The sequence below is a fragment of the Apis laboriosa genome, unplaced genomic scaffold, assembly GCF_014066325.1.
Source record: "Apis laboriosa isolate Shangri-la unplaced genomic scaffold, ASM1406632v1 scaffold26_cov146, whole genome shotgun sequence".
Lineage (NCBI taxonomy): Eukaryota > Metazoa > Arthropoda > Insecta > Hymenoptera > Apidae > Apis > Apis laboriosa.
In genome coordinates, this window is record NW_025222592.1 from 3778321 (window position 1) to 4066678 (window position 288358).

A 288358-nucleotide genomic window follows, 5' to 3' on the forward strand; every position below is an offset into this window, starting at 1 on the left:
TATTAGTATTATTATTACTATTTACTATTATTACTATTACTATTATTATTATTATTATTATTTTTAATTTTATTATTATTATTATAATTTTTTTAATCCTACAAATTGTACATATAATATACTCGCATAAACGCGCTCCTGTTAAGATAATTCATACACATATGTGTACATACAGCCAATCTAATTTTGTAGGTAATTTTTTTTTCTCTTGGGGAACTTACCAAATGTAGCGCATATATTTTTTCTTTTCTTTTCTTTTTCTTGTAACAAACAGATCAATGGTGTGTCACTATGTCGATTAAATGGATAAGAAGAAAGAAAAGATCCCAACCTTCTAAGCTATACAGGCTTTACATGTCTTATGTAGATCGGATGATCTTTTGTCACATAAGTTTTTCAATAGTTATTAACTGCTCTAGTTAGAGAAGAAAAAAATTATTAAATAATTTTGTTAGATAATTATTGATAAATATTTTATAAATGATTGGCAAAATATTTAATGTCCATTTTAAGGAAGAAAAAAAAATTTGTTTTCTGTAGTGGCAATATGAATCAATTATTTCTTTTTTTCGCCATTCAGAAAACAAAAAATAAGTTTTTTGATCTTATTGATTTAATCTTATTGATTCATACATTATCGTAGAACGTAGAATTAACAGAGAAAAAAAGATTAATGGATCAAATGTTTCGAATCACGAAGGAGATTAAAGAAAAAGAAGAAATAAGAAAGTCAGGTTCTTCAGCAATAGTTTTCATGCAAAAAAAAAAAAAGAGGAAAAAAAAAAAAGAAAGCTACATAAAAAAAAAAGATACAAAACTGAATAAAAGAAGAAAGATAAGAATACTGCTTCTGTTTCCTGCGTATCTACCTCTAAATAGATGAAATGAAACGATTCATATTTTTTTATATACACATCTCATAAACAATAAACATACGCTAAGAAAACCAAAAAAAGAGAAAGAAAGAGAGAAACCGATGAAGGAGAAAAAGAAAAAACGAGGTAATCGCGATTTTTCGAATTTTCACAATATTAAAAGTAACAATTAAATTAAAGATTAAGATTTATCTGATAAAAAGAAATAAGATAACATGTATTTAGAAGTCCCTAACAGAAAGAAAGAAAGAGAATCGGAATACTACTCGATTAAGCATGTGTTTTAAGAAAAAAAAGATTTGATACGTTGTTAAAAGAAATGTACGTTCCCGAGGTTTTCCGTAAAGGCCTTTCATATTAATCACAATTGAGCAACGCCACGTGGAAGAAAAGTGCGTTTATAATCGAAAAATTCGCGTAATTTTTGTTATTATTTGCAATACTTGCACAATTATTATCAATTAGTAAATTTTTATTATGCTAGTTAAATTATATTGTTTGAAAGTTTCATACATAATTATTCTAATAATAAAATTAAATTAATTAAAAGTTAACTTTTTTTTATATTATTGTTAGAATTCATTTCTTTTTGAAAGATAATCGATAAACAATTAAATTAATAAAAATTCTATTTGTTCTTTATATTAATTAGATGTTAACATAATGGGAAAAAGTTACGTAGTGTTTCGTATAATGAAAGATAATGACCAAATATTATCAAACATAATCGAAATGGGCAAAAAAAGCGTATGACAGCGCGATCATGTATCTCTTTGACCTTATCCTTCCATTTCTTATCGCGTGCCTTTACTGTACCAACCGTATATCGGGAAAAAAATAATAAGAGTTCTCATGCAAAAAAAGTCGGAAAGAAGAAATATGTTATAAAGGAAAATCGAATTGACACGAATCATATTTGTAATTTCAGAAAAAAAAAAAAAAAGAAAGAGAAGAAAAACATAATGAAGAACTATCAAACGTTTCAGGTATTTCGAAAAAGTTTCTTACTTATCATCGCGTGCATAATCATGAAGAAATATGTGTTTTTAAGCACAAAAGCAGGATCACATGTAACATATGACTAGTAAATTGAAATTTTTCATCATTGTCCATCCGCATGTAAATTATTCATACGATAAGAGACAAAATTAATAGAATTTCATTTTTGAAACAGAAAATTTTGTTATCATGTGTTCTTTTACTTGAAATATTATTTTTGTTGAATGTTTAAATGTTACAATTAGAATATAATACTTTGATAGGATATATAGAATATATATAAAATATATAATATATATGTATATTATATATTATATATATGTAATATATATGTAATATATAGAATATTATCAATATTCTTATTTATTCAATCAATATTTAAATACTTAAAATTTCATTGACTTATAGTTCGTTTTCAACAGATAGACACGATGAACGAATCAATTTACTCTTAAACAAAACTCGTCCGTGCAACCGCATATACGTAAAACATGTACTTTTTAATAGCTTTGTACAGGTTTAAGGCTGCGTTCACAAGTGTTACCGGATGAAAGTGACGTCGGAAACGAGTTAATAGCTTATTCGAAATCAATTAGCCGCTCAAGGTCGTCTCAAGATCTTATTTCCCCATTATTGATTTTATTGTTTTATATTTGCTGAACTTCTTATTTATTTTAAAACCAGAGAACAAAAATTAATAATTAACGAAGAAAGATAATAATCTATAGAAAAAATAAATAAAATGTTTTATATATTAAATCGTATATATTTATGAAAAAAAAGGGAAAAAATGGCTTTGAGCGGAAATAGATATCGAACAAAGATAAAATACAAATCACAATACAAATCAAAAGATTTTTCTTATTAGTTGAAAATCATTTAAACTGTGTTTCGTTTTCGTGAACCGCAAATTTTTTTCCATTCATGTTATTTGTATCGATGTATAAATCCGTCGTTTAAATCCGGCTCATTATAAAACACAATATCAAACAAAAAACTCGTGTGTGAGTGTACATTCGTATGCCTGTGTATGTATACAAAAGAAAAAAGAAAGAAGGGAGAAAAGTATGGAAGAGAGAGCGTTGATTTTTTTCCTAGATGCGTTATAAGAGAACACATATCACTTTTCTCCATCAGTTATATCAACGCGTCTTATACACTCCTCCCTCTTCGTTGCATTTTAAGTCCGGACAGAAGAGGAAAAGAAAAAGGCTCATTTTTTTACTAGCTTAAGTCTGTGAGAGTGAAAATAGAGTGTTTATCAAAAGAGACAAGTATTTGATCGGTAAGCATTGATGCCGAAAAAATATTTTTATTTCAAAGAATTATAAAATTTTTTCTATCATACTTCTTTCGAATTCTTATCAATTCGACATTTAAATTATTTTTGTTTGTTAAGTTTATAAATCTTCTCTCTTCTATTTTAATATCTCTTTCGGAGAATCGCACAAGAAAGAATTATAAAAATACTTTTAGAATGTAACTTTAACTTAAAAGTAACTTTCAAATAGAAATTTTTTTTTTTTCTTTCATCAATAATATTGATTTTTGGCTTTAATAATCTTAGCCTATCCAATGCTTCGTCTCTTGATACGTGTAAAGTAAGATAGCAAAGGAATCCATAACGCGTACCTTGAGCACACTCTGAGATCTAGTGTATCAATTGCAGTAGAAACATTTATGATCGGTTCTTGCAACATTCTACATTATCTTGAAACTGAATAATTTAATTAATTATTGAAAATATGTTTTAAAAAATTTTATTTCTTTATTAATTACCAAGAAATAATTCTAAATATAAAAAGAAAAAAAAACATGAATTTTTTATTATTTTGGACATGTTCAAGAACCAGTCACAAAACAGTACCAAAAATAATTGTTCCGACGTATGAGTTCATGTGAATTGCTTTTAAATATGAAACGATATAAACCCATATATATATAATTTGTACATAAAGAGAAAACATGTATTCGTTTATGGACACTGTACACTGAACATCTATCTATTCGAATTTGTTTAAATTGAAGAAAAAGAATATGTACCTAGATATTGCTTCAGTTCTCGATTAATTGCTTCGAGAATGAGGAAACTGTTTGATTTTAAAACGCCTAATATTGGACTTGCGCACTTTAACTTGGCGATGGCGTTGGTGTTGTTGAGGCCAGCTGCGCGTTAATAACTGATTTATGTACATCGGAGATCGATTATTAAATTCATTTTTTAAATATTTAAATATTGTACGCAACGGGGTAAAAAGTTTTGTCAAACAAAGATCGATTTCTTCCCTTTCGATTTTTGCATTGAAATCAAATTGTCATTCGTTTTATGTTTGTCTCGTATATCTTTTAAAAATCAATGAATTCAAAATTTTATAAATTTAGTAATATAAATCTGATTGATTGAATTTCGAAGCAAATAAAAAATTTAGACTCAGATCAGATTACAATTACAGTAATGACTCAATGATAGACGCATTTTTGCATCTGTAGTAGAGAATTATCCGCACCATGTAATTTTTGACATCAGCAAACATTTAAATGTTTTCTATTCATTCATTATTTATTCTATCTCATTCAAATTTATTTCTCGTTTTTATTAAAGAGTGAGGTCTCAGAATATCTACCTCCACTTTTAGTAGATGCAACGCAGTCACGACGTGTGTTTATTATCAGGGCATTACTGTATTTAATATTTTTCGCATGGTTGGCCTAACAGCATGTGTTTCACAAATCAAAATATCATTAAAAAAAACGTCGTGATTTAAACCGTAAACCATATCCAGTGACCTGACACCTTGTTTCGAGTTGATGAATTTGAAGAAACAGCAATAAATCAAACATCCGATAGAAAGAACAAAATATATTGATCTTTCGCGTGTATTTAAAATACATCGATACAATACGATCGAAATTTATTTGTTTTCAGTTAATCATTTATTTATTTCATTAATTAGTTTTTTCATAACAACATAGAGAAGCACATTAAGCGAATTACTTCATAACACATAGTACAAGCATTCATTTATAATTTATAATTTCTTCTTAAAAAGAAAAAATATTTTTTCAAGGAATGGTTGAAACTTTCTTATCGAACTTTCTTTTCTCAAATCTGACAAAAATATTTGTCACAAAATTCCAGTTCAAAGATTATTGCAGATTGATAAATTGCCATATCGGAAAAGATTTAGGAACGTGTTTAAATTGAGAAATATAAAAAAACTGATTAAATATTTACTAATATATAATTATATAATTATATTTTTTTAATTTATCATGATTTACATATTTTTTCCTTTGTATTATCGTATATAATAACTTGAAAAATCATACGAATAAAAATGTTCCATATATATTCCTTTTAACGACACGTGAAAATTATAAAATAATAAATCTCCTTTAAAATTAATAAAAATTTTTTTGCATTCTTATGCACAGTGTGCCAAAAATATATATCACACTTTAAAATTTGTAAATTTCTTTCCTTTATCTTCGTATTTCTTCTTTGTTTCTTTTTCATTGGCATAGCCAAATAAATTTTTTTTTTATTAGTAAAATAATTAGCTTATATTTGATCGAGACGCTATTTTTGAATTTATATAATAATTCTTTTTGTATATTTCATTAATATAATTAATTGTCATCGTTCTTATTGCACTATTTTTTTTTTCGTTAATAACAGAAGTGCATTATAGATATTTATATACGAATTTGATTTAATCTTTTTTTTTAGTTAGATATTTAATTTGTTCATTAGTTTTATTATTATTAATTATTACTATTATTATTATTATTATCATTGTTATTATTAATTTATTAAATATTAAGTTCAATAACTAGATTGTAATATTATTAATATCAGAAAACATATTGTTAAATAAGCAAAATGCGTCACAAATTGAAGATAACAATACCAAACATTATATGTTAATATGAACACTAATAATATTATTATTATTATTACTATTGTTATTATTTATTATTATTCTTATTTTTCTTGTTTTTTTTTTTTATTATCATTATTAATTGCAATTATTAATTATTATTACTAATTATTGATGATTATTATTATTATATATCATTATTATTATTATTTTCAAATTACATAAATTTTTCATATTATGCTCTGAATGAATTTTCATTTTTTGTTTATATATATTTATGCATTTATTCATTGTTTAATATATCTTTGTTTGTTATATATAATCTTCATGAATTAACTATGATCATAATTAATTCGCTTTAACATTGTATTTTGAACGCATTGATAAGATTTTTAAACAGTTTTTTTTTTTTTTTTTTTTGTAAATTGTACTTCAGTCAATATCTGAAACATATCCATATATCTGTTACAATCATATATATTTATTTGTTTTTTTTTTATATATTATAGAAAAAATCGACATATTATATATATATAATATATAAGTTTTTTCAAATTCATTTATATTTCGGTAAGAAAGTATCGGGACCAAGTGTATTCGTATTGCGAAACTAAATTCATAAACATTCATTTTCAGTCGCATAATGTTTCATCAACTTCGATCGTACCTGTGATAATATATTATCAATTGCGATATTATTAATCGATCCGTAACGCTGCCGTGATTACCAGACCCTTCTTGATCATGTCGCATAATACAGCTTAAATATAGCCTCTAATTTACAACGCTGTCATTTCAATCAACAGAATCCCTGGAGCGTTTTCAACACCCTCAATGTTCGTGCGATTCGTGAATAGTAGGGACGTATCGCAAGAGCAACGAGAGAAAAGTGCAACAAAAAGAAAAAGAGGCGAAGAGAAATCGCATGCAAAAGATGGGGGTAATCCACGGTCTGCTCGAAATTCGATAAAAATCGAGCTGCTTTAAAGCCAGATACGTTCATATCTCGTGATCCTACATAGGTTAGGTTGGAATCTTCTACTTTAAATTGTTCGACAAAAATATTCCCGCAATGGTAGTTTCTCTTTAATAGAAAAGTTTCTGATTGAATTTATAGAAAATGGATTGTAGACTTTAAAACGTAAACCTTCTTTCTCTATATGTATGTTTTCTATTTATGCATTATTTTTCTTTGTTTTCATTCTCCTTGTTTCTATCTTTCTATCTCATTTTTTTATCGTATTTTTATTTTTTCCTTTCTCTACTTATTTATTTTTTCTCTACTTATTTTCTCTGTTTATATTTTGTTTTATTTTTTATTTTTTTTTATATTCTTTATTTCTTTTATTTTTTCTATCTTTTTGTCTATTATATTCATTAATTTACTTACTTTTTTTCTCTAAATTCTCTGAATCTCATCTAAATTTTTATTTCTAGATTTCCTTAATTTTTTTCTATGATTTCATCATTTCATTTTCAATTGTATTCTATCCTCACAAAATATCGTTCTTTTTATTTCTTTTTCATGTACAATGAAAAAAAACAACATGTACATTTTCCCTTTTTTTCATTTGCTCTGTCCCTACTACCCAACCTCTTTAAGCCGACATATTTCCTTTAAGCCACGTATCCTTTCTATTCCCTCTCTCCTCTAGTTCTTGTTCCTCTCACTAGTTCCGGGACTTCCTCTTGATCGCAACTTCGATATAACTGAACAGAATTAATACAGGAATAGGCAACGAAAGCGAACAGTTGTAGTAAGATCGAAATCATTTCACGCGTTTGAGAATTATGCTTTTAGAGTAATAAATTCATAGAAGAATCTCAAAATTACACGTTGCAGCATTTAAAAGCATTCTTTACTCTTTTTAAAGGTTATGAAAGATATGCATATACAATTAGTGTGGTATTGAAAAACAACGATGATAAAGATTTTACAACAGGAATTTAAATTCTATTTAATAAATTGAAAAATAACGCGTCCAGATATGTGAATATATAATTTAATGTATGAATTTATTTCTGATGACTTAGCGAAGTATATATAATGTGTTCTCAAGCATTCTCAAGCATAAATTCTATTGGTAAATATTTCATTGAAAATATGCATAATATGTATGACATTATTTTAAATAACGATGTAATGCCTTGATATTTTTTTATTTTCTTTAATATTATTGCAAAAAATACAAAAAATACAAAATATTTATTTGTGATGTAATATTTCAAAATGGTATACTTAATTCGTGATACATTATAGAATGTTATATCCACTTAATATTCGGTCTTGCTAAACGCATATATATTTATATTTTTTTAAATAAACTTTATCTCTTTTAATCTTCGTAAACATAATATTAGTATATTTAATCGTTATACGATTTATATCAATTATGAATTGTAATTGATTTATATATAAATTAATTGGATGTATATTGAATTCTTAAAATAATTTTTTCTATGAATTATCAAATTTTTGATGTTTATTTTTAATTACACTATTTTATGAATTTAAAAAAAAAATCAAGAAAGTATGGTCAGTTATAAATCTATTAAAAAACATAGAACGTGATAAAGATGTACATAAAATATCGAATTTTTATTCGATTAAAAAAAAGAAGAGAATTAATCTAAACTATACAATACTTGTTAAAAAATGTAGTTATTTTCAGATTATATTGCAAAAATGAAAAAAATAAATATTATTTTTCATTTTAATAATTAAAATCAAATTATTAATATATTGATATATATGATATATTATAATATTAATACAATATAATATTAATATATCGATCAATATAAAATTATAATATTGTTTGATATTTTGTGAAATATATTAATAGTAAACGACAAAAGCAATCATTGCTAAATTATATTTGTTTTTTTAAATCATTGTTCTCCAAGTTAAAATATATACACATAAATTCATGTACTACGATACAATGTACAAAAAGCAATATCCATTACATATATACATATATAATTGTTATATATTACAGTCACAAAATACACGTACAAACACATAAGCATTTATTGTATACATGAGATATATATGATAAAAATTAACATATACTTACTTTTGATTAAATCGAAAATTTAATGGTAATATATATATTCGATTGTAAATTTTGAGGTAGTGTTTGCTTTGTAAAATTATAAGTATTGTGCATAATGTATATACAGGATAAAGAAATGATGAAAAAGAGAGAAAATGAATGTGAGAGAATAAACAAATTTAAAAACAAAATATTTGTCCGAAGAAATAATGTGTCTTATATATATATGGCAAATAGTAAAAAATCGATACTTCTCGAAAAAAGAACTCTAAAATAATAGATGTGTTCCTCTTATTAGATAGATTAAAAGTAATGTAATAGTTTCATAATTACCTGACGACAAAAAAAGAAATACAAAGAAAATATTACAGAATTATGAGGTCTGCTTTGTCTTTTTATCTAATCAAATACTTTATATTATGTAGTACAGGTTGTCATTAAACGTGTGAATCTACTTCATATAGTCTTTTTTTATTATTATTACTATAAAATTATTATGTAATATAATTTGAATTTTTTATTTTATATTATATATAATAATATAAAATAAAAAATATATTTTGATAGTTTATTGCAAATAAATTAATTATATACATATACATAATATATACATAGTATTATATAGTATATATATAAATAATATAAGTTATGTTGAATATTTTATTTTATTTTATATTATTCAATTAATATTTTCATTTATTTGTTTATCATGAATAAAAGATTCATATAAGGTAAGTGAATGAAGTTGAAGTTTTTTTTATATTAGATAATAATTTACAAGAAATTTAAGATTTATTCAGAATAAATTGAAATATTTTGACAATATTTTATATAATATTATATAATTTTTTATCTTTATACAGGTTTACAATTTTTATATTATATATAATATATAATATACATAATCCTTAATTAATATTTTAGTACATATTTTTTTACATAAATTAAATATATATGTGTGAAAAAATTAATATAATATCAACAAATTTTTCAAAATATTTTTATTATTATGTATTAAAAATTTGAAATAGGATGTGGAATGTTTTTTTTAAAATCATATTTCATTTATATTTCATTATATAATATCAACAAGTTTTTCAAAATATTTTTATTATTATTATTATTATTATGTTATATTTATTATTATATTTATTATTATTATGTATTAAAAATTTGAAATAGGATGTGGAATGTTTTTTTTAAAATTATATTTCATTTATATTTCGTTATCTTGTTTAAAGAATAATTAAATAAATAAAATGACAAATTATTTATACAATATTATAACATGATTTTAATATTTATAAAAAATATTTTATAATCTACATATAATTGATATGATTTAATGAAATAAAAAATGTAATATATCATTGTTTTAAGTAATGTTTGTGACTAGAAATGTAGTATTGAAATTATTTTTTTGAAATTAAAATATAATATTACAGACCTTTTTTTACAATACACGCAAACACGCACGCACGCATGCACGCGCGCACACATACATATATATAAATTAAAGACATCGTAGTATAGAAAAATAATTGCAAATAGATTACAATACATTACAATAACTATATTGTTATATCTATTTTTAAATTAAAAGAATGTATTTTTTAAATTACTTTGAAAGAATAAGTTTACTCGAAGTAATAATTATATATTAGTATATATGTACTACAAGTTTCTTAATTGATAATTTTTTCACGTTTTTTGATATATACTTGTTATCTTGTTATGTTTACAATACAAGTACAGATAATATATTATGCTAACTGCTGATAATATGTTATGCTATACTTTTATTTTGTATTTTGTCTTTGTTGGTTTTGCATCGTTAACCTTGCTATTTCTTCACCAAGAGTATCAATATTATCCTATAAATATAAAATTGATTAAGGAATATATGAATAATATTATTTATAAATAATAATTAAATTATTTAATAATGTTAATGTAATAATAAGTTTATTTATTTTTTCATTTAATATATTTTTTTTCTACCTTCAGTGTAATGTTTTTGAATAATGCATCTTCAAGTACTGCTTGAAGTTTTTGATTTATTTCTAATGATAATTCAAGTGTCATATTGTCATCTGAAACTCGTTGATTATAGACAGAAGCCATTATTCCTCCGTGTCTTGCTAATTCAGCCTATAATTAAAATCAAATGAATAAAAATATATGCATATATTTATATTTACATCTTTAAGTTATTACAAATGTTATAATGATAATTTAAATTTTTGTTGTTAAACTTACTGCATTCCTTTTACTTTTGATATGCTTTTATAAAAATTAAAATACATTTCATTAATGATATGAAATATGTTTAAAATTTCAAAATCTAAAATTTTTATTTTTTTTATAAAATTGTATATATATAATTTAATATTAGTAATTTAAAAAATTTACCTTGTATTTATCTCTCTCATTGTTACCCATGGCACCAATATTTTCATGCAAAATATAATTTTGTATGATTCTCTTTTTTTTTTGCAACTCTTCTACCAAGATTCGAGTATGTTCTTCAAAGAAATCTAGTTTCTCAGCTTTCCTTGCATTACTTTCTTGTAATTTTATAATACGATCTATTAACAATTGTCTACTAGGTTCTGTAAGTTGAATATTTTGATCACCATTCACATTATCGGATAAGGCACCATTTAAAGTATCTGCTAAAATAATACATTGATAAAATAGCACAAAAACGTATATAATTAAAACAATAATAGAAAATTCTATATGTAAAAACCTGTATTCAATGAAACATTAGATCCAGTTCTGGATACAATATCCAATGAATTATAAGGTAATGTTTCAAATGCTTCTAATTTCTTTCGACACTGTTGTAACTCGCGTGTCATTTCCTTCATACTTAATTGTTGTTTTCTCTTTAATACTGCATTTTCTCCTTGACTATCTTCTAATTGCTCAGCAAGATTTTGTGCTGTTTGTGTTTGTTCAGCAAGATGCCTTGTTAAAATTTCACATTCTTCAATTCTTGTTTTTCGTTCTTGAGCGCAACTTTCTTCTAATGTTTTTACTTTATTATTTAATTGATTTATATGTTCACGTAATGGTCCATGCTCTTGTTCTAATTGTTTTATTTTGGCTTCAATAACTGTAAATTCTGATTGCAGTCTTACATTTTTATCAGTCAATTTTTGTGTAAAATCCAACATTTCTGCTTCTTTCTGACGACATGCAAACATATCAGATTGTAATTCTTCGTTAGCCAAACGTAAATGTTGAATTTCCATCTCAGTCGATGCTAAGTACTGATTTTTACTATGTTGAAAAAAAAAAGAAAATACTATAAAGAAAAAAACAAAAATCACGATTTTACAATTGAGATACTTACTGTTGAAGTTGAGTTTTCAACATTTCTAATTCAGATACTTTATTATGCAATTCCATAATTTCTTTCTGACGTTGATCTACTATAATTTTTAAATTATTCAAATTACTTTCGTAAGTTAAACGATCTTTTTCAGCATCTTGTATCTTTAAAGTGAGTGTATTGTTTTCTTCAATTAAAATTTGTTGTCTATGCTTTAATGTATCTACTTCTTTTTGTAATTGAATTCTCAACATCTCTTTATCTTCTGTGACATGTCTTTCTAAAATTAAACGAGCCTGTTGCTCTTTTAATTGTTGGTCTAATGTAACTGCTTTGTTTTCTTCTGATTGCTGAAATTTTCTCATTGTTTCTTGCGTTTCTTTACGCACTTGTTCACATTCTTCTTTCATTTCATTAATCCTGATCTAGAAAAATAAATTGATATAAAATTATTTGCCAAAATTATAAATAAAATAATAATAAAATATATAATATTATTACCATGGCTTTATCTAATTTTTGTTGCGTTTCTTTTTGCAAATCCATTTCCGTTTTTAGTTTATTCTGAGTCCATTGTAACTTTATATCTCTCATTTTTACATCTTCCTTTAATCTTTCAACTTCTTTCTGAAGATCGGTCATTTCGCGATGTTTATTGCTTAAAATATTACATATTCTAGTTCGTTCTCCTTGCATTTCTCTCAATTTATTCTGAAGTGTTTCTTGTTGTGTTGTCATTTCTTTTACTTTACGTTCTGCATATTCCTTTGCTCTAAAAATGATAAAATAGAAAGAATAATAAAATAATTACAAAATATTACCAATATTAACCAATAATAAAATAATTACAAAATATTATATTGATTAAAAATTAACCAAGTTTATTTTATTTAAATTTAATTTACCTTTGCGTATCAATAAGTTGTTTTTCACTAACAGCATATTTCATTACCATACTTTCCCTTTCTTTATTCGCAGTATTATAATCTTTTTTATATATTTCTTGTGCTTCTAAAGATGTATGTAATTCAAATGTAAGTCTATTTATTGTCTTTTCTAATGTTTCTATCTGCATAGAAAAGATTTCTCCTTTGTTTTCTTTTTCCAAAATTCGTTTTTTTTCTTCTAAATTTTCTGTTTTTTCTTGTAACTTTAAATATTTAGATTTTAAATCTGCATAGTCTTTTAATAAAGTAAGATAAACTGGATGTTGCAATAAATTTTGTTTTGACTTTTCAAAATCGACAATTTCTTTTTCTTTTTGATTCAAATTATTAATAATAATATTTTCCTGAAAATTATTCTCTTCAGAATTTAATACTATAGAATTAATATTATAATTTCCATTTGTTTCTGTACTGAATGATACATTATCATTTGTTTGATCAATATCATTATTAATAATATAAGATTTAGATTGCTCTAATTTTTTTAACTCCAAATCCTTTGAAAAATCATTATTATGGTCATTTGTTGATAAATATTTATTATTTTTTTCAATATTTTCACATATAATTTCATTTGAATTTGTTATTACAATTTTATTTTCATTATTTTCATTTTTTACACATTCATTATCTGCACTTTGTATATCTATTTCATATTTTTCTGCATAAGAAATATTTTTTTCTTTTACAAATGAATCTGATATATTGTTAAATACTGGTTCTGTTAAAGAAGATTCCATATTAGAAGATTCTTCTATATATTTCTTTTCACTATAAATATTATCTACAGATTTCATTACTGAATTATATTTTAATGTTAAATGCTGTGGTAATAATGCTTTTTCCATGATATTTGTTGACTTTTCTGTAATGAAGTTTAAAAAGTTACGGCTTTTGTTTAGAAACTGAGCATTTGATTGCATTATGTTAATTGGATTTGTTGGCAGTGAAATTTTCACCAATCTATTATCATCAACCAAAGTTGGTCTAGATATTATATTATTTTGTAATTTACTATTCTTAATAGTTTCATTTAGTTTTTGTTCTTTATTAAAATCTTTTTCACAATTCATTAAGTTAGTTAATGTTTGAGTTTGGTCATTATTTGTTATTAATTTTTCATCAACATTAGAATGACATACTAGGTCATCTATTGCTTTAATATTATTTTTAATTTCACATTTTTCATGTATATTATCAGTTTCTTTTAAATATTTTGTTTCATGAGAATCCATATGTAATTTAGTACTAAAAATTGTTTCTTCTTCATCATTGCACATAATATTTAATTTTTTACATTTATTTGGTCTTATTGTTTTCACATTATAATTAGAAATTATATCTGAAGATGTGCATAATAACGCATCAAATAATGTTGATGAAGATGATCTAATGTCATTACAAGAAGATGATTTTTGGAGACATTTTTTTTGAGGAAGAATTATATCAATAGATTCTTGATTTTTTAAATATTCATGTGAGAAATTATTTAAAGAAATAGTACTTCTTATAGTTGTATCAATATTGTTTTCCTCCATTAATTGATGATATTTTTTTTCATTACTATTCTTTATTGATATTGAATTTTCTTTAATTTGAGAAATACTATTTTGTTCAAACTTCTCCTGAGATTGTATTGTTTTTTTATGTATCTTTATTTCTTCTTGAATCAAAGATTTATTAATGACTAAAAATATTAAGTAAAAAAAACAAAATTAAAAATTTTATCATATATCTAGCCATTAGATGCTATTTAATTCGTTAAACAGCTGTTTAAAATATATTTATTAAATAATTCAAAAATAATTTATAATAGATTTTTTAATCGAAACTCGTACCTTCTGCAAATTGAACGTTTGATTTTATATTGGAATCAGTTTGATCGAAATTGTCCGGAAAAATATTTTCTTTAAAAGATTCCAATTTTTTTTCGTCCATTTCAGCAATTGCAAATTCCATTTCTTTTGGATCAACTGACCCTATTTCACAGTGTTACATTTTCCGATAAAAATTATAAATATTATTAAACTTTAACAATCCGAAATAAATTTGCAATTACAATGTTAAATGATATATGTGAAAAGGAATTCAAATCAAAATAAATAACCTAAAATCCATAAGAATCTATCTGTCATACTTTGTACTGTTTCTAACCATACTACATGATTAGTCTAGTAATCCACTGTGTATCATTGGACCTAAAAGCATTGACCAATATTTTATTTTGCATAATACAAAATATTTATACGTGATTTAGAATTGTATACGTGTTTATATATTCCAAATATAATTATTTCAACATGTCAAATATGCCGATTTCTAAAATAAATAAATTATCGCAATTATTTCAACCGGTTACTGCCACGATTGCTACTGCTAAACAAACAGAAATACGTTCAAAAAGTTACGAAGTATGCTAATATAATTTTTTTTATTTTTATTATCATTTAATTGTTTAATTGTATACATTTAATTGTAGAATTTACTTAAATATGGTTTGATTAAACAAGTTACAACTGGTATGTATGCAATTTTACCTTTAGGTTTACGTATCTTTAATAAACTAACAGCACTTGTTGATAATGAAATGCAAAAAATTGGAGCTCAAAAATTATTACTACCAGCTTTAATACCTACACATTTATGGAAGAAAACAGATAGATTTAATAATGTAACTGAATTATTTAAAATACAAGATCGAGCTCATAGACAATATATATTAAGTCCAGTAAGTTTTTAAAAGTTATTAAAAAAAAAAAAACTAAAAAAAATTAGATTTATAAGTTACTTAATAAAAAGAATACTAAAAAAATATCTTTGTAGACGCATGAAGAATCAATTTGTTCTGTACTATCAACTATAGGAATATTATCACCAAAAATGTTACCATTAAAATTATATCAAATTTCAAATAAATGGAGAGATGAAATAAAACCAAGACTTGGATTTTTAAGAAGTAGAGAATTTATGATGAAAGATTTATATACATTTGATATAAATTTAAATAACGCACAAGAAACATATGCTTTGGTGTGCAATGCTTATGAAAACATATTTAAGAAGATAGGAATAACATACATAAAAGGTAATAAAATGAATAATATTAGTTCAATATTGCTTATTTATTGATATTATTTATTTACATTGATATTATTTATAGCTATTGGTGATCCAGGATTAATTGGAGGTTCAATATCTCATGAATATCATTATATAAGTGATATTGGTGAAGATATTATTTGTATATGTCCATCTTGTCAGTATAGTATTAATAAAACAATATGCAAGGAATTATATTGTCCTAAATGTGAGAATGCATTTAATGAAAAAACTACTGCAGAGGTAATAGAAAAAATTAATATTTCAATTAATTTTAGTTTTTGTTATTATAAATAAAAATCAAGAAATAATTATTAGTTATAATTTTTAATATAATAAATGATAATTTTCATTCAAGGTGGGTCATACATTTTTATTAAATACAAAATACACAATACCTTTAGAAGTAAAAATAAAAATAAATGATAAATCAGTACCCTTAGTAATGGGTTGTTTTGGACTTGGTTTAAGTCGCATTTTTACAATTATGACTGAATTATTATCTACCAAAGAAGAATTAAGATGGCCAAAAAATTTAGCACCATATACTGTATGCCTTATACCACCAAAGGTAATATATATTATACAATATTTTTTATAGATGTTAAAAATCATTATAATTTATAGGCAGGAAGCAAAGAAGAAAATAAAAGTAATCAATATGTAAAAACAGTAATGGAAATTTTAAATCAATTAAATATTGATACTGTACTTGATGATAGAACAAATTTAACTATTGGAAAACGTTTTATGCATGCTCGCATAACTGGATTTCCATATGTTATTATAATTGGTAAATCCATAATGGACTTTTCACCTTTAATTGAAATTCACAATATAAATAATTCAACAAATTGTAAAATACCTTTAAATGATATATCTAATTATTTTAATAATGAAGATATCAAAATTTAAAATAATATATATGTAGTATAGTGTTATAAAAAAATGTTTTTTAGCAAAAAAAATTATTTAAATAATATTTATTTTTTACTATGTAAAAGAATATTGAAATTAATGAATATTGAATTAATGTTCTAATTTAACTTTAATTTTGTGATATGCATTACAAAGAAAACCTCGTAAATTCCAAATATTTTTGATATTTTCTGGTTGGACATTGTATGATGCATCTACAGCTTTTGTCCATATCTCCATTTCTTTTAATTCTTTTTTGACAGGAAGATCTATACTCCACAATGTCCAGCTCCAATATCGACCTACTTTAGCATTATTATCCTCAGCATCTAAATTAGCCGTATGCCAAGTTTCACCTTGATCATTTGTTACATCAACTCGAATAATTTTTCGACCTCCTCCTGACCATGCATATCCTATAAAAATAGTTTGATTGATTATTATCTTATTATAAAGATTTTACTATCATAGAAAAATGAAATCTTAAAAATTATTTTACCTTTCACATTTATTTTTCCATTTATTACTTTAATTATTTCAGATTGTTCTGGTTTGCAAATTGCAGAAATTACAGGCATTTCTTGTATAGCAGGTGCTTTAGAAAAATCTACATTATCCCAATCAGTACTGGGAGAAAAAACTTTATAGTCATTTTGTTGCCATTGTGACTGACTTTCTTTTTTTGAAACTATTATTTTAGCTATAGAAATTAAAACAAAATTTAATCAAATAATTAATTATTGCACACTTTAATTATAATATTTGATACCAAATACCAAGCCATTTTACATTCCTGGCTCCCACAACACCTGGGACAATTACTCTAATGGGAAATCCATGATCTCTTGGTATAGGTTGTTCATTCATTTCATAAGCTAAAATTATATCTGCTCTGGAATCCATTGCTTTGCTAATAGGTATACTTGCACCATATGGTGTACCAGAAGGATCTAAGTCATATCCTTCAAACTTGTTCCATGAAATTATTATATATCTATTTTTAACATTTAAAAAAAAAATTATTTTTTGCTGTTTATTATTTTTTAATTAATACCTGTATATGATTGTAATCATCTTCTTTAATTTTTAAATCTTTTAATATATCACATAATCTTGTACCAGTCCATGTAGCATTACCAACAGCACCTATACCCCAATTAAGTCCTTTTAATTGCTTTTCCTAGAATAGATAAAAAAATGAGATAATTAATAATAAAAAGGAATAATTTTATATTTTTATGGAATAATATGTTATAGAACAGAAAAAAATATGTTAATTTACTTTTATCATTTCTGATCTTCTATTTCCTGCACACATTATAGTACTTGTTATTGTATATTTAGGATATTTTTTTATGTCTTCAAATTTCAAAATCTTTTTTGTTACTTCTTCTATAACTAGTTCTAAAGTATAAGTTTTCAAATCTATTTCAGGAACAGGAAGATGATTTCTTACATAGAACAATTCCCTAAAATTAATCAATATCTTATTAATCAATCAATATCAAATCAATCAAAATTTTTAATTAATCAATATCAAATTTAAAAAATAAAAGTTTAAAAAAAAATTTCAAATTTACATTGGTGTAATAAAACTTTCAATCAATAAAGATGGTGGTGGTTCAGCACAAAAAGGTTTTTCACCATTTATCTTCAAAACTTTATGCCTTATGGGTTCTTTTGAATATGGATCATTATCATTAATTGTATTGAATATTGCATCTTCTTTAGAAATGTTTCCAATTCTCATTGATTCAAGAAGCTCATATATTTCTTGTGTGTTATGATTAGCAAAAATTGCCCAAAATGGTTCAATTGAACTTCCAGCTGCCATTAATATTTTTGAAGAACCACCTGGATGTTTTTCAATAAAATCTGTTATATCATATACTCCTTGCTTAAATGTTACCCATATGCGATTTTCTTTATTATCATGTTTGCTTATTTCTTCTAAATTATACGTTTTTAAGTCTACTCTGAACTCTCCACATGGAATAAATTTTTTATTTAAAGCATAAATATTTTTATAAGATATATAATAATATAATCCTAATATGGATGTAGCAACAGTAATATATGCTGTATATTTTACATAAGAATTATTTTTGAATGTGTTTTGTTTTATATACAGTTCTCTATGATAATTTTTAAATGTTCTAATATGATATTGATTTGACATTAATGACAAATATCTAAAATAATTAATATCTTATTAGAAATAAATTTTATATTTACATCGTAATAATATAATAACGAAATTTAAACTAATAGAAACCTATTTTTTCGTTGATTTATAATCTTCGAGTATAAAATCATAGTATAAAAGTTTTGTATTTGATAATCAAAACAATAGAATACGAATAATGAGAAAATTTTTCCTTATAAATTATTATTAAATAAAATAGATATAATAATTATATTTACACCAAATAAAAAATCATATATTAATGATTTATGTGAGCATATTATTTTTGTTTTAGTCTTTTTTTAAAAAGTTTTTAGAATGTAAATATCGCGATAAGTACTTCTTTAAGTACTATGCTCAATGTTATCAATTCAGCTTAAAACAAGAATATAATATTAATAATGAAATTGAAATATAAATAAATATGAATATAAAATTACAAATAAAACAAGATAATAGATAATAGAATAAATATTCAATTACAAAATATTTTGTAGATGTATGTTATGTATATTATGTATATTTTGTAGAAGTATATTTTTTATTTATATTTTACATAATTAAATTTATATAAGTGTGAAAACAGGTATTGTTTTTCAACATATATATTTAATATATATTGGAATATATTATATTTTGCGAAATTATTATCTTAAAGATATTTTTTAAAGAAAATGTATATCTATTTTTTTTATATCTATATGTATATCTATATTTTTTTATCTATATTAAAAATTAAGATATATTATTATATTATAGTTTTATTATATAGTTTTGAAAAAAAATAATGAAAGTGTGTTCAATTAATATTCGTAGTCATAATCACACATTAAAAACAAGTAAAACAAATAATGAGAAAAAAAATAGAATAAAAATTCGGAAATCGGTATTATCTCTAGAATAAGATGCAAGAATAGCAAATAACAGAAGGATAAAAATAGAATAAGAATTTACTATCAATGCCATCTTTTAAATTAAACACATCATTTTAAAGATAGGAGCAAAAATTGACAATCAACGCCATCTTTCATATCCTTTTGAAAAGATTTTGTTTTTGGCGCTGATTTCTGAATTTTTATTCTATATTTAATTTTCTCCCATTATTTATTCTGTTTGTCTTTATTTGCTCATCTATCCCATTTTTATTGTGCTATTTTAAATTGATAATATCGCATGTGATGCCGCAACATGATAATATGGATTAGTAATTTATAATATGTAATAATAATTCTCATAATTCGTGTTCGCATTGATGTATATATAGTTCTGTGATGTTATCTTTTTTCTACTGTAAGGAAATCATTTGGTAACACTGCTTATCACTATTGAGAATGATGGCTCCCTGTCATTCTTGTATACGGATATTTTCGTAATTCTTTGTATCATTATTTCTTTTTCAGCACTTAGATACTTTTCAATGAAATCTTTATAAAATTAGATAATCAAGAATAATAGTATTCAAAAAAACTTTCAAATTCGATTTTTAAATATAAAAAAATCACTTATTTATGTGACATCTCAAGTTATCTGCTTTATTAGTAAGTAAATATCTAATGTGTCCACTGTTTAAAATTTATTACATATCTTTATAATTTATAAACATGAGATTATAGAAATGTTTTTGCCATAAAAATATTATATATATCAAAATATTATTTATTCATTTGAAATCATTGAAAATTTAATATAGAGGTTATATCGAAAAAAATTAATAATTATACGAATTTAAAATAAAAATAATATGTAATATATTTATGTAAACATTATTTATATTTATATAAATAATTAAAAATTATAATATAATAATTGTTATTTAAATCAGTACATTTTTAGGTAAAAGAAATGATAAAAATTGAATAATTAATTATGGCAATGACTATGAGAAAACGAAGTGGTTCAGGTTCCAAACGTCAACATAAAGGAAAGCTTGTACCAATTTATGAAAGCTTTTTTAAAGGAGAAGATTTAACATTAGCTCATCCAAATTTTTGGAATGAATTATTCTTAATTAAACCTATGGTCAGTATTTTTTTTATTTACTTCTAAATACATTAGACTTTATTTAATATCATATAAATACAAATAAAGTAAAAATTTCTAAAACTTCCAGACAATATAATAAAGATTCCAAATTAAAAATTCTTCTAATTTGTTACATATATTATTGAACACGTTTCATCTATAATAAAAATTTTTCATTGAAAAGAAATGTCATTAGTAATAAAGATTAAAATTATATTATACTTTTCTCTCTTTCTTTGTTGCATATTCTTCATGTATATATTTTTCATTTTCTTGATATTTTTTATTATCTTTTATTATCTTTTTATCATCTTTTTCTTGTTTCTTTGTATGTGGCATTAATTCATTAATAACATAAGTATTTTTTAAATCATTAAGTGAAGTTGTACTTTCATGATTCTTGCATTTATTTTGTGATTTTGTTTCAGATGATTCATTTTGTGTTTTTTGTTGTTGTGATCCATTTTTAGCTAAAAATTTATTTATGGTTATTATATATAAATTATAATCATTTTATATAAAACAAATATATGTTTCTAATACAATTATTTAATACCTTTAGTTTTAATAGGTTCTTCACATTCTAATTCATTATTCAAACTACCAGGCATAAATTTGCACTTAAAATTAAACCATGCTTCGCTTGTTTGAATTTTATATTTTAGACATTTTAATTGATATATGCACACTCTTCCATAATATTTTGTCACTTCCCATGTTGGTATTGTCTATAAAATTATATTACATATAAATAATAATAGAAATAACTTTGTAAATTATAAATATATTTTTATAAGATGTTTGTACACTTACTTGTATTAACTTTGTAACAAATTTACCAATCATTATTGATGTACTAAAGTACATTTATATAAACAAATACAAATTTTTAAATATTAGAATCATAAAATTGCAACATCATTTTTTCAATTTAAAAAAATTTTTTAATTAACCAAATAAAATGAAAAAATTTAGTACTTCTTATTGATAACAAATTTTTTTTATGATTTTTTCCTGTCAAAGAGAAAACAAATGAATTCTTATATTATATACCTTGTGATTAAATTCACATTTAGTATTTAATTGTTTTACAATTATATTTTATATTTTTTATATTTATATTTTATATTTTATATTTGTTTTACATTATATTTTACAATTTTTTTTATATTTTTAGGTTCCACATATTGAAAATGAAATTTTACATATGACTACAGAACAATTAAATGCAAGTAGAGAAAACTTAAATGCTTTAGTTTGCCATTGTGTAGACACATTAGTTGATGAACATCCTTTCAGAGTTGTATATGCTTTACAAACTTTAGCAGCTGTCATTCAATCTATGTATAAAAAAGCTAGTCAAGGTGATTGCGGATTTAATTTAATAGACATCTTAGTAGGATTTGATTCTGCAGAGCAGAGAATGACAACATTAATGCAACATTGTAATAATTTTTTAACAGGTATAATTAATATTTGATATATTTCTTAATATTTAATCATTTAATATTAGCTTATTAGAAATCAAAGATTCAAATATACATTTGATATTTAATCTTTCAAAAAAACCAATTATTAAAATTTTTCATGATTCTAGGTGAATATCCTGATAGTTTAAAAGCTTTATGCTTAAAATTATTGTTAATTATTGTTACTGGCATGGACAATGTTAGTCAAAACACTTTATTGGAATATGTTATGCTTAATAGTGTTTTTGAATCTCTGGTTCAAGTAGGTGTTATTTTAATACAAGTATTATAATTGTTAAAAGTATTATTCTAATTAAGTATTGATATTTTTGATATATTTTCTTTATATAGTTGCTAAGAGATACAACAGCTAGAAATCGTCACGGGCATGATGCAGTGTTGCTTTTAACACTTCTAGTCAATTATAGAAAGCACGAAAGAGCAAATCCTTATATTGTTAAGTTATCAATTTTAGATGATGAATTAGCTCTTAATGGATATGGGCAAGTTATATCAAGTTCATTGATGGAATTTTGTAGGCAATTTGCTCAACAAAGAGCAGGTATATAATTTTTATATTCTTAAGTTGTTTAAGTTATTATATATATAATAATAAAAATTGTTATATAATTTTATGTACAGAAATACAAGCATCTTGGTTATCTTCCTTAACTAGTATAGTTGGAAGCATGTTTGTTGGAGAAGAAGAAGCAAAAACGCAACAAGTTCGTGCAAATAATGCATTATTATTAGCACTTTATGAAGCAACGCATTTAAATCGTAATTTTGTAACTACTTTGGCATACACACAAAGTGATACGAGTGCTCCACCTTCTCCAAATAATACATTAGGACCAAATGCAGTAGCTCCTGGAGCACAATTACCTGATATAATGGCTCAGCCATTTAATTTATTGGCTACGTTTTTACAATATTGGTGAGAAACAAAATATTCTATGTTATAAAAATACACATCTTTTTTAGTATTTATAGTATTTATATATTCTTTAGTATTTATAGTACTTTTTATTTTAAAGAATTTTAATTATTTCAGTTCAATAGTGATGCAAGTAATCAGAACAGAGGCAATAATGAATAATGTTAAGTTGTGCTTCCTCATATTAAGTTGTATTGCAGAGGATCAATATGCAAATAGTTTGATGCATGATGCAAACTTAGCATTTAGAGTACAACTTCATCGAGTACCAATGCATCATAGAAAGATACAAGATAAAACTGCACCAGCTCAACCATTAGCAGCTACTTTACTTGGTATAATCGTTATATTATATTCTGTTAAATTTGAGTTGTTTAAATAATTATTAAATTATTACAGATTTACTTGTTGAATTTGTTACATCACATATGATGAAAAAATTTCCATTGGAACTTTATCATCAATGTATTGGAGTTTTACAGAGGTTGCTTTGTTATCAAAAAAGATGTAGAATTAGACTTGGATATCAATGGAGAGATCTTTGGACTGCTTTGATTAATTTACTTAAATTTTTAACGACACATGAAAGTCATCTTATTAAAAAAATGAATATTTTTCCATTAGCTATTCAGGTAAATTAATATTTTATTTAATTTTATTATAAATTGCAAATTAAAAAAATGAATCTAATTTTTTTTAGGTTGTGAATATTTTAAATCTATTTATTACATATGGAGACACATTTCTATCTTCTCCTAGTAGTTACGATGAATTATTTTACGAAATAATACGAATGAGGCTGATTTTCACAAATTTAAATGCTATGGGTATATTTTAAATATATAATTTTATTATATATTTTTATTTTTTATTTAAATTTTATAACATTTAATAATAAAAGCACATTATTTTACATTATTTAAAAATACATTATAATATTATTTTTTTAAGCACTCCGATATTCAACAAGTGAATCTTATGAATATAAAGAACATGCATTAAAATTGACGAATTGCTTAGTAAATATGAGAGATATAGTAAATCATTTTCCACCAAAAATAGCAGCATGGCTTGCAAGTGAAAGTTTGTCTACTCCAACAGAACAACAAATTTTAGCTATCATAATACAAAATTATGATAGCCTAACTTTAAAATTACAAGACAATTTAGATCAATATGAAAGATATTCTGAAAAATCTAATCATGTTGCTTTCTTTGAAGATATGGTAATAATAAAATGTATAAGATTATGATTCTAAATAATATATTATTTTTTATGATTTCTTTTTTTAATATTTATATTATTTTTTAGGTAACTGGAGTTGTAATTGATACTCGGGGATCGATAGATTTGAGTACATTAGACACACAGGCTATATTACAAGAATTATCAAATATTTCGTAACACAGATTCTATACAATGCGAATAATATTTTGTTTGTCATTCTGTTGTCATGTTGTATTATAATATATTTTTTTTAATAAAGTCGGCTTTATATGTATATTCTTAATATCGCAGAAAACATATAACTACTTGAGAAAATAATACATCATAATGAGTTTGATTATACATAATATTACATATATAATATTCTTATGGATTGTATATGCAAGTTTTTAAAAAATAATTAAAATTTAATAAGTATAAAATAGAATCTTTACATTATAATCTAAGTTGTTCTTCATAAATTCATATTTTCTTGCTATATCATTTGTGTTTTTTCTTGCTATATCATTTGTGTTTTAATCTGTTTATAAAAATATAATTATAAATCCTTTTTTAAATATCTTTTTGCAAGAATTGCAATACCTGTTTTAGATTGATTTTTTCTTTGAAGCTGAGTACTAATAAATTCTCCTATTTTTACTATTTCATTGAGATTGACTCCAGTTTTCAAACCTTGCTCGTGTAATAAATAAAGTAAATCTTCTGTAGCAACATTTCCAGAAGCTCCAAGTGCATATGGACAACCTCCTAGACCAGCAACAGATGAATCAAAAGTTCTTATACCACATTCAAGGCTAGCATAAATATTAACTAAAGCTTGCCCATATGTATCATGACAATGAATTGCAAATTTATTCATATCATTTGATACATGTTTCAATTCATATAATAAACTTTTTATTTTATTAGGTGAACCTACTCCAATAGTATCTCCCAAAGAAATTTCACAGCATCCACATTCTAACATGAATGCAGTTAAATTGGCTACAATTATTGGTTTAATTTTACCTTCATAAGGACAATCAACAATACATGATATATAACCTCTGACTTTAATATCATGTTTTAATGCATCTTCAATAATTATTTTAGCATTTTTCATATTATCATTAATGGAGCAGTTGGTATTTTTCCTTGAAAAAGTTTCAGATGCAGCTCCAAAGATAGCTATTTCTTTTACACCTACTTTTAAAGCATTTTTTAAGCCTTTTATATTTGGTATTAATACTGGATAAGAAATATCCATTTTTTTATTAATTTTTTGGAATACTTGTGCATTATCTGCCATTTGTGGAATCCATTTTGGAGACACAAAACTAGTAACTTCTATATTTTTTAATCCACTTTCTGATAGTTTATTAATAAATTCAACTTTAATTTCAGTTGGAACAATATTTTTTTCATTTTGTAATCCATCTCGAGGTCCGACTTCTACTATTTTTATAAAATTACTAAATAATCTTATCTTTTTCATAGAAAAATAATATATTTTATTTATACTGATAATTTTAAACATGATTAATTTAAAAATATTTTCTTTATTTATATTATTTATAAATATATTATATTTATATTTTATTTTTTCAATAAGATTTAATATTATACTTGAAAGAATATGATTAATATAATGAAAAATAATTTCACTGTATTATTTTTAAATAATTAATATTGAATGATAACTTGATAATGTATTAAATAAATATACTATATTTACAAAAATATTCAAAATTCATTTATGTTATTTCATCATTTATTATATATTGTTTTATTGAATAATGAAATATAAATATAAAACAAGTTAAAATTGAAGTAAAACAGTATAGAAAAAAAGATAATAATATATTTTCAAATTTTTATAAATTATTATTTGTAAATTTGAGTTAAATTAAAATTCAAGTTTTTCATCATTCGATTTGCTATAGTAGCGCTACTTTATACGACGCCATTTTTAAAAGTAGTTCATATATTGTATAGATCGTATAATATAAAAAACAATTTGGAATATTATCATATCGAAGAAAAATAGAATTTGCAGCAAATGTGAAATATTTGTATATTTGTTTTTAGTGAAGTACTATTTGTTTGATATATATAGTTTACCTATTGTTTTAAAACGCATTATTGATTAAATATATATTTTAATTAATATTTCAACGTTACGTCTTGAATTTAAAATAAAAGCAGTTTTATAAGAAGAAAACATGTTTCCGGCTTATTCATATTTATCAGCTTATGATAGACATAAAAAACTTATTAATGATTATTTTACGTTGTATGGAGGTTCAGTATCATCTTTAGAACGAGACACGTATGTTAAATTTTTTAATTTGATTTCATATATTTTTATATCATTATTTAAATTATAACCATAGTGTATAATTTGCATATAAATTAATAGTTTTTTATCTTTATATTGATTCAAAATATAAAAATTTAATAAAAAATATATTCAAATATTAAAAAAATACATATAATATAAAAATAAACGATAAAGAAATGACAGCTTTGTAAACTCTAAAACAAGCAGCTCTTGACGTTTCGGCCTGTGTTTCGAGGTCCCGAGACAAGACAGACTATGATGTTATTAAAGAAAACCATAGATTTTTATGGGATCAGGATAAAGATGAACCAAATACATGGGGTGCTCGTTTGGCAAAGAAATATTATGATAAATTGTTTAAAGAATATTGTATAGCAGATTTAACATATTATAAGCAAAACAAGGTAAATTATGTAGATTTAATATAATATAATAAAATGTTTTTAAATTCAGTTCTAAAGATTAATATTAAACAGGTTGCTTTAAGATGGAGAACAGAAAAAGAAGTTATCATTGGTAAAGGACAATTTGAATGTGGAAATAAAACATGTAAAAATAAGGAACAACTTAAATCTTGGGAAGTAAATTTTGGTTATATAGAACATGGTCAAAAAAAGAACGCTCTTATCAAATTAAGTAAGTTATTCCAATTTATTCAAAATTCCTGTATCTAAAATGTAAAAATATAGATGAAATATAGATTCATTATTAATATAAATTTTAAGGATTGTGTCCTGAATGTTCCATAAAGTTGAATTATAGATCCCAAAAAAGAGAAGCAAAAAAACATAAAATATTAAAAAGATTAGGAACAAATATAGAAACATCTAATAATACACCTAGTACTTCTACAGTTCAGGTTAAAATTGAAGAGAATAAAGCTATAAATAATATTGAAAAATCAATTGAAGAGAAGGATGAATCTAAAATTTGGAAAGAAAAACCAATTGAAGATTTGGAAAAAACAAGAGAGGAAGAATTTGAAGAATATTTAGCAGATCTATTAATCTAAAAAATAATTTATTTTAATAATTAAAATATTAACAATATCTATAAAATTAATTTTTGTTATAGATATTGTTTAAAAAATATAAGAATTTCTATATATATGAAAAAAAAAATTAAATTCATTTTCAAATAAATATAACAATTACAGTTATCATATTTTTATTTCAATTGATACATATAATTCATGTTTTACCAGCATGATAACAAGGCTTATACATATTTTTTAATTTTTACACACAAAATAGCTATTGTTTATTTTTACTTACATTAAAAGTATGAAAAAATTTAGCACCAAATAATGTGTATATTTATACATATACATATATATTGTATAATAAATAAATACAATTATTTATTTGTATTGCAGTCAAAAATTCTTAACAATCTTCATGATATATACATTATTGATAATGAAATAAATTGTACAATTTTAATACAATTTTTATTTCTTTTATTATTGTTGATATATTTATTCCATTAACAGATAATATAAATTGAAATTTTATTTATAATTAAAATCATAAAATAAAATATCTATCTAATATTTATAACTTATAAAAATTATTTTGTTTTTTTAATTTGTATATATAAGGAATATTGCTTTATTTTTTCAAAATAATCTAATATCTTTAACAAATTAAAAGATATTAAATATATATAATTTTACATTCAACTATACAAGAAAAAATTAATAATAATTCATTATTTTGAATTTTTCTATATCAATCTTATTATAAGTAATAAAATGAATAAAATTTGATATAAAAAGTTTATCCTAATATTTGAATTTACATTATTTTCAATTATATATAATAATACTTATTATTTACAATACATAACAAGATAAATTCAACTCTTCAAGATTAATAAATTCAATTTTTTTAGTTTTTTTTTTTTTCTATATTGTAAATATTTTTCATATGAATACCAATTTCTGTAAGAATTCTATATTTGAATATAATTAAAAAAAATTATTTATGTTAATACTTAATGTGTCAATTTATTATTACCTTTATTCTTTATCAAAAATTTGTTATTGATATAAAAGAATGAATAACTATGTTCTATTTGATTAATTTCTAAATTCTAATATTATATTAATTTATAACTTGTATATGAATACCTAAATTATTTTCATATATATTTTATATTACTTTATTAATTTATATTGCATTTTGTAAATTTTTGTATGATAGTAATTTTACTTTTCATGTATTAATATTATATCCTCATGTAAAATATTATACTCATTCTGAAATATATATATATATATATAAATATTATTACATTATTAAAAAAAAAAAGATGGATAAATTCATTAATATTTCATGCAATATAATGGAAGTTATCTGGTAATTTTTGTTATAAAGGAATGAAATATAATAGAAAGTTATTATTATATGATTTGAATTTTAAACATAAATATTTATGTATTAGGATTGTATTCAATTCTTTTGTAATATTGTTAAAAGAGAGCGAAGGAACAAATATAATCAAAACAAACGATAGTAAAAATAATTCATTTACAATTAGAATTCCTTGTACATGATCTTACATGATTTGCTTTTTGTGAATCACTATCCTCATCACTACAGTCTTCATCATGTGTATGCGTCACATTACGTGGTGTTTCAGGCCTTGCATGAGGTATTTGATTACTGGGACAATCCACATATAAAGTTTTCTAATAATTAATAACATTGACATTTATAATTGCATTCCATATATATATATATATATACATATATATATGTATATCAAAAAAGAAACTCGTGGAGTTTACATACGGTAGGATTATTTTGTTCTTCTTCTTCATCATTAAGCTTAGATGTTCGAGATCGACTAATCATTGGTGTTTCCATAACAAATCTCTGTTCATGAGCTACTGTACTCTCATGAGGCATCTTAATATTAGAATTAATTACAAATATTCAATCAAAAAAAAAAAAAAAAATATGAAAATTAATAAATTATAAAAGAAAACATTTTTAATTAACTTACCAACATAGCAGGAGCTCGAAACATATACGAGAATGGATAATATATAAGATTTAAGAAAGTTGCTGCATAAAGATCAGCATACCTTACAACTTGACTACTGAAAAAGGTTTGTCTACTCCCGCTACGAAATAATGAACCCATCATTCCGTAAGCTAAATCCATTTTGTGAGTAACATCTCTTATAGATGTTCGTAACTTGGAAATATCTGGTTTTTCTTTTGTACTACTATCTAAATTTCTATAGAAGAAAAATATTATTCATAAAAGTTATTATTAATCTTTAATAATAATTTTTTTCTTACTTGTACATTTCGCCTAACATAACATCTAAATTTTGTAACTCGGCAAATAATTGACATTTATCGGTCCAAACGTGAAGCTCTTGTACAAGTTCAGGTACTACTAAAAATGTTCTCCATCCTCTAATCTTTTTACTTTTTAAGATATCACCGAAAATATGATCACCAATATATAATACGTCTTTGCCTTTTGCACCTATTAATTCGGTGAATACATCACATGAGCCTCCTGAATAAACTTCTCCTATAAAAGAAATAAAGATAAAATCCATATTTTATTACGATCTTATGTTAAAACATAATATTAATTTTATTACAATATATAAACAATATATTAAAACTTTAAATTTACCTGTATGGAGTGGACCTTTGTGCGTGCCAAGTTTTAGGGCTCCAGTTTTAGTATCTACTTGTCGCAAAATTGTACCTTCACCAAAAAATAGTGGTTTCCTAGCATCTACTACTATAGTATCAAAATATGTTTTCCAATTTCTATGAGGTTCATCAGGCTTAAAAACGAAAGATACATCTCATTCATTTCTATCTCTATTATCTATTAAAAAATAGATTTTTTATATTTTATATTAAAATGTATACCTTTGCACCATGTGGAAAATCGAAGAGATAAGTCATAATTTTATTAGTAAAAACGTACTCGCTATTTGTTAAGAGAAATATTTTTGCTCCGCTTTCTCTAATCCTATTAAGAAACATTGGTAGTCTCCTGTCTTTCTTCACATATAGATCTAAATTTTCCATTGTTTTTGTTTTTAAATTACCGTGAAGATGTATCCAATCTACAGCATTTCGAACATCTTGGAATATGCTTTTGAAAGTCATCGTAAGTTCTCCTTCTTTTACCCCTGTTTTATCTGGTATATATTGCCGTGAATTCGTAAAAAAGTCTATCAAACATGCTAATAAATATGATTCGGGAAGATTGAATAACGTATTGAGCACATATACTCTAGATTCATCTAATTGTAAAAATTTATTCGGATAAAGCTCATATACTTGTGAACTGGAACATAGAAAAAAACATTTTAAATATTCTTAAAATTTAGAAATAAGATAATTGATATATATTCAAAATGTTATTCTTACTGTTTCAAAAATTCGAAACCGTGAACGCAAACTAAGATATTTCCATAAGCATCTACTTTAAGAAGATTTCCATAAAGACTATCAAACCATAGTCCTCGTACCGGAAAACTAGGATCATACTCAAATGCTTTAATTTCTTCTGGATATCCCAGAGATACTAGACGATCTTTCAACAATGTGAAACCCAATTGTTCGTATTCAGGTGATTTATATTCTAAAATACATTATGCAATTTTTTTTATTAAATTATATAAAAATATTAATATGCTATTTACATACTTCACATTATCATAATTAAATATTATTTACCTGCCAAAGTATAATCCATGTCGAAGCCATAAAACTTGATATTTTCTAAATGAAGGCTACGATTCACAAAAATTCTGTAACAGAAGTAAATGATAATAAATTTTAATTATTTGCTTCTCTATTTTTACACAATTATATTTACAACAAAATATAAACAATCAATTAAAAGTATTTATTTTTAAAAATATAAAAAATATATTTTTAATTAATTTTTTATAATCCAATTATAAAAATTATTTATCAATTAATAGAAAAATGAAAGTTTTTTCATGTAAAATATATAAGAAACTAATTTTTTTATTAAAAAATTGAATTTTTTAAAACTGCGTTTGTTAGTATATCTATGATTACCTGTTTATCGCAATTTCTCGAGCTTTAAGCAATATTTCTGGAATCTCTCCTTCAAAAAATAGTATCTTTATTATATCGCGTGGTATTTTTATTATATCGGAATCGCTAATTTTTACTATATCTTTTAAATTCATATCCATATCATTCATATCTTTTTCTTCAAATAAAAATTTTTATATATTATAATAAAATATTTTGTATTTTTAGACAAAATTATATTTAAAGTTTAAATAAGAATATATATTTAAAGGTTAAGAATATTTTATTTCAATTGTTATTGTTATTGCAAATATTTTTTATTTAAAATAAAAAAAGTTCTTCATTGATTATTTTATTATTTAGTATTTCGCATATCTTATTAAATCTTTCTATTTTTTTTATACTTTGATGTATTTGGTTTATTTTTATTGTAAATATTATAAATATTGTAATTACTTTAAATATTTTTTTTATATAAAATGTAAATTTTTTATTATATATAAAAAATAAGATAAAACTATAATGTTGCCTATATATAATTATAATCTTTTTAAAAAAAAATATGTTTATGTTAGAATATATGTTTATGTCAGTATATAAAGTATATATATAAAATTTAGAATTCAAAATTTTAGAATTCAAAAAATTCAAAATTTATATATTATATTTTAAGAAAATAATATTTGTATATAAAATTTATAAAAATATAAAAATATAAAATATAAAAATAGATAAAAATAGATAACATACATTATGTTGAATAAATAAGACAGGAAAAGATTTATTATACCCATCAGTTTCATTTATGAAAAGAATGATAGATGTTATCCGGTCAATAATCGCATCAATTTATATCAGATTCATAATTTCAACAACTTTGCATATTTAATCAAAATGAATGATAAGTTATTAATACAACAAAAAAAATTGAAATATTAGTTCCAGTATTTTTTATATTATGAAAAATATGTATTGATAAATCAATTTTTTAAAATTTAATTACATAGAATATTTTTAATAGTAGAGAGATGCGTAACAATATTATCCATGGATCTAAAATTGATTAGATCGAATGTTGCTATTGATTCTTATAGATATCGATATTAATTCCTGAATATTAAATATTAATTGATTTCTAATTATTGAATTTTCGGGTGATTTATTTTAAGAATAAATAACAGATATTGACATAATAATATTCCACGTTTACTTTTCATATATTAATTTTATGTAATTTCGCATATGACAGAAATTTAAGCGATAATTTATCAGCTGATCTGAATTATAATCAATTTTTTCTAACACAAGAGAAAAAACGAGGAACTTACTCGTTTTGGACGCAGCTTCGCGAGTTCACGAAAATCGCAGCCGGTAAGACGTCGTCATTCACATCCTTCAGCCACATTTTGTGCTATTTTCAAATAATCATCAGCACCTCGTGATCGATATGCGTACCTGTTAGTCGGTAATAACAGCTTCGATAGAATGGGAATCGATAAAATGAATATACGGAAAGCTTAATGAATTTAAAACGAAAACAAGATGTTTAATTTTGATTTTATCAATTTTCACGATATTTATTTTCTTTCTTAATCGTAGCATGACTAATTTGTTATTCTTGCTATTGTTTTATTATCTACGATTTTTGTCAAACGTATGTCAAAATATTTATAAATATAAATTGACATAATCATAATCGTTGATTTTGTAAAAATATATTGAATGAATTGCTTATTTTCATTATTAAATTGAAGAATCAAAGATCTGTTGCAATTTTATTTTTAAAGATACGCATTTTCTTTAAGAATTATTAGTTATTTTAATCAAAATAATTTATTACTCCAGTGATTAGTTTCATAATGTAAAATAATGAAATATGTAATAAACAGTAAAAAAAAAGTATTAAAAAGTATATTAAAAAAAAATTGAAACATTAAAAAGAACGTTAATATAAATTTTATCGTAAAAAAATATTTTTGAATAAATTAGCGAATTTCTTTTTTAATAATTCAGTACAAGTTCAAGTTTAAATGATATCGAAATCGATATATCTATTATAAATATACATATATCATTATTGATAATATTATAATGAAAAATAATTTAATATTATCATTAATTGGTAAAAAAAACATATTAATCATTTGTAGATTATATAATGATATGTAATTTATATTGAATGTCAATGGTGAATTGAATGTATTATTCCAACAAGCGATATCTACAAAGCAACTAATTTCACTAATGCTATTTATCCATATTATCTTGATTAAACGTGTCTTTTGAAGATCAAAAGTTCTATTCCATTCAAATTTAAGAATGTATATGTATATACTTAATGACGTGATGTATTTAATATTTCTTAGAGAATACATTATGATCAATTTAAAAATTAAATATTCTATTAAATCTATTGAAACAAATTTTAATAATTTATTCAGATCATAATTTCTTTTTCTTCTAATTTTATTTTTAGAAATTTTACTTTACATAATTTTGATAAATGAAATAAGAAATAAAAAGAATAATTATATATTATAATATGCAGATAATATCAAGTCTAAAAAAAAAATTACTTTATTTAATAAAATGAGCATTTAATAATGAATTAATATAATTTTTGTTAGTTTGATTTAACAATCAGTCAAAATAAACATATGGATTTATTTTAAGTCTATTATAAATTTTATACTTAATTAATTTTATTTTAATATAAATAGTACAATTATATTATCGACATGCACATTTTATATAGTATCTGTTTACCGTGTTGCTAGTGTTTGTATTTCAAAGGTAATTAAATTTAATTATAATTATCTAATAATTTTATTAGTCCTAATCTTTTTTATTCACTGATTTTTTTTAGAAAGATTATATATTATATTATATAATATACTTTAAACACAATTGTATATATATTTGAATTATTGTATTGTTATTTATAAAACACCAAAAAAATAATCACTTTTATTAACATAAAAATGAAAACATATAATGCACATGAAAGTCACATGACAGAAAACTACGATCTGATCCGTTCGATGATCGAACGTCAACTGATTCTTGACTTACCAAGTAACGTAATAACGAGTAATATAGTAATATGCGTAGATAAAAATTAATTCATCAGAACAGAAATTCAGGCCATTTCATTACTATAGTACTATAATACTATAGTTACTACTTATAATATATGAATATTTTTCTAATGATGAAAACGAGTATAAAAAAACACGCTTAAAATAGGATTAAATGTCGTTGTAATTAAAATTTCATGGTCATACTTATTTACGTTGCCTCATATTTGAGAATAAAATGAAGCATGATTCGTGCCAGAAATGAACTATGAACTGTTCTTTATCATTATTATATAATAATAATTTGCATCTTAATAATATTATTTTTAAAATATTTTTAATATATACATTATAACGTATAATATATAATATTACAATATAATATTATAGCATAATTAAATTTAAAATAAATAAATATAGGATAAAAACTTGTTTAAAAAATAGTTAAAAATAATATGCGTATGTTTCAATTTTTCAAAATTTTTATATATTTATCAATTGTAAAATTCCTCTATAATTATCAATTTATAGGTTACAGTAAATGTATGATTTTTCTTAAAAATTTCTATTTTATTTCGTAAAATCGCTTGCAATTTTGAATAATTAAATATATTCATTTCATTTATTTAAAAATCATCAAAAATTTAAAAAAATTAATTATAAATATAATTTATATGCAAAATGTCTATAAAATATTCGGATTAACATGTCATTTGATATCATTTAACAAACGTGAAACTTTCTTAACAATTAATTCTTTAAAAAATTTTTATTTTTCGAGTCAATTTAAGGCATCATATGATACATATGATCGACGATGAATAATAGTGAACGAAAATGCAAATTAAAACAGAATAATTTTTTTTAAAATTAAATCAATATTGAATTTTTTTTTAGAAATTAAAATTAATTTTTTTTATTACATAATGTATAAAAATTAATTTTAAAAAATTATAATTAGTTATAATTACAATTAATCAAAATCACGAAAAAAGTAACAATAAAAAATTGAAATATATATTTTATTATATTAGTTATATATAAAATTTCATCAAGATTGGTTAATATAACATTGAAAAATCTTTTATCTATATATCTATATATCTATGTAATCTATATAATCTAAATCTTTTAAAAAAAATTTATTACGAAAGTCTTGCTATTTTCATTATTAATTATTTGTAATTGATAGCTAATAACGCTAATTAATTTCGAAAATTTCAATATATAACATACAAGACATGTATCTCAATCAGTTCAAATTTATCTTTTTAATTTTTATTTTAGATAAGAAAGTAATAAAATGCAACATTTAGTATTTTCTTCATAATTCCGATCAATTGCAACTTTTTTAAAATTTTTTTATATATCATATATAAATAAATTAATTCTTTTAATTTCTCGAGAAAATTTAAGTAATTTGAAAGTCCAAAGAAAGTTATTTTATTTTCAAGAGTAGACTTATACTTCTATTTAGTATTATAAATGTTTTCAAAATTTTGTTAATTAATTATATCATTTTTTGTTAATTATATAATTTCTAAGTCTTCAAGTGTCATATCATAAAACTTTTATTTATTAAGCTAAATATTTATAATTAGAAATAATAATAAAATTTAAGAAGTGGAATAATATATAAAAAAATAATATCAAAATAATGAAATAATAAAATAATGAATATTTACAAAAAAAATTGAAAAAATTACATATATTTATTATGAATATTTTAATTACGAATATATATAAATTTTTTATATTTACGATTTAAAATCAGATAATAATTTATGAGTATTATTTCGCCTATATATTATCAATAATTTTTGCAGATTATATAAATAAATAAATAATTTTTACATATTTATAATCCAGTCATGATAGATATTAGTCATGTACTTTATTCTATTGAAATCAAATTTTATTAATAATTTTATTTTATTAAACAAATAAAATATATAGTATAAATGTTGTACATTTGTTACCACACTTATGCGATATATTGTGAGCCATTTTAACTTGTATTTCGTTTATAGATACAATTTAATTTTTATTAAAATTTCTATCCATATATGTAGAATATAGATAATCATATTTAATTTTCTCTATATTTTCAAGAAAAGTTCCAGTTTTTTATTTATCAGCATATGATAAAGTATATTCACAATTATTAATATTAAAGGACATGAATTTTTTACATAAAACAAAATGAGAAAATTCAATATATTCTATCAAAATAATAGAAAAATGAATCCTCGCATATATATTCGAATTTGAAAGAAATTAAACAAGATTTGTGACCACTATAAAAACTAAAAATTTAATGCAATTTAGTGCAATTTTTAATTGTTCTAACGTGAACTTCTTTTACTACTTATTTCATGCTATCGACTTTAGGTTAAGTCGGTCAAGCATTGCACGAAGATTTATGTGTATATATATATATATATATATATATATATATATANTATATATATATATATATATATATAAGTTTCCATTAAGCTGTATATCATTCATACTTTCACTCTATTTATTCATTGTCTATATCGTATACAAGTTATTCAATAAAAAAGAGGTCATCTAAGCAATTTGCGTAAAAAACTTGTCATGAAAATAAATTATTTCTTAGTAAAAATAAAAGAAATATTTTTTAATAGATTCAAATAACTTATATTAATGTTGCATATTTTTAGAGAGAACTTGAACATCTTTATCTTAAATTTTATTACATTATTTGCAATTAAACAATATTATATAATAAAAGGAATATAATGAAAATGATATTTCATTTCGGATACAAATAAGAATAGATAATAATTAAACAAAAAAATTACGTCTTATTGGAAAATAAAACTTATTGAATAAATAGATTAAAAAGAAGAATAAAAAGAAGAAAAATTTCTATAATATAATTCTATAATTTCTATATATATTCTAAAACTTAATGAAATATAACAAAATAAAAATAAAAAATAATAATAATAAGCTTCTTTCATTGAACACATAATATTTTAATGATAAATAAGAAAATCAAGAAAATTAACGATTATGATAGTGAATTGCCGCAATATCATATCATAAAATTTTTTTTTTAGTATTGTTATCAATAAAATTGTTTCATACGATTCGAAATCAAGATCACTATTTAAATCGTAACTTTGATACGTGCGCACACGTTCGTCTACTTAGAGCTAGCTAAAATTAAATTCTAAACATAACTAAAAGCGCATTTACCCATTACCTTTTGCTTTGTTCGAGTAACGATTTGCTCTCAATGATATCAATAATCGTATATCAATAAACATCATATGTAATTTAAACATCATATTTAATTTAAATCACTCTTTTCCAATATTTTCCATGAATTTTTTTTAAATAAATTGCACTTGAATTTCGATAATTTATATTTAGATTTGTAATATTTATTATTATATTTAGATAATATAAATATTTATGATATAAAAAATTTTATTTTTTCACCAAAATATCCTTTCAATTTAAAGATCAATTTTAAATTTTAATGTTTTTCTTACAATTTTAGTGTTTTTTTATTTATAAAATTTTTTTTTTAATATTTTAATTTGTTAATCTTTCTTTTTATTTTTATTGCTTATCTTTTTTTTTATAAAATTCTTCTATAATTTCAATTTCATAAAAATATACAAAAAAAAATATTACTGAAAAAAAATCCATTGAAAGTTAAATTATTTCCGATTCCCAAAAAATATTTATTCATAATATTAATTAAAAAATGAAATTCTTAAAAACTTTCAAAAATGTTCTTAGCAATTATATAATTATTAAAAAATGATTTTTGGAAACTCGAACATTAGAGATTATAATATTTGAATTCAACTTATACTGGTTGGACTGATATTTATGACAAATAATTAAAAGACATTAAACCAATTTCTGATATTTTTAATGATAATAATTCTAATATTTTTAAAATTATTTTATAAAATCTATAGTTTAATTTCAAATTTTAAAAAAAATTATAAGATAGTAATTGTTAATGATTATTTAAACATTGATATACATTATATCTATTTTTTAAAACATAATAAAATAAGTAGTAATAATAAATCAATCAAATCTTGAAATTTATTTATTATTTCAATATCTAAATAGACAAATTAAATTTGAAAGAAGTTTAAGATGATATAATATATTTAATTTCTTTCTATTGAAAAAAATTAAAATACTGTATATGATTTGTATATGCCATTATATCAAATGTCGCTATTAATTCTTTAATTCAAGATCTTATCATGTAATGAAAGCTATTATTTAAACAAATAATAATGATATGATAGATTTTTTAGGATTTTCTAAAATACATAAATTATCTATATAAAAAATATAATTATAAATTTATAATATATAATAATAAATAAAACATTGCTAAAATTTCTTTTCTTAATGTTTTATATTATTACACAATTAATAATTATTAATATATTAATAATTTATATTTTTAATAATTTATAGTTATAGTTAATTTATAATTTAAATTATAAATTTTTAACTGTTTAATTAAATATTTAATAATGGAATATGGAATTCGAATAAATTTCATAAATTTCATTGCGAATTATTTAATATATAGGTTCACTAGTAATATTTTTTTTTTGTTTGAAACTTTTATTTTTGTTGACTATCATGAATCATTTATAATTTACAGCAGACGCATGACAACGCATAAGTAAAACTTTTGAATAACTCAAGAAATATAATTTCAAAAAATCCAAATGATTAATAAATAAGTCATACAAACTAAACAAACAAATTTATTTAAATTCTTTATACAAAATCATTGTAATATGGATTTGTCAAAATGTTTTCATATTCAATGAAAAATAATAAAACTGCTGTATTATAATACTAATCACAAAAATTTGATTCAACTACATATTCCACATTGTAGGATCGGATTGATAGTAAAGATTAAAACAAACACAAAAGTTAATATATAAAAAATAAATATTTATTAAATTACAATTAATTGAAGTTTACGTTAGAAGCGAAATGAAGATAGAATGAAGTAGTTTTATCTTTATTACATTTCATTTTTATCTAATATAGATTTATCTAATACAAATTTTTATATTAAGAATGCAATTGTTTTTATATTAAGAAATAAGATTGAAATTTTTATATCCTTAATTTTGTGTTTGTTTTGTCCTTTAGAATAATTCTTCAAAGATATACGAATTAACTGTGTACGAATTAACGTTTATCCCTTGCGATCTGTAGCTGTGTTATTTTTAAACCAGTTAACTTAATGATAATATCAATGAATTAATAATATTAATTAAATAACACAAAAATTAAAATATTTAAGTTCGAATCTATCAGTGGATCATTTTTGATTCAGACATCATATTTTGAGAATTAACTTAACAGTTTACAAAAAATATATGAAAATTTCTTTCTTCTATATGTATATGTTTACATTTGTAATATATTCGAAGAACTAATATAAGTCACGATACAAAAAGAAAATTTTAACATAGTCGAAGAACTAATATATAAAACATTATACGAAAAGGACTGTTTTTTCTTTGTTTCAATGAATATTATTTAAACTTCAAATCTCCTTTTCAAATTTTTATCATATTTCTACCAAATATTATCTGAAACTTAATTAAAATTAACATTTTATTTTTATAATCGAGATTAAAGATATTATATTATCAATTATTTCCTTTATATTTTTAAATCTCTTTTCTCATTTAATTTTTAATCAATCAATTTCCATTTTTATATCTTCAATAAATATTTCGTGTGATAGTTTTTTAAATATTTATATCAATCTTTTTAAATCTTATATGATACATTACCAATTGTTTTAAATATAAAATATATAAAAAATACATGAGTAATAGCATTTGAAATATATTGGCAAAATTGCAATTAAATATTATTAAATAAAATTTAATAAATATTTCATCATATTATTTAATTTTTGATTGATTGATTGATTTGCAAAACTCAACTTTTTCTATTTCAAATTTGTGAATTATTAAAAATTAAAATGAAGGATCATGTGCAATAAAATAATTGATTCGAACCGAATGATATCATTATTGAAGACCAAATGAACATATTGGATATAATAAGGAACATAAGGAACAAAGGAAATTTTTAGATAAAATATGGAATTCGAATAAATTTCATAAATTTCATTGCGAACAATAAGAAAGATAGATAATAATAATAAATAATCTGTTTATATATATATATATGTGTGTGTATATATCAAATACTTTGAGATTGATAAAAAAATAACTTAAGACAAGGAATTTTTATGTATCATATTGATATATAAAATTAATTAATATTATATTTTAATAATTCTTATTATATATTTCAGAAATTTTTTCAACTGATGATGGAAAAATTTTAATTATTATGATTTTAATGTATTATGATTGAAATTATTATGATTTGAAAATAATGATATCTTGTTTAAAAATTTATAGAGATACTATAGACTATTTTATAATTTAGAGTTAATATCTGCATTGCAGTAAGAAGAAACTATATATGTAAAATATAGATTATAAATGAAAAATATCTCTTCTATCTATATATATATAAATAAAAATTAATAAATGAAAACATGTTAAGATTTTTATATTCTAAAAATTATTAACATTTGTTTAAACATCTTATAGGTGATTGCGACTACAAATAATTGCAGATACGCATGCGCGCATTATTATCACACTTATGGGAGGGAGAAAAAGAAGAATGAAGGAGGAGGAAAAGAAAGAGAGAGAGAGAGAGAGAGAGAGAGAGAGAGACAGAGAGACAGACAGACAGAGAGACAGACAGAGAGAGACAGACAGACAGAGACAGACAGACAGAGAGAGACAGACAGACAGAGAGAGACAGACAGACAGACAGACAGACACAGAGAGATTTGTTCTCTCATAAATATTTAACAATTTTACCAAGAAAATCTTTAAAATCTTTAAACAATTGTGATAATCATTGTGTAATAGTCATTAGTATCATTAATAAAAATTTTGTTTTGATAAAATTCAAATAATAATATAATCTTAAATAAATCATTATATATTTCAAATAATGAATCATCAAAATAAAAAAAATTTACCTGTGACCTAATTCACGCTTATCTATTTGTATGCCGTGGCCACCCTCATTGTAACTATCCAAATCTTGTTCGTTATGATTGTTGGTTATTGTTATACTGTGATTTAAAGAAAAGCAAACCATCGATCGATGAAAAGGTTCTTCATAAAAGATGTTTGATTCATCCGGGAACCGGACTTTATACCCTGCTCGAGAACATTCGAAACCGCTGGTTACTGATTAAACAAACTATCGTAGAACAAAAGTGTAAAATTATAAAAATACTATAAAAAAAATCTGATTTACATTAATGACAATTCTTCCTCTATTTAAAATTCTATTCATATAAAAAAAAATTAATAATGTAAAAAATGAAAAAATATAAATCGCTGAAGATTGAAATTTTATGAAATCTAAATTTAACAAATTATTAATACAAACATACGTTTTTTTAATTAAAATATTAATAATATATTATATTTTATCATTCAATAGAAAGTGCAGTATGTTACACTGTACATGTAAGTTCAATAAGAGAAACGAATATTAATGAATAAAAACAGAAAAGAATTACCAGTTTTGTTCGATACATCAACCACATTTTCACGGCTCATAACGCGTCGATTGAATTGTTGGAAATCGATCACAAGACAATTCGAAAAAAAAAAAAACAGAGAAAGAGAACAAAGTTATTTACATTAACTGATTAGTGTGAATGACAACGATGTAATGAGCACAATGAAAATTTTCAGCTACGTTACATGCAAGCAAATAACAAAATATGGCGAGAATAATAACAAAGATAAGAAGGCTGTTAGGGTCATTCGTATAACGATGATAGGAAGCTAAAAGGAAAAGTATACACAGAAACTTATAATAATCGAATGAAAATAAAATAATCTTCTTTTATTATTTAAATAGTAGAAGAAAAAAGGAAATAAAAAATTTGAAAAATTGATTTTTTCAAATTTGATTCTCAATCAATAGATTAATAAATTATATAAGACTCTTTAAAATTTTAATAATTTATCGTTTAAATTATTTTATCACTTTTTATTATAAAATAAAAAACATTAAATATAATTAATTATATTATTAATATAATTATAATTAAATATATTTTTTTTTATATAATTTAATTTAATATAATTTTGTTTAAGATACATTTTGTTATAATTTTATATAAGATATTATATAAATTGTAATATAAGTTGCACATTATTCATTCAAAATTAAAATAATGCTTCATAAAAATTTTCTATAAAACACTATATGCATTTTAAAAAGATATTGACATTAATCAATATTCGAAAATAAATAGAAGAAATACTTAACGTTATTACTTAAATAAAATAAAAAAAAATAGAAAAGAAATTTTTCAATTTTTAAATGTTAGCCTTTTGTTAAGTAATTCAATAATTTTTATAATAAAAAACTTTTATAATAAAATAGAAAACTTATTATTATCAATAAGATGTTCTAATAGATGCTTATTTAAATTTCGATAACATAAATTAAACAAGTATAAAAAAAATATTGTATATAATATTTTCAAACAATTCTAATCAATTTTTATGTCGAAACGAGAATATTATAGAGAAATACATTAATACATATCAAATTTGCTTATAAAAATTTATAGCATTCACGATCGCAATAGAAACATATGTATAAAATTGAACCAGTTATTTTCGAATAATATAATCGAACTATTTCTAAGTGTGCAGACTATTCATACAGCCTTGACGATTTTGTAAATATCGTAAAATTTTGTGATTTAGACAACTCGTATGATATTAGAATAAAAGTACTTGAATTATATAATAATATTAATAATTATAGAATTCAGTATTATACTTATATTTTTTACCACATTTATTGCTCAATGATTAAACAATATTTAAATAATTAAATTTCTTTTAATTATTAAACTTAGATAATTAATGATGACAAATGAAAGTAAATAAATATCTATATATATATTATTATATATAGATATAATTATATGTATAGATTAATTATTATATTATAATTATATGAAGTAAAAATAATTTTTTTTATCATAATTTATAAGTAAAATTTAGATATAAAATTGATTATTTATATATTTTAAGTAAATTATTCTATCTTGATTCTTTTTTAAAAATTTTTTATTTAAGTTGTATTAACAAATTTTTATCATTTATTAAATACACAAATAATTGATAAAAAATTATTTGATTAATTTCACTAACCTTTGACTAGCTTGTCGATACCATTTTTTATTTCCACTATCATTTTCATGTTGAAGTGTAGTAGAAACATGATCTCCATGAGAATTACAATTTTCCAATTCCATGATTAACTGAAAAAAAATGAAAAAGGACTTATTAATTTTTCAAAACAATTTTTTTAAATTTTTATCATCATTAATCTCAATAAATTTTTATCTATTGTTTGTTATTTAAGAAATTTTGATTTAATTTTAATAGTATTATTATAATAGAATATTATAATTAAAAATCTTTGAATAAATTTGAATCATCATAACTGAAATTATTACTTTTCAACTGCAATAAACATTTATGTCATAAAAGACACTATATAAAAAATTATAATAAATACATTAAAAAATACATTAAAAAAGTTATAATAAATATATTAAAAATAACAAAAAATGCATTTAATTATAATAGAAATAATGAAAATAAATTATAAATTAATATATATAATATTGAATAGTATCATAATTATCAATCATATTGTTTTTTACAAAAATTTATAAAAATACATAATATATATATAATAGCTGAAAATATCAATTTTCAGTTATTAAATTATTTATTAATGCAGAAATATAAAAATAAAAGTCATCACAAAAAATATTTATGCAAGTTATAAAAAATACCAAAAAAAATTATTCAACCATAGATATCATATTTGTTAATCCAATTCCGTTATCGGAAATATAAAAAAACTTATTTAGTAATTAAATTTTTAATAATATATTCAATTTTTTATACAAATATAGATAGATAAATTAAAAATATTTTTCTTACTTAAGTTTAATATCGATACGATGTGATAACCTGTCATTCGAGTACTAATCCAACACTATTGGCATAATGCAAACTATACCGCGCACGAAGTTCTATTCATTGAATAGTGTAACTTGCACACAGGTATGCCAATGCAGAAACCTGAAATATTCCTATACTAATTCTGATTTATTGAATATTTATGACATATGATTAACTTTATTCGAACTGATAAATTGTAAATATCATAGCACAGAAATATAAATTAAATATGTATTTTACTTTAATATAATAAAATAATTTTTTCTTTATACAATAAATAATTTAACAATACAATAGAATATATAAATAATTAAATAATTATTATGATACATGTAATTAATAAAAATATTTTTGCAAAATAGCATACAGGATACAACTAAAATAAAAATAAATAAATTTTTACTATTTCAAACTATCTATTAATAATAAAAATTTATATTAAATTAATTGATATTCATGAAAACTATTTATAATTAAAAAAATGTAATGGCGCCAAATCAAAATATTTAAATGTTTTTATAAAAACTAAACTTTAATTACATAAAATTTAGAAAGAATTAAATATAAAACATTACAAAACTATTACAAAATATATACAAAATATTACAAAATCAATACAAATATTAAAAAAAATGTTTAATTTAAATAACAATAATTAATAAATAAAATAACTTAATAATTAAATAATTTACACAAAAAAATATTTTATTACTATTTTTATCTTTATGATATTGCTATAAACTATTTTCATATTATAAATTATATATACTTAAACTATAAAATATTAAAATTATTAACTTAAAATATTAAAATAATCAAATAAAAAAAGTAATAAATATTTTACAAAAATATAAAGAAAAATATTAAAAAATATATATATATATAATGTTATATAATATATTAATAATTTTAAATTATTGCAAAAATTTATAGAATATACACAACATACTTAAAAATCGTTCTGCGCTACGTTTCCATTTTTCATATCAGTATATGATGATCGATGATTTCAATGGGAACAAGGAAGAAGATACATGATTATTAATAAATGATGCACCTGCTGGATAGTTGAATTGTAAGTTGCACACGAATCGTTTTGACCTGCAAAGACAACGGACGAATTCGTTCGTAGCGCCGTGTGTAACCCGTCCGTCCGTTGTCGTCTGAATGCCATAATTCGAGGTAAAATCTCGTAATTCGTAGTTTTTGCAATTCTCCACGCGTCCGCAGTACACATCGTATAACTAACGATAATTGAAACGCAGTGCTGAGATCCTTCTGATCAAACAATTACATTGCATCCTCTCTATTGCGTAAAATTAATCCGATTTAAGTGACCTCGATACGACATAACCTAACAATCTGCTTGCTGACAATTCCGAATGTCCACAATACAAGTCGTGTGTATATTTATTCGATTTCGTTGAATGCACGTATAAAATTATGGCTCGGAGTCTTTGGAATGCGTCAGGTAGAGCATGGTCACATTAATGCATCGTCACAAATTACATCGTAGCCCAACCCATTTTTTTTATTCTATTGTTTTTTAAGCAATTTCATAAAATTGTATCAATATTCAAAACAATTGGTTTATTTATTTACTATTTTATATAATTATTGATGTTATAATTGTTTATATTTCTTTTTTACTTTCATAAAAATTATTCCAAATATTAATAAAAATATATAACCTATATATCAGTTTTATGTTAAATTTATGTTAAATTTTTATAAGCAAACAAAAAATATATTTATGTGTTGTTAACTATTTTAAATATATTTTCAAATCATATTTTCAAACAGTTAATTTTTAATGATATTTTATAAAATTATATAATATTATATTGTAAGTATTTTATTGATATATAAATGTAATCAATATTTTTTTAAGTTAAATACTTATATTATTGTTTTGTTTGTAATTAATTTTTATGTTATGTGATGAATAATTTTTTGTATTTATATATTTAATATTCTAATAAATTTCATTTTTATGTAAAAAATTTGTGTTTTATTTTCTTCAATATTTTTGTTTATGAAAATTAATCATTAAATGATATATTTAATTAAAATATAATATAATTAAGAAATCAATATTATATATTATTATAAATATATATTAAATATTTATGTTAGCATTGTATATTAAAGAGCAACACTTTCATAAAAATATATATCATTTTTTTATATTATTTAGTGAACATTTCATTCCTATTATTTGTAACTCAATAAATATTCTAACAATTTAATATTAATTATTAAAAGCAATGCTGTGCTAAGACATCAAACTTCCTAATATTTGTGGCCTAAATATTTGAAAAAGTTAAAAAAAAATCAAGAAAATGAATAATCAAGCATTCAGTTTGGCTGAAAGACTTATTCCTTCAACATATGTACAACAAGGTCTAAATGCAAAAAAAGCACGTGAAAATCTTATAAGACATTTTATTGAACATGTAAGATTTTATTTAAAATTTATATAAAATTATTAATTCTATTTTATCTACTATATTGTATCTCTATTTTATTTTATTTTATATTTTATATTAATAATTAATAATTATATATATTAATAATTATAATATAATATACTATATAATTATATAATAATATATAAATAATAAATATTAATAAACATTTTCTTAAAACAGCAAAAATGGCCAGAAGAGGGTTGGGATGACGCAACAATAGAAGCTTTTCTCTCAGATTTATCACAAATGGATAGCAACAATTTTCCTTCTAATTGTAGTGTTGGAGAACGTGAAGCAAGAATTATATCAAACATTGTTGCAAGGCGACATTTTCGAATGGGTCATGGTATAGGTAGATCAAGTGATTTAGAAGAAGTACAACCAAAAGCCGCAGGAAGTAGTTTGATGTATAAATTAACAAATGCTTTAGTACTTGAAGTTATTCGATATATGGGTAAGATTAATATATTTAAACTCTTTAATAATTTTATCTGATTATAGAATTTTATCTAATATTGAATATTATTTTTTATTATAGGTGTAAAAAGTATAGCAGGTTGTTTTTTATCACCAATGGCTACTGGTATGAGCTTGGTGTTATGTATGTTAACATTTAAACAGGATAGACCACGAGCTAAATATGTTTTATGGCCTAGAATTGATCAAAAATCAAGTTTTAAATCAATAATCACAGCTGGATTAGAACCAATCGTTATTGAAACTAAAATAATTGGAGATGAATTGAAGACAGATATGCAAAGACTTGAATCTCAAATGGCAGCTTTAGGTGAAAGTGTTGCTTGTGTGCTCACAACAACTAGTTGCTTTGCACCTAGAGCATGTGATTCTGTTGATTCTATTGCAGCACTTTGTACACAATATAACATTCCTCATTTAATAAATAATGCATATGGGTATGTTCATATAAATAATTTTTTTAAATATTTTATATAGAAAAAAATATTCTTTTATTAATAATAAAAACTGAAAAAGTATTCTTTTACAGTTTACAGAGTACAAGATGTATGCATCTAATACAAGAAGCATCGCGTAAGGGTCGTGTTGATGCTTTTGTTCAAAGCACAGATAAAAACTTTCTAGTGCCAGTTGGTGGTGCAATTATTGGTTCATTTGACAAAAATCTTTTAGATCGCATATCAAAAATGTATCCAGGTCGTGCAAGCGCTAGCTCTATTATGGATGTAATGATAACATTATTAAGCTTAGGAATGACAGGTTATAAACAATTAATAACACAACGTAAAGAAATGTATTCATATTTAAAAGAAGAACTTGGAAAATTAGCAGCAAGACATGATGAAAGGTTGCTAGATACTAAAGGAAATCCTATATCAATAGGGATGACTCTTCAATGTTTAAGTCATCAGCATGATAATAAGCAAGTTACAATGTTAGGTTTGATGTTATTTCTTCGCAATGTTAGTGGTACAAGAGTAATAACAACAACAGAATCTAAACATATTGTTTCACATAAATTTGAAGGTATGTGACCAAAAATATGTGACTAGTATATTTGAATAGCAGTTTGAAATTCATTATATTTCTTATTCATTTCATTTAAATCAGGTTGGGGAGCACATAATAGTAATTATCCAGTACCATATTTAACTGCTGCTGCAGCTTTAGGTATGAAGAAATCAGATGTGGATATGTTTATACAACGATTAGATAAAGCTTTGACTAAAGTAAGAAGACGCTCAGCTCCAGTTACACCAACAGCATCTCTTGCTGGATCCAGTATTAATGGAGATGCAGGAGGTACTGGTGGTCCTGGAGAATCTAGTACAGCTTCAACTAGCCGAGCAAGTAGTAAGGATAGTTTGAGAAAATGAACTGTAATCAACGCAACTGGTCAGTCGAATCAGTACATTAATTTGTAAGTAAATTATTACTTACACTTAATACATGTTGCATATTTCTAAAGAAAATGTGGTATTTTTATTTTTTATTTAAATAAATATTTATGTTATTTAATATTTATTTATTTATTTGAAATTTATATCTAAAATATAATTTATTAATAATTTAATTTTTCTTTAGATGAAATTAACTATTAAGAATTTATGTAAATATTTTTAAATTGTTTGCAAATTAAAAATTTAAGTGAAAATATATATGAAAATATATTTTAAAGAGATATGCAACAGTAAAATGTGTTGATTCGCCTGTCCTCTTGCGTTGTAATATTGTCAATTGTCATAAAATAAAATAAAAAAATTCCATATAAACAATATTAACATCAGAATATTTAAAATATTAATTTTCAAAGAAAAAATGTTAGTATATTCTATATGTTCATTTAAAGATATTAAATGGTAAACGTTGGTCAAGATTCTATATTACTTTTTTGTATACATAATCACTTTTTAAACAGTATCAAATATTTGCTTAAAATAAATATTGAGCAATATTTATTAATTTTTATTTTCATTTTATGTAATATTGGATGAGATTTAAATAAAATTAGATTTTATTAATTTATATTTAAAAATATTTTTCTATAAATATATTTTTTTTAAACATATTTTATAAATATTATTTTGAATATTTTTAATATTATTTCAGATAATTTTAGTTATATGAATAATTAACATCATTAAAATTATTTTAATAGTTTTATCCAATATCATATATATATTTTAGTAATTATTACTTTATATTTTAAACAATATATCACAGGTTTTCATTTTTTAAAATAATTTATTTATATTAGGAAATTAAAATAATATAATAAGTTTATTTTCATTTAAAAATAATATAATTCTATCAATGGTCATATAGATATGTTATTACTTGTAAAGAGAGATTTATAATAGATAGAGTACTTGCTTAATCACACTATTATAGGAAGTGTGTACAAAAATTAGAAGCACTATATATAAAAAAGAAATACTCTAAAATCTAAAATCTGTAAATTAAATACAGATATAAACATATTGTTTATGATTTTCAATTTTTTGTTATTATACAAATATTAATTTGTAAACAACATTTTATATATCTATATATATATATACGTTATTATTAATTACAATTTCTTATACAAAAATAAGCAGTATTAACTTTATATTTTTAAAAAAATAATGAACCCATAAAACAAATCAGCAAATTTAAACATATTATATTGCTAAACACAATCATTTTTTTATGTGCATTTTTATGTGCATTTATATTGCATATATAATAATTTATATATGCATATTAAGAAAAGCATGTACTTTGAAAATTCACTTTTGGATAAATTACTCTGTGTCACAATTATTTCTTAATATTTTTAATATATATATTACATCAAATATAATAAGATAAGTCAATTAACATTCAGTACAATATTCAACAAATATAATAAAAGTTAACAAAAATTAAAGAACAAAATTTAAAAACATTTAAATATTTGTGATAATTATTTAAATTAAAACTATTATTGTTATTAATGTAAAAATGTTATTTATGTTTAAAAATTATTATTTATAATTATTTTTTTTTAAATGCTTATAAAATATATATTTTAATTGTTATAAAATCATATTGATTAGATCCTATTATGTAAATATTAACAATATAGTATGTTTGTTAACAATATATTAATATTAGCTCAGAGAAAAGCAATGTAATGTACAAAAATAATTAATAAATTATTTAGATTGTTAAATTTGCAGGAAAATAATCAAAAAAAAAAATTTGCATTGTTATTATTCTTGGTTAGAAATAAAGAAATAATATTTATTAATTTACAAATAAATTTTAAATAATTTTCAGAGAAAAGAAAAAAATAATTTTTGAATTAGAAAATTATAACAGAATTGTTGTTGTTGTTCAGGGTGAATTATATACACTAATGTAGAATGTATTATTATTGTTATAAAATTATTAATAAAAAAAGTAACATAATAAGAATTATAAAAAATATTATAGAATAGTTCATTGTACTTTAATATTGTACTTTATGCTAATGAAATTCCTATGTACATATAAATGTTTTTGATTTTTATATTATGGTTTTTTTAAATATTAATTCTAATGAATATTTTAATTTATTTTATTACTTTTCTATATTATAATTTTATAACAAAATTTTATAATAAAAGATCAAGTTACATACTTTTATATAACGATTTTTATAACAATATACTTTATCAACATTTTTTAATTATTTTGTTATTTATATCTTTTTAATTTTAGATAATATTATTATAGAAAATAAATATAATAAATATATTATTTGGTAAAAATGTTTCACCATTAAAACAGAGTATTATAAACACAATGATATATAATAATTAAATAAGCTCTATTTATTATTCTTTTAAGTTGCAGTTAATGTATACTATTGGCTGTGAAATATTTTATCGAATATATGTTGTAAACTAAGAGAAAATAATTATTCAAAGTTTTACTTGAATTATCTTTAAAAAAATATTTTATTGTTTACTCTTAGTATTTAAAGAAAATCTCTACATTGCTAATATTGTATATATAATATTGTTTTAACAACATTTTTAAGAACAAATATACATATATATAAAATGTTTAACATACTAAAAGTAAACAAATTACATGCGTCTTAACTTATATACAAAGTATTCGCTAATCCCAATATTAAATTCTTCCGATCATAATGCATTCTATTATCTAACCATTTTACACATATACTATATTTATTTAAAATTTAGATAGAAATTAGAAAATGGAAAGTAATGTTATTTAAAAAAAAATTGCTATTAAATTAAACTTATGAAATTAATATTAAATATTTCCATTTGAAAATTTAAACAACATTCCAATATAGTAGTATTATATATTACTAACGAAAAGTATATATATATATATATATATATATACACACACGACTATAAACAGTATAATTATAAGCTCCTCTCCAGTATAATTATCATCTGATAGTTTATGTTTTATTTGTAATATATTTAACTATTGGATAAATAAAAATAAAATAGTTTTATTTAATTCATAATATTATAATACAATATGCATATTATATTAATTATAATATTATATTTATTTAATATAATATTTTATAATTTGATGAATTTATTAATATTTAATTGTATTAATAGAAATAAAATTAATATATTAAAATACACAATATTATATTAAAATACACAATTTAATTTATAAATAATTTGTAATATTATTTTTAAATTTGTATTGAAATCATTTTATCATTCGTTGATAAAATTAATGAAATTATGTAATAGCTTTATCTGTTTGCATAGCTTCTTTAACATGTTTTTCATTTTCCAATCTTTATTTAATATATGATAAAATTCGTGGTCAAATATAACCTGTATGAATACAAATGTATCGAATGTAACGATGAATTAAGAATTAATTTATTATTTATTATATTAATGGAAATTTTGCTGTTATAATAAGAAATATTTTTTATTAATTGAGGTATTTATTATTTTCAATAATTTATTATTATTTTTTTTAATGATTTATATTTTAAAACCTATAAATTATAAACATAGTATTTAAAATAAACTATTGTAAAATAATATTTATGATTTAATAATTTTAGAATATATAGAATGGCAAAAAATAAAATACAAGATAAATTTACAAAATTAAAAAATAGAACTATTAATTCAAAAAAAGAAAATAAATTTAAGATGTCTATATTGAATATTTCAATTACAGTGTTATGTATTGCTATTGCTACTTGGTTTAGTTATAAAGGATATTTAGAAACAAGAGTAAATACTCCATATGATATAAAAAAGGTATATTCTCTTTTATTCCATTAGTTTTCAACTAATAGATAATAAATATTTTATTTTGACTAAAAATTTATTTTTTTTTATTTTTATTAAATTATTTATTATTTTACTAATATTTATTATTTTATTTTTATTAAAAATTTTATTTTAGTTATAAAACTATTAGCTTATTTAAAACTATTATATTATATATACTTATATATAACTAATATATAATTACATATGTTAATAATAGTTAGTTACAATCTCAGGATTGGATATCCCAGATAGATATTGGGGTACTTATCGATCAGGAGTTTATTTTGGATTAAGAACTCGAGATCCACATTCTTTAATAACAGGATTGATGTGGTATTTTCCACATTTGTTAAGGCAAGATGGTAGTGGCCTTAGACACTGGTGTGAACAAAATGATAAACTAGATAAGTAAATAAAATTTATATATTTATTTAATACATTTTGACAATTTTTTATAAAATAATTATATTTTAACATTTATTTAGATATGCATGGATGGAGCATGATGGAAAAACATTTGGTATTCAAGAAATAGTGGATAATTCAGCTATTTTAACTACTACATTTATTAAAACATCTGGTGGTAAACATGGAGGAGATTGGACAACAAGAATTGCTGTAACTTCTAAGAATCAGATACGAGATGGTGAAGAAATATCATTACTTTTCTATACTGCCATGGAAGAAAATGTTAAAGGATGGATTAAAGTTAATTTAAATGATGAAAAACAATTAACAAGTATTGAGGGAAATACTCAAAATTTGGGTTCATTTAGTATAAATCTTAATATGATACAGGGAACTGTAGAAGAACACTCTTTTTTAGTAACAGTTGTTTCTGGTTTAAATGTTTTGAAAGAAACTGTTCTTCAAAATCTTAGAATAGCATCTCACAAAGGATTATCAAAGAAATACATAGTTTTAGCAGGTGAACAAATACCATTATCAGCAGATGGAAAAAAAAGAGATGCAAACTTTATTGCAACACAAGTAACAGGAAGAATTCCTTTTGAAATTGAAATTAGTTATGAATCAGGTAGTTTTATTAATAGAGTTGACAAATTAACTGGTCAAAATTATGATCGTGCTCTAGAAATGCATCGGCAATTATTCGACGAAAAATTTGAGAAAGTCTTTAAATTAAGATCAAAAGGTTTTACAGAAGAAGAAATTAAGTTTGCTAAAATGGCATTATCAAATATGATGGGTTCCATAGGCTATTTCTATGGTAGTTCACAAGTACAAAGTCAATATACTAAAGGACCAGTGCCTTACTGGAAAGCACCTTTGTATACTTCAGTACCTAGTAGAAGCTTTTTTCCACGAGGATTTCTATGGGATGAAGGTTTTCATGGTTTACTTATTTCAATTTGGGATTTAGAAATTGAACTAGATATTATAAATCATTGGTTCGATTTAATGAACATAGAAGGTTGGATTCCAAGAGAAATGATTTTGGGTCAAGAAGCTTTAGCTAAAGTTCCAGAAGAATTTGTAACTCAAATAAATACAAATGCGAATCCACCTACGTTTTTTTTAACATTGCATTTTATACTTAAGCATAAACAAGAAGAAGTATTGAAAAAACATTTTCAATTCTTATATAATTTATATCCTCGTCTTCAAGCATGGTTTAATTGGTTTAATACTACACAAGCTGGAGATATATCAAGTACATATAGATGGCGAGGTAGAGATGGAACAACCAATAAAGAATTAAATCCTAAAACACTTACATCTGGATTTGATGATTATCCAAGAGCTTCTCATCCAAATATCGACGAACGACATGTTGATTTACGTTGTTGGATTGCATTTGCTGCTGATATTATGTATCAGATTAGTGAAATATTAAATCATCCAAATAATAAATACCTAGAAACTTATCACTATTTATCTGATAATGATTTATTAAATAAATTACATTTATCGCCACATACACAAACTTATGCTGATTTCGGATTGCATACAGATAAAGTATTTTTACGAAAATCATCTTCGCCTTCAAGATCACATATACAGCCATCGGAAACAATACGAATTGTTATGGAAGATCCGACTTTAAGATATGTTGATTCATCATTTGGATATGTTTCATTATTTCCATTTATTTTACAAATTATTAATCCTAGATCTCCGCAATTGGGTAAAATATTACAAGATTTAATAAATCCTGATCTATTGTGGACCAAATATGGTTTACGATCACTTGCAAAGATATCACCATTTTATATGAAATATAATACTGAACATGATGCTCCTTATTGGAGAGGAGCTATATGGATAAATTTAAATTATTTAACAGTAAGAGCAGCATATTATTATTCCAATATTGAAGGACCATATAAAAGTGAAGCAAAAAAAATTTATCAAAATTTGAGAAAAAATTTAATACAAAATGTTATAAAACAATATAAAAAATCTGGATATATATGGGAAAATTATGGTGATATTCATGGAGAAGGTAAAAATAGTCATCCATTCACTGGTTGGACATCTCTAGTTGTACTACTTATGGCAGAAATTTATTAATTGTAAAATTGTATTATAAATAATTTCATTTATATGTATATTATTTTATTAATAGTAAAATTAAAAAATATTGCTGGGGATATTTTATATAAAGGATATATAAAATAAATCAGGATTTATATAAAATAAATATTACTAATGTGAATATTGACTATATTATTGTTATGCATACAAATGTGATAATATCTGTAAATTATTATAATCACTTATGAATATTTTTTTGTAATAAATAGAAAAATATTTTGTAACACAAAATATTTATTCATATACATATATAATAATCATATAAAATTAATTATCTATGAAATTTAATAGTAATTTTAATAGTGATCTCAAATAATATCATCAAATTGTATATTTTTACATTTTATATTTTTATATTTTATATTTTTATATTTTTATATTTTTATATTTTATAATAATTTTCTAATTATATATGATATATGATAATTATAAATTATTTAAATAAGTATTAAAATAAATTCTTAGTTTATGTTTAAATTATGTATAAGTTTTATATTTTTAAATTATAATAATTTTATTAAATATAATTATTGTATTTTCTAAAATTTAAGCAATAAGAAAAAACAATTTTAAAAATAATGTAATCAAATAAATTTCTGAAATCTTGGCTATAAAAAAATAATACTATAATATTGTAATAAATTACTTTAAAAATAAAAATTTTGAAATTAAAATTTAAAGTAAATGTGATTTTTTAATAAGTATTTTATTAATATTTATAATTAATACTTTTATTATGTATAATAGTTTAATAAATATTTAATAAATTTATACATATATAATAATAATAAATGTATATATATATATACATTTTAAGAAATTAAAAAAAATATATAATAAAAGAAAAAATTAATAAAAGATAAAACTTTATTATTTATTTCTGAATTTGCTAACAAACTTGAATAAGCTATTGGCAAACCTGCTAGTAACTAGTAACTACTTTTATTTCTCTTAGCTGTAAATAACTGTCTTTAGACCTCACCAAAGAATAGGTGTGCGATTGTGGGGTTACAGTTGTGAATTTGTATAGTTTTTATATAAAATAGTGAAATTTTTAGATAATTATGGAGCCATATGATGTAATAATTAATCAACCCGTAGTTATCGATAACGTAAGTAATACATAAAAATTTGTAATCTTTAAACATTTTTTTTTTCCTTTATATCGATGTGTCAAATTGAATTCTACCATAATGTCGGCTTTTCTAACGCTAATAATTTCATATTTTTTCTTTAAAATTATGATTATTATTTCTATATATAATCATTTAATATTTTAATAATTTATATAATCTTTTTATATTTATTTTATATCATTTTTATTATATTAATATTTTAATATTCAAATATGTTATGTATATTAAAATTGATCTATTAAAAATAATTACTATAGTTTAAAATCAATAATGATTCAATGATGATACTATATAATTCATTTTCTTAGGGTTCTGGTGTAATTAAAGCAGGATTTGCAGGTGATCAAATACCAAAATGCAGATTTCCAAATTAGTAAGTATATATATATATATATTTTAATACTATTGTACTATCATAGAATTAATTGACAAATAGTAAAATAAAATCAAATATAAGTTCTTAATATTTTTATTTTTAATTAATAATATTGCTTAATTTTTAGTCTATGATATTATTCTAATTAAATTGATAATTTTTTCTAGTATTGGTAGACCCAAACATATACGTGTTATGGCTGGTGCTTTAGAAGGAGATCTTTTTGTGGGTCCAATAGCAGAGGAACATCGTGGTCTCTTATCTCTTCGTTATCCAATGGAACATGGAGTTGTTACAGATTGGAATGATATGGAAAGAATTTGGTCTTATGTTTATAGTAAAGATCAATTAGCAACATTTAGCGAAGAACATCCAGTTTTATTAACAGAAGCACCTCTTAATCCAAGAAAAAATAGAGAAAAAGCTGCAGAAATATTCTTTGATACATTTAATGTTCCAGCATTATTTGTTTCAATGCAAGCTGTACTTAGTCTGTAGGTATTCAGTTATAATGGATTTACAATTTTATTTATGTTATGATGTTTTATATGTTTTAATACTGTTAAAATTAAATGTTGAATAATATTTTTATTATGTGAATTTAATTTAAAGATATGCCACAGGAAGAACTACAGGAGTAGTTTTAGACGCTGGAGATGGTGTAACACATGCAGTACCTATTTATGAAGGTTTTGCTATGCCTCATAGTATTATGAGAGTTGATATAGCAGGACGTGATGTCACAAGACATCTTCGACTACTTTTACGTAAAGAGGGTATTAATTTCAGAACTACAGCGGAATTTGAAATTGTTAGAACAATTAAGGAAAGAGCATGTTATCTTGCTAGCAATCCTCAAAAAGAAGAAACTATTGAAACAGAGAAATTCCAATATGTATTACCTGATGGAAGTTACTTAGAAGTAATAATTTATGTTATTTTTTAAAAGTACTTGTTATTTATTCTATTTATTTGAATGATTTGATTGACAATATCTTTTAAATTTATATGAAAATTTTTTATGTAAGTTATATGAAAATATATAATATATTTAGAATATATTTTTTTATAATAGATTGGTCCAGCACGATTTAGAGCTCCTGAAGTGCTTTTTAGACCAGATCTAATTGGAGAAGAATGTGAAGGACTTCATGAAGTACTAACATATTCCATTCAAAAGTCTGATTTAGACTTAAGGAAAGTATTATTTCAAAATATTGTTCTATCAGGAGGATCAACACTATTCCGTGTAAGTATAAAATTAATGAAATTTTTTATAGTATTTTTTTTATTATAATAGTTATATAAGTATTAATATATAAAGAATTAAATTTTAGAATCATTATAAATATTTTTATTTTGTGTTAGGGATTTGGTGATAGATTATTATCAGAAATTCGTAAAATGGCACCAAAAGATATAAAAATTAGGGTATGTAATATTATATAATAAATATTATCTTATATTTAATTTCTTTTATTAAAAATGTTTAAATTCAAACATATAGATATCAGCTCCTCAAGAACGATTATATAGTACATGGATTGGAGGTTCTATTTTGGCTTCTTTAGATACTTTTAAAAAAATGTGGGTTAGTAAAAGAGAATATGAAGAAGACGGTATAAGAGCAATTCATCGCAAGACATTTTGAATTTAATTCAAAATGATTTATATCATGTCAAATAATTTAAGTACAACATATAAATAATGGCACAGTCGGTATCAGATTCGACATGTACCGTATTAACTATGCTCTTTGGATGCTTTTAATATTGCAATTTTTTTTTAAATATTGCTTCAACTTCTTTTACACGAAAATATATTCCAAGGAATCATAAAATGTTCATATTCCATAAATTAGAATAGGAAAACATAATACAAAAAACAATATAATAAAATTTACTTACTTATACTCAATAATTTAATTTTCTCAATAATTTAAAATTTTTTATATGCAAATATTTATTTAGTTATAATTTTTAAAATAAAATTTTTATTATATTTTTAAGCAATTTCATTAAGATTCCTTGGAAATGTACATAAAAGTTTTCAAAGTTAGATACATTTTAACTTTCGAAGTTAAATGTACTTCGAAATAAAACTAAGTAATATGTTTAATAATAATGAAATTATTTCTTTCAAAATATCATCTTTCTAAGTTATAAATTTGTTTTTTTATACTATTTATAATTTTATATTTAATATAACAAAAATAGGATTTTATTAAAACAAATATAAAATGCTTTGATTAACAAAGTTATCGTTATAAAGAATATAATGTAATTTCTATTTATAGTAACAATTTTGCAAACTATTTGTAAATATGTATGCTTTGGTAAAATAAATCTATAAACTCTTTACATATGTACTGATTATATCAGTTTTGATGATGAAATAATAATTGCAAATTTATATTCTATATATAATTTCGTATATAACAAATATATAATAGAATATGTAATTACATAATAGAATTAAAAAATTTGAAATTATTTGATAGTAATTTATTGTAAAAATATTAAAAATATATCAAAAAATACTTGAGTTTTTTTTAACAATCATAAAATCATCGAAATGTTATTATTTACGATTATATTTTCTTTAAATATATTTTTATATTTATAAAAAAGATTTATAATTTTGTGTAATAATTTTTTTATAATTTTGTTATTGTTATATTTATATTTTACACATTTAATTTATTAATTAGGCTATATATTTTATTTATATTTTATATCTTATTTTGTTTACTATCACATTATTATTATAAATAATGAATTATAAATAATCAGTATTGTAAATGTAACAAATATAACAATATTTATATTGTTTATTTTTATAATAAAATAATAAATTATTATTGGTACAAATTATATCAATTAAATGTGGAAAATATATTTTTAAATAAACAGTATAATCCTATATTTTCAATTAAGAGTTTAAAATGTTTAATTTTATATAAAATTTATATATGTATATATATCTATATACCTATATAATAAATAAGTAATCGAATATGGCGATGCCTATGGTGACGCATCGTTTAGTAACATCTTATTTGTACAAATATTTTCAAATAATTTTAATAGACAATCTAAAATAAATATTGTTATATTGTTTTCTTATTTCTTAATAATTAGAATCTGCAAATCTGGATGAAACTAAGGAAAAGATGATCGCCGCCTCAGAACCGGTGGTAAATTAAATATTTTTTAGGTTATGATATAATTAATAAACATATGTAATTATAACTTTAAAAAGTACTGTTATTTTTTAATATTGAAAATACTTATTAATTTAAATAAATAACTTACTTATTCATTTTCAACTTTATATATTTTTATAAGGAATATATTCCTGGTGGAAGACAAATAATTTTACGACATCCTGAATCAGCGACTAATCAACAATTATCAAACAATCAAACAGTTGAAGGAGAAAGTATTTTATTACAAAAATTTAGTCAAGTAAACATTTCAGAAACTTTACCAGTAAGTATAATCATTTTATATATTAGTATTTCAAATATTTAAAGTTTATAATATATATAATTTTTATTTATTTACTATAAATGTAGAAGGAATTTTGGATTGTACGTGAAAATGATACATGTGGTGAAGAAGAATTATATTGTTCTGGCAAAATTGCAATTCATTCAAAGGGTAATCAAACTACAAGAATATTGCAAACAACTTATACTTGTGAAACAGATATTAAACATGCATTATGGTGTAAATTTCATACTAATATACCTGATCATTTAGTAAAAAGAAAAGAAATAGATGAGGAAAGTTATGATAAAACAATAGAATGCATTTGTTTAATTGATTCATATACTCTTAAAGTATTTACCAATATTGGAGAAGATTATGTATCTAGTTTACAATTTCAGGTAATATTTTGACTAAATTTATTTATTTAGTGAAATTTATAATTAAGTTGTATAATTTAGGTATCTGCTGTATGGGCAACAAAATATGGTATTTTATTAGAAAAAACACAAGTCCCTATATCAGAAATAAGGTTTGTTTTTTATTTTTTAAGAAATTTATATATTGAAATTGGAATATTAATAATATAATATGAATTTTAATCAATTTTAGATATACATCATTGGAAGGAAATAGATTACAATTAAAAAATGATATAAATTTACCAGTAGTATTTTCTCTTACACATCCTTTAGATGAAATTTGTCCTGTACTTATTAAACATGGTATCATATAAATTTTATTATAATCCTTCAATTCTATGAAGAATGTATTTAATATATAATTTTATTTATAGGAAACATATCATATATGTATGATTCAAATCAACAAATTATATTTACTAGTTCTGAACCATCTTTGGCTGTGATATATGATACAAAGACTGGATTACATTCTGTATATAAAATACGTAAAGCTTCAGTAGAAGAATGTCAAGTAGTTTGTGGAAATAATGATACTACTACTAGTATATTTAATCAATCAGCAAGTGCATCACCATTAAATATTGGAAATAATCTTTCCTATAAAAGTACAAATAAAGGACATTTAAGTATATTTGGTAAAAATGATATTTTTTATTTAATTCGAAAAAAATTAAAATATTTATTTAACAAATATATTTATATTTTAGGAGTTCCAAATCCACAATTTAATCTGGGATTAGGAATATCAAATAGTCCATTTGGTTCTCGAACATCTTATACTACTACTTGCTCTGGAGGTCCTTCACCTTCACAGCAACAACAGCAACATTCAAGATCTCAAAGTCCAATGGCAACTATTTCGCGTTGTCAATCTCCTACTCATTCTGCTTTTTCACCTTTACTTAGTGCACCTGCAAGTTCGATTATTCATCATACAAGGTTGCAACAAATGACTTCTGTATTAAATCATACACAAAATAGTCTTCTAGGTAGCTGCAGTAATATACAGTTACAGGATGTTATATCATCAAGTAAACCTTTGTATCCTGAAATATGTCTTGATCATGTATGGACTGAAAATGTTGGAATTCCAAAGTATATCATATTTTTATATAATCGTTGCAAATTTTCTTCATATTTTCTATTGTTTTAAAAAAATATAGCATTATTATTTTTTAAGGGATATTACATCTAGTCGAGCATCAAAAGTATTTTTGTCATCAGATTTTGTGGGACAAAACTACTTATGTTATTTAGTTCCACATAGATCACAACTTTTTCTAGTAAGACTTGAAAAGACAAATAAACAACAACAAATTATTTTTGGCATGGTAACGAACATTGTAGCAAAGGGTGCTGTTAATATACCAGTCAGTATTATTATTTCATACTAAATTAAAATTACTAATAAATTACTAATATAAAATGTTTTTTATTTTAGAATTTACATATAATAGCAATAATGGATTTGTCAAATGGAGTGGTATTATATTCGGGTATAACTTGTATCGGAAAATTACATGTAACAGGAATACTTCCAAATTTAACTGGATGTAACTATTTTTTATCTAATATCAATCATAAATTAGGTTCTCCTTTTCCACGACGAAGTTCCTTAATTTCTCAAAATTGTACTATTTCTCATGATATTAAATTTGAAGAAGAATTACATTTATTAAGTCCTGTAGGTGGTAATTGTGCAAGACCACCTATTTTGTTGGAAAATCCTTTAGTAGAAACTAATTTTCTCATTTTAAAAGAAGCAGTCGGAAATAAAATTACTTTAGAATATGGAAATAAAAATTATTTTCGAATAACATTACCGACATCCAGTACCTCTCCTTTAGGTAAATAAATAATAATAATAATTAAAAGTTATATAATTATTATTATTTTATTATTATTATTGTTATTATTATTATTATTATTATTATTATTATTATTATTATTATTATTATTATTATTATAATATTCATTTTAATAATAAATTATTCTGTATTCTTTATAGTAACCAAATGTTTACAAACATTAAGAGGTGTTTTACAAAAAGATTTAGCAATGCAATTATTGGTAAAATGGTATGGGGCACGAAATGCTCCTGGACCCCAAGATTTTTCACCAGAACAGGAATGGTATCTTTTTCTTGTAGTTTTATTTACATTATTAGGATATGAAGTAGAAAAATTACAGTTAATTCAAACAAATGAAAAAGATCAACTTGGTGAACGCAATAGTCCTATAGTGGTATCAAAAAAGCAAAAAACAAACAATTCTGGATCTAATGATGACTGGAAATATATGACAAATTTTATAAAAAATGGAAGTTCACAAATCTTTATTTCAAATATTCTTGGTCTTCAAAAAACATCTAATATATTTCAAACGTCAGTATCATATATTACAGAATCAAGTAATACAGGCAAAATAAATACACAATCTATTTTATTTCCATATTTTCCGCTCATTCTATTTTCTTTACATCTTTTATATGAAGAATTAAAGTTAAATATTGTAATGTCAGAAAGTTTACCTTTACTCGCACAATTACTATATCAATTAAGTTTGGATTTAAGATTTGATATATATTCTCATCATTATTTTCTTGATTATCCATCTATCTATTATTTGAAAAATACTACATCTCAAATGAAGGATACAGACTTGCAGAAAATTATTATACCAAATTATGTACCATTAAAACCACCAAATGTGTTTGAAACATTAAATAATTTACTAAATGGAATAGAAATAACACCATTTCCTTATTTAAGTCAAGTAAATCCGAAGACAAAAAATATAATTTATTTAATGGCACTTATAGCAAACGAAAATCAAGTTATTATATATGAAATTGATAAATTTATAAAGCATATAATACCAGCTGGAAGTCGTATAGATTTTCAAGAAAGTGGAAATAAATTTGAAAAAGAAATATATAAAAATATTGAATGTTCTGCAATAGATAGAATAGTTTTATTATATCATGAATTAGGTAGGTTTTTCATCATTAGCTTTAATCATCATTAATTTTGAATATAAATTAAAAATTATATATTTAATGTTTTTATTATTTATAGGTATGAATAAAAAGGATCTTGAAACATTACCTCCTGGTATATCATTATTATTAAAAGATATAATGTATAGATGTAGAGAACGACCGCCATCAAATTGGCCAATGCAAGCTTATGAATTAGTAGATCGACAAGATTTATCTGAATTAGATAAATCACCTCTATCAAATCATTTAGAAAATGAAGGAAAAAACTATTCAATCAAAGATCCTGAACAAGATGATGGCATGGAATTTGATGATGCCGTACGTTTAATTGTGTATATATATATATAAGTATCGAAAATATTTATGTAATATTATTTGTTAAAATTAATTATTATAATTGATGAATTATAATGTTATATAGATATTGAAATTGAGATTTAACAAAGATCATAGGGTAGCAGAAGTTCGAAAACTCCTAAACTCGTCAAAACCGGTAAGAATAGCAATAGTTCAGAGGCCAGATGTAAGTGATCATGAATTTATAGAAGAACAGGAGAAACATTTACATGCACTATGCACAAGAACAATGGCACTTCCAGTAGCTAGAGGCATGTTTACACTCAGAACTTCAACTCCTATTATTACAGAACAATTACCAATTCCACGACTTTGTTTAACTGGTATGAAAAAATAATAATATTCACATTACTAAATTTTTTTTAAAATCATAAAATGTTATTATATGTGTAGGAAAAGCACCTCCTCGTGGAACAACTGTAGAGCTAGCTCATATAGATGTTCCACCAAATATGAATTTATGGCCATTATTTCATAATGGTGTAGCTGCAGGTCTTCGTATTCATCCAGATGCATCTAATATTGATTCAACATGGATAGTATATAATAAGCAACAACAAGGCGAATTTGGTATTGAACATTCAGGATTCTTAATGGCTCTTGGTTTAAATGGTCACCTAAAAAATTTAGCGCCTTTTAGTATGTATGAATATCTAGTCGAATGTCATGAGGCTACCAGTGTTGGACTTCTGTTAGGATTATCAGCAACCCATCGTGGTACAATGAATGTTTCTATGACTAAATTATTATCTCTTCATGTAGAAACTCTATTACCTCCAACAAGTATCGAATTAAACGTTCAACAGAATGTTCAAGTTGCAGCATTAATGGGAGTCGGTTTAGTATATCAAGGAACTGCTCATAGACATATTTCATATGCTTTATTGTCAGAGATTGGTAACTATTTAATATAGAATTATAATTTTTATTTATATGTGATTTTATTAAATTAATTAAATTATTTAAAGGCAGACCTCCAGGACCGGAAATGAAAAACTGTATAGATCGAGAATCTTATTCTTTAGCAGCAGGTCTTGCATTAGGTTTAGTAGTATTAGGATGTGGAAGTGGATCAGATTTAGCTAATATACCAGATACTTTACATTATTATATGGTCGGAGGATATGTTAGACCTTTTACTGGAGCACAAAAAGATAAATATAAATCGCCTAGGTGTGTGTGTGTGCGCGCGCGCGTGCGTGTATGTGTGTATTCATGTTATAATAGAAATTATATATTTAAATTCTTTTTATATTTTTTCCTTTTTTTATTATTTTAGTTACCAAATAAGAGAAGGTGACTCTATAAATATTGATGTAACAAGTCCTGGAGCAACTATAGCTTTAGGTCTTATGTATTTTAATACAGGCAATAAAGCAGTAGCAGAATGGATGCAAGCTCCTGATACTCAATATTTATTAGATTTTGTACGACCTGATTTCTTATTATTGAGAATATTAGCAAAATCACTTATTCTCTGGAATGAAATTGAACCAACAAAATCCTGGGTTTCTAGTCACGTTCCTAATATCGTTTATAAATATAGATTACAAAAACCAACTTCAGAAATAGGACAGAATGTTGATTTGGAAACTATGAAGTAAGTATTTGAAATATGTATGCAAATAATAAAATATATATAAATATGTATGAATATTGTTATAACATTTTTTTATACTAATTGTACTAATTATTATTAATTAAAATACAGTCAAGCTTATTGCAATATAATTGCGGGTGCCTGTATGGCTTTGGGTTTAAAATTTGCTGGATCTGCCAATAGAAATGCTTTTAAAACTTTATATAATTATACCCAAATGTTTACAACATTATCACATAAAACTATTGCCGAATTAGCAGGAAAATCAACTATTGAAACTTGTTTAAATGTTACTTTACTTTCTGCTGCAATTGTAATGGCGGGAACTGGAAACTTAGAAGTAAATTTAATACATAATTATTTAATATTTTTATGTATATTATTTACTAATTTATTTATATTAAATTTTAGATCATGAGGATATGTCGACACATACGAACACGAGTAGGACCTGCAAGTAATGTTGTTACATATGGGTCTCATTTAGCAACACATATGGCTCTTGGTTTTCTCTTTCTTGGAGGAGGCAAATATACTCTTTCTAACAGTCCTAGTGCAATAGCTGCGCTTATAATTTCTCTTTTTCCAAAATTTCCAACACATAGTAATGATAATAGGTTAATATCAGTATAATATATTTATTAAAATTGATTTATTATCTTAATAAATATTTTTATTATCAGATATCATTTACAAGCATTGCGACATTTATACGTACTTGCTGCTGAACCACGTGTAATTTTACCTAAAGATATTGATAGTAGTCAATATTGTTATGCAACAGTACAATTAACATTTGAATCAGAAAAAGATGCTGAAGGACAAGATTTAATACTTCAGGCACCATGTTTATTGCCACAATTATGTAATATTAAGAAAATTGAACTAAAAGATGATAGATATTGGGAAATTATTTTTGAAAAAGATAATAATTGGCAACAGCTTGAAAATATGCTTAAAAAATGTGAAATGTTAGGTGTTAAGCAAAGAGCTGGTTGTTTACCATATATAGAAGATCCACATGTAATTATAATTTAGTTTTTTTATATAAAATTAAAATGCATTGAAATTTAATATTTTTTAACAATATATTTATAAATTTATAAATATATTTTATAAATATTTCAGGGTTTTAGAAGTTTAATCGCTCAAACATTAACAACAGAAAATGTTATTGCATGGGCTGCTCGTCCTGAATGTGTAACTTCATTTACAAATGATAAAACTATTTTAAATATAGTAAAATGTTTCTTACAATTGCCTAAAAAAAATAAAATTAAAAATGAGATTATCATAAAGATACAATCTTCTGGTAGCTCAGTTAAAAATACTTCTGGATATTTATCTCAAAATTTAAGTGATACATCCGAAAGAATAATATGTGATAGTTGGAATGAGCGATGTAATTCTAATGGAAAAATGGAAATTATAGAATTATCTACTTTAAAAAATACAAATTACTTATGTAAATATGAAGAACAATATTCTGAAATGTCAGAATTTGAAAAATACTTTTTACATACATTTGCTATAATTGTATATGAATGTGTAATAAAAGATAAAGTTAATCTTCTTCCTTTATGGGTTAATTTAATAAAAAGTATGGAAATTATAGAAAAAAAACCAAATAGTTTTTCTATATGGCAAATAAAACTTGTTTCATCTCAAATGTTAAAAAAATCTTACACAGAAAATAAAAATCCATTACTTGGTACAGAAAGCATACTTGCAATGAAACAAAGAATTTCATATATTATGGATAATTGGGAGCACGGTATGTATCATAATTTATTATATCAAATTTTTATTTTTTTCTTTTAATAATCAATAATTTTTGTAGAATTAACACCACATATTAAATCTTACTTAAAAAATGGAAAAATTGATGGAAATATATCATTATTACAAAAAATGTGCACATATTTTGTGTTTTATGACATTCCATATAAAACGGATTATCAAATAATCTGTAAGCTCAATTATTTTATTTATTGATATATTTTTATATTTATTTGTTTTTTATTATTGTTATTTTAACTATAATTTATTTTTAGTGTCATCATTATTAAATACAGAGGTAAGGCTTAAAATATCTAATGTAACATTGTACAAATTATATAAAGTATTAAAATCAAATTAATTGTGTTATAATTATATGAATAATTTTATATAAAAATAATTTTATATAAAATGTTCAAAAAAAAAAGATTATTGAATTAATTTAAATGAATTTGACAAAAAATATATAAACTTATAATTTTCATTAATCTATTTAAGCATAAAAGTTTTATTCAAAAAAAAATATTTTTTGTTTATAATATAATGCATAAATATATATGTAATGATATTTATAAACATAGTATATAAATGAATTGACAATATAATTAATAAAAAGTTAATTTATTATTTTATACATTATAATAAATATTATTTACAATATAAAATAATTTTGAAAATATCTTTATAGTTCTTTTATATATATATATATATAATTTGTAAATAATTTTAATAGTCTTAATTATATATTTTAGAAAATATGAATAGATAAGTAATTAAAAAGCAAAGTTATATAATAATATCATTTTAATATACATAAGTATTTAAAAATGTATATAAATGTTTATAGAATTTTTTTAAATTCTATAAATTTACAGATTTTAAAATTTTTTAATAAAATTTTTATAAGAATATAATATCTATTAACTTTTCAGTCGCGAACAATTTTCTTAATTTTTATGTATGGGATATTTTTAAGTTAAATATTTTAATTTATTATATATGTTAATTACTTTTATGTAAAAAAAAAAACATTTTTTATTTAAAAATGAAAAATTTTTCTATTTAATAACTTTTCAAAGATATTCTAAAAATTAAATATATCGTAATAATTGATTTGTAAAATGAAATAAAATAAAAATAATTTGAAACATTTTAGAATCCGCATCTGAAGAGTTAAAACTTTTATAATAATTTTAATTCAAAATTTATCTAAATAATGAATTGCGTCGTCTATAAAATTGTTCTTCATGTATAATAGGAATACTGGTTATGATATATATTATATTATCAATCATTTCACCAATAAAAGTATAACAATATAAACAACCAATCAAAATACCCCCAAGATGACCTATAAATGAAGATTGTGGAACTAAAAGATGAATTAAAATCAATTCAACCCAAACAGCAATTTTACTAGGAACTCTAAGTCCTCCAACATCATGAATCCTATCATATTCTTCACAAATTACAATTACTTTTAATGCAAATAAAATAGCAGAGAATCCAATAGCACATTGTACATAATATCCATAATCTCCTGTTAATTGCATTAAAACATAGCTTAATCCTATATACATAGTACTACATCCAAATGAAAGAATAGTTAATAAAATAACAAAATTCATTGTTTTATACATAGGTTCTAAATATGAACCTTTCAAGATTAAAGATACCATATTATAGTACAAATGCATATCTGAACCATGTTCAAAGTTTGATATTATAAAAGAATTCCAATCATGATATTTAAATATTTTTATTGCTGATATACATACTTCTTCTGCATTCCATGGAACTTTTATGAAGCCAATATAAAGTAAAACCTAAAATATTATTATTTATAATAATTACATTAATTTATTAATTTCATTCATAAATTAATTACTTACTTGTGCAATGATCGTAAGTAAAGTAGCTGGTGGAATTTTATCAATACCAAAATTTAAAGCCTGCATATATAGCAAATAAATGCCATATTGCAAACCATGTTGTCTCCTTTGTATAGGTCTCATAATTCAATATTAACTTATAAACATAAAATTTTTTTATTGATTATTTAAAAACTTCGTTTATATTCTGAATCATATGGACGTTTAAAATTAGATTTATTTTTATGTTATAGGTTATAACACACACACGCAAAAATAAAATATATTTTACTATATAAAATATTCAAATTGTATTATGTATTTTTTGCTTTATAATAATAAAAATAATATTTGTTTATAATATTTATTTTTATTATTGCAATGAAATAAGTTTATCAAACATATTACTTCAACAGATGAATATCGCATTGATCAAGAAAATATAGATCGATTTATATTACCCTTATATTATACTTTTTCTTAAAATATTATTTTATTTACATATGAATAAATAATATGTATGAATTTGTGAAAATATTAAATATTTTATTTTATTTTTTTAAATTACATCTATATCTCAATATTTATTTAAAATTATTTTTGCTGAAATTATAAAATATTAATATATTTTTTGCAATTTGATAGAAGTTAAAAAAAATGTTTATTTATAAAATAAATATACATATTACATTGAACTTTAATATTAATTTTCGTATATTAAGTTATAAAATCAATAAATAATAAAAAATGTTTTCTTGCATATTACAAATCACACAGTATATAAACTTATATATAAACGACGAATATAAACGATGCGTATCATACACATGCATGCATGCATATATATATATATATATATATATAGATATTAGCCGTCTTTTTACAAATTGGTATCTAAAATACTAAAACATACAAAAATATTGTTAATAAATAGATTGTAAATAATATTAGCAAAAAATAGTTTAAAAGACTCAGCTTGAAAAACCAGGATTTGTATGTTCTATAATGCATCTACGGCAATAATGTTTTACTGCTCTGTATCCAACCCATGTAACTCTAGAACATTCACCAATATTGAGTTGTCTTAATCCTCGTACATAATATGCTAATGCTTCTAATCCAGCATCTGTGACACGTTCACAACCACACAAGGATAATTTTTTCAAATTTGGACAACCAGTAGAAAGGGCTTCAAGAGTTGCATCACCAATATCACATTTTCCTATATCAAGAGCTCTTAAACGTGGGCATCCACGTGCCAAAGCTAACGTAGCACTATCACTAAGTGCTTCACAGCCACGAGCATTTAAATATCTCAATTTATAACAATGCCTAGCAACGACTAATAGACCAGCATCTGATACACGATCACATTTCCCTACTGAAAAATAACGCAAAGATGGGCCAAGACGTGCTGCTAATTCACGTACTCCAAAATCAGTGATTTTTACACAATCCGAAACAGATAATTGGCGCAAACTGCCACAATAAGAGGCAATTGCAATAAGAGTTGCATCAGTTATACGCACACATCGTCGTAAGTACAAACAAGCAAGATGTGGCATGCGAGACAATGTCAATACTAAGCCAGAATCTTCCACATCATGACAATCACTAAGATCTAATGATTGTAATTGTAATGTAGTTATTCGACTACATGCTCTTGTTATACTAATACATCCTGTTAAGTCCAATTCTTTTAGATGTATGCAATTATCTAAAATAACTGTCACATTTGTGTCTGTAACATGTCGAGAATGTCGTAGAACTAATGAAGTTAAGCTTAAAAATGGTAATTGGGCAAAAATTCCAGTTAAACCAATAGCACCTTCAATTATTAGACGACGAATATATGTATGACATCCTCGTCTCGTTAAGGCATTTAATGCAATTGTTGCATTTTGTGGATATCTTATTTCTACTTCTTTCCAAAGAGATGGATGCCATGCTATTTCCCAAAGACGTCTGCAGGTTTGAGCAATGGAACATAGATCTCTGGTACCCAACCAACTAAATATCTTCAATAATAAAGTATCATCCAATTGACACAAATCTGTTACATAAATGCACTTCTGTTGTAATAAAATTTGTTGTCTAATTGGAACTGGTATAATAGTTGATGCAGACGATGAACGGCAAGCATTATTATCTAATGTATGATATCCTAAATCAATAGTATCTGATGTTGGCCTATATAGACCAATCTTTTGAGATGAATATGAAGTTTCAGAATTGTCCTTTTCCTCAAAGGATGGAAGCAAAAGTGGACATGATCCATCCATTCCATGCTCTATTCTATATTAAAAAAAAGAAAAACATATTTCCAAATTGCAATAGAATTCATTAACAATTATTTATAACTTCTTCATATTTTACAATTTTAATATTTTTTTAAATTTGTATTTTATATATTCTAATAATATTTTTATTTCTATAAGACTTAATATTTTAAAAAAATTAGCAAATAAGAAATGAAAATAAATTTTAAGAATTGAAAAAACCAGTTTTAATATTAGAACTTAAATTTCGCGGGTATGTTGATAATCAATTAATCATTTTATTAAGTAAATAATGTAAAATACGAATAAATTTTAATAAGTATTTACTTACTATTATGCAATAAATAGAAAAATCAGCAACAATACGTAACATTACAGAACAATATCGATCTATTTGGCACTGACTCCATTTTGATCATATTCCAATTCTTGAAGCAGCTGGAGATTGTAACTACTTTATATAATAAAAATACAATGTATTAATATTTTTAGAAGTATTAATTAATATACATATATTTTAAATTACTTAATTACATACTTAAAATTAAAAATTGTAGCGAAAATATTAAATTTGAAATATACTTATTTATAAAGGTCCAATACTATCGATAAATTCCCACTTTTTAAATAGACCTTTTTAAGGTGATTTCCATTAATCAATTTTACACAATTTTTTTTAATATAAATTTAACTTAAAAATTTTTACATTTACAATTGATAATAATTTATAAATTTTTTTATATTTTTTTATTTTATTTTTTTGACATATATCTTCTCATAATTTGCAATGAAATAAAATAAAAAGAAAATAAAATAAAAATACAAATTGTAGGAATAGTTAGTTTAATATTAAAAAATTATATGAATTTTATACTATAATGTTTATTATAAAATACATATATAAAGTATATAAATTTACATTGAATGGAAATGTATATATAATATAATCATTATATACGTATTAAATTTTGTAAATCTACCTTAAAAAATAGATCTTGAATATACTTTATTAGATATAGTTAGTATTGCCGAAAGGGATATAAAATTCGATATGGAAGAAATAGAATGGAAATAAAGAGAAAACTAGAGAAAAATTGAGGATTGCCAACTGAATTGGTTTGATGGAACTATGGTTTTTCAATTAGTTTGTTCCTCTACTATTTTATAATCTACTATAATCTATTACTTCTATAATCTACTAGATTATAATCTAATGTCAAATGCGAATATTTTCCAATAAATTTATATATTATATCATATATATTATATATTATATATTATTAGATTATTTCTAATACTTTGCTTAAAATATATTTATAAGTGAAAACAAATAATATTATAATATTAAAATTAATTTAACTATTTTATTAATTATTTTAATAAAATGGCTAATACTTTAGCTAATGTACCTGTATCAAAAATTATAAAAAATAAAAGCAATTTCGAAGATGAACCAAAGAAAAAAAGTAGAGAAGATTGGAGGAAAGCGAAAGAATTGGAAGAAGCAAGAAAAGCTGGTACAGCACCAGCTGCAGTAGATGAAGAAGGCAAAGATATTAATCCACATATACCACAATATATTAGTGCTACACCATGGTATTTTGGAGCTCAAGTATGTATTGACTTTTATAAAATTGATTTTTTGTAATAAAATTAATACTTATAAATAATTTTTTAAGGGACCTACTTTAAAGCATCAAAGACCACAACCAGAAAAACAAAAAAAATATAGTGGTATAAATGAATGGTACAAACGTGGTGTAGATTCATCTAAAATAGCAAGTAAATATCGTAAAGGAGCATGTGAAAATTGTGGAGCAATAACTCACAAAAAAAAAGAATGTATGGAACGTCCACGTAAAATAGGTGCAAAATATACAAATGCAAATATAGCACCAGATGAATTTACTCAACCAGAATTATCTACAGATTATGATGGCAAAAGAGACAGGTAATTTTTTTAGGATTAGACAGGTAATTTAATAGATATATTTTATATAATATATTTTTTTTAATTTGTAAGATTTATTTTATAATAATATTTTAAATATATTTCTTTAATATGCAGATGGGCTGGTTACGATCCTTCACAACATAGAGCTATTGTTGAAGAATATCAAAAGATTGAAGAAGCAAAAAGACAAATGCGTGCAGAAAAATTAAATGCAGAAGGAAATGATGAACAAGATTCAGATAAAGATGAGGATAAATATGTTGATGAAGTTGATATGCCTGGAACAAAAGTAGATTCTAAACAACGTATTACTGTTAGAAATTTACGAATTAGAGAAGATACAGCAAAATATTTAAGAAATTTGGATCCAAATTCAGCATATTATGATCCTAAAACAAGATCTATGCGCGATAATCCTTATGCTGGTACAGATAGAGAGTATGTAAAATTATTTTATAAATTTCTTCACTTTTTAATATAATAAATAATAATAATTTAATAAATAATAATACATAAAAAAATATTACAAATTATATTTATTTTTAAAAATAATATTCTATAGGGTAGATTATAAAGGTGAAAACTTCGCACGTTTTTCGGGAGATACGCAACGACATGCAAATGCACAATTATTTGCATGGGAAGCACATGAAAGAGGTGTTGATGTTCATTTGCTCGCAGAACCTACGAAATTAGAATTACTTAAACAGGAATATGATAAAAAGCGCGATGAATTAAAAGATAAAACTCGTGAAAGCATAATTAGTACATATGGAGGTGAAGAACATCTTAATGCTCCTCCACCTTCTCTTTTATTAGCACAAACGGAACAATATGTTGAATATTCTAGATATGGAAAGGTATGTATGCATATATATATTATTATATTATTGAAGATAATTATAATATAATAATTATGATTTATTCATAGATTATTAAAGGACAGGATAGACAAATAATTAGATCAAAATATGAAGAAGACATTTATCCAAATAATCATAATTCTGTTTGGGGATCCTATTGGCATACTGGTAAATGGGGATATAAATGTTGTCATTCATTTATAAAAAATTCGTATTGTATAGGAAATGCAGGTAAAAAGATTGTTGAAATGATAACAGTTGATAGGGATGAATCGATACCATGAAAGTATAAGATATTATTATTCATTACTTATATTATATGACTCAGTACTAAAATTAAAATTCATTCAATATCAAAACAAAAATATCAATATCTATTTGAATTATATTTTTTTAATTTTAATAGCCAATATTTCATATGATCAATAAGTAAGAAAATAAAAAAAATGCTATATATAGATATCAACAGGATAGGATGAATCAATTTAGTTTGAATACAAAAGTTATTTATATCTTAAGAAAAAATAAAATACAATATTATACTTTATATATATTTTTTATTTACATTTATTTAAATATTTATATATAATTTAATATATAAATTGTATAATAATATATATATTAAATATATATATAATAAATATATAAACTATATGAAATATATATAATATATAAAAGTAAATAAAGATTACAGATCTAATAAAGATTACAAATAAAATAACTTAAATAGCAGAAAAATAGTAAAAAATTAAAAGAATTAAAGAAATAACAACAAAAGTTTAAAATTCAAGAAATAAAATAAATAATGTGATTTAATTAAGAAATAATTTTTTTGGGATTTTTTAAGAATAATGTTTTCTAGATATTTATTTAAAATTTTTTAATTTTTGGTAATTGTTACTCCTACTTTTGAAAAAAAAAATCTTTTACAAAAAATTAAAGCAATAATCATCAATAAAAAAATTCTAGTTTATATATACAATGATGGAAATATTAATTTTATTCTCATTTTTCTAATAGTGGTGTGGCTAATAAGTAAAGAGAAGAACATAAATATATAATCAATTCATTATTTTATTTATTATTAGTTTTTTTTTTTATTTATAACTGTGAATAATTTTTTATATTTCTATAAATCATATTCTAAAATTTCTTCTATTTCTTCTATCTTAATATTGCACAGTTAAATCCGGCTTAATAAATCTTTTAATTTTTGGATTATTCTCTTGCAAATATTTATAAATTATATAATAATAAAAAAAAAAATATTTTTAAAATAGACTCCAAGAATTAATATATTAAATAATGTATTCCAAGTACATTAATATATTAAATAATATGTATCTCAATTTCCAGCATTTTGGATATCACGAAGATTCTGAAATAAGTGTTAAATATTTTTTTGATTAAATTCTTGAATTTTTTGCCAGGATTTATTATTCTCTGCATTTCATGGGCAGATTTTTTTAGAAATTTATATATATATATATATATATATATAAAGGAAAAAATGTAGATGAGATTAATTATATTTTCACTCATCGAAGAAAATTCTAAGGAAGTTTATTAACAATTTGAGCGAACAAACAGAAAAAAAAAATGTGGCTATAAATGTTTCAATAATTAATTAATAATTAATGGTTATAAAAATACTTAAATCATTACATGATTCAGTATATAAATCATCAAAAACATCATAAATTATTTTGATTTTATCTATAAATAATAAGTTATTTAGTCGTAATTTTCGTTAGATACTTACAATATCAATACATATATATTTCGTGAATAAAATATTGATATCATTAATATCACGATATTTACAATTAAAAATAATAAAATTCAATAATAAAAGTAAATCACTTATTTAAAATAAATGTTTCAATTATAGAATAATTAAAAATGTATTATAGAATTATTTACTCGGAATGCCAATTTTCAATAGACAACGAATCTAAAAATAATAACCATTAATATTTTTAACTTAATAGATTTTCTTCTTTAAAATTCTATCCATTACATTACTACTTTCTTAATTCCTATCAAAGATATTAAGTTGGGAAGTTCTTATGATGTTTGTTATTTTGATTTTAAATACTCTATTTTCGATTAAGATTTTCGATTGATATTAAATTACATTGACTTCGTACATAATTTTAAAATGTATTTTTCATTCTGTGAAAATATGATAATTTTATTTTCAAATTAGTTTTTCTGATTTCTCAGGGTGTTGAAAACATAATGGATAAGAAGCAAATTCGAATAATTTTTCTATATCAATTCTATTTTTCTATATTAATTCAGGACTCCAGAATTTTATTCAACTGGAATAACAAAACTTGTTTCTCGTTGGCAAAAGTGCATTGATTGCAATGGTCTTTATTTTGATTAATAAAATTTTGTTTAAATTAAGATATGTGCATTGAATTTAATAGTTAAAAACCGCAAGAACTTTTTTTCCAATTTAATAATACGGATTATTACAAATTCTCAAGTAAAAGATTGAAAAAAAAAAATTAATTAATCACAAATGAAAAGTTGGCGATTAGTCAATTTTTTTTGCGATCTATTATAGAAAATAAATTATATTGAAATTTCGATATTTACGGATTAAGTATCAATATTTTAATGTTATCACATAAAATATCAATATGAAATATCAATATTTGGATTGAAAAATACTAACATTTGAATACAAAAATTAACAAAAATTTCGATTAAGATTTATTTATTAAATTATAAATTGAAGTTTGCATTAGATAAAACGGAAATAGAACGAAATCATTTTATCTCTATTATATTGTCAATGCACTTTATTCCTGTTTTGCTTTATCTAATGCGAATTTCAATTGTTTATAATTTGATAAATAAGACCCAACCGATATTTTTATATAGCAACTTTTGTGTTTATTTTGGCCTTCAGAGTTGACTCTCCAAAGGTATGTCACAAATATATTAATATTTTATATATTTAAATATAAAATTATATATTTAAATGTATAATTTTATATATATAAAATAAGATTAAGTACATTCTCATATTAATTATATTATTAATCATAATTATAAAAGATTATTATAAAAATTCTTATATATTTTATGTTAATTAAATTAATTAAATTAATTTTGTGCAACAGAAAATGCAGTCTATCTATTGAAAATATATTAGAAACAAAATTGATTTTTTATTTTTATCAGAAAAACATTTTACCGGAAACGAATTTTTCGGCGGGACAGCTAACGGAAATTGGTGTCGCCACATGAACGTTACGTGAAGTATTAGAGTTTCGAATCTATAATATAAGTGATCAAGATATCTAGATATCGTATCTTTTGAGGGAAATATATGTATAGGTACGTTATGTGTACATACACTTACAAATTTATATATGTATATATATATATAATACACACTATATAGTATACGTATATATATCACACCTAAGTGCTCTCTTGAACAAATTATGGCATTGTCTCTTATCAGGGGTAAGGGTCTGCAATACGGAAATTCGCAGTTACGTTTCTTATCCAACATCTCGGCCATGAAGGTAATTATAATGTATATTTATTTATATATAGCGAATAGTATTCATTGTTGTTTTTTAGATAAATTTTTATATTCTAATTTTACGCAAGAAATTACCAAAATGGAAAAGTTTGGTTTCCAACATCGTAGAAAAGAAAATGGGAGAAACCCATTCTTTTTCATTGCGATATTTAAGTTATGAATAATTTTGGTGAAAAATCAAATATTATTCTTATTTTTTTACTTTTTTCTAAAAAAAATTTTTCAAAAAAAAGCGATAAATATGTTTTATAAAACTATGATTCGATGTAGATTTATATTATCTTATTATTATTATATTATCTTAGATTTTTATATTCGATATTTATTTTTTATATTTTAATTTCTAACAGAAAGGATTGGTGCTTGGTATATACGAAGCAGAAGATGAAAACAACATTTCATTGACTCCTACGGCAATTAACTATGACGAACTAGTTAAAGGAAAACTGCGACAAAATATTTTTTTGTAAGTCTGAAATTATATTAGTAATTTTTAACATATTTTGTATCATAATATTTTATATCGTAATTATATCACATATCTATGTAAAATCTGTGTTAATATTATTTTTACTAAATATATTTTTTTTTATATAATATGTGAAACCAGATCATAGGTGTGTATTCAAGTATAAATATTACACATAACATTGAAGCGTTTTTCTTCAAATCAAGCAAGTACTTATCAATTCAAAATAAACTAAATGTATATAATAAATTACATTGAATTAAAATAAGTATAAATTGTAATATAAAGTATATAATTTTATATATTATTATTCTTGTATTTTTATCTTACATATTATATGGATTATTATTAATGAATATTTAAATGTTTTATTCATAGTTCCAGCCTGAAACAATTTTCATAATGCTGCCTGAGCTTCACATATAATATTCAGAAATGCTTTTCCTTTATTATTTTAAAAATTTTACATAAAGTATTTTCTGTTAATAAAATTCAATTTGAATGAAATTTGTGTTCTCTGAGCTCACTGGCATTATTTTCATTGTTTCAGGAGAGACTAGACTGAGAGACGATATTGTACGCATGATATGAGGCAAAAATTCGCTGCACAGAAGGAGTTACCAGATACCTATTTTCTTATATAAAAAAATTTTAACAATATATTATTTATAAAGTAATTATTTGTATAGATTGATTAATATTAATCAAGTAAAATCATGTCAGAAGAATTCAAATGGAACTTTGAAAAATATGAAATTTAAAAAAGCAGATTAAAATTACCAGATGTATTTTAAAATAATTAAATGTATTTTAAGAAATATTATTCAATTAAGAAGAAAGATGTCAGCTATCAATGATAGTAATTTGGGAAATGATACCACTGCTGGAAGTAGTGGAGGTATAGGTGAATATAATGATAGAATGAATAAACAACATCACTCTGCAAATGTTCTTCATAGGATTAGTGGTACACTTGAAGATAAAAGTAATGATTATTTATGTCCTATTTGTTTTGAAGTAATTGATGAAGCTCATATTACACGTTGTGGTCATACATTTTGTTATCGCTGTATAGTAAAATCTTTGGAAGCCAATGGTCGTTGTCCAAAGTGTAGTTATACATTAACTCAACAAGATATTTTTCCAAACTTTTTGTTACATGAACTGATATCAAAATATAAAACTAGAATTAAAGGTCTTGCTGAATTGGGATCATCATATGCAGCTGATGGTAAACACAAATTAGGTAATACAGATTTATCTGTGCCACCTCATGATGGATTAAGAGATATTATAGCTGCAGAAAGTGCTAATCTAACATTACCTGATGTAAATGTAATGTTAGAAGTATTAACACAAAGAAAACATTTACTAGAAGCAGAAACCTGTGCAGCACAAAATAAATTGTTACATGAGTTTTTAAAACATCTATTACAACAAAAAGAAGAACAAAAAAACCAATTACAAAAGGAAATAGCATTAATTAAGAGAGATATGGATGAGGTTGAGAATATTTTAAGAGATGTTCAAAATAAATGTCCTAAAGTAGAAGACTTGAAGAAATCAAGTGAAAATGATACTGCGCATGTATCAGCTATAAGAAAAGAAATGATTGGTCTTATAGACATAATAGATTCAAATATGGTAAAACCAAATGAAAAAGCAAATATTATTAGCAGTGACACATTTATTAATCCTACAGGGAGTAAGAAGCAAAATGATTATGCAATAGGATCTACATTAGCAACACGTAGAAAAAGAATGCATGCTCATTTTGATGATTTTGTTCAATGTTATTTTGACTCTCGTGCTAAAGAACTACTCCTTGGTCATAAATCTCAAAGTCAGAGTGATTCATGGCAAGGCACTAGTTCAGGTCTTGATGTTTTTAGAGAAAATCTTGTCAAATTTTCGAGATATAAATCCTTACGCCCACTTGCAACTTTAAATTATTCATCAGATATTTTTAATAATTCCACTATTGTTTCAAGTATTGAATTTGATAAAGATAATGAATTCTTTGCAATAGCTGGAGTTACAAAACGTATAAAAGTATTTGACTATAGTGCTGTAATAAGAGATACTGTAGATATACATTATCCTTGTGTTGAAATGGTTTCTAGCTCTAAAATATCATGTGTTTCATGGAATTCCTTTCATAAAGGAATGCTAGCATCATCTGATTATGAAGGAACTGTAACAGTATGGGATGCTGCAACTTGTCAAAGAACTAAAACATTTCAAGAACATGAAAAAAGATGTTGGTCTGTTGATTTCAATGATGTAGATACTAAACTCATAGCATCAGGATCAGATGATGCTAGAGTTAAGTTGTGGTCTTTAAACAATGACCATTCTGTAGCTTCATTAGAAGCAAAAGCTAATGTATGTTGTGTAAAATTTAATCCACGTAGTTCATGTCACTTGGCATTTGGATCTGCAGATCACTGTGTCCATTATTATGATTTGCGTAATATGAAAGAAGCACTTTGCATTTTTAAAGGTCATCGTAAAGCTGTTTCATATGTTAAATTTATAAATAAGGAAGAAATAGTATCTGCAAGTACTGATTCGCAATTAAAAATGTGGAATATTAATAATCCGCATTGTTTGCGATCGTTTGTCGGACATGTTAACGAAAAGAATTTTATAGGTCTTACTACTGATGGCGATTATGTAGCATGTGGATCAGAAAATAATGCACTTTATGTATATTATAAAGGACTTTCGAAACAATTATTCTCGTATAAATTTGATGCCGTTCGAAGTATATTAGAAATACAAGAACGAAGAGAAGAAGATCTGAATGAATTTGTATCTGCAGTTTGTTGGAAACAAATGTCCAATGTTGTAGTAGCAGCAAATTCTCAAGGAACTATTAAAATATTAGAATTAGTTTAAAGTTAATTATGAATTCTATAATCCTTAGCAGATGTTGATATACATATATATTTTGAAATTTATTCAATTAAGTGCTTAGGCACAAATAACAACGAGAAGTGAAAATTTATTCTAAATGTTACAGTAATTTGTTGTAAGCAAAATTGAAAAAGAAAAAAATTTAGAATATATTAAAATCTAAATTATCATATTAGAGACTGATTTACTTGAGAAAGTAATATTCTGCATACCAAACAGCTCAAATACTTCATTATGTTTTTATTAAATATTTCAGTACTGTTATTTATATCATTCTGATTTAATTGTTTTTCAATTTAGATATATTTTTAATAATAGACTGAATTTTAATAATAAATAATTCTGAAGATATATTAGTATATATGCATACGATATTTTTTCATTTAAAACATGGCCTTTTATAAAATTATATTAATTTAGCTATGATTGAAATTAATGTATCTCTATAATAATTATTAGCAATGTTATTAGCACAATTCAGATATAATAAATCATTATTAGCATAATTAATAATTAGCATTTATTAGCGCAAAACTTTATTATTATTACTTATTATTATATTATTATATTAATTATCTGTATTTTTGTATTTTTTATTCTTAATTACATAATTAGTTTTATATGATAATAATATTTGTTCATAATTAAATCAAATAAGTTATTTAATAATATATAGATTTTTTAGCTCTATAAATATAAGATTTGTGAATGTTGAAAGAAATATAAAATTTTATAATTCCAAACAGTTTGTAATGTAAAAAATATTTTTGTGACATATAACAATATATAAAAAAGTAAAATATTTTAAGTAATTACTTCATAATAATTGTGTGACATAACTTTAATTACATGTGATCCTTATAATAAATCTTGCCAAAGTAGCCTAATAGTTTAAATTTGAAAAGTAAATATGTATAAGTTAATATAAATAATATTGACACTATCATTCAATTCATTTTGTGCCAAGAACAGAACAGAACAGTTACAGAAATAATAAATGTGCTTAAATTGCATTAAGTTCCTATTATCAGAATTATAATCACTATCTTATATATTAGTATCAGAGCTAAGGAAAGATAGAATTTATAATAAAAAAAATAATAAATTAATGTTTTTTTTTTTACTTTCAGAAATATACTATTATAATTAAATAAGTTAATTATAATTAATGATAATTGCTTTGAAGAATATTTTTGAAGAATATTAATAATTATAGATATAATTATTATTTTATGAAAATAAAAAATTTATTTTTGAAAATATTATTTCACTTAGCTCTGAATTCTAAGGAAATCTATAACTCATTTTTAAATATCAATATGTCAATTTTTATAATAATTTCTTTACAATTTACATAATAATATTTAAGCAAATAACAAAAAATATAAAACCCCATGACAAATTTACATACTTAACTTTGTGTGTGTGTGTATATATATGTATTAACAAGAAAGCAAATTTTTTTTAATATGAATATAATGTTACATTTTATTGCATATATTCAAAGATAATTCTTTATTGTTATAAATTCTTATCAAATAATATCAAAATATATTAAATATAATTATCGTTTACTGTTAATGTATTACATGAGTGCAAATCAATTATCTCCATATAAATCAGAGAATATAATTGTGAATTAATATGTAGTTCTTGTGAAAATTGTGAAAAATAATTGTAATTTTAATCTAACTATTAGTTAGTACAATTATTAGAGATATTAATTAGAGTAATTTTAAACGAATATATTCTAGGATATATGTAAAGATAGTATATTTTTAGATTGTATTTTAAAATTGCAGATGCTATAGCATGTGCTGATACATGTCCAAGACGCCTAGAATTATTGTAAGAAATAAATTTATGAATTTATCTCAGTATGTCCTTCAAAAACTTTTTCTGATTTTATGTACATATCCCTTTTATGTTATCAATTTATATTTATTCTATTGAATAATTAATTTTAAATAATATTTCAATACTTGTACTACTACAGAGCAGGTCCGAAAATTCCCAAAGGTCATGCTAGAGTATTTTGGGGTTTGGATGAAAAAGATTATGCAGGAATTGCAGTTGTTGGCCTTGGAAAAAAAAATCTTGGCATAAATCAGCTTGAAGAAATACATGAAGGAAAGGAGAATATACGTATAGCGGCGGCAGGTACATATTTTATGAGCAGATAAATATAAAAAAAAAAAATCAAATATATCTATTAGATTATAAATTAATAAATTATAACTAATAGATTATATTCTTTTTATATCATATTTTAATTAATTAATATAATAATATTGCACTAGCTGGTTGCCGTGCATTAGATGCAGTTGAAATAAAAGATATACAATTAGAAACTTTAGGAGATGCAGAAGCTGCAGCAGAAGGAGCTGCATTATCAATGTGGTTTTATCAAGGATTGAAAAATAAAGAGAAACAGAAAATACTTCCAAAAGTTTCATTGTATGGTCAAGAAGGAGAGTGAGTATTATATACTTTGACATATATATTTTATATATATTTTATATATTCATTTATATATTCATTTATATTTCTTAACTCAATAAAAATTATTTTTTCAAGGGAACAATGGCAAATTGGAAGCATTAAGGCTCAAGCTCAAAATTGGGCACGTCATTTGGCAGATACTCCAGCCAATTTAATGACACCTACAATATTTTCTACAGAAGTGCATACAATTCTTACTAAATTAGGAATTACTGTACAAATTCACAATGAAGAATGGGCAGAGCAGAAAAAAATGGGTTCTTTTCTTAGTGTATCTCATGGTAGTTGTGAACCACCAAAATTTATTGAAATTCACTATAAAAATGCTGATAATAATTCCCAACCAATTGTCTTTATTGGAAAAGGTGTTACCTTCGATGCTGGCGGCATCAGTCTCAAGGTAAAATAAAATAAATTTAAATATTTAATATAAATTATATATAATTTAATATAAATATATAATTTTAGCCTTCAGCTGATATGGATGAAATGCGTGCAGATATGAGTGGTGCTGCATGTGTAGTAGCTGCTATTCGAGCTGCTGCAGAACTTAAACTAAAATTGAATGTTATTGGTTTGATACCTTTAACTGAAAATTTACCATCTGGAACTGCAACTAAGCCAGGAGATGTTGTAATTGCAATGAATGGAAAGAGTATCATTGTAGATAACACAGATGCAGAAGGTAGACTTATTCTTGCAGATGCCCTTTGTTATGCTCAAGAATTTAATCCAAGGTAATAGATACATAAATTAGAAAATATATAATAATAAATACGATAATATAGATATTCATTAAATATCTTTTGTATATAGTTTTATCTTGGATATTGCAACATTAACGGGTGCTATGAGAATTGCCTTAGGTGGAGCAGCAACTGGAGTTTTCACAAATAATAGTACATTGTTTGAAAAATTAAAAAATGCGGGCACTCTTTCTGGTGATAGAGTATGGAGATTTCCACTTTGGCAACATTATACGGATGAAATGACAAGTATGAAAGAAAATATTATTTTTAATAATGGAAAATAGTAATATTTTAAATAATATGATATTATTTGCAGAAAAAGTTAAATCAGCAGATGTGAGAAATGTTGCAAAAATTAAAGGTGGAGGTTCATGTACTGCAGCTGCATTTTTACGCGAATTCGTATCGAATAATACTCCATGGTTACACTTAGATATTGCAGGAGTAATGGGTCCTGGACCTGATAAATTACCATATATACCAGCGGGAATGACAGGTCGTCCGACTCGTACGCTGATCCAGTTTTTACAGGCATTGTGTTAAAATTGACAACTATTTTAAGTTGTATGGTGCAAGTTTATCTATTTTTATATATACGTATACATATGTGTATATACACATGTATATATATGTATATATAATTTCATTTTCTATATAGATATATATATCTATATATATATGTTTACCTCCCGTCTTATATTCAGACATTTATACAAATTGATTAGAATTAATACAACGAATTTAGTAAATCGAAATATATAAGAAAATTAATTAACATGCAATCATTATATTTGTGTACAGAATTATATCTTTGCAGTATAGCAATACTTAGTACAAATATGATGAACTTTTTGTACAGCTTACTTTATTCACATTATATAAAGTATTATATTTAATGAAGCAATTGGATAGTAACAATCAATAATCATAAAAGAATAAAAAGATTCAATATTATCAAAAAAGTTTAAATGTATAATATCGTATAGAATAGAATATAATATTCTTAATTTGTACAAAGTATAGCTTAATAATAATAAAAATATATATTTATGGGAGGTATATTGATTTTAGACAATTTATACTTTATTTGCATTTAAAATACATTTAATAATTTAATCGATATCGTGTAAAATACACGCAACTTGTAAAAGTGTTAATAATTATTCGAACTTAATATAATAAAATACAATATGACTTATTGTAAAAAAAGTCGTACTTCTAATTTTATATACATGAATTAATTTATCTTAATACTGTAATCATTGCGATTTTTTATGTACAATTTCTGCTACTTATTCCCTTGAACATTTTAAAATGATATATCAATTATTTTGTTTTATGAATATATTATATATTCTTATGTAGTTTTCAGAATTATTTATAGTATAAAAAACAAATGATATAAAACACCAAAGTAAAAAATCAAGGAAATTAATATAGAATATTTTTTTACGAGGAAAATAATAATATATATTCATTATTTATATTAATATATGATTTAATAAAACTGGTATTATTTATTATTTTTAATTAAAATCCCAATTTCTAAAAAAGATTAATTAATCTTTATCATAAATATTTTAATATACATATTCATATAAGTGTATAAAATCATGCACTTAATATTAAATTAATGAAGCACTTCATTTTTTTACTAAAGAAAGTAAAACTTATATATTCATAAGAATAATATTCTGCGATCACAATAATTTTAGATGTAGGAACAATATTTTACAATAATAAATTAATTTGTATAATATTCATGTACAAGATGGTGGAGGCTGCTGCTGTGGAGAGGGAAGGGGCGCTGCCGCAGCAGCTGCAACTGCGGCAGCAGCAGCATACGACGACGGGTCCGAAGTATCGAGAAGTGGTGGTGGCGGAGGTAAACTTCCTCCTCCGCCTCGTCCTCTTCCTCGGCCTTTTCCTCGACCCCGACCCCGGCCCCTCCCCCTTCCGCGTCAACTCCGCCTTTCGGGCATTCCTATATTGCTCGTTGTCTTTTCTAGGAAAGCGAGCGGACCCTGAAGTGTACTACTTCCTACACCTGCAACAGGGAATCCTGCTCGTGTACCTGTCACTCCTACTGCTCCTTGTGTCATAAACATTCCTTGTTGTCCTACTGCAACTCCAACTCCTTGAAGACCTGATGTAGGAGGTGCTCCAGATCCTTGTTGCACCTGCAATTTTACATATATTTTTTTCATAATAATCTTATTATTGTTAATGCAATTCTTTTTTTTTTTTAATAAACTTTTATTATAAAAAATGATGCTGAATGAAAATTAAGCAATTAAAAAAGTTAAAAATAGCAATGATATTACTAACAGATAATAAATTTTAGAAATGCTGCGTATACACATGCAAGATATTTAAGTAAATAGATTTATAAAAAAAATAAAGAATTTAATTCTTACAAACCAATAGGATATATTAGGAACAGTAATTATATAGGCAAGGGAAATGAAAGAAAGTACATTTTTTGCCATGAATAAAGATTTATTCTGCAAACATCATTTGCATGTAAAAATATAAATAAAATGGCATCATTTTTTTGCAATGATTCAATTTATGAATGCTGCAATATTTTAAATTAATGTAACTTTAAATATTATATAAAAAAAATACATATCAACATTTTTAAATGTTAAAAATAATAAGAAAATTAATAAAATTAATTTCTTAACATGTAGCTTAATATATATATATGCATACATACATATAAAAAATATATATACATATATATATATATATATATATATATATATATATATATACATGTACACATATTTTTTTAATTTTTTTTCTTGATAGCTCTTAACATTGATGCATACATGCATACATGTTTACATGCAAAAGATATTCATTGTATTGTAAACAAGAAAATTTATGAATATTAAATGATATGTAAAATTTATAACAATTTTTAATATATGAAATATAAATAAATATTCTATGTTATATAAAAAAAAATGAAAAAAAGTGTTAAAATATTATAAACGAATATGTATACACATATTTATGGATACATATTATAATTTTGAAAAATTATAATGTGATATAATTGAAATAACACTACCTGCTCCTAATATATTTATAGGTAGTAGGGATTATCAGGTTTTCTATTAATGTTAAGCAAATGTGATATGCTTATTTTTTTTTTTTTATTATTACTGTTATCAGATTTATTATATCAGTTTTTGGCTAAATATTTGTACATTTTAATAGCAATTATTTTGGCACCATTTTACATATTTTGTAAGTATGTATATTTGATACTTTCCTTTTCCATAAATGAAATTAAATTTATTTTTATAATTTTATATCGCAGCTACTAATAAAAGCACTTGAAATTTTTAGTTCTTACAGATTACATTTCTGTTGATAAGAATTATAAGGCACTGTTATATGCAATACTGGTATACATTGCTTTTGTGCAATAGGACTGAATGGTTTTGTATCTTAAGTAGTTATTTAAAAAAAAAAGAGCAAAAATAGTTTTTAAAATTTTGATAAGTATTTCAATCATTACATAACAATTTAATCTATTTGTATTTTATACATTCACACTCACATGCATACACAGAAACATTCAATCATACAACATCAATATTCATTCAATGTTTTAAATTGTAACAAATAATATAAAAATCTAATAATAATAAATATATCATTTTGAAATAAGAATATTACAGTGAGTATAAATAAGCTTGTGATATATGCATAACTGCAATACTTTTTTAATTAAGTTCAGTAATTTATATTAGTAATGTTTCAATTTACAACTAAAATGAGTCAGAAAGAGAGAGAGAGAGAGAGAGAGAGAGAGAGAGAGAGAGAGAGAGAGAGAGAGAGATTTTAAAGAATGATGATTTAAGATTTAACTTCTAACTATAACTGCTACAGCAAAAGTAATTTTTTATAAATGTACAATTTTCGCTGTCGCCCATATTTTTTTTAAAATATTAAATTATATATATGTTATTTCAAAAAAATGTTTTCAACATTAATTTTAAACAGCTGCCTGAATAGAAGAGTTTCAGCTTTGCTCGTAACGGTATTACTTAAATACCTGTTGCTGATGAAGTTGTTGTTGCATTTGATGTTGCTGAAGATGTTGCAATTGTTGTTGTTGTTGTTGTTGAAGTTGTTGATGTTGTAATATTTGTTGTTGTTGTTGCATTGTTGTATTTCCACCTCCATTGGCACTTTGTTGGTTTTGTCCACTTTGAGTACCATTTGGTAAACCTAAAGTATATTAAAATTATTTATTACGCTATCATAATAGATATTTTTTTTACAATTCTTACCATTAGGTGCTGGACCTTGAGCTGGAGACTTTGCCCAACCTTGTAAATCTGCTAATAAATTCTGCCACACTGTAATTTTATCATAATGTCTTTTTATGAGATCCTCTTTACGTGCTAATTCTACTCGAAGATCATTGATATCTTCTTTTACTACTAATTCTGGTTTTAATGCAGATAATAAAAATCTTTTTTGCAAAAAGAAAGCTTCCATTTGTCTTGCCAGATCTATAAATCTCAATGTAACTTGTTCAACTTCACTACGTGCTTCTTCTTTATCCACAGTCAAACCACCAGACACTCCAATTCCATTGTTTCCTAACCCTTCGTCTTTCGTTATTAATATACTCAAACATTGCTGTAAATTGCATTTTATATAAAAAAAAAAAAATAAATTTCATCAAAATATGGTTTTAAAAAATCAATATGATAAAAATTAAAATATTTTTAATATTATACCTGAAATGCTTCCTCAAATTCATCGATAAGATTACCGTTACCATTAGTGGGTGTCGCCATTATACTCGTGATACTTAAACATGTATATAATTTATTGACAATTATAGTCAATTTTTTTTAGAGTTTGTCTATTAAAGATATATTATAAATATTTGAAATAGAATTAAAAAATTCATAATTAATATATACACATATGAATAGAATTTGTCATATGAATAGAATGATAATAAAATAATTAAATTCATAATTAAATAAAATATATACAATTATTAATAAATATATGTTCAGTGTAAATTTTGCTAATTTTTTATTGTGAGATATAATTATAAGACTATATAACATATTAAATTTGTGGATTATGGATTTGTCGCATTTATATCTACAACGTTAATCAAATATGTAATATTTCATATGATAATTTATAAATCTCAATCATTAATATTTTCGTATTATATCTTATTGGTTATTGATGATTGATTATATTTATCAATACATTAATTGTTTATGATTGATAAATATATTCGTATAAATTTTATTTAAAAATATAAAAAAATATATTAATATAAATTATATTACTTGTATTTATAAATGTAATTTTTACTTTTTTGCTAATAGAATATTTTATGTTTAATTATTTTAATTAAATATAAATTTTGTTAATTATATGTTATTTGGTAAAATTAAAAAATTATTGCTATTATTTACATCTATATATTATGTAAAACATAAGTATTTTACAGCAAATTAAAATAAAAAAATATATATAGCAAACTTTAGAAATGTAAAATTTTTGATTACTCAAAATTTTATTAAATCTGAAAATTCCATTAAATCTGGCTCATCTTCTGGAGGTGGTTTATACCATGGATCTTCTAATTCCCACAAATCAGGAGGTAAATGTTCTCTACCTGGTGGTGGTCCACATGGTTCACAAGGTGGATAAGTTTGAATATCAAAAAATCTTTCTAATTGTTCAGGATCAAAGGGTTCATATTGATAAGGTTCTGGTAATTTAGGAACAGGAGGAATATGAGCTTTTATTCTTATGCCTTCTCGTTCTTCCCAAGCAATATCTTCTTCTAAAGGTACTGGTACATCTACTGGTACTTCTTCTGGTTGTTCTGCAGCTGCTTGTAATCTTTCAAGTCTTTCAAATTCTTCTTCTATTCTTTTAGCTGCTTCTCTTGCTTGTATCTCAGCTTTAACTTTTCTCATATGTTCACGAGCAGCAATAATATCTGGATGGTCTATACCATATTCAGGTTGTAAAAATTCTTCATGTAATTCAGGAACTCTATATAAGCATCATTATTATTATGTAAATATAATGATTATAAAAATTTTATTTTATTTTATATATGAATATATGAATATAATGTATGAATATATATTTAATATATGAAATATTACCGCATATATCGTCTTGGAGGAACAATTTCAGGAGCAACAATAGATGGAGGAGGAGTGATATCAAATAATTCAGGAGGAGTGATATCTTCAAGAGCGAAAGCACTAGCACCAACATTTGCAGCCGCAATAACAAAATCTCTCCTAGCTTGTTGCAAATCTGCTAATTTACTTTGAACTGCTGCAGATTCTGCAGCATCTTGCTCATTAAGAGTTTCACTGTCAAAAGTGAAATATGCTTTGTTATTATTGCAGAAAAAAAAATTTTTATAAAATCACCTGATCACTTGAATTGAACGACTAGCTGCTTGTGATATTTGTGTTTCTTCTACAGGTGGTTGTGCTACACTAATAATGGTAGTACGTTCTTCATTTACTGCTCCAGGAGGTATTACAATATTATTTATTACACCATCACCAACTGGTTCAGCTTGAATTACATCAGCATTCATCATTTTAGCTAAATCAGTGGTTTTTTTAGGTATAGGTTTCTTTGGAGTAACAGGTCTTCTAGGAGGAGTAGGTACACGGGGCACACTAGGTCCAGCGACTGGAGTTACAGGTCGTGGAGTTACAGCCGGAGGTGCGCGTGGAGGACGCTTTGGTGGTATTCTTTCCCTACCAAATCTAATTTAAAATAATTTTATACGATAATGTTAAATTATTTAATTTATTTTCTTATATATTATTTAATATTTCAATATAATAATATAATACAAATAATAAAAATTAGAAAAAATTAATTTATTATTTATTTAAAAATTATTGATAATTATTATTATCGTTTATTATAATTAAATTTATCGTGGCAACCTGGGATCACCTCCTATTGGTGCAGGTGTTCTCTTAGGTACTTGAACTTCACGCTTACGTTCATATTCTTGTTTAAATTTTTCAGCTTGTTTTATTCTAGCTAACATTGCTTTAGTCATTCCTGGTTTAGCAAAGTCCAGTTTTTTTGGTTCAGGCCTAATGTACCGTTTGCGTACTTTTAATGGTTCTGGTGGAGGAAGTCTTGCAGCTCTTTCTTGCATCCTTTCAAGCTCTCTGGCAGTTTTGGCTTGACGAAGTTGTTCAGTTCTTGTTAGACCTGGACGTCGACTCATTTTGTCCTTTGTAAATTAATGATAGGAAAATAGAGAAAAATAAGAATAATAATATCATATATATTTTGTAATAATTTTAAATTTATATATTATACATTAATACATAATAAAGATTCATTAGATTATGCAAATAATACAAATATATAATAACCTGTTCAATAACTTATTTCTTTCTGTTGATGAATGTTATTTTGGTTGATGTACTAAAAAAATTGTTAAGTTTTCATATTGTAAATATTTTGTGAAATTGATGATCGCGGTTTGTTGATGCGATCAAAATGTTACATACTCAATTAATTTAAGTGTTTAATAATTACTAAAATTTTAAATGTTAATAAATCGAAATGTCATATAATTTGGCAGGTAGAATAAAAATTCATAATAAGAATTGCTTTTGTTTTTAGTATTATAGATATACATATATATTAAATATCTATATATTATATATAAATATGAAAAATAGATATTATATATATATATATATATTATATATATATTATTTAAAAAAATGAAAATTATATAAAATACAATGAAAAATTATGTCTAAATAAAAGATAAAATTCCTTGAAATATAGAAAAAAAAATTAGATATCAAGTATAATAATAATTCTTTATATTTTTTAAATTCTTTTCTCTATATAAATATATATTTTTGTTTTATATTTTGTATGTTATGTAAACATATTGCTATATTATACACATGTATATATAAATGAAAATAGATCAATAAATATAGATGATAAAAATTGTAAAGAAAATGCAGCTATTTAAATATTGATATAATTTAAATAACTTCAATCGATTATTATGAAATTTTCGATATCTTTAATCAACATGAATCGATATACAATCGATATGTTAGAAACGTAAGTTCACATATACTTCAATTGAAATTTTTGTTAAAGTTATTTCTTCTTCTTTAACAATGCCAACTAGGGCAGAACGCCCTAATTTGATACCTTTTCAGGATACTCAATATAGTTGGACGGATGATTTGCCAGTATGTAAACAATCAGGTATGTAAAAATTTAGATATATAACCTATCAATGATTAATGTTTCAAATATCTCATCAGGAGTAGGATTCTCTACAAATCAAATTTATCGTGAGGATGGATATCGGCAAGAGGAACATCCATTTGAAGATCGTAGCTTTCATTGTCGTTATGACGATTCGACATTTCTTTATGGAGTATTTGATGGTCATGAAGGTACAAAAATTGCAAATTTTGCTATGCAGCGAATGGCTGCAGAAATTTTACTTGGACAATTAAATGGTAAATCAACAGATGAAGAAGTTAAAGATGTTCTTAGGTAATAATATAGTAAAAAATAAAAATTATAAATTAACATTTGTATATTATTATAAGAAAAGTAAAATTATATAATTTATTATTTTAGACAGGCATTTATAGCTGTAGAAAGAGGATATTTTGATTCAATTGGAGATCTTTTGGCTGAACGAACTAGTTTACAATTTGATATACCTGATGGATTAAATTCCTATGAAACATATCAAAAATTTCCTCACTTGGTTAGATAAATATATTATGATATACTATATAATATGAATTTTATTAATATTAAAAATTAATCATATTATAAGTTTTTATATAGGTTGATAAATTAAATGCATTGAATTGTGAGTTATCAGCAGGAACTAGTGCAGTTGTAGCTCTTATATATCGCGGAAGATTATATGTTGCAAATGTTGGCGATAGTAGAGCTTTATTATGCAAGACAGATACCAATCAAGTGTTAAGAGTTGTACAACTAAGTGTAGATCATGATTTAAGAAATGAAGATGAACTATTAAGATTATCTCATTTGCAATTAGATATTGATTCCATAAGACAAGGTTTTAAAATCATATTTAATTAATTAATATTATTCTTATTAAAATATTTTATAATAATATATATTTAAGGATCTCGTCTTGGAAATCAAGAAACTACACGTTGTCTTGGAAATTATCTTGTCAAAGGAGGATATAAAGAATTTGAAGAATTAGCATCTGCTACAACAGAACCTGTTATTGCTGAACCAGAAATTCATGGTGGAATAGAACTTGATGAATCTTGCAAATTTTTATTGCTTATGTCTCGTGGTTTATATAAGTCACTAGAAGAAGTGACTGGAATTGATCAAGTTAATATAAAATTAATTAACTTTGCAGTTCAAGAGGTATGTGAAATAATTGTATATAAAATATCCCATTTGAAGTTTCACACACAATTATTTGCTAAACTATATATTGTTTCAAATAACTTATTCTTTTTTAAAAGAAAATATTCTATAATAATCAATAACCATTTTTAAATGGATGTGCTTTCAAAATTTTGAAAAGATGATTTTTATTTTTTTATATGAAATTATATATTTTTATATAAATAGATTTATAACCATTAATATACCAATAATATAATCATAAATCTATAATTCATTCCAAAATAAATTCATTACTCTACAACATTGGTCTCATTCAGAATAATTCAAGATTATTTAATATTATTTAAAACTGATTTTTGTTTTCTTTTGTCACCCAAAAATTGTTCCTTATTTGCTGTATTTAAATCTTATCTAGGTTGATTGATTAACTAGAAAACATTCCATTTGATATCAAATTATGGATATGATTTTAATATAATAATGCTTCCATACATAATGATTAGTCAAGTTCACAAAACATTGAACAACATAGTTTTATCTAATAAATTATTAATGAGAAATTCTTTTCATTAAGATCATGAATTTAATATTTACAAATTTTTTCTTATGAGACTTTATAAAAGATATAATTTTGGGAGAAAAACTATTCTAATATGATGAAAATATGAAGAATAGAATTATGAATACCTATTTATAAATTATTAAAGTAATACTTAAAAATATCGAACTTTTATTTAAAAAATAAATCAATACATTTATTTTGAATACAAATAAGAAATAAAAAATAATTTCTGATACAAAAAAAGTAAGTTTTAAATAGCATTATAAATTATCTTGAATTACTTTGAAAGACTAAAGTATTATAATTTAATGAATTCGTTTTAGAATGAGCTATAAATTTATATAAAAATATATTTAATTTCGTATAAATAAAGATCATCTTGAAATACGTTAAAAATACGTTCACCTAAAAATTATCATGTGATATCCTCCTAAATAAAAATATAAATATAAATAGAATAAATTTATGAAAGTTTAAGTTATATGAAATATTTTTTAAAATGAATAAATAAAAAAATAATTTGCTTCAAATATTTAAATAATTAACTTCAAATAAAATAGCTTATATATATATTTATAAAATATTTTTGAAGGATCGATTTTAGAGGCTAAAATAAATAGAAAAATTGATATAAAAAAAATTAATTATTTATTAAATTATAAATAACTAAAATTTATGAGAAAATCAATTTAGATGAAGCGAATAGGAAGCGAATAGAAAATAGAATGAGATAATTCTATCTCTATCACATTATTATTTTTGGCTCCGTTTCATTTCATCTAATGCAAACTTAAAGTACTTATAAAAAGCTTAATAAATAAGCTTTAAATTTTTTTATAAAGTTTTTTATTTTAGCTTCTAAAAATGCTTCACAAATATATCAATATTCTATATAATATAATAATATATTCTCTAAAATAAATTTCAGTTTCAAGCACAATCTACTTTAACAGGAGTTGCTCAAGCTGTTGTAGATAAAGTTGTAAGAATTCATCATGATATTAATATGAGTAATTTACAAAGTACAGTAACTACTGGTAAACGAGATGATATAACTCTTCTTGTACGAAATTTTAATTTTCCGCTCCCTCATGCATTAAAAAGTCCAACTAATCAATCAGTCAGATTTAATCCAATTGTTGAATCTGTTCCAATTATAACAATGCCAGAAAATGACTATTCAAGTACAGGAATTACAGAAGAAAATTCCGATTTATCGACAACTGAAACTTCATCAACATCAGATATATATCCGAATGCAAAATCAACAAACAGAAACACTAGGATTAAGTCTTATGTTAATTTTTCTGAATATTATGAAAATGTTGAAAAGAGACGACGAGAAGGAACATTACCAGAAGGTATAAATTTTTAGAAAATATTATGATATTAAGTATACATTATATCTATAATAAATATAATAAATATATAGAAATTACATGTATATAGATAATAATTTGCTTTGCATATATGTCTTTTAAATAAAAGTTAGAAATATAATTATTTATTCAAATTGTATATAATAAATAGTAAAAATGAATTTGATGATAACAATTATGTTATACATAACATTATTAAATCTTTGACTTTTTACATTTTTATGTAGAAAAAACATATATAATTCATTTTTATGTAGAAAAACATATAATTTATATATTAAACATATATAATAAAAAAATTTTGACATCAAAACATTTTGAAATGAACTATTTTCCACATATGAGATTAAATAAAGAAAGAAAAAAAAATTTGTAATATTACAATATTACAAATTTTATGAAATATATTACTTGTATATCTAAATTACAAATATTTTGTTGGATTAGATTTAAGTCTTTCAAATGCAGCTTTTTCAAGACATTCTCTATGATCAGGATGAGCAATTTGAATTAATGCATTTGCTCTTTGACGTAATGTTTTACCAAAAAGATTTGCTATTCCATGTTCAGTAACTATATAGTGCGCATGTGCTCTCGTTACCACAATTCCACCACCTATTAAAAAGACTTCAATTGTATTTATGTATAAAATATATTTTTATGTTAAAAAATTTATTTTGTTTTAAGAAATTTTTTTTTTTATAAATATAATTATAAATAATATAAAATTTTATTTCATACCAAGTTTAATTATAGGCTGAATTTTACTTTCTCCTTTACTCGTTACTGAAGGGAATGCGATTATAGCTTTTCCTCGACCATCTTGAGCCATTGCTGCACCTTGGATAAAATCAAGCTGACCACCAAATCCAGAATACAATTTACAGCCTAAACTGTCTGAACATATTTGACCAGTAATATCCATTTCTATACAAGAATTAATGGCTGTCATTTTCGGTTGTTGCGATATTATTCGAGGATCATTAACATAATTAATTGCACGCATTTCTATACAAGTGAATAAATATTATGTTATTTATTGAATTTAAAACATTTATAAAAAAATTTTAAAGAATTTTATGAATTACACACCTACAAATGGATTATTATGTAAAAAATCATATACTCTTTTGGTACCAATTGCTAAAGAACTGACCATACGTCCTCTGTGCTTTATTTTCATTTTATTTGAAACATTGCCTCGTTCTGCTAAATCTACCATTGTATCACCAAGTATTTCTGTATGAACTCCCAAATCCTTATGATTACCAAGAGAACAGAGGACAGCATCAGGTATGTTACCAATTCCAATTTGTAAAGTTGCCCCATCATCTACTAATCTTTGTGCAATGATTTTGCCAATTTCTTGTTCAATTTCATTTGGTGGAGTACTAGCTACACATGGTAAAGGACAATCATATTTAACAGCCCAATCAATGTGACTTGAGTGAATAACAGTATCTCCAAATGATCTTGGCATATGTTCATTTACTTGAGCTAAATGAAAAAAAAGAAACATTTATTATTCTTTAAATTTATTATTATTTCATTATTTATTATTATTATTTCATTTATTATCAAATGCTTACTGACCGATGATAACTTTAGCTGTACTAATCGCAGCACGTGTACAATCTACGCTTACACCTAAAGAACAGAAACCACGAGCATCTGGCACACTGACGTGAATTAATGCAACATCTGGAAAAATTCTTCTCTCGTAAAAAAGTTTTGGTACTTCATGAAGAAATATTGGAATATAATCTGCTCTTCCTTCATTAACAGCTTCTCTAAGATTAGCACCAATGTAAAAGCTTACAGATCTAAAATGTTCTAAAAAAACAATTATGATTTTATAATCGTAATACAATATATATATATATATATATATATATATATATAGTGATAATTTACGCTTAATATTTTGAATTAAAATTTAATAATGTTTTTACAGAAATAATATTTTTACAGAATACTGTACTCTCAAACTCAGGACTTGAAAATGGTGCATCTCCTTCAAGACCCATATGAATTAATCGTACACCACGTAGATTATTACAAACACCATGCTCAGTCATAGCTCGTATTAATTCATTAGGTGTTGCTGCACCTCCTTGTATAAAAACTAAATGCTCTGGAAAATCACACACACAGTCATAGAATGATCATAGAATATATTTTAGATAAAATGAAATAAAAAAAAAAATCATTATTAAATACCTGAATTAATAATTTTTATTGCATCTTCTACACAAACCCATTTTGGACATCGTTTTAAAGGCTGTAAAGGTTCTCGGATACTTATATACCTTAAACCGCACATATTAAAAGGTTTTGTTGGTAAAATTTTACCAAATGTTAACTCCAAATTTCGACGAAAATTGAGACCGAACATTTTGATAAAAGAAAATATGACACGTCACAAAATATATAAAAAATTGAAATTTGCTAAAATTTGTTGATTCAGTAAAGCATATACAGCAATTACATCGAAATTTGGATGAAACATAATCTAAAAAATTTTCTTTAATCTTAAACGTCAATTTACGTCAAATCACATTAGACCCGTTGCCATCTCCACGCTTAGTATTTGAACATCGATTTACCGGTATTCGATTTTTCAATTTTCTCGATATACGTTCATTTTGTACTTTATTCAGTATAAATGGAAGAAATTATGACAGAATAAAATTCTATATACATTTTATTTTTATTTTATTATTTCAAATGCCACGTATTTTCAATTATTACAATAATTGCATTTTATATGGAAACGTTCTCAAATTTTATGTAAAAGGTATTTGTTATCATATACTGTTTTAGTTATTGTTAATCACATTTTGATTGTATCTGTAACTCGTTTAAAATGAAAGTTTTTTCATTCTTATTTTGGTGATGAATATTTTTTATTCACTTAAAATAAAAATTATACTTATTCAAAATACAGTTTGCTATAAAATGATGTTAAAATTCTATTTTTGATATTTTTTCTCTGACTTTATGTTATTATGTTCAATAAAAAAGTATATATCGTACATAATTATGAAATAATTTACGATAGTTTTGCTTGATGCACGCAGTTATTTGTGCTTATAAGAACTATCATGAAATTCTATTTAAAAAAATCCTTTAAATATTATTTTTAGTAAAATGTTTATGGCGCTGGCATCATTTTTAAACGTTCAAAAGCTGCTTTTTCTAACGCTTCTCTATGATCAGGATGGGCAATTTGAATTAGTTCATATGATCGCTGTTGAAGACTTTTACCAAATAAACTAGCAATTCCATATTCTGTGACAACATATCGAACAATTGCTCTATTTGTAACAACACCAGAACCTTAAAATAAATGATACAGTTAAAAATATATAATTAAAGTAAAAATAATTAGATAATAAAAAGATAATAAAAAGATCATAATTATTTACCTAATTTTAAAACGGGTTGAATTTTACTTTCACCCTTTGAGGTAATAGATTGTAGTGCAATGATAGATTTTCCTTGACGATCGTTACTAAGAGCTGCACCTATAACGAAATCTAATTGTCCTCCAAATCCAGAATACATTCTGGTTCCAATACTATCTGCACAAATTTGTCCAGTGATATCAACTTCTATACACGAATTAATAGCAGTCATCTTCGCTTGTTTGGCTACTATTTGTGGATTATTTACATAATTCACTGCCAACATTTCTATAAAATTAACCAAGTAATAAATTATACAAGATCAATTATAAAGAAAAAATCGATATAAAATTAACTCACCTATAAAAGGATTATCATGCATAAAATCATATAACTTTTCTGAACCAATGCAAAATGAACCAACAATTCTACCTTTGTGCATTGGTTTGCAATTATTTGTTATACATCCCTTATTTACTAGATCTACTACACCATCGCTAAACATTTCACTATGAATTCCAAGATTTTTATGATTACCCAGAAAGGATAATACCGCATCTGGTATGCTTCCAATACCCATTTGCATAGTGGCTCCATTTTCTACTAAATTTTCGGCAATATATTTACCAATTTGTTGTTCTTCTTTTGATGGTGGATGTGAAGGATGTACTGGAAGTGGTGTGTGATGCTCGACGGCAAAATCTAAATGGCTGACATGAATCGATGCATCGCCAAACGTTCTAGGCATATGCTTGTTTACTAATGCTATAAATAATGATATCCCCCCCCAAAAAAAAAGAAAAGAAAAAAAAATTAGTGAAAAGATAATTTTGAAGTAGAATGAATTTAAAAAATTTTGAAAATTTACCTACGATGTACTTTGCATGGCTCAACGCGGATCGTACACAATCTACGCTAGTACCCAATGAACAGTATCCTTTATCATCAGGAGGACAAACTTGTACAAGAGCAATGTCAGGTTTAAGATATTTTTCTTCAAACACTCGTGGGATTTCATGTAATAAAATTGGAATGCAATCGGCATGTCCTGCATTAACAGCTGCTCTTACATTACCTCCAATGAAAAAGCTGACGGACTTAAAATGTTCTGCCAATAATATAAAATATCAAAAAATTGAATATTGCTATTTTTATATGATTTAATTCTTATTTTTTTGATATTAATTAGAAATGATTTTTAATATAATACAACTTAAACAAATAAACTATTCTAAAAAATAAATATGTATATAAATGAACATTTATCACTATGATATTTGATAAAATAGTAAAAATTAAATTTATTATATTTATATCATCATATTTGAGATACACACAATTACTTACTTGCATTTTCTGCTTTAGCGAATGGTGCAGGACCTTCGAGATGCATGTGACATAATCGTACATTTCTCACATCAGATCGAACGCCATAATCGGTCATTGCCCTTAATAATTCAATTGGTGTTGCCGCTGCACCCTGAACGAATACAAGCTGATCTGAAAAATAAAAAGATTAAACTCCTCCTATCTTCTTAGATTTGAAACATTTTTAATTCAGATACTATTAAGAATTTATAAATAATAAATATGCATACAATACATATAAAATATAATTATTTGTGTCATATAAGTGCTTTCATGATGTTAATACTACAAAAAAGTTTTAGATATATGATTATAAAAAACTATAAAAATTATAATTATTGTGAAAACATTTTTATTTTCTCCGTCTAATCTAATAGAGCCGATAATTATCGGATATTCAGATAATTGAAAAGTCTGAAAGTTAGAAAATTTTATTTCTTAGATTCTTAGATCAATAAATAGTTATAAACATATTGCAATACTATTTTTAAAATACAATATATGCATTATTTAATATATATTTAGAAAAATGTTATAAATATTTATTGAGTTGAATTTTTTTGGAGAAATGTGAATAATATGATATATATGAAAATATGATATAAATGAATAATACAATCCAATTATATTTCAGAAATTTTTTTTTTTATTTTCACAAGAATGGAATTGACTATTTATTATTATATATTGTTTTTTGCTTATCAAAAGATGGAATAATTCGAAGATCGGATAATTATATAAATTATAATATTTCAAAAGGAATATTCTTTATTTAAAATTTATCATATAATTTTCAGCTGAATATTTGTATTTTTTATGAATTAATAATAAGTTTAATTTTAAAGTTTTTTCCTTTGATAACAAAAAGATAAATAAAAATTTTACTTACAAAATAAACTTTTTATCTGATGATTTTAAATGGTTATTTTAATAAAAGTTTACAATTATTATAATTTATATAAACGCTTTTACAATTACATCTATCTGATTGTACACAAGAAAAATTTATTAATTTTAATTATTAATCGTGGCAATATTAAAAAATATTTTTCATAAAATTTTATTTATTGAAATTTATAAATGATAAAGATTCTAAATGAAAACAATTTATAAATGAAATTTAAACCATTATGCATTTGATTGAAACCAATGTTTGCTTGCGCATAATTGTATGTTTAATTTATGTTCCAAGGTTAAAACATTGTATGACAATTTTTAATTCAATAAACTAATATTTTCAATATGTTAATATTTAAACTCAATCGGTCGATTAAAATTAAAAATTTTTGATCGATAAACAATCGCATAAATACGATCAATACATACATATACATATATATATTCATGTATTAAATAATTAGTTTAATGATTTTTGATAAAGTTAACTAATATAATGATAAATTAAATAATAAATTAATAAATATAATAATAATAATAAATTAACTATAATTTGATGATAAATAAAAAAATTAAGTTAACAAAATTTATTTTAATAAATAATAATTATTTATTAATAAAATATATTCATAATTAATCAATAAAATATATCATAATAATCAATAAAAAATATTCATAAAATCATGTAATTTAAAAGTTATATTTATATGAAATAATATTTTATAATGAAATATTTCGAATATTTTATAATCAATTATAAAAAATAATATTTTAAACATTTTGTATATAAATTGTATTGAATGTATACATAAAAAAAATCCAAAAAATATCATAATAAAAAATAATAATAAAAACAATATATTATTTGAAAATTTTATATTCATAACTTTATTATAATTTGAAATTTTAATATTCAATTTGATGAAATAAATAGATATAAAAATTATTAATAATGCAAAAGATATTATCATATGACAAAAATAAAATTCGATAATAAATTAAATTTAAATAAAATTTTTTTTACACTTGCATTACATATGCTATTTTAATAACGTCATTGATATTTAGATTTATTCTTGTAATATTTCGAGGTTAGTTTTTAAAAAATAAAATTTTTATCTAATATGGCATCCAAAAATTGATACTTATTTTATGAATGAAATAATAAAATATAATACTTAAATTATTAATAATAAATTAATATATTATGAAAAAAATAATTACCTGAATCTAAATTTGCTTTTTCAATAGCTTCATCAGCAGTCTTGACCCAGCACGGTTCCTTGTCTAATATTGGCATAGAAGGTTCATTTACGTATGTAAAATAAGTCTTTTTCGATGTTTGAACGCAAAGACGAAACGTACTTGTTATAGTTTTAATCGTTTTAGATAAGTTGAGTATTCGTTTAAGAGCCGCCATAGTCCAATATTTTTCTGTCAGTGAAACACGAATACACAATATCGTTTGAAATGATAAGAATTATTTTATAAATAAATTGTACAAAATACAAAAGATTCGAAATTTTAAAAAATAAATTAAGAAATTCAAAATAATAGTTTTATGAATTAAGATTTTTATATCCACATATATATTCTTGAACCACCTGCCACCATATCTCACTGCACACTCGCGCCTTCTCGGCGCGAAATAATCGCTATCAGGTCCGTAACTATGGTATCTATAAAAATGGTATTATAAATGAATCAAAACTAAAAATTTTACAAAAGTTTTACATTTTATTTTTCAAGATTATTAAAAATGGATACTATATTTTTTATATATCAAATCTAAAATATGAATCGTAATCATTTTTCAGTTAGATTTCGAGTTTTTAATGTTCTATTAAAAAAAAATTTTTAATTTTATTTTATTATTATTATTTTATAAATAAATAAAGAAATAAATGAATAATTTAAGATTTAAATAAATAATAAAAGTGTATTAGAAATTTTTTTATATTTCTAATATATAAGTTATTAATCATTATAATTATTATTAAAATTAAATGTTTACAATTGAATAAACCGCTATTATAAAAAACAAATAACAATCTAAATAAAGTTTATGTATATAATAAAAATATTATAATTTCATGAATATTCTTTTATGAATAATTTTTAATTTTTTTTTATAATACATTTAATTATAATAAGTAATTTTATAAAAAATTTTGATAATTGATATGCAATGAATTACTTAGTATAAGCCACGTGATCGCACGTGCCATTGGTTGTGTCTTTGTCAGACATTTGTTTTTCAATATATCTATCAAGCAAAATAAAATTCATTTAAACATAATCAAATAATTTTTTAATATAAAAAAGTATATAATTAATATATAATAAATATATTTTTTATTTTCATAATGCATTTAATTAAATTAATTATAATTGTTTATTTATAAAAATATAATACTTTTATTAACTTGAAATTTGAACGTATCCCCACTCTTAATATTTAGTCTATCTCTTTTCATCGAAGTAGTATAACAGTATGTCCTACTGTTTGATCGACCTAAGAGACTAGGAGAGGCACGTCAACAAGATGTATCCAAAAACTATCGGAGAACGTCAAGCTAATAAAGAACATGTATTGGCTGTTTCAAGAGATTTTATATCACAGCCACGACTTAGTAAGTATTTATATGTATTATTAAAATAAATATTTATTAAAATCCAAAAAAAAAAAACTTAAAATATAAATGTTATTAAACGGCATAAACTGGGCGTAGCAGATCGATTTAGACATAGTCAGCTGATTCTGAATATGTTTGTTTTTTAATCATAATAAATAAAAAAAATATAAATTTAATATATAAAAATATTTTGAACATTCGCATATTTATAAAATTTAATTACAAATCTGAAAATTTTTTTATATGAATAGACATCCATCATGTGACTAGATGCAGCACTGATATGATAATTTAATGTAAAGTTTATTATGATATAATATTATAAAAATTATTTTATTTTATATTATAAAAATTATACATAGACTTATATTTGATATATATTTGTTCAAATAAAATTTTATAATATATATTAAATTAATTAATAATAACTAATAATAATTAAAGTTTTTGTTATATTTTAAATCAATAATTTTTTTTTATTTTTATAGCATATAAAACCGTCTCAGGTGTAAATGGACCATTGGTAATATTAGATGAAGTCAAATTTCCAAAATTTGCAGAAATTGTTCAATTAAAACTTGCTGATGGATCTACAAGATCTGGTCAAGTATTAGAAGTATCAGGTTCTAAAGCAGTTGTTCAAGTGTTTGAGGGTACTTCTGGTATTGATGCAAAAAATACTCTTTGTGAATTTACTGGTGATACTCTTCGGACTCCTGTATCTGAAGATATGTTGGGCCGTGTTTTTAATGGATCTGGAAAACCAATTGATAAAGGTCCTCCTATTCTTGCGGAAGATTTTTTGGACATTGAAGGACAACCAATTAATCCATGGTCACGTATTTATCCTAAAGAAATGATTCAAACAGGTATCTCAGCTATTGATGTTATGAATTCTATTGCTCGTGGGCAAAAGATTCCTATTTTCTCAGCTGCTGGTTTACCACACAATGAGGTATTCTATATTAAATATTTAAATTATAAGATATTTTAAGATATTAATATACAATTATGAAATATCAATTATTATGCAATTATTTAAATTGATATATACTTTATAGATTGCTGCACAAATTTGTCGTCAAGCTGGTCTTGTAAAGTTACCTGGAAAATCAGTTTTGGATTCTCATGAAGATAATTTTGCTATTGTATTTGCTGCTATGGGTGTGAATATGGAAACTGCTCGTTTTTTTAAGCAAGATTTTGAAGAAAATGGTTCTATGGAAAATGTGTGCCTCTTTTTAAATTTAGCTAATGATCCTACTATTGAAAGAATTATCACTCCACGTCTTGCTTTAACTGCAGCTGAATTTTTGGCTTATCAATGCGAAAAACATGTTCTAGTTATACTAACTGATATGTCCTCTTATGCTGAAGCTCTTCGTGAAGTATCAGCTGCTCGTGAAGAAGTACCAGGACGACGTGGTTTTCCTGGTTATATGTATACAGATTTAGCAACTATATATGAACGAGCTGGTCGAGTAGAAGGTCGTAATGGTTCTATTACCCAAATTCCAATTTTAACTATGCCAAACGACGATATTACTCATCCTATTCCTGATTTAACTGGATATATTACTGAGGGTCAAATTTATGTTGATCGTCAACTTCATAATAGACAGATTTATCCACCTGTTAATGTACTTCCTTCACTATCTCGACTTATGAAGTCTGCTATTGGTGAAGGATGGACACGAAAAGATCATTCTGATGTGTCTAATCAATTGGTATGTTTTATATTTTATAATTTTTAAAAAATAAATATATGTATATATGTATGTTTTAAAATATATGTATGTACTTTATATAAATATTATAATTTTAATAATGATCTTATTTTAGTATGCTTGTTATGCTATTGGAAAAGATGTACAAGCTATGAAAGCTGTTGTTGGTGAAGAAGCTTTAACACCAGATGATTTGCTATATTTAGAATTTCTTTCTAAGTTTGAGAAAAATTTTATTTCTCAGGGAAGTTATGAAAATCGTACGGTCTTTGAATCATTGGATATTGGTTGGCAGTTATTACGTATTTTTCCTAAAGAGATGCTCAAACGAATTCCCACTAATATTCTCGCAGAATTTTATCCAAGAGATTCACGTCATTAGTTTTTTTTTCATATTTACAATTAAATCTTTTTTGTTTAAACTATATAAAAAGAATTAGAATGAAAAAAATGGAAAAATGGTCTGATTCTCTGGTTTTTTAATGATTAAATTGAAAAAAATCAAATATTTATATAGTTTTAAAAATATTAAATCAATAAAATTGCAATATTTCTGTTTATCAAATATAAATTAAAATTGGAATTAATATGTTTTAATAAATTATAATTAATATGTTTTATAAATTAACTTAGAAATTAACTGAATAATAATGTTAAGTGTGTAGTACAGAAATATATAGAGAATTACATTATATAATTTAACATTAATTCTATATTGTTAAAATGTAATTAAAATAATAATAGATATTTTGTTTTGTGCGAATAATCACTTATAACAAGTGATTGTGTAAAATATAATATATTATTCAGTATTAACATAAAAAAGAAATATCATTGTATAACTTTATATTTTTTGGTTTCACATTCCAATATAAAATTTTCATCTATAGAAATATTATACTCAATTAAAAGAAAAAAAAATAAACGTTATTTGATGTTGATAAAAATGTTTAATCTTTTATGCAAAGATTGTTCAATCCATATTTTATAAATGTATCTTTGTTGTTTTAATATTGTAAAAATAATATATTTGTCTCAAATAAATATGTAAAACATACCATAAATGTACCTATGCTAAAATATTTTATTTGTTTTGTTATTAATGTAATTATTATATTGAATGAATATAAATAATAATAAAATACATCTACATAAAATATATATATAAATATTATATATAAACAAAAATTTTTTATATTTCAATAATTAATATCTAGTAATTCAGCATACATAATCCTAACAATAACTAATGTTTTATATATATGTTTTACGTATCTATCTTATTTTTTACATATTCGATATTATATAATTTATTTTTGTAAACAAATTGCATTATTATATTATATATATCATCATTTTTTCATATTTTTTTTTTGTTTTGTTATATTAGGGATGTAATTCAATAATTCAACATTATCAAAGTTCTTAGGATTATTGAAATTCTAATATAAAATATTAAGTATAAAGCACATATTTAAATATATTTATGTTCAATATATATTTTTTATTATCTTACAAGAGAATAGAATGAGTCAAGAAAATATGATTATAACAACATCTTATAAACTATATATGTTCATTTTGTGCAAAACATCTTGTTATATATTTTCAGAATTTGTGTTTTTTTTAATGAATTAAAAATATTTTATAATTAATGGTCAGGTTTTAGCTGCTAATTGATGAACTGCTAATTGAACACGTAGTTCTATACAAGCATCTTTTTCTTCTATAATACTGCGAATTAAAGTAGTCATTTTTTTCTAAAATAAAAATACAAGTAGAATATTAATTTAAAATTTATAGATTAAATTATAAATTTGTATAAGTACCTCAAGTAACTGATTTTCTTTAACTAATTGTATCATAGCTGTCATCTCTGCTTCATTCGGCGAATGTGCTCGTTCTTTTGGTTTTTTTTTTTCAGGACCACGTTCTATTAACATTTCCATTAACCGTTTAATTTCGTTCTTTTCTTGATTTATTCGCGATTTTAGTAATGCTTGCATATTCAATAATTCTTCATAAATTAAACTCTCTCTTAATTTGTCAATAGCATTTTCATGTTCAAGTTCTACTGCTGAAACTGAAATAAATGTAATAAAAATGATATCATAATGATATCATGAATTGATTTTAATCATCATTCATACCATTTTCATTTGTTACAGATGAAATATTTTCTTGTTCATTAAATTGTGGTATAATTGTAGATATCTCGGTAGAATCAACAATATCTTTATCATGTGCATGAACATTTCGTTCATTTTGAATAATATTTATATTGGTTATATTGGTTGATTCTTTATTGTCTTCTAGAATATGTGCTTTACTATCCTTTTTCAATGTTAATGTAGATATTGATTGAGTTTCCGGTTTTGCATAGTCTATATCTTCTTCTTCTGTTTTTGTTTTTTGTATATTTAATTCTACTGCAATTTCATCATTTGATTTTACTTCTTCATCTAAACTTTTTTGCGCACCTTCCATCTTTTGAACCGTTTTATATTTTCTCTAAAGAGAAAAAAATTGATGTTATATTTTGCAATTTTTATTGATATTTTTAAATAAAAAAATAAATATTAAAATAGAACCTTCAATTGCGTTATCATACGTTGCACTTCCCATAATTGTTCTTCGCGTAATTTTGTAACAAAACCTGCATTCATTTGCATGTGTATTTGCGAAAGTAATGATTCTTGCTTAGATAATTCAGCTGCTATGCTTTCTACAGAATCTGGAAGATTAATACTTCCAGATGAAAGTGGCGGCACATATTTCGTTAATTTTACATTTGGAAAAAGAGCTTTGCAATGAAACAATAAAGCTAATAATAATCTATGACTCATTTGTAATACGGGACTTAATGTCATTGAAATGGTTTGAGCATTCATTTTAGTAGTTTTTTCCTGAAATGTTAATATGAAATATATTTTATGTAAGAAATATATATATTATATATAAAACAGTAAGTATATTTTTTCAACATACTCGTATTGTGACATGATCTAAATGTAATATAATCCATGCTAAAAGAACATTATTACATTTAGGAAGCTGCTGAGTTAAATGTAATAATTGTGCTTCTCTTTGAGCAACATCTTTTGTAGATGCTGCTTGTTCAAATTTAGATATCATTTCACTGCTTTCTAAGACTGGCTCTGGTAGTTCCCTATATTATTAAAACTTTAATCTTGTAATATTTCATTTTAAAATATTTATTAGTATATATATATATATATAGTATTTAATATAGTGATATACAAACCTAAGAAATAATATTAATAAACTTGTAGCTACTGTAGGTTCAAATTCAAATAAATTTACAAATTCTCTATGATTATATAACTTTTTTAAATGCTGAACTTTTGATTTCACTCCTGGAACTTTATATAGACCTTCTATATTCATTCCATGTTCTTCTATAAAGTCAATGCAATCTCTCACAACTAAAGGTAAATCAATGCCATCATGACAACGACTTCTTTCCACTGCTAAATGCAGACTAACACCAAATACTGGTTGCCCCTCTAGATAGATAATTATTCAGAAATTTAATTCTATATACTATCAAATAATTTTATATTATACATTTTACCTCCAATATCTAACCCATCTTCTGCACTGTGTTTTCCTTTTTTACGATCTTTAAATTTTTGTTTTGTTTTATCTTTGTCTTTTTCTTTACGTTTTTCTTTCTCTATATCTTTTTCATCCTTATCTTTTTTCTTTTTATCTTTCTCCTTTTCACCATCTTTTTCTTTACCCTCTTTTTCTCTGGATTTTTCACGTTTTTCTTTCTTTGATGGAAACTTGAAAGCTTTAGTCTTTTTTGATTTTGAAGGACTTCTGTGAGTTAAATCATATGCTAATTCAAGTAATAAATATAATAATTGTATACAATATATGAAAAGATATTTGTTTAATATATTATAAAATATAACTTTTATATTTTAATATAATTATTCACTTTTTATTATATATTTTATTGTATATATAGAAGTAATACTTTCACAATAAAATATACATTCATAATAGAAATAAGAATTAAAATAATTAACAATATAAAATCATAAATATTTGTGATAAGTTTATTTTCCATTTTAAAATGACTATTTTTAAATATTTTTAAAATATTAATAGATACTACTAAACATTTTAATCAATACAACTAATTTTAAATTAATAAGTTAAGTAATTAATATATCAGTGCTAACAATATATAAAAATTAAAATTACTTGATAATATTTATATATCTATATTCTTTATTACAAAAAATATTAATTAAATATAAAAATATTATTGTAAACATAAAATAAATAATTTAATATGAACTTAATTTTTATTTTAAAAATAAAAAATATATAAAACAATTTATAAAAGTTATTAAATAAATGAATGTTTATAACTTATAAAATTTATAAAAAATTATATAAAAAAAAAACATACTTTGTTTCCTGATCTTCATCAGGTGAACTTTCTCCTTCTAAAGTGGCATATCCTCGATCTTTTCGATCTTTTTTTTCTTTTCGTTTACCACCAAGGAGTTCCTTTTTAGAGTGTTTCTCATGTCCACCTTCATCACTAACTAAAAATATATAAATATAATATATAAAATATATAAATATAATTACTAATTATTTTTATAAATATAAATACAATATTTTAAATAGTTAATTAGAAGGTATTTGAGAAAATAATTTATAATTTGATTTATGATTTCTATATAACCTCTTTCTTAAAATAACTATTATGCAAAAGAAATTAGATAATTTGATTATTGATAAATTTACGTACAATCGCTCTCGTTACTTTTTTTAGCTGATTCTGATGCATATAATCCAGGAAATTCTTTTTCTACATCTGGACTTTCGAAATCCATCCTTCTTGGCTTGTTACAATGTTTTAACAGGCTTAAAAATCTTGATACCAAACTATCGATATTTCATTCGAGCTTTTCTCGATTGTCAAAAATTATTCGACCTTCAGATCGATTATCTATATTCGAATTCTTATACGCGACATATATTTTTAGTTCATATCGCGTATTTCGGAAGGCATCCATGGTTTAAAAACATGACCATCAGCTTCTTTACTAGCCATATAAGTGAAATATGCTTGCTTAAATGATATCGAAGGAAATTTTCCATATTCCATTGAATTCCACATTGATCGTCCATATAAAACGCGTTCTTTACGAACTTGACTATAAAACATAGCTTTTTTCATTGCAATCTATAAATGAATAAAATTATAATTGTATAATTAAAATAATAATCTAATTGAAATTTTTTTGTATTTATTGTTTCAAAAAACCTTTTTTTTTATTTTTTGTGCATCATCGAATGTTAAATTCCTAAGTTGAATTTTTGTCATTTTTAATAATGGAGTTCGAACTTCAGATTTAGCGGTTATTGTATCTAACTTGTTCCATAAGTTAATACTCTTACGTAATAATTTCTCTAAAAATATTACATAGTAAATAATAATTTATATATCGAATATTGTGTATATAAAAATAAATTTGACTTACTCTTTTCTTTATCAGTAACAACTATTCCTTTTCTATACATTAGCCAATATTGCAATTGTGGCATTAAAAAACTTTTTGGTAGTTTTGCAAATAGAAATCCTTCTGCTGCCATTTTTTTTAATTCAATCTGACCATTAAGAATTTCAGAAATTTCTACATTTAATCCAAATAAATAGAAAACATAAAAAAAAAAAAATATCTTTTACCTTCACTATGGCCATTAAGTAATTTTTGGAATCATCAAAATCTTCTTCATTTTCTTTATCCGATATATCTACATTTTCTATATTTGATTCGGTAGGATTATTTTGTAATTTTTGAGAAATGTTTAAACGTTTTTGTTCAATTTTATCAGTTTTAATGTCTTTATTATCCGAAATTTTTATTTTACTTCCGAAATCTTTTTGTACTATTATATTTGTATTTTTATTTTTCTTGGATGAGCTTTTTGTTTTAATTTCGGAGGATTTTTTTATTGATATATTTTTAATCTCTGTTTTATCCTGAGTATAGTCAATATTTGATTTAACATGATGCTTAGTATTTTGAGAAATATTTGTTAATTTGCTCTTAGCATCAATAGGTTTTTGTAAAGAGGAAGCTATATTGCGATTATCATCCTGCTTAAATTTTGTTTCATTTTCTCTAATATTTTCATCATTTTCTATATTAAAATTTTGACCACATGTGTCTTTGCAGCTATGCTCATCATGCGTATGATAGACTGGCTGAGGAGCGTAAATTTCTCTAAATGCTTCTTTTACGGCTTCTTGTCTCTTTTTTTTTTCAGCAAGTAAAATTTCTTCAGGTTTTGGCAATGGTCCAGGCGGAATATTTGTAAGAGACCAATGACGATGTAAACAAACACATGGTATTTCATGTTGGCTTGGTTCAGGTGTTTGAATAGGAGTAGCCATATGAATACCACCTACTACTTGCTTAGGTGGTAAATAAGAATAGTTTTCGGCAACGCCAGTTATACAATATTTAATATCGTCAACATATTCATCCTCTCTTGGAATTCTTTTTACGTCTGATATCATTAATTTTGTATTTGGCACTAATGGTTTTGAAATATCTGCGACATTTATATAAGGTTGTTTTTTCAAAGTCTTTAATCGTTTTTGACGCTCCTTCCATTTCAATTTTTGTTCCCTATGTTCAAGTATTTTTCTTTCATATTTACATTCACAAACTGGTCGTTTTGTTTTAAGTTTACGATGCGGTATAGGACAACCCACTTTATTAAATTTGGCACATTTAAGCCAACAAGGTAAATTATCTTTACATCGTGTAAAATATTCTGATAAACTTACATCTTTAAGTGCTAGATTCCAACGTTCTTTTGGTGATTTCGCATTTATTAATGTTTCTCTAGTCTTGTCAAGTTCTTTCATCAATTGAATTTTTTCCTCATCTTCTTCTGTGGCTTGAATACCATATGTATCTATATATCGACTACAACCACAAGATTCTTTATTTTTTGAAACTTCCGATATTTTGGGTGTACTATATTTTTCGAAAAATTTTAGGTTTTGATCTTTACGTTGAGTAAGACACATATCATAAGGAGAATCATAAAGATCATATTCAGGTACATATTCGTCACTTCTACGGGGACTCGGTGGTGGGGTATAATAAATGACACCATCTATAACTTGCATCTTTTTGTCTTCTACTTCTTTTTTTTTTTTTAATAATTTTTTTTCTTCATCATCTTTTTTTCCACCTATATTTCCTCCAATATTATATAATAATATTTTTTTTTTCGCTCTATTTTCCCGACAAATACATGGTTTTCCTCCTGGTCTTACTGGTACTGTTTCTGGAGGATAGTCTGGTTCACTGAGATATACTAAAGTTTTTTTAGTTGGCAATTTTTGCTCTGATTTTGTCCTCCATCCACAAGGACCTTTACTTGGTAATTGTATATCTGCATCTGTTTCATCTTGTGTATCAATTACAGGTTCTACATCATAGTCATATTCTAATTGACATTTTGCTGGAAGTTCATCTGGGATATCCACTGGTTTAACATCATAAGGATAGAGTTCAGAAGATTTTAACATATTTTTCAATTCATATATCTTATTTTTATAAGTTGTTTCAGGATCTATATCCTGATCAATATATATATCTTTCTTTTTATCTCGTCTTACCGATTTTAAATTTGATTGTTTATTTGATTTTTTTTTCTTTATTTGCTTGTTTTTACTTGCTAATAAAATTGGCTTATTTGATTTTTTCGAATTTTTGTTTTTCTTGTCTTGTTTATAATTTGTTGCATTATGTATCTTTTGTTGAAATGTTTTGTTAAATTGATCATCATGTATTAAAGATATTTCTTTATCAGATATAGGTTTTTTAGGATTTTCGTTTTGTTTTTCTAAATATTTCGAAGATGAAGGATTTTTATTCGTTTTTTGATTGCGTTTATTATTTGATTTTGAAAGATTTTGATCTTTTGTTTTATCCTTTTTCATACTAATTTGTAATACTTTATCATTCATTTTTTTAGTTTTTACGCTTGAAATTGATTTTTTATCAAGTGTTTTTGTTTCATTTTTTTCTTCGCTTTTAAATTTTCCTCGACTTTGTTTTTCCGCAATTTGAGATATAGAAATTTTTTCTTTTTTCGAACTTTGAGATTTACTTACTTTTTCACTTTTAAATTTTTCTCGATCACTTTGTTTTTCGTCAATTTGAGATATACTTTTCAAAATTTTTTCTTTTTTCGAACTTTGAGATTTACTTACTTTTTCGCTTTTAAATTTTTCTCGATCACTTTTTTCCTCAATTTCAGATATACTTTTCGTAGGAATTTTTTCTTTTTTGTCTTTTAGAAAAATTTTTTTTAAATTTTCTTTTTTAGTATCTAATTTAGAATTTTTCTCTAATGCAATTTTTTCAGTTTCATCTACTAATATTTTAGATTGTACGGGCGTTGCTGGTGGTTTTGGAGAACTAAGCTTTAATAACGTTTTAAAATCAGTTTCAGATTCTTTTTCTGTTGGTGCTGTACGAAATATATTCCATGGATCATCATAACCATGATAAGTGGGATCAGGAATAAATTTTTTAACTTTCTTTTCCACAACCTTTTCTTTTTTTCTAATTTCTATGGATTGCGGACTCATATAACATTTCTCGTCACGTTTCTTTTCTTTTTCTTTTTTGATAGGAGGTGGTGCTTCCTTTAATACTTCTTCTTCTTCTTCAACTTCTTCCTCTTCTCCTGCTAGTTCTTCTTCTATAACTATGTCCCGTTTTGGTATTCGTGTTCCAAAAGGACCTTCACAAACAGCTTGACCAGGTTTTGTTCCACACGGAGGACTCTAAACAATAATATGATATTATTATATATTATAATATTATTAATTATAATTTTTTATCATTATTTCTTATAATTATAATTATAATTTCTTATAATTATAATTAAATTAATTTATAACACTTATATAAATATAATTATAATTAAATTAATTCATAAACATAAAACATACTCTTAATATTTCTTTTCGTAATTTTTCTTGTTCTGCTAATTCTTCTGGTGTTAAAGTATGCAAAGTACCCCAAGGTGCTCCACAAATACCCATACCATGTTCATCCCCACATGGTTGAAAATCTGCAATACTATACATTTTCTTTTCCTCTGGAGCTTCGGTTTTTTGTTTTTTTTTTCTTTCAGCTTTTTTTTGCAATCTAATTATTTCATTAATAAATGGACTTCTTCTACATGATTTATCACCAGGATATTTCTTACAAGAATATGCAGGAAATTCTTGGGGTCTAAATTTTTGTCCAAAGCATAATCCATCTTCTTTTGTCCATGGTATGTTATCATGACTCAAAGTTGAAGTCAAACCTTTATTAAACATTTGTTGAATTGCACATATGCAAGGCGGAACATTTCTTGGTGGCCTAGGTGGATGTGGCTCTACAACTCGTCCAGGTACGCGTATTAAATCCTCCTGAGCACCAGTAATATAATATTGCGTTTTACCTGTTTCAGTTGTAATACCATTTATTATTAAACTTGTTTTAAGAACATCTTCTGAAGCTATAACTTCTAATAAGTTTACAGTTGATTCTGGAGGAGTTGGTGCAGGAGAATGCATTGCCATTGATCCTACAATATATTTATTTTTATTATCATCTTCAGCTATAGTATCTATTACAAAATAAGGTGCTTTCGTTTCTTTTGTTCTAAAATACGATTTTCTAGTTTGTCTACAAGAACAACAGCTATCACAGCTTGGTCCTGGAAATACTACTTTCGTTATAGCTTCTATATTTTTTATCATTTTATTTGCCTCTCTTTCTACTTTTCGAAATTCTTCATCTACATTTTGCAACCATTCTTGCCAATGACGAGATAAATTCTTTCTACCACTTGGATAAATCTTTTTAGGTCCATCTCCAAGTTTCAATACTGCAAAAAATCTTTCATCGCTATTAGAAGGTACTACATTTGCAATTCCAGTCATTTCATACGTTACAGGACAAGTTGGTGGTTCATCAGAAGCACCAGCTATTATATAATGTGCATGTTTTTCATCAAGCCAAGATTTTTTATTTGGTTGTGGTGGTTGTAAAATTCCACATATTTTATATTCTATTGGTCCTGGTTTCTCAGAAATTCCATTGATTGTAAAATCAAATAATGTATTTTCATACAAAGGTGGAACATTAAGGCCACCAAATTTTTGTGAATCATTTTGTATTTTTTGCATATTTATTGGAGAATTTATTATTTTTTTTAATTTTTCATCTTCATTATTTTCATTATAAAAGTTTGATTCATTTCTAAAAGTTTGATCTTGATGTAATTCAACAGAATTTATGTCATGAATAATATTACTCTTTTTTTTATCTTCTTGTTTTTTATTAATTTTAACAATACTTCTTTCTTTTTGGGAATTTGATTTTGTTTTAGAAACATTTTTTTTTTTTGTCATATGAACAGGGGGAAAATTATTTTTAATATGAATTAATTGACTATTTTCAGGATTGTTTTGTACTTTATTGTGTTTAATTTCTTTGTAATAAGGATTGGTTATTACATTTTTTATATTTAAAATACATTCTTTAGGAGGTAATATTACGTTTGGCAATGGCGTTAATTTACGTTGTTCTTGCCAATCTTGTAAATGATTATAAAAAGTACTCCAATCTGGTCCCATAAAAAGTTCTTCTTCATAGGGCGATTTCATTTTCTGTCTTATTGATACTACTGGCGCAGTTGCTATATAAATAATATATAATAAAATAATAAATTAATAATAATATTATAAATATATTAAAAAAAATAAATTAATACATAATAAAATATTAAATTAATAATATATATGAATAATTTAATGAGAAATATAAATAAATTATATAAATTATGAAATTAATAAGAAAATATTACGTTTTGGATGTAATTTTGGCATTGTTATAGGCGGCAAACGTTTATGTAGTTCTATAACAGTTTCTGGTAAAGTTAAAAATGCAATAGCTGATAAGATTATTCTTTCGTTACAATCATAAAATTTTTCTAAAATTTAAAAATAGAATTAATATAAAGATATAAAATACAAAAAAATAAATTAAAAGTATAGACACAGCATACTATATCCTTCTTCTTCAAAATAATTTCCTGTTAATATTTTATAAACTTCTCTTAAAAATTCGATTACATTACAATTAGAAAATTCTTGCAACTTCTTAATAGCATCTGATGTTAGTGTGAAAAATGTAGATACGATTCCAATTGATATAAGTGTTCTTTGAGTACGTCCTGTTACCATTTCTTCACAATCTTTATGCATTATACATTGTAACATTCTTAAATTTTTTATCTATAAATTAATATATAAATAAATTTGAAAATATTTTAATCAAGATTTAATATTATATTTAATTGATAAAGAATAAAAATTATACTTGATTAATAGAAAAATCTTGATACCATCGAGGATACATATCTGTTTCCTTTTTCATCATAAGCATTACTAAAAAAAAATTATAAAGTTTTTACGTTTTATTGTACTAATTAGGAAATAATAACTAGAAATAATAACTAAATTAAAATTTACTTTTCTTTTTTCCAATTTTAGTATTTTTATCCATTTCTTCGTTATATTTTCTTATTTTTTGTTCCCAAAATATATCTTTTGCTGAATTAATTTCATCTTCTAGATACCATTGCATTGGTCCTTGAAGAAGATATGCAAGTTTTTCATCGTGTAAGTCTTCAAAACCATTAGATTTATTAAATGGTCTTTTTTTTTCATATAATCTTTTTAAATCTTTCATATTTTGTAAACTTTGTTTATTTCTTTTATAATTTTTACGTTTATAATCTCCAACATCTATATATTTGGCTTTCTTTTTTAAAGCATTTTCATAATCTATATAATCAGTGAATTCTGTTCGAAATTTAAAAGTTGGACTTTCATGTATTGCATGTAGAGATATCAATGAAGATTTATATGATTTTAGTTTATCATATTTTGTTAATGGATCAACATCATCAATTGAACAACAAAAGCCATATGGTTTTATAATCATCTTTTTTTCAGGAACTTTTCTATTAAGAAAAAAGTAATATAGTTAGTATAAAATAAAATTTTTGTGTGTTTTAAAATTTTAAAATGTTTTATACATACCTCCTACGGTGTCTGAGTGTTTTTGATTTTAAAGAAACTTTAGACATTCTGGCCAAATGAAGCAAAGATGAATGATAAATAAAATGTATATAGTTTAGTTTTCCATTTAAGTTGTGTTATTATTATACTTGTAAATTTATGAGGTGTATGAGGGATGAAAAATGGTTATTGGTTTGGTGTTTGATGTTTCTATTAATTTAGAATGAATATATCTACAGTTATAAAATATATATATATAATTGAATTTTATTATGATTAAGTTTGTATATGTAATTTTTAAATTTATTTCATATATTATATACAGTATAACAAAATTTAATCAATTAGTTAATTTATTAATATAAAAAAAATAATATTTTGTAATAATTAAAAATACACTTAATAATTATTTTGTATATTTTTTATAAAAAATAAAAACGAAAATTATAATTATTATATAGCATGAAATATATGCAGATTATTATCATTCATATTATCAATTTGCCAGATATTTTATAGATAATTAATGTTTAATATTTTTATTATAATAATAATTTTTTCATAGTATTTATTTTATTCAATAAATATTATATAAAAATTTTTATTTTTTAAACATTGTTTTACCTAGATGGCGCTAAGATGTTATTCATATAATGTTTCAGTAGAATATCTTGATTTACTAAATTAATGTTTTGATGTGTCTAATGTTACTTGCTTGCAGTTAATTAAAATTTGTATTGATAAAATTTGTATTGTGAATGAAAATTATTGATAAAAGTTAAAATAATACTTTAAATTTATTTTTCTATCTTTTGGTAAGTTTATTATATTTCTATCTTAAAAATTCTTAGATAATTATTAATTAATAATAGTGTTAAAATCGGAAAATATTTAGGTTAATTCTTTTTAAATAATTTATTAATTCATATCATTAATCTATATTGCAGTTAATTTATTGTTTCATTTATAGATCTTTAAAGATTTCATTATTGAAAGTATCTTTGATATTTTTAAAAATATTTTAATATATTGCAATAAATGTTTCTAGAATACTTTTGAATACTTTTCTTCCTATGATTAGACATAATATGGTACGAGGTGGTCGAGGTGGAATGATTAGAGGAGGTCGTGGTGGTATGGGACGTGGAATGGGATTTCCTAGAAAACAATTCCTTCCACGTCATCCATTTGACTATACTTTATGTGAAGCTGCATTTCCGCGTGTTAAACCAGCGCCAGATGAGTCAGATTTTCAAATGGCACTTTTAAAAAAGAATACAGACATGTGTCCTACACCAAAGGAACAAACTTCTATTTTAAATTTAGTAACTAAATTACAGAGTGTACTTGACAATTTAATAGTTGCTCCAGGCAGTTTTGAAGCTTGTGTAAATATAAATTTCTTCTATAATTTTTAATTGTACAGGTTATATTTTTTATTTATTAATGATAATTATTATTTAGCAATTAGAAGAAGTGAGACAAGTAGGTAGCTTTAAAAAAGGAACTATGATCAAAGGCCATAATGTAGCTGATATTGTTGTGATCCTCAAAACATTACCTACTAAAACAGCTGTGGAAGCACTTGGTACAAAAGTTAATAATGATTTAAAAACTGTTAATCCCAAAGAAATATTTAGACTTACTCATACAGAGCGTGGTTTTGATATTGCTAATAATGAAGCTACAGTACGTGTACTGATTACCACTTTACATCAGAATTTAAGAAAATTAGAATCTGACCAGCATTTAGATGTAAAAATATGTCAAGGTCATCTTGCTGCAATTAGACATTCCCGATGGTTTGAAGAAAATGCTCATCATTCCAGTATAAAGGTTTTAATAAGATTACTTAGAGATTTGAGAAGTAGATTTGAAGGTTTAGAGCCATTATCTCCTTGGATGTTAGATTTATTAGCACACAATGCTATAATGAATAATCCCAGTAGACAAGCATTGCCAATAAATCAAGCATATAAAAGAGTACTTCAATTACTTGCTTCAGGACTCTTCCTTCCAGGATCTGCTGGTAAAAATTATTATATCTTAATATAATAATATTTTATAAATAAATTTTATATAATATTATATAATATTTGCCATGATTTTATTAAGGTATTTCTGATCCATGCGAGGGTGGCAATATACGTGTACACACAGCCATGACATTAGAACAACAAGATTTGGTATGTCTCACAGCTCAAACATTATTACGTGTCTTGGGTCATGGAGGCTATAGACCATTACTTGAGGGTACTAATAAACTTGCTGTAGAAATGAGTGTGTGGGCAGGTGGTGTTGTTGCTAGTCCTTTAGACAAGGTATACGAACCTCCTACAGAACAAGAACAACAAGAAGATATGGAAGAAAGCAATGAAGAAATGATAACAGAAAGTGCTTAACTTTTTTTATTCAACATAATTATGTTTTCATTCATAGTCCTATGAAACGTCGAGAATTTTGTACTATTTTCTATAATTTTATTGATAATCTTGAGTATCTGATACAAAAATTGATGTATTTAGTATTATACACAAATTTCAAAAATGTATGATTTTTTATTAGCAATAATATATTAACTAATGTCAATGTTTTTACATAATGATATTATGTGTGAATTTGTACGTAATATCTCGAATAAAGTCTGAATTATATGTATATATTAGTGGTAAAATATATAATTCAATTCTATATTATTTTCCAAATTTCCGGAAAAATACATATTTTATTAATTAAAGATTTAAAATATTTTGCTAATATTTGATTATTCAAATCGTAAATCGAGTGTCAAATCAAGATTTCTGTACTTGGCAGTATTAAATATTTTAATAAAATTGAATGAAAAATTCAAATACATGTTTGATTCTATCGCAAGCAAGGATCATTTTCTGGAGTTCGATTGATGCGAGCACAGTTTATTGATCGACTGTTAGCGCCAGCACGAATCGGTACTTTGAAGAGTTTTCCTTGTGGCATACAAATGCAAACTTTATATTGTTCATGACCAGATGGATTTTGTAAAAACAATGGTGTTATTGGTATATTTTTTGTATCAATAGAAACACCGTCTTTAGCATCAAGGATAATGCTTCCATTAACACTTTTTAAAAAAATATCTGTATCTGCACTCCAGATGATATTTTTGCTTTCTATACTGGCACCTTCTGCTCCTTGCATAGAAATTTGATCGTCGGAGTTTACAATGAGACTTTCATTAACTGGTGATGTGATTCTATGCGTTTCTGCAATTTTCACATCAATTTTTTCCACCCCAACAGGCAAACCGAAATTTGGAAAATCAGTAGTAAAGTAAATAATCCCAGTTTTAAAATCTTTTACTTCGAAAGATTCTATTTTTGATATAGTGGTACCATTTGATAAAATCATCATTTTAGCGCGTGTTTCTTCGTATGATCGTTGATTATTTATATCTATTTGTACACCTGCTTCGTCACCAGAGATTTCCATTGGTTCATCTCCGTAACTTTGACAAACTCCTGATTGCAAGCATATCTATATATATGAATATATTATCTATATAATTATATAAAAATATTTCTAAAATATTTTAATATCTGACCTTATCTAAGTCAGTTTTTCCATAAAATTTTACAAGATTTTCATCGGGTATCATTTCCATCGCTTCCATCCCTTGATTGATTCGCAAAACAGCAATCACGGTAATATTGAGGAAGAGATTGCATAATCCAATTATTGCTAGAATAAAAGTTAAGGTCCATAGACAATAGCGTCTTTTAGCTAATTTTTTGTTAGATGCTGACATGATGTGAGATGATACAATTGTTCGATTAACGTTCTCGCAACTAAAATAATGATTGTTATTATAATAAATATTACAGATTCGATTATTAATATGAAATTTTTATTACACCTTATATGAACACTACTGCAACTATTTTGACGAATACAGCCTTTAATTAACGGTCCGTCGCTATTGGATAAATTATCCTCAGCTTTTGATATTGAGGGTGATCCAGTATCATTTCCACATGCGTCGAGAATGGCAGACATTGAATCACTGTGCAAGTGTCAATAATGTAAAATCATATGAATTTTTAACTAATGAATATTTTTTTCTTAAATTGATAATATTGATGCTATTTATATTCAAGTTATAAGTTAAGTACAAGAACAATTAGTTTTTAATTTTAGTAATATATTTATATTGTATGTTGGATTTTTCATTATTCATTTTGTGCACTTTTGCATTATATAAAACAATCAATCTATGAAACGATTCTTACCTCGAGAACAATTGCTTCTAGACAAATGAAAATAGATGATCACTTGATTTTTAACTGCACACGTACACAGTGTAACGAAAACTAAGTAAACTCTATCAACTGGCGCTTGCGCGTCTTTTCGCATCGATGCAAAATATTATCCAAAACTTTTGCCTTAAATACTTATATCAAAATTAATAAAAATCAAATATTCAGTAAATTTTAAAATGTATTTATTAAAAATTCTCGTTACAATCTATCTAATTTTTTACAATCTAATACAAACAATAAATGATATTTTTAAAAAAAATTGAGCATAAAATTATGTTTTTTTTAGTTTTTAGACAGCCCGGCCAAATTATATCTTCTATACATGGAATATAATAGTAAACATGAACATATATACCAGGAATAATGTTACCACAAATTTTCTCTAAATTAGTTATACCGATTAAATTGTACATATTATTTCATTTAAGATAACTAGAAATTCTCCACTATCACCCTATATATATAATAAATTTAATATTAATTAATACTTCTTCTATATTATTTTCAAAATATAATATATTTGACAAGTATCTTTTCTAAGTCCACCAGTATAAATTTGCCAATTATTCACAATTCCAAACTCGAGTCTATTGTCTTTTTCGCTATTAGTGAATATATGATTACATTTCAAATGGGATATCAAATCCAATATGACTTTTAATAAATCACTTGATCTTCATCTAAAAAAAATTAATTAAAAATTATTTTAATATTAATTCGATTATTTTAATATTAATGAAATTTTTTATTATAAATTTACTCTATTCGATTCATCCTTATCCCATTGCATAGCTTTATCATTAATATCTGATAAGGAATGTGTAAACAACAAGATTTTCTGATTAAATATTATATATTATATTATTTTGTTCTAGTTTAAGGAGCACGATGTTGTGACTCAGATGGTGAGATCTTATTCTGTCAATAATTCGAAAATTAACTGCATCTTATCATTATCTGATCTCTTTAAATCATCTAATCGTATCCAAATTGCATTTCTTCTGCAAAAAATTATTTTTAATTAGACATATTATATTATGCAAGTTCATTCAAATACATTAGAGAAACAAACATATTTATCGAGTTTATTTAATATAAAAAAAATTTTTATAAATTATCATTTATTAATATTTTTATTAATTTTTTATTAATATTTTTATAAAGAAATATGAATACTACTTATTATACAAATTTATTATACAACAAATATTAATCTAATACTTATTTATTATTAAATAAATGAGATAAATTAATACATATAGGAAATTAATATTTATCATAAATTAATGTATCAAAGAAATAAATGATCAAACTTTAATACCATATTCTATTACTAAAAATAAAGAAATGTTATTTCTGATATCTTTAAAAATTGGAGATCAATATTTTAATATCTATAATGAAATTATAAATTGATATTGATATAAATAGCTAGATAAATCTTTAATAGTTACGATTGTAGATACAGTGTGCTGCAGTTGTGACAAAATTTATTTTGAAATTAGGAAACCACCGCATAGCCAGACAATATCTCCTTCTTTAGAACCGCGAAATCTAATTGCAGTTATAAATGTGAATTCTTCGATTACTGATTTTAAATTCGATCACTGATAATAAATTCGAAATACTGTTTCGAATTTCTTCATATTCTAAATAATTAATAATTAATAAAATAACTATTATTATGTTTTCTTTTTAAATACTGAATTCTAAAATAAAAAAGAAAATGATCTTAGCTAACGAAAGATATAAAATAGAATAAGATAAAAAAATGATAAAAAAACAATTCTTTTTTAAAAATAATTCTCAAGTAAATGTCACAATCTTCAAATTTCTATAATATTTATTATAAAATATCTACTTTGTGCTGCTTTGACATCCCAGATTCGAATCGGAGAAGTAATAATGGTGGTGGTAGTAATAGTAATAGCATCAAGTTTTTCATCGTAACTCTGACTTATATCATACAACGAATTATTAATATGTACAGTCTCTATGTACACACGTTAAGTTATCAGTCTTAAGAGAAAATTGTACATTTCTTTTTTTTATATTATGTTTCATATGCATGCATTGTTTAATGATCTTTGTTGTAAAGTACAAATATATATATATATATAAATTGATATTTTATTTATCTTCTATTGTAGTACGATAAATTTATTTTTTTATTATTAGACTAACATCATTTTCATTATTCGAATCTTTTATCTTTTTTATTTCAAATATATAAATAATAAATATTAAATGTTATATTTTCTTAAATCTTTTCTTTACCAATCACACGAAAGAATTATTAGAATTGTTTTAATTTGTTTTATAGCAAAATTCAGTTAAAAAAAATAAGATCAAAATTAACAATATCGTTGATAATATTAATTATTATAACATTATAGCTTAATGTTTCAAATTCATTTCTATCTTTATTGATTGCTATGTAGTTTCTTTAATTATTGATTTAGTATCTTTCTTTATAATTTCAATATTTCCTTAATAATGATTGATTGTAGAAAAAAATAAATATGACAAGGTTATCTTATTTTCTTTTTACAAGATTCATTTAACGATAATTATGCACGAACAGATCTAAAAAATATATGTATATATAATATAATTTTTTATTCTTGTATCAATATTCTTATAAGTTAATAGTTAATATTAAAATATTCATTATCAATTTGCTTCATTATCAATTGAATTTTATATTACGATGTATTTTATTGTATAATAGAATTAATAGAATATTGTATAATAATAGAAATTATTTGTAATATTAAAAATTCAAGTAACTGTATACTGCATAATTTTAAATATGTATCCATTTCAGAAAAAAGTATATATGAAAAATTCTATAATAATTTTTAGTAATTTTTATAGCTACGAATATTAAAAATATTTTTATTTTTCGAAAAAGACAGAATTTAAAAAAAAAATATTGAAATAAAATATAATCATAAATTACATTGAAATATTATGTGTATATATTTAATATGCATAATTTTGGTTATATAAAATGTACAAATATCTGTATTCTATATAAATGTATTTGTAAATTTATAAAAAAATAAAATACATAAATACAATTTAATATAAAAATGTATTTATTTTACATTTGTATTACAAATCTGGCCAAACTATATTCTCTATCCATGAGATATAATTGTAAACGCGAGTATATATACCAGGAATAATGGTACCGCAAAGCTTCCCTAAACTCGTTACACCGATTAAAGTATACATACAATCGTAATCTCGATTTAAGATGACAAGTGGTCCACCACTATCTCCCTATAATCACAATAGATATAAATTTTATATTTCTATGTATTATATTATTCTTAAAATATTATTACCTGACAAGTATCTTTTCCAAGTTCACCGGCGCAGATTTGCGAATCTTCTGTGATTCCGAATTTGAGTTTATTGTTTTTCTCATTTCCGATGAATAACTTATTACATTTTGGTTGAGATACCAAACTAATTGTGACTTTTAATAAATCATTTGAACCGCTTTCGTCTTGAAAAAAATTTAAATTAAAATCGAATATTATTTTAGTCAAATAAATAAGATTTTTTTAAATTATTGTACTTACGCCATTCAACATCTCCCCATCCTGTTGCAGTTGCCTTACCATCAAGGCCACTATCCGGTAAAGAATACGGTAAACAACTGGGTCTTATCCACGCATTGAATTGCACGTCACTTTCTAATTTAAGAAGCGCGATATCATGATATTGAGATGGTGGTTTATAATGAGGATTTCTTATTCGCTCAATAACACGAAAATTTTCTGGTTTTGCATAATCATCCGATCTCTCGAGATTTAAATCACCTAATCGTACCCAATTTGCAGTGCTATTCCTATAAAAAGTTATACTTGAATTTATATATTATATTTATATAACGATTACATAATTATTATTTACTAATTTTGCTGTTAATATTAATATTTATAAAACTAACAACTATATAATAATAATAATTTGAATAATAATTTGAATAATAATATTGAAATGAGAATCAAAATATATACAAGTTTCTGCTAAAAGTACAATGTGCAGCGGTTAAAACGAATCTTTCTGAAATTAATGTGCCGCCGCATGCCCAAACAATGCCATCTAATGTGTCAAATCCAATTGCAGCCATATGCGGAAATTCTTTTGCTTCAGCTTTTGTACCACCGACGATAAGTGTACGATCTTTAATGTAACACAAAGATTTATTTACAGGTTTCTTATTGTTTATTAAAGTTGGTGGATATTCGGTCGTGTATACGTATCTACTATATTCTTCACATTCTAAAATTATTATTATAATGGATTACAACATAAAGTTTTTGAAAGAATTTAGAATTTAAAAAATTATATATATATAAAATACATACTTTCTCTTGTTTTCATCTTTTCAGTAAATGGTAGAAGAGTTGTAATTGCAGTTGTTTTTTTAGTTGTTGTAGTTCTAATTATAGTTGTAGATGTTTTTTTTATGTTTGGACAGCATACAACAGGATCAAAATTAAGATATCCACATATTTTATGTGAACTTAATCCTTTTAATAAATTTTCATAAACTGAAGGACATTGTTGAAGAAGTTTACAAATACCTGGCAAATTGTTATTAGTGATACATGGCTCGTCTGGAAAAGATATTAAATATTAGATAAGAATTATGAATATAAAGAACTATATATATATATATATGAATATCCATTAACAATGAGTATATAAAAAATCTTAATTAACTTTATGATGCAATTCATTGTATTTATTTTTTATTTTCTCTTATAAACTTTTCTCAATTAAGATTCCTAAAATTATTTAAAAAAATATATTTTTATGTATTGAATTATATACATTTATATACATATAATATATAAAAAATATATAAAATATAATTTATAAATAAATGTTATTACATTCATTTAACGAAATTTTGTTTTAATACTAATATCTAATCCTCTTTTATATGTATCGGAATATTAGAATTCTGTATTTATAAAACTTTATTGAATCAATAAAAAATTAAATAAAAAATTAATATTTTTCCAAGAATATATTTTCGATAACAACAAAATAAAACTAATCATTTATAAATATAATTTTAAATATCATATTAAATATCATTAAATTATTATATTAGTATATAATATTATATTAGTATATATTAGTATTAGTATATAATAATCTTTAATTTTTATATCTTTTTATTTATTGTCTATTAAAAAACTACTTCTTTTACCTTCGTCCTGTGTATTGCAAAAAATCGGATTGCATAGAAAATATAAAAACATTATAATCAACATTGTTATTGGTAATAAAAATTATGACGATAATCAACACATGCCTTCACTACTTCGTAAGTTTCTCAACTGCTTCGTATTTCTCTTTACACATCACTTTTGTATATCCCCCCCTTACTTCCAAGATAGTAACTGGTAGGAAAAGTGATAAATCTTTTTTTCCTGAAAATGAAATGAATTTCTAAGAAAATAGAAATTAATTAATTATATGGATTATGGATTGAATGAAAATTATTCAAGTATCTTGATATCATTAATAGTACCGTAATAACACAAAATATTATAATAGTACAATATAGATATATATAATGGCTCATATTCGAATACTTTTCTATTTTTCAGAATGAATGAAAATATTTATAAATATCTTACCATTTCTTTATTACTTAATTAAGAACAATTTAAAAATGATTGCAACAAAAATAAATGAAAAATTTAAAAATAATTTGGATTATATTAATATTATAAATTTTTATTAATGTATTATCATAAATATAAAAAAGCATATGTATAAAAATATATATAATATATATATACATATAAGTATATATATATTTATTATATTATATTATTATACATTATTCAAGTAAATCATAAGAGTCAAAAGTTTTTTTATTTGATTTTTCTGAAATAATTAGACTTAAAAATTTAAAACCTTTAAAAATATTTCTGCAATAAAATTATTTAAAATAGAATAAAAAAAATTGAGAATTGAGATATATATATAAAATAAATAATTGAAAATAATTGATGGTAATAATATGATTAGTTTTACATTAATTTTGATGATAAATGTATTTATATACGTATTTTTGAATCATACTGGGAGTTTCCCGTTATTGCATGAAATCGTATAGCGGAAAATGTATTATCAATATTCCAATCTATTCTAATATAATGATGTTTAATAATTATTAGAATATAATAATATTTTATATATAAAATGTTTATATTATGTAAATATATTATATTAAAAAAAAATAAAAAATAATAAATAATAAATAATAAATAGAGAAAAATATAAAATGTAATATATTATTTATTAATTTAATAATATAATATATTATTATAATATATGTTTTTTTAATTATTTCTTGAATAATTAATTTTATATAGACTACAATAATAGATTTACATTATATAATATTATACAAGATAATAAGATAAACAAAAAATTCATAGAAAGAAAAATTAACTTTTTTTTCTTGATCTTGTTTATACTTTCAAGAATATTACAATTTTTGAATAAAATTATTTTTTCGTTATATGAAAATATTCCGAAATTTTTTATGGAATTTTTACTATTGAAAGAATATAATCTAAAATAATCTAAAATATAAATATAAACGAAATATATATATGATTTATAAAAATACAAAAATATAGAATTTAATATCACATATAAAAATATAAAATATATTTTGTTCATTATCTCATAATAATAAAAAATTAATAAAAAACATAATTACATATTGATATTATTAGTTTGATGTGATGCACCAATCATTAATTAATAATTATTATTTAAAAAGAATTTTAAAATTTAGAAAGTTGTTTGAAATTCTAGCTTTGAGATGTAAATTTTATAAGAAACTAGCAATTAATTAATTTTTAGTGTTATGTTTTCGATAATGGAAAATATTAGAAGCTGTTTTTAATATACATTAATAAAAATTAATGTATATGTTTTCTATCCTTTTCGCACAATGTTGCTTTCTTTGTCTATAATAGAATGTTATGCCTATTCTATGTTTCTATTAATAAATCAAAGCTTCTAGTATCCATCTACAAGATGGTGCTAACTTTTTTATTTATTTTTTTTTGACTAACGGAAAAAATATATTTCCTTAATATTTTATAAGAAAAAAAGACAATTTTATATTTAAAAATACTTTGAAAAAAATCACAAATGAATCTATATATAAATGTTTCAAAAAACTTGTAGAAATAAGAAAATTAGAAAAATTTAAAAAAAAAGAAAAGAAAATAAAAAATATAAATAAAAAATACTTACTCTATATATATAAAATAATAATACATATACACTTTTAAATTATTTTATTAAAATTTTATTTATATGAAATTTAAAAAAACTATGGCAAAAAAAATATCAATGGATAATATTTAGAAAAAAAATGACAGATGAAACAATAATTCATGCAAAAAATGTCATTCTATATCTGTAACATTGAATAAAAATATTTGATAGATTTATCTATATATTATTTATTATAAATGATAATGTTGCCATATTTATTTGATAAAATTTATTTTTAATTTGTGCATTTATTTCTTTTTTAAATTTTCATTATAAATATATATTATTATTTTAAAAAATAATAAGATCAGTAATAGTAAATTTTATACGTATATTTTCATCCAATATGAATCATTCAATAACAATTTTCGAAGCTTATATGTTTAGCTTATATATTTTATTACATTTCTCTTTTTACTTAAATATACATAAATAAAAATAATGAATTCCACGGTACATAAACGATGCCCACTTATTTTATTTAATATATTCTAAACATATATATAACACGTTAGCAAATCAGGACTTGATATTATATGTATAAATTTTAGGCTATTAATAAAAAATTTAATTTCGTGTAGTCAATTCATGATATCAATTATTTATAGAAATAATATCAATAATCAATAATAATAATAATAATAATAATAATAATAATAATAATAATAATAATAATAATAATAATAATAATATACAGTAAAAATCTAAATTAATTTCGAGTTGTGGATACTAAAATTGAAAAAAAAAGTACATACTATCTAAACAAAAAGAAAACAAATACGATGTAAAATAAAATTAGAAAATGATGATATATCGATACATTACATACTATATCATGCCCATATCTTTTCTATGTAGAAAGGGACTTTTTATAATCTCGCAAAGCTTAAGCAAATTTGACAAGTGAACTTAAATCCGAATCGCATTAAAGGAGAATTTCGATAAAACCTAATGCGATCATTTATTTGTTCATAGAAATAAAACGAAACATCATTATATGTATACATTTTATAAGTAGCATATTGAATATCCACAAGATAAGTTTTATCGTAACTCTGACCTATGTCATACAACGAATTATTAATATGTACAGTCTCTATGTACCCGCGTTAAGTTATCAGTCTTACGGCTCTCAAGAGGAAATTGTACATTTCTTTTTTTTTATATTATGTTTCATATGCATGCATTTTTTAATGATCTCTGTTGTAAAGTACAAATATATATATATGTATATATATTTATATAACTAATCTCAAGATAGAGTAAATAGAATGAGTTTTGTAATAAGTCTTGTACAAGTTTAATCAAATTGAGATGATCACGTATCGCGATACTTAATATAAATTAATTATATTATAATATGATAATTACTTAAATAACACTTCGATGCGTATATAAACATGTATACATTTGTATATTTGCTTTTACAACGGAGAGGCTTCGAATGCATCAACGCTTTAAAATAAAATTCTCCATTGGATACATTTATTAATATATTAATTTTTTGCCGTAAGTGGAAGCTTAAGCAATGAATATTTCTTAAGCTTATTTACGTTATTTGAATAACATTGTTTTCAATTCTTTTATAGAAGCATTTGAAGATTGGATACATGATAGAATTCGTTCAATGATCTATAAGAGATAATTTGTTTAAATATTTACGTTATCTCTTAATAGAATTGGTATAATAATCTAAAATTGCTAATATGCTTCCATGAAAGAAGTTTTAATTTTTTTTTTTTTTAACATGAACGCAATATACACATTGGCTATGCAATTAGTTAGAACATAATAGTCGAGTTCTATCGGATGCGAATTAAACTAGCGCATCATCTCGGTTCGTCGAACTTGTTACATTTTATCTGTTGCTATTTATATACATATATAATATAATAGTCGTTCAATAAATATATATATATATAGAAAATTAGGAAAGCTCTAGTTGCACTTTGCAGAATATTATTGTTGAATGTTATATTTTGCTTAAATTAATCCCATTTAATATATCTGCGTAAAATTAATATAATTATATTATATATAATATATTAAAGAGATTTTTTTTTTTTTTTTACTTTCTTCTATACTCTTATATTCAGTCGTTCGAAATATTCTTCCGTGAGTCAATTTTATTAATCAGCAATCAATTCTGTACAATATCTGGAATGAATCAAGTACAAGATATAGTACAATAAGTTAGGGGGACCAATTCTTGAAGATACATTACGATGAAAAAGAAATCATATGTACAGCGAAGAGCAATAATATATAAATAGATTGTGCTTAGTTTTTCCTTTGTTTCACTGGAATTAGCAAAATATTCAGTTAATGACATAAATGTGACGAAAAACTCGTTTAAATAAATAAACTGTTAAAAATTACAAAAAGATTTGTTTTTGTTTTTATTATAAAAAGAAAGATGTGCTTTATCTTCCTATTAAATTTTATTTCTTGGTAACTTATTTGTCGAAGATATGTACTTACAAAAATAAAAAAATGTAATATCGAACAGAATAAATTTGTAATCGATTAAATAGTTAAGTACAAAATAAATTGATTTATCGATGAACACTTTCGGCACAAGTTAGATCTACACAATCATACACTATTTAATAAAGACACTTTCTCCTTGTCCATTTTCTTTTTTATATCAAAGTGCTTAGAAAGTCCAAAATTTTTGATTATCCTCCTATAAATTATTAATTATGTTTCTATATTATAATCTATTTGTTATAAAAAAAAAATTTTTTTCCAAAAATTATTTTATACATATTCAAAATTAAAATTTTAAATTTTAAAATGAAGAATAAATATAAAAATTCTCTATATGCCGTATAAAAAAATATAGGCAAAAGAATAAATAACTTAAACAAGTACAATTAAAATATATTAAATATTCAAAATGAAAATGAATGACGAAACCTCAGTCATATCACCGAATACATAGAATGATAAAAAAGATTAGAAACGTTAAAAAAAGAAATAAACAGCAGAAGAATATATATTCAAAGAATAACAATCAATTGTTAAGATCCCATGTAATAATGTCTATTAAACACTCTGACTCCATTGTATTGTGAAAGGTGCTATCAAGGAAGAAGCTCTTTGATTCTGCGAGGGAGGAAAGTTGACGTCGATACCCAGCAAAAGACAGACTAAAAAAAGATGATCATAGACAAACTGGATTATAACAACTTGGAACTTGAGCGATCAGATAGTCGCCAATGGTTCTCTTTTCTATCAAAAAAATATATCTGCGTAATTTCTAATTGCACTTATTATTCTACAAACTCAATGCCGTCCTTCTTTTTATGATTTCATGATCATCTCACATTAACTATCATTATGCCATGACGTCCCTACAAAGAAAATCTCGTTTCCTGAATATTTGTCTCTTTGGATGTATAGTTGGGACATAAATGTTAAAGATTGTACATACGTATTTTTTTTCCTCTTAATATGCACGAACCAGTCGTACGTAGTGCGAATTACATTGGCATGCATATATATATATTCCTTATCATGCGATCATGATTTACTTAGTAATAATAATAGTAATAATAATATAGTCTGTCTGATTTGTACTTTGTGGAAAATAGTAAAGAAGAAAGCAAAAAAGAGTATGAATTGAATTTCATAGTTGTATATGAGGTTCATAAAAAAAATTCGTTCAAAAAGTCTGATAAAGAAACATCGACGCAGAATAATTGTTCGAACATGTGTTTTTCTCAATATCGAAAGGCATATATAACATGAACATATAATAATATTGCCTGTCTACTTATTTCCAAACGAATTCTTTTCTTCTTGCTATCACTTGTTGTATTCCATATACTATGTACATAGTCAATTATTTTTGATTCTAATTATAAAAATATTCATGCTTTTGTAAAATAGTATATAAAATCAAGAAATAAAATTTTAAATTTAGTTTCCTCTTGAATTCATGATCGAAAAATAAAATCTGATTGTGATATTATTTTTATTCAAGAATATGCGATTAAATAGTTAGCGCTCTGACATGTGTATACAAAGATAAAATAATATATATATATATATAAATAAATAAATATATATACATATACTATAGATCCATATATGTATATGTATATACAGTGACATTGTATAAAATGTACATGAGATTAAAAATACTTTTTGCAAGAAATTTTACGTGAGTATCGACGTGTTAATTCTTGAATAATTTGTCGTGCAAAAGACGCAACACGTTATAAGATGTATAACTCTATAAGGTATAAGGTAATTGATTTATCGAACGATAACAATACGGGATAATATTATTACGATATATAATATTAGTATGAATAATATTATGTAACTTTGGCCTCTTTATACAATTATTACTATAAATCGTTCCAATAAAAAAAAATAAAATACAGATAAAGAGACAGTTAGCACCCGTCAGACAAAAAAAAAGTTATTCTCTGAATCAAAGAAATAACGGACTTTTTTCTCTTTTCAATAATTATATGTTCTTATATGTGTTATGATAACAATTTAAAACTTAGAGTTAACTTAGAAACTTTTTTATACTAGCAGAAATTATTATTTTTCCATATAGTTATTTTTCTATTTTAAGTGGTTACGATTGGAACATTTTAATTGACATCTAAACTTTTATATAAAATAATCTAAAAAATCATCTAAAAAAAATAAAAAATAAAAAAAAAATAGCGATCCAAAAAATGTTATGTTACTTTACATTACAACATTAAATTGTAATAATTATTCCATTCGAAACCACATTCGGCACATTTTTAATTCTGTCTTTCATTTCATGTAATTGATTATTTTGAGCTTTGTTCCAATTTGCGTTACTTATTATATATAAGATCCCTTGGCCCATCCCATTAAAAAAAATCCTACTAACACAATTGCACAAGTTTGTACGTTTAAAAAGAAACAAAAAAAAAAAAGTACAGAGAAATAGAGAAGAAGAAAGGATATGCGAAAAAAAAGATAATATTAAAAAAGAAAAAGAGGAACGGACAAGACCAGCGAGATTTGGTCAATTCGAAGGTGGAAATTTATCTTAATGGACATCTTCAGCCATTGATAGCCAAGTTCCAGAAAAGAGGAAGAGGAAAGAAGGAAGACGATGAACGAGAAGATGTATGATGACCAAATTGGTAGAAAGTTTGGAGAAGCTTCAGAACAAACATTCATCCAATCCAGATCCATGATCTTTAGTATATTTGTTTGCATATTGTCTCTCTTACACGGTTATTCCTGTGTTCCATATACACTATATATGTCTGTTCTGCACGTTGCAATCTGAAACGAAAGAAATAAGAACTGTAGTCACTGTGGGCTTTATAATGAATTGTTTAACACGCCAAATAGTGTGAAGGTTATCACTATAGTTAGTCTACGATACTTGATAAATGTTATTTTAACAATATTTTTCATTCGAAAAATTTGATAAGAAATACATTTTTTGATGTACATATACATTTAATATTTTTATTCGAATTTATTTTTAGAATTTTTCTAAATCTATATATTTATATATTTTATTTACTTTATATGCTATATATGCGAATATTTTTATTTATTTTGTTTACTGTGTATAAAAGTCATATTAATAATCAATGATGTAATTAAGTGGTATTATCATAAAATTATATTTTTATCGACATACTTTTATCATTTCTGACCGATAAATAATAAATTCATAAATTATGCTTAATTGCTTGTAATTTTTCAAATAACTTATTCAATAATTATCATTATCTAATCCAAGTATTTTTATTTATCTAATAATAATTCAATAATATATAATAAATAATAATATTGATAATAACTTTCATAAATAAAATACTTTTCTATGTTAAAATTAATTTTCGATTAGATAAAAAATACATAATTTTGAAAATATGATTATAACGAACAATAATTCGACCGATATATAGAGTGTCAAGATTATCTAGCCAACCCACACGTCTAGACGTCTTAAAGTTTTTATGAAGTTTACAAAACGTGTTATGGTATAACTATATGCAATGTGGCGATATATGTATATGATCCTGTACCACCTTTTAACCACGCCTTAACTGGACATACATACCGGTTTTATACATATAAGATCGCTTTATATTGTATATATATATATATATATATATATATAAAATGTAAGTCTTTGATACTTAAAAAATGTATATTAAAATGTCTTAAATACTCAATTAACTGTTAAAAAATTATAACGAGTAATCTAACATCTAAAAAAATAATTTTTTCAAACTGCAAAGTTGAAAGAAAATTTTTACTGATTCATCGTTATTAAAATTGATTTTAAGGAACTTGTGTTTTTGCTTATGAACCTTTTTGATTGCTTATGAACTAATTTTTTTTATAGTCTTTTTTTTTAATCCATGGACTAATTTTATTTATAACTATTTTAATTAGTTCACAAAACGATAAGAATTTTTATATTTATCAACGTTATCAATCATAGCTTTCGAACGATTAATTGTGACATGATGATATAGATCAATTTAACTGCGACATAAACTAGTTAATACATGTAAATTATTTAAATTTTATAAGTTTTTTTTACAAATTTCTAATCAATATAAATTGTACATATATTGTTCATGTTTATATTTAATCTAATTCAAAACTTTGCATGAATCAAGGAAGTGTAGTTAAGTATAAACTACTTTATTCTAATATGTACGTAGAATGAATTCACATTTGTCAGTCTGCTGGCAGTAGGCCAAGGTTTCGGTTACTTATTCTTTTGGCCATGAAATCATTGCAATTTATAAATCACTTAGGTCATTCTAAAATTATATATCGTTATTTTTAAGATATTTAAAAAATGTATATAAATATAAAGAGGATTCTAAGATAAAAAATTATTAAAAAATACATTAATATTAATATTTTTTTTAAGAAATCTGCATTATCAAATAAACTTGAAAAGTTTGCTTTATCATATTTACTTTATAATTTCAATATCATTTAACCGTAAATGCATAAAAATAAAGCAAAGTAACATTTGATCATATGATTATGATGAAAGAAACAAATATAATCATATTTTTAAATTACTGCGATGTAAGTATGGTAAATTTGTTGATAATAATATTTTTAATTGAATTCGCGTGACCTGAAAGAAGTTCATTCGCACTCAACAGAGGCAAGTGTCCGCTTGTGGAACTTGCGACATAAAGGTGCTCTCACAAAAATCAATTTAAAATCATTGTACTAAGAGGTAAATTCTAAATTCTTTTTTTAAAAAATATATGTATTCAAATATACATACATAAAATATCGACCTATAAAGATATTTATAATTTAGTATATAAAGTGATTGAAATATAATATTGCAATCTTGTTTTTTGCTTTTAACAAATAATAATTTATGTTCCTTCTAAATTAAAATTGCAAAAATTAAAATAAATTTTCTAATACAGTTTCCTTGTATAAAAATTTGATCCGATTGTGAAACTAGCATAACGAATGAAAAGGAGTGAAAAAGAAACGAAGATGAAGAAACAAATATATCTTGTCAGGCGCGGTAACAACCTTTAGTTAAGGCGATTAGAGTCAGGCGACTCGTTGGTCGCGGTTGTTATCGTCGCACCACGCCAGATTGTTATTTATAGAGAGAAAGTTTAAACGTGCGTATGAGGATGGAGAAAAGATATATGTTGTGACATGGTTATTTTTCGCAAATTTTCAAGGCGATTTAAACTTTAGAAAGAATCCACTTACTCACGACAACGTTACTCACGACTCGAATCATAAGATTATGCTGATTGGCATTAGCGACATTGTCGGTCCTTTACCTTTCCTACAATTCTTTTTGAAATCATGCACAAGGACGCTCTTTCAAAATATTTATACAGCCAATACATATAGCAATGTTATAAATTTATGTTATAATATTGTATGAATTTTACATTATTATCTAATATTAATAAACTGTTAATGAATTTATTTATTCTTATATCTATCTTCAATATCTCTGTAATGATAAGTAAATTCCAAGTTTGTGGAATTGATTCTATTTTTAATCTTCATTACCTATTGAAGATTATTAATAAGAAATATCGCTCGAAATAAGAAGATTAATGAAACGCAAAACTCGTTAGAGTGAATTCAGGATTGTTATATATGTATAATAAGTTTTATAAGTATTATATGTACAAGATCAACTTACCATAAATGTAACGCGACTAGTGCCTCCTTTCTCGCCTGTTCCGCGCTATCGACTTCTGATTATTGTCTTTTTCTTCCGTTCAAGCATGTCTTTTTATAAATTTGAACTTAATCACAGTCCATCGCTTCCCTTCTTTTATCATTGCTCTTTTCTGCGTTCTCTTGATCTTGATGTCCACACTTATATACGCTATCGTGTAAATATTACACGATGTTTTCGTACGACAATCTTATGCATGCCGTTGCGTAGATATATTGCCACCTCGTCCCGCATGGTCTACATCTTGTGATCTTTAAATCAAATAGATTGGAAGAATTCGTACGACATACGTACATCGTTTGTGACCAGTGACGAAGATTCACCAGTATGGAGCATCATTCGCAAGATGCTGCCAGGATGCGAACTCGCTCCACGTGCGTACGTTCGCTTTTGTTGCATCTGTGATTCGTGGTATACTATCTCGGTTATTATTCTTCGAAAAGCCATCGCACGTTGTCAGAATATCGTACCGTTTGGGTGGTGCTCGTGGCTACAACATGAAAAGTGTACATTTTAAATCATTACATTCAATTATATCGTGTATAAATAAACGACAAGATTGAGATGAAATTGAAATAAAGAAACAAAAGAAAAGTAATAATAGAATAGGATAGGATAAGATCTCAATCTTCTCAGTAGAGTAGAAAGATATAACAGATGTAATAAAAATATAAGACAAGGTATAAAATAAAATATAAAATATTTCTCAATAGCCTCGAGACATATGAGATAGAAACTACAAACTGGCATACAAAACACTGAAAAAAAATCATATATAGATTTTTAAATAATAGAAAATTAATGTTAAATATAATACCTCTAACTTTTTTCGAACGATAAAATTCTTTCCCTCGTTGTTGTCCCAATATTCTTTTCCATCGGTTCGATATCGTACACAGAATTCTATCACGTTTGATTTCAATGGTAGAGTTAATCGAAAGCGGAAGGTATCGTAAAGAATCAGGGCCGGAGAACCCGGTAGTTCAACATAAGTGCAATGAACGTCCTCGTGTGTCTTCCAAGAATCGTTGCTCACCCTGACCACGACTTCCTTGTCATACGCCAGATTACGTACCTTGATGGTACCTACTAGACACTGTTCCGATTCTTTCACTATCACGTTTTCCAAGCTGACATTCTCCTGATCAAGTTTCTGACGGAAGGCTAAATAATCGCTCGCCGGTTGAGGGAAAGTTACTTGCCAAGGTGACACGAGTTCTATAGATTGATCATTCTCAATTTTCGAATTTAAAAGTCGTCCTGTTAATCCAGCCAGGTAAGCTGTGCTCCACAAAGGTGGTACATTACTGGGTTCCGACATCACACGTACCTGTAAACGAAAAAAGGAAAGGCAATAAAATATCTTATTTTATATTAATTTGTTGATTACAAAATTCATTATTATATATGAATAATGTTATTTGAGTAAAAAAAAAAATCATAATAAAACTGAAAAAAATAAAACGACAATTTCATTTAAATAATTATAAAGAAACTCAAAAAAATTGTAACATAAAATAGAAAACAATTTAATTTATAACAATTTAATAATTGTAAAATTTAAAAATAATAATATATTATAAGATTAAATTATATAAATCATAAAAAAATTTAAATACAAACAGAAAATTCAAAATCTCTATCACAAGTAGAGTCATTTTATTTTCTTTCACACAAAAATGAAATTAAGAATACCTGAGTAAGAGGACGGCCACGATCATCGGCAAACACTACTTTTTTCTTTTGTTTATTACTGCCATCATTACTGTTTCGAATGCTGTTTATGGCCAAGGAACCAGATGACAGGCATGGCCTTATTCTGGGTGGTACCGACCTGCTAGTAATCGTCGGTGCCGTTACCACCAAGGGACTGTATAGCAGCGAACTATACACTGGAGGACTATGCCCCAGAAGCAATTCAGCTGGTATCGCTATAGAACACATTTAGATCTGAAAAAAAATTTTTTTTTAATTTTAAAATATTATTTTCATTTGATTTAATATTAAATTTTATTATTAACATTTTTACGACGTAAAATGTAAATATATTCTAATTTTTTAAATTTATACATTAGAATTCACGAAATTCTTATTTTATTTAAATAAAATAAAAATATCTTTCTTTTAATTAATAAAAATGAAATAATATAAAAATAATATAAATATAAATTGTATTCTATTTTTAACATTGATCTTTCTTGTAATAAAATCTTTATATAAAATATATTAATATTAATATGAATTTTTTAAATACAATATCTAAACAAATTATATAATTAATTATTATATATAAAAAATTATATAATTGTTCAAATTATTAAAATCATTTGTCAGAATGTTTTTTGTTTACGAATTGGACAAAAGAATTCAATTTCATATCGCAAAGACCTTTTAAGAATTGCTATGAGGAAATAGGAATTCGCATTGCACAAATGATTTAAGCGTCAAATCTTTATAGTGAGGAACATGCGTCGATCACTGCCAAAAATTTCGTCAACAATATTACAAGATCGTGTCGTTAGATCACGTGAATCATTCTGGGCCACGATATGATTAAATCCGAAATTACTGGGATTCGATAAATATTAGGAGATATATATAAACTGAACCGTGAAGAGAAGAAGAAAGAGAACTAATTACATATCCATCTATCTCAATAAAATTTTATCTGCTTTTGTAATAACTCAATCTATTGACCAACTTGTGAATAAGTTTCTCTCAATAAAAAAAAAAAGTTATCGTGCAAAATAGAATATATATAATAATTGTTTTTTCAAACTTACGTTACTAATTAATTAAATTCTTCTTGATTACGTGAGACAAGTATAACGTTGTATTATTTATTATTGATTATTATTTTTATTACTGATTTTTAATAAAACGATAAAATGCTTAGTCGTTGTTATTCCAAAGAATAGTACAGACTGAAAATTTTGTACAACTCTATCACAGTGAAGTGTCTTGTGCGACAGGATAGGTGCGTGTGGTCATGTTACCCTGGAGTGGAATTACGACTTTAAATGTGGCAATAGTCTCTTCTCTTGTCCCTCGAGACTTGCTTGCGAACCAGACTCAACATGTACCAGACCGGAACCAAGCAAGTACGCGTATATAGTTAAAAAATATTATAGCAATATCATGAATTATTTTGAATTTCAGATATTTTAATTTATTGTGAGATACTTATCATTTCTATTTTTTTAATAGATTTTCTCTATCAATACGATTTACAACAATAAGAAAATTTTATTATATTCTTATAGAAAAAATGAAGATATCTTCTTTCCTTTTTAAATAAATTTAATTCCTAATAATATCGTTTTAGGAAATTATTATTCTTTTTACATTATTTTTTTTATAAAAAAAATTCATAGTTTTATTAAAAAAAAATCGCATTAAATGTAATAGTATATAGTAGTCTTCATAAAAAACAAAAGGTCGAGGTTAAAATAATTGCTCTTGAACATTATTTATCATTATGCGAACGAAGTGTCAGGGTCAAGCTATATAATCTGAAAAAAAGGAAGAGGAAAAAGTGGCAAATGCTTATCTCATTTATTATATGGTCCATGATGATATTTTCAACTTGCTGTCACGTACAAAAAAATTGCAATACTTGTATTAAATCGATCTTTATATATATCTTTTATTTATATTGATATAAGATTATCTTATTTAGTTTTACGAATTCATCGAAAAAAAAGATATATTTGCAATATTTAAATAATAAAATTTTCCAGTTGTTATTGCGTGTCCAATTTCTGCAAGTTGTTGCAAAATAACTGTTGCCCAGTTGATAATGCATTGATTTGAAAAAAAAAATTTTGATTCACGAGTTGTTCATGATTAAGTTAGGTTTATATTAGATAGGAAATTTTCCATGTCTAAAATTATTATATATCATATAATTTGTTCTTTCGATAAGATAAAAACTCATTATTAAGTATTATTAAATATATAATCATTTTGTATTAAATTTTATATAAAGTATTACGTTATATTAAAAAAGATTTATATTCAAAAATTTAAATAACTTGAAGTACTTCGAAATAACAATCTAATATATGTAAAACATACTTGAATTTTAATGAATTTTCATTCGAATTAAATAAATATGTATATATAATGTATATATAAATTTTATCACACTTTTAAGAAAAATAATTAAAATGGCTATTCTGCGTTTTTTTAATTTGCATGACATAACATATATGGAAATCGAAATATGTATATTGATATTAATTTTTTAATACAAAATCATCATTCTTACTGATAAACTTGTCTTGTGCTTTTTTTTTTATATCATGGCGCCGCTATTCTTAAAAGTTATTGATAAATACAAGAAATAAATATTCTCGCAAATTTGTAACGTGATTTCTTTTAACCAATAAGAAAAGAATCCATAAAAGAGCGTATTAGGTGAATGACCTATTATTTGATGAAAAAGCTGATGAAACCATTCTTGTTTGATTATCGATTTGTCAATAATATAATATTTACGATCGTAGAATTATCACGTGTCTAAATCTGCGTAGAATCATACATAAGAAACAATATGATGTAACAGTTGCGTAAAGTAATTCTTATTTTCGCGCAAACGTGAAATATCATACAAGGAGAAAAAATATAAAAAATAGTAGCTTGTATATTGAATTGATAAAAAAATAAAAAAACTATATATTTTTGTAGATCATAATGACGATAAAAAATATATATTTAAATCTTAATCTTAGTCACGCACGAGACAATGTATTATATCATCATAATATTTGATAATTTTTTGTTGGAATTTTATAATAAGTTATGATGAATCATTTTAAGATATTACGCGATCAAGATAATAATGCTAAATAGTTTTTTAATCTAATCCAAATAATTTTTTAATTTGACTTAGATTTCGATTATCAATATTGCGTATATATAGTAATTTGGAATGCTTAATTAAACAACACTTAAAAGGTCAAAAGTAAATCATTAGCAAATTTGGACGAATGGTTTTGTAATGAATAAGCATGTTCACGTTTCGTGACTTGAGAAGGAAATGTGCGCAGTCGTCGTGCTATTTTGGACAGTACTGTGATTAAAATTAGCGTGGCGCATCTTCAAAACGTTACACACACCTAGATGCGTTACGCCCTTGGAGCAAAGCCAATTGTCTGATTTCTATGATATACGACTTTACCATGATTTGTTGGGAACGAATGAATAACTTGCATAAATCCTATCTAATACATATTGAAAGAAAGGAAAAAATTCTATTGACTCTTTGAAATTGCTTTATCTATGATACATGGGAAACGCATCATGTGTAAATAACACCGTCTTTGTAACTTCTAATTCTCTAGAAAAATGTGTACAAGACTCATGCTAGATATTTGTGTATCTACAAAAGGGATTAACTTATGACATCATCAATTGACGATTGTTTAAAATAACTCTCTGCTAAATTGAAAGATAACCTGATCTATATTTAAATTTTTTTTGTTTCTGTTCTGTTTATTTAATATTTAATTTCATAAAATTTGAAAAATTCGTGTGTAGACATTATTAAATTAAATATATACTGTAATGCATTTGATCTAAAATGCAATATACATATATGATACTTTAATCGCATTTCTCTAATTTCAAATAAAGTATATTGTTTATTAACAAATTTTTTTTTAAAATCCATGATTTCATATAAATTATTGAAGTAAGCGAAGAACCACTGTAAAAGATAGATAAGATGTATTATTTCTCAGTCATTAACATTGATAAAATATTATTTTTAATCCGTGTTGAGACCGATTATAGAAAATTTATATTGAACAGACCTTATCATATGTGACAAAAAGTAATATATTATTTCAATACGATTGTTTCAATTATGATGAAATTCACTTCTATTGTTAATTACTATTAATCGCAGCTGATAAGGAAAGGTCATGGGTTATTGGGAGTCATGTATGGAATTAGACTACGACTAATCCGATAAAGTTAGGAAATGTACAAGTCCTTGACTCCTTGAGCCATAAAAATTTCAAAAAATTATGATTAGATTAAAAACTTCATTAATCAATAATTTCCATGTAATTAATCAAAATATAATTATTTAATTACAAAGATAAACAATGTATATAACATGCAATTTATAAAAATAAATAAAAAAAATATTTATTTGAAATTAAAATTGAAAATAAGTTGAGACTTTAATATAATGAGATATTTAATTGATTATTGAAATAAAAATGTCCATTAGTCGAAAATATTGCAATATTTTCTTATTTTTATTTATTTGTCTACAACGAATCAATGCTCACCAGATATTAATTTCGATTAATTTTTATTTTTAATTAATTAAAAACCATTAATTAACCCATGTATTTAATTAATCTTCACATACAAACATTTATCCCAGCCTGAAAACTATGTTAATATCATCAACCATTACGTTAACGTAAAGTAATATAGTGATAACAAGAGAAAGAATTGAATAAATTATTTATATCGACGCAACTTGCTTTAACATTTTGTTTGAATAATATATCGATGATAATTATGCAAATTGTATCATTACATAATAGATCGATAACTTAAGACTTGAATGTGAGTAAAAATATATAATTATAGCTAAGATGATATAGAGAAAAGAAATGTTATGTATTATGCTTGAGATTTTAATTAAGATTTTAATGAAGAAAATAAGATTTAACATACTTAATGAAATGATGATTACTTAGGAAGATATTAAATTTTAAAACTAATTATTAATATAAATTTAATATATCTTTCATTATTATTTTTTGCTCGTATATAATAATTTTTTTTATATAAAAGATTTTAGTAAAAAAAAAAAAAAAATTCTATTTTTAAAATACTAAAATACTATTCTAATAAAAATACTATTCAAAATACTATTTTTTAAAATAAATTTTTGATGAAATTCTACAACATATTGCATATTGCAAATAATTGATTTTGTATAAAAATACATAAAAATTTGATTGAAAAAAAATTTCTGTAACCGGTTCTTTTGCGAATATATGTGCGATTTAAGTGAGAGAGAAATAGAGAGTCAAAAACAATATATATAAAATAGTATAGAGAATTCAGTTGGCGAAATTTGAATATCTTCTTTTTATAGCATCAGTATCTATCACGTGCATGTCATTAAAAAACAGCCTTGAGAAATATGCTAATCTTACTCATCCTTAAGCAACTTTTATTAAAAAGAAAACACAATCATTATCTAATAAGAAGACAATCGACAAGATATGAAATACTAATGAATACTAATATTAATAATTATATTATAGATAATAGAAACAATTTTAAAAAAATAAATTAGTTCTTTATGAATAATAAATATAAAAATTAATTAAATAATTGAAATAATTAATTCATCCTTAAGCAACTTTTATTAAAAAGAAAACACAATAAATCATTATCTAATAAGAAGACAATCGACAAGATATGAAATACTAATGAATACTAATATTAATAATTATATTATAGATAATAGAACAATTTTAAAAATATAAATTAGTTCTTTATGAATAATAAATATAAAAATTAATTAAACAATTAAAATAATTAAGTCATAAAATTTTTATATTTTATCACATGTATATCTATATATAAAACAGCTACACATCTAAAAAATATTTTTAAAAATTTTATCAAATAATCAATGGTATCATTAGTTCGTTATAAGGTTGAGATCATAAAAATTTTTGAAAATCAATTTTTTATTAATCAGAAACGCCACTGAGATCGCCACTGAGATCCTCTGTCTCTTATCGCGTTGTTTCTGATTCGAAGCAGGCCGATAACCGATATATCCTTGCTGTCTATATCCTCAAGCGCGGAATCTTACCGGACAAAGTTTAATCTTCGAAACCATAAAGAATAGATACGAGAAATGCTTTTCTATATCAATAAAAAAGCAGAAAAATTGTATATATTTGGTATTACAAGAGAGATCTTTGCACAAAATATTGAATATTGAATTGCGCTCATGCATTTGTAAAGAAAATTTAAAAATGCTTAAAATTTAAAATTTTTGAATTTCGAAATATTTAAGTATTCGAAGTTTTAAGAGAAATGCCAACGAGAATACAATTTTATCGATAAAATAAATATTATTTATTTCAATCTTATAAGTTATTCTTCAATCTTATAAGTTATTCTTTTTCAATATAAAAATAATATATATGATGTTTAAGATATTACAATTTGATTAATATATATATATATATATATATATTCTAAATTTATACATCTAATAAAGTCACGCCATATTTAGAATATAATTACTTTGAGGAATTGAGATTTCTATTTAGACGGAGATAGCCTTCTAACATTTGATTTATATGTAAAACAATAAACCATAAAATATTAATAGATCAATATTGATGCATAAATAATATATATAAATAAGTAAATAAGTATTTTTATATACAATTTAATGTTTCTTGACAGAGATTTTAATTTTTTCATTTTTAAAATAAATTTCAATAAAATAAATTTAAAAATATTGAGTAAAAAATATTAAATAACAATATTGATTTGAAAACATATTATATTTTATTTATAATTATTAAATATGCTGAAGAGAAGAGAATTGATAGTATAATAGCATTCACAAAGCACATGCTAATCCGGCTAAAAATGAATTGTATATGTTTTTAAAAGGACCAAGAGTTATAAATCACTAAGAAGGGTGACAAACTATCACACATTCACCGCAATACATGTTACTCCTTTTAAAAATTTAAATTTATCAACTGTACAAACATATAACTTTATAAATTATTAATTATTAATTATTATTATTATTAATATTAATAATAATAATTAAATAAATTATTAATTATTATTATATAATTATTAATTTATTAATTATTATTATTAATATTACTTTTAAAAATTTTATATTAATTTGGAAAAAATAAATTGCATAAAGCTTATATTCGATATAATAAATTTTATAAGAATGGTAATACAAATTTTGATATATTATTTTAAATTATCGAATGGATTTTAAATTGAAATAATTATAATACATATTATTATGTACAATATTTGCAAAATATCTATAAAGAATGTACTACATGTAATGGATGTAAATTGCAATATTTTCGCTGTACTTTCTCCGGAAGTATATAGTGTCGCTGTATATGCGTGGGAATAATACGTGTAAACAATTCGTCTTATGTTCATACAACTGTTCCCCAGGTAGGCGTCTAAAGAGGGACGAGTGACCGGAAAACACAAGTAGATAAGTACTTGATACGGGAGCACTAAGTATACGTGCGTAAAAACGAATAAAATGCATTTTAAAAGAGCAGTCAAGCCTGTTATAAAAAGAAATCAAAATCGACTAAAATCTGAAATGCGATCTTTGTGAATCACTATTAACCTTATATTGTATATTATTTAAAGATTTTTTTTTAATAAATTAGAATAATTGAATCCTTTAATCCTAAAAATTAATAAAAACAGAATCTAGTTAGAATTATATTTTTTATTTATAAAAAAACATTCAAAATAATTAACTTCAAATGATATGGATTAAAAATATAGTTGTAATCAGTAAAACGAACAAAAAAAAAAACTATGGAAGGAATCACGAACAATATTTATTTATTATTTCCGTTGTCATGAGGTCAGGAGCTAACTAATCGGTCTTTCTGTTTCGCATCATTCAAAACGTTTGAGATTAAATAATAAATGTTGCTAATAATGCTCTTTCCGGCCACAAGCGCTAATCAATCGCATTAATTTCTTTTCTTTGTTATTCGATAAAAGCATTTCTTTGAAATGCAATCCAACAAGCTTTCTGGAGCTTTCGCTTTCCTTGGTATATGTAAAAATCGTCATTTTTTAGGTCGATTATCTCACTCATGTGTCACATAAAATAGTATGCATATATAACATACACGTATATTCATTTCTTGTATAATTAAGAAATAAATGTAGAACGATATATCGCGTGATGCATGTATGAGATAATAATACTATTCGATAAACTTTTTTCTAGTGAATTTATTACATATTACTTATGATTGTTATCTTATAATTTGTTTGTAAACAAAGTTTCCTGTGAATAATAAGTTTCTATCTAAGAGAACGCAATTATAAATAAATTTTATTTAAATTTTATAACTGCAGTATTCTATAATGAGCAATCACTTGTGTAATCCTACACGCTTATATTATATAAGAAATCGTTGTCAATGCGCAGTCGAATGTTTTTATTCTCATGTGGCATCGACCGCAATACGAATCAATTAATTGCGCACGTTGCACAAACAGAATTGGAATGTATTGTAACATTTAATGCATTTTTTTTAAATGGCAACAAAAAATGAATTAATATAATTAGTGTTTATCTTAAGTTATATATATTAAGTAACGAAAATATTAATACTCACATCTTTTTTTGAACTGGACAACCGTTCCACCAAAAAGTGGAATAAAACAGAAAGACCAAATTTTCTTCTTGTTGGGAATGACAAGCCTTTATGCACACACGTTCCTTTTTTTTATGAACGCGCACAATCTTCTATATATACTTTTTGTCACGTTTTTCCTTTAGTTTTTGAAATCTTCAATAGAAAGATCTTTAAAACTTATATTTGATAAATCTCTTTAAAATAAGCACATAATATGTAATATGGTAGATTTTCTTGTCTATCTAAATATTTTGTTTCTTCGAATTCAAACTAATTTCCAAAAGTTGAAATAAAATAAAGTAAAACAAAATGAACGAATGGAGTAAATTATTACTAGTATATAAACGATAAGACGGACGGCAGTATTCACGTGGCGAAAACGAAGCAATGCATCGTTTGTGCCAATCTCTTAAAATGTCACGAATTTTCAATCATTTTTTTTTATTTCTTAATTTACACTTACGGATTTATTACCGTAGAATTTGTTAAACGCAAGAAGATATTGGAGGTGGATACTTGGTTGTTAACACGAATTATGCGATCTAACCTCCTATACTTTCAGATTGCGTCTGAAAGCACCGGCGTGAGTGTCATCCAACAGCACATCGTCGACAAGCCGGTATTCTCCTACTACGCATGCGCTTCACCTCGTGCATTTCACGTGATTTTACCGGATCTACGAATCAAAAGGCTTTTAGTCCACGTGCTTGCATTCTTATACTAGACTCGGTGAGTCGTTTCGTAGACTAGAGTCAATGCAGCAAAGAAGAAAAGAGCAGGATAGCAATGTTAGCAATCATTGAATAATATCGGTTTTTACCTGAATTTTTATTATATCTCATCCGGACATTTCCTAAAAATAAAATTTAGTAATATTATTAAAACAAATCATGTGATCGTTCTACTTTATGTTATCTGAACGTGTTAGATAATAATTTCTTGAAACATATTCTTGAATATAATATTAAACTTATAATAGATATTTAGATTTTATTTTTTCCATTATTTTGTCATAAAAATTTTTATTTTATATTTAATAATTTATTATCAAATTACTTAGAATTTGAATTTATAATAAAATTTATATTGTTAAAAATGTTTAAACATGGTACCAAATATTAAGTTTACATTATTTAGAAAAATATAAGAATAGAATAATATATGTACCATAAAAGTATGATACATATATTACATGAAAACATATTTTATTTATTTGTTGATAATCGTATCGTTTTATAACGTAGAATCGATATAATGTAGATATTTTGTTGCCATATTTAAATGTATCCAAAGTATTTTTCGAAACTATAGAGATATAATCTAAATCTATGATTCAAAAATCATGAATCATAAAATAAGCTAAGATTTTGTTTGATTATATTATACAATTTGTAAAACATAATTTACATTATTTGTCATAAAAATAAGAAGGGTTTAAAAATAATATATAAACATAATTAAAAACATAGTATTACCTTATATTCTTGATAAAATAAAAGCGTCTATGATGTATAACTTGTTAAAAAATGTATATGAATTATTTAATAATAAATAAAATTATTTTTTTTCATTGAAATATATGTAAACATAAGTATAAACGAGCTCTTTTGGTAATACGACACCCAGCTACAGTGTAAAACTTTCTTCAGTATAAAACTTTCTATTATTCTGTAGCTTGTCCCGTTAGGTCTATTGTCATAAGCGACAACATTAGAAATGAAAATTTGATACATTTAAAATCTCTATACAAAAAAAAACATTAATTTGATATTTTTCTCTCAATTATTTTCTTTTGCATATTTTTTTATGATTTACGTTTATTTAAACGTAAATATATATATATTTTAAATTTAAAATAAGAAATGAAGTGAAAACGAAGAAAAGAAAATATAAAATCGATGTAACGGTAAAATATGTAACATTTTTTTCTTTTTTAGAATCAGTCTATCTTTTTACAGTCAAAGCATAATAATTAAATACGCTCATTGACTGTCGAATACAGTAAATACAAAAACAAAATTATTTCGTGTGTTAGTTTACAATACTTGATTACTTCATGTCTTCGTGTAAGATCGCAGAATTAATAAATGTTGATTTGTTGCATCAGTTTCTTGAGCACTTTTTATCGAACACATATTCAGTATATATACCCATAAATAAAACCGTCACCTAAATAATTATTAAGAATGTGTCCGGATACCGTAAAAAACATCTATTTTCTTGTACTTCACATTTTAAATTTATATATTTCCTTTTTTCTTTTTTATTTTGAAGTATTTCCATATTGAACACAAACATAAGAATATCAATCGAAGCAAGATTTTTTTTATTACCTAAAGAGATCAATTTAGTAATAAATAATAAGAATGCTTTTCTATTTATTAGATTAAATTCATTTTTTTAAATATATTATATATAAAATATATAAAATCATGATATATTGATTAATTTATTTAATCAATATATTATTAATTTAATAAATTAATTTTATGGTATTAATAATATTGACATTAAAATATTTCGATTTTACTTTTAATTTTAATATTTATACGATCATAGACGTACAAGAAAAGAGTGGTTTCGTTGTGTATTTTAAGAAATGAAAATATATACTTGCTATAAAAATTGAACAAAAAAATATAACATATATTATTCATCACCTGAGAAAGAAAATCCAAACTTATAGGTTAAGAAATAATAAAAACGCGAATATCATCGATGTGTATCGTGGAAAAGAAAAAATGTACGTACAATAAAATATATATTTATATACAGTATTCGAAATTATTATGAGCTTATAGGAACCCTGTTGATAATGTCGATAACATGAATGAATTTATTCTATGTCCGAAATATCAACCGAATATATAAAATACTCGCATACATATTATATATGTACATGTTAAAGGTAAAGTCCAAAATTCAATTTAAAATGAAAATTTGAATTAAATTTTATGCGATGAAACGAAGATTTCTGTGCGATTTGAATACTAAATATAATACCATTCGTTGTATTAATTATTTTAATTAATCTACCATGAACGGAGTCATCTGTAATTCGATTCAATTCGTCTTGATATTAGAAAGATATTTCTTCACATACACATGTAACTTCATCAATAAATTGACTCCATTCTATAAATTGTGCTCATAATTATATTATTCTGAAAACTTATATATATATATATAACGTATTTTTACTTATTTACAAATTAAATATTTGTCCACAGACTTTACCTATAACGCATGTAATTGAAGTAATTGCTTTAACCAGCATAATTATTTACTTCAAAATTGACAGAGATATAGAAATATTATATCTTTTTTTTCATTAAACTTATATGATTTTTTTAAAGATATTTTATATCACACTGGAATCAACTGACAAATAGATGTGATAATTAAAACATTGTTCCGTATGTAACATTATAAAGATAAACATACGTTCATCAATACATAAATTTACATAAAAAATCATGCTGGTCTTCAACATATTCTAATTCATACTGATATATGTACACTGCAGTCAATATACATCAATAATCAGGCATGTATATGATTGCATGGTCGAATTAGACCAGTATATTATCACAAAATAAATGCTAAAAATTAAATATCCTATTAATTGTCTTCTTTTTTTTCAATATTAAATGAATAGATTCGATATATATACGTAGGCTACTCAATAAATAAGTTATCTTTCCCCATTTTTTTTTTAAAAAGATATGGAATTGTTACTAATTGTATTGACAATATTATTTTTGATATAAGTATTAATATAATTGTATATTATATAAGCATGAAACAATATAACAAATATAACAAATATATCCAAATTTGAGATATATGCTTGAAAAATTGCTTGAAAATAAAATTCTTGATAAAAAATTATTCCTAACGTATTTTTATCATTTGCTCGATTTTTATGTATTTTCTTGATTGCATGAAAATCATGTATATTAATAATCATCTTACAGAGAATCATCTTAATGCGAAATAAAATCGGATGTGAATTTTGAAGAAATAAAATTAAATTTAAATATTTTCTCGTAAAAATAAATAAATAAATAAATAAATTTATTTTTTTTTAAAGGAAATAATTTACTTATTGACTAGTCCACGTATATCATTGAAATTCACCTATCACTGTATTATAGATTCATTCGAATTATTTTCTCTATTTCACTTAAAGAAGATAAAAAATGGAAGAATTGATTCCAAAATGAAATCATAATTTGTTTTAACCAGATTCAAGATAGAGTGTTACACGTTCGAGGTCTTTGGCAGCAACAAAGACTTCGTAACCTTGCCGCTGGGCTAGACTCTTCTGATCACCGTTCTTCGACACTTTCGTTTCCACCATTTTCTTGTTGAGGTCTTGCTATTTGGTATGTGATAAGATATTCGGGATATGCTTGTTCACCTCTATAGACAACATATTCGGGGAAAGCTAAACCACCTTGAGATGGTCTACCCATTACGCTATGGTGTCCAGGTGGTGCATGAGCCATTTTCATTGCAGAAAATTGCAGAAATGACTTTCCCAGTGTAACACGACAGAGTAATAAATGTCTATAAATATTATATAATAAAAATTTAAAGAATAATAATCAAAATTAAATAATTCAGAAATAATAAAAATTGTTATTTGTTTTTATATAAATACCTGTGACAGATATAACAACTTCGATCTTTATGAGCAGGACAACCAGTACCACCACATATTCCGTATACATATTGATTACTTTTGCTACTATGTTCAGCAAAATAAATTCCAGCGCCAAACATACCGCCAATATACGCATGTCGTTCATCGAAACCCTTTTGAACGATAGCATTAATAAATGGACTACCATGAAATAACATTCTCTCATTTGCTTGTGGTAAACTCGATCCAGGAGTAGTTCTAGATCCAGTACTTGGAGAAGAAGGTGCTGCTGCACCAACTTCTTCAGCTACTTCTTGTCTTCTATGCGCATAACGTTCCCATAATTTACGATTTTGCACTTTTTGTATCTATTTCGAAAAAAATCATAATTATTAATTATTACTATTATATTATTATTATATTACTATTATTAATTTTACATTTAATAAAATATAACAATATTATAGATTATAAATAAACACTATTGTAATTTAATTTAAAACGTACCCTAACTATATTATATCGAGAAAATATACCACCAGAATGACCATTATCTCTATGTTGTCTAATTGTACTTTGCATTTCTTCCTCCACAGCTAAAAATTCTTTATCCTCTGCTAATAAGTCTACCAACAATGTTCCTGGCGTAATAGTCGGTTGCCAAGGAGTACCAGCAGTCGTGTTTAGAAGTTTTTCCATGCCCTTGATTAATTTGTGTCTATAACCATATGCAGACACTCCAACTTGTTTTAAATCCTCATGACCCATCTCTGCTAATATATCTAATGTAATTTGTTCACGTTCGAATAATTCTAATAAATGTTCTAAACTGAGGCTTTGAAGAAAACCAGCAACAGTTGTGATATTTGAATTATCTTTAGAATCTTTGGAATCTCTTTCAGAACATATTTCTGATGGCATTGGACTCAAACAAGAAGATGGTCTTGCAAGTGGTACACACAAAGTCATAGCTGTACCAGAAGGCATAATTACAGTTTCTTGAGTAAGTGATGGTGGTGGTGTAACTGGAACTAATAATAAATGATTTTCAATAATATGTTATTGTATATGTATAAATATAACAATATGACAAATATGTAAATATAAAAATATAATTGTAATTGTTGAAACATATTTACCCGCAACGATACTAGGCGGTCTACTATTAATGGTATTATTACCATTATTATTTAAATTAATGGCAACTCCAACGCCATTATTACCAGATGGTATCGATGGTACTACTTGTTGTGAAGCCATAGCATCTTGCAATAAGCATCTTACATCATCAGCACTAGCAAGATCTAAAGGAGTTTGTCCTTCTTGGTTTTTTGAAAAAGGATCCGCACCATGAGCCAAAAGAAGGGCACATAACTGTGTTCTGCCTTTCTGAGCTGCTTCGTGAAGTGGTGTAAAGCCCCATTTGTCAGTAGCGTTTACTACAGTATTATATTTAATAAGTAATGCAGCTATATCTAAATGACCATAACTCGAAGCATTATGCAAAGGAATCAATCCTCCTTTATCTTGAGCATTTACATCTGCTCCACGTTCAAGCAAAAACTCGGCTACTTCCAAATTATTGTATCCCGCTATTAAAATATAAGCAGATTAAATTGTATACAAACTAATACCAAAAGAGAGATGAAGAATTTAAAAATAAATGAAACTTACCGGCTAAGTGTAATGGAGTACTATTACGACCTTGTGCATCTCTGCAATTAATATTATCTTGTGTAACAAGTCGTTGCACTCTCGCTAAATTTCCTTTTTTTGCTGCATCTAAAAGTGCACTATTCCCTCGTAGTAAGTCAGCTACATCTTGGTCACCATCTCTTACCAAATCTAAAGGTGTTGCACCATCTCTATTTTTTTTAGTCGCATCTGCTCCGTGTCTTAGTAATAGGCGAACTATTTCGTATTTTCCTTTAGCAGCAGCTTCGTGAAGTGGAGTAAATTTCCATAAATCCGCAACATTCACTGATGCACCATGTTTTACTAACAATTCCGTTACTTCATAATGACCATAAGAGCAGGCATTATGTAAGGGAACAAGTCCACTAAATATATGAAATTAAAAATTTGTTTCAATTAATTTTTGAATTTTTATAAATAATATTTATAATTAAATTATAATTAATTTTTATAAATTATACAATAAACTGCTAACCCTTTATCTTTGGCGTGTACATCTGCTCCATGTGCCAATAAATATTCGACTACGGGCACTCTGTTAAATCCCGCTGCAAAATGCAGCGGTGTGGAGTGTCGACCATCTAAGTCACGACAATTAACAGCCAATGGATTCGTACGTAAAATTCTTTCTACTGCCGCTAAATCACCAGACTTACTTGCTTCTAACAACTGCGCTTCCGCATCATCTGTCCCACTTGGTGGATCTATAAAACAAAAATAAGAACAGAAACATTCTTCGGTTGAAAAGTCTTTGTATCTAAAATGAATTAGTTTCGAACCTTGTAATATTTTAAGGACATTTTCTGCAGCTACTTGTGCTGCAGTATAGCCCTGAAGTGATACTATAGATGGATCAACATTGTATGATAACAATATTCTGCAAGCTTGCACATTGTCTTCTCTAACACACCTGTTTATGCAACAATATTTTTAAGTAAGGAAATTATGTCTTTTTTCATAAAATAAAAAAATAAAAAACTTTAAAGACAAGACTAGACAATTCACGGTACCTGTGTAGTGCAGTTTGCCCTAATCCATCTAAAGCATTGACTTTTGCATTATGTCTAAGTAGCACATCCATTGCATCATAATGAGAATGATCAGTAGCAACATGAAGAGGTGTAAGAAAGTCTTTATTTTTCTCATTTAAGGCAGCATTTTTCCTAATTAAAGATTCTATTACTTGTTTTCTCTTGGGATAAGGAGATGCAACGGCACAGTGCAATGGTGTATCCCTAGTATATGGGTGTTTAAAGTTTACAACTTCTGGGGACAGGTACTTTTTTAATTTAGTAAGATCTGCCTGCCTGCAGGCATCCAAGAGGCAGTGTCCCTTGTATTCGTCTACAATTAAAGTGTATCTAACAAAATTATGTTCTGTGTGTTTTTCTAAGAATAGTCTTAATATACATAGAAAACATACATGCCAATCTTTCTTGTAATTCCAATGTTGGGGCTACATCAATGGCGCTTTTACTATGGCAGTTTAATTGAGTCGGATCGGCACCCTCACTTAAAAGTAATGAGCACACCTCAACTCTGGATTTGCTAGCAGCTTCATGTAATGGAGTAAATGCCCATAAATCGCTGGCATTAACCGCTGCACCGTGTTTAAGAAGTGCTTCAGTCACTTCAAAGTGACCATATGAACAAGCATTGTGAAGTGGAACAAGACCTCTATAACATCATTATTGTAAACCAATTATTTTACATCAACTTTTAATAATTATTATAGAACATTATAACTACAAGAATTTACCCTTTATCTTTTGCATGTACATCTGCACCATTTTGTAATAAAATCTGCACTAATCTAGATCTATTGTATCCAGCAGCTAAATGCAATGGAGTAGATCTTCTGCCATCACTTGCATGACAATTTACATTCAAAGGATTTAAAAGTTGTAAAAGGCGTTCTTCATTTCCAGATCTTGCTGCTTCCAACAATTCATCTTTTTTATATTCTCCTGTTAATACTGGTTTGGTTGCAGGATCTGCCAATTCTAATGCTGTTTTTCCTTCTGTATTTCTTATATTAGCATCTGCTCCATGTTGTAGCAGAGCAATACAAACATCTATTTTACCCTAAAATAATCAAAATATAAAATTTAATAAAATTACTATAAAAAAATGGATAAGAAATAATATATCAGATAAAAAAATCATACTTTAATTGCAGCTTCATGCAAAGGAGTATAATTCCAATTGTCTCTAGTGTTAGGATTAGCTCCTGCTTCTAAGAGAAGTCTTACAACATCAGAATGTCCAAAGGAACAAGCATTATGTAAGGGATGTAAACCTCCATCATCACGTGCTTGAATAGATGCTCCAGCAGAAAGCAGAAATTCTACTACATCTATCCTACCATAACCTGTGTATTAAAAATAGAAAATGAGTACTTAAATAAATTCTAAAACGTCATGAGGAATATAATTTATTATAATAATTATATCATATTAAAAAATATATTTCGGTTTGTTATAAATGTAATTAAATTCAAAAAATTATTATTTGAATTATAAAATGACAACATTGAAAACTAAGTGTTTAAATTGTTTTGCATTCATGACGTGACAATAAAATCCTATATTTTCAATCATAGATGATAAAACAAGGAAAATATCAAGTTATTTATTTAATTTTGTCAATACAGAAGAAAAAAAGAAGCTGATGCAAAAATTATTCTTACCAGCTGCAAAATGCAGGGGGGTGGACTTGCGTCCGGCAGTGTCTCGAGCATTGACCGTCTTCGGTGTAACCAACGCCTTTACCCTCGCAAGATCTCCAGTTTTACATGCTTCAAATAATTCCCTCAAAGGATCAGTGTTTCCAGATCCCGACAGGGAATCGGCATTTGTCAACGTCGATCTACGTCCTGCCATTTTACACCGCCATTTTCACGCCACTGTCCGACAGATACACTTCACTGACTCATAGTGTTGAAAGCTTTCACGACGACTTCGAGATGAGTTGCTATGGTACAATCCAGTGGCGCCGCCTTATACCTAGAAATGTTCATTTTTTTAAAAATTCGTTGAAGTAATTCCATTAGTACTAAGATATAGAACTATCTAGTGTAAACAATACTTCTTATTATGACTACTTAATAGACTTTCTCTTGTTATATATTTGAGATTTATTATATTTACATGTATTCATATATATATTCTTACATATATAGTTATGTGAACTTGTACTTTGTATACAAATATTTTTTTCCTAATATCCTTTAGGAGAACTTGTCTGATTCATAAAGATAACAGTAGAATTATTGTATATAGAGTTACAAAATAATTTAATTAAAAAAATAAAGAATTATGGAGATTAATGAATCTTTTTATAAAAATGTATTTTTACTTATGCAAGTTGTGCCTGCATCTTATGAATGTAAAAAAAGCTTTAATAAGGTATTATAATCAAAATTAAATTTATTTATAATATATAATTAGTATTTATATTTTTAATGTAATAAAGTTTTTATAGGAAATGTTTAATAAACCAAATACTTTAGGTTTTATTCATATTTCTCATTATTTATTATCTGTACATAATGCAACACGCTTTCAAAAAATGGTCATATGGCCACTTTTAAATAAAATGGATGAAAAAAAATATCGTCTAGAAATAACAGAATATTTAAAAATTTTAGCAACTGAAAATCCAGATATAAATTTTCCGCCAATAATTATGTCTCATTTATTACAAGCAGGAGGAAGAAAAATTTTGATTCTTATGTGGAAAATATCAGAGATTAGCTTAAGAGCTTATATTATTAATAAATGTAAAAAAAATGAATAATATAATATTTTATTATATATTAATAATTAATTTTTTATAGGTCAAATACAATTGTTGCGAGCTCCTAATATTGGTGATAATAAATACATAACTCAAACATATTTTAATATAATAAATATAAAAAGGAATAATGCTATTTCTAAATTTCATGAAAATATAAAATTAAATTTAAAATCCTTTGAATATTATATGCAGTAAAACATATTTTTATTTAATATTTCAAAAATTATACGTGTATTAAAATATGTTTTATATAAAAAATAAATTTTTTAGATGTAAATCTACTGATTTAGCAAAAGTTCAAACTGCTATCTTTGAAGTAAAAGAGAATATAGAAAAGTTAATGTCTATATTTTCAATTAATCCATTAATAGCAAAGCGATTAACAAATCTTGATGATGCAGAAATTATAAATTGTATTGTATTATAATTTGTATCTAATAATTTATATTAATGAATAATCAATTTAAAAATTAAATTATAATATATCTGAATTTAAATTTGCAGTATGGAAAAAAAGTATTGATCAAAATATTAAATTTTTAAAACAAAAAAATATGAAACTACAAAAATTAAAAATTCTTAGTAATACATTATATGATTTAATTTTAAATTTACGTTATTTTAAATACTTTGATGGAAAAAATCTTCCAAAAATAAATAATGGAATACTTTCATTATGTTTAAATAATAATATTCAGGTAAAAAATATAGATAAATTAGACTACTATTTAATATTAAAAAAGTATATATATAATTCATAATATATTTTATTTAAAGAGCAATAATAATGAATTATATACAAATGGATGCTTAGTATTTCGTGTTCTATTATCAATTATTGATCAAGTATTAAAACAATTACAATATTATTTGAAAGAGAATAAGTTATCGGACATATCACATTGGAATCCAAAAATAATTGAATATTGTGAAACGATTAAGTGCATGGAAAAAATATTTCAAAATCTTATAACAGAAATTTCTGATAGCTTAAGTGATATTAAATACAGTTTACAAGAGAAAAGTATAAACTATACATTAGATAAAGATTTTTTATCCTTTATAAATCTAAAAACAATTTTAACTTCACCAAAATTTAATATTTTTATTGATAACTATATAAATGATGAGGAAATATCAAAAAAAATATTAGTCTCTCCAATAAAAGGTATTATTTTTTATAAAATAAATAATATTCATAAATAAGATCTATTGTTGTTACAATGAATTCATTTTTCAGAGAAATATAAACATTTATTTAAAAGATATAAATGTAATTCTTTTGATTCATTTAAAAAATCAAGATATCAATTTAATGATAATAAAGAAAATGCTACAACAAATTATAAATCTCCTCAAAGACAATTATTAATTTATAAAATAAATTCTCCTAATAAAATGAAAATTTCTCCAAAATATTCTAGATTATTTTCTAATGATTTAAGAAGACATTATTTTAAAGGTTTATATATATTCATAAAAGAAGCAATTAATATGTTAGTAATTAAGCATAAATATTTTATCTTTTTAGATGGAAATGCTACATCTACTCCAAATAGAAAAAACATAGTATCAAAGAATTTTAACATTTAAACTGTGTTGATGAATACACTCAAGTGATGAATATAGATGTTGCAATGAAAGAAGATTTTCATAATTTTTTTTGCAAAATTACAGATGTACTAGACTTTTTGTCTTAATTTAATTTAATAATTCAAGGTTAGAAGAATGCAATGCAATATAATTTAAGAAAAAGTAGGCATGAAAATAGTTGGAAAAAATGTATTTAATATATAAAATATGTACATGTTAAATTAAATTCTATTTTTACAATAGTTTGTTTTTCTTACATGTTTTTTCAATCGGTTTTCAATTCAATTCAATTAATGACAATCCCAATTTTTAACACTACTTAGAATAATTATATACTTATTTGAAAGATACAGAAGAATCAAATCAAGAATTGCAAGTATTATTTGTTTTTATTCCATTTATGTAGAAATTACATATCAATCCATTTTTATAAATTTCTTTTTTGAGATAGATTTGTTGTGACGTTGTTCCAAAATGCAATATAATAAATGTTTAGAGAGACAATTGCATAAAAAGATAACCAATCGATGTATATAAACTATGACAAGTAGCATGGGAAAAACGTGATTGGTTAAATTTCATTCACTCAACTAATCTGTAGCCGTTTACATTGTATAATATAACTATTATTATTACTATCTCTTTTTAAATGCAATTGGTTTCTGTTTATTAAATAATATTTATTTCTTATTATTTTTGTAAATTTTTGGTTTCAAATATTAGCTACAATATCTGTATAAAATTTTCAGATTTTAGGTTATAATTTATATATACAATTTTGTTTTTATTTATTGAGTTTATTATTATTTTTTTTATGAAAAATTATATTTGTTTAAAAGAAATTTTTTACCAATAAAATGTTAACCTGTGAAGCACACGGTTGTCTTTCAAATGAAAATACAAAAATCGACGGGAAAGATATTTTATTATTCCGTTTTCCCGAAGAAATAGAGTGAGTATTTATGTGTTTATGATTATTTTATTAGGTTTATAATTTTATATATTTATGATTTTATATTTATGTTTCCAGTCAAAGGAATGAATGGTTAAAGAATTGTCAATTGATCGAAAATACTGAAAGTAATAAGCTAATTTATCTTTGTGAATTGCATTTTGACAAAACGAGTTTTAATGATTTAAAAGAGTTGGTTTCTAATGCTGTTCCAACTATTTTTGATAAAGTAGATGGTATATGTAACAATAATTAGATTTTTCAATTTTTTCAATATATATATATATATATTAATGAAAATATATTCTTTATCATAGATGACCAAAAAAAACGTAAAATTGAAAATGGATCTGAAACTGAGTCACCTAAAACTCCACCGTCAAAACAAAAAAAATTAGATAATGATTCGCAAAGTTTAGTAACTCCACCACAAAGCCCTTGTATTCAATTAGTAGAAAATGTAAATAATTTTATTTTTCTTTTAAATTCTATGTATATCACTTAATAACTTAATAAAGAAATATGATGTTACAGGCTGATAAAATAAATGAGCAAGATAAAATAGATATATCTTCTGATAAAATATCATTAAATGGATCTGCTCATATAAAACCTGAATTATATCCAAAAGCAAAAATAGGAAAAAAATCATATTGTTTAACAATACAAATAGATAAAATATATGGAAAACCATGTCCAAGATCAAAAAAACTTAAAGTGTTGGCACAATTAATAAAAGGAAGTCAACAGTTTTCAGAAAATATGAATAATATGAGTCAAAGAGATCAATCTCTAAAAAAATTTAATAGAAAGGCAATTTGTGCAAAGGGTGGATGTAAATTGAAAAAATCTATTTATGATTCAAAACCAGCATTTCAATGTGAACACTGTGATAAATATTATATAATGAAAAAGAATGATAATCAAGAAGAGAAAAATATTTGTACTATATGTCATAAAACTTTTTCATCTTCACAATCTTTATATCTTCATACTAAAACTCATTTTATATGTGATATGTGCCAAACTGAATGTAGTTCACAAGTAACTTATGATAAGCATATAAGATTACATGTTAGCACAGATCCATTGTATCCTTATAAGTGTCATACATGTACAGAAACATTTGAACTTAAGGAAGATGTTAGACAGCATTATTTAATTGTCCATCCTACAATAAAACTACAGAACACAATCTTACAAGTAACTGCTCCATCTTTAACACAACAAATGCAACAAGATTATCGTTGTGTCAGTTGTAACATTACTTTTAGAAATGAACAAGCCTACAGGTAATTTTTATGAAAATTATACCTCATGTTTTTTTTAATTGTAATCTAAAAATATTTTTACAGGAATCATATAAGTTCCCATAAAAAGAAAGAAGGATTAAGATGTAGTATTGGAGATAGTACTAATAATATATTTCCAGTACCTAATCCATTAACTGGTAGTCAAATAGGTATTCTTCGAGCTGTAAAGTTCAGTTGTAGAGTATGTTCTATGGAATTTGATAATGTTGGTGAAGTAGATAAACATACTAGAACTCATTTGGAAGAAGATAGTGAGGAAGAACATAAATGCAATATTTGTAAAAAATTATTTAAAACAAGCATACAACTCAATGAACATTTAAAATATCACTTATCCCGTGCACACTCTTGTCCTGTATGTTCTAAAGCTTTTATTAATAGAACTACTTTAAAAATACATTTAAAAACACACGGTGAATCGTAGATTATAATTAATTTAGTAAAATAATGTTTATGCAAAAATAATTTTTTGATTCCCGGCTGTGTCAAATTGAATATTATAATATTCATGTATTTTCACGCTTATAGCGACATTATTTAATCGGTAAGGTTCCTATACGCGGAAACCATTGTATAATGTGTACAAATTTGTTTAATTTTATTGGCATTTGTAGCCAATGACGAGGCAGAGAAAAATTATGTATGTTTAGATAAAATTATTAAATTCTTAAATAATTACTTTGTTTCTCTTTTCTTTCAAATAATTAATTTAGTTTTATTTCAGTAATTGTAATAGTTGTAAAACGATGAGCACTTTTTTTTTACAAATAAATGTAAAAAAAATAAATTTGAAGAACTTAAAAAAAAGAATGGATTTGATTGTTAAGATATTGTTGTAAGAAAAAAATTATTTTCATCGAATCTACATAAAGCAAACGAAACAAAACATAAATTTTAATAAGTATAAAAGACGAACATCTCTATTGATAATAACATAAATGTTTTTTAAAATTATTGCAAAAATCAAAAAATGAAAATAATAGCAAGAATTTCTTTAAGTTAACTCTTTGTAATCGAAATTGATAGAACATGCGGAGAATGATCTTGATTTTTCCAAAAGGAATATTCAGCAATTTTTGACAACGATAATGGAATGAGAAGGAAAAAGAGAGAAAGAAACGAGGGCAAACGAGCGAATCTTGAAAAGAAGCCGACTATCCATGACGGAACAATCGCATCGATGTTCATGGTCATCCTGTCAACGAGAACCACTTCAAACGTAGCCGGCTTCAATGTATTTATTTAGCTAACGTCAAATTTACTTGTGAAAAAAGGAGAACTGCTTGTACCTCAGCCAACACCTTTACTACTTCCATTCATGTGCTGCCGCTGTTTTCTCTACATCCCGAACAAAATCGGATCGTTTTGTTGCGCTCGATCATCGGCACTTGGGCGTGGCTCGTGTTCTTCTATTGTCGATCTTTGACTTCTCTCAAGTCAAGTATATTCTTTTGGCTAGTTCTTGGTATTAACGTAGCTTAAAGGCATTTTTTTGGATTAAGAAAGTTAGAATGAATATATTGGATCGCATGTAAAAAAAAACATTTTTTAAAAAATAACGAAAATTATACTTGAATTATCAAATTTTTATTTATTATTCTGGATTTCTTAGCAATAGTATATTCTCAATAGTGAAGATTGTTTTGTATTGTTATCTTCTATTGTATATTATAACAAAAATTTATAATCAGAAACTTTAAGTTTAAAAACATTTTAAAGTTATATTTATAAAAATTAATAATAATAAGAAAAAAAAATACAAACATATTTTAATTCATATTAAAACTAAAAATATATATTCACATACGTATTTAGTGACGCTCCGTCAATGATATAATGTGGGACGATAGTTGACCAGGTATTATTGAGTTAAAGAAAAGCACTCTATAAATTCGCTATGGTTTTCTACAGTAGCTAAATGGTAAATTTTGTATGGATGTATTTCTCTTCAAGTTCCGTGAAAATTAAGGTTGGTGGAGGCTGTTGCGTGACAAATCATATGATTTCCCGTGAATGATTAGAAATTCTTGTATAGAAAAGAAATATGAAGTATATTTTAATTCCTTTCTGCTAAAAATAAAATTCAAAATCATTCTTCAGGGCTATTTGGTTATTAGAATTAAATTTTTCTTAAAAAAAATATAAAATACAAAAAAAATTAATATGTAAAATGATCAAGCATATTTTAATTCTATCGGAGATTATTAACATGGTAAATGTTAAAATTTAAAAAATTTATATTTTACATTATTTAAATTATTTAATTATTTATATAAAATAATATTATATAAATATATATAATATTTATATAAAATAATTTAAAATTAAGAAGAAAGAATCTTAATTTTCAAGTTCAATATTAAAAACTTATATAAAACTTAATATTTAAATATAAAAAACTTAAAAATTAAAAATTTAATATAATTCAAATTTCAAAATTTAAATAGTAAAAATTTAAAAATTAAAAATTCAATATTTAAATTTTACAATTGTACAATTCAAATTTAAAATTTAATCAAATTAATCTGTTATATTTTAAATACAATAAAAAAATTTAATTTTAATTGCTAAATATATATAAGATAAATTCTAAATATTTAGTATTTATCAAATTTTATGCTTTCATGGCCGCGAAATTTTGACATCATTATTGGTATGATAAATTTGTAATATTGTATTGATTTGTAATATTTCACGCAGTTATATTTTCGCAAAAGTATTGGAACATAACAATAAAGGCATCAATGAAGAAAAGGGATACCCCACTGTTAAATTTGCACGCCATGTTTCGTCAAATACTTTTCGGCAAAAGGTTGTTCTACCATGGTGATCAATATTCGCAATTATTTCTTTCCAATTATTCATGATATGAATGAATATTGTTTATAATATTAAAATGTCGACAAAATTTTGCAGTTATCATTTCTTATACTATTTATTGTTTTTAATAAACATATGAAATTCTTTTTTAAAATTAATAAATGATTCGATGATCGAATTTATAATTATATATTATTGTATTTTATAATTTCCATTTTTTACGCGCAAATAAAGATATTAGAAATCTGAAATGATAAAATAAAATATTTATATTTATATAAAATTTCATATTATTTCTTGTTATTAATATAAAAATATTTTTTGTAATTAAAATAAAGAAAATAAAAAATAACAATAGAAGAACTTTTTTAAAAGAAACTATAAAATAGAAATTCTGTACATTCTTTACAAAAATCTGTGCACAAATTAAATATTCATTTAATTTAAAATATCCTTTATATAATTGATTATATAAGGATACATGTCCAAATTTTTATATAAAAAAAAAAATATCATGAAAAAATAGAATATATATATATACATACTTGCTCTTGAAATAGAAAACCATGAAAAATGTTGCATCGTGGTTATACCATGGACAAGCTAAAAGAAAAGTTGAGAAAGAGAAAAATGAAAAAAAGAAATTCTCTGTTCGTTGCGGGCACGGGCCATCTGGCAGAATGATCTTTTATAGAATCTATCTATCCTGTGTCCTCTCTTCAATGAAGGAACCACTCGCGTGGAAATTCCTGGTCCTTTTGATTAATAGCTGACGAGATAAACCATGACCACGATCAAAAAGAATCAGAACAGACTTGAAGTTTGTGTTCTTCTTTCATCCTGTAACAAGAAAAGTCAAAAAGTCAATTATAAATTGATTGTTTGAGATTACAATTGAGATTGCAAGATTTAATACTATATCTTATAATTTCAACATTCTCAATTATTTATAATACATTTATATTTACAATATGTATATGACATTATACGACATGTAAAATTTCAATGTATGTAAAAGCAATTTCAATAGTTGCATTTAGAATATGTAATTAATGTAATATTTATGATCATAACATTTGTGAATTTGCTTTCGTTTAAGATTGTAATATCTGCTTGAAATTTGAATGTTTGCAACTTTCATATTTGAAATTCGATTACTCGCTTCAATTAATAAATTCTTAATTAATTTTCCTAAATTGTCATAGCAATAACAATTAAAATAAATAAAAATATCTTATTTCAAATTAAACTTTTCAAATTATTATTATTATCCATAATATATTTGAAATGAAATTTCCTAATCTTCAAAGAAAGATTCTGAACAAGATTCTGATTTTTAGTACAGTACGCGTGCGGTTTCATCGGCAAACAATGACAAAGACAACTTGTCGGCATGGTAAGGGAAATATAAAAGAAAAAAAGAAGGAGATACAGCATAAATCATCGACGGATATCAAGCAATGAATCCCGTTGGATTCATTCACGTGGAAGGGGCATAATCAAATTTCGGCCCGCCATGCAAGGGGCGGCGACTTTGCGGTTGTGCACACTTTCGAAGCTTTTCTGTTCTTAGGGGAGGGTGGGATTCGCTCGAGGGCTATTATGGGGCTTGCCACGGCTTCAACCCTCATGGAAACTCATGGACACTCATCCAACCGTATAGCAGGAAGAATTGCATACAACGTATCGTGGCGAAACGCTTGACGTGTGAATTTCGTGAACCAATCTTTCTCTTTAACCGATCTTTTGTTTTTAAATAAATTCTTAATAATATGGATATGGTTGTTTTCCTTCTGTGATTATATTAGAGAATTATGAGGGTTGATTTTTATTTATCTGAAATAATAAAAAGAAGTCAATTTGTTTGTATTATTTGCAAAATATTAGATCATTGAGTAATGTCATAAAAATATAATTTCTATAAAGAAATATGTATTTATGCATACTTTTGATCAACTAATTAAATGTTGTTTGCAAGATTATTTTAGAATTATTAGGATTATTTTAATTATTTATATTATTACTTTTGCTATATATGATCAATGGAAACTAAATCAAAGTAGAAAAGATCTTTTTTATAATTTTCTAATAGTAATTGTTTATAGTAAATATTATTTATTTTATTTTTCTTAGAAATTTTCATAAAAACTTGATTTTGTTTCAAAACTTTATAATAAATGATTTTTTGTAATTGTAATAAACTTTTAAAATGATATTATTTATGATGGGATGATTTAATTCTATTTTAAGAGAGCTTTAATTTAAACAATTAAACTTTTTTATAACTTTTTTATATATATCTACAAGATTATGATTGTTAACAATTTTTAGAAATCATTTCCATTTTTTTTGTGTTATTATTTTATCTAGTCTACTTTTACTTTATATAGCCTATTTTTATCAAGTTTTTATATTATTTTTATAAATTTTAATTAGTTTCGAAAATATAAATCTAGATTAATTAAGAATAGTATAAATGATCGATGATCATTTTAACTGATCAAAAATTTACCTTTATATTGTTCGAATAGATAATCAGTCAACTTTAATCGTCCACGTGTGGTTGACATTCGAGTTCAAAAACACATTTTTGGGGGAAAAATTACAATTTCGAAAAATTGAAATAAGAATCAATCGATCAGTCATATGCTTTTGACAGCGGTACAAATACATCTGACGAGGTACGTGGCATGGCAATGTTTTTTTATTTCATATTTTTTTTATTGAATGATTGACTTCTTTAGGCTCATTCAATTCAAACATGAAACTTCTATAAAAAAATATATATATGTATATATATAGTAAGGCAACCTATATATAGATTTGTTTGTATTTTACATATTAAGAATATATTTTTGAAGATTATTTACAAAGATAAAATTACACAGTTTTGATCAAATATTTAAGATAATGTTAAATAAATATTGTTTTTATAAAAATGTTATTGTATAAAAGAATGTTGTTTATTATTAATGAATTATTATTATAATTATGAAATTTCAAGTGAATATTAGTTACCTATTATGAAAATCTATTTCGTAAACTTTGCAAATGTTTAATTTTGTCAATTTTTTTTCTCTTTTTTTTTAATAATTTTTTTTAATCTATCCTTACAATATTTAAAATTTTAAAGAAAGAAATTAAAATATTTATAAATTACAAAGTTTTTTTGTTTTGAACTGAAGTTATTAACCAGAAAAATTATAATAAATTAATATCTACCTATTATTAGAGATATTTATATATTCAAACTTTAAAGAAAGAAATTAAAACATTTATAAATTACAAAGTTTTTTGTTTTAAACTGAGGTTATTTAACCAGAAAAATCATAATAAATTAATACCTAGCTACTTATTATTAGAGATATTTATATTTGTTAGGTTTTTATTCCTATAATCCGTTTATGCGCGCGATCGTTCAAAATCGAATCATTCAGAATGATCAAATTTATATTTCTAAAAGTTTTTTAATTTTATAATATCAAAATATTTTAGTAGTTAATATTTTAGTACTCTATAAAAATCAATAATTAGTTTGGCTAGAGTTGATTCGTTTGATTTTTTATGATATATTATTATATTATTAATATTTATATCAATTATATGATTTTATATCGTATAATTCTGTACAGAATAAATAAAGTTTGTTATTGCTAACGATATTTTGAGCATAAAATTTATATTATCATATTATCTATAGATACAACTATAGATAATTTTTTTATCTTCAAAATATTTCTCTTGATTTTATGTTCAGTATATAATATAGTTCAGAATATAATGAAAATTCCAGTTATTAAAAGAAGTATTATATTTATAAAATCAAAAATATAATGTATAGAATATTTTTTATAATAAAGAAAGTATTAAAATGATTATTCAATCAATATCAGATTAAAAGTCGAGGATAAATTTTGCAACAAAATCATTTAGAGATTTTCTTGCTACAAGTCGTTGTTATGACGTTCAGATTGAAAAATAAGACAGATTGAGGGATTCTTGTTCGAATTCGGCTGATCCATCAAAATTGCGACAGAATGCTACGTTTTCTCAACGTAGAAAAGAAAGTTATCTTGTTTCCTGACTAAACATACTAGATTTCTAAAATTTGAAAAAAAAGTTTTTGCAGTATTGTTTTTTAAAATTTTTCGATTTTGAAAAATTGTTAGCTATTATAATTAATATTACATTATAATTATTAATTAGCAAGTCGTTAAGAAATAAATTTTGGGAATTTAAAGAAGATTTTCTTTTTTTCTAGAAAGGAAAAATACGTTTGACTAATGAAATTGAATCTATTTGAAAAATTTAAATTTTAAAATGATATTTCTTTGTCGATTGGAAGAAAGTTATTTCAAATGGATTGTCAAGGCTGAAACATATAAAAAAATGCTCGACCGTTCTATGTCAACTAAATATTTACTTGTTCACATGCGTAATCTTTTACAAACATACTTGTTCAAATATGCTATACAAATTTCTTAACCATAACTATAATAATCCAGAAATTATAATTTTCATAATTTATAATTATATAACCTTAATATGCAAATATTTATTTATTATGAATTATTTGATTTATTTATTAAATCATTAATAAATTATACAATTTTTTGTTTTGTCAGGATAAATTATAACAAAATTCAATATGAAATATAAAAAAAAATATTATTAAATAAATATAAAATGAATATTTGACTAATTCATTATGCTATTAAAATAAATTTTGATTTGAAATTTATTTGAATCGTTAACATTTTCCCATGAATTATTTTATATACATGTGTTATAAATATAATACATAAGCTATACAAAATTTATTTCTAGAAGTATCTATTTATTTAAAATAATAAAAAAATTTCATTTCGAAAAAATTTACGTTCCTTTTCACTTATTTAAATATTCTATACGTGTTAATCCACGTTTTCGAGATTTCCCTCTTTCCCTCTTTTCTCCTATTTACTATTGAACAATCGCTGATTAAACGTATGCATAGTAATCGCCTAATCGTGTAAACGGTGACGGATCGAAAATGGATATTCGGCGATGATTTTGTGACGAAGACCAGGAAAGAAGGTTGTTCTCGGTATCGTTGGTGTCTGGAAGCTGATTTTGTATCGTATTTTCGAGGACAAAAGGGATGGACGAAACGTTCTACGAGCGGAAGAGAGACGGAGGGGATTTGGAGGGAAAATAGGTGGCAACGGAGGCCGATGGCTCGTTCTCGCGAAGGGTAGCTCAACCTCGAGTGTTACAATAAATCAACGAAACGCTTTTGCAGAGCTCCACCCTCGTAACTTCTGCAGAATACATCCCATAGAGATCACGACGTTACCAGACTGTCCCATTTTCATTGTGTTTAAAGTGCCTACCTCGCCGCTTCGATCGGATCGGCCATCGTATAAATTATTTATCCTTGCTTCCTGTCACGCGACGGTATAGAAAAGCTCGATTACACGTACACGTGTAATAAAACGTCGAGAGGAATGAATTTCGAATTTGAAAAACGAAAATCTTTCTGATTGAGAAAGATAATTATAATTTGGAGAGGGAAAAAATTATGTTTGGAAGGTGATAAAACATAAAAGCCGGTATCAAATATATTTTTTTAACAAATATTCTATGACATTTCTCTTTGAAAATAATTTTATTAATTGGGGAGAAGAGAAAATTTTTTAGAGATATTCGGTTTATTATCTCTACTCATAAAAGTGAAAGCACAAATTTTTTTAACTTATTTTGATCCGATTCAACTGGTTTTAACTCACTTTTGACTCATTTAGATTTATTTTCACTCATTTCTACATTTCTACGTTTTATACATTGGAATTGATTATCAAATTCGAATTATTAATTTTCGATGGATATCGTTTGATTAAAACTTACAACAAAATTTGATCATACGTTAGATTATTCAATTTCATTTCTGTTCCATATATTTTTTAAATAAATAATAATATAAATAAATAATAATATAAATAAAAAATAAATAATAAATTTTCGATCATTGTTTAATATAACGTTATGATCTGATATCGCATAAATTCATAGAACAGAAATCAAAATTGAACAGTTTAAGCAAAACCATCCGTTGTATTTGTATATACGTTACAAAAATTCATAAGAGCAGATTATTCAAATCTCTTGATACATTTACGATATTCATCGAACGATCCACTACTATTCAAATACAAAATGACAAATTCTATAAATTCGATCGATACAATTCAAAGTTTTCTCCAATCTCTCTCAACACAGAAAACAGCAATCGTCAATTGCATAAAACCAAACTCAAAAAAAAAAAAAAAAGGACTGTATTCGATAGAGATTAAAACGCGAAAAAAGGAAATCAAGATCAGAAATCTATCAAGAGAACAAAACGTAATAAAACATTCGATATAAATTTTAATTCCAACCGTTGTTCCTTTAATCGATTAAAACTCTCTACGTGTTCAAAATATGCAACGTCAATCCCGTTAAAAAGAATACAAGCGTACTGAACCGCTAAGATCAAGAAAAATATTAGCGGAGGGCTTATCGAGAGGTGGGGCGACCCCTCCTCCAATATCTCCGTCCACGTTCTCTTTCCTCCTTTTCTATCTCCGCGATACCATCGGCTCGTCATTCGTGACAAAAGGGCAAACAGCCCCGCGCGGCCGTGGCGACCGATTAATCCCCGACAAAAGGGGCTGCGTATCGCGTAGCCCTCGACCGGCCCTCCTAAAACCTACCTTCGCCCTTACCGACTAGAAAGGGTGCCCCTTCCTCCCTCGCCTGGTGGCAGGGGCGAGTGCCACCATCCTTCCTCGATGGAACGATCCAATCCGGACTGGAGGGTGGACACCATCGTTCGTATATAACTCTGGGGTAAGCTTTGCTCCAGTGAGTATATCGGTCGATCGTATAGCTTCCCCGCATTTTTCGCATCGTACAGTTCAATTCGCTTGTATCTCGCTTCCCTTTCGAGGAGCCTTAAATCATTCCTCGATCGAGTGGAGAGGCTCGTCAAGCAAGGTAACGAAAGACTTTGAAAAAAATTCAGTTTGGTGGAATAGATGCGAGCCGCGAATATTGCTGTTGTTGCTCGAAAGTGTACTGTTCGATAGCGGGAGGAATATGTTTGAGGACAGGGACACCAGTTTCTTCAGGCCGTGGGACAATCGTGATGCGACCACGAGGGAAAACAGGATCGAGGAGCAAGAAGATGCAATTAAGAAGGATGTGAAACACGAGGATCGTCGATATTCCGGTTTCGAAAGGGGGGCTGTCGACTCGATCCCTTTGTCGTCTCGCTCTTTCGGAAGGCGGAGAAGAAGGAAGAGCGATTCCTCCGTCAGAACGACGAGCAGCTCATCGTCAAAAGTGGAGGACGAGAGCAGGAACGGGAGTCTGGAATCGTCGAAAGATTCCGTTCTCGACTGCCCACTGCCTTCTGGGACGGACGCCCCTCTCTCCAATCCTCCTGAATCTCGTTCATCGCGTTTAAATGGCCGCTCGTTGTACGACGCGCCGCGTTGCTCGATCGATTATCTTCAGGGGATGACCGTTTCGAACGAGCCCGATTCCCTGCGCTCTGATGGCCCGTGGCTTGATCCCGTGGTCTCATCGTTGCCAACTGCCTCGACGACAGCGACCACGGGGCACCCGTTTTATTATCGCGGATTCCCTTCGGTGTTGCACACCTTCCCGCAAGAATTACAAGCGCCATTCGTGGAGCATGCTGTGGGGATGCTCCAGAGGCAGGAAGCGGTCGCGAAGCAAATGAGGAAATTGCGGCCGAAAAAGTTCAGGTGCGAACACTGCGACGTCGCATTCAGCAATAACGGGCAACTAAAGGGGCACATCAGGATACACACAGGTAAGCATCTTTCTATTTTTGTTTCTTGAATTTGTTGTGGATAGAGCGACGACCGGTAGAGAGACGTTCGTTATTCGAATTTTATATCGTGGAAATTTGTTTTGATCGAGTGTATCGAATGTTTTCGAACAGTTATTCTTACGTGTTTTAATTCCAATATATTTAATTTACGAGTTTAAGAGTCGAAAAAGTTTTAAAATTATAATTCTTTTTAACTTTGAATATCAAGTAATTTCTTTTTCTTTTTTTCAATCTTTCAAATTTGGAAAACTTTCGATTTTTGTTTCACCGATGAAACATTTTTAATGTGTTAAAATATTTTTCGATTACACAGGTGAAAGACCGTTCAAATGCGACGCGAAGGATTGCGGCAAATCGTTTACCAGGAACGAAGAGTTGACGAGGCACAAGAGAATCCACACTGGACTTCGTCCACACGCTTGCATAATTTGTGGAAAGTGTTTTGGTAGGAAAGATCACTTGAAGAAGCATATGAGAACACACGAGAATCGTGATCCATATAGGATGTCGGCGGCTACGTTGGGAATGATCGGTTTAGGAAATACTCTACCTCAAAATATGGGATTTTTCCCATATTTCTATCCAACGTGATACATTTATACGAACGAAATTAAAATTTCGATAATATTTCGCATTATATTGAATTGACATTATGCTTTTTCTTTTGTATATTTTGAAGTAGGGTAATATTTACACATAGGGTGTGTAAAAAAAATTGGGGACCAAAAAAATAAAATCTTTGAAACAATTATTTCGTGAAAAGAAGCAAAGTTTTCGAGTTGAAAATTTTTTAGATATTATATTATATCGAATTCGAGATTAAAATGAGACATTTTGTATATTTCATATACAACGGTTGTATCCATTAAACATTAATTGTTGCCTTGATTCTTCGTTTTATGAAGAATCATTGAATGTTTGTCAAGATTATTCCTATTTTTGATACTATGTCCTTTTTATCGATACTAGTCGAATATTATATAATGCAATACGAAGGCATTTATACATAGAGATTATAATATATATACTATATTTAACGATAAATAAATTGTTATTTATTTTTAATAATAACTATCTAAACTTTGTTCTTATTTTCAAAATCCACGTCTTCCTTAACTATCTCAATTTATATTAAGAAAACATTTAATACTAAAAAAAAGATTTATCTTTATAATTAATCACGAATCTTTTTAATTAGAAATTTAAATCCTATACTTACAAATCAAAAATCTAAAATTTATCAACTTTAAACTAGTATTTAGTATGAATTATTTCTTCTATTTATCCGTGTTATTTTTCTCCAAATTCTTTTGTACTTATTTTACACACATGACTTTTTGTCGGTAAAATAATTATCAAAAATCAAATTAAATTATTAAATAAGAAGTATCAAGAAAAAAAATCACATTCTTTTAAAATTTTAAAAATTATCCATAGATAAATATTAAATAAATCAAACACCAAACATGTATATTAACATTAAAATAATCAGAGGCGTCACCACCATTTTCCTGACAATTAAATTCAAGATGGCGTCACCAGAACCCCAGAAATTCGAGGATCAAAGGATCCCCATTCTCGAGTCATAGGGTCGACTGGCGGTGAAGGGCTGGTACAGGAATCGAGGGTTGCGCCCTTTCGCCTACCGGAAGGGACGGTTACCGCGTGCAAGCCTATCCCTGCCCTCCTTCCGTTTTTTTTCTCCCCTCCCCCCCTCCCCTTCTTTCCATCGCTTTGCCGTTGCAATACGTTCTTGCTCCACGACAGCTCGTGGCCGCATACATAAATGTTTTCGGTTGATTTCGGGGTGGGGAAGGTTTCGAGGGGTGGTTGGCCAGATTGCGGGTTGGAAAAAAACTCGAATTCAATTAGTCCTCCCCTCGAGCAGATTATCGGCCGACTATTCGATTACATTGTGTTGAGGAAGAAATTCCCCTCTTCTTCTTCCTTTTTGTGTTTAATTTTTTTTAAAAAGAAAGGAAGAATTACGACCGTTCAAAACCTTGCTTAATAACTTAATAAATAATAAATCTTGATAAATCTCGATATAATCTTTTTAATATCAACTTTTATTGATCCGAATCTGTTCTTCCTGGAATTGATTCTTCGAAGGTGAACACATCAACGTCCCATTCGATATATACCTTATATAAGTGCGTTTAATATCGACGTGCAATGGATTTGTAAAAGAAAGGGAGAAACATAGGGTGAATTGCACCGTAGGAGAGAAGTCATAAGGCCGTACTGTCATATATCAGCGCGTCGGTAGGAGGGTGTCGACGAGCTTGAACGAATGTCTCAGCAGGGTTGCTGGTACCCGTCCAAGCTACCGTGTCCAAACGCAAGAAATTTAATGCACGTATTATCCTAAGCTTACCGAATTTTCCACATTATCGCGCGGATTCAATTTCTTCTGCTAATGTTGTTGCACTTCTCGGCACTGTAACATATAATCTATTTTATTTTCTTCCTTCCCGCATTTTAATTCTTGATTAACATTTAATAGAGGAAACAGGTGTAGACAGAGAGAGAGAGAGAGAGAGAGAGGATTCATATACTTAATAATTATGCTGATGATTTTGGTCGTTATTCGTTTTCGCCAAATAAACCTCAGAAGTCAAAATCTGACACCAAAGGAGAAAAGTCGTTTATAGAGTTAAACGTCCCCATGTCAAACGTGAGCCGGATTACAGCGATCCTTGCCCACCTTAATCCCAGATTACGAGAGAAATCCTCTTGCAATGTGATATTAGGATTTTGGAAAGTGTGTGATTCCTCATTGTGACTTATATATTTCATTCTCGAATTGTCTTCGAGCTATTCATTGTTTAAATTTTTTTTTCGTCGTTAACATTTTAACGTGTTATATTGAAAAAATAAATACGTTTTTGGCGTAAAATTGTGATAACGCATTTCATTTTAATATATCATTTATATACAATATATTTAAATATTTATCATATCTAATGTCAATATCATCCATATTAATATAATAAATGATTATTTTCGTGCGTTTAAATTGATAGAACGACTTGCCTCGTTCTGGTTCCTCGTAAATGATATTACTCAACAAGATTGGAAACACCTTTCAGGAGGTTGTATTCTCTACTCGACACCCCGTGGACGTTTATCCAAAGGAGGTTGCGCAACAGGAAGAACACCCGGCGCGAAGACACCATTGATTCCGTTTCAACGACTCGCGAAAATGGAGCAACACTTGCCGATATGTTTCACTTTATAAGCGATATTTGTATTTATCATTTTATTTTAGGAATAATTTTTCTTTAAAAGTTCTTTAAACTGACCAATCAAGTCAATCAGAATATTATATTAAATAAGATTCTTTTCAAGTATAATTCGTCAAATTATTATAATATAAATATAAAATCCTCCTTCAATTCCATCGTTTTCTTCACTTTATTCGATTCCAAAAATCTTCGATCTTCCCCCATGAATTCTTCGATTCACACAGTACGACGTGAAACGTCGTACCCCGGGTGGTCCTGTATATCGGAATGTTTGCCCACGTCATTGTTGCGTCTCTGACACTTCGATGGGCTACCTTTCCCAGTTTAAAAACCGTTTAAGCCCCTAATAGACGTCGATGCATCGTCGTCCTTTCTCGCAGGCAGAAGTTGGCTTCAGGTGGCCGTCGACGAGTATCCTCGTTCTCAACGGGAAGCAAAAACACCCGGGGCGCGTTGACTCGCTGATATATGGATCATGGGTTGCGATCATACGTTCGATCGCGTATGACGGACATTAGGGTGGTTGACTGGTCATTTTCTAAAAGGAAAAAAAGACGAGGAAGAGGCGGTTAGAGGAGTTACGAGGAGGTTATATTTTGCTATATTACAATGGGGATGAAAAGAAGAAAAATATTTTTGAATTGTGTTGCAATTTTTCAATCCTAGATTAGATTTTTTTTTAATTCTTTTGCAATAGATCGAGAAATGAAATTCTCTTAGACTTAGGTATCTCTTATTATTTGGAATTTGCATTTGAGTTTTGAATTCATTTCAGAAGAAGAGTGAAAATTCTCCAAATTTCCTTCCATTTCTCGTTGAAAAATATTTGTATTTGTATCTTGAAAAAGAAAAAAAAAATCTATAAGTATAATAATAAAAATATTAAATCGATTATCCAATCGAAACAAAATATAAAAAGATGACAAAGATATTTTTGTCAGTTACATTTTATTCGATGATTGGTTCTATTTACAAATTATGAGGGAATATGAATGATATGGTATGAATTCACTTCTTCTTTTTCTTCTTAATCGTTTTACTCGGTTTCGGGGTCTTCACCTTCTTCACCACCTCTTCCTTCGCCACCACAGGCTCCAAAGGCTTTTCCCACATCTTTATCTGATCCTCTATCTCCTTTCGCTTCTGCAACGACCAAGGCCTAGCCACCCTGAACTGAAAATCTATATGAATCGCCTTATCACCTACATCGGATGTCTTCTTCATTTTGAACATGAATAAATTCGGATTTTGCTCCTTCTCGTGTTTCTTCTCACTCTTCTCTTTCGAGTTCTCCTCAACGATGTCACCGACCTTCGCCTTCGGATACAGCGTGACCGTCCTACTACCGGGTACCTGGGGCTGTTCGATCTCATCCGCCTCTTCCACTTTGGGCTGCGTATCCTCGACACAGTCGCACGGTGGTTCGTATTCGAGTTTCTTGTACTCCTTCTGGGTTCTGAGCACCACTTTGTTGTCGTTAATCATAACTTCCATTTGCTTGTACGGTAAACCCTTCTCCTCGATATCCGAGCGAAGTTTGCTAGGCCTCTCGAAGTCGTACACACTTGAAGGCTTCACGGGGCAACATGGCGGTGGCTCTTCTATCTTTGGCTGAGGGACGACAGGTTTCAATTGACGTTTCTGGCAGCAGGAACTTTCGGGGCAATCTGTAGGTTTGGGCGGCTGCTTGATGGACGATATCTTTTCGGAACCTGCCGTTTCGCAGCAAGGCGAGCACGACGGTTTCGATGGTGGTGGGCATCCGCAATTATAAGTGGCTAACATTATTTTGTTTGTCGGGAATTTTTTCGAAAATTCGTGGAGAAGATCGGGTTTAAGAGTAAGAAGGATAAGAAGAAGAAGAAGAAGGAAGTGGCTGAATCAATATGGTGGTGGATTAATCGATGTTTGAGCTTCAAGTTGTAGGGGTTTGCGACATGTTGGATAGGTTGGGATGTACGTTGTGAATACAACTGATTCTTCCCAGGCCCGAGTGATCTGAACTCGTCTCGAAAAAGATCGATTTTCACTCCATCCCGATCCCATCAACCTCTTCCTCTTTATTTACATCCTTTTATTTACATTAAAGAAAAATAATGTCGAAATTTCAAGTATCAAAGTGGCAAAAGTTATAATTGTTATCTCGAATAATTTTAACTTGTAAAATGTTATTTCAAACGAGAAATTGGTGAATTAATTTTTTTAACTCGCGATATTATTTCGATATCAAAATCGTCCAAAGATGTACGTCTGTCCTCCAATGCCACCCGCACCCTGCCCACCGGATTGTCCACCCCCGAAGCCTCGAGATGCCCCAAAGAAATATTTTCGAGAGATTGGAACGGCCATGATCGGGAATCAATTGATAATTCGCGTGGAAAGGCAAAGGGGGAAGGCGAAGAAGTTGAAGGATTGGGATCCTCCGTGTGATTGCGACGTGGAGATAGTAAGGCCGACGAGCAAGGAGGGGCCGAAAATATTAAAGGGTGCCGACAATAATCGGATCCTGTTTCGCGTCGAACGGTCGGACATCTCGAAGGAAGAAAATCAAGATACGGCACAAACCATTTCTTACGAAGTAAGACGCGATATTTATTTATTTATTTTCTTTTTGAACGTAAAATGATAATTCACTTGTTAAACATTTCCACGAACCGTGAAAAGAACTGAAACGAAGACACATAAATTCGAATTACGATATTTTTCCAAGTATCGTATAAATTATCGTATATAAATTTGCTCAGGTCGGCGAGTGCAAAGGAGGTCCGAAGACGAACGATCAATGCAGAACGTTCACCATTTACCCCGTATTTAACGGTACCGGGGTGCAACAGATACACACGGATCGCGTGACCGAAGGGAATGAGAACGTGTTCATGTTAAGAATGAAAAAGAATAATAATTCGATCGAGCAGCCGAAGAAGAACATAGAACTCGAGGTGAGGACACCGAAACCGCCAACGCCTCCTCCGGAAAAACTGGAAGAACCCTTGGTCGTGGACGAAGATTGCGTGAAACTCGTTACAAAGGAGGAAATACCGCAGATTGAACCGAAGCAAGAAGTAAAAAAAAAGAAGAAGAAGAAGAAGAAGAAATGATTCATATAATTTCTTTCTATTCTTTCAATATTTCCAAATTTTTGAATGTATACATATACGGAAAATTACGAAATTCAATTTAATCATATTCCTTGGATAAAAGAAAAAAGAAATTGAAGTCTTTTATGAAAATTTTTTAAATTTACTCCTTCTATTGCTACTTAATTGATGACATATTAATTAATATATAAATCAAGATAATAGAAATTGAAAAGATCTTATCTTATCATAAGTCACAATTATATAAATCTCATCTTGATTTAAAAGCACTTGGCGTTATATTTTACTTATCCAAGTATCTTGTGGTACAATGCACATTTAAGATTTAAAATCTAACCTAAAAAAAAAAAAAATTCCAAAAATCTTAAAAAAAAATTTAAAAAAATTTAAAAAAAAAAAAAGTTTTGAAGGATCACTTAAAAAAGGTTGATATCGACACTTAATAGATTGCTACCGCGTCGAATTTGCAGGTACACCAACCATTATGGCGGACAATCGAGGTTACTGAACGCTTTTTGAATGAGCTTCCAGTTTAGGATTCATGAATGAAGTTCGCAAAAGCGCGATTCCACGATGCGTAAAAGTGCACGAGTCAGCGTTCCTCGTTCCTCATTCATCCACCGCACAAGCATCCGTGGAAAATTGCTTCGTTACGGACAGATGAGTTCGTCTTTCGTGATTTTCTTCCTCGAAGATGACTTTCGTTGAGAAACGAAACGATTGTTGACGAGACTCTTCTCATTGTGACCGTTCGAAACATCCTTGTAATTGGTCCTAACTCTTTCCTTCGTCTGTCATAGCAACGTGATGATCGTTCGCGTGAATGAACAAGTCCTGCCATTGAGAAATTTTCCGAAGAAACGGAGTAGGATTGTTACACGATGATTTTTGTGAATTATTATGAATCCTTATGGGGAGAACTTTTTTTTCGAATTCTGTTAAATTTTTCGTTTCGATATCGTGTCTCTGAAATTATTAGATATAATTTTATTCTACGAAAAATGTATCTTTACGTGTATTTAATAATTATGGGAAGAGGGAGGTAAGAGTTATAATTTGATTATTACCGAAAGAGGAAATGAAGAAAGATTTATATTTTCCTCAAATTTAAAAAATTTTTTCAACGATAAAGGAACAGGATTGACTCGAAAGTGATCCATGGAAAAAAAAAAGGTAGCAAGATTAATTTACCATCTTACTATAAATGAATGCTACCTACTCGAATGAATCGACAACAGATTGTCCAGTTCCGCCTATAATCGTTCTTTAGAGGCAACATCGATCGTTTCATTTTTCATCGAACGAAGAGTAAGTCCCACCTACGATATCCGTGATTCCACGATGTTACGCTGAAATATCGTCTTCATTCGGTTGTCCTCCATTGTCTGCCGGCTCTCTGTATTTTTTCTTAATTCCCTGACACGAGAAACGGGGCACCGGTGGGCGGGTGGCTTATTTCTGAAAAAAGAGTGAATGGCGTGGTCCAAGTCGAGGTCCATTCGAGCCAGCACCTGACTCTTCGACTTCTTTTTCGATCGTGAGAATCGGTTCGAGCCTCGATTTTTCGGCCTCGATTCGATGTCGTGTCAAGGGAGAGAGGAAAAAAAAAAAAAAAAAAAAAGAACGGGAGAAATCGAGGGAAGAATGCGCGTCTCTTTTCTGAACGTTGGGCAACAATTCTCGAGAGGAAAAGTGGTCGCGGAAGATCGAGAGAGAGAGAGAGAGTAATTTAATGGGGGAGGATGTTTGATGGTCTTCAGGGTGGTCGAGGAAGCTTTTGCATCCTGGAAAAATTCGAAAAATAAAAAAATACTTTTATAATTCTTAACCTTAGAATCGAATGTTAAAAGATAAACATTTTTTATGAAAATTGGTGGAACAAGAAAAATTCAAAGTTTTTTTTTTATTTAATTCATTTGGAAGTGAAAACTCTGTTGTAATCTGAAAATTTTTAAAAATAAAATGTTTTATCTTTGAATTGAATATTTTAATCGAACACGTTCATATTCATAAATTTTATTGATATTATTATTATTATTATTAATAGTTTAACCAAGGAATAAATCAAAATTTATTGGAAGAGAGAGAGAGACTTACAACGGTACTTGGGCAATTTGCCTCAGGTAGAACCAGGGATTTTTAGTCGCCACAGGTGCCGATCGCGCCCTTTTCTAGGCGTGGATTAGCTTTAATACCCGACCATCGATCCATTTTCCTATTGAATATATCCTTTTCATCGGAAACTGGCTAACGGTTGACTCTTGAACGACGATTGGTTCTTGGATAATTACCAGTAATCCATCTGGTATGTTTGTATAATTCCATGATGTCCTTAAATTTGAGTGTCAGAGGATTTGGCAGGTAGAAAATTCAGAATTCAGAAAATAATAATATATACAATTTAGTATAATATTTCTAAATGACGTGGTATTTTAGTTTGTCGAGTAATTTTATGTTCTACGTTACACACGTGTTTGTTATTCTATCGACACTGCATTATAAATTTAAAGGATGTGTCCAAAGTATTAAATTGACAATGAAAATGCAGAAAATTAATTGGATATAAAATATGGATATAATTTTTGATATTTTTAATCTTCCTTTATTATTATTGTTAGCAGTTATATATTTCTAGAGATTATTTTGATGAATATTTTGAAGAATTTTTATTTAATTTAATATTTCTTATTACCGATTATTCTTTGTGATCAAATATTTATACAATGAAGAGTATTTTCGAATCGTCCAAGTGATCGTTTCTTTCATTGGCAAGAACGTCAGAGATTTTCTATGAAAAAGTAAACAAAAAATTGCGGAAGAATACGGAAGAACAGCACAGTAGGTTCATAATCGCGATTGTCGTGGGAGTTCATAAAAGTGTCCAGTTCCATCTGTGTGTGGTCTGACAATACCATTCTGGCCAATAAATTAGACAAACCGCAAGAAAGATTTGCTCTCGATGTAGGGAAAATAGCGTGACACGTATGAACATTGTGGCGGGTGGAAAAATCTTTTTCAAAAATCGGTCGTAAAGAAAAGCCTGTGGTCGTCGATGAATGGGACGACAAGTGACCAACTTATTATACGTGGAACGAATCTCTTCTAAGGAACAGAAGAAAAGAATTTCTTTAGAGAAATATCTACGATACGCGTCAAAGAAATGGCAATATATCAATTATATATATATATATATATATATAAAAATGTAATTGATACTATTTTAACTTCTTCAATTCAAAATTCTTTAGGAAAATGTTTTGCATGTTTTAACAAAATGCAATCTATGTTTAATTGAAATCAATAACGAAAATGTTAAATGAATACTTAAAAGTATTATTGAATTTTAAATAGAATGAGCCATTAGTGTATATATTTCATTATGCATGTTTGATATAATATTAGCACACGTGTAGGTAAATACATTATTGGCTACGAATTCACTTATTCACTTCGAGATATTCTTTTAATAGCACTTATATCCAATAATATATTCCTATTTCCATTCTCGTACTCATTCCTTCAATTAACCATTAAAAATAATAATTAATTCTATAATAATTCCATCCCCATCTTACCTACGACAAATTCATTCCAAGAGATAACGACAGTTTTTGATTCGTTATGAAAAGGAAATTCTATTTCAAATTCTACTATTCTCCTCGTGGTCATTAATCCTCGACACGTATTGAGAATAATAATAAATAATACGCATTGAGGATGCGGCGCATAAATAAAATCCACGCATGGCAGGTAGTCGAAATCGAAGCGATTCCACTCCAAGGGCGGTCGGTCCTCCGTCGTCTATTTCATTCCGGAACCGCAACGAAAACGTCATCGACACGTCCACGTAGAAACGTAATATCATCATTATATATATCTCGGTCGCACAGATGCGTCGCCGCGGGGTTATGAAGGTACCGTTTTTATATTGCGGTTAACGCGGCCATTGTGCCCGGTATTCACAAGAGATGGCTCCATGGACCCCTGCGGAGGAAAGGTTCCGCGGGGTTGGATCACTCGTTTGCTTCCCCTGTCGACAGCTACCGTAATCTGTACACGCTTCCTGGCCAGATTTCTCACTTGGTCTCCCCCTCTTCCGGGGCCATTACCTGGATCGAGATATGGAACGAGAAGATCCGGGACAAATTGGGCCGCTTCTTTTGAAATTAATTTGCTAGGATGATTTTGAACGAGGCGAGTCTGATTATTATATATATATCTGATGTAGAAAGAACATTTGTCAAATTAAGTTTTGGATTGTATTATTATATGTATATGTTAAAGGATTGTTAAAGATGATGATTATATATGGGGATAGAAATCTTCTCATTCAAGATTTTTAAAACAAAGTTTGAATATAAAATTTGAAATAGAAGGGTAGAAGTAATGTGAAAGATTATCATTCTTTGATAGAGCCATCCTGCAATGCTTGTCAATCAACGATTAAATGTTGATTAAAAAAGTCGAGAATTTATTTATAAATCGATATTGTTTATTATTTAACATCAGCAATATCGATCCTTTGAAGGTTAAATTTTCTGATGAAAGAATGATGAGAAAAAATTAATTTACAATTAAATTATTAATAACGGAAAAATATTTGTTTTGTGATATTTTGAATGATGAAGCCGAGTTAAAGTATTCTCCGCACGATAATATCGAAGTTCACCGTTTGTCACCTATTTTCAGAGCGAGGCCAGCCACACTGCCATCGTCTTTCGATTGACAAGCGTTTCCAAATTCACGATTTGTTCCAGCCATCATCATCGCCGTAGAATTTCGTTTTCCGTTTTCCTTATCATGTTGGAACCATTGATCGTGCTTACAGTGTTGAACTGTTTCTTCATGTTCAGCTCAACTGTGACGACTTGCGCGTTGTGGTAATCGAAGTATATAAACAGTATTCCCATCTTACTTCTTTTTAATGTGTTCGCCAGGTGGCAATATCGTACTCATCGTTGCTGTTTCAAGAAAGATTCCATGCAACAGAGTATGAAGTACAATTTATCCAAATCGAGGAACTCGTCGAAGAAACCCGTCGAAAATCGAAACAAGCAGGATAATAACCCCTCGAGTTCTATCCATCGAAGCAAATCGAATGTGACTATGAACCGTGACAAAAATAGGAGAACTTCGAAGAACAAAGCGAGATTGAGCGCCAAGCTTCAGTCGGACAGCAAGATACCTAGCGATGAAAGATTATCCATGTGAGGAATCGTTAAAAATCTTTTCTTTGAAAATTTTATTAGATTTTTATTAAGAGTTCGTAATTTTAACATTTCAACATTTTCTAAAGATTTTCGTATTTTAGAAAGAAATTACAAAAAAAAAAAATCCATTATAAATCTCAATTATATTCTTTTTAATTTTAAAAACAACATTACTTATTAAATTCAATATATATTATAATTTAATTACACATTTCAATTTTTCTTGAAGTAGAAGTAGAGAATAAGAAATAATTTTATTTTCAATTATTACAATATTAGATTAGCCTTGAAAATCAAAGTTTAATGTTAATTTGAAGATTATAGCATTGTTGATTATTTAAGATGCTAAAAAAAATATGTATATCTATTTATTTTTGTCAAGTATCAAGTGAGTTATGGATAGTATCCAATGATACTACAGAGATTCCTAATTTTGGTATTATGAATCGTGTAATTTATTACGTTTCAGAAAACGTAATAATTAAATATATATTTTAGAGAAACAATGAGAAATTGGGATCTCGAGGAGAAGGCGAAGATGTCAGAAGCATCGCAAACAGCAGAAGCGAAATCGGCGGTGGTGATGGAGTATTCAACCGTGCAAAAAATTGTCCAAATTTTGGACAACGAGGAAGACATTCTGGCCACGAAGATGGCCATGAAAGAGCTCAGTTCTAAACCGATTATCGAAGAAAAGAAACCGACAGTAGAGATAGTAAATGAACCACAGTACGAGTTAGTTCAAGCTTTACCCGAGTTCGAGACAATGCCTGAAGAACAGACATATATCAATTAAATTTTGAGAAATAAATTTAATATATTTTTAATTTGTTCTTGTTTCTTTACATTATTATTATAAGTATATATGGACAATGGATATACAGATTATTGGACATATTATGGACAATGGATTATTCACTTTGAATATTTTCTATCAATTATTTTTATTTTACATCTTTTGGATGTAAAATAAGATATGAAATAAGATGTACAGATGATTAATTTTGTGGTTGTTCGACACTTTCGACATTTTCTAATCTGGCAAAAATATTTCCTCTTCTTCGTTCACAAATTTTGTAAATCTTCTTTTTTTTTTTGCAATTTCAGTCTGCTGATTATCATCTGTTTATATTTTATTATCAAAGGATATACTAATAATAATTCAAATGTTTGAACATTTTCCATTATTAATTATCATTTCACATAACTAACTTTTTAATTTTATAATATTTCCTTTTCTGCCATCAGTACTTGATATTTATAATTCTGTAAGTCATCGTAATTAGATTGGCAAGATGTTTGAAGCATAAGAGCCTCTGTAGAGCTTAAACAACATTGAACAATGCGTGAAATCTTTTCTTCAGGTTTTGGTTTCTTCCAATTGCAGCACTCGCTCGAATCGACTCTTCTGATGCTAATTAAATTTGAAAAACTGTAATGTTAATTGATCAATCTATCTACATATATATATACATAATATATATACACATTTATATATTTATACGATAACGAAAAAACTTTTTTTTTTTACCACTTGGAGAATAAAGCAACCCAAATGCAACCTATGCAAACGGTGTTACATATAGTGAGACAATCAAACATTTCGATAAACGTCCAAATATTTTCACTTCATTGATCTTTCACATTTTCGTTGAAATTTAAAGATTCGCCAGGTTTTCAATTTTCTCAACTGTCAGTGAGACATTGCAAACTTCCGGTAACAAAGATATCGTTTGTATCTCGAACTCGATGGTTCAAATATTTGTAAAGCTTGTTTTCAATAAATTATAATTTTTTAACGAAGTTTTTTTTTTAAGTAAATATTGCGAGAATCAATTTTCAGAAATATTAATTTCTTAAATAAAATCTAAAAAAGAATTTGAAAGACATTAATAAAATTTCAAAAAGATCCCAATTTCTATTCATAAAATGTTTAAGCCTTCTTTTCATTGTTCAAAACAAAATAATTTTTAGTATAGAAATATTAATTATAGTTCAGAATTTTAAAAAATTTAAATTTCTTTTTTATCATTCGAAATAATAAATTTTTGGAAATTCTAATGAAGAAATAGAAAATATAAAGAAATAATTAGAAAACTTATATAAATTTTTAAGAAATTCAAAATAAGCTAAGAAATTCTATAAGCTAGTTTAAGTTTGTTTTTCATTTAAAATATGAAAATTTTTTACATAATAGCATCATCGAGTTCTATTTGAAAAGTTCTTGCATTTTGAAATAAAAAAAAGTGAAGAATTCATTAAGTTTAATTTTTTTTCTACGTGAAGAACATATTCCATCGAGCATATTCCATTTTCAATTTCACGATAGTGGGGATGGTGGGGAACATGTGTATTAGAGGGCCAAGCTTAAAGAATCTGCTTCGTACAGATATTGCAGTATTGTATCGTCTTCCACAGATTGCACACAAAATTTAGTAAAATTCTTGATAGTTTTTTCTTCTTCTATAATTTAGAATCGGTTCGATAATTTTGTGAAATTGCATTTGGAAATCTTGGTAAGTAAAAAAGAATAATTATGTATCATTATTAGCTGTATTTAAAGTATTCTTTAATAATTTATTATTAATAATCTTAATATTTATTTTTATTATCTTTGATCATACTTATTTATTAATTTAAATAAGATTTCGACTGATTCAATTGAAAATATTTAACGTAGAATAAAATTAGTGATAATTAATATTTTAAAAAATCTAAGAAATGATTTTTATTTTATTACAAAAAAAAAATAAGAGAATTTTATTAAATTAATGAATAACATTTAATGACAATTTTCATATATTTTTTTAATTAATAATTGGATTTGAAGTTATAGAAATTTTTAACAAATTTTGTACTTAAATTAATAATGCTAAATTAATATTAATAGTACTTTTATTAAATTTATTAAATTAATTAATTTTTATTAAATTAATATTAATAATACTTTTATATATTATTATATATTAATAATACTTACGTTAAAAGATTAAAAGATTATTTTACATAAAAAAATTGTTTAAGTAAACAAAATTAGATATAATTTGATTTTTTCCCACATTATTGGATTTTATAAAATATATTACCGATTTCGATCTGTTGTAAATAAAAATTTCAATAAGCAAGTCAATAAGAAATAGCAATTAAATAAATTAAATCTAAAAACTTAAAAAATTAATTTATAAAAAAATATTAAATATTCACAGAATTTAATATAAATTATTACAATATAATTGAATGATAGATAATGAAAAAAAAAAAAAAATAAAAAAGTTTCAAAGTTTCAAACAAAAATAATCGAAAATCGTTGATCGAAAATCATCTTATTCCTTTCTTTTACTTTATTGTGTACATTCGCGCTTTCTCTTTTCCTGATTTACTATTTTCGATATTTACCACGATCTAATCAATTTTGCTCACGTTCGAGCTATTTTCCAGGCTCGATTTCGTGATATCGAAATGAACTTTCTCCGATCGACTTACGAAAAATAAAAAATAAAGAAAAATGGCTACACCTGAAATTCGGCGATGATGCAACTCACGATCGACATCTAATTCCAATCACGTCGAATTTCTTCTTTTCTTATTCCTTTCTTTTGTTTCTTATGCAAAGTATTCCTCAGAGAATGGACGATCATTTCACCTTCGAGTTCGATAATTTGTGTAATCGACGAAGCAGTAAATCACCATGTATGCTCGTAATTATGGCGATTATTTGATTTGGCCTTATTCGTCAGTCACGTTTGTCGAATCTAATGTCTTTTTTAATTTTATTATTTAGTATGTTAAAAAAATTAGAATTATAATAAGAATATTATGTGAAATATAATATAATAAATATATATATATATATATATATATATATATATAATTATTTGAATAAAAAGAGACCAATAAAAATTGAAATTTGAAATTCTATGTTATTAATTATTAACTTTCGTAAGAAGCTTCAAAAATGCTTTTTTGATTTTAATATTTCGTTAAGCGTTATTAATTAGTTTTAAACATCAATATTCGAGTTGTATAAAATATTTTCAATATGAAAAAAAAAAAAAAATTGTACATCTAGATTAAAATTATGTTTCTGAATAAAAATCAACATTAATTTTGTCAAAGATATTTACATATAATTTCAAAAAATCTTTAACTGATGATTTAACTTGTTGATGATTCTAATAATAATTTTTTTTAAAAATCGAAATATTGAAGACAAATATTCATATATCAAATATATTTCATAATTGTATATAGCTTGAATTTTTAAAATACAAACCTTATTAAAAAAAGCTCATTCTTTGAAAAATCAAATTACTTTTAAACATCAAACATCTCGTATAGAAAATCAAAATTTCTCATATAGAATATTTTCTAAAAAAATATATATATATATTTGGTATATATCTAGGTTAGATTTATGTTTTTGAATAAAATTTAATATTAATTTTGCAAAGGTATACATTTTCAAAGAAAATCTATAACTATTTAACTTATAGATAATTCTAATGATAATTTTTTTAAAAATCAAAAAAAATACGAATAATTTTGCACTTTGCTCGCTTGTCGAGTACGAGTATCAATATTGATTGTTAATAATTATTCCTGTGATAAGCACGTTTCCTTACGAATTGCGTCAACAATGAAAATAGATAGGGTTCTGTAAATATAATTAAAGATTAGAGCATTACAATTTATGATAATAAATTCGATATTTTTTAATTCGTCGGATTACAGTTCGCTATGACGTTGCTACCACCGACGGCAGAACAGCAGAAACGGATAAACGAGGAGGTTTCGACAGATCCAGAAACGAAGAAACGCGATGTGGCTGCTATACGCGATTGGCTCTCGAAACAACCTCATCTGCCTAACCATATGGGTCTGAGTTTCTTTCTATCCTGCGAATTGATTAAAATGAAAATTAAATAAGAAGATCGAAAAATAAACATAAAAAAACAAATAAATTTAAGAAATTTTAACAAATTTATATTTTAAATTTTGTTTAATCTTAAAAGTATTATTTAATTCCAATAACAAAAAATATTTTGAAGTGAATATGTAATTCTATTTTCTCTTTTTTCTATTTTTTAAAATTACTATTTAAAATTCTACACTAGAAATATTAAATTGAATACACTTTTTATTTTTGTTTATTTTCAATAAGATTGTCTATTATTCGAAACAATTAAATTTATAATATAATTTTTTAAGAAAAAAATTATTAAAAATTCGCCTTTACTTTAAACTTCTGTGTTATGGAAATTCGCAATTTTTTAAATGCAGACGATACGAGGCTCGAGAGATTTCTGTTTGGCTGCAAAAATAGCATAGAGAGATGCAAATTGATTTTGGAACGATATTTCAGCGTACGTACCGCAATTCCAGAATTTTTTGCCGTTCGAGATCCACTTGCACGAGAAATTCAAGAATGCTGCGAAGCGATGTAACTATTTCATTAATTAATTTGTGATTTTCATTTTTTTGGAATTTAATTTAATATATTTTTTCAATTAGCCAATATTTCATTTTACCATCATTAACGGACGAAGGACACCGAGTGACGATTTTACGATTAAAAGACAGTGCGATAGATAAATTTTCTATTCAGACCATCTCTAGAAGGATTCTTATGGTCCTGGATACTCGTCTGATAGAAGAACAATGTCTATCAAATATTATGGTGATCGATCTCGAGGTAACTGTAAAATTAACATTATTTTTAAATTGCAAATCTCTTTTTTTACATTTATATCGTTGTATCATTTCATTATTGAAATAATTTCAAATCGAATAGGGATTTGGTGTGGTTCATTTTACGAAATGCAGTCCAACTCAGAGTATTGTTCGTAAGGCAATGTTGGCAATGCAAGATAGCATGCCATTACGACTTCATAGAGTTCACTTTCTTCACGCTCCTGCATTCATAGAAAATATTTTAAATATATTTTATCCTTTATTAAAAATTCGACTGGTTCAAAAAGTAAGTGATATTTAAGCATTTAAAATTAGATTATTAGGTTTCATTTATTTTATGTAAATATTTACCATTTTTAAGTTTCGAATTCATACTGGTGGTGGTGAGGAATTGCATTCTTATATGAACAAAGATATACTTCCAAATGAATGGGGTGGGAAAGCAGGCACTTTGGATGAGTTAAATGGTTTGTTAAAATTTTTAATTGTTCACATGATTACATATTTGAGGAAATTATTTTTATCTTTTCCTTCTTTTACTCAAATAATATTTTTAGACGCGTGGAAAAAGAAAATTGAGAAAAACAGAGACTGGTTTTTGCGAGAGGAAAAGCTCAGTCGAACGAACGAAAATGCTAGACTTCCAGAATCAAAAACGAGACTTTTAAAAGAATTGGAAGGATTACAAGGTTCTTTTAGACAACTAAATATTGATTAAGATTTTTTGAGTATATTTTTTATAAATTTATTTTTGTTTACTTTTTATTTTTATTGTACTTTTATATTGTATTTAAGATTGTGCCTAATAAAAAAATATTAAAATAAAAAATGTTATTTCGTATTATTTTTCAACATATATATAAATGATTTAAAACTTATACTTTTGTAAATTTTTGTAAATTTTATCTCAAATTTTACAAAGTATAGACAAGGAGAGAATATGGAGGAAGAAGGATAGAGATAGGATAAAAATGTGGAAATCAGCGCCATCTTCAGAGTGCCGCAAATGAAACTCAATACACAAGGACAGAAAATAATTGAAAAAGGACAGATATATCAGAATTAACTCTCAGCGCCATCTTTTGGATATCAAATACATCTCTTCAAAACATAGTAGATAAAGTAGAGTAAGAATTTACAATCAGCGCCATCTTTCAATTACTTTTAGAAAATATTCAATCTCATAATATTTTTATAAGTCAACAGATGGCGTTGATTGTTAATTCTTACTCTACTTTATCTTGTTTTTGAAGAAATTTCTCTGTTATTCAAAAGATGGCGCTGAAAGTCAATTCTGATATATCTCTGTCCTTTTTCAATTATTTTCTGTCCTTGTGTATTGAGTTTCATTTGCGGCACTCTGAAGATGGCGCTGATTTCCACATTTTTATCCTATCTCTGTCTTTCTCCCACCATCTTCTTTCCTTATTTATACTTACTGCAAAGTTTATATATATATATTCAAGAAACGGCTCCGATATTTCATTAACTTTATTAATCTTTTTTCCTTCACTTATTGATTAAAATCTTAACAGAATCATTTTAATAGAATCTATTCATAATCTAATTTTTAAAAAAATTTTTATAATATTGATTTTTATAATATATTTAAAAATCATTGAAATCAATGTATATACACTTTTTCTACAAATTTCTCTTGTATCATTAAAATTCTATACTTGGATGGAGACTAAAAAAAAAATAATATAAAAAAAAAATCTGACTTTATAATAAAAACACTTTCAACGATTATTGGCTCATTAAACTTATCTTTTGGTTATTAAAATGTTTTTCAGGCTCGAATTCATCTTATTCTCTTTTTCAATCACACACATATATAAATATATTCATAATCTTCTCACATTATATCTGAAATTCTTTGTGCAATGCAGAAATGCACTTCTCAGTCGTGTCATTAATCTTACCATAATCTTTCCATTTAATTCGTATGAAATTAATTCCATTTTAAAATCGTTCTTAATTTCTATTAGAAAAAACCATTTGCAATTCATTCATAATTATTATAAATTTATTTATAATACTTTCTATCTCTTTTAAAAAGGCAATTTTCTTAAAAAAATTCGAAATCTCGTTCGACTTTTTTCATCGCAATTAGAAGTTCATTTTCAATTATCATATCTTATGATCTCCCTAAAAAAATATTTATTTTGTAATTGATAAAATAAAAATATAATTAATAAATAAATATCAACTTAAAATATCAATTAAATAAAAAAATAAATGCATATTCGATCTTAACACTCGACGACCACTTATACCAGATATAACGCATTGCAACGTGTTCTAAGTTGTTGCGTTTATCAGTCCTATATACAATTTAAACTGTTACTTAACAATCAACTTCAAACACTTAAGTCCACCTCAGTGTCTGTCTTCTTTCGTGTTCGTTTAACGGACTTGATGAGCTAATGGTAGCCCAAGTTGAGGCACAACAGCAATGCAGAAATCCCTTTCGGCTGTAATCTTGCGGATTGTTTGCTCGTAGTCGCGAATCGCACGTAGTCAGACATCGAGTATAAGATCCACGACAGCTATAAGCCGGCACAAAGGAAAAACAGTTGTTATCAATTATCATGCGAAGGTGCAACGTCGTTTGCGAGGAACGCAGAAAAAATTGCATTTTTTCGGGATCGAAAACGTGTCGTATAACGTGGATAACAGGTAAGCGTTTCACCAATATAAAAAAATATCATCTACAAATAAAAAAATATATATAAAAATATAGAAAACAAAGAATACAAAATATTATTATTGCATATATCTCAAACCTCAATGTTCAAAGGAATTCAATGAATTTTAGATTTTAAACATTGTTATAATATTTTAATTTGAATAAATAAAAAATTGCAAAGAAATTGCATTTTGCTTTAATATTTCAATTTAGATAATGAAATTCTCAAATTATCAAAGTTCTATTAGATTTATAACTTTTATCTTATTCCTTCTAACAAAAAGAAAATATAAAATGCATGAAAAGATGCAAGAAGGCGCAACATCTCGAAGTCATTCGACGTCAGCGTTTCAATTCAATTACTGCGCAAAAGGTGCATTGCGATTGAAATGGAATAAAGCATTCAGCGTTTAATAAAATTCACTGGAATATATTTTCCTGGTCATTTTCAAGCCTTCTATATCACGCAATTTGAAATTTATGCATTATGCTAAAATTTTTCTTATGTTTTCGAAATAATGCATTATATAAGCATTATTCCAATTACATGGGTGTATGTCTTAACAAGCTGGAACGAACAATTAATTAATCGATTAAATAGTACTATTTGAATGGATTGCATAACGAAATGTTTCATGTTTTCTTTACCTATGCAACAGTCGTTTTCAATTTTAATTTCAATTTTATAATATTACAAACAATTTTTTGAAGCAAATCAAATAAACAAGTTTCAAAATAAATTTTCAAAAAATGAAAATTCAATTATAGTCTATAAACCAATTTAAATATTATAATCTTCAAAGTAGAGTATAGTTTCAAAAGTAATTTGGGTTCTTGAAGCTTTAATATTATTTCCCAAAATAACTTCCCAAAGTAACCAATATTACAATGAAATTCATTCATAACTATTACGTAATCATAGTTCCCAGACTCATTGCCAATTTCATTGCAGAACTTTCATAAAATGAATTTACAAATGTAAGCAAAAATACTATTTCAATCCTTCATACTTGGAAATCTTTTTGCCACGTTGCATTGAGTAATAATTAAGTTGTCCACTTCTTCTTTTTTCTTTTCTAGTTTAAGCAGTCATTTTTCCTACATTAAGATTCTCTATCATCGTCTCTTTGCGATATTCAACAAATTCTTTATACTGTCAAATATTTCAATAATCATCTCTGCATCTTCCTTTTAAAAATCCAATCTAAGAAATCCAAGAAAAATCTCCGAAACATCATCGATCGTTAGAATTCTAAAACTGAAAATTGGCCCAAGGGCGATCGATTAGACAAGTACAATTAATTCGATTAATTTAATGATGGCGACTGTGGCCGCCAGATATACAATCCTATCTTGCCGCACTGTACAAGGGTGGATTGATTTTTCACCCTCTGACGTCATGAGCGAGGTTAGCATGCGCGTGAAACAGATGCCAACCGTTCCAATGCTTTTTATTTTCACATCTCGATTTTTTTTTTTTGCGTAACTTGCCGGTTGATATCCCTTTATCGAAGTCCTATAATCTCGATGATCAAAGTCAAATACTTTCCTAATTCACAATTCGAAACAGTTGGCTCGTTAATATTTGCTTTTAAATTCAAAAAATAGAAAAATTAATTTTAATATATGTATAGAATAAATTATATTTTATAAAACAGAATTTTAGATTTGAAAAAATCTAAATTCTTTAAGATTTCTTTTAAAAAAATTTAGATTCTTAAAAGACAACAATCATATATTTATTATTTTAATTTATAAAAAAAATATACTAAGCACTTCACAAGTAATGTTGTATCAAGATAAATCATTATCATACTTTAAAATCTTTTAATAACTATAATTAAATACTAAGTGTTATGATATAAATCATTGACATCATGACATTTAAAATCTCTCTAAAATAGATAAGTTAGGAATAAAAAGATAAAAGGGTGATATACTAGCAAAGGAACTAAATAAGACACATCGGAGTCAGAGACGAGTTCATTCAATGTTGTATGATTGGTCGACTACTCGTTGTTTTCTCTCGCTTGAACTCTCTTCAATGCCTATATTTCCCTCCTTTTCTGTTTTGATGATTCTCCCTTCCTGGAGCTTTGATTCTCTCTTCCTCCAGTTGATTTAGAGGGATAGAGAATTCATCGTCAACAATCGAGCTGATCCTTTGAACGTGCACATGTGCATTGTCGAAATGATGGGATATATTTACCTAGGAGTCTATTTCTAGGATATTAACTATCATCAATTATCTGAACATGCATTTCCTATTTATTTGAAGTTATTACTCCATTTTCTTATCAAAATAAAATTTCGTTCAATAATAATGCACAATCTTTTTTATTTATTTTGAATAATTTAAGATAACTAATCTTCTTTAATTTTTAAGAAACTCTTTGGAAATAAAAAATAAATAAAATCTAATATAATGATAATTATTGTATGCAAACCATAAATTTCTATCTGTAATGAATTATTATTAAATTTTTCATTCAATATTTTATATTTTATATTTATCAATTAAGTAATAGAGAAATATAGAATAAAAACTTGGAAAAAATTATACTATACTATATCCATATTCACTATGAAAAATTAATATCTATAACCGTTCATAGTAAATGTCTAATGATTAATTACCTTTAATCTTTTCAATATATATTTATAGGTGCCATATTAGTCAAAAGATTATAAAAGACATCCAGATTTAATCCCATTTTGTTTTCCAATCAGAATCTCACGAAATTCCAATCTTCATAATCTCTAAATTATTAAAAATGTTTGATTAAATTTCAATACGTATTACATTTAAAAAGAAAAAAAAGTATCACAGATTGTTTAACCAAATGTCAATATTAAAACGAAACGTGATGGACCGTTGAACGACGAAGGCTGATCTAAATCCATGAGGGCTGTTTACCACGCTCGACTGCTTCATCTGCTCCCCACTTCGATTCGCCAGGACGTCAGCTGGAACTTGCGTGGTGCGTCCTGGGTGTGCAGCGTGCCGCTGCAGCTTCTAGTCCATTGTCACGATCCGAAAGACGATAGAGACAGAAGGAAAAGAAAGAAACTTGCGGTGAAAATTATTGACTAATCAGACTGCGTTTCAATAAGGCTTGTATCATCGAACTTGGACCTACGTAACCTCACTTTTGTCACTTCGTTCGTCCCGTTTTTCATTTCGTATCATAAACTCGCGTGAACGTTAATGGAACACGAGTTTATGGATTCGTCTTTCTTTAACAGAGACACTGTCCATTAAATATCACATTAAATCCATTAAATATCACAGTGCGTGTAAATAGACGTGATTTCGTGCATTTATAAGATTCGTTTCATCTATGCAAAGTGGTATATGCAATACGTTGCGGACATAGACGGTACGAGCGTCGAAACTGTCGCATGTCTCGCATTTCATTGTGCCCGAAGAAACCGGCGTGAATGTTCGTATTAATTGAATAGTGTACGTTGATGAAACGTCTTTTTCTGTGCCGATTTGTTGGCGTGATATTTGAGTGAATATATATTGGAAGACAGAAAAATAAAAACAAGAGCACTGCCAGTATCAGAATCGTTTGTCAAATAAATCAATCTTCTAATTTGGTAAGTGAAACAATTTAAATTTGAACATTGCAATGACGCAGAACATACATATACGTTTAGATGCATTCAATTGACACATCAATCTTGCAGTTGATTGTTAACTGTTGCTGTTTATAAAAGTTAAAGAATTATTTAAGTGTTTTATTTTCCGAGAGAAACCAGAATCCATGCGAAAACATCATTACGTGTCAACTATTCATATCAGTGTTCTCTATCTCTTTGTCTAACCTTTGTTCTGACTTATGTAAGAGACCACACTGCGTGCAGGCTATGTCTCTGGCGTAATACGTTGTTCGAAGCGATCACACGTGAATTTTTTCCTATCACATCTTTATAGAAAATCTAATTTATCTAATTTCACTCTTCGATAGAAAATAACTCCATCAATGATAATATCTTGTTAAACCAATCTTGATAGATGTCCCGTTGTGCGTCAACAGCTGATATATCTATAACGAGCAACTTCACTTAACATTTGATAACATGATAAATGTAAAATAAAGATTTAATATCGAAACGAAATTTAATTCGAAAAATATGTCTTTGTTAAATTCTTGATGTTTTAATTCTTGAAAAAACATACTAGAAATATGTTTGTTTAATGAAAATTTTATTTTTATTATTCTGAGCCATAAATAATAGTTTGAATGTCGTGATGTATGTTACTTAATTGTTCGATGGCATAAATGATTAAGTTAGGATTTCTAAATTGTATTCCAGTCTGAAAATGATAGCGATGAAGAGTAGCGAACGTAATCGCGTGAGCGTCGAAAGCGATTAGCCGTTAAAAGAGGTCGGCAATAGGAGCAGCGTTTACTTAATTAATGCGGCCGCTACGCGGCTCGTTGACCCCGCTGCAATTCTCGGACTCTTGGATTGTCCTTCGACGAAATTGATTTACCGGCCGGGCAGGGACGAATGCTGTTTCTCCGTCGGTTCAAATGCGCCATCATTTTCTCTTTTTTCTTTCTTTTTTCTTTTTTTCATTTCTTTTTTATACTCTGCTTTACCTCTTTTCGTTCATTTTGCTGACCTCTCGACAATTTTGTTCTTCTGCAATGCGTCAACGGACTTTCTGCACGCAATATATGTCCATATCACCTTGAAGTTTACTTTCAGCAGTAAAACAGATTTCGATAAAATTATTCAATTTAGTCGAAAATTAGAGTGATTATTATAATAGTAGGCTAATCAATATAATATTCTGAATTAGAGAAATTGTTGTATATATTTTAAAGAAAGGAATTTTTTTGTATATAATTCTAGATGGAAGTTGAAGATCGTTAATAGGTTATGTATGAATCAAACAAGAAAAATTTAAATTTATAAAAAATCATTATTGAAGATATACGATTTAAAAGTCAAGAATTGTCTCAAAAATTATTGTGAACATATATTGTGAACATTAATAAAGGAACAAATATTAGTAAATTGAAATGAATTTAAAAAAAAAAATACAAAGCGTAATTTGTTTATTTCTCTTGTGATGAATTCTTATTCATGAGCAATTATCTATATGTATACATTTGCATAATTCACTTCTCTTTAAATGATTAATTCAAGAGCTCGTCACGCAAAATAATTTTTCCTTCATCTTAGATAACGAGGCCTTGAGATAACGCTGCCTGAAATCTACGGGAAAAGGAAATCATCAGTTTCTTCAAATATATCGAAAGTTTAAATGCTTTTCGGTTGAAATCATTTTCTGATACCTACCGAACCTCGACCTAGTTGGGAAGTTTCATTCAAAGCTGCTGCGTAATACCCAAAGTGTTTCTCATCGTGAATGAACCGTTCGAAATTAATCGTTCACCCTGCTGAAATGAAACGAAAACGAGTGAATGCTAACATTTATGGACTAATGTCATTCGTAAATAAAATCTAAATAATAACTCAAAATAAATAATAATAGAATAAGAAAGATAGAATTAAGAATTAATAGGAATTTAGATAATAAATTAAAAAATCGATGGATTTTATCCTTGAAGATAAGAAACAAGATTTTAGTGTTAATCTTTTTATGTATATTTATTGTATTTGTATATATTTATATATATTTATTATTTTTTGTATTATTTATTTACATATATAATAATTAAGTAATATCTTCTTTTAATGTAAAAAGAATATTTTAATTTTTTATTTTTTTTTTTTTTTAGTTTTTAGCGTAATTTAAAATAATTATATGTAATGTATAAAATTATAACATTTATACTCTTATAAGTTACAATATTTATCCTTATTAAATAAATAATACAAAACAATTTTTAAATTTTATAGAATTTATAATGAATCTAAATCCAAAGAATTGTTATAAAAATGGCAATCAATTCTTTAAAATGTAATTTTTTATTTTACATATAAATATTATTCTATAATTAAAATTAAAAAAATCAATTGATTTTTAATTTAAAAATTAATTTAAAAATTCATTGTAGATCATTTCTTGTTTTATTCTTAAATTTTTTTTATATAACAGAATTTATTAATCTTTAACCTATAAAATTTAGCTAATAATTTTCAATTTTTTAAGATCTAAAAAATTAATATTAAAATGGAAAATCATAATCATGACATATGATTAAAAATCAACTGTTTGCAATAAAAATTCTCTGCACTTATTTCTAAATTAATAATTGCACAATAAATTCAAATGTGTATTCTTTTCATCTTTCGAATCGTTGATCATTTCCGATCGTTCGGTAATTCATTACAATCTTCATACGTCACGTAATCGAGCTATTGCAGATCGATAAGACCTTGCGAGAAATCGACAACAACTTGTAACTTGTAATATGAGTTGCGACAATGGAAACGATATTTAATTGTCGATGCATAAGTAATCGTACGATTCTCGACCGCACTGCTGCCATTATCGATTGTCGTGTTCTTTAAAATTCGATCTTTTTTTTCTTTTTCTTTAATGATTTATTGGAAAGTTTTCTTGACTGTTAGGTATACAATTGACTTGCAAAATTATTTTTTTTTGAGTAATTATTTTAATAATTTATATTCTTTTTATCTTTAACAAAAAATTTCTTTTCTTTTACTATATATTAAATAGTTTTTATTATTAAATTTATACGTCAAACTTATTTAAATATTTATATTTAGATACATATTTATTAGATAATTAATAAGATGACTTGATAGTAAATCTTCAATAATTGAGGAATTAGTATTTATTTTATATTTACAAATAATCTAATTTTTAAAATAAAGAATTCTTATTCGCATTCATATATGTGATTTTCATATCATGATGTGGTGATTATTCTGCATATATGTTATAAACATGTCATCTAGTGATTATCGACGTGTCCGCATAAAATATAGGTTTTATAGCATAGCCAGGGACGGAATAACGTTGCTTCTCCTGTCATGCGACTGTCTCACCTGTCTTATACTCTTATTCATATTTGACAGTTAATTGATCGAATTGTAAATATAATATATCTGTTTATTTTTTTGATATACTTTTTATGTAAGTTTCGATCTTATTAAATTTTTTCTTTGGTTAAATATGTGCTTACATTATGCAAATAAAAAAAATCCATTTAGAAAAAATGATCAAATATGAAAAATAGATTTATTTAATTTGATAGAGATCTTTTAATCTTTTTATGCTCAATGTTGCATACATACAACATACATTATAATATTACTTAATTTAGTAATAGAAATAATTAAATAAATATATTTATTTAATATTTTTCTATCTTTTTTATAAAAAAATTATAAGAAAATGTTTCTGTTATTAATGATTGATTTTTTTTAGGTATCTGTAAATAAATTCTGAAAGAATTAATAACTTGTTATCATTTTTTCTGAAAAAATTTGAGGTTATAATTTTTTTTCATTGAAAATTGATTTTTTAATTTGTTTGTTTGAATTATTAATAATAAAATATTAATTCAAGGTGATTACAAGAGATAATATACAATCTACTTAAATGCAAAGGAAATCAACGTTTAATCTATTCAAGTATTTCGTGACGAATCAAGATCTCTACCGTTTCCACATTCGGATTGACCTAATCTATGTATAACCGAACCGAACGTCACAAATTGTCTTGAAAATATCTTGGGTTTCGTGCCTAGTATAAATTAGAAGCCAGTAAGTTTCGGTGAAAATTGGTGCGAACCGGACCAAGCGAAGGTTTGAAGTTCGGTTAAAAAGCACTGTGATACCATCCATGACAGTGTCATTCTATACACCGTCGATGGTTCAAACTTCATCCACGAACAGGACAAATCCCTTGTGTCCATAGTTCGGTTCAGGGTTAAGGTGATAGGCTAAGGTTGAGGTTGAAGTAACGAACGTTCGATACTAAATATAGTGAAGGCGCTTGCGGGGTCAAATCAATAGGCATTCTGCGTATACATATATATTCACGGTGCCTGGACGTCTGAACATTGCACGTAAGCTTAAAATAATCTATTCACGCCTACGTGACCGAACGACATCATGTCTGCACGTGTCTGCATCGTTATCAGCGACTTACTAATTTTGCGTTGAAACGCCAATTTGGAGCGTAGACCCACGTTCAAGAGTTCATTGAAATACTTTTCTGTTCAAGAGTTCATTGAAATACTTTTTTGTTCAAGAGTTCATTGAAATACTTTTCTATTCAAGATCTGATCTCATTTTTGTTTTGGAATCTTTTCGTTGTTTTAAAGTCTTTGAAATACATAGGATGCAACGAAAAATAAAATCTTGTATTATTTGAGATTTTTAACGGTTGGTAGTTACTTTTGCATTAAAGTAATATACTTTTCAGTTAACTTTTAATCCTTTGAAATGAATTTTATTAATGACTTCTGGTTTTTATATTATAGTTTAATTTATAAAAATTGGAAATCTCTGATTTATCTTAAATTTACATTTTTCTTTTAAATCTTAATTTCTCATAAGATTCACTTCACATTTTCAAATTTGTATTTGCATTTGTCTTGCATTATTTTACGTCCAAAATCTCTTTCTTTTACAAAAATCCAATTAATCTTAAAAAAAAAAGAAAAAAATAAAACATCAAAAAATCATAAACCATCTCAAACAAATAATCAAATACATGGCTCAAAGTATGTTATACAATTCAACAATTATACAATTATATCAAGCAACGAAGATCTTTATGTGGAACGTATTTATATTTCTCTGTTTGTATTTAAATAATTTTTTTTCTTCTAATTTCTAATTATTAGATAATTTTTGGAAATTTTTTTAAGAACATCATGTGCAAATCCATTGTTATTCACGGTATATGTATAAATTTCAGCATTGTTAGCTTGAGAAAGGGACCGCGAGGATCGACACGCGGCATCATCTTTGATTTTGTGAAGATCGGATGTGGACATTGCGCCATTCGATCGACAGAACGGTAGCAACGGAGGTAACCGCGTGTTCAAACGACCTGGCACGTGGGTGGGTGTATTGGATGAGAAGGGGTGATTGTCGGTGATGGACAATGAGCAGCCGCATCAGGAACTGGTCAAGTGTGTGGTCGTCGGTGACACGGCAGTTGGAAAGACCAGGCTGATATGCGCAAGGGCCTGCAATAAACACGTGTCACTTTCGCAACTTTTGACAACTCACGTGCCCACCGTTTGGGCCATCGACCAGTACAGGATATACAAGGACGTAAGTTCATGAGGTTGTCGATAATTGTGCTAATATGTTGTAGGTGTCCGTAAATCATTCGGTAGGAGTTCAATTTGGTAATTGCGATGATTTTAATAGAGTATCTGGAGATTCGATATCTGCGGTTTTACTTATTCATGGTTAACTGCGATAAGTAATTGCTTTTGCAATTTTGTCCCTCCTGACCTATGCACACGAAAAAGAAAATTAATTTTGAAATTCAAGTAATTAATATATTAGTTATATTAATAATTTCATCGAGATTTTAAAGTGAAAGTCGTAAGAATTATTTGAACAAGAAAGTATAAAAATTGTAGAAATTGTACAAATAAATGAAAAATTTTAATCTGCAATTGTTCTTTGATCAATATTTTTCTTCAATATTGAAAAATGAATGATTGCATATAGATTGCATTTGCTATAATGGATAAGTAATAAATTGCAATTGAAGAATGGGTTTCAGATTTCAGAATTTTTAATCTGGAAATAAATATTTACTCTAAAATTATTATTCTAGAAGATTTCGAATTTCTATATTGTATTTTCATCTTCATGAAAGTGTAGATTTTATGTCTAATTTAAACAAATGTCATATTTTATTATTAATAAGAATTCTTGTTTATATATGACTTCTATTAGTTAATTCATTTATAAATCTACTAGTTTTCATTCATTAATTTATTTATAGATATCAAAAATGATTATGATCGTGAAAATATGACAAAAATAAAAAAAATATGATTTATTTTAATCCATCAGGTCTTAGAACGATCCTGGGAAGTAGTCGATAACGTGAATGTCTCCCTGCGACTTTGGGACACATTTGGTGATCACGAAAAAGATCGACGTTTCGCGTACGGCAGGTAAAATTATATCAAATAATTATCTCAACAAATTTCTATTCTGTTTTTCAATCATGGATTTCATATTTTTTCCACTAAAACAAAAAAATAAATTTCAATTTTTGCAATTATCTCTTTTTCTTTTCGTTCTTAAATAATAAAAAATATTATTAAATATTATAAATGCTATTATAATTAATTAAAAAATCGAATTCTATAAATACAGATCAGACGTCGTGCTACTATGTTTCTCCATAACCAATCCCGTTTCGCTACGGAATTGCAAGGCGATGTGGTACCCAGAAATACGACGGTTTTGCCCGCAGACCCCCGTGCTGTTAGTGGGATGCAAGAACGATCTGCGTTACATGTATCGAGATGAAACTTATTTGAGCTATTTTCGTGATCGAAGTCCGTTCGTGAGGTACGTTATCTTTATCAACAACTATGTTAAATTGCATTTTCCTTTTCCATATTTAGAAGCAACACACCTTTCTCAAATCGATTTTTTCATTCTATATTGGACCTCGTTCAAATGCATTGATGCTTCTTTAACGATCGACCTCTTCGGCGAAGTGTGTCGAAGTATTGATTCCACAGATGCTCCATGATTCTTTCCCGATCAGATACACTGTTCTTATTAAGCAGAAACTATCTTTTTCTTGTCAATTGAGTGTATTGGCGATTATGAAGAATTATCGAAACTTCGAGTTTTTTATTAACATATTGACAGATTAGAAGAATATTTTGGTTTAGGTAATGAAATTTTTATTCAAATATACCACGTGATATGAAAGGAGATTAACTGAGCCTTGACATATCAGAAGCTCTCAAGAGATTCTTAAAGTTCATAGTGACTTTCAGGATTTTCTTTACGATCGTTCTGGATAATACTTTTATAAGAACACGTTTCATAAGCGATGTCCTTTAGAGTTGATATTAATTTGGAATTATTTTTACTGAGATAAATGATTTTTAGAGCTACGAGGAAGAGCGATCTGGTAATGCCCGATCAAGCTCGAGCCGTTGCACGTGAACTTGGCGTTTGTTATTACGAGACCAGTGTCTTCACGTATTACGGTGTTAATGAAGTGTTCGAAAATTCGATACGTGCTGCCTTAATTGCAAGGCGTCAGCAACGATTTTGGATGACGAACTTGAAAAGGGTGCAGAGACCTCTGCTTCAGGTATATAAAGTTCTATTAAGTTTACTAAAAAAAAAAAAAAAATTAATTTATATTAATATTAATTGAATTTATATTGAAATAATTCATCTAAATGATTAAAATTTATTCTCATTTACTATGAAGATTCCAATTTATAATATGAAAAAAATACGAAAAAATTCAATATTAATAATATTTTTTAAATTAAATTAATATTTTTCAAGAATAAATTGAAGAAATGAATTAATCAAAATATTGAAAAATAATAGTTTAATTTATTGATAATATTAATTATCAATTTCAGGCACCATTTTGTCCACCGAAACCTGTTCCACCGGAAGTGTGTCTAGCCGCAAGCACTTATGAAGAGAATATGAAGACACTATGGACAAAGCCTGTTCACACTGACGTGACTTTAATAGCCGGAAACTGCACGTTTTCCGCTCATAGGTGTCTTTTAGCCGCTGCATCGCCTGCATTTCATCGACTTTTCTCTATGGAACTTGTTCAAGAGCAAACACCTCGAAGTTCTAGCGAATCTAGCATGGTGTTTCATATTTCTTATCATTTTTTTACTATTTTGTTATCTTACTTATAAACATCTTTTATTCTTCTGAAGGTAAGTACGTTTGGTGAAGCAACGGTCGGTGATTTCAATGATGACACCGAGTGCCTGATTCGTATCGATCAATCAAAACCTGCAAAGTAAGTTTATCTGGTAAATCTGTTCAAATTATAGCATAGTTATACGATCTAGTTTAGAAACATGCATTAAATATTTAATATTTAAAAGAAATGAAAACCTTTATAGAATATATTATAAATATTTTATTTTACTTACCATTTATTCAAAAATAATTAATAATAATAATATGATACAGTGATTTTGAATGAAATTAAATAAATTTTATGAAAAATATAGAGTTTGGGAACAATTGAAGCGACGTTCGAGCTTTCAAGTACTGCCCACCATGGACAACCAAAAGAAACCGACTGGTACTACCAGAGATCTTAATCATCCTGCCTTCCAAAACATTCGTGTATGTTTGGTAAGTTTCTATATAAGAAACTAAATATAAGAACTAATTAAATATTTCTCTGTTTAATTTATAATAAAATCTCGATCATTATTCTTTTTCTATTTAATTTATTTATAGACTGAGAATACAAACGGAATGCAGCAATCAACGACAGTGGTTACGCTGTCTAAGTTAATTACGCCGCAGGCAATGCAGCAATGTTTGCAGTTCATTTATACGGGCAGCTTGGATAAACGGTATCACGATCTACAAGTACGTTGCGTCGATAGAATTATCTATGCGGGCAACTACACCCGTGGATTATTAAAATTTTCTTGTTTAATTGATGCAATAACTTGTGTAGATCGATTTTTTACATCATTATTGCATAGAAGAAAAAAACATTTATTTATAATTTTTATATAATAAATGTATATAATAATCTAAATAAGTTTTGTACTTTTCCTTTTAAACTATATAAGTATAGTTACGGTAAATCTATATAAATAGCTATTGAAAAAATAAGTTAATTTTTTTAAAGATTAGATCAATTGGTAGATGTTCCAGAAAATTGTGTGAACATTTTGTAATATTTGTATATTCAAATATACTGTTGGTGGGTTTTACTATTTTGGATCGAAGATAAAGCCGTAAAGTAAAATATTTTTCTTGTTGGAGGAATACTTTGTGCAAATAGTAAGTTTAAAGCTTAAATATGCTACCAGTGCGGTATGCGGTAACTAACGCGGCTCTATTCTTTCAGACAGCTCCTATTGGGCTTCTACTGGTTAGTACAATGTGAAATATGTTTGCTGATAAGAGCATACACATACATGATATTGTATACGCACGCATAATGTATAGACATTAGCTAAAAGAAATATCGATTCACCGTTTTCTACAATATATTAGATTATTATCATATTTGTTATCATTTTAGCATGTTACTTATTTATAAATAAATTTTAAACAAATTTTAGATGATATATAAATTATATATATATATTAATTGTGATTCATAAAATATATATAAATTTATGTAAAAGGTTTCTACTTTTAAGAATCATTAAATATCATTAAATCATTGATCATGGGTGCATGGAAAACATTATTAATTTTTTTTCAGCTGACAATCTAAAAATGGATTTTAAAAATTTCATTTCATAATCATGTTCTATTATAGAAAAATATTGGTTAATTTTATCTTCTTTCACATACAGGAAATTAGACAGGCAGCGGAATTCTTGGAGCTTCCGCAATTGTTGATGGTGCTTGGAACTCTACAAACTAGAGATCAATTTAATAATGATCTTAATAATCGCTACAAACACGTAGTGAGACAACGTTTAGAAGATATTTGTTTAGAACAAGGTAGAATATTGGTAAAAATTTAATTCAAAATAATTATTTCTTGTTTTCAATCATAAAATATGATTTTTTTTAGGACTCTTTGCCGATGTAACATTTGAATTAGATGATGGAAGTGTTCCAGCCCATAAAGCAATTCTCACTGCCCGATGCGATGTGATGAAAGCTATGTTCTCCGGTGATTTTCGTGAAAGCAGCGCAAAAGTAGTAAGTATTTTTCTTTTTAAAAATTATTTTAAACGTTTGTTCTGATATATAATAAAATTCATTGAACAGATAGTGTTTCCTGGTGTACGCGAATATACATTTCACAAACTGCTTTGTTATCTCTATACGGATGAAGTGCCAGCAATTTCCTCTGCCAGATGTTTGAACCTCTTAGAATTGGCAAATCGTCTTTGCTTACCACGACTAGTAAACTTGGTCGAGAGCAGAGTAATCGAAGATCTCGAGAGATTGTCTCAAAACGAGGGAAACGAGGCCGTGGAGAACTGTCTGAGATTACTGGAACCGTGCAAGGTCAGCTCTTCTTTCAACGACCAGTACATCGATCCATGAGTCCAATTTCTGATAGCTCATTCTCCAATTTGCATGTCGCAGTTGCATAACGCCGATCAACTAGCTGACTGGTGTATGAACTATTTATGCGTGAATTATAACAAATTGTGCAAGATGTCTCCACGAAGTGTGCGTCTTTTACATCCAGAGAATCAAGAATATTTAAATGAGCATCGATGGCCTCCAGTGTGGTATGTAATAACATTTAGAATGCAGGATTTTAAGCTGGAAATTGATTCATTTTATATTTAGAAATAATTAAATAATTAAAATTATGAATTATTTTTTTTGTTAAACAGGTATTTAAAAGATTACGATTATTATCAAAAATGTTTAGCGGAACGTGATCGAGAGAATAAGCCAACATTAAAAAGAAATCGTAATCAGTCCGGTTGTTTATGCTTTTCTGGCACAAGTAAAACTAGAAGAGAAAGTTCCAGCGGTGGTGAAGGTACAGCATCATCAGCGAACAACGATCCACAATCTGAACGACCTTTGTTCGACTCGATCGAGTCTGGTGAACAGGTTGTATGACAAGAGCCCAGCGGCCTACGCCGCTCAATCCGATTCATTTTGGTCCTACCCGTGCTCATGGTCTTCATATGCACCATTTTTACTATTTTGATACTGCTACAAATTTATACTTAAGAAAATTTAAACGCCGATAACAATTTATGCACATTGAGGATGCCTAAAAGCAAAAAAAGATAAAAAAAAGAGGAAATAGATCCTCTAATTTTTTATCAATCTTGTTTGTCGTACGCAATGAAAATGAATATTTCTGTCTAATGTACGTTTCTTCTTTTTCTTTGTTTTGAAAAATAACGTAAATGAATTGTAATTCCAAAATAATTGGTGAAACTGTATCTTTTGTACAATTTCAATGGAGATGAATCTGATATCTATATTGTTGAAAAATCTATTTAAAATGTGTACGATCTTTTAGAATTTCAAACGGGCGTCCGTCGTTTGTAAGCGAATAAAACAAGATGGTGCCTTTTATTGACGATTCGTCGTTGCTGCCACAGCGACCTTTAAACAGGGTGATGTTGAATCACCTGGACAGTTTTAATATGTTTTTGATTACAAATACGAATTGCAGAAAAAAAAATAAATCACAATATAAGTTGAAAAAATAAATCTTGCATCCCATTTTCCGTCAATGAGCACGGCACGTTTTTCGAATGTGAAGAACGTGAATGCTTTAAATTGCTCATCCATTCTGATCACATAAGTGATTTTTATACAAGAGATATTTCGGTGGCTGTTAAAATCTTTGAGATTTTTCAAATTTTTTCTGTTAATATTGTTCAAGATTTCTGTATATTCTTACAAGAAAATTTCTAAATCAATTTCAAAAAGAATTTTAGAATGCATCAAATCCGAATTGCATTTTATACCAAATCGCTCTAAATAATATCGCATCTAAATAATAAGAAATCTTGGACAGTATTTACTTAAATGATTATTATAATTTCCACTTCCCTCTCCCTAATAATAAAATTACAATTTAATTTTACAAAAAGGGAGTAGGAGGGAAATGTTGGAGAATAAAATCTGAATCAGAAAAAGCCGCTGAAGGAAAAATATTTCCAAGAGACGATAAAAATTTGCCGTACTTTTATCGATGCGTGTTAGACTGAAGAAAACGAGCAATAGCTTTAGTCCATAATAGAGCGTGATTATATTAAGCGGTAAATATAGTTCTATAAGAAATAACTATTAATGATAAATCAACGCGGATTTTTACATTGTTTGTACAGCATCCGACAACAGGCCATGCTTCATTTCTTGGGTTTCCATGCGACAAAATTACGATTTCTTCGAATGCGAGGAGACCTCTCGTATTTCTACTATTTTATAACAATTTATGGCTAAGTGAAATTACTATTTTCATCTTAATTGTCGATTAAATGATGAGGACATATGCAGTTCAATCGATATAAGTAGGATCGTCCAATAAAAACTGCAACATATCGATCACGGTAATGGGTTACTTTTAGAATTATAAATTGCGATTACATCGGTAAGAATAATTAATAGCTAGATAATGAAAGAATGAGAGTGAATCGATTATTCATAATGATTATATAATTATACGAATCCACCGTTCGTAAAATATAGAACGATGTTATGTTAGATGTATTTCTGTGTCAGAGTGAATCTTCGCGTATATTGTATATTTTCTTAGCAACTTGTACTTTATAAGGCACAAATTGGTCCTTGTATATCGAAGAAGCGTAATTATGCATCGTTCAAGCCAGTTATGATCATGCATAAATCTTCAATTAGAATATGAAGCAACCTGTACTATTAGCAGTCGGTATTACAAATATTTAATACTCGTTAGATCATTTTTTGTCGTGATTATTCAATCGATTCATTATTCAATCGATTCCCTTGCATTATTTCGCAATGAAAGTATGTTTGAATGAGTGAATGAATGAGAGAAAATGAGAGGAAAAAATTAAAATTTGCAAATACACATGACTCGTAATTTTACATTATATATCTTGTATTTAAAAACATGTACAAACACGCGTGATAAATTCGTAAAGTTTTGAAATAATTATTCAAATTATTAAATTCAAATATTTGAAACGAATTGAAAAGGAGAAGAAAAATTAAAAAATTGCAGCCATAAGATGCATTACTGCCTGATTTGTAAGAAATTAACGGAAATAATGTATACGCGATGTATATATCTGTTTCGGCGAGGGTGAGAATAACGTCCCACTTGTACGCTATGTCAATTTTAATGTCAATGTTATTCTTCGTCATTCCTAAATGTATATTTTATACCGAAGTCAGTAAAGTAGGATTAAGGATACAGTTATATAACGAAGATATAAAGCGATAGGAGATCGAAAACTTTAATTTTCATATGCATTTTAGTCATAATTCCCCAAAAGTTTAGGTTAAATACATTTTGTCAATGCGTACAAGGCATTTGCGAGCATTTAAAATTATAAATGCAATGATTGTAAATATAAAATTTAAGGTAAGAATAATTTATATCAATGAATAGAAATCTTTTTTATTGTTATTTTCTTTAAAGTAAAAAATTTTGAACTTCTCAATGTACTTATTCATTCGTGTTTTTTTATTTTAAATTTTAAATTTATATGCTCGCAAAGCCTTCGATCCTAAGCCGAGAATGATTGTTGCAATTGCGACCTCTGTTTCGAATCGAATTAATTCATTTGTTACTGAAATTTAAATAATTTGATCAGATTAAGAATTAAACATAGGTATTGATAAAAAATTATTACAATGTTTCATATTAATGAACGTGTACAATTTTTCAAAAAATTTAATATGAATTAAATCTTATGGCTAACAATTCTTAATGTTTCTATATTAAGATTTATGTTTTAAATTTTTAACTATTCCGTATACTTAATTTTTCTATTCTTTTTCTTATATTTTACGACCAATTATAAGTTATTTTTAATCTTCATATTCGAGAACATTTTCAAATTTAAATATTTATGCGCCAATAATTGGACACAAAATAAATATATGACAGACAGCAAATGAATAGTATTATCGAACAAACACTATTTAATAAATTTCAAATTTTATAATTATCTTTAGACATAACATTCAAAGATATCTTGAGAATCATAATGAAAACAAAAATAATAGAAAACCGATTGTTTGGAGGTCTCAACTGACAATCCATATTGATTTTCGGATATCTCGATGATCGTTAATCGAAATAATGACATTTATGTCAAATTTAATTTTATTCACTTAAGAATAAGAAGTAAAGCTGTATATACGTATATATGCATACCGCTTTGAAAAATATGATTTTTATCTTAAGCTAAATTTTAATATTCTATTTTCAAATGCACAGAAACAGAGAGAGGTGATAAATAAATTTAATTTTTAACTAAAATTGATATTTTTAAAAATTGTGTTTGAAAATCAATTTCATACATTTTGAACAATATATATTATTTTCATTTTAATATCAAAAAATACTTGCAATTAATTTCTAACACAAATTTTATAAACTTTTTTTATTATAAAAAGAAGATAAAAATATAACTTATAATCTTTAAACAAAAAAAATATTAGATTAAGATAAAAAAATTCTATTTTATTTTTTTTCTTTTTTTAGATTCATTACATATTATTTTATAGTAATTTATGTTAAAATATTTGTTATATATCAAAATGATTATATTATAATAATTTATACGATAAATTTTTGTTTGATATATTTGTTTATATTGAAAGATGTTTATAAAATAAGATATAATATCTGATAAAAAACTTTTGAAAAAAAATTCGTATTGTAATATTCTATTTACAAAATGAATAAAATGCAAAAGATTGCACATATGCTTATAATGGCATTGATAATGTTACCATGTTTGACTTAATTTCTTCATAAAGATCTTTATATTCTTCATGCTCTTTAATAAGTACCATAAGACTACCTCTTTTCACTCCCATAGCAGTACCAATATCTTGTCTCGAAGGTGTGTAACAATATGGAATGTTCTTATCTTCACATACAATTGGTAAATGACACATAATTTCTATTGGAAAAACATCTCCAGCAAATACTACCAATCTATTAAAAATACACAAAGTGTTTTTATATTAATAATATTTTAATTATAACAAAATTTTAATATGTATTTATAAGTAAAAATACATTACCCTTTTTCTCCTTTCCGAAGATGTTTTTGAACATCTTTTAAACCATTTCGAAGATAAGATTTATGTTTTGAAGCTGAAATGGTTATGTTGCAAATTAAAAAAAAATATCAAAATAAATATGTTAACTAAGAAATTTTAAAGAAATTATTTTATATTACATTAAAATTTTATATAAACTTCAGGATTTAAAAAGCTCACCTTTTTTAATACATTTATAAATTTTTTTGGTTAATTTCTTTGAAGCCATAGGTTTAGCTATAGGATTTGTATATTTGAGTTTTTCTTCATAACTAATTTCTATAACATCACCACTATCTGCTTCTTTCATGCTATCGTCAACTTCCATTTTTATTGTTACTGATTCCATTTATTACAACAATAATAATTATTTTTAGTTAAAAAATTTATCTTACTTTGTCCACGTGCTTTCACATCTCATTCAAAAGATTGGACGCATTTCAATACCAATACTAACCTAATCTGAAACTATAGTGTGAGTGTGACAGAAAAGTAAATAGGTTATATAAAATAGATTTTTCAAAAGAGAAGGAAAATTTCTTGTAAAATGATTAAAAATTGCAATTTTTTTTAAAAAATGTCATTGTATGTGCTTCTAAAGCGAAGAAATGCTTTTCAACTTTTGTGATCCTCGTTTAAGACCAGAAATTCATAGTGATACTATCAATACAGAAGGATATGAAGTTACTAATTTAATAACTAATTCTGATAAAGGATTTTTAGCATATGCTTGTATCAAGCCTCCTATAAATATTGATATTACTTTTTTATGTAATGTATGTATCAATCATATTTTAATTTGGCCACAAGTTGGTTCTCAAAAGTCATCAGGTTTTCAATTATATGCCAAAACTAGTAATGATACTAGTGTGCCTTATGCTTTATTAGCTACTGGATTTTTGGATTCCATAAATACTGGATTATTATTCTGTCCATCAAATATTAAGCATGAAACAATTTCTGCTCCACCAAATTTTTTAAAACTTTATATAAAACCTTCTCTGCGCTACTTAACAACATATATAAATAGTTTAAGAATATGTATATGTAAAACAAAGAATTCAGTACCTGCATTAGGTAAGATTGAAGTATGGGGAACAGTATCACCACGTTGTGGAAAAGACATAATAGCCAATATTTCTACTCTGTGGTTCAAACAACAATCTTGTTTAGTTGAATCTATACAAACATCTGAGAATAAAGATTCATTTGTTATTACAGATAACAAGTAAATATGAAATTATTTTTTAATATATGTACTGATATAAGATTTATTAATTCTATTTATGCATATATTGTTTTAGAGAAACATTGGAATCAAATTTACAAGTTCCAGAATGTTTCTTAGATGCTATTACTTATGAAATAATGACACAACCAATTCTATTACCAAGTGGAAAAATAATTGACCAGAGTACATTATTGAAACATGAAGAAAATGAAGCAATATGGGGAAGAAGATTAACAGATCCTTTTACTGGTTTACCATTTAGCGAAAATCGTAAACCTGTTATAGCAAGTGCTTTAAAAATACGGATAGATAAATTTTTACTTGAAAATAGTAATGTAGAAGAAATTAAAAAATTGCCAAGAGTATTAGGTCGCGCAATATCTTCAAATATAACAGATAAAAAAATAGCAGAAGTTCCTCAGTATTTATTAAAAAGAAATATAATTAAAAGTTCAAATAATATAAAACCAAAATTGCATTGTTCTATTACACAAACAAATAATAAACTCTGTCATAAATTACCAGTTGTAATATCTCAGAAACGAACTCTTTCTAGTTCAATTAATAAATTAGTAAAGAAAAAAATTACTGCCAATTCTTATGTACCTGTGTCTATAGACACAGAAAATGAAACAAAAAATAATTGTACTGATACAGATGATTTAAATTTTAATAATGAAATACATTTTGATATTAATATATCAGTACCTAATTTAAAACGTTTTAATAACATTCCAAAGAATGATTCAAAGTTAACTAATTGTTCCTGTTGTCCTAATGGCATTTTTTATCAACTTCCATGCAAGCATGTTTTATGTAGAAAAATCCTAACATCTATTGGAAATAATAAGTGTATATCTTGTGGCATACCTTATAAAAATAATGAGATACAACGGATTTACGATTAAATTATTTTCTATTATTATATATTATTTATATTGTTGGATTATTAATTATGAATATTTTATATTCAATATTGTAAATAAAATATAATAATTATTTTGACTAAATATATAAAATTTTTTATATTTTATTGCATTCTATTTTCAATTCATACATATCAAATATTAAATAAATGATAATACATTACATATAGATATTTTTAAGTCACAAAAAATTTGTCCTTTATCATATGTTTTGTTACAAATGTTGCATGAAATATTTGCACAGAATGTAATATATATTATATTAATAAAATGCATTGATCACATACTTAAATTTGCAAACATACTTTCATGATTTTTTTATGATATGTACATTATATATATTATTTATTAAATTTTACAACAAGATTTGTGAAAAGAGTTTTTTTAATCATTTTTAATCATAAATTTTTATATAAAAATTGAAAAAGCATTTTTTTTTTTATATAAGAACATTTCTTTAAATTGTGCATAGTATTATTCTGTGCAATATATTATAAGATGAAATAAAATCCAAAAATTTAAATTTATTACTTAAAATAAAATCAAAAATGTTGCTCTAAATATGTACACATGTATATTGTGTAATTCGAACTTTTTTTGCACATCACATTTAAAAATAATTTTTAAATCAGATAATACTATTTTATCACTTTTCATTTTTTAGAAGCAGAGCGTTAATCACTGTTTCTACTTTTGAATACAAGAAAATAATCTAATACATTCTACTTATTCATTATAACACTGTAAATCCACTACCTTGACTTTGTCGTTTGGCGATGTTAAATAGCGATAATAAATAATTACGCGAATCTGGGGAAACATAAAATGTGAGTGTACGATCAGAATTAGGAGTAGTGTTCTCAAAAATATCAGATTGTACATCACTATTTGTAGAAACACTAGCTAAACCAGTACTACTAGTTCGTACATATTCCGCTACTCGTGCTCGCATTTCACGATCCATCTATCAACAGAAATATTATTAAAAATTATATTATATATATATATTATATTTAATTACATTTAATAAAAAAATCGTAAAATATATATTATACTTCATATGGTGCTGGAGATATAGCTCTGTTAGTTTGTATCATTTCAGGAGAACAATATAAACATATCGTCGATTCCAAATGATGATCGGCACTCGTTAAATCTTTTAATAAAAATATTCGTTCTACATTATCTTCAGCCGTGTTAACTATTAACAACGCATGTCGTGTTAGAACTAACGTTATAGGACGACTAGTGCCTTGCTGGATTAAGTAATCTGCATTAGTAACATGCAAGATATTTCCATGATTATTTTCAAGTAAAGGTAATAACCACCAAGCATATCTAATAGTTGCATTATTATTGCCCGATGTATATTGAACCACTGGACGTTGTCGAGGCTATAAAAATGTATTTATTTTTAAGTAATTTTATTAAATATATTTAAAATAAATTTCATTAAGGACGAGTTATTTACTGAAGGCAAAGAATTCCAACCAGCTCCTTGAAGTAAACCTTGTCCTGTCAACGCTAATAATTCTGCAGCTCCACTTAAAGGTTTAGTAACTACTCCAACAAGTCCAAGTCCAACACCAGTCACGAGACTTTTAGTAGTTATTTCTCCGGACCAAACTTGCTGTAAAGGATGATGAGCCAAACCCGCAACTGCAGCTAAATAGATAAAGAAAAGTTTTGTTAATATAAAGTAATAAATTAAAAAAAAATATATTTAAGTACCGAGAAGACTCATTCCAAATCCTGTCAAGCCTTGATATAATCCTTGCGCCATTCCTTGAGGACGCATTCTACGGGATTCTTCTTGCCTTTGAAGATGTTCTTCATCGAGTGTTAAACGATCCAAATTTCGTGCTACGCTAGATGCTAATTTCGTTACGGAGTTTAATGTACCTATATAAAATAAATTAAACATAAAAATATAAATAAGCTTTATAATTATCATGTTCGTATGTTAATATATTAATACCTGCTGTAACATGTCTCATTAAGCTAGCTGAACCATGTGTTATTCCAACAATAAAACCCCATGGTCCTTGTAACAAACCTTGAAATGGAAGAGAAATAAAATCTCGAAGTCCTGAACCAAGAGCTTGTGCTAAACTACCAGGTGAACCTAATATTTCTAAAGATCCTACTACCCAACCTAAAGTACAAATATTTTAAAACGTAAAATTTAATATAAAAAAAAATTTAGATATATAATATAATTTTCATACCTGCCCCAAATATAGCACCAGATAAATAATGCATTGTAATTGCATTGCCAAGTCTATAAGATGTAGTTAAAATATTTTTTTTTTCAAAATTACTAAAATACAAAGGAGAATGATCTAAAGCCAAATATAAATGTATAGAAGTATGTACACTTAATAAGATTGATATAGGTTCTATTTTTAAATTTTGTAATCTTAATGGACTACTTAATATTTTTGCATCAACCATTATATAATCGGGAATATATACTCCAATAGTTGAAACTAACATTCTTGTTTTTTTCATGTCATCTGATTCAAAAACTCGAAATGGTATCATTGAAGTTGCATAATTTAATAATTGAGTTATATATGTATCTTCAATGTAAGCACTAATTGGTGCAATTTTTATATGAAGATCTTTTGATGCTGAAAAAATTATCAAGATAAAAAAATTTATATAAAATATTTAAAGAAATTTAAAGAAATTATAAAAATATTAAATACCTCTTAATTGTCCTTGACAATTTTCTAATACATAATCAATCGCAATTAATGAATTTTCTTTTATTTGTTCTATTTTATTTATTAAACAACTATTTGTGTAAAATGTTGTTTCTTTCATTACAAGCGGACTTTGGCTAATTAATACTACTGGAAAATCAAAACCTCCTTGATCAAATAACTGATTATCTAATTGTAAATCGCCTACAAAGGCACGTATATTTATAATTCTAGATCTTGCATTAATGGCAACAATGACATCAATCATAGATAAGCTGGCTACTTCAATTCTTTGAGCATTTTCATTCATATCATGCATAATAATGATAGTAACGCCACGAAGACAAATAGTCGCTGAACCTTCTTTAGAAATATTTTCATCAATATCTTTTGTATCATCATTCGTATTGATTTTCACATTTTCTATATCCGTTATTAATTGTCGTAAATTTATCTGCGAAGCATTTTTAGTTTCTGCAACGATAGAATCATCTTGAGCTGAGAAGAAAGTTGTTACTGAAGTTGAACTTTCAGAACTTTGAACATTTATAATTGTTTTTTCATCATCTGGATCGCTAGAAAATTTATCACGTATCATTTCTGTATCTTTCATATCATTTTCTTTTCGTAAAAGTCGACTTCTAATATCTCTTGCAGAAACTTCTACTTGAGATATTGGAACAATATTAATATAAGTAGTATAACAACGATTCTGCATAATCAATTTCACGTCTCCATAAGATGGTAGCCGTACATACTGATCCACTGATGTATTTGATATAGCGGATAAATTTATACCTCTTGACCATCGTAGTTCTTTACTTCTTATTATCTTATCATTATGACTATTTGTCACAGCGGAAAACAATAGTATATTCGATGTATTAATAATAGGTACATCAGGTAATCTACTACTATTAGAAGGAGTAGAATAATGGCTTGTTGCATTACTTTCTATTTCACAAATCCATGTAAAGTGAAAAGTATCTGTTATTATTCCATCTCCTGTTTCATTAGCTTGACCTACTAGAATTTTAAAAGCACAGGTATTTTCAATAAATAGTTGAGGATGATAATCTACATGTATCATTATGTATGTTGTGCCTTTGTCTTCTTGTATTGTAATGACTACTGGTATAGTAGTAGAACCATTTGGAATGGCAATGCATTTACGACTCATACCTTGGTCGACTCGAATTGGACAAGACCATTTATGTCCTACACTCAAAGATATATAAAGTACAAGAGGCTCTATAATATCTTCCATGTATAATGTATACCATTGCGTAATTGGAATACCTTGTTTCTGATCTTCAGATGGTGAAATATTAAGACTATAAGGAGTAAGATCATTAGGTAATTCAAGTCTAGTTGTATCTTCATGTACTGCTAATGTTGCAATGCATAATTCTTGGGATGTTAAGTTACTAATAACATGACTACTTGTTATACGTACAAGTCGCATATCCTCATGCATACTCGAGTTGATACTCATGATCGAAACACTCGAACCGCAATCGACGCATGATTTAATGTTTCCCTCAACAGGAATGAGTCCACCGATTCGTGGCATGTAAAAATTTTGACTCCAATCAAGTCGAGCTAATTGTAAGGCCTGGGATGTATAAAATGTATCACAGATACCAACGCATAAATGGAATGTACCTTCTAATTTTGGTGGCGTTACAATTCCATAGTGAGGAATTTGACAAAGTTCAATGTCTTCTGATACAAGAGACAAATGGCATCCCATGGAATTTAACATAAAACACCAAGGCTGTAATTCTAATAATAAAGTACTTGAAATTAATCCAGCATCTTGATATTTCACCTGTACATGTGTTTGGGGTTGTTCAGCAGATACCCATTCTTCGACCTCGTCTCCTTGGAAAGGCCATTGAAGTTCATCTTTTTGATTCTCAAGTTCTTGTAAAATGCTGTCAATATTTTCAATTTCAGGTCTTTTAAAGAATTTTCTTTGATCCACAGAGCTATATGATAATGGTACATATGGATTAGATGTAGAAACTCCGGTTTCTAATTGAAATGTTAATTGATGAAAATGTTCAAATGTTCCAGGACAATATAATTGCTGTTTTTCACCTCGACCATTTACCATTGTGCTTAAAGATATTTTCAATGAAGGTGTATCCATTTGTACTCTAGCTGGTACTGGTAAATGTGAACGAATCATGTAGAGTGGACTAAGTACAGCTAGTACTTTTGTTTTATCCTGAATTATTTGCGTTATTATTCGTACCCAAATACTTAAAAATTGTCCTCGTTCTTGTAATGGAACTTTAACAAGCCATGGTTGTCCCCATTTAGCGTTAGGTTGAAGAGGAATATCACCAGTCCAAGATAAATTTGGTACATTCGTGAATCGTAGACGTATTGCCATTTTTTTATTTCCATCAAGTATAACAGATGGTGGTCGAGTTTTACCAAGAATGGGATATACATCTTTTAATACAGTCACTTTTGATCCAATTTCAGTTTCATATTTAACTAATTTCATTTCAAAGTTATCAATTAATTGATTTGAAATTATAAGTTGACCAGAAAATGTTACAAGTTTCTGTGTAGCTGAGAGTGACGTAACGCTTACAAATACTGCTGTTTTCATAATAGAATTATTAAATTCGATTGCTTGAATTCCATCTGCACCGACAGAAAATGGTTTACTCCATAACCAAATATTTTCTTCTATACCTATTCGTAACATTTTGTTGCCAATATTTCGCCATGAATAAAAGATACATTGTCTACTCTCCAATAATATATTATCTCCTGCTCCACTTTGGCCAAAAAGGATAGACATATTGCTATCGTTAGCAATCACGTAACGTGTGAATAGAATCGTGATCTTGGTTTCTTCTTCTAAGGATGCATACCATAAATGCATTGAAACTACAAGAGTATGAGCTATTGTTGGACTCAATTTCAATGCAAATGGACTACATATGAAAGATATATCTGTTTTATCTGATAGAGATAATTGAAATCTCGCTTCTAGAGGATCTAATATTTCTTGCATAGTTAAGTGACCATAATCCAGTATATGTACTCCAAATGTACCACTAATATCAATCAGAATTGAACCGTCTATCCATCTATTAAATACAAGAATAGCTCCTTTATGTTCCAAAGTCATAAAACACTGAATTTCGGGAATTGTACCTTTCAAACTATAATTTTTTAATGGAGCCTGTAAATTATTGTACATAATTGTACTAACATGATTATACATGGATACATGAATAGTGCCAATATTAAGCGCAGCTTGTATATTAGGTATAATTGAAGAATTGAAATATGAATCAATTCGTAAACAAGCTGCAAGAACGCGAGCTGAGATTATAGTTTTGGTAAGAGGTCGATTATTATTTGGTAGTAAAACTACACGCCATATACAAGCTACTGCTCTTGCTGGGGATTTTTCAGGAAGTTCTAAGCGATAGGAATCTGTTTCTGATAAGTAAAAATCGGCATATCGCTGATAAGACATATGACTGTCACTCCAATATTCGAGAGCACAAAGTACTTTATCAACATATCCAATATCAGAATCTAATGTCTAAAAAATAAAGAAAAATTGTTATAAAATTAAAAGATGTTTTGATATATAATTTTCTAAGAAAAATATTTTACTTACTTCAAATGGAACTGGAGATACATGTATTTTAGTTAATGTTCTTGGTTGAGGATACCTCCAAGCCATTGATTGTTGAGGATAAGTGAAAAATATAACCTGATGAATTAAATAATTATTTAAACTTTTTTAAAGTTGCTATTGAAAAAATATTATATTTTATAAACTTACTTGATATGGAAAAGGTAATTCATCTGCATTTCCGTTTACAAATTGGAATGCGCCTGCTTTGAGATCGTCTTTATAATGTTGTTCACTCGAAAGAACAATTTGCTTTTCATTATTTTTGAATTTTTTAGGTGATCTTGTTAGTTCATGTAATAATAATTGACAATCTTCCATAACATTTTTAATAATTTTTATTTGTTCTGGTCCAAAATCTAAATAAAGGCTATCACTATCTGCTTGTATTTGTATTTGAGGAATAGAATCAATGTTTAACCAAGTTTCCCAAAGTAAGCATATTGTAATATTACAACACCATGGATTTAAAAGCACTTTTATGTTACTATTCAAAATTACTGATATGATAAGAGAATCTACAGATGTGTTGGAATATATTCTGTCAGGTCTAAGAAGAGATGAAATATTTCCGGATAATGAAGCTAAACTGGTTATTATTTCGGCACCGGAATCAGTTTTAAGCGATAATACAATTTGTTTTGTACATATATTCAAATCAGGCCAATTTAACTTTTTTGATTTTGTTATTGAAGATGTTTTAATATCATCATATTGCTCTAATAATTTTGTTTCATATTGCTTGATAAAACGTGACTGTATTTTATTTTTTATAATGTATATCTGATTTAGTCTGGATAAAGAAAAATAAATTTTTGTAGGTCTACCCATATCTATAAAATATTGTGGATTTTTTGTTATGGTTTTTTCATATTTCATTGTTATAAAAGATGGAGGAATGCCTGTATCTGGATGTAAATCGCCATTTTTCGTTTCGATCATAAAAACTTTGAAATCTTTTTCCGTTGGTATTGAAATTAATTCTTGATTATCCTTATCTCCAAGCGCCATTGTTATATCAAAACAAGATATTTGTATTTTTTGCGATGGATGTTGTTGTGAAAAATAAATGTTCGGCTGATTAATCATTATGTAAAAGAGCGGTTGTTTTTGACTTTCTCCTTCATCCTCTTCAACTTCATTTATATCAACTTCATATTCTGTGACTGCTTGATGAATATCATAAAGAACAAAAGTTATTTTTCCACAGTTCACAAGAAATTCAAATGGTAAAAGGATTGAAGTATTTGAAGATATTGGTTTGCTAACAATTGTGGAATTCACACTAGATGTTTCAAAATCTATACCGCTATCCTTGGTGACATCAATATCTATATCATCAGAAGATTGTTTTATCCAAGTAATTTGTTTAATATTTCCTATTGTTGAAAGAGGTTTCTGTGGTATGTTAATATATGTAGTTGTAGTGATTTTATCTCGTTCAAAATTTCCTGATAATACATTTTTTAATTCATTATTTAAGATCGAAATCAGTTGAATCTGATCTAAATTTATTGTTAATTCAATATCTGTGATACAATTCACTTCAATTGCACTTCCACATACTATAATATCTGGTTTAAATAGCACGGGTGGAGCAATGATCAAACACAAATCAAATTTTGATAATAGCGGAAGTGTAGAAAATTGGCGTTCTAAACTACTTCCATGTCCAAGTTTATTCCATTCTAATGCAGGATTTTCATTCATGGTATACAAATATGATTGAGACATTTTCTTGTTTATAGTCATTTGATAATTCTTCCAAGTAGTTGTGTGAGCACATATATTTTTTATATTAATTTGATATTGTCGATCTTCTACTGCAGAACCTGGTATACTTAAAATATTTGCTTGAGCTGCAAGTTGATATATATCTAATCTTAAAGGTGTTCTACAAATTGGATTTTCTGCATGTGGTGTAATACGAATTCCATCCAATTGAATCATTAATAGATCATGTTGTGGCTTAATTTTTGTAATATTTGAAACTGGTAGCATCAATCTAAGTCCTTTAAAGTCCAGGTATATTAATGGTAAAATTTCATTATCAAGACTAGTAATGCTGTTTAAATGTGTTGTGACACTTTGTTCAGAACTTTCAATTACGTCTTTCTCAATGGATTCGTAAAAACATGTAAAAGGTTTTACTAATTGCATATATTTATTAACAATAGTAAGTGGTAAAATTATGTCTACCATTTGCACTTTAATAACTATTTCAGAAATATAACTATTAGAAGATAAAGTTGTTTCTGTTATTATATCTTTCTGAAACTTTAAAATAAATTAAATATTAGTATTGTTTTAAATATTAAATGTTCTTATATATCTATATATCTATATATATAAATACCTTTTGACTCTTGTGCCGTTTATAAGTGCCCCATCGAGTATGAACATTTCCTGATTTTGCTCTAGTAAGGGTAAAACTTAAAAAACCAGAATCATCACCTTTTTCTAAACTATCCTCTCTTCCACAAAGAACCGCACCTACATATTCGCCAATGTCCCAGGTTGGTGAATTTGGTGCTCTATCAAAAATTTTTAATGCTTATTAAAAAAATTGTACAAATTATCATTCTATATAATGATAATATATACCTTGTATAATGAAATATTGTGACTGTTGTAATTTTATTTTTTAATTTAAAATAAACAGGTTGCATATCTAAAGAAGTAATAATATCTTCTAATTCAAGCACTAATTTTAATGAAGATAAAGTCTCTTTTTCCGTTACATATAATTTAATCGCAATTTTTGTTATAGTCCATTGAATCCATGCTGTCAAAACTAATTCATCTGTATCTATAAAAAATATATATGATGCAAGCATATTATACACATATTTTCCATATATGAGGATATATGGAAAATAATTTAATTATATTATACCTTGTGTATTATCATCTTTTGAAGTTGAAATAGTTGAATTTGTAGTTGTATCTTCAGGATATAATAATTGTGTTGGTGTAGATGGAGTTTGAGATATGATCGGAAGAACTTGTGTTTCGGTATTTATTTGATTACTATGTATGACACTTTTATTATTACTCGTTGTAGTTCTTAACGCGCTTAAAATATTTGAGATTATTTTACTCATGAAAACTACCTAAAGAAAATATAATTCATATAACTATATAATATAATACATATAATAAAATATAATCTAAAATATTCTAAATATAATATTTAGAAAATGTCTTAAATGTTTCTTGAATATAATACAATAATATATTATCTATATACAATAATTTTATTACAATACCTGTTCTTCAGAAATGGAAACAATAATTGGAGAATTATCAATATGAACACAAACACCTAAAGCAGCTAATGTATTTTCACCAGATTGAGATGTTGCAATCTTAGTTGTAAGAGCAACTGTAGCATTTAATGAAACTTTTTTGATGAAATTTTTTTGTGTCTGTTGTTGTAACATATAACAATGAAAGTCAACAAGACTTAATGTCCATGGAAAACTTTGTAATTCTACAATAAATTATTAAAATAGAATAAAATATTTTACATATGTTTCTTAATATATTTTTTATTACTTACTACTAGTCCACATTGATTTTGGCAATTTAACTGGTAATTCATGAAGATAAGGTATAAGTAACTCGAAATTTATATTAGACGAATGAACAAGAAGAGAAGGTAATTTTATTATTAATATTTGTAATTTATTATCGTTTTTTAATGCTCTGTCTTTGGCTTCTTCTATTCCTAAATTAATGAATATCAATATTATAAAAAGTTACAAATAAATTATTTATAAAGTATATATACTTACCATATGCACCAATACCACTCATTGTAATTGATGGTATATAAATAACAATATGTCCAACACATCCACTTAATACAAGACCACACCACCATGGGTACAGTTCTGCTAATCTGGCCAATATTCCCAAATTCTGTAAGTTCTATTACAGATTAATTTTTTATAACTAATAAAAGATTATAGACATAATTAATAAAAAAATAGTAATTATTAAATTTTTTATTACTTGAAACTGCGTCATTATTTAGTTAAATAATTAAGTAATGTACCTGTCCTTTATTTTCAGATTTAGAATCATGTTTTTTTTCAATTTCATCATTTTGTAAAGTTTTTGATTTTTCTGTGATTATGACGGATTTTCGTTTTTCTTTATCTGAAGAACTATGTACACTTTCGTGTAAACTAGGAAATGTTTTTTTCTTTGTACCAGTATCAGAAGATGCACCTTCAAAATGTTGTGTTTCGGGTCGCGTCGTACATAAAGTACCCAAATTATAATACGTAACACGATATTCTAGCCATTTAAAAAGCAGTGGATCAACTGAAGCTCTGATATCTGCTATTTGAAGTGAAATCAAAGGTGGATGCGTTTGTTTATCAATATTTAATGGAAATTGCATTATAATAGTTAATAGCGCTTTATTTGCTGCATCACTAAAAATGAAAAAAGAATCAATATAGTATTTATTTAGCTAATATATTTAAAGTATACCAACCCGTGAATGTTACTTTCTGGTCCCGAAAATATAAAAGCTTGCTGTGATTCATTAAGAGCAAACATTTTTATTGAATTTATACTTAATTCATTCGATATCGTAATTAAAGATGATAATTTTTTACAATTTACGTTTTCTAATAATAATTCCAGATATACAGGGTCTAAAAATTTTTTTTTGATATTATATTATATATTAGATATTACATATAGCATAAATTAAATATTTTTGATTATTATAAAATAGCACATACTTGTTTCTTGGCAGGCATCAATAAATAAAGAAGAACAAATTAAAGGATTTGTCATATCATTAGAATTCAAAATTGAAGTTAAGATAGATATAGCAGCCATTAATTTTGCTTTTGTTCCTGTAATTGTAATACTGTCAATATGTGCTTCATATATTTCATGTATTAAATCGCCATTTTTCCAATACTGTGGATATAGTAATTTTTGAATTTTACATTCAATAGAATAAGGCATTATTATCGATGTATGGCAATTTTTTGTTAAATAAAGTTGACTTCTGGCTCCATTGACCTGTTAATTAAGCATTATTACCATAAAAAAGATATATATTGCATTAATTTTTCTATTACCTGTAATGTAATAATCTTATGACATTGATTAAACATTTCAGTCGGAATATCAGTTTGTTTGGATGCACAAGCTGCAAGCCTAAATGGATATAAAGGTTGGAGCATAGTTAGTATTACTTCATCACATTCAATACTCATATAAGGATCGTCTGTTAGAGCAGGTGTTAATGGCGTTGTCTAGAAAAATAATGTAAAAAAAAAAAGAATAAATAATATTACAATAAAAATTATTCATTATATATCTATATATATATATTAAATATATCTATGTATATTAAATATTTACTACTTACTCGACTTTCAATTATCTTTCTCTGTCTTGGAAGTCCTGTAATAGAATGATCTGCTAATTGTAGTTGAAGTGAAGCTTTAACTATTAATAATTTTGTTTCAACCATAGATACATTTTCTCGCAATGCTTCATATTCTTCCAATGTAACTGGAGGAAGTTCGTTTACAAGTGGATCTGATAATTTATAAATAATATATATTATAGAGATAACTTTTTCAAATAAATATATATATATTCAAATAATATAAATATACCTGATTTTGTAACGAGATATGGATTATAATCGTAATTTGCGGCAGCTTGTTTTATTGTTTCGATACGGTGAAAAACACCTGAACATAATCTAATAGTTAAATCACCTATAACGTATCTCATTACTCTACGTTCGCGAAAATTACTAAAAAAAAAGTATATTAATTAAGATTTTTATAATTTTATAAAATTTTAAAATTATTATAAATTTCTTTTAAGAATATTTATTTAATCTAATTACCTATATTCGAAATTAGATCCAAATTCTGCCAATTTTTCAGGTGTTATATCGTCTGGCAATTCGACGCAATGAACGTAGTCCATAGAAAACGCCGGACATCGTTCCATTAATCGCTCCTCTAGAAATGTTTTAATCTAAATGTTTAAATTCAAAATTATAAATATAGATTTAAAATTTGATTACCTGAAACTGTAAGTAAATGATAATATATTCCTTGTTTATACTCTCGTTTTTTCCCTTTATTTTCCACTGAATCATCATCAAATAATGAATCTTTTAAGTAACGAGTATTAAACTTTCCAGCTACTAAATATAAAGGTGGCTAAACGAAATTGTTTATTAGTCATACTTCAAATAAAAAATATTTATAAATTAAAAATTATAGTATAAAATATTACTTGTGCTCCATCAACTACTTCAAGGTGACCACAGCTACATGTTCCTCTCGGATATACACGTATGAAACCCATTCCAATTTGAAAACTAGTCATTGCAATTCCTTGAAGCAATGTATCTACTACTACGCCATTCAATCGCAATGTCAAAAATGATTTATATCGAAGTTTACGAGATTTATAAAACAATTGTTCCTTAACATTTTCGACTGTCTATGTAAAAAAAAAAAAAAATAAAAATAAAAATAAAAAAAAATAAAAAAAAAAAAGAAAAAAGAAAGAAAAATAAAATCTATTTATATATTATATTATTTTTTATTTTATTTTAAATAGATACCTTAAAAGTTAAAGTTGCATCTTGTATATATATGCCTAAATGAATGGTATGTCCAGAGTATGCCATTTGTTGTTCTGTAGACCAATCATTATCCCAATCGATAGGTAATAAAGATGATACCATATTCCAAGCCCATCCACCCCATCCTGTAGTATCTGTAGTAGTTCCTATCACATGTTCTGTATCATCTAAAAAATCATTAAATAATATAGAATATGAAAATGAAAAAATGAAAAAATATGATGCAATGAAATTTTTTATAAATAAAATACCTTGTACACTATCTTCTCTTTCATCAATAGGAATTAAAGATTTTTCTTTATTAGATGGAAATTGTTTTGTTTGTAAAACCATTATCAATGCTGCTAATCTGAGTAACATTGGCACTTGTTGTTCTGTTATACTAAATTCCATCTTTTGACAATGAAGGTCTAATCGTGTAATAGAAGCTCTTTTTGCAGTATTACTATGATAGTTTATGATTAAACGTATAATAACAGAACATCGATACAAGACAGGATCCTAAATAAAAAATATTTTATTTTTGCATAATATTGTAAAAAAATTAAATATAAATTTGCAATTGTAACCTGATATATTTCTATCTTTCCAGATGCATCCATTTTATCTAAACATAATGTTAGATCTTGAATAGTAATAACTTTTCTAAGCATAACTTCATATCCATTAACATCTGAAAAATATATTGTTATATATATGAATATAATTTTAATATTGCTAGAAAGATTATTTTTAAAATAAGATATATACCAGTAAATGCTGGTTCCCATTTGTTATTAACAGTTTGCATACTTAAGAATCTGACATTGACACTAAGAACAATATCTTCTTCCACATACTTTAGAATTAAATTATTACAATTAATTGTTATATTATTTACAACTTTTGTTACTATGCCTTTTATATAACCAGGAGGAGCTTCTTCCCTATAAATTATATAACAACATATAAAAATAATGTATAATATATATTTTTGCATAAGAATAATGCATAATATATATTTTAATAAAAATAATTTATTTACTGTGGTATCTCTTGTTTTTTTTGCAAGGAAGAAGGATTAGTTTCCATTTTATTATCATCTTTTAATTTTAAAATGCATTCTAAAATAGAAATTAAATTTTTATTTTCAAATATTTATTTAACTTTATAAATCTAAATCATATTATTTAATATTTACCTATTGTATTAATAGTAATCACAATTGGTTCTGAATTAATTTTTACCCAAGGAACATGAATAAGTAATTCATGTATATGACCACTAACAAAAACAAAAGGAAGATTTAGTTGTTCTTCTAAAACCTCCAGTCGTAAGTCAAGATTTTGAAATGATGCATCACCACCCCATAAAGAGACCTAAAATACATAATGAAATAATATATTAATTATAATATATTAAAAAAAAATATACACTTTTTTTGGCAAAATCAATTATATATATTTAATATACCTGAGATTGTTCTGGTTTAAAATTTTTCACATATTTTTCAACATAACTGAGAATCACTGGTGTTATATACGATTCCAATTTAAACATTGTGATTGATAATAATTCAATACATTCCACATACTCTTGTATAAGTTTAATAAATTCATATAAATAAAGAATACTTTAATTTCTTTTTGATCTGTTAATTCATTCAATATGTATAATAAATATATTGATAGAAGAAATAACAAGCACAATGATAAGAAAAAAGTATTTATAGTATTTAAAAATGCACACAAGTTTATCTGAAAATTATAAAATTATTAAAATTATAAGTATAATCATTAATATGATATAAATAAGAATAAAAATTAAAATAAATATGTATACATAAATTTGTTAATAATATTCATTTTTAAAGCAATTGAATCGAATATTTTTAAAAGGAAAATGTAGTGGGGTGAATAGAATTAATAGTCGTTTTGAAAAACATATTTTATTCTATTTTCATTTTAATGAATATAAATTATAATATGCTATTTAATATGTATAAAATACTTATTAACCTTATTAAATATCGGCAGTCGACCATGAAATAAATTGAAGTATAAAAATGCATTTTAAAAATATATATTGCCACTTTGAATGATTTACAATTGACAGTTTTAATCTTAATTTTATATGTTTGAAGTTTTATTTATGCTGTCTGCTTTAACCTTTCTAATTTGACGTGCACTGCAGTTGCATGTGCACAGCAATTATAATGCGCATGCGTATCATTTTGAATGTCACGTAAGGAACGAAATTTTAAATTATATATTTATATTGTATATTTATACGAGTAAAAAGTTTATAAAATATTAAAATAAACAAATAAATGAAAATATAATAAAAAATACATTTATCTAATTCATAATATCAATTCAAATTTTTTATGTTAAATTTACTATTTTTGCTTAATTCTTATTATATATAAATATTTTTTAACACACCCCATAAAAATCGTTTTTTTTTTATCATTTAATTTTCATACATTCTTTGATGTTCACTTCGTATTGAATGTAATGTAATTTTCTGTCATATTTTAAAATAAAAAAAAAAAAAATGCCACATAATGCATATTTTGCAGCTCGAGATTATACAAAACCAGCAATTGATCGCCGCATTGCTGAATTATTAAAAAGAAGAGTTGGTATAGAAGAACCTTTAGAAAGTTTACAAGATTTACTTGTATGTAAATAAAAATATAAATACTATTTTATTTAGATTTATTAGTAATATATTTTATTTTTTTGTTATTTTTATTATTTTATTATTTATATAGGCTAAATATAAAGAGAAACGAAATGCAAGACAAGCATTACTTAAACCAACACATAGACATGTTTTGGAAGTTGCTGCTTTCATTTTAAATGTAAATCCTGATATTTTAGAAGAAGGAATTATTGATAAAGATGAATATATCAATGTTTTTGACAATTTTTTTCTTAAAAATGGGAAGAATGCAATTCTTATACACTTTCAACCAATGGAACCACCTCCATTTGGTATCATAAAAAAATTACATTTTTATTATATTTGTTAATTTAATTGTTGAATATAATCAATATAAAAAAAAAAAAAATGTGAAAAACTAGACTCAGGACGTTGGATTCCACATGATGGGCGTGAAGAACAAGTAATACGTTGCTGTGTTACTGATGGTTCTACAGAACAATTTTCTGGTAGATGTGTCATAGTTTATAGATTAAGATCAGACATTGATTTTGAAATTAAACATCTTCTTGATGTATGTTCCCTTAATAATAATTTCATATATTATAATGTGTTTACAAATTAAAATTTTGAATAGGACACATATTATGCATATGCAGAAGTTGATCCTGTATCTCAAAGTGCACTAGCAGCTATATCAGATTTAATTTTAAGACTAAATTTGCCAGCAATAATTGTTAATAAAGTGTGGGGCGAATTATCAAAATCTGAACATGCTGAAAAAGTGATAAATAATTTTATTTGTGATTTTAGAGATTTTTGGGAATTTTTAAGCAGTAAGCTATAAAATTTATAAAACTATATTTAAATTTATCGAATGAAATTATTATTTTTATATTTTTTTTAGCGACTAAAATAGATTTAGAAAACATAATAAAATTTTATACGGATTGGAATATTTATAATAAATATTTATCAACACCAGAAAAATATAAAAGTAGTCTTACTAATCCAGAAGCTATTATAGCTGTAGAAAAGAATGTTAAATTATGGATGAAAAGTATGGAACGGGTAATGAAAAATTTATAATATATGTTACTTTTTATTTTAAAAAAATAAATGAAATATTTATAATATTTTTTTTTTTTGCAAACTATAGGCTGTTGTTCAAAGTCAACAATTACGTAGGGAAACAGAAACAATGGGACCAAATGCAGAGCTTAGTTATTGGAGAAGATTGCTTGCTCGTTTTTCATCAATCATTGAACATATAAAAGCTCCATATAGTCAGACATTTATAAATTTTTTAACAAATATAAAATCGAAACATATAAGAGTATGTTTACATTTATAAAATATCTTTTTTAAATTGATTTAGAATTGATAAAAATTTCATATTGTCCACATATAGAAATGGAAGATACTGGAAGATCATGTTGATACAATACAAATTCTTGCAGAAGATAATGTAAAATATTTATATGCACTAGAAAAATTTACACAACCCTTGTACAGACTCGATCCAACAAAAATGGGAGAATATTTGCCTCCACTTATGTATGCTATACGAATGATATACGCTACTTCTCGATTCTTTAATACCAGACGAATGGTCACTGCAGTTTTTGTTAAAGTATTATCGCAAAGACATAGTGAAAATTATAAGTTTTTTTTATATTATGTTTACATTTTATAAAATTTTAACAATTTGACGATAAATTTCAGATGACAAATCAAATGATTTTAGCATGCAAAGCATATTTAACAGAAGACGGAAAAATAAATATTTGGAATGATTCGAAATATGATATGATACTCAAAATAAAGGTAAATATTTATTTAAAAAAAAAATTCTAAATTTGATTTGTTAAAAAGTTATCTTTCTTATAGGATTGTATTACATTGTGCGATCAATATTACAACTATTACAACGAAATGTGCAAAGATGTGAAAGAATCTGCTGATGAAAAACCTTTCGAAGTATCCGAAATGTACGTTTTCGGAAAGTTTAATACCTTCAAAGATAGGATAATAAAAGTTAGTTAGATGAAACATTCTATAATCTCGTAATCTAAAACAATTATTACAAAAAAATTAAATATATTTTTCAGATTATGGATGTTTTACAAACAGCATTAAAGTATTTACTTCTTTTTAATTCCGCGATAGAGAAAATAGACGTATTTGCAAACAAGTTCTCGAGTTTTTTCCACGATATTACATCCAAAGATTATGATCCATTAAACCATAGAAAACCATATTTCGATTCTGATTACGAACAATATAAGAAAAACGTATCAGAGACAATAGTAGAATTAAGAAACTTCTTTTATAACTGTGTATCGGAAACGCCGAATATAACTGAAGCATTGAGAGTAGTGGCAAGGTACTATTCGCTCTATCATTTCCATGTTACATTTATATAAAGTATACGATTCACACAGATTTCAAAAATTGAAGTTTAAAGAATTGAGAATCGACAGGAAATATTTAGAACTTATATCATTGTTTCAAAAAGAAATCGAAGATATACGAGATAGATATAATGAAGACAGATCAAATACTCCGATACCACGAAACGTTCCACCTATTGCCGGTCGTATTTTGTGGATCCGACAACTTTTTAGACGCATTGAAACTTCTATGGAGATATACAAAGAATGTAAACGAGTGATTGTTCACGAGCACATGCAAAGATGTATTAAAATTTACAATGCCTTGATCACTGTCTTCATACACTATGAAATGATATATCACAAAGCATGGTTTGACTCCTCGGAGATTGTAAGTATAATTATTACAAAATATAAAAATTCGTAAACTGACTATTATCTAAATTATCAAATATATCAATTGATAGGTTCGATTGGCATTGGCTTCTCCTTTGATAATAAGGCATCCGGACACGAATAAATATCACTTAAACTTTGATTCGTACATTATAGAAGTGATACGTGAATCAGAACATATGGCTAGATTTGATTTGGAAGTACCGGATTTTATACAAATAATAACATTTTGTAAAGATAAAATTTTTTCGTCGTATGAAACTGTGAAACAATTGGTCAGAGAGAATGATACATTGAGGTATATGAGATTTAACATCTAGTACAAACAGTACAGAATCTTTCTAAACGTCTTTTGAACGTCTTACTTCACGTTATAAAAAATATTTTTAAAATATCATATGTTATTCAGATTTCAAAAAATATAGGAATCATTTTTGTTTCATTTTTCAGACGAACTATACCGTTATTGTTCTTAAATTTAATGAAAATTATTTTGGTCGATCTCGAGATTGCTTTTCAACCTTGTTTGTCCGTAATCACATGGACGTCTTTGAATATTGACGAAGTATGTGATACCATAAAAAAGGCGATTATGTCTGTGCAGATTTTTGTTAAAGAGATAAAAGACATGAAGGAAGCAAGAGTTGACGAAGTCTTCGAATGTATATCAGAAGCAATCTTGATACAACTCGCTGACGATCCAAAGCATCCAATTCAACTTTTAGATGACAATATTGCTCATGGACTCTTGGTGTCTGCTGATCTTGAAATTAAATCATCTGCAGCAGAAAATGCAGTTATTACAATTATAAACAAATTTATACAATTTGTAATTGATGAGACTGTACAAGATGTTAAATATAATTGGCTTGATCCGGATAAAATACACAAACATATTTCACAAACGAAATTGACAAAAGGAAAATATGAGCCAGGTTATTAAGCCCATTGATTTCTTTTGAAGATTTATAAAAATTTTAGAAAAATATATCAAAATAAAAAAACTTTTTTCTTAAATTTATACATAAATTTGACTATGTGATGTGAAAAAAGCAAAATTTTAAGTTAATGCACGGAAGTGGATCTCGATAAATTAAAAAATATTTTTAATATTTCAACAATGATTTATATCTATTTATCGTAGGTTTCGCTCCCATCGAAAGAACTCGTAAAGTTAATATAACCAAAGTGCACAATGATTGCATGGAATTATTTGCATATTTTCATAATAAACTCATAGAAGCTTTGGTGAAGTGTACAAAAAATTCCTTGGAGATATTGAGAAAAAAAGTCACTGAAATGAGGTTCATTCAATGTCGTTTATAATTTTATAACTGATAATTTTATAAATGATGAAAAAATGATTTCTTTTAATTATAGCCATTTGAGAAATGATTTAAGTGACGATAAAAAGAAATCGCCAATACTTTTAACGACATTCATCTTGCAAATACCAAATATCATGATAGTACCCCCGATAGAAGAGTTGCAATTTTATTTTGGAAAATTAGTGGTCGCCATTGTTGAAAATCATAAAAATATTACAGCATGGGGACAGCGTGATATCGATAGAGAGTTAATATCCAATGAAAGTTTGTTTCGTGCAAAAGATATATAAAAATAATAAAACAATCGTGTATCAATTATATTCTTACATAAATATATTCTTTATTTATAGATGGAATGAAGAATTACTATCAAATTATATCTGATCATAAAGAAATAGTCCGATGTGTAATGAGCCTACAAGGTGCAATTATGACTATAAAAGAAGATATTGAAGATCTTTGCAATGTACTTCTACTTTCATTCTTTTCTATACCATAAGCAAATCTCGAATAACAAATTCAGAAATTTTTGTGCTCTAAGTTTTTTAAAATGTAGTTTGTATTATAGAATTAATTATTATAATATTTAAGGAATACTTATATACCAGTATGTATGTACTACTATAAATATTTTAACTATGTTACTAAATTAAATTTTTATAATATTATCTGCAATTTTTCCAAATACTTTTAAAAATTTAAAAAAAGTTAAAAATTTGAGATACTTTCGATCAATATTAATTTTACTATTTTTCAATAGTATTATTTGAAGTATTCGTACATATGGAGCGAAGATAGGGATCAGCTCGTGCAAAATTTCGTTGATTCTGAACCTATCACCCAAGTAATCAAAGAAAAATTCGTGGAATATGAAGATTTAGTTGCCGAAATCGAAAATCTGCCAGACTCACATATAATTGGGCCTATAAAAATTAGCATGGGTAGTAAATTAATTTTCTTCTTCCTCCATCATTATGACATTCATATGAAAGATCTTCAATTCATCATCGTTTGATGTGATAAACTCTTTTTTACAAATTATTTTATTTCTCTTCGCAGAGAAATTGAAATTAGGATTTCTAGTTGAAGCGCGTGCATGGAAGACATTATTGGGTCAAAAGTTATCTGTAACTTATAAAGAGAAATTGAAAAAGATCACTGAATATATAAACGAGAAAAATAAAGTTCTAGTTAGAGTAATAAAAGATTTGGAAGATGTGAGGATCGCGATGAAATGTTTAAGCGAAATACGAGATGATTTTATAATGTTGGACATAGAATTGATCTTGATCGAGGAAACATACACGTTGATGGGAAGATTCAACATCCCAATTTCGAAAGAAGAACAGGACATAGTGGACGGTTTACGATACAATTTTACAAACATGATGAACATGGTAATACTTATGAAAGATTATTGATATTGTCTCGAATAATTGCTACATATCAATGTATTTATTACTAGGCGAAACAAGTTCAAGCAAAGATATGCGAAATGCAAGAGCCATTGAAAAAAGAACTGACTGATGGTGTTGCAATATTTAAACAAGAGGTGATTGATTTTGATCTTGATTTTGAATTGAATGGTCCAATGGTTGAAGGAATACCGGCCAAAGAAGCTAGTGATCGGTATCATCTATTAATAATATTAGTATAATATCATATATTTTGATTTATCATCATTTTCTCTTTTCCCTTTAATATATTTTTCAAATGTTATATAAATAAATATTTTTTCAAATTACTTAAATGTTTATTATAAAATATATAAAAAATATATATATATAATTTTTATTACCTATTATACTTCATTATACTTCTTATACTTCATTTTTTCAGACTCATATTCTTTCAAGGCCGTCATGATGAGTTATGGGAGAAGTTCGAGACTTACAGTAGCGGTGAAAGTTTATTCGGCATTGAGATAACAGATTATCCACCTCTTCATCAAAGAAAAAGAGAAATTAATTTGCTACAGAAATTATACACTTTGTATTTGCAAGTGATACGAACGATCGACAGTTACTATGATATACCTTGGGCCGAAATCGATATCGAAGCTATAGTAGCCGAATTAGGCGAATTTCAGAATAGGTGAGCGCATATTGTATCATTGTATATCATAATACGTATGTAAATATATTTGCATACGTGACTTGATTTTGCAATCTTGCGCCAGATGTCGACGATTACCCAAAGCTATGAGAGATTGGCCAGCTTACATTGATTTGAAGAAGAAGATCGACGACTTTAACGAGACTTGTCCATTGTTAGAGTTGATGGCTAATAAAGCGATGCAACCCAGACATTGGGAAAGAATGTCGAAATTGTGCAAATATCATTTCGACGTTGAATCGGAGACTTTTACCCTGGCATGCGTGATGCAAGCACCTTTGTTGAAGTACAAAGATGAAGTCGAGGTATTTTTCAAACTGAAACAAATTGATATTTTTATTTTAATTATAAATATTTATAAACATATTTATAAATATTTAGGATATATGCATTAGTGCAGTGAAAGAGCAAGATATAGATAGTAAATTAAAACAAATAATAGCAGAGTGGGCTGTTGTGGATTTACAATTTGCTCCTTTCAAACAAAGAGGAGATTTATTATTGAAAGGTATAGAAACAATGGAGATAATATCTCAACTCGAAGATAGTTTGATGATCATTAGTTCACTTTTGGCAAATCGGTAAGGAAACTTATTTTTTAATTCAAAAAAAAAAAAAATGATTAATATTGAATTAAACAATATCGGTTTCTTAAATATGATTTTTAATTTAGATATAATGCGCCTTTCAAAAAAGATATACAATTGTGGCAAAGTAAACTTAGCAATACCTCTGAAATCCTAGCAAAATGGTTAACTGTCCAGAATTTATGGGCTTACTTAGAAGCAGTATTCATTGGCGGAGATATATCGAAACAACTTCCAGCAGAGGCGAAACGTTTTAATGTAACGAAATAAAGTAAATTCTAAAGATCAGAGAATCGAGAAAATTATATGTTTTTATATGTTTTAGAATATTGATAAATCATGGGTAAAGATTATGTATCGAGCACGTGAAAGAGTGAACGCTGTGGAAGTGTGCACAGGAGATGAAACGATGCAACAATTTTTGCCACATTTATTGGAGCAGTTAGAATCCTGTCAGAAATCTCTCAGCGGGTATAAAAATTGCTTCGAATACCTTATCATCGATATGATTAAAGTTATAACGAAATAAAATATCTTTTACAGATATTTGGAAACGAAACGAGGCATATTTCCAAGATTTTGCTTCATATCAGATCCTACGTTATTGGAGATACTTGGTCAAGCAGCTGATTGTCACACTATACAGAAATATCTTGATGGTTTCTTTGACAATATAGGAAAAGTAATAAAACTATTTGAGTAAAATCTTGCTAACTGATTTTCTCTTATACAACTCAGATTTTTTTCATTTACAGTTAGAGTTTCATGAAAAAGAATATGAAAGAATTGTGGCTATGTATTCTCGTGAAAACGAGAAAGTTATATTAGAGAAAGATGTTATATGTACAGGGGGTGTAGAAAATTGGTTGAACACTTTATTATTAGTTCATCAGTTTTCGGTAGGCAGTGTAATTTCTCAAGGATTGATAACTCTTGTTAATGAAGATTTTGATCTCATAGCATTGATAGACACTACTATTTTACAAGTAAATTTAAGCAAGTGTTAAATAAATAAAAAATTCGACTTTGCAAGTAAGATATCGTGTGTTTTCTTCTTTTTCTTTAAAAATTATATTGTATTTTATAGGTAGGATTGTTAGCTTTGCAAGTCTTATGGACTCGTGATTCTGAAGTAGCTCTCACCACAGTAAAACGAGACAGAGGAATAATGAAGAGAACGAATCAATGGTTTCTAGACTTATTGAACAGTCTCATTGAAGTGACTGTCAAAGATTTGACGAAATATGCGAGAGCGAAATACGAGGCCTTAATTACTATTCATGTGCATCAAAGGTATAATGTAAATGCAAATCTAATTATATTCCACTGTCACTAAAAAATTAAAAAATTTCATTTATGATAAAAAGAACGAGGAATCTATATTTTATATTTAAGAATGAAACCAATTTCTATTCTTTACATAAATAGAATATAAAAAGATTTGACATTTATTTCAAATTTTACATTCCAATTCCATTCTTTTATGAATTTTTTTAGAGACATATTCGACGATCTGTGCACTCTCAGAATTCGCAATGTGAACGATTTCGAGTGGTTGAAACAATGTAGATATTATTATAATCCTGAGACGGAAGAAGTTCCTATACAAATCACAGACATTGATTTTATCTATCAAAATGAGTTTCTAGGATGTACCGACCGACTTGCTATTACTCCTCTTACCGATAGATGCTACATAACATTAGCTCAAGCTGTGGGTAAGATAAATATTTCTTTTATATTAAGTTTAAGAAATAATTTCTAATATTATTAATATTATGTTTTTAAAATTTCCAACCTTTAGGTATGAATTTTGGTGGTGCACCCGCGGGACCAGCCGGCACTGGTAAAACGGAAACCACAAAGGATATGGGGAAAGCACTTGGAAAATACGTGGTGGTATTTAATTGCTCCGACCAAATGGATTTCCGCGGTCTGGGTAGAATATTTAAAGGATTAGCCATGTCTGGATCCTGGGGCTGCTTCGACGAGTTTAATCGTATCGATTTACCGGTTTTGTCGGTCGCTGCTCAGCAAATAGCAATCGTACTCACTGCAAGAAAAGAAAGAAAATTAACTTTTCTTTTTAGGTATATATATATATATATATATATATATNTTATATTTATATTTATATTTCAAGAGATATTCAAGGATATTTTTGTAATTGGATCGTTTAAAAATCGGCTTATTGTTTTTTTTTATTTTTATAAAAATACTTAAAAAGTACTTACGTTATTTGTATTAATAATAGATAATCTTATTGAAATATTTTCATATTTCAAGATTAATTTGATAATGCAAAATATATATTGTATAGCGATGGTGAAATATACAAATTGAACTATGAGCTTGGAATTTTTATCACTATGAATCCTGGCTATGCTGGTCGCCAAGAATTGCCAGAAAATTTAAAGATACAATTCAGAAGCGTATCCATGATGGTTCCTGATAGACAAGTATCAACATACAGAAATAATACGTGTTATTTATTGAATGAATTCATAATTGTATAAATATACTTCTACTTAGATAATTATGCGTGTGAAATTGGCAGCTTGTGGTTTCAAAGAAAACGTTTTGTTAGCGCGAAAGTTTTTCACTCTATACAAATTGTGCGAGGAGCAATTAAGCAAGCAGGTACATTACGATTTCGGTTTAAGAAATATATTATCTTGCTTGCGAACTCTTGGCGCACAGAAACGAGCGAATCCCACCGATTCTGAAGAAACCACCTTAATGAGAGTTTTGAGGTAAAACGAGTTCAGCAATTACAGCTGATTATGAAAAATCTTAATAGTCTTAATAAAAAATAAAATATTTTTAATTATAACATTATATAGAGATATGAATCTATCAAAATTGGTAGACGAAGACGAACCTTTATTCATGTCCCTCATCGAAGATATGTTCCCAGGAATAAAGCTCAGGGTTCAGGTATACAAAGATTTGCAGAAGGCGATCGCAAATGCAACTGTTGCACTTGGTATAATGAATAATCCCGAATGGAATTTGAAGACGGTCCAAGTACTCTATGCAGCGCAACTTTAAAAATAATTCAAGATGATAATATCCTGCGTATTTCTAGTTGTATGAAACTTCTCTGGTTCGCCATGGTTTAATGGTGCTTGGTCCAACAGGATCTGGAAAAACTATGTGTATGTGGGCGCTTATGAAAGCTTTAACAGAGATGGGTATGCCTCATAAAGAAGTCAGAATGAATCCTAAAGTTAGTTTTTAGTTCAAACTCGTTAAACTTTGATTAGTTTGATGGGATGAATTTATAATAACCAGCAATTGTTTTAGGCCATAACCGCGTCCCAAATGTTCGGTAAATTGGATGTAGCGACGAATGATTGGACAGACGGTATTTTCTCAATAATATGGAGAAGATCGACGCAGACAAAGAAAACGGAAAATTTATGGATGGTTTTGGACGGTCCTGTCGATGCTGTATGGATCGAGAATTTAAATTCTGTGCTTGATGATAATAAGACGCTGACTCTAGCGAATGGCGATCGCATAATCATGGCGCCGAACACTAAATTGGTCTTTGAACCAGATAATGTCGATAATGCATCGCCGGCCACGATATCCCGTATGGGTATGGTGTTCTTAAGTGCTTCTGTACTCAAATGGTACACCATTCTGCAGGTGATGAGAATATCCTGAAAATTATTTAATTTTAATTATCTTTTTTTTTTTTTTTTTTTGATATTTAATATGAAATAATTTTTTCTTATTAATACTTAGGGGTGGTTCAAGAAACAACCACCTGCATTGGTAGAGATATTGAATAATTTATTCAATAAAATCTACAATGACGCTCATTTGTTCGTTCAAACGAAGCTTCCTGTAAAAATGGCTATTTTGGAAGCTATGTACATAAGACAATGTATCGATCTATTAGATGGCTTGCTTTATAATAATAAAGATGTAGCTAGTATGTATTTTTTTTTATTCATGTAATTGCGATTTATTTACGAAAAAAAAAAAAGAATTTTGATATCAATTTATGATGTTTAGAATTACTTCCGGATTATCATATAGAAAAGATATTCCTTTTCTCGCTTATGTGGACTTTGAGTGCTGCATTGGAAATAGAAGAGCGTAATCAATTGCAAGAATTTGTACTTCTTCACGAATCGAAGTGTCATTGGCCAATATGCAGTGTAATTATATAATAGTTATTATGGAAATAAGAATAATTATATGAATAATCATATTGATAATTATAGGATGACGAGACCATTTTTGAATATTTGGTATCAGAAGATGGACAATGGATACATTGGTCTGAAAAAGTTCCACAGTTCATTTATCCACCAGATCAAATTATCAAATACTATACTATCCTTGTTCCTAACATAGACAATACTAGAACCATGTTTCTGGTTGAAACAATTGCAAAACAAGGAAAAGCAGTGTTGCTCATAGGTATGAGAACTCTATTTTTTATTTATTTTAAACCTCTATTACTTGATTATTATAGGAGAGCAAGGTACTGCAAAAACAGTCATAATCAAAAGCTTCATGTCCCATTATAATCCGGAAGTGCATCTGTCCAAATCCTTTAGTTTTTCTTCCGCATCCACTCCTAATATGGTTCAGGTAATTAATTCCAAATTGGAAAATTATATCAATGATATTTTTCCTGTTAACAGAATTAAGGTTTTGTTTAGAGGGTTTTCGAAAGTTATGTGGAGAAAAGAGTGGGAACCACTTATGGTCCTCCGGGTGGCCGAAAAATGAGCATTTTCATCGACGATATAAATATGCCAGAAATAAATGAATGGGGAGATCAAATTACAAATGAGATCGTCCGTCAATTGATGGAGTATGGAGGTTTTTATTCTTTGGATAAGCCTGGTGATTTCTCTACTATACAAGACATCCAAATGCTCGCCGCCATGATTCATCCAGGTGGAGGTAGAAATGATATACCACCAAGATTGAAGAGACAATTTAATATCTTTAACTGTACATTGCCATCGAATAAATCCATGGATACGATTTTTAGTAAGAACATATTAGTGAAATTGATATATTATATCAATTAAATATATCATTTAAAATCCATATCAACACTGAATCTCATTCTTACAAATAAATTATTTCTTTCTTTTTTTTTTTTTCCATATAATATGACTTCATTATAATGATGATAAAAATATTACATTTAATAAAATTTAAATATTTAAAAAATGTATAGGAAGCATTGGAGAAGGATACTTCTGCATTAACAGATTTAGTCAAGATATAGTGGAATTCCTGCCAAAATTGATACCTCTGACGAGAGTCTTATGGCAACAGACTAAGATAAAAATGTTACCTACACCGGCAAAATTCCATTACGTTTTTAATCTGAGAGATTTGTCTCGAATTTGGGAAGGTATTCTTAGAATCGAGAGAGCCGAATGCGATTCGAGAACCAGACTATTGAAACTCTGGGAGCATGAGTGTACTCGTGTAATTGCGGATCGGTCGGTTTGTTATGCACTTGATAATTTCTTTTAATTAATTGATATAATCTTTTCTTACTTATTTTTATTAATAGATTTACAAGTGAGGAGGATACTACGTGGTTCGTGAATACATTGAGACGAACAGCTGAGAAGATGTTAGGTCCCGATTTTATTTTCTACGAACCCGTAGAAACATATTTTGTGAATTTCCTACGTGAACCACCGGAACCTACCGGAGATGAGCCAGAAGATTTTGTTTTCGAGGCGCCAAAAATTTATGAAGAAATGCCAAGGTTTTGTTTCAAAAAGATACTTCTAATCTAATCATATCATTAAAAATTATGGCAAGATTAATTAATTCAAAATATACCTTTTTTACAGTTTCGAATTTGTGATCGGAAAGGTCCAACAAAATATGGAACAATTCAACGAATACATTCGAGGGTTAACTCTTGATTTAGTATTCTTCCATGATGCTTTGGTACATTTGATGCGAATATCAAGAATCCTGGGTGTTCCTCGAAGCAATGCGATGCTAGTGGGAGTTGGAGGATCAGGCAAACAAAGTCTCACTCGTCTTGCCGCTTTTATTGCCGGTTTTAACTTTTTCCAGATTATATTGACCAGGTAATTAACGAAAGAACATCTAAATAACATTAAGATCAAATGTTTCAGTAAATCGCTTGGAAAAATGTTCATATATGCCTAATAAAAATTAACAGGTATTCAATTAATCTTTATCATTATTAGGATTTATAATGTTCCAAGTTTATTGGAAGATATAAGAAAAGTGTATCATGCAGCTGGTACAGGAAGCAAAGGACAAACATTTATATTTACCGATAATGAAATAAAAGAGGAAGCTTTCCTGGAATACATTAACAATATATTGAGCGTTGGAGAAATTGCAGGTCTATTTCCAGCTGATGAAATGGATGATATCCGAACGACAGTGACTCCTATGATGAAGCGTGATGATCCAAAGCGACCACCAACTCCTGATAATCTTTATGATTATTTTCTGACACGTGCAAAGGATAATCTGCATATGGTTTTGTGCTTTTCACCAGTAAGTATAACTTATTATTATTATTATTATTATTATTTTTTTTTTAATCAAAGACTATAAAAAATGAATCATATTACACTTACATTTGTGAATTACAGGTTGGTGAAAAGTTCAGGACTCGTTCATTAAAATTCCCTGGTCTTATATCCGGTTGTACATTAAATTGGTTTTGGAAATGGCCCATTGATGCTTTATATGCGGTCAGTGATCATTTCCTAGAAGGATATAAAATTATAGCTAGTCCAGAAACAAAACAACAACTGGTAGAAGTTATGGGAGACATGCACAATTATATAAACGATATGTGCGAGCAATACTTTGATAGGTATATTAATTATCATGCTACTATACCTGTAATTATAATATTATTAATATTCTAATATAATTCATTTTTTCATACATATAATCTTTTTTCCTAAACAGATTTAGAAGACAAGTATACGTCACTCCAAAATCATTCTTAACATTTCTAAGTGGATATAAAGCACTTTATAAGCAACGTTTGGATAATATTAACACTCTTGCATTTCGTATGAGCAGTGGTTTAAGTAAGTTAGTCGACGCTGCGGCTCAAGTTGACGAGTTACGTAAAATCCTTGAGAAAAATCAGCAGGAGATCGCTGAGAAAAATGTGCAAGTCGAAGCTGTTCGTATTTCTCTTTTGCATTAACAATTAACACATTTCTTATTTTTCTGAATTATCACATGTTTTTATCACATCGTTCCTTTGTAGATTTTAATTACTGTAAATCAAAAAAAGAAAGAAGCAGAAACGGTAATGGCACAGGTGCAAGTTTCTAAGGATGAGGCAGAAACTATTTTGAAATCGATTGCAAAAGACAAAGCTATAGCTGAACAAAAATTGAAAGCTGCTGAGCCTGCTTTATTGGCAGCAGAAGCTGCCTTGCAAGTACGGTTTCTTTTTAATAAAGTTTATATATATATATTTTTTTTAAATTGATTTTATACAATTTTATGAAATTTTTTAGACTATAAAAGCTGCTGATATTGCTACAGTGAGAAAATTAGGAAAACCACCATATCTGATTACCCTTATCATGGATTGCGTGATAATATTGTTTGGAAGAAAATTAGACCCCGTTAAACCTGATTATGATCATCAATTTTTACATCCTTCATGGGGTGAAGCATTAAAGGTAATTGTTTTAGTAAGTTTTAATAAGTATTCATTTAACATATAAGATTCTTTATAGATGATGGCTGATGTTAGATTTCTATACAATTTGCAACATTTCCCAAAGGATAACATCAACGCTGAAACTATTGATTTAATGATACCATACTTGAATTATCATTTATACACGTATGAAGCTGCATTGCAAGCTTGCGGAAATGTTGCTGGTCTCATTCAATGGACCATTTCTATGGTTACGTTTTATGGGATAAATAAAGATGTTCTTCCTTTAAAAGTACTTTTCATTCTAATCATTAAAACTACAGAATCTATTTATCCAAACTTCTGTATTTACAAAGATTTTTGAATTCAGGCAAATTTGGCAGTGCAAGAGAGTAAATATGAAAAAGCAAATAAAAATCTAATGGATGCTGAAAATCTTTTAAGAGAAAAAGAAGAAGACTTGAAAGTCGTACAGAAGGAGTTCGATGGCGTGATGGAAGAACGCCAAGTAATTTATAAAATATTAAGAATATATGGATTTCTAAGATCTCGAGCTAACATTGAGTTGAAAATTTTTTTTTTAATTCTGAAAATCACATTTCCAGAATTTTGAAAATTTGCAATGTTCAAAGCTTTTTTCACTTTTTTTCTATTTTTTTTCTACTTTTTTTATATGTTTTTTATATTTATTAAATTAAATAATAAATATTTTATCTTTATATTTGTTAGAAAATAATTGATCTAGCCGAAATTTGTCAAGCAAAAATGGATACCGCTACAGCAATGATAGAAGGCCTTTCTGGCGAAAGAATAAGGTGGACGGAGCAATTGACTGCGTTTAAATCGGAAACTGATCGTTTGGTTGGCGATGTGTTAATCCTAATGGGCTTCTTATCATATTGTGGACCATTTAATCAAGAATTCAGAATCTTAGTGCAAAGACAGTGGTTTGACCTTATCCAGAATCGAAAAATTCCAATTTCTCTCGTGATAAATATTACAGCCAGTTTGATCGATACTGCTACCGTGGGTGAAAAATCTGAAAAAATTTATTAATCATATTATTCGATGGAATTATAAATTTGATTTTTTAAAGATTGGAGAATGGAATTTGCAAGGCCTTCCAACGGATGATTTATCTGTTCAAAATGGAATTATAGTAACACAATCAAATAGATATCCTCTTTTAATTGATCCACAATTACAAGGTAAAGCTTGGATCAGGAAAAAGGAGGCAGAATTTTATTTACAGGTAAAATCTTTTTTTTTTGTCAAAATAATTTAATTATTTAATTATTATAAAATATTAATTTACCTTAATGTTCAATTTTAGCCTACGTTTCTTTCACACAAATATTTTAGAAATCATTTGGAAGATTGTGTTTCTTTGGGTCGTCCATTGTTAATCGAAGATGTAGGAGAGGAGTTGGATCCCGTTTTAGATAATCTATTAGAACATAATTTTATAAAAATAGGAACTACTTTAAAGGTAATATTTAAATTTTTTCATAAAAGATCTGATTATAAAAATATTGATATATTTCCATAGGTAAAATTAGGTGATAAAGAAGTGGATATTCATAAGGACTTTAGACTTTACATCACTACGAAATTACCGAATCCAGCATATACACCAGAAATATTTGCACGTGCTGCTATAATTGATTTTACGGTCACAATAAAAGGCAATCATCTTTTATAATTTAAACAAATAATACAAAGATAGAATATTTATTATTTTTTTCATATATTTATAGGATTAGAAGATCAATTATTGGGAAGAGTTATTTTAACAGAGAAAAAAGAATTAGAAACAGAAAAAACGCAATTGATAGCAGATGTAACTGCAAACAATAGAAAGATCAAAGAATTGGAAGCCAATCTTTTGCATAAATTGACCACCGTAGAAGTGTGTATTTATGTTATGTATAATCATTATTTATAATTATTATTTCTAAATTTTATTAATTTTTCCATTATTTCAATTTTTAGGGGCCTTTAATAGAAGATGTAGAATTAATGTCTGTTTTAAATGTAACGAAACAAACTGCAGCTGAGATCAATGAAAAATTAAGTATCGCTAAAGATACCGAATTAAGAATCGATACAGCACGTGAAGAATTTCGGCCAGTCGCGACACGTGGAAGTATTTTATACTTTTTAATTTGCGATATGTCTTTAGTCAATTGCATGTATCAAACATCACTTGTCCAATTCTTGGAACGTTTCGATCTTTCTATGGAAAGGTTTATATAATATAAATAATATAATATTGAACAAGTGATAAAGAATTGGATATCAAAAAAATCATTGGTTCATTTTAGATCTGAAAAGAGTCCAGTTACTCAAAGAAGAATCAATTTTATCATCGACTATCTCACCTTTGAAATTTTTAAATATAAAGCAAGGGGCCTTTATGAGATTCATAAATACATGTACATTTTATTAATGACGTTGAAGATTGATTTACAGCGGGAAGTTATTAATCATGAAGAATTTCAATATTTCATAAAAGGTGGTGCAGCCTTGGATTTGAATACTGTTTCGCCAAAACCTTGCAAATGGATTACTGATATGACTTGGCTTAATTTAATCGCACTATCTTTCTTAAGACACTTTCAATATATTCCTTCTCAAATACCAGCATCTGAAAAACAATGGAAACAATGGTTTGATAAACCTACTCCAGAAGAAGAAGTAATACCAAATGGCTATAACAATTTAGATACTTTTCGTCGTTTATTGTTAATTAGGTTGCATTTGTTGTTTAATTTAATTTTAAATATTTATATCAATAGATATACGTAATGCATTATTAATTTTAGAGCATGGTGTTTAGATAGAACTCTACCACAATCGCGAAAATATATATCAAGTTCTTTGGGAGAAAGATATGCAGAACCTGTAATTACACTTTTTGATGTAATGCATAGTGAATCAAGACCAAACACTCCAATGATTTGTTTTCTAAGTATGGGATCTGATCCTACACCTGCTATAGAACACCTTGCTAAGAAACTGGAGATTAAATGTAAAAGTATCTCAATGGGACAAGGACAAGAAATCCATGCAAGAAAATTACTTCAAAATGCAAAAACTGAAGTTCGTTTTTATGAAAAATTTAAATGAAATAAGACAGAAAATGAATATATGAATTTATAGGGTTTCTGGGCATTGTGTCAAAATTGCCATTTGGGTTTGGAATATATGCTTGAATTAGTTAACTTCCTTTTGGAAATGGAGGAATCACATCCTGATTTTCGCATATGGATTACCACAGAACCGCATAAAAATTTTCCAATATCTCTTTTACAAATGTCTATAAAATTTACTTATGAACCACCACGAGGTAAAAAAGAAATAATTTTGTTTTTCACTTTTATTTCTACTTTTTCTTTTTATTTCAGGAATAAGAGCAGGTTTGCTTGCTACATATAGTGGAATGCATCAAGAAATGTTAGATCAATGTGATGCTTGGCAATACATACCAATTATATACACAATATCATTTTTGCATACTGTTGTACAAGAAAGAAGAAAATTTGGCCCCCTTGGTTGGAATATACCATATGAATTTAATATGTCTGATTGGTTGGCATCTTGTATATTTATTAACAATTATTTAAATGAGTTTGATGTAAAACTAGGGATTAGTTGGCATACTATAAGGTAATACAAGAAAATAGTATTTCTTAATCAATTAAAATGATAATTAATCAATTGACAATTTAAAATGATAATTTTAGATATATGATAGCAGAAGTGCAATATGGAGGACGTGTCACAGATGACTATGATAAAAGATTGTTGAATACATTTACTAAACTGTGGTTTTTTGATACTATTTTTACAGAAGAATTTCAATTTTATAAAGGATATTCAGTCTTAACTTATAAGACTGTACAAGAGTATCTAAAAGTAATTGATGATATGAATACTGTAGATCCACCACAAGTTTATGGTTTGCATGCTAATGCAAATATTACGTAAGAAAATTTTTTTACAATGTTATAAATTTAGAGAAATTTATTGAAAAAAATTTATACAAAAATTTATATCATGATTATAGATATATGGCTAATACTACACAGGCTGTTTTAGATAATATATTATTTGTACAACCAAAAGAAGCAGGTGTAGTTGGTGCTGAAAGCAGGGAAGTAGTTGTAGCCAGACAAACAAATGAAATGTTAAAAAAATTACCATCAAGTTATGATCCATATGAAGTGAAACAAAGATGTCAAATATTAGGAGCTACTGCACCAATGACTATTTTTTTGAGACAAGAAATTGATAGAATACAAGTAGTTATTAAATTAGTGGATGCTATGTTGAAAGATCTTTTACTTGCCATAGAAGGTGTTATCATAATGTGTGAAGTAATTCTCTTTATGAATTTTATTAAATAATATTTTATGAATTTTATATTAAATAGTATAAATATTATATCAAATACATTTAGGAATTAAGAGATGCTCTTGATAATATATATGATGCTAAAGTACCAAAGATATGGAGAGTAAAATCATGGGAATCTGCTTCTCTTGGTTTCTGGTTTACTGAACTATTAGAAAGAAATAGACAATTTTCTTCTTGGTTATTTACTGGTAGACCAGCAAAATTTTGGATGACTGGATTTTTTAATCCTCAAGGTACATAATAATTTATAGAAGAACTGTGTAATTTAATTATAAAATTATTGAATTTTAATTATATAGGATTTTTGACTGCAATGAAGCAAGAAGTAACAAGAGCTCATAAAGGATGGGCTTTGGATAATGTAACTTTACATAATGAAGTTCTACGTTATACAGCAGACGAAATTAAAGCTCCACCTGCAGTATGTTAATTATATTATGTTCATATAATTTAATAATTTAGCAAATAATAACTGTTATTCGTATAATTAGGAAGGAGTTTTCGTATATGGACTATTTCTTGAAGGAGCTGGATGGGACAAAAGGAATAATAGATTGTGTGAATCAGCAAGTAAAATTCTATTTGTATTAATGCCTGTTATTCATATTTTTGCCTTATACAATGTTCCTGACAAAGATCCAAAATTATATCAGGCAAGTACCATAATTCATTAGGTCAGTCAAAAATCCTATATAATTAAAATTCAACACAGAAAATTTAATAAATTTATTAATATTTTTATGATATTTATAGTGTCCAGTATATAAAAAGCCACAAAGAACATATGTGTTATTAATAACACCATTGTGGTTACAAACAATTAGATCTCCGGATTTTTGGGTTTTACGTGGAGTTGCATTATTATGTGATATTAAATAAAATGAATATAAAATGCATGATATGTTAAAATTATAAAATGATACGACAATCATTCGATTTCATGAATTATAAACAATTTAATGTCAAACTGTGATATAAATAAATATAAATATTTATTTACTTACTTTTAATTGAAGTCGACTAATATTTATTATTATAAGAATCATGATTGATAATTTATATCGAATCTTATCGAAAACACATGATAATCCTTTTTTTCACATATATTTTCACGAAAAATTGCACAAGAATAAATTATAAACTTTCATTGATTTATTAAAAAAATTTTTGTGAAATACAATGAATAAAAATGTTAGAAATTTTTGAGTCATTATAAAAACTATTCAAAATTACATTAATTTATAATGATATTATTTATAATTTAAAAAGAATATATAAAAATATAAAAATTTTATATACAGATGTTATTCGTAATTGACCTCAATTATTATTTTAAAAATTAATTACCAATCGCCAATTACCAATCATATTTCACGATTCAATTCGTTATTTATATATATAAATGAAGTAGTAAAAATTATTTTTACAACTAATATTTGATTATTGTATAAATATAAAATTAATAAATCAATTAAAAATTTTTGATATTTTATTTTTCATTTATATTTTTTTCAATTTAATTATAAATATTATAACATAAAAATTAGATTTTATTGCGCATTATTAACAGCGTCAATCCTCCATATTGAAAAATTTTCAGTTCTTGTTTTAGCGCGTAATTGTTAAGTCACGTTGTGCGCAGTATTAGTTATTCGATTTTTAAAAAATTCGTAAAATAGTGTAATTTCAAAGAAATATTATGATTCTATTATATTTTCATTATAATTATCTAATTTATTAACATTTTTATTTGATAAAATTGTGAAATATTATTACAATTATATCGAAATCGTGATACGCGTATGGTAGAAGTATTACATTCGTTATACACGTGTGTTATATGATGTCACGCAAATGCTAGATTTCAAAAAGAATTTTTTTTTTCATCTTTTTTTTTTTTGAATTTGATTGCATTCTACAGTTTTCAAAGTATCATTATGTAATTTGCTCGATATATCTGTTTCTATCCACCTTCGCGCCTTCGTTAATAGCAGGCAATTTCGTGTTCCCTCGGCTAACCCGTGTAATTGAGCCAATGTGTGTTAATCAAGAGGCGCCTCATTTGCTACGGGGAACATTCTAAATTGCTTTTGTTACCTGAAATATCTTGCTGTAGCATACAGTTTGTGTATCGATTAGAAATTTCGCTATTTTTTAAAAGGAATAAAAGTTTTTATAGAAGAAATCAACATGATGTCGTTTCTTTGGACTCATCATTATGGTAAGTTATGTTTTTATGATTTACATAATTTTTAAAAAATTTAAAAATTTCTCGATTAATAAGATAGTTATATATATGTACATCTATGTGAAATAATTTATAAAGAATAGATATTGTAACATCATCTAGCGGTGAATAAGTAAAACTAATTAATAAAATTAAAAAATTCAAATCTTGTAGTTTTTAGGTTAATTGAAAGATATAGAATAGTTCTATCATATTATAATATTTTATCTCATGATAAAAATTATATAATGCTCAAAAGATAAAAATTACTAGTCAAAATGGTTTTGAAATTGAATAATAATGTATTAGAATGCGAATTAAATTGGACGAGTCTCGATAGATTATCTACAGTTAATAGACCTATATGTGTATTATCGTAATATATTTTATGTTTATTTCTGCATGCAATTCATGATCTTGATAATATACATAAATAATTTATTATTTTAAATTTTTATTAATAATTATAAATAATAATTATTTTAAATTTGATTTTCTAATTCTTAAATAATAATAATAAAGAGGTTATAAAATTAATCTTTAGAAAATTACGATTTATTCTGGGATACTAAAAATAAGTATTATAACTATTAAATAAATTTTATATAAATAAACTTTTTTTTATAATAACAATTGCTATAATAATAAATGTTTTTAAAAATGAAAAAATTAGAACTTTTTTTATATTACAACGCTTAGATTAGAATTTGCAAAGTAGAATATCAAATAATTATGTAAAATTTCTTGTTAGCTAACATCATCATGATATTCTTGTTATTTTGATCAGAGATATGTATAAGATAAATTTAACTATCATTTGCGTTTTTTTTTTATTTCCATCTAACTCTTAGTATATATTTCGATATCAATAAACTTTTCTCTACTTGTTTAAATAGATAGATCGATGGCCAAAGAAATTCCACGACTTCCTTTTTTTTTCGAGAAATTTATTTCTATTTTTTACAGAATGTTATAAAATAATTCGTTTATGAACAATTGAACTATACAGAACAAAAAGAAATTAGCGGCAAACTAAAATTACGATACATACTTTTTCTTAAACAAATTTTAATCAATAAATAAACAACATTGTTTTAATTCTAACCTATTTTATTATATTCATCTGTTTGTTCAATTACTCTTTCGTTGGAAACATTTTCTCAATATTTCGAATAAATAATCCTGATAATTCTCGTGTTCACGAATCTTTGTTTCTAGTTTTCTTGTTCTTTTTCACGTGGTCAGTTGTCTCGCGTACACCATAAATCTTGGCAAACTTATATATGCGACCATTCTCCCACTCCCTGTCCAAGCACGTCACTATCGAAACTTTCCACTCAAAACAATCACTACGAGGGTTAGAAAGTTCTCTCGAGCAAATTCAGATCGGTCGTGCTATAGAATTTCTCTCGAATTCGTTCAAATATCTAGTTTTCCACCATTACATATATATGATCAAATATGATGGACAATAGTCATGAGTATGCTTAACGCAAGTATCGTACACGCATGCATTAATCGCGTGATGCACACGCCAGGAACAGGAAACAACCGTTCGAATCGTTATCAGGGATTTGGTGTTCTAACTATCATCGAAGCAAATTTCCGGAATTCATAGGTGGGGATTCTAAATAGTTAAGCCGATGCGATCAAAGTTAAAAGGGATTCGATAACTCGTAACCATGGTAGAGATTATGTCACATAGGTAGATAGGATAAAACATAAATAGATCATTGGCGTGCGCTTCTATAAACGATTGCATTGTTGTTCTCCCATAGATTTTAATTCAAAAGTGTATGGAAACACAATGAAAGATTTGATTTAAGGGATATGATTTAAGATTAGTGTTTGAGAATTTAAGAGGAAGATTTCATGTAATGAAAAATAAATAGCTTTTAAAGGATTTTTTTTTGGTGATTGATTTCTTTCAATAATTGTTTGAAAGTAACTTTATAATTGGAATTTTTGGAATAGAAAATCTTTTAACTTATATAAATGTTGGTTATTTAATATTTTATTTTTATTCTTAAATAGAATTGAATAGTGATTGATGGATATGATAAAGAAGATTATTTGATACATAGAAAGATATTTGTTTCTTTGTAAATATTAATAATTTGATTTCTTCTAATTAGTGAATTGTAATTTTGTTTGTGTGATATAATTTAGAATAGAATATCATTTCATTAGAATAGAATATCATTCAATAGCTTGAATAAATGTGTAATCAATTAATTGCTGTCATTAATAACTAAACAAACTTCATTATTTATAATGTGAAATTTCCAATTAATTCATTAATTAATTTGAGATATTTCATTTTCTCTTATACAACATTGGCTAGAACAAAATTCCTACATAGTTTGAATTCTTTAATTCTAAAGTTCAAAGAACAAATTACATTTCTCTGTATAATTAATAATCTTCAATTCCAAATAAGTGATGTAAAACATCAAAAATTTTGAGGAAATAAATTACTTGAGCATATTTCTCAACTTCTAAAAGCATCATCTATTTAGTTTTACAGTTCAACCGGCTATAACTTTTGTGCCATGACATATTCTCCTAACTTAAAAAGCAAACACAATTTTATGAAAAATATCTTTAGACTTACCTACATACGTCTTATCATATTCGCTTCATTTACTTCTACTACTTTATTTCTATTATCTTTTCACCATTAATATTACACAAACTAAATTTTTATTCAATTTTTATTCAATTTTTCACTGCGAAAATTCACAAAACACACTATAAAAGATGTAAAAAAGATACATGCACACGTTTACCAATTTTTTTTTTATAGACAACGACTAATTGGTTAGTTGGCCAGAGTATAAAATAGTAGTAAGTGGCATACGAATGTTAAACCGGTCGAGATTAACTGGCAGTGTAATTTAGCTACATACACTTTTCACGAATCAGGATAGCTTGATTCAGCATGCGGAAGTAATCCTCGCATCGACGACTGCTCGGTTCCGCTTGTATAGGTCGAATGAATTTTTTTCGTTTCGCATTCGATTCACAGTACTGCGAAAAACACTTTCAAAACGTTGTTTGTCCAGATAAATAATGTTTCGTGATTAACTAGATCTTTTCAGAAACATATATACATGTATACGACTGGTTCCTGATTAACTGAATTTTTGACAAATGAATTTAAATGGATATTCTCCCATTTAGAAGATTATATATTTTATTTAAAATAGAGAGACATATTTAATTCATACAGATTTATACATTATTTTTAAAACGTAATATCTTTGTTCAATTCATAAAATTCATTATTTTATTGAATTATAAATATTTATATCCATTTATTGATTTGTTCAAAAACAATATTATTATATTTTTCAATAATCTCTTATCGATAGTTTATATCTATCGAAAACTACCCAGTTTCATTTCTATTTGACAAATTTTTTGAAGTTAATTTTCTCGAAAACGAAAAAAATCGTACTCTTGCAAATATTTTCATTCACAAGTATATACTTCGCCCATCGCTTTATATCCCTTCTCCTCCCCCCAAAAACGAAAGATCTACGAGCAACCGAAACAGGTGGTCGAAACTGGTGCAAGATACACTTATCCACAATGCTTCCTTCGTTAAACAATCGCTTTTGTAAGCCTCTTTGTCGGCTTAGAAATAGGAAACACGGGTCAAAGACGGTTGTTTTCGTTTCCATTGTCGTTATCTGCCAGGGAAAATTGTGACGTCGCGAGTGAAAACTAGACGACGGTACCTGGCAAACGCGGGCGCGGAAGATGAAGGAAAAGCGGCGAAAAAGAGAAAAACTGATAAAAAAGAGAGAGAGAAACTGCAGAAGGAAGGATGGACAAAGAAAGGCAGAGAAAGAGTTGCACAATGGGACGTATACTACTGTCCACGATGCGGACCATTAGCGGGATATATTCGAGCGCATCCTCCCTTTGGCGGGCATGCCATTAAATGAACAGTCTAGTATGCGAGCTGGCTAGGTGCAAACGTGCAAGAGGCAAACGTTCTCCCTCCCCCTACCAGGTTACTGCACCTGATACGGATGTTAGGGGTGCGTGTGCCACGGTTGCAAAATTATCCGATGTGCCGCATCGAAACTTTGGATATCACTGAGGGGAAGGGTTGGGGGAGGGTAGAGGGTGTGTTTATGCCGGTAGACGAGGTGAATGGAAACGAGTTCCCTTGCGAGATCCCGCGATAGAGAAACCCATTCATTCGACTCGGACTCTGGCTTGGTTCTGTTGGGACTTTTGTGATTGATAATGTGCCGAGAGGGCTGAAAAAGACCTGACGAGACAGGAAACGGAGAGATAGGTGTATCAAAATTTTTTTCAACTTCTTTCTGTTGTTGTTGTTGTTGTCTTTTTTCGTATGTCTATTTATTTGTGCATCTATTCTTTTGCGGGGGAACGGAGAAAATTGAGGGGTTGGTTTTTGATTAGATAATTAAAACTATTTAATGGGGGGAAATATGATAATGTAAAAACTATTAAATTAAATTTTTAATCTATAATTGTTTGATGAGGATCGAGTTTTTTTTTACTTTTTATTTTAAAAATGTAGCAATATTTTAGGGATCTTTTTTTCGAGGAAGTAGGAAAATAAGAGGTCGAATTTAAGATTTGTTTTGTCGTTTATGCTTTGGATTTACTGTTTAAAATTATTTAAACGTGGAAACGTGATTGTTTTTTTGATAATGCAAAAAATTAATGGAAGATTTATCTTAAATTTATCTAATTTACAATGCCTTTGTACAACTCACAACAACAACAGATTTGAATTTCTTTTAATCCTTACTTCTCTTCTTATATATATATATATATATATGTATATTTCTCTACATATTTTCCGTAAAAAAAAAAAAAAAAAGTAAAAGAAACAGATATTATTCAATTTCATCATTAAAGTTATTTCGTAATCTATCTTAATTTACATATTCCCTTCTCTAGAAATATAGACATTCCTCTAGAAATATCTTCATTTTCAATCTATCCTAATTCCAACTTCCTGTTAAATGTTAAATTTTCATCTTGCACGTTCCATCTAATCTTCAACAAATGCAATATAGCGACTCCATAACGAGGCGTTCTTACGAGGCCGCGAAGCTTCGTTACATCCACCTGCTCGTATCCCTTTCGTTGCATACGAACGAGTTCGATATTCATTTCGAGAAATCTCTGCCGGATCTTCCAAGCCTCTATCCCTTGATATTGAAATTGTGCCATCTATACGACGTCTTCCGAGCACGTGTTAGATAAACACGATATTCTCGAGTTCTCGTAACGAGCTCTCAAAATCCATGCGATGAATGCAAATTGACGGGGGATGATCTATGCTCGTTCTTCATCCCCCGTTTTTTTTTTTTTTAAATCGTTTAAGATATTTTGCAAATGGAAAATTGACCGAATAAAATATTAAACATGATGCGAAGTGGGATTCGAAATTAAGAAATAAAAATTAAAATATTGCAGTGTAACGAATTAAAGAGAATATAGAATTCTTGCTAGATATGAAGTAATTAGATGGATACTCGTAGTTTTTGGCCTCGTTTTCCAAAAAGAAAGTAATTTTTTAACACGATCTTTCTAGTATCATAGTTCTATAATAATGCTCTCTTCAATTAAGGAAATTATTATTTGGAAAACGATACCAATTATTAGGAGGCGATTATGCATTTGTAAAGAAATTTAATAAATTAAAGTAACTTATAATCTAGAATACAGAAGATAATTTTGCAAAATTATTGTGTCGAAATACAAAAGAACGAATTACCTAAAATTATGACTTATATACATGACTTATATTATTCCTCTAACAATGAATTCTTAAACTAACTTAATTTATACTTTAATACTATTTAAATATTTTAAATCTAACATAACCTATTGGCAGCATCCGTATCAAAGTTATATTCATATTTAAAACGAAATAAGAAAAAGTTGGAAATTTTTATCGAATTAAAAAGAAGAAAACGACAAACAAAGAAAACTGTAGAGTCACTGTAACCAAATTCATCACGACTTATGTCAATGGATTTACAATCGTTGGACAGGTGATACTCGCCAGTTTTGACCAGTCAAGGATTACGACAACGGTCTAATAGGTGAACGTTTTACGTTTTACGACATAAGAAAAAGCAAGGGAATATAAATCCCCGACTTTTTTTACGAGAATAACGTTCGACCACGAGACCAAACTCTGATCGAGTATTCGAAGGTACCAATCGATCAGAGCGCGGACACTTGACTGGCCACTGGAAGTAGAACAGCTCAACGATTCTTGCAACTATTGCGTGGTTGACAGTGACTCGAAATAAATGATGAAAGAACAACGAGCCGTAAAATAAGGATAAATGGAGAAGGAAAGTAAGGAATCGATACGAATAGAGAATGAAAATTCGAGATGAAAGTAAGAAAAACGAGATGTACAACATAATTGAGAATTTTATTTTTCACTTTAAGGTAGAAAATGTATCTTAATATACGATATTGCTTATTACAGTGAACTTGATCTGTGAGTGAACGAATCGATAATTCATTTATTAATTAATTAACGTCAAGGATATTCTATTTGGAAGGAAGTTACTTAAACTTCTGTTAAAAATTGAGGAATAGGAGAGTTAACGAGAATATTCTTACTACACAGATTTCGTTAATAGATTTTATTAATGCAGTCTAATCTTAAATAAATAAATAAAGTTTTAGACTAGACTGTATATATGCGTAGTTCTTAGCTTGCCATCGCTTTTCGAAAATTATTATTAATATTACTTATATTTTATATTTCTAAATTTCTAAATATTTCGAAAATTTTTTAGTGAAATGTTTGTGAAATATTTTTTAAATGGAAACAAAATTTAAAAAGCGATGCCAATTACCAGGTCTCATCACGAGGAGGTGACTACGCATCGAGACCCATTAAAGCTAAAAAATAAAAATAAAATATTAAAATTAATGATAAATTTGAATAAATTAAAAAAATGTGAAACGGAGAATGAATTAATAATAAGGGTTAAATAGCAATAATAAAAAATTAAAATAGCATAAAACACGAGATTATAAATATCATAAACGCAAGAAATATAAATATCATATAAAAATAAATCTACGACATAAATTTGGATAACAAACAATTTATGTTGATCTTTATAAAAATCTTTTTCAATTTGTCGCAATTAATCCCACGATGAGGCTTAACTAATCTAACTTATCTAAATCTTAATATTCTAATTTACGAAAATAATTCTATAATTTACTGATAAAATTTTAATATTAGACAAAGAAAAATAAAAAATTGAAAAATTTATTTGCAGCGAACAATTAAGTTTGACATTGAATGCAAAATAAATTAATTGACTGACTAAGTTAAAAATTGATAGAAATAACTTCAGGCGATTCTTTCATGAAAACATATTTTCGAAAATATTCAAAAATTTGCTGCTTTGATTTCGAAATCTATCTTCTTGCACATTTTCGCACACGAAAGATAAATAAAATTGAAAATTTGATATTTGAAAAATCGTATAATTAAAAATTATTATACTATATAAAACAAAAGATAAAAAATGAAACGAGATTTTTGTTAATAATATTTAGAAACGCGATATGCAAGAAGATCTAGCCCGTTAATAAATAAAACAGATAATTATTATTACTCATAAATATAATAAATACTAATAAATTTAATAAATATGGTCGTGTAAAAATCTACGTATACAATCTGAAGAATCTGAAAGATAGTAAAAAAAAATTAATGTAGTTCTTAGCTTGCCATCAGTTTCCAAAAACTAATGTTAATACAATTTTTTTAATATGTTTTATGATAAATAAGTAATATAGAGTGGAAACTGATGCCAATTACCAGGTCTCACCAACGAGGAGGTGACTACATCGAGACCCACATAACATAAAGAATATAATAAAAAAAAATTAAAATTTATTTAAAATTAATTAAAAAGAGTGAAAAAATAAATTAAGAGATGTATAAATAAATAAATGAAAATATAAATTAATAAATAAATTAAAAAATAAATTTAAATAAATGAATGAATTTATAATATATTTATAATTTATAATTTATAATATTAAATATTAATTAATAAATATCATAAGAAAAAATAGTTAAAATTATTCTCTATATTATAAGAATTTAGTAAAAAATTAAAGTATTATAATATCGATCTATCTTACAATAAAGTTCGATAAGAAATAATTGCTTTTTCGTGACCTGCTTCGTATTTATAGAATATCGCGAGTCTCGAAATTCAACGAAAATATACGATTTTTGCCGATTATGTTATAATAGTTATAAAATAGATGTGTGTAGTTATAAAATAGATATGTGAATAAAAATACAAAAAATTAAAAAATAAATTAAATTAAAAATAAAGTTAAATTAAAAGTTAAAATTGAAAGCAAATAAAAAATTTAGAATAAAAATAAATTAAAAGTAAAAAATTAAAAATAAAATAAAATAAAATAAAATTAAATTAAAAACTAAACTTAAAGCAAAATTAAAATGCAAATAAAAAAAAAAATAAAAATTAAAACAAATTAGAAGTTTAAAGTAAAAATAAATTACAAGTAAAAAATTGAATAAAATTAAATCGAAATTAAATTAAAATTAAAAAGCAAAATAAAAAAATAAAAGTTAAAACAAATTAATTGCAATTTAAAATTAAAAGTAAATTAAAAGTTGAAATTGAAAGCAATTTAAAAATGAAAAATTAAAGTAAAAGTAAAATAAAAATTAAATAAAATTAAAATTTAAAAGTAAAAATAAATTGGAATAATAAACGAAATTATAAATTATTAAATAAATATTTAAATAAATGAAAATGCAAATAAATAAATAAATAATTATAAAGTAATTATAATAATTAAAAATTAAAACGATTAAATAATATATAATATACGATAGTAATATTAAATGTTATAAAAATAAATGATTAAAAATGATAAAAATTCTCTATATTATAAAAATTTAATCAGTGTTATAATATCGATCTGTCTCTCAGTTAAATTCGTTAATGAATGAATTTATTCGTCATCTGTCTTGTATTGTATATAAAGTCGTGGCAGTAATTCCGAAGTTCGACGAAAGTATACGTTCTTTGCCGATTATATCGAAAATGATTTTTCGAATGTATTAATTAATAATTTATCAATTTTTTGATTTTTATTATTTATTATTAATTAATAATTTATCAATTTTTTTATTTTTATTAATTTATATATCTAATTTTCTATTTTAATAAATTTAATAATATTTTAATTAATTTTAATAATTAAATATAATAATCGATACAAATTTTTATAATTTAAGATTTATTTAACAAATTTTCTTAAATGTTTTTTGAATAATTTGGAAATATTTTTTTAATTTTTCTTAATTTAAAATTATCAAACTATTTTTCTACGTTCATTTATTTCATTTTCTGGATTTTTTATAATATAAAAACTTATTACTTTTAATATTCGTAAATTTTTATACTACAATGAAATTTTTATTTTATTTATCTGTAATTTATTATATCGTTTCTTAGCATTTTTTCTAACAAAAATGCTAATTATTCATAATAAATTTTAAACTAATTTACACATAATAAATTACACTGTTTTGCGGAATAATATTTTCAGCAAATACTTTTCATATTTTCAAAAAAAAAAAAAAGATTTATTACACTTATAAATAAAAATTCAAGTTTTATCTTAAGAATCTTTATATCATTCATTTTTTATATTATCCATTTTAAGCTTGAAATATATAAAATCGATATTAAATACATCTTTTAGAGATAACAAATTTTTCATTTTTTTTGATTAAACAATAATATATATATATATATATGAAATAAGTGCAATAAATCTTATATTTTATGCAAATTTGTATAAACATTTGTATCTAGAAAAATGAAGCTTAAATAGAAATCTATTTCTTCTTTTTTTAAATATCGTAATATTTTACATTTTTCTTTACAATTTCGATAAATTTACGCAAACGTTTACTTTTACCACCGCCGATAAGGATCGCTCGACAAACAAATCGTTTCGCGAACATCAGGCCGACAAGGGTGTCAATTAATCCGATTAGAATCCGATCTCCGCGGCGGACAAGGAAAACGACGGGCCACCTCGTGTCACCTCTATCCACAGGTGGCCAATTAATTTACAAGCGCACACACTTTACGTGACATCGATTGATATCCCCGGCGTGGCACCAAGTCGAGCCCTTCGGCCTATCGCAACCCTACGACGGGCCACCCTTTTCGAGTGTACCCACGAGAGGACAAAGGATATAGGGGTGGTGGACGATGTACCGGGACCGAGTTACCTACTATCGGCCCCGTGTACGGCAAATGCGTCCATTGTTTCTTGGTTCAAGCGGATTTTCATGTCAAGAGGGGTGGGGAAGGCTTGTTCAACCCCCCGTTTTCGGGGTTGATTTATTCGATGTTCGGGTTACTGGAGGCACGGTATTGGATAAAGTGTGACTTCGGCAAGTGGATCGATTTTGGTGTAACGCCTCGATATTCATCTTTCTCGCTTTTTATCGATAATTGAACTCTTCTCTATTTCGCGTGTATTACAAAGATTAGATAATTTAAAAATTACTACAGGTACTGTACGGGTTTAAAAATGCTTGTTTAAGGTTTGAAAATAAACTACATATATATTTATATATGATATTCCTTAACAAGAAGTTTAACAAATTATTTTATTTTTTGATATTGATTTCCATATATTTATACAAAATTTCAATAGCGTTATAATTTAGGTATTATACGATTTATAATATTATTTATATTTTCACTTTGGAATATCTCATATTATGAAACTCATTTGAAAATATATCAGTGAATTTTATCAAAATTCTTTTATCGATATGCAAAATTGCGAAAGATGCGAGAATTCGCTACATGAAAAAGTTAAGATCGATTTTTAAAAACGCAAACTTTAAAGAATTCTTCCTTTACACTTCGAATTTCCTCTAAACCAAACTTCTCTCGAATATCATCTCGACTCGAGAAGTCTGGCGGAAAATCATCGAATTTCAAGCGGACGGGAAGGGAACAAAGCGTGTCGAAGGTGCGTTTTGCGAGTTTCTCTCACGGATTCCTTTTTTTTTTTTTTTCCCTTCCTCTTCCTCCCTTTCTTTTTTTCCCTTCCTTCCCCCTCCTCCCCCACGAACACTTGTTGCACGCGGCATCGTGGGCGTGAAATCGATTTCGCTGCACCCGATATCCGGCGACATCCTGCGGGGGTCATCCTGCGATTTTCCATCGCCGCGTGTTCCCCTCCCCCTCCTCCTCCCCCCTTCTCACCGCGGATAGCTTTCGTTCGACGGACGAAATCCTGTCCCTTCCCCCTCCTCCTTTCAACCCCCCTTCGAAAACCGAATCACGACCCGCCGTTTCCGGCTTTTTCGGCTTTATCCATGCCAAGTTGGCCGCGAGGTCGCCGCTTAATTTCGGTGAAATTGCATCCCTCGAAGCCGGACAACCACGCGATAATCCTCTCCGCGAGCCCTCTCCGGATGAAAGGAAGCGGAATCGAGGCTGGTGGCCCGTGAACCGCGAAACAAGTTCGTCGAAGAGGCGATTGTGTTGTCGTTTCGATCCATTGCGAGGGGGGAGGGAAGGGGAGGGGAGGGGATTGAGCGATATGGATAAAAATATATATGTATTTATATGCTGTTCGTTTCGAGTTTCAACAGGGAAGAAAAATAACGGATTGTTTTCCAGTTTTTTTTTTCAAACATAATTTCAAAAATCTTAAGTGTAAAAATATATATATTTCTGTTTGATGAATGTAATGTTTGATAAAGAAATTTTGATCACTGATTCGTTGAATGGATCGAAGGATTTATCTTAATCGAATCCAATCGAAAGTTATTACTTTTTCTGTTTAAATTAAATTTTGAAAAAATTTTTTCTTATTTATTAATTTTTTTAAATTATTAAATTTTTATTTATTTAATTTTTTATTTTATTATTTTTATTTATTTTTATTTATTGTTATTATTATTATTTATTATTATTATTATTATTATTATTTATATATTATTATTATATAAATTTTTATTTATCAAATTTTTTAAATTAATTGTATCGGCTATCGGTTAAACTCACGTTTCGATTATTTTCACACAAGTTTTTCTTACAAAGTAATTAGAAAAAACTTGAATTAACGGGATTTCTTGAATTTCTTCACTTCTAACTATCCGTAGCTACCTGGAAAAATATTTACTCTTGTTGTTGCCGGAGATCTCGTGCTTCTGTATGCAAGATGGCGGAATCTGTTCGACAAGAAGAATCATTAAACAGTTGATCTTATTTTACGTTTTTTTTTTTTTTTTTTTTTTTTTTTTTTTGTTTTTTTTATCCGTAAACTTCCAATTTTATGAAAGTTTAGGAAATTTTTCTTTCTTTTTTTCTTTTCCTTCGATGAGAAACACATTGGCGGTCGCAAATCACTCGGGATCTCGTGTTACCTCGTTTTTCGTGACAAAACGTCATTAAAGTCCCGCTAATAAGACGGGAAAGAAGATGTTCGTTCGGAGAAACTGATGAACTGAGACGATCGTCTCAACGGGGAATCCCGAAGAATGATGAGGCTAGAGATAAATCTCTTTAATCGTCTGGAATAGGTTTAAATCTTGTTCCTACGATCTCTTTTTAATTCGAGGAAATAAGACTCGATGGAGATTTCTAAAATGAAAATTGTAGAATATTGTACTTCTTATTCTTTGTTATGACTAATATAATGTACGATTAATTCAATGATATCGATTCCTTCGTTCTTCTCGAGTTGTAAACGACGACATAAAAATATCGTTATTAATCCGATTAAACGAGTTAAACGAGTTTTTTTTTAATTTCAAACAGAGAAGATGCTTTGGAACTTTATCAATATCGTAATGAATTTTGAAAAAAAAAAAAAAAAAAAGAAAAAGAAATGTAACGTTTCAATTAAACGAGATAATATTATTTCGCATTGTAAAAAGTACAATGTATTTATGTAATATTTAGCAATCGTTAATTTTAACGCTAAAATAAATAGAGTTTCAACATATTGTTAACTGTTTACTCGAAAATTAGCAGTTGTACATATTGATTGCACATGCACACACGTATATTTACTTCGATTAATAAAGCTAAGCCGTAACACGTATTATTTGAATAGATCATAAATGCAGAATGTTTAGAGAATGTATCGACAATATTGAAATTAAATATTTTGTTCAATATTATTATGCTGAAAAAATTCAAATTATTCCATTTAAATTATTAAATTTAAATTTCTCATAGATAATAATTTAATAATAATTTATCGGTTACACGTCGAAAAGGAGAAATTGTTAAGACGATAAATCGCTCTCTCGATTTATTCAACCGCCTCTGCAATTTATTTTACCCCATCGAATTACACGAGTACACGATTATTTTCGAAAAAAAGGAAAAGAGAGAGAGAGAGAGAGAGACTTGTAAACGATAGTCTCGCAATTCTCTCTGTCTCGCTTCGAACAAGATTGTTAAAATTTCATTAGAAGTCTCTGGCCTTCGTGTTACGTTTTCTTGACTGTGAAAAAAATTAAATTACAGCCACCTTTAAAAAGGACGGATTTCGCGTCGCGATCCTCCGGGCTGATGGACAAACACGAAAACAAGAAGAAAGAATCCAAATGCGAAAAAAATTCATTGGGAAAGTTTTTAATCCCGTGGATAATTTATTTTTTTTTTCTTCCCCTCGAGAGGAAAAACAAGTGGAATTTTTTAAATATTGATCTTGAATTGGGTTTGTTAAGGATTGTTTAATGGAATCGTGGAGATTTTCATTTTTCTCTCTCTTGCAATTTTTTTTTTTTCATTTACGGAAGGAAAAATATTTACAACTTTAAATATTAATCTTATCCATCCCATAATTGTTTGTTTTAATAGAATCCCCTAATGGAATTGTGAAATATTTCAGATTATTCCGGGATAATAAGGGAAACCGATATTTTTTTTAAAAAAGAACGAATTTAAAAATATTAATCTTACTTTACGAAACTCTTTATATATCATAATTAAACTTGAAACATCGAAATCTTTCATTTATTCTTTAGATAGAGACGCTTCTAAATAAGCAACACCTCTTGTCATCATTATTTCAAAATCGATCAAACCAAGTAATCCGTACATAATAAATAAACAATTATAATATCGTTCAAAAATACCTTTTATTCGTAGAATCGATCAATAAAAAAAGTGCAAATTTATCTCGCAACAATTATCTCCCCGAACATCGTACTCATCGTAGATATCTGTTCATCCGGGCAACAAAAGAGAGCGAGACTCTCATTGTTCAAAGAGAGAAAGAGAAAGAGAGAGAGAGAAAGAGAGAGACGTCTACAGAATGGGCAGCCTGACGAGGATAGTGAAGGGGGCGGGTGGAGAGGGAGATGCGTCTGTGAAATTCAACCAAGCTGTTCCGCTGGTAATAATGGACGAGTGGCAAGCGTTGAAATGCAAATTAGAGAGCGGGTCGCGGACAGCTTGATACATGTGCGGGGATTGTGGTTTCGCGCGACGCGCAACGCCGCCTATATTCGCGGAATAAAGGAGTTTGTTTTGGAGTTTTGCACGGTGCACAGCAGGAGGAGAGGCAGGAGGAGGAGGAGGAAGGGGGAAGGGGAAGGGGAAGGGGGAAGGGGAGGGAGGGAGGAGGCTATTATATAACGTCACGGAAAGCGCGTTACCGTTACCAACAACCGAGGTCTTGTCTCACCTGCGCGTATTATTATGGGTCAGAACTAAGCCGCCATACCAGCAGGGAGAGTAGGGGAGGGGATTGTATGATCGTATTTCGTCTCGTGTCCTGGCGTTTCTGGAAATGATCGTTGATCGCCGGGTCCGCGCAAAACTCTCCCATTGTTGCCGCATTCAACGTGACAAAACGCGCAATTTCCATGGCCCCGTACCTCCGCTGATAATGCGTTACGCTTCGAGGAAAAGTGGGGAAGGTGTGAGAGTGGATGGCTCGCGAGCAACGGAAATGAAAACTGCTGCCGAGAGTAATACGCTGTGCCACTGTCTTCCGCGTTAGCGTTGGGATCGACTGTCCTTCGTAGTTTCTCTCTCTCTCTCTCTCTCTCTCTCTCTCTCTCTCTCTCTCTCTCTCTCTCTCTTTCTCACTCTATGAAAAGAGAAAATAGCGTGTCGAGGATTTGAATATGGCGCGATAAAAATGAAATGAGACGGGAGGAGCTATATTTTTAATGCGAGAGAATGTGGTGAATTTTTAAGAGAAATTTAGAATTTACAATGTCGCGTGTTATATATATATATATTTTTGCTTTTTTTGTTGAGGATAAATAAATATTATTTTTTAATAAACGTGTATCGATAGAGACATATTCAAACTCGTTCAAATCACGATATATAGAAGTAGAACAGAATTTAGATTTTTAATAATTTTATGGGATAAATTGATTCCAGTTGAATCAATGATTTTTAATTTAAAGTTTGCGTGACTTAAAAATTCTTGTATTTGTTCTTTCTAACAAAATTATTAAACAAGTCACTTGGAAAACCAATAAAAAATAACATTACTATCTTCATCAAACATATACGGACTAATAGAAACATGTTCAAACTTGTTCAAATCACGATACACACCAATAGAACATGATTTTCAAACTTTTTTAAGATATAACGAAGATTATCAATAGCCATTTTGCACGTTATAAGCTGTTCACCATTTTTAAAGCTTCATCTGTTAGATCTTCTGTTAGATCTTCACTCGGCCCTTATCTTTTCATCCCATATACCGTGTTATTTGGAATTCCATTCTGGGAATGCGATAGTCGCGCTGCCAGGACAATTTCTGCTTCTTGCTGTGTCGTCGTCCATTAACTCGAAACTGCTGCTTCTGTTAGCCTATATTGGCTTGTTTTGCTATGATCCAAACGGTTTTGCGTACTTCCCAATTATGAATATCTGGGGGACGAAATCGATAGAAAGACTTGTCCGAAAATATACAGTTTTTTTTTCAATATAATTAATTTTAATTCAATATTAATTTCCCCTTTGATGTTAATTCTCTAACTGATGCGATGAATCTCTCTTTCCATTAGTATGCATGACGTGAAAATAAATTGCAAATAAAAAAAAAATGACTATGCACTTACACAAATTCAATTATTGTAAATAGAAAATTCGTGCAAAAAAATAGACGTGTAAGAACGGATCCAATCTGAAGCTTTCTCAATTATAATTGGCAACAAAGGTTAGACGACCGAAATAGAGGGCGTTTTTTCGAAAAATTGGGGGCGCAATTTGCGGGATCGAAAAGAGCACGGTGATCCTCGGTGTTCCTTCCTTCTCTCGCGGATTTATTGTTATGGTAACGCGAGCTGGAAGCCCCGGTTCCCATCAGGCTTCCCGTGTGTCCCGATTTCCGTGAAAAAACGGCGAATTCTTGCCTCGGCCCACGTGAATTTACAACACGCCCTGATGGCCCGCGAATTTATCCGGAATTAAATTACGACGGGTGACGGATGCTGTTTTTTAACACTGGATTTTTGCACGGTGATGTTTTTAACCGTGTACGCGTTTAAACGTCCCTGGGGAACATTTGTCTATAAAGAGGGGTGAAAAGGACGGGAAAAATTGCTTAATTTTTTATGCGAAGGGAGAAAAATGATATAATAAAAACACATTTTTTTTCTACTCATTTTTGTTCTCTTGTCTCGAACGAGCGATTATTTGTAGATTGATTTAATCCACGAGACAATGCATTTTAAATTTGAAAGGATATAATAAAGGATATAATAATCATAATGTTATCATTTAGAGAATTACATCTTTTTATATACAAAACCTTTTTCGTGCAATTTAATATAATTTTTTTTACAAATGGATACTTAAAAGACGTTTATTCGTTTAACTGTTGCAATTAAACGAAACTTATTATATACGAAAGACAAGGTACGATGTAATAATCCTTTCCTTGTTGCATTTAAAGGAAAAGTAAGGGAAAAATTCGGATATAAAATAAGAAACATTGTCGAGATATCTTTGTAAAAATTGTCCGTACGTCACCGGCAGCGAGAGGTTCCCCATTCGCCATCCGTTTAGCCACTTTCGCCAAGTATCAATCGTCCTTTCACGGAAGAAACCGCCCCTGGAATGTCACTGCCTGTGGCAGGATTGTCGGAGGCCGTCTAATTTCTCAACGTTTTTCCGTTTATCCAACCCATCCGGGTTGTTCCGCTTGTCCTCGCGGGATAGGACGAATAAAAGGTGTGTAAATCGCACCAGTTTAAAATATGCGATGTCCGCAAGAAATTCAGACGGCCGATAAATCACTCGTCTCTTGTTTACGACAATGAGGCATGAATTATATCGTTTTTTTTTCTCTTTCTCTCTTTTGTCTCTGCGCGAATAAATGTACACGATATTCTTATATATATATATATATATGCGTATATGAAAGAAGATGCGATGGAGGAGAAAATCGTTTTTGCTTGTATTCGAATATCGTGTTCGATCTTGTTTGAATTCTCAATGATCCTTGTAGAATTTGTCAAAGCGATTTTTCTGAATCATTTTTACACACTATAGATTTACAAAAATTGGATTACATCGAAACTTACAAAACGTTACGTGCACGTTACGTTAGATACATCCTTTTACTTAGTAAGTAAAATTTTCATTTATAATAATTTGGATAATCTAATTGAATAATCGTTGTTTAGGATGTTTGATATTAATTTACACTATAAAGTTAGATAGTAATTAATATTAATTAGAAAGAAAATTATATTATTTAGACGTTACACGAAAATAGATTAAAATTCGGTGAATACGCGTTGAAGGTGTACAAGGCGGGTTGCTCGACGATAGGAGCCTAACTTTGTTATCTTTGAAGTCTCGTTACGGAAAACTGGGACAAGATTGAACGTATGTTTATTAGACATAAAATGTTCATTTTATCATCCTCTGTGATTTCATGTTTGAATCACTTATAATTTTTGCAACACTTTGCAATACGTATATAAAATATCTCGATAAAATTTGAAGATATAGCATCGCAGTTTATCGGTTCGTTCCGATGAAAAAGTAATAAAACGGTTTTGACGACACATCGGATCAAGTATCGGGGATTCATGGTTGATAGTGGTGGGTTAAGCTTTTGCAACAATAGCTATCGGCGACGGTTCTCTTGGGAGCAACTACTATCACCACGATACGATACCCTTTCTTTTGTATTTATTTTCATTTCTCCGTTCCTTTTTTCTCTTTTTTTATCGACGACAAACGTTATGTTACGTCACCGTTACCAAACGATCTCGTCTCTTGTTAACAACGAGAAAAATTATCTTTGCGAACGGTCTGGCGCGTCGATAAAATAGAACGCTCCCTTTCCCGAATAGCTTTCTTATTATTTTTACATTCCGATGGATACCGTCTCTTGAAATTGACACCACTCTCTATTTTCCAAGAATGAGAACTGTCTAAGAAATTGCCTCTTCGATTCGTGTCGTAAAATATAAATTATTATTATGTTGATATTTAGTAGTTAATTTCCATTTATAAAATTGCCCTCTCTTTATCACTATATCTTTCTAGGGGAATTTCGCGGGTGGAACGGATTTGATGAACCGTTCATTAGGCGAACACCGTTAAGGGTGCCTCTTTGGCACCGAATTCAGGGAGATCGTGCCAATTAACATGTAATTTACAAGGGAAGGATAGGGATGAATTACGAATTACTCAACCGTGTGTTGTTGCAGATGTCGCTGGCACGCTGCACCCCTTTCAAGGATTAGCCGGCTTCCGGTTAATTCTTTAATTAACCTATCCCTGATTAGTTACTTCTACTTCTGAATCGCGTTAATTGCACGAATTTATCAAGAATCGAATCTTTCTTTCTTATAATTTAAAATTATGCGATAAATTGAATCAATGAATTTAATTAATTCTAGTTATAAATTATATCTAGTGAATTTATTCTGTTAATAAGTTATATAATAATATAAACTTAATTAAAATAATAAAAATAAATTAGATAATGAATTTAACTAGCTTTTATAAATTATGCAGTAAATTCAGGTCTAATTATAAATTTTAATTGGAGATTTAGAGTTTAAACGAATTAGAATCAAATTAGATTATGTTTGAGATTATGATTTAGAGTAAAAATATAAATATTTCTAGATTATTAATACTAGATACTTGGAGTTTTCTAGTGATTAATTACAAAGATATACACAAAAATATTATCAAAAGAAAATTTATTTAAAAATCGAATCAATTTCAATATCCTCGCCCTATATGAAACATGTTGTGAACTCTCACCACATAAAAATATTATCTTATCTCGGACCGGGTCTGGCTCCAGGCTATAAACTGCTTTCGTTATTTTTAAACTGACGTTCCACCACCATTTCTGCCAACTTCATCAGTGGCTCGGGTGGTGGCAACGTGGTTAAGCTGACTGATACCGACTAGGTAGCAATGATGGTGAAACGGTTGCCCCATAAATAACGAACAAAGCTCATATTCGCAAAAACTGCGTTGAATTTTTCTCTTCTTCGAAGCATTTCCTCGTTCACGTTCTCTTAAAGAGTATCGATAAACGATAAAAAAAAAATTATCTCGCGTGATAATCTTCCATATTTGAATTAATGGGAAGACAAAGATGAGAATAAGAGAATTTTTGAATAGATAAAAAAATAAAGTAAAATTAATCACTTTTTCTCTGAGCATAAATTTGTCCCATTTTCATTTTCGAACGTTTCAATTATTTTTCTCAAAATTCGTTTGATCGAACGTAGAAAAATGTACGTAAGATTATTCGTAAATTTCATCATGAAACATAGAACAATTTTTCCTTTCAACGATCTCGGAAAATCCATTTAAAAACCATTTAAAAAAGTTCCTTCAACGTTTTCTTTCTGCAATTACAATAACACACACGCATATATGCACACGTACCTTTATTAAGGATGACATATTTCGCAAATATACATACATTAACATATTATATAACGGGGGTAGCCAGCATATTTGGGCAAAAAGCGCGGTTTACTTGTCAGTTTTATCAGACGTTGAGCTCGCTCCACCCTCTATACGTCAACTTAATGCCACTTCAACCCCAAGAAAACCCTCCTCGAGCGCGCTATATACCGTGCTCGAACTCCCCCTTTCTTCTCCACTCCTTCTCCATCCCTGTTGTCTTTCATCTCGATCTTTCCACTTTTCTACCCGTTTTCGCCGACATCGAATCTCTTCACGCTCTTCTATCTCTTTTTCTCTCTCTCTCTCTCTCTCTCTCTCTCTCTTCCATAACGCCATAACCCTTCGAATCGTTTGGAGAATTTCACACGAAATCTATCTCCGTTGAATCGTTTTCTAGTTCGAGGTAACGGTTCTTGATAACGTTACCTGTTTGACAGGATAGATAACGATAGTCGTTTTCGAGGGATGAAAGAGCGAGGAAGGGGGGATGTATGTTGAGATTTTGGATTTTTTTATTTGTTGTGTATTCTTTTTTTTTTTTTTGAAAATGATTTAAGAAAACGCGTGTATCTTTAAAATTAATAATAAAGATAAAATAATTTTTTGACATTAATAGTATTTTTCGTGGAGGATTATAAATATAATAGTAAGTGAAATAAGATGTTTTATTACACAATTTTGAGCGGAGATAATTTTCTTTTGAAAATTAAGATAGAAATAAATCTGAGTAAAAAAGTAAGAAAGTAAGAAACACTTTACACACGTTAATAGAGAAAACAGTAGAAAGAAATCTTTCGATACCTAAGAAGTTCTCGAATCTCGAAACTTTTTCTTATCTTTTTCGAAACATTCGAAGAATCGTAGATAAACTTCCCTGTCATTTTTAGATAAAAAAGAGAGGAAAAAAAAAAATATTATTTTCGAGAAGTTCAAAAATTTCAAAAATCAAGTTTCTCTAATACACGTATAATTGATTTCTTTCACGCGACATATAACGCGCGCGCGCGCACACGCACGTACACGAGGCGCGTGTAATAGAAAACGTGTTAACGTGATCCACGTATGCGTTCCATCAATGGGGAGTAATGATATGCCCGTTCGCGATATAACACGCGACTGGAGTCGCTGCGCTTTTTACGAGCAATAACTCGATCCACAAGGCTCATTTGTCGAGCAAACGACGCGAGTACGTCGACCTCTTTTACCTATCTTATAACATCTCGCTCGCCTTTAAAAATTTATGCGTGTTTATGGGAATATTTTTAACTCTCGATTGATATGGATATGGATCGGTATTATCGTGAAAATATATTCTGTCTTTGAATAAGGATGGGCGTCGTCGTGCCTCATATTCTCGATACCTCAGATAAAATAACGATAAAATGATATTTTGAAACGCGGGAATATGTATGTATAAATGAATTATATATTTTGAGATGTAAAATATAAAATTTATATATAACAACTGTTATTAAATTTTCATGTCACGTTGTCGAAGAGAATTTAAATTAAATTTAAATATTTACTTTGAGGTAAACTATTTTTTAATCTTTGAATATTTTTGCTTCAAAAGAATCAATGTATATAAAATAGGAGAAGAATTAAAAAGAAAGAAGAAATAATTCTCTTTTTTTTTTTTTTATATAAAATATGACAAAATAATAATATTTTAGAAACAAATAAAAATCCTCTTCGTATCATAATTTTTTTGACGACTACTGCGTTGTTTGAGAATCACTGGTTTAAGTTTAATATAAATTGGGCGTAACAACGCTTACATAATAAGAGAAAAATAGAATATGAAAATATTTTACGTAGGAGTCAGTAAACGATAAACGGACGAGGAAAATGATTCGAGGGATAAGAATTCTTAAAAAAGGAGGAGAGGGATTTTCTTGGGACATCCTGATATCCCTTCGGATATTAAATATTTTATGAAACGGTAATTTGCACACGTGTTTGAAATATTTTGTTCAAAGTTGAATAATATTTTGGAAAAATATCCTGGGTTGAAAATTGAATTCATTAATCAAATTTGAGAAAGAATGGACGACGCGTCTTTTTTGTCACACGGTGACCGTAAGAAATCTGGAATGATAAATAACCTGAGGCTTGGAAGGGAGAAAAACTTTTGCTACTTTGTTTCTCGGATTTCTTCCCTGCCCTGCGAGACTTTATCTTCCACTTAGACATTCACTGTCTCTGAAGTTTTATCTCAATTCAATTATATATATATATATAAGGATTTATTTAACCAATGTTGTTACGTTACAATTATACATTTATTATTATTCTTCGTTACAACTGAAAGAAAAAGATTGAGAAAAAGAAAATGTAAATTATACGAGTTAGGTTAAACGGTTCTTATATAATGCCTGCTAAACCATCGAGTATATCTACTTAAACTTCCCTTTGACAATCGCATAAGATATAATTACGTTCGATTGATATAATCTCATGTACACATGTATTGGATATAATAGTATATATATATATACACCTCGCTCTATATCTACTCGTGTGACGTCTGACAAAGCATTGGCTATATCTACTTAAAGTTCCCTTTGACAATTACGTTTGATCGACAGAATCCGCCGATAATGTCGATGCGACAATATTGGATATACACTCCTCCTTAAATATCGGCAACAATCCTTTCGACAAAACACCCCAAAAGATCGAAATCTCGATACAATATTGAATGTATATCGATTGATATTATTATTGGCTCGAGCGATTGGCCACGATACGAGGGGGGGAAAAAAGGCTTTCGTCGGAAACATTTGTTAATTAATTCATTCATTGACGAAAAGTCGTGGAAAAGGTCGTTTGATGTTCGAGCAAGCCTCGATGAACGAAAAAATATTCGACAGGATCGGACAATGCTTCCCTCGATCCCTCCACATTTTTCCATCGTACAATACGAAACATTAATCCACTTTCTCCCGCCCCCGTTCTTCCTAATCCCTTTTCATCCCGTATCAATCGGCCGCGCGCCAGTTTCAGTTTTCACAGGGTTTCGAGCTGGTAACAAGTAATAATCGATACGAGATCGTAACGAGACATCAAAGCGTTCCATCCGAAAACTTTTTATCCACCCTTTGACACCCTTCAATCTCCATTTTCATTCTCATCCAATGTAACCTGGCCAGAGTGGTAGGTAGTTATTGTTTTTTTTTTTCGTATCGCCTTTCACCGTCCCGCCAATTAATTCCCATTCCTCCCCCTCCCTCCCTTGTTTTCACGACTTTGGCAATCGAAATTAATCAACGAGAGGGGCGAAATTTAGAAGTAGAATACTCTCTTATTTCTCTATCTGGGAAAATCTTCGGGTGGAAAGAGTTTGTGATATTCGATCCCTTTCCAGCAACAAAACACGAATTTAAAATTTCTTTATTTTATTGGAAATCGTGTATGGTGAAAAAAGTAAGTTCCTTTTTCTTTGTGATTTGATATTTTTTGATATAATAATATAGATGGAATGGAATTTCTATAATTTTTTATGTTTTTACCCGTAAGAAGTAAATAAGTTGAATTATATAATAGCGATTTTAAATTTTTGATTTTCAATTGATTTTTTTTTTCCACTCTCAAGTTGTCGCAAACACGAAACGAATGAACTTTAAATAAAATTATTATAAACTTTTTATTTAATTAATTACTTAATTAAAAAGGAAAAAAGAATTCGTTTATTTTTAAATATTCGTACCTGCCAATTTAAATTGTTCACACGAATTCACGTTTATTCTTTCAATTTGGGAACCATTTCGAAGGTTTATTAATATTACCAGCAAATTCCATTAAATTACAAATCCCTCAGTAAGGGGGAACTCGATGCTTCCAGCATTCATCGCACCCCCTCCCTCCCCTTTTGTAATAAAATAATGAATGAAAATATTCAAATTCCATTCGGGCCGACAATCGGGAAATGGACGAGTTTCTTTGTGGAACGTGGATAAACGTATACAAACGCATCCGTTTTTTCTCGAGCGTAAATCGTGTTTCCCTCCCCCCTATGGGGGGGAGAGCAGGTTGGAAAAATTGTACACACGTATTTCGACGTGTGTTGATCGGGTGCACGCGTACGGAGAAAGAAAAGGGACAACACATGGAAGGAGTGGGGGAAGGATCGAAAAGGATAGGGAAGTGGTGTAGCACCACGTTATTGTCGCCGTCGTGCTACGCAACTTCCGTCGATCCGTCAATATTTGTATTTAATTTTCATCTCCTGCCAGCGTTAATTGCGCGAGCTTGCTTGCACGCGTGTCAACGCGTCGAAGGCGTGGAAGGGGAATATTCGCGAATATTCGGCTTTACGCTTCGCTTTCTCCCCTCCCTCCTCCTCCTCATTTCACCTGTTTATCGAAGCGATGACGATGAAAAAAAAAAAATCAAGATCCTCCATACTTTGCACTATCCGAACGTTGAAATTTATGATATTGATTAGTATCGACCGTTTGCTTTGTTTATTAATGGATATAAAGAGAGATATATTATAGAGCGAAACATTATCTACACGTTTGTATATTCCGATCGTTATTTCCATTCTCGAGGTTCCAACGAAATGTAATTCTCGATCGAACGAAAACGAAAACGAAGAATCATTAAAAACGTGGAATAGGAGAGATAGAAAAGAAAAAAAAGAAGTAGAGAAATTAAAATTTTGCAGACGAGCTACATATATACATATATATTTCAAGGATTCCATTTATGCGCGAGTTCCGTGCATTTCTACCACCACGGGTTGTGTTGTAACGCGAAAAACGATTTGAGCCAAGTTCCACGCGTTCCAGTTCATTCCGGTCTCGGCCGTGTCGGTGCTTGCCGCTGCTTTTCCATCTTTTTAACTCCCGTTCAAGGTACAATATTAATTCTTTATACACGCTCTCTCTCGACACTCGGGAATGATACTCGTTCCGCGTGGAAAAGAGCTATTACGGGAGCTGAAATTCGCGCTAGCCACTCTTCCTTCGACTCGCTTCGTTTCTTCGAAAGGCATTCGTGTCTTATTCGTTTCTTTTTCTTTCTTTATCTCATTTGTTTTGGAATTCTTGCGGCGAGAATTTGTCCGATTACAGATTGACTATTTCCAGTTGTTGTGTTAAAACTCGATGTTAAATCTTTTGCGAGTCATCGTGATTGGATATATTCTGTTGAGTTAAGTCTGATTATTTGAACTCAATCGAAAAAGAGAAGTCTCTATAATTTGTGATTATATTAATATTATTATTTGTAAGTGGTGAATTTTTTTTGATAAATGGATTAATGGATAATTCACGACTTTATCTACGTTGTTAATCGCTGAAATTATTATTCAAAAGGAACTGATTAAATATATCATCTCGTCAATGAATCAAGTAGTGAAGTCAACGATTTCTCGAACGAGTGAAACAAAGCTATTTTAAAATCTTAAATATGAATCACAAAAATAACTCATGACTTTATTTATATTATTATTATTTAAAAGGAACTACTGATTAATATATCATGTCGTCAATGAATCAGTAGCGAAGTCAACGATTCCTCGAACGAGTGAAACAAATCCACTTTAAAATACGAATCATGAAAATAACTCACCATTTTACCTACATTGTTATTATTCAAAAGGAATTAATTATATCATCTCGTCAATGAATCAGTAGCAAAGTCAACGAAGAGTGAAATAGAACAAAGCAAAGGTTCGAAAGTTTTCCACCGAAATCTATTTATCATCCATTGATTAAATATATCATCTCGTCAATGAATCAATAGCGAAGTCAACGATTCCTCGAACGAGTGAAACAAAACCACTTTAAAATCCCAAATACGAATTAAAAAAATAATTCACGATTTTATTTATATTTTTAATCGCTGAAACCATTATTCAAAAGGAACGAGAGTAAAGCAAAGCCACTTTAAAATATGAATCACAAAAATAACTCACCATTTCATATTTACATTGTTATTATTTAAAAGAAACCATTGATTAATATATCAATTCGTCAATGAATAAGTACTGAAGTCAACGATTCCTCGAACGAGTGAAACAAAGCCACTTTAAAATCCCAAATACGAATCAGAAACATAATTCACGATTTTATCTATATTTTTAATCGCTGAAACTATTATTCAAAAGGAACGAGAGTGAAGCAAAGCCAATTTTTTAAAATACGAATCAAAAATAATTCACCACTTTATTTATATTGTTATTATTCAAAAGGAACTATTGATTAACATATCATCTCGTCAATGAATCAAGTAGCGAAGTCAACGATTCCTCGAACGAGAGTGAATCAAGGCCACTTTAAAATACGAATCACAAAAATAACTCACCATTTCATACCTATAATGTTATTATTCAAAAGGAACTACTGATTAAATATATCATCTCGTCAATGAAATAAGTAGCGAAGTCAACGATTCCTCGAACGAGAGTGAATCAAGGCCACTTTAAAATACGAATCACAAAAATAACTCACCACTTCATACCTACATTGTTATTATTCAAAAGGAACTATTGATTAACATATCATCTCGTCAATGAAATAAGTAGCGAAGTCAATGATTCCTCAAACGAGTGAAACAAATCCACTTTAAAATCCCAAATACGAATCAAAAAGATAATTCATGATTTTATCTATATTTTTAATCACTGAAACTATTATTCAAAAGGAATGAGAGTAAAACAAAGCCATTTTAAAATACGAATCACAAATAACTCACGACTTTACCTACATTGTTATTATTCAAAAGGAACTATTGATTAACATATCTCGTCAATGAATCAAGTAGCGAAGTCAACGATTCCTCGAACGAGAGTGAAACAAGGCCACTTTAAAATACGAATCACAAAAATAACTCACCACTTCATACCTACATTGTTATTATTCAAAAGGAACCACTGATTAATATATCATCTCGTCAATGAATAAGTAGCAAAGTCAACGATTCCTCGAACGAGTGAAACAAATCCATTTTAAAATCCTAAATACGAATCAGAAAGATAATTCATCACTTTACCTACATTATTATTATTCAAAAGGAATCACTGATTAAATATATATCATCTCGTCAATGAATCAGTAGCGAAGTCAACGAACGAGAGTGAAACAGAACAAAGCAAAGGTTCGAAAGTTTTCCACCGAAATCTATTTATCATCCATTTCCACAAGATCATCGCAGAGGCATCGGTTGGCAAACGATAGAGGCTTCCAAAACAGTTTGGAACCGGTCCGACTCGATCTCGGCGAGGATTGCGCGGGACACACACGCTCGTTCGAAGTAATCCAATATCATCCTACGTGATCCATCGCGACAGAACGCAGCCGGGCAAAAATCGCGGGATCTCATCCGTGTCGGGAAAACACTGCACCGTATGCCTATCCTTTCTCTCTCTCTCTCTTTCTCTCTCTCTTTCTCTCTCTCCCTTTTTTTTTTTTTTTTTTTTTTTTGATTTTCGACTCTCAAATACCGGGCCGCTCGATTTCTCGTCGCTTCTCGTTTTCAAACGATTCCACTCCTCGACAGTTCGCGTGACTTTTTCGCATGGTAATAGAAAGGAGAGGCAGGAAGGGGAGGTTTAATCTCGCGAGAAAGCGAATCGAAGCGAGAGTTCGCGACATTCGCGTATGAATAAAAGAGAGCAATCGAGGTGCAAATTTCCTTTCCTCGAGGAATCGATATTCTCCACATCGATTGTTTTCTTATCTTACGAGAAATTTAACTGTCTATCTATCGATCATAATTTCGCGCTCTAATTTTATTCTTTTTTTTATCAGAAATAAGAGAGACGTATATATCGGTTCAATATATTGTACATATCGTATCGCTTACCTCTTTCATCTGAAACTTTTGCTCAAATGCATCGGTTTTAAATTCACGATTTAAGAAAGAAAATTTTTTAATTTTCTTTTTTTTTTCCTTTTCTTTTTCTCCTACTACTTTAAACCCTTACATCTCTTGCGAAGCTCGACGAATCGGCGCTCCAATAATCTTCTTGAAATTTTTATAAACACCCTGTATCCGACCCGAAACGAAACGAAACGCGACGCGGGGGAGGGGGGGGGTGGATGTTTTAAAGGCACGTTTCCGGGAGGATCTATCGATCGAGTTGTGCCTCGGGATTACCGAAGTAACAGGGCCAAATATTTGCGTTGCCTAAGCATGTTCCACTCTCTGTTGTTCCCCCGTTGTTCTCTTCCCATCTCCACCTCCACATTCCATAGAAAAGTTCCGTAGATTTTTCACGTCGTCGAATCCATTTATCTCCTCGAAAGAAGGGTTGGAAAAAGGGCCCAGTTTCGGGATAATAAAAAATTGATTCCATCCGGTTATCGAACAACACTTCGACTTCTATCCCTCGGATAGATGCACTTCTTATACTGTCCTTATTTGAGAAATTTTCCTTTTTCTTCGTGCTTAATAAGCAACGAAAACTTGAGCATGAACGTACGATGGAAAAGAATATCTTTAGGAATAATTTAATTTCAGATGATAATTATCACATTACTTTAATCCTGTTAATTTATTTAGAATATATATATATATATATAACCATTATAATCTCGATACAATTTATGTCTGACCTACCTTATTATCACATTCTTTCTGTTATTCAGATAACATTTAACGCCTGCATTTAACCATTCTTCTTAAAAAAAAAAAAAAAGAAAAGAGTTTAATCATCCAGAAAAATCGGTCAATTCATTCTTTCCGCGAGAAAGAGTTTAACAGCGGTTCGATGGACCAATAATATTCAAGCTCTTATATTCGTGAATCATCGGTCCAATCGTCTGGAGGCGACGTGCACGTACCTCCCTCTCCTCCCATTCCTTTCTGTCTCGCGAGTTCGAATTAAACCACGGCCCTATTTCATCGCCGTCGAGGGCGCCGTTAACTTTTAACGGCCGGTTAATGATCGACGTCGCATCCTGACGTCGTTAAACAGGGGGGAGGAGGGCGATCGTGTATATATATATATATATATATATATATATATCTTTCTCTCTCTCTCTCGCAGGAAAACCGTTTCGCATTAACTGTCGTCTATACGTTAAACGTTATTCGAGGGATCGATTCCGAAAGGGGCCAATAAAAGATCCGAGATTCTTTCTCTTCCCCTTCGAAAGTGGAGAGCGGATCGTGGAGGGGGAAAATATTGTGAGACAAATAGACTAACATTTTTATGCGAAGAAGGTTTTAAAAAACAGGGACTGGATACTCCCCCTGCCCAATTTTTATCGTATTGCTCAGAAATGGGCAAAATTTAATGGTTTTACGAACTTCAACTTCGATAATTTATCGTTCGTAACAACGAAACGATCTCGAATAACCGAACGTAGTTTTTTTTTTTTTTTCGGGTCATAACTGGGAATAAATTCCAATGGATTAACGTGTTGAAGTGTATAGAGGGGAAAGATCATCTGCTGATTCGAATCAACAATTGATTATCCTATCTAAATAATCTCCTTCGTATTCTTCTATCTCTGACTACAACTTGTCTCTTTCCATTTATTGTCCTCCAGACCAGAATCAGTTTAAGTTTCATTCGGGTTTAACAGGGATTTAAATTATTTTCGGCAACAACAACAATAATAAAATCAACCACGCGTACTCGCGTTAATTAACTCCCCCTCTCCTTAATAAACATTTCTCCAATTCTCCCCCCCTCGGTGAAACGAATCAAAACCAACGAATCATCGCACAAAGAGGTTGTTTCGAACAAGGGCGCGTTCACTGTATCGCGCTTAATCGGCGCGAGTAAACGTTGCACGTAACGTTTCCATCGTAATTGTCCCGTGCCCTGGCTCCAAGTTAAATACTCGCCGTTTTGTCGGCTAACCCGTTTATCGTCAAAGGGGCCAAGTTAACGAGCGATTTTCCAATAGTTGTTACAACCCCCTCCTCCCTCCTCCATTCATAAACTCCTCCAAAACTGTCGATCAATTATTATTATTATTATTATTATTATTATTATTATTATCATCATCATCAAACCCGTCAAAAGAAACGTCTCATACCTCGAGATTATCTCCTCCTTTGGTTTCCGCCATTTTGTTATGTCGCCAACCCTCTCCATCATCCCGCGCGGCATCCCGTGTTCCCGTGTAACTTTTGTAGCTGGTCGTGTTACCCCCCCTCTTCCCCCCCCCACGTCCTGCCTTCTGACCTCGGTAAACAAATAAATATTTGCGCAGGGGTTAATTAAAACACCCTCCCAGACTAGAGGCTTCCGCCATCGGCGCTACCGAGAGAGAGAGAGAGAGAGAGAGAGAGAGAGAGAGAGAGAGAGAGAGAGAGAGAGAGGGAGAGGGAGCAAGCCGCCACTCGGAAAATGTCTAACTGACGTTTAAAGGGGAGCATCCCGCGTTTCAACCCCTCCGGCCATTTTGCGCCCCCCTCCCTCCACCCCACTTCCGTTCCCTTCCGCGTTAGAAACTGCGCCATGAAACTTTCATAATCGAATATCCACCGACTCGCTTGTCTTCATCTCCTCTATCGCGCTTCCTGCCTTTTTCATTCGATTTCGCGACTTTGGATGATGTTTTGATGACACGGGAATTCTGGAGTTTTGGATTACGTTGCATTGTATATGTATATATTTAGTTTTTCGATATATTCAGGAATATAATTTGCGTATTTCATTATTTTCTTTCTTCCTGTTGAAACGAATTTAATTTATCTCTTTCTTATTTCAATATAATATATATATATTTAATTATAATAAAATATAGTGAAATATTAATTACAGTGATTAAGTAAAAATATATATATAGTTTAGAGTATGGTAGAAAAATTTATCGAGAGAATCGATATAATAAATATGAGATGTATTGATTTGTAGGAATTTAAATGTACAATTTAATATATCATTCATTCCTACGAATAATCGGCAACAATATAAATATAAATATCTCCTCGTCACCGCGTCTTTCACTTCCCCCTCGCTCGAGTTTAAATTCACGTAACACGTTTCCCTCTTCCTAGTTGCGCGTTATTCTCATGGAAATACCGACGTCGGCCACCGAGACAGACTTTATTTATACGCCGGAACCAACAACGTTCGGATTTTCGGTGGCTCGATCGCAGAATAATCGCGTTCTGAACGCAACCGGTTATCCACACCTGTCGGTTATAAGGGCCTGAAGTTGTTAACACACTTCCTTCCGCGTCGACTGACCTCTCGACACGACTTCGTTCCGTTTACTTTTCATTGTCATCCACGGTGTATCCGGGTCACGTACGAGTAGCTAGGAAATATCTTTCACGAGAGAGAGAGAGAGAGAGGGAAACTAGCAAGCGATTTTCACACGAATGGATACGATTATTATTGCACGGTTTCGATAAAAATTGTAACACTTTTAAATTCGAGATTCGAGCCTCGAATTTCTTTAAAATATATAGTAATTGTGAATTTTTTATTAGAACGTTTTCTACAATAAGAGTAATAAATATATATATATTTTGGTAATTGCATTTGAAGCAATTCGTGATTTGATTATACGTATTCTGCTTCATTTTTATTCCATTCGCATCGTTACACTCCTGCATCTTTGAGTTTCTTCGTAGCTACATTTTCGTTGTATTTTCTTTCAACAAACCTTAATATCACTAGTAAGCAAGAAATTTCTGTTGTTCCTTTTCTGGCAAGGGAAGTTGCAAGGAATTTTATAAAAGTTATGATTTTCTAAATTAAAAAACTTCAATTGAACAAGACCTTTTTTCCATTCACCAATCTTCCGTCTACTTTTTTTTTTAAATGTTTCCGAATTCACTATGATATAGTGAAAAATATATACAATTCTGTGAATTCAATTCATTAAATATACCGAATTTTGAATTTCTTCTTCCTCGAATATTTTTCTTTCCATTTTACACGTACATTTCTTTCATACAAACGACAGAACTGGTCAATTTAACGATTCTTACATTAATCAATTTTTTTTCGATACTTTCACTAATTCTACGTTCATAAAATATTTCATCAACACTCTTTTAAAATACACGCGCACAAATTCATCGAAACATCTTCATGTTTCGAACGAATAAAAATATTTCTTCCTTCTTTTCTTCAAAAAACAGAAACGCTTTCATCGCGACACGTCGTGAAAACGTTGTAATTGCATCCGATCCGAAGCGGAAATGGCGGCGTGTTCCTGCGTCGATAAGTATTCACGTTATCGAGAACACCGCCATGATGATTTCGCGTAAAATATTCGAGCCGCGTACCTCTCGAGATATCGCGGCAGTTTTCGATCTTTTGTAAACGCGCCAAATCGAATTAACCAAGGGCGCGATACGATATCGGTAAAAATGGGCTCGGCTGTAAATATCTCGCCGCCGTTGTGATAAATTTTCTTGTTGAGAGCAACGCGCCACGCTGATTTCAATTAACATTTCATTCAATGCGCGCGGTTGAATCGTATATACGCAAAGTTTCTCGAGATTGATCGACGTTACCGACTGTGTTTTCGACATTCAAAACATCTTCCTAACCTCACTTTTTCCACGTTGATTCCTCTAAAACGTCATTGAAACTCTCTATAATGGAAATTTATGTTTCAAGTGTCGAGATTAATCATTTCTGAGATTGTGTTCACCTCAGATTATCCATAAATATGTCTAATTCGTAAATATAAATATATTTTTCGATCTTTCTAAGTCCAAAACATTTTTCTAACCTCACTTTTTCCATTTCACTGATTCCTATTCCCTCTAAAATGTCGTTGAAACTCTCTATAATGGAAGTTTACACTTCAAGTGTCGAGATTAATCATTTCTGAGATTGTGTTCACCTCAGATTATCCATAAATATCTCTAATCCGTAAATATAAGTATATTTTTCGATCTTTCACACGATTTTTCGATCTTCTTAAGTCCAAAACATCTTTCTAATTTTATTTTTCCTGTTTTACTGATCCCTATGTTCTCTAAAACGTCGTAGAAACTTTCTATAATGGAAATAATTTATACTTCAAGTGTACAATTGTCGAGATTAACATTTCTGAGATTGTGTTCAGACTTTGAAATATTATTTTATTGTCGAATTTAATTAATCCTATGTATATATATTTTTATTTTACTGTATTATTTTACCTTCTTGAGATTACTCGATGAATGTCTAATCAATAAATATATTATTTGATCTTTCTAAGTCCAAAATGCTTTCCTAACCTCACTTTTCCTATATCCTCTAAAACATCGTAGAAACTTTTTACAATGGAAGTTTACACTTCAAGTGTACAATTGTCGAGATTAACATTTCCGAGATTGTGTTCAGACTTCGAAATATTATTTTATTGTCGAATTTAATTAATCCTATGTATATATATATATTTTTATTTTACTATACCTTCTCGAGACTGCTCGATGAATGTCTAACCCATAAATATATTTTTCGATCTTCCACGTTATCCCGATCGAATTTGTTTATCCAACGATAAAAGCAAAACAGGAGGGGATGGATAACCGTATTCAGCGGTTGTATAAGCCGTAAATTCGACCGAAACTCGACCCGCCCCCGCATCGGTGTAACCGCAAGAACGCGCGTTACGCGCGATACTAATTTCCGTTTTAATTAACATTTCACTCGGCCAATTAATTAACGTCGTTGGATCGGCCGCCACAAAGGGACTCATTCGTCGAACAGAGACGCCCATACGAAGCATGAGAGACAGAACGAGCGTGAGAGACAGATAGAGAGAAAGAGAGGAAGAAGAAGGAGATTCAAATCCTCAGAAAATGATATTTCATTTGAGTCGATTAATTGTCAAACTCGTCGAAACGAATATATATTTCTTCTTTTAATATCGATCGATTGATCGTTCGTTGGAGTATTGTAACGAAATATGGAAGAGATAAATCGATTAATCGTAGCTAGCTTCGTCGTCCAGACGAAGACGTTCCGGTGTACGATTTACATGCTATTAATTAGAGGCTAGCACATCCTATGCAAATTCCACGTTAGTTGCGTATTGTGTGTAATTAATGCTGCTCCTCGGCGGAGCACGGGGTGATTAATGCCCGCTTGGTCGAACCACGCTCCCCCCTGCTCGACTCTCGGAGAATTGTTCTTTGTGCCATCGGTGGTTCGAGAAAGGAGGTGGACGCGTGATGGGCGCTCTGTTGCTCTTTGAAATCGGTTTCATGTTGTCTCGTGCACGTATTATACTTATGTATGTGTGTGTGGGTGTGGGTGGGTGGCTTCTGAAAATTAGGGAGATGCTTGCTTGTGGGGAGTGGGTGATGATTAACACAGTGTGATGTTGCTTTTGGTAATTTTAGTTTTGATTAGATTAGAACGTGTTTTTCGAGGAGAGGAAGGAACATTTCTTTTTTTAAATTAATAAACGGGATTAAAAGTAAATGGAGAATGAAAATTAATTTGCTATCTTTTCTTCAGACGATCTATCGAGAATTATTAATAATAGTTATGATTGTATACTATTGCATTTATATAGGAAATCATTTATCGATGTTTTATTTCGTGCACCATTCGAGGATATGGTAGAGGATATGGTATCGAGAAAATTGAAAAAAATAAAGTTAGCGATAGGTACGTAGATTGTTACAAGATTGAACTATTCTATTTTATATTGAAAAGTAGAATGATGAAAAAAAAAAAATATGTAGCAAGAGATATCGAGAGAAATTAAAATTACAGTTAGCAATGAAACGATGAATATCTCGATACGAACGTAACAATGAAAAGAGTTTATTCTACGTGTCAGATCGATTAAAAAAAAAAAAAAAAAAAAAAAAGAAAGAAAAAAAAAAAAAGAAAAGAGAAAGCGTGAAATGAAATTATTTAATACGAGATTTTCGTGTGGGGAAAATTGAGTTTGAAAATTCTCTAGCTTTGTCCGGATTTAATTGGGTTTCGATTGTGCGGAACACTCAACGGAACATTTTTCCTTTAATATCTCCACTCATCAATAGTGAAAATGAAATCGTTTGCCCGCTGTTATTTTTATTATTTTTCTATTGGCGCGTGATTAACGAACGTTTGTTGGAAATTCTATACAATATTGAATCTTGAATCGAATAAGCGCGCATCCAATGAATTTTCGAACAGATTTTTCTCTCTCTCTCTCTCTCTCTTCAAACAATAACAGTTTTATATTATACGTAAAATAAAAATCCACTAGTTTCTCCTCCGTTTTTTATAACTGTTTAAAGTCACGAGATACAATGAATTAGACACAATAAAACATTTTATTCTACATTTTTTCGTTTACTCTCAATACATGCAAAGCCGTCCTATTGTGGATCGCACACTTTTAAATTAAACGTTATCCGTAAAATTTTCGACGAGCAAACTTCATTTTTTTTAATCCACTAATTCCCCCGTACAACATAATATTTAATTACACGAGCAAACTTTCGTATCCCTCTCCCCCCTCTCCCCCCTCCAGTCCCTGTATGAAATTATTAATATATCCTCCAGCGATATTCGTTATTTATTTATCATACAATAAAAAGCATCGCGAATAAAATCGAAATATGGAATAGCAAGCTGAAGGCTATACAAAGGGAGAGAATAATATATTATTACGGGAAATTTCTTTATCGTTCATATCTTTTTTTTTCCACCAAATTTTTCGAATTCGAGATTTTTAAAAATTCCTACATCCTCCCCCTCCGTCTGGGAGGAGAAGTGGTTGCGCGAGAAATTAACTTGCCGCTTGTTATTTCATTTGCAAGGGATGCGTTGCACCCCTTTGGACGAGGAAGGGAGGGTGGAATCGAGTTTCTCAACAGTTGCACAGCCTACAATCCGTAATGCCCCATGACGACCCTTTCTCTCTTTGCGCCCACTTGTCTGTCTAGAACCCTTGCTTACACCACTTCACGTCCACGTTTCTCACGTCTCTACACGCGTGAACCCGCATACACACGTTGCTCGACCAGGCCTCCTCCAAGTTTTCACCTCCATTGGGTGAAATCGATGGAGAACGACCAGTTATCGACAGTGGGTGGTTTGCTTGAATTTAACCGGGGATAGGATAATGGTGGTGAAGCTTCGTCTATTCCTCTCCTCTATTACGCTCGAGTTCTTGAGCCCCGAGCATTGTCGGTATTGTAAGGTTTGAGACAATAGGCGTTCACGTTTAAGGCCGACAATGCCTTATTGCGATACCGAAGAAGGATGTCAGAGATTGGTTGATAAAATGGTTGGAATATTTCGTTTGGGAAAAAAATTCTTGGAAAATTATTAATTTCTGGCTTGGTTCCGTGATCTGTGAACCCCGGCCCGGGGTCTACATACCTTATCCCAAGAAAATATCGAA

At 26.6% G+C, this 288358-nt stretch overlaps 39 protein-coding genes and 1 long non-coding RNA gene across 69 annotated transcripts; 20 read left to right on the top strand and 20 right to left on the bottom strand.

Moving 5' to 3' along the window:
• Positions 1–10125: 10125 nt before the first annotated feature.
• On the bottom strand, positions 10126–15073 carry LOC122713796 (coiled-coil domain-containing protein 186). Of its 3 annotated transcripts, none has more exons than XM_043934570.1 (8): positions 14940–15073; positions 13060–14788; positions 12656–12926; positions 12176–12579; positions 11567–12102; positions 11227–11486; positions 10816–10965; positions 10126–10688 (listed from the first exon to the last, which is right to left on the bottom strand). In XM_043934570.1, exons 1-8 carry the CDS (start codon positions 15058–15060, stop codon positions 10614–10616), a joined length of 3546 nt encoding a protein of 1181 aa, XP_043790505.1. In that variant the 5' UTR covers positions 15061–15073; the 3' UTR covers positions 10126–10613. The 3 variants fall into 3 exon arrangements, 2 of the variants coding, with proteins under 2 accessions (XP_043790505.1, XP_043790504.1); XM_043934569.1 differs by having other exon boundaries at positions 11227–11489; XR_006346524.1 differs by lacking the exon at positions 10126–10688 and adding an exon at positions 11074–11158 and having other exon boundaries at positions 10824–10965; positions 11227–11489.
• A 180-nt stretch (positions 15074–15253) lies between these two features.
• On the top strand, positions 15254–17144 carry LOC122713798 (probable proline--tRNA ligase, mitochondrial). Its single transcript, XM_043934572.1, has 6 exons — positions 15254–15512; positions 15581–15829; positions 15925–16186; positions 16262–16443; positions 16559–16771; positions 16828–17144. Exons 1-6 carry the CDS (start codon positions 15402–15404, stop codon positions 17113–17115), a joined length of 1305 nt encoding a protein of 434 aa, XP_043790507.1. The 5' UTR covers positions 15254–15401; the 3' UTR covers positions 17116–17144.
• LOC122713797 (sulfite oxidase, mitochondrial) lies at positions 17140–19473 on the bottom strand. The gene is made up of 7 exons (XM_043934571.1): positions 19394–19473; positions 18699–19310; positions 18401–18587; positions 18173–18298; positions 17895–18087; positions 17618–17818; positions 17140–17534 (listed from the first exon to the last, which is right to left on the bottom strand). The coding sequence occupies exons 1-7, from the start codon at positions 19432–19434 to the stop codon at positions 17230–17232; spliced, it is 1665 nt and encodes a 554-aa protein (XP_043790506.1). The 5' UTR covers positions 19435–19473; the 3' UTR covers positions 17140–17229.
• Positions 19474–20652: 1179 nt separating this feature from the next.
• On the top strand, positions 20653–25233 carry LOC122713822 (armadillo-like helical domain-containing protein 3). 3 transcript variants are annotated; one of them, XM_043934610.1, is made up of 11 exons: positions 20653–20841; positions 21126–21322; positions 22503–22788; positions 22923–23056; positions 23146–23356; positions 23437–23731; positions 23849–24066; positions 24131–24363; positions 24432–24558; positions 24683–24957; positions 25044–25233. In XM_043934610.1, the coding sequence occupies exons 2-11, from the start codon at positions 21170–21172 to the stop codon at positions 25134–25136; spliced, it is 2025 nt and encodes a 674-aa protein (XP_043790545.1). In that variant the 5' UTR covers positions 20653–20841; positions 21126–21169; the 3' UTR covers positions 25137–25233. The 3 variants fall into 3 exon arrangements, with proteins under 3 accessions (XP_043790545.1, XP_043790544.1, XP_043790546.1); XM_043934609.1 differs by having other exon boundaries at positions 21137–21322; XM_043934611.1 differs by lacking the exon at positions 20653–20841 and having other exon boundaries at positions 21247–21322; positions 22503–22553; positions 22625–22788.
• LOC122713823 (hydroxymethylglutaryl-CoA lyase, mitochondrial) lies at positions 24979–26506 on the bottom strand. The gene is made up of 2 exons (XM_043934612.1): positions 25542–26506; positions 24979–25479 (listed from the first exon to the last, which is right to left on the bottom strand). Exons 1-2 carry the CDS (start codon positions 26473–26475, stop codon positions 25475–25477), a joined length of 939 nt encoding a protein of 312 aa, XP_043790547.1. The 5' UTR covers positions 26476–26506; the 3' UTR covers positions 24979–25474.
• Positions 26507–27101: 595 nt separating this feature from the next.
• Positions 27102–28578, top strand: LOC122713824 (protein FRA10AC1). Its single transcript, XM_043934613.1, has 4 exons — positions 27102–27267; positions 27515–27683; positions 27756–27915; positions 28005–28578. Exons 1-4 carry the CDS (start codon positions 27161–27163, stop codon positions 28289–28291), a joined length of 723 nt encoding a protein of 240 aa, XP_043790548.1. The 5' UTR covers positions 27102–27160; the 3' UTR covers positions 28292–28578.
• A 901-nt stretch (positions 28579–29479) lies between these two features.
• LOC122713697 (cytosolic purine 5'-nucleotidase) lies at positions 29480–46943 on the bottom strand. Of its 11 annotated transcripts, none has more exons than XM_043934395.1 (11): positions 46622–46943; positions 44740–44849; positions 32001–32074; positions 31692–31905; positions 31185–31608; positions 30940–31096; positions 30591–30831; positions 30289–30526; positions 30075–30191; positions 29843–29971; positions 29480–29539 (listed from the first exon to the last, which is right to left on the bottom strand). In XM_043934395.1, the coding sequence occupies exons 1-11, from the start codon at positions 46799–46801 to the stop codon at positions 29489–29491; spliced, it is 1935 nt and encodes a 644-aa protein (XP_043790330.1). In that variant the 5' UTR covers positions 46802–46943; the 3' UTR covers positions 29480–29488. The 11 variants fall into 11 exon arrangements, with proteins under 11 accessions (XP_043790330.1, XP_043790335.1, XP_043790334.1 ...); XM_043934400.1 differs by lacking the exon at positions 46622–46943 and adding an exon at positions 46514–46532; XM_043934399.1 differs by lacking the exon at positions 46622–46943 and adding an exon at positions 45544–45688.
• Positions 46900–49909, top strand: LOC122713699 (O-phosphoseryl-tRNA(Sec) selenium transferase). The gene is made up of 6 exons (XM_043934408.1): positions 46900–47035; positions 47830–48020; positions 48216–48489; positions 48574–48949; positions 49042–49538; positions 49623–49909. The coding sequence occupies exons 2-6, from the start codon at positions 47907–47909 to the stop codon at positions 49886–49888; spliced, it is 1527 nt and encodes a 508-aa protein (XP_043790343.1). The 5' UTR covers positions 46900–47035; positions 47830–47906; the 3' UTR covers positions 49889–49909.
• Positions 49910–53595: 3686 nt separating this feature from the next.
• Positions 53596–56572, top strand: LOC122713696 (mannosyl-oligosaccharide glucosidase GCS1). 2 transcript variants are annotated; one of them, XM_043934393.1, is made up of 3 exons: positions 53596–53800; positions 54033–54223; positions 54301–56572. In XM_043934393.1, exons 1-3 carry the CDS (start codon positions 53609–53611, stop codon positions 56345–56347), a joined length of 2430 nt encoding a protein of 809 aa, XP_043790328.1. In that variant the 5' UTR covers positions 53596–53608; the 3' UTR covers positions 56348–56572. The 2 variants fall into 2 exon arrangements, with proteins under 2 accessions (XP_043790328.1, XP_043790329.1); XM_043934394.1 differs by having other exon boundaries at positions 53673–53800; positions 54049–54223; positions 54301–56571.
• A 754-nt stretch (positions 56573–57326) lies between these two features.
• On the top strand, positions 57327–59781 carry LOC122713942 (actin-related protein 1). The gene is made up of 7 exons (XM_043934783.1): positions 57327–57483; positions 57816–57880; positions 58051–58377; positions 58496–58805; positions 58959–59132; positions 59252–59314; positions 59391–59781. The coding sequence occupies exons 1-7, from the start codon at positions 57436–57438 to the stop codon at positions 59532–59534; spliced, it is 1131 nt and encodes a 376-aa protein (XP_043790718.1). The 5' UTR covers positions 57327–57435; the 3' UTR covers positions 59535–59781.
• A 1154-nt stretch (positions 59782–60935) lies between these two features.
• Positions 60936–68897, top strand: LOC122713843 (anaphase-promoting complex subunit 1). Its single transcript, XM_043934636.1, has 21 exons — positions 60936–61079; positions 61231–61374; positions 61461–61775; positions 61836–61906; positions 61987–62099; positions 62171–62434; positions 62507–62894; positions 62980–63169; positions 63241–63646; positions 63808–64791; positions 64877–65118; positions 65222–65480; positions 65551–66054; positions 66126–66330; positions 66437–66757; positions 66869–67097; positions 67169–67374; positions 67441–67780; positions 67886–68531; positions 68598–68726; positions 68812–68897. The coding sequence occupies exons 1-21, from the start codon at positions 61056–61058 to the stop codon at positions 68895–68897; spliced, it is 6066 nt and encodes a 2021-aa protein (XP_043790571.1). The 5' UTR covers positions 60936–61055.
• A 773-nt stretch (positions 68898–69670) lies between these two features.
• Positions 69671–70846, bottom strand: LOC122713844 (rhomboid-related protein 4-like). The gene is made up of 2 exons (XM_043934637.1): positions 70429–70846; positions 69671–70362 (listed from the first exon to the last, which is right to left on the bottom strand). The coding sequence occupies exons 1-2, from the start codon at positions 70549–70551 to the stop codon at positions 69742–69744; spliced, it is 744 nt and encodes a 247-aa protein (XP_043790572.1). The 5' UTR covers positions 70552–70846; the 3' UTR covers positions 69671–69741.
• A 219-nt stretch (positions 70847–71065) lies between these two features.
• LOC122713816 (F-box/LRR-repeat protein 7) lies at positions 71066–73350 on the bottom strand. Of its 2 annotated transcripts, none has more exons than XM_043934596.1 (3): positions 73225–73350; positions 73018–73140; positions 71066–72702 (listed from the first exon to the last, which is right to left on the bottom strand). In XM_043934596.1, exon 3 carries the CDS (start codon positions 72687–72689, stop codon positions 71379–71381), a length of 1311 nt encoding a protein of 436 aa, XP_043790531.1. In that variant the 5' UTR covers positions 72690–72702; positions 73018–73140; positions 73225–73350; the 3' UTR covers positions 71066–71378. The 2 variants fall into 2 exon arrangements, with proteins under 2 accessions (XP_043790531.1, XP_043790532.1); XM_043934597.1 differs by having other exon boundaries at positions 73018–73137; positions 73225–73306.
• Positions 73351–73759: 409 nt separating this feature from the next.
• On the top strand, positions 73760–76023 carry LOC122713833 (pre-mRNA-splicing factor Slu7). The gene is made up of 5 exons (XM_043934626.1): positions 73760–74298; positions 74366–74637; positions 74755–75078; positions 75203–75500; positions 75572–76023. Exons 1-5 carry the CDS (start codon positions 74071–74073, stop codon positions 75785–75787), a joined length of 1338 nt encoding a protein of 445 aa, XP_043790561.1. The 5' UTR covers positions 73760–74070; the 3' UTR covers positions 75788–76023.
• A 2688-nt stretch (positions 76024–78711) lies between these two features.
• Positions 78712–86919, top strand: LOC122713763 (cytosol aminopeptidase-like). 4 transcript variants are annotated; one of them, XM_043934505.1, is made up of 9 exons: positions 78712–78857; positions 78988–79051; positions 79422–79537; positions 84456–84619; positions 84760–84934; positions 85037–85361; positions 85430–85698; positions 85778–85956; positions 86027–86919. In XM_043934505.1, exons 1-9 carry the CDS (start codon positions 78850–78852, stop codon positions 86251–86253), a joined length of 1527 nt encoding a protein of 508 aa, XP_043790440.1. In that variant the 5' UTR covers positions 78712–78849; the 3' UTR covers positions 86254–86919. The 4 variants fall into 4 exon arrangements, with proteins under 4 accessions (XP_043790440.1, XP_043790439.1, XP_043790437.1 ...); XM_043934504.1 differs by lacking the exon at positions 78712–78857 and having other exon boundaries at positions 78953–79051; XM_043934503.1 differs by lacking the exons at positions 78712–78857; positions 84456–84619; positions 84760–84934; ... (2 more) ...; positions 85778–85956; positions 86027–86919 and adding exons at positions 79682–79749; positions 80091–82827 and having other exon boundaries at positions 79027–79051.
• Positions 86920–87352: 433 nt separating this feature from the next.
• LOC122713789 (mediator of RNA polymerase II transcription subunit 28-like) lies at positions 87353–90635 on the bottom strand. Its single transcript, XM_043934561.1, has 4 exons — positions 90477–90635; positions 90021–90375; positions 89783–89958; positions 87353–87890 (listed from the first exon to the last, which is right to left on the bottom strand). The coding sequence occupies exons 1-4, from the start codon at positions 90534–90536 to the stop codon at positions 87672–87674; spliced, it is 810 nt and encodes a 269-aa protein (XP_043790496.1). The 5' UTR covers positions 90537–90635; the 3' UTR covers positions 87353–87671.
• A 573-nt stretch (positions 90636–91208) lies between these two features.
• LOC122713932 (titin-like) lies at positions 91209–93332 on the bottom strand. Its single transcript, XM_043934772.1, has 5 exons — positions 93141–93332; positions 92697–92995; positions 92163–92510; positions 91953–92102; positions 91209–91779 (listed from the first exon to the last, which is right to left on the bottom strand). Exons 2-5 carry the CDS (start codon positions 92987–92989, stop codon positions 91275–91277), a joined length of 1296 nt encoding a protein of 431 aa, XP_043790707.1. The 5' UTR covers positions 92990–92995; positions 93141–93332; the 3' UTR covers positions 91209–91274.
• Positions 93333–93730: 398 nt separating this feature from the next.
• Positions 93731–99203, top strand: LOC122713701 (TGF-beta-activated kinase 1 and MAP3K7-binding protein 1-like). 2 transcript variants are annotated; one of them, XM_043934411.1, is made up of 8 exons: positions 93731–93855; positions 93926–94005; positions 94065–94302; positions 94390–94522; positions 94606–94846; positions 94916–95172; positions 96648–97080; positions 99070–99203. In XM_043934411.1, the coding sequence occupies exons 1-8, from the start codon at positions 93797–93799 to the stop codon at positions 99096–99098; spliced, it is 1470 nt and encodes a 489-aa protein (XP_043790346.1). In that variant the 5' UTR covers positions 93731–93796; the 3' UTR covers positions 99099–99203. The 2 variants fall into 2 exon arrangements, with proteins under 2 accessions (XP_043790346.1, XP_043790345.1); XM_043934410.1 differs by lacking the exon at positions 99070–99203 and adding an exon at positions 97546–97639.
• On the bottom strand, positions 97145–99646 carry LOC122713703 (4-hydroxybutyrate coenzyme A transferase-like). Its single transcript, XM_043934413.1, has 6 exons — positions 99319–99646; positions 99080–99232; positions 98692–98931; positions 98191–98595; positions 97840–98106; positions 97145–97713 (listed from the first exon to the last, which is right to left on the bottom strand). The coding sequence occupies exons 1-6, from the start codon at positions 99491–99493 to the stop codon at positions 97523–97525; spliced, it is 1431 nt and encodes a 476-aa protein (XP_043790348.1). The 5' UTR covers positions 99494–99646; the 3' UTR covers positions 97145–97522.
• Positions 99647–99864: 218 nt separating this feature from the next.
• Positions 99865–104390, bottom strand: LOC122713702 (4-hydroxybutyrate coenzyme A transferase-like). The gene is made up of 6 exons (XM_043934412.1): positions 103995–104390; positions 101853–102005; positions 101374–101613; positions 100866–101270; positions 100527–100793; positions 99865–100437 (listed from the first exon to the last, which is right to left on the bottom strand). Exons 1-6 carry the CDS (start codon positions 104188–104190, stop codon positions 100253–100255), a joined length of 1446 nt encoding a protein of 481 aa, XP_043790347.1. The 5' UTR covers positions 104191–104390; the 3' UTR covers positions 99865–100252.
• An 877-nt stretch (positions 104391–105267) lies between these two features.
• On the top strand, positions 105268–107633 carry LOC122713995 (V-type proton ATPase subunit B). Its single transcript, XM_043934930.1, has 4 exons — positions 105268–105403; positions 105895–106361; positions 106468–107133; positions 107249–107633. Exons 1-4 carry the CDS (start codon positions 105316–105318, stop codon positions 107513–107515), a joined length of 1488 nt encoding a protein of 495 aa, XP_043790865.1. The 5' UTR covers positions 105268–105315; the 3' UTR covers positions 107516–107633.
• A 944-nt stretch (positions 107634–108577) lies between these two features.
• LOC122713742 (ralA-binding protein 1) lies at positions 108578–112143 on the bottom strand. Of its 2 annotated transcripts, none has more exons than XM_043934473.1 (9): positions 111929–112067; positions 111581–111719; positions 110729–110998; positions 110399–110660; positions 110122–110302; positions 109725–110039; positions 109284–109644; positions 108963–109216; positions 108578–108893 (listed from the first exon to the last, which is right to left on the bottom strand). In XM_043934473.1, the coding sequence occupies exons 2-9, from the start codon at positions 111597–111599 to the stop codon at positions 108792–108794; spliced, it is 1764 nt and encodes a 587-aa protein (XP_043790408.1). In that variant the 5' UTR covers positions 111600–111719; positions 111929–112067; the 3' UTR covers positions 108578–108791. The 2 variants fall into 2 exon arrangements, with proteins under 2 accessions (XP_043790408.1, XP_043790407.1); XM_043934472.1 differs by having other exon boundaries at positions 108579–108893; positions 110729–110979; positions 111929–112143.
• Positions 112022–119534, bottom strand: LOC122713741. The gene is made up of 10 exons (XM_043934471.1): positions 119318–119534; positions 118745–119238; positions 118593–118660; positions 118279–118507; positions 118078–118203; positions 116168–117909; positions 112871–115999; positions 112665–112791; positions 112448–112593; positions 112022–112366 (listed from the first exon to the last, which is right to left on the bottom strand). Exons 1-10 carry the CDS (start codon positions 119362–119364, stop codon positions 112163–112165), a joined length of 6312 nt encoding a protein of 2103 aa, XP_043790406.1. The 5' UTR covers positions 119365–119534; the 3' UTR covers positions 112022–112162.
• Positions 119535–119946: 412 nt separating this feature from the next.
• Positions 119947–122148, top strand: LOC122713743 (interleukin enhancer-binding factor 2 homolog). 2 transcript variants are annotated; one of them, XM_043934475.1, is made up of 4 exons: positions 119947–120111; positions 120378–120684; positions 120761–121325; positions 121412–122148. In XM_043934475.1, the coding sequence occupies exons 2-4, from the start codon at positions 120385–120387 to the stop codon at positions 121696–121698; spliced, it is 1152 nt and encodes a 383-aa protein (XP_043790410.1). In that variant the 5' UTR covers positions 119947–120111; positions 120378–120384; the 3' UTR covers positions 121699–122148. The 2 variants fall into 2 exon arrangements, with proteins under 2 accessions (XP_043790410.1, XP_043790409.1); XM_043934474.1 differs by lacking the exon at positions 119947–120111 and having other exon boundaries at positions 120264–120684.
• Positions 122149–122150: 2 nt separating this feature from the next.
• Positions 122151–123614, bottom strand: LOC122713744. The gene is made up of 4 exons (XM_043934476.1): positions 123562–123614; positions 123189–123335; positions 122877–123120; positions 122151–122809 (listed from the first exon to the last, which is right to left on the bottom strand). Exons 2-4 carry the CDS (start codon positions 123326–123328, stop codon positions 122162–122164), a joined length of 1032 nt encoding a protein of 343 aa, XP_043790411.1. The 5' UTR covers positions 123329–123335; positions 123562–123614; the 3' UTR covers positions 122151–122161.
• Positions 123615–126669: 3055 nt separating this feature from the next.
• Positions 126670–139461, bottom strand: LOC122714002 (serine protease snake-like). The gene is made up of 8 exons (XM_043934953.1): positions 139112–139461; positions 136164–136218; positions 128831–129053; positions 127977–128228; positions 127626–127890; positions 127185–127453; positions 126945–127108; positions 126670–126879 (listed from the first exon to the last, which is right to left on the bottom strand). The coding sequence occupies exons 3-8, from the start codon at positions 128892–128894 to the stop codon at positions 126709–126711; spliced, it is 1185 nt and encodes a 394-aa protein (XP_043790888.1). The 5' UTR covers positions 128895–129053; positions 136164–136218; positions 139112–139461; the 3' UTR covers positions 126670–126708.
• On the bottom strand, positions 139219–141094 carry LOC122713933 (protein phosphatase 1 regulatory subunit 3C-B). Its single transcript, XM_043934773.1, has 4 exons — positions 140846–141094; positions 139986–140480; positions 139474–139640; positions 139219–139300 (listed from the first exon to the last, which is right to left on the bottom strand). The coding sequence occupies exons 1-4, from the start codon at positions 141092–141094 to the stop codon at positions 139219–139221; spliced, it is 993 nt and encodes a 330-aa protein (XP_043790708.1).
• Positions 141095–153479: 12385 nt separating this feature from the next.
• Positions 153480–161979, bottom strand: LOC122713746 (poly [ADP-ribose] polymerase tankyrase). Of its 2 annotated transcripts, XM_043934477.1 has the most exons (13): positions 161584–161979; positions 158622–158937; positions 158101–158303; positions 157692–158017; positions 157356–157609; positions 156943–157276; positions 156712–156842; positions 156408–156636; positions 155912–156297; positions 155377–155829; positions 154745–155268; positions 154256–154605; positions 153480–154161 (listed from the first exon to the last, which is right to left on the bottom strand). In XM_043934477.1, exons 2-13 carry the CDS (start codon positions 158812–158814, stop codon positions 153921–153923), a joined length of 3624 nt encoding a protein of 1207 aa, XP_043790412.1. In that variant the 5' UTR covers positions 158815–158937; positions 161584–161979; the 3' UTR covers positions 153480–153920. The 2 variants fall into 2 exon arrangements, with proteins under 2 accessions (XP_043790412.1, XP_043790413.1); XM_043934478.1 differs by lacking the exons at positions 156712–156842; positions 156943–157276 and having other exon boundaries at positions 161584–161978.
• LOC122713748 lies at positions 158814–161464 on the top strand. Of its 2 annotated transcripts, none has more exons than XM_043934481.1 (8): positions 158814–159008; positions 159166–159339; positions 159416–159713; positions 159771–159924; positions 160004–160146; positions 160238–160431; positions 160511–160901; positions 161265–161464. In XM_043934481.1, exons 2-8 carry the CDS (start codon positions 159250–159252, stop codon positions 161324–161326), a joined length of 1332 nt encoding a protein of 443 aa, XP_043790416.1. In that variant the 5' UTR covers positions 158814–159008; positions 159166–159249; the 3' UTR covers positions 161327–161464. The 2 variants fall into 2 exon arrangements, with proteins under 2 accessions (XP_043790416.1, XP_043790417.1); XM_043934482.1 differs by having other exon boundaries at positions 158885–158910.
• Positions 161980–162032: 53 nt separating the features above from the next.
• LOC122713747 (gastrula zinc finger protein xFG20-1) lies at positions 162033–164298 on the top strand. Its single transcript, XM_043934479.1, has 5 exons — positions 162033–162278; positions 162357–162514; positions 162596–162738; positions 162813–163570; positions 163634–164298. Exons 1-5 carry the CDS (start codon positions 162184–162186, stop codon positions 164013–164015), a joined length of 1536 nt encoding a protein of 511 aa, XP_043790414.1. The 5' UTR covers positions 162033–162183; the 3' UTR covers positions 164016–164298.
• A 9229-nt stretch (positions 164299–173527) lies between these two features.
• On the top strand, positions 173528–174881 carry LOC122713904 (zinc finger protein 2 homolog). The gene is made up of 2 exons (XM_043934729.1): positions 173528–174269; positions 174604–174881. The coding sequence occupies exons 1-2, from the start codon at positions 173528–173530 to the stop codon at positions 174879–174881; spliced, it is 1020 nt and encodes a 339-aa protein (XP_043790664.1).
• A 3665-nt stretch (positions 174882–178546) lies between these two features.
• LOC122713920 lies at positions 178547–179323 on the bottom strand. The gene has a single exon (XM_043934756.1). The coding sequence runs from the start codon at positions 179321–179323 to the stop codon at positions 178547–178549; it is 777 nt and encodes a 258-aa protein (XP_043790691.1).
• A 5644-nt stretch (positions 179324–184967) lies between these two features.
• On the top strand, positions 184968–187006 carry LOC122713898. Its single transcript, XM_043934724.1, has 2 exons — positions 184968–185843; positions 186345–187006. The coding sequence occupies exons 1-2, from the start codon at positions 185617–185619 to the stop codon at positions 186640–186642; spliced, it is 525 nt and encodes a 174-aa protein (XP_043790659.1). The 5' UTR covers positions 184968–185616; the 3' UTR covers positions 186643–187006.
• A 1220-nt stretch (positions 187007–188226) lies between these two features.
• Positions 188227–192359, top strand: LOC122713867 (alpha-tocopherol transfer protein-like). The gene is made up of 7 exons (XM_043934676.1): positions 188227–188362; positions 190578–190722; positions 191127–191286; positions 191358–191538; positions 191638–191823; positions 191899–192004; positions 192095–192359. The coding sequence occupies exons 2-7, from the start codon at positions 190584–190586 to the stop codon at positions 192253–192255; spliced, it is 933 nt and encodes a 310-aa protein (XP_043790611.1). The 5' UTR covers positions 188227–188362; positions 190578–190583; the 3' UTR covers positions 192256–192359.
• Positions 192360–193210: 851 nt separating this feature from the next.
• On the top strand, positions 193211–210994 carry LOC122713993 (rho-related BTB domain-containing protein 1). Of its 5 annotated transcripts, none has more exons than XM_043934926.1 (16): positions 200996–201316; positions 201752–202253; positions 203111–203472; positions 204232–204335; positions 204541–204738; positions 205294–205501; positions 205785–206027; positions 206100–206185; positions 206403–206529; positions 206638–206772; positions 207263–207286; positions 207720–207870; positions 207944–208074; positions 208144–208386; positions 208468–208616; positions 208725–210994. In XM_043934926.1, the coding sequence occupies exons 3-16, from the start codon at positions 203293–203295 to the stop codon at positions 208957–208959; spliced, it is 2214 nt and encodes a 737-aa protein (XP_043790861.1). In that variant the 5' UTR covers positions 200996–201316; positions 201752–202253; positions 203111–203292; the 3' UTR covers positions 208960–210994. The 5 variants fall into 5 exon arrangements, with proteins under 5 accessions (XP_043790862.1, XP_043790859.1, XP_043790864.1 ...); XM_043934925.1 differs by lacking the exon at positions 200996–201316 and adding an exon at positions 201630–201674; XM_043934927.1 differs by lacking the exons at positions 200996–201316; positions 201752–202253 and adding an exon at positions 193211–194219.
• On the bottom strand, positions 194227–196982 carry LOC122713994. The gene is made up of 3 exons (XR_006346551.1): positions 196867–196982; positions 194878–195487; positions 194227–194797 (listed from the first exon to the last, which is right to left on the bottom strand). It is a non-coding gene; the product is annotated as an uncharacterized LOC122713994 (long non-coding RNA).
• A 1671-nt stretch (positions 210995–212665) lies between the features above and the next one.
• On the bottom strand, positions 212666–213600 carry LOC122713755 (H/ACA ribonucleoprotein complex subunit 2-like protein). Its single transcript, XM_043934493.1, has 3 exons — positions 213301–213600; positions 213103–213175; positions 212666–213013 (listed from the first exon to the last, which is right to left on the bottom strand). The coding sequence occupies exons 1-3, from the start codon at positions 213467–213469 to the stop codon at positions 212782–212784; spliced, it is 474 nt and encodes a 157-aa protein (XP_043790428.1). The 5' UTR covers positions 213470–213600; the 3' UTR covers positions 212666–212781.
• LOC122713754 (RING finger protein 37) lies at positions 213574–215325 on the top strand. The gene is made up of 2 exons (XM_043934492.1): positions 213574–214348; positions 214425–215325. Exons 1-2 carry the CDS (start codon positions 213729–213731, stop codon positions 215257–215259), a joined length of 1455 nt encoding a protein of 484 aa, XP_043790427.1. The 5' UTR covers positions 213574–213728; the 3' UTR covers positions 215260–215325.
• A 461-nt stretch (positions 215326–215786) lies between these two features.
• Positions 215787–229923, bottom strand: LOC122713764 (vacuolar protein sorting-associated protein 13B). 2 transcript variants are annotated; one of them, XM_043934508.1, is made up of 31 exons: positions 229757–229923; positions 229485–229662; positions 229329–229407; positions 229055–229230; positions 228874–228977; positions 228556–228805; positions 228284–228471; positions 227950–228159; positions 227735–227873; positions 227552–227669; positions 227313–227455; positions 227060–227232; positions 226767–226943; positions 226419–226707; positions 226166–226328; positions 225719–226103; positions 225456–225582; positions 225221–225388; positions 224928–225151; positions 224555–224771; positions 224263–224467; positions 224015–224192; positions 221809–223935; positions 221641–221736; positions 217989–221562; positions 217506–217910; positions 217256–217432; positions 217009–217179; positions 216749–216942; positions 216333–216671; positions 215787–216241 (listed from the first exon to the last, which is right to left on the bottom strand). In XM_043934508.1, exons 1-31 carry the CDS (start codon positions 229841–229843, stop codon positions 216011–216013), a joined length of 11292 nt encoding a protein of 3763 aa, XP_043790443.1. In that variant the 5' UTR covers positions 229844–229923; the 3' UTR covers positions 215787–216010. The 2 variants fall into 2 exon arrangements, with proteins under 2 accessions (XP_043790443.1, XP_043790442.1); XM_043934507.1 differs by having other exon boundaries at positions 225456–225591.
• A 2038-nt stretch (positions 229924–231961) lies between these two features.
• Positions 231962–250739, top strand: LOC122713943 (dynein axonemal heavy chain 8). The gene is made up of 61 exons (XM_043934784.1): positions 231962–232021; positions 232110–232286; positions 232362–232583; positions 232676–232777; positions 232841–232987; positions 233062–233336; positions 233395–233734; positions 233811–234037; positions 234190–234674; positions 234884–235043; positions 235120–235331; positions 235418–235533; positions 235828–236008; positions 236127–236464; positions 236533–236696; positions 236907–237161; positions 237247–237487; positions 237564–237763; positions 237856–238027; positions 238095–238240; positions 238313–238451; positions 238525–238755; positions 238857–239062; positions 239267–239487; positions 239574–239859; positions 240090–240228; positions 240302–240522; positions 240613–240796; positions 240858–240998; positions 241076–241423; positions 241523–241712; positions 241796–241941; positions 242008–242206; positions 242262–242380; positions 242452–242788; positions 242982–243252; positions 243327–243527; positions 243616–243861; positions 243985–244303; positions 244402–244628; positions 244727–244949; positions 245037–245213; positions 245293–245460; positions 245518–245733; positions 245812–245949; positions 246171–246467; positions 246538–246693; positions 246775–246930; positions 246991–247126; positions 247199–247350; positions 247434–247687; positions 247766–248194; positions 248267–248543; positions 248604–248790; positions 248849–249110; positions 249188–249427; positions 249511–249820; positions 249904–250093; positions 250160–250281; positions 250352–250513; positions 250614–250739. The coding sequence occupies exons 1-61, from the start codon at positions 232004–232006 to the stop codon at positions 250737–250739; spliced, it is 12927 nt and encodes a 4308-aa protein (XP_043790719.1). The 5' UTR covers positions 231962–232003.
• The last annotated feature ends 37619 nt before the right edge of the window (positions 250740–288358 follow it).

Bases quoted from the DNA above. Each gene is read 5' to 3' on its own strand.
- LOC122713898 (XM_043934724.1), top strand. From the start codon at position 185,617: ATGCAACAGAGTATGAAGTACAATTTATCCAAATCGAGGAACTCGTCG. The intron at 185,844-186,344 runs GTGAGGAATCGT...TATATATTTTAG, and splicing joins AGCGATGAAAGATTATCCAT to AGAAACAATGAGAAATTGGG.
- LOC122713942 (XM_043934783.1), top strand. From the start codon at position 57,436: ATGGAGCCATATGATGTAATAATTAATCAACCCGTAGTTATCGATAAC. The intron at 57,881-58,050 runs GTAAGTATATAT...AATTTTTTCTAG, and splicing joins AAATGCAGATTTCCAAATTA to TATTGGTAGACCCAAACATA. The intron at 59,133-59,251 runs GTAAGTATAAAA...ATTTTGTGTTAG, and splicing joins GAGGATCAACACTATTCCGT to GGATTTGGTGATAGATTATT.
- LOC122713822 (XM_043934610.1), top strand. From the start codon at position 21,170: ATGGCAATGACTATGAGAAAACGAAGTGGTTCAGGTTCCAAACGTCAA. The intron at 24,364-24,431 runs GTAAATTAATAT...AATTTTTTTTAG, and splicing joins TTTTTCCATTAGCTATTCAG to GTTGTGAATATTTTAAATCT. The intron at 24,559-24,682 runs GTATATTTTAAA...TATTTTTTTAAG, and splicing joins CACAAATTTAAATGCTATGG to CACTCCGATATTCAACAAGT.
- LOC122713797 (XM_043934571.1), bottom strand. From the start codon at position 19,434: ATGATTTTATACTCGAAGATTATAAATCAACGAAAAAATAG. The intron at 18,299-18,400 runs GTAAATTAACAT...TATCTATTCTAG, and splicing joins GAAGATCAGAAATGATAAAA to GAAAAGCAATTAAAAGGACT. The intron at 18,088-18,172 runs GTATTAATTAAA...TCATGGAACAAG, and splicing joins ATGATTACAATCATATACAG to TTTGAAGGATATGACTTAGA.
- LOC122713699 (XM_043934408.1), top strand. From the start codon at position 47,907: ATGAATAATCAAGCATTCAGTTTGGCTGAAAGACTTATTCCTTCAACA. The intron at 48,490-48,573 runs GTAAGATTAATA...TTTTTATTATAG, and splicing joins TGAAGTTATTCGATATATGG to GTGTAAAAAGTATAGCAGGT. The intron at 48,950-49,041 runs GTATGTTCATAT...ATTCTTTTACAG, and splicing joins TTAATAAATAATGCATATGG to TTTACAGAGTACAAGATGTA.
- LOC122713824 (XM_043934613.1), top strand. From the start codon at position 27,161: ATGTTTCCGGCTTATTCATATTTATCAGCTTATGATAGACATAAAAAA. The intron at 27,684-27,755 runs GTAAATTATGTA...AATATTAAACAG, and splicing joins CATATTATAAGCAAAACAAG to GTTGCTTTAAGATGGAGAAC. The intron at 27,916-28,004 runs GTAAGTTATTCC...ATAAATTTTAAG, and splicing joins GAACGCTCTTATCAAATTAA to GATTGTGTCCTGAATGTTCC.
- LOC122713933 (XM_043934773.1), bottom strand. From the start codon at position 141,094: ATGTGTTCTATAGCGATACCAGCTGAATTGCTTCTGGGGCATAGTCCT. The intron at 140,481-140,845 runs GTATTCTTAATT...TTTCGTTTACAG, and splicing joins GTGGCCGTCCTCTTACTCAG to GTACGTGTGATGTCGGAACC. The intron at 139,301-139,473 runs GTGAATCTTCGT...TTTACACGATAG, and splicing joins GCGAATGATGCTCCATACTG to CGTATATAAGTGTGGACATC.
- LOC122714002 (XM_043934953.1), bottom strand. From the start codon at position 128,894: ATGTTGATTATAATGTTTTTATATTTTCTATGCAATCCGATTTTTTGC. The intron at 128,229-128,830 runs GTAAAAGAAGTA...TATCTTTTCCAG, and splicing joins TTGCAATACACAGGACGAAG to ACGAGCCATGTATCACTAAT. The intron at 127,454-127,625 runs GTATATATTTTG...AACTTTTTATAG, and splicing joins TGTACTTTTAGCAGAAACTT to GAATAGCACTGCAAATTGGG.
- LOC122713904 (XM_043934729.1), top strand. From the start codon at position 173,528: ATGTTTGAGGACAGGGACACCAGTTTCTTCAGGCCGTGGGACAATCGT. The intron at 174,270-174,603 runs GTAAGCATCTTT...TCGATTACACAG, and splicing joins GCACATCAGGATACACACAG to GTGAAAGACCGTTCAAATGC.
- LOC122713697 (XM_043934395.1), bottom strand. From the start codon at position 46,801: ATGTGTACTGCGGACGCGTGGAGAATTGCAAAAACTACGAATTACGAG. The intron at 31,609-31,691 runs GTAAGAATAACA...TCTATGTTCCAG, and splicing joins GGTTTCGAATTTTTGAAACA to TTCACAAGTATATGAGCTTT. The intron at 30,527-30,590 runs GTAAGAAAAAAA...TTTCTTCTATAG, and splicing joins ATGTTAGGCGAAATGTACAA to AAATTTAGATAGTAGTACAA.
- LOC122713920 (XM_043934756.1), bottom strand. From the start codon at position 179,323: ATGTTAGCCACTTATAATTGCGGATGCCCACCACCATCGAAACCGTCG.
- LOC122713867 (XM_043934676.1), top strand. From the start codon at position 190,584: ATGACGTTGCTACCACCGACGGCAGAACAGCAGAAACGGATAAACGAG. The intron at 191,287-191,357 runs GTAACTATTTCA...TTTTTCAATTAG, and splicing joins CAAGAATGCTGCGAAGCGAT to CCAATATTTCATTTTACCAT. The intron at 191,539-191,637 runs GTAACTGTAAAA...CAAATCGAATAG, and splicing joins TTATGGTGATCGATCTCGAG to GGATTTGGTGTGGTTCATTT.
- LOC122713932 (XM_043934772.1), bottom strand. From the start codon at position 92,989: ATGAGTCGACGTCCAGGTCTAACAAGAACTGAACAACTTCGTCAAGCC. The intron at 92,511-92,696 runs GTTGCCACGATA...ATTTTAAATTAG, and splicing joins CCAATAGGAGGTGATCCCAG to ATTTGGTAGGGAAAGAATAC. The intron at 92,103-92,162 runs GTGATTTTATAA...CACTTTTGACAG, and splicing joins CGTTCAATTCAAGTGATCAG to TGAAACTCTTAATGAGCAAG.
- LOC122713833 (XM_043934626.1), top strand. From the start codon at position 74,071: ATGGCTAATACTTTAGCTAATGTACCTGTATCAAAAATTATAAAAAAT. The intron at 74,638-74,754 runs GTAATTTTTTTA...TTTAATATGCAG, and splicing joins TATGATGGCAAAAGAGACAG to ATGGGCTGGTTACGATCCTT. The intron at 75,501-75,571 runs GTATGTATGCAT...ATTTATTCATAG, and splicing joins AATATTCTAGATATGGAAAG to ATTATTAAAGGACAGGATAG.
- LOC122713696 (XM_043934393.1), top strand. From the start codon at position 53,609: ATGGCAAAAAATAAAATACAAGATAAATTTACAAAATTAAAAAATAGA. The intron at 53,801-54,032 runs GTATATTCTCTT...TGTTAATAATAG, and splicing joins CTCCATATGATATAAAAAAG to TTAGTTACAATCTCAGGATT. The intron at 54,224-54,300 runs GTAAATAAAATT...ACATTTATTTAG, and splicing joins CAAAATGATAAACTAGATAA to ATATGCATGGATGGAGCATG.
- LOC122713763 (XM_043934502.1), top strand. From the start codon at position 80,324: ATGTATTTTAAAATAATTAAATGTATTTTAAGAAATATTATTCAATTA.
- LOC122713742 (XM_043934472.1), bottom strand. From the start codon at position 112,013: ATGGATTTCGAAAGTCCAGATGTAGAAAAAGAATTTCCTGGATTATAT. The intron at 110,980-111,580 runs GTATGTTTTTTT...TTTAACTCACAG, and splicing joins GATGAAGATCAGGAAACAAA to AAGTCCTTCAAAATCAAAAA. The intron at 110,661-110,728 runs GTAAAATGTATA...TTATCTATCTAG, and splicing joins AGATGGGTTAGATATTGGAG to AGGGGCAACCAGTATTTGGT.
- LOC122713741 (XM_043934471.1), bottom strand. From the start codon at position 119,364: ATGTCTAAAGTTTCTTTAAAATCAAAAACACTCAGACACCGTAGGAG. The intron at 117,910-118,077 runs GTAATATTTTCT...TTATTTATATAG, and splicing joins GCCAAAATTACATCCAAAAC to CAACTGCGCCAGTAGTATCA. The intron at 112,792-112,870 runs GTAAAAGATATT...CTTAATGGTCAG, and splicing joins ACTTAATGGCCATAGTGAAG to ATTGAATTAAAAAAAATGGC.
- LOC122713754 (XM_043934492.1), top strand. From the start codon at position 213,729: ATGCTTTTCAACTTTTGTGATCCTCGTTTAAGACCAGAAATTCATAGT. The intron at 214,349-214,424 runs GTAAATATGAAA...ATATTGTTTTAG, and splicing joins TTTGTTATTACAGATAACAA to AGAAACATTGGAATCAAATT.
- LOC122713743 (XM_043934474.1), top strand. From the start codon at position 120,370: ATGATTAGACATAATATGGTACGAGGTGGTCGAGGTGGAATGATTAGA. The intron at 120,685-120,760 runs GTAAATATAAAT...ATTATTATTTAG, and splicing joins CAGGCAGTTTTGAAGCTTGT to CAATTAGAAGAAGTGAGACA. The intron at 121,326-121,411 runs GTAAAAATTATT...GATTTTATTAAG, and splicing joins CTTCCTTCCAGGATCTGCTG to GTATTTCTGATCCATGCGAG.
- LOC122713701 (XM_043934410.1), top strand. From the start codon at position 93,797: ATGAAATTTTCGATATCTTTAATCAACATGAATCGATATACAATCGAT. The intron at 94,006-94,064 runs GTATGTAAAAAT...ATATCTCATCAG, and splicing joins GCCAGTATGTAAACAATCAG to GAGTAGGATTCTCTACAAAT. The intron at 94,303-94,389 runs GTAATAATATAG...TTATTATTTTAG, and splicing joins GAAGTTAAAGATGTTCTTAG to ACAGGCATTTATAGCTGTAG.
- LOC122713703 (XM_043934413.1), bottom strand. From the start codon at position 99,493: ATGTTCGGTCTCAATTTTCGTCGAAATTTGGAGTTAACATTTGGTAAA. The intron at 99,233-99,318 runs GTATTTAATAAT...GTGATTTTCCAG, and splicing joins AATAAAAATTATTAATTCAG to AGCATTTAGTTTTTATACAA. The intron at 98,107-98,190 runs GTGTGTAATTCA...TCACTTGTATAG, and splicing joins ACATAATAATCCATTTGTAG to AAATGCGTGCAATTAATTAT.
- LOC122713798 (XM_043934572.1), top strand. From the start codon at position 15,402: ATGTCAAATATGCCGATTTCTAAAATAAATAAATTATCGCAATTATTT. The intron at 16,444-16,558 runs GTAATAGAAAAA...TTTTCATTCAAG, and splicing joins ATGAAAAAACTACTGCAGAG to GTGGGTCATACATTTTTATT. The intron at 16,772-16,827 runs GTAATATATATT...TATAATTTATAG, and splicing joins TATGCCTTATACCACCAAAG to GCAGGAAGCAAAGAAGAAAA.
- LOC122713844 (XM_043934637.1), bottom strand. From the start codon at position 70,551: ATGAGACCTATACAAAGGAGACAACATGGTTTGCAATATGGCATTTAT. The intron at 70,363-70,428 runs GTAAGTAATTAA...ATAATATTTTAG, and splicing joins TACTTACGATCATTGCACAA to GTTTTACTTTATATTGGCTT.
- LOC122713764 (XM_043934507.1), bottom strand. From the start codon at position 229,843: ATGTTTAAATTGGAATCGTATATAACACCAGTGATTCTCAGTTATGTT. The intron at 227,874-227,949 runs GTAATATTTTAT...AATTTCGTTTAG, and splicing joins AAGTAGTTGATGGAGCACAA to CCACCTTTATATTTAGTAGC. The intron at 226,329-226,418 runs GTATGTGCTATT...AAAAATTTTTAG, and splicing joins TGATGCCTGCCAAGAAACAA to ACCCTGTATATCTGGAATTA.
- LOC122713789 (XM_043934561.1), bottom strand. From the start codon at position 90,536: ATGGCGACACCCACTAATGGTAACGGTAATCTTATCGATGAATTTGAG. The intron at 90,376-90,476 runs GTATAATATTAA...TGCAATTTACAG, and splicing joins AATTTGAGGAAGCATTTCAG to CAATGTTTGAGTATATTAAT. The intron at 89,959-90,020 runs GTAAGAATTGTA...AATATACTTTAG, and splicing joins TCAAGGTCCAGCACCTAATG to GTTTACCAAATGGTACTCAA.
- LOC122713823 (XM_043934612.1), bottom strand. From the start codon at position 26,475: ATGTTTAAAATTATCAGTATAAATAAAATATATTATTTTTCTATGAAA.
- LOC122713744 (XM_043934476.1), bottom strand. From the start codon at position 123,328: ATGTCTGCCATTCTCGACGCATGTGGAAATGATACTGGATCACCCTCA. The intron at 123,121-123,188 runs GTGTAATAAAAA...TCATTATTTTAG, and splicing joins TGCAGTAGTGTTCATATAAG to TTGCGAGAACGTTAATCGAA. The intron at 122,810-122,876 runs GTCAGATATTAA...TCATATATATAG, and splicing joins GAAAAACTGACTTAGATAAG to ATATGCTTGCAATCAGGAGT.
- LOC122713755 (XM_043934493.1), bottom strand. From the start codon at position 213,469: ATGGAATCAGTAACAATAAAAATGGAAGTTGACGATAGCATGAAAGAA. The intron at 213,176-213,300 runs GTGAGCTTTTTA...TAACCATTTCAG, and splicing joins TTATAAATGTATTAAAAAAG to CTTCAAAACATAAATCTTAT. The intron at 213,014-213,102 runs GTAATGTATTTT...TATTTTTAATAG, and splicing joins CTTCGGAAAGGAGAAAAAGG to ATTGGTAGTATTTGCTGGAG.
- LOC122713816 (XM_043934596.1), bottom strand. From the start codon at position 72,689: ATGGATGGATCATGTCCACTTTTGCTTCCATCCTTTGAGGAAAAGGAC.
- LOC122713748 (XM_043934481.1), top strand. From the start codon at position 159,250: ATGGAGATTAATGAATCTTTTTATAAAAATGTATTTTTACTTATGCAA. The intron at 160,432-160,510 runs GTAAAAAATATA...TTTTATTTAAAG, and splicing joins GTTTAAATAATAATATTCAG to AGCAATAATAATGAATTATA. The intron at 160,902-161,264 runs GTATTATTTTTT...TTATCTTTTTAG, and splicing joins ATTAGTCTCTCCAATAAAAG to ATGGAAATGCTACATCTACT.
- LOC122713746 (XM_043934477.1), bottom strand. From the start codon at position 158,814: ATGGCAGGACGTAGATCGACGTTGACAAATGCCGATTCCCTGTCGGGA. The intron at 155,830-155,911 runs GTAAGTTTCATT...ATATTTTAATAG, and splicing joins TACTCCATTACACTTAGCCG to CGGGATACAATAATTTGGAA. The intron at 155,269-155,376 runs GTAAATATGTTT...ATTTATTATTAG, and splicing joins ACCGCCTAGTATCGTTGCGG to TTCCAGTTACACCACCACCA.
- LOC122713995 (XM_043934930.1), top strand. From the start codon at position 105,316: ATGTATCCAAAAACTATCGGAGAACGTCAAGCTAATAAAGAACATGTA. The intron at 106,362-106,467 runs GTATTCTATATT...TATACTTTATAG, and splicing joins CTGGTTTACCACACAATGAG to ATTGCTGCACAAATTTGTCG. The intron at 107,134-107,248 runs GTATGTTTTATA...ATCTTATTTTAG, and splicing joins CTGATGTGTCTAATCAATTG to TATGCTTGTTATGCTATTGG.
- LOC122713702 (XM_043934412.1), bottom strand. From the start codon at position 104,190: ATGGCGGCTCTTAAACGAATACTCAACTTATCTAAAACGATTAAAACT. The intron at 101,271-101,373 runs GTAAATTTTCAA...CATTATTTATAG, and splicing joins CCATGCAAAGTACATCGTAG to CATTAGTAAACAAGCATATG. The intron at 100,794-100,865 runs GTGAGTTAATTT...TTAATTTTATAG, and splicing joins GCATGATAATCCTTTTATAG to AAATGTTGGCAGTGAATTAT.
- LOC122713796 (XM_043934569.1), bottom strand. From the start codon at position 15,060: ATGGAATTTGCAATTGCTGAAATGGACGAAAAAAAATTGGAATCTTTT. The intron at 12,580-12,655 runs GTAATAATATTA...TTATTTTTCTAG, and splicing joins AAAAATTAGATAAAGCCATG to ATCAGGATTAATGAAATGAA. The intron at 10,966-11,226 runs GTAAATTTTTTA...TTTTAATTATAG, and splicing joins ATGAGAGAGATAAATACAAG to GCTGAATTAGCAAGACACGG.
- LOC122713747 (XM_043934479.1), top strand. From the start codon at position 162,184: ATGTTAACCTGTGAAGCACACGGTTGTCTTTCAAATGAAAATACAAAA. The intron at 162,515-162,595 runs GTATATGTAACA...TCTTTATCATAG, and splicing joins TATTTTTGATAAAGTAGATG to ATGACCAAAAAAAACGTAAA. The intron at 162,739-162,812 runs GTAAATAATTTT...ATGATGTTACAG, and splicing joins GTATTCAATTAGTAGAAAAT to GCTGATAAAATAAATGAGCA.
- LOC122713993 (XM_043934927.1), top strand. From the start codon at position 203,293: ATGGACAATGAGCAGCCGCATCAGGAACTGGTCAAGTGTGTGGTCGTC. The intron at 203,473-204,231 runs GTAAGTTCATGA...TTAATCCATCAG, and splicing joins AGTACAGGATATACAAGGAC to GTCTTAGAACGATCCTGGGA. The intron at 207,871-207,943 runs GTAGAATATTGG...GATTTTTTTTAG, and splicing joins AGATATTTGTTTAGAACAAG to GACTCTTTGCCGATGTAACA.
- LOC122713843 (XM_043934636.1), top strand. From the start codon at position 61,056: ATGATCGCCGCCTCAGAACCGGTG. The intron at 61,776-61,835 runs GTAATATTTTGA...TGTATAATTTAG, and splicing joins TATCTAGTTTACAATTTCAG to GTATCTGCTGTATGGGCAAC. The intron at 65,481-65,550 runs GTATGAAAAAAT...TTATATGTGTAG, and splicing joins TCCACGACTTTGTTTAACTG to GAAAAGCACCTCCTCGTGGA.
- LOC122713943 (XM_043934784.1), top strand. The intron at 239,488-239,573 runs GTAAGATAAATA...TCCAACCTTTAG, and splicing joins AACATTAGCTCAAGCTGTGG to GTATGAATTTTGGTGGTGCA. The intron at 246,931-246,990 runs GTAATATTTAAA...ATATTTCCATAG, and splicing joins AAATAGGAACTACTTTAAAG to GTAAAATTAGGTGATAAAGA.